We start from the raw sequence: 288,358 nt of genomic DNA, 5'->3' as shown, positions 1-288,358 counted from the left end.
GAACTATTACTACTGAGGGGGTTACTACTATTGCTTGGGTGGGTTACTACTATTGCTGATGGGGAGGTTACTACTATTGCTAAAAGGGGATTAATATTGCTGGGGGTGTTAATATTGCTGAGGAGGGTTACGAATATTGCGGGATTAATATTATTGTGGTGTTAATATTATTACTGAGGGGCGTTAATATTACTCAAGGGGGTTAATATTATTACTGAGGGGGGTTAATATTGCTGTGGGAGGGTCGCTATTTCTACTGGGGCCACTGTGTCAAGTGATGCAGCAATCACTAGAGGCCACCGGGTGGCGGGAGGTCAAATAATATGCCACAATAAACCACGCCCCCTTTTTTCATGACAAAGGTGGCAACCCTAGTTGCAAACCACTTGTCCGTCCTCCTCTAGGTTATCAGCTGTATCTAACAGCTGACAATCTGTCCTGCTTCTGATTGATTGTAGTAACAGAGGTTTTAATCATCATCTGGGACTGCCGTAAATTTACTGATTAACCAGAGATCTAATAAAAGCCAATTAAGGCAATATGCACTGATCACTGTAGTGTATAACTCCCAGCCTAGCATTAGGTTCCCGCCTTTCTACCAAAGCAGCTCTGAGACGTTGAGGCCCGGACTCCATAAGACCTCTGAAGTATCTGCAGCAGATCGTGTAAAGTCCTGGAAGTTGCAGTCTATATGAATCAAACTTGTTTCTGTCAATTGAATGATCAGGGAGGAGAAGTGATCACCCTCTTCTCTCTGTCCTGTTTTTGCAATGCGGCACATTATCCTGCTGAGGTTGTTGCCATTTCAGATTCCCGCTGCCATGAATTGGGTTCTCGACTGCATAATGTTAGGTAGGTTGTACGTGTCACATTCACATAATGCCAGGATCCAAATACCCAGCAGAACATGTCTTTTTCCCATGCTTGATCCTGGTACCATCCCTCTAAGCTTTTGTAGCTAGTGAGCCAGGAATTTGGGTTCTGGGTGCTGCTCCCTCTGAACCAGGCTACACAGAACTGCATCAAATAAACATTAACATACAGCACCCAAAAGCTGCAAAAAGCCAAATATAAAGATCCCCACCACATCTAGGCAATTAGTTATTAGCTTAGTGAAAGTTACTGTCTGCAGCCCTGCTGGTCTAGGGCAGAAAAAGATTAATATCTGTATGCCTAGTAGTTAAAGGGGTTGTCCCGCGGCAGCAAGTGGGGTTATACACTTCTGTATGGCCATATTAATGCACTTTGTAATGTACATCGTGCATTAATTATGAGCCATACAGAAGTTATTCACTTACCTGCTCCGTTGCTGGCGTCCCCGTCGCCATGGATCCGTCTAATTTCGCTGTCTTCTGGCATTTTTAGACGCGCTTGCGCTGTGCGGTCTTCTTCCTGGTGACTGGGACCGCTCGTGCCGGAGAACTGGTCATCGTAGCTCCGCCCCGTCACGTGTGCCGATTCCAGACAATCAGGAGGCTGGAATCGGCAATGGACCGCACAGAGCCCATGGTGCACCATGGGAAAAGGACCCGCGGTGCATCGTGGGTGAAGATCCCGGCGGCCATCTTGGTGAAGGAAGAAGTAGGAAGAAGGAAGACATCGCAGAGCGGGGATTCGGGTAAGTAATATGTATTTTTTTTTTTAACACATCCATTGGGGTTGTCCTGCGCCGAATGGGGGGCCTATGGAAAAAAACCAAAAACGTTTCGGCGCGAGACAACCCCTTTAATGCTTCGACAGAGCAAATTCACAATTGCTCTAACTGATGATTAAGGGCTTAAGCAGATGGATCACTAGCCAGACTTTTTTCCCTTTGGACTATTCAAACTCCGCGCTATAGCTTGCTAGTTTAAAAAAAATAAAAAAAAGCAGGAAGATAGGTCCTGCCCTATCTTTCCTGCGTGTTGTATTAAAGCCCAAGAATCCTAATAGTTTCATCAATGGTTTCATTTCGCCACGTTATGTGGCTGTGATTTTCACGACTGCATAACAGGACTAAAACACGCCCATCTGGAGAAGCCCTTATGGAAGAGCTCATAGAATCTGCATTGGAAAAGTTTTCTCTGAGTATGAGTAGCTCTTGAGCTGCGCTTCTACACAGCTTAGAAGGATTAATGGAGCCCCTACTTCCAAAGGTACGTTAAGTGACACACCTGGCTCTTCACACATTGAAAAATGTGATTCTTCGGACCAGGCCGTCATCTTCCATTGCTCCTGTTCAGATGCCTTGCTGCTTATTGCAGAAACCTTGGGCAGTGGACAAGGGTCACATGGGCACTATGGCCTGCTGTCAGCCCCATACACGATGAGCTGCAATGCTTGTGTGATCGGATGCCAGCTGGAACGTTATCAGTAATACCCTACAGTTAGAGATGAGCGAACGTACTCATCCGAGCTTGATACTCGTTCGAGTATTAGCGTGTTCGAGATGCTCGTTACTAGAGACGAGCACCACACGATGTTCGAGTTACTTTCACTTTCATCTCTGAGACGTTAGTGCGCTTTTCTGGCCAATAGAAAGACAGGGAAGGCATTACAACTTCCCCCTGCGACGTTCAAGCCCTATACCACCCCCCTGCAGTGAGTGGCTGGCGAGATCAGGTGTCACCCGAGTATATAAATCGGCCCCTCCCGCGGTTCGCCACAGATGCATTCTGACATAGCTCAGGGAAAGTGCTGCTGATGGTGGAGCTGCTATAGGGAGAGCGTTAGGAGTGATTTTAGGCTTCAAGAACCCCAACGGTCCTTCTTAGGGCCACATCTCACCGTGTGCAGTACTGTTGAGGCTGCTTTTTGCAGTGTTGCACATTTTTTATTTTTTTTGTATATCGGCCGTGCAGAGCATTGCGTCCTCAGTCTGCAGTAATTTTACATAGTATAGGGCCAGTAGTGCTGAGGCAGGGACAGTGAAAAAGGTGAAAGACATATACTGTCTATATAGGCAGTGGGCTTTTCCAAAAAAAATTGGGACAAAAAAATCTATTTGGGCTGCCTGTGACCGTCCTGAGTGTACTGCGTCTCTGCTGGGGGTAGTAGTCCTAATTATTACTCAGCCAGCTAACTGTTACAGCAGGCTTGCGCAAAATTCTTTCCTGGCTCTGCTGTGCGTTCCGTAAGCGAAGTCAGCCTCCAACCACAGGCCAATAAGCGGCACATTTAATTACAGCATTCTGTTTCTGCACTACTGGTATTACACCATGCTGAGGGGTAGGGGTAGGCCTAGAGGACGTGGACGCGGGCGAGGACGCGGAGGCCCAAGTCAGGGTGTGGGCACAGGCTGAGCTCCTGATCCAGGTGTATCGCAGCCGACTGCTGCGGGATTAGGAGAAAGGCACGTTTCTGGCGTCCCCACATTCATCTCACAATTAATGGGTCCACGCGGTAGACCTTTATTAGAAAATGAGCAGCGTGAGCAGGTCCTGTCGTGGATGGCAGAAAGTGCATCCAGCAATCTATCGACCACCCAGAGTTCTGCGCCGTCCACTGCTGCAACTCTGAATCCTCTGGCTGCTGCTCCTCCTTCCTCCCAGCCTCCTCACTCCATTACAATGACACATTCTGAGGAGGAGGCAGACTCCCTGGTACTGTTCTCGGGCCCCTGCCCAGAATGGGCAGCAATGGTTCCTCTCCCACCGGAGGAGTTTGTCGTGACCGATGCCCAACCTTTGGAAAGTTCCCGGGGTCCGGGGGATGAGGCTGGGGACTTCCGGCAACTGTCTCAAGAGCTTTCAGTGGGTGAGGAGGACGATGACGATAAGACACAGTTGTCTATCACTCAGGTAGTAGTAATTGGAGTAAGTCCGAGGGAGGAGCGCACAGAGGATTCGGAGGAAGAGCAGCAGGACGATGAGGTGACTGACCCCACCTGGTTTGCTAAGCCTACTGAGGACAGGTCTTCAGAGGGGGAGGCAAGTGCAGCAGCAGGGCAGGTTGGAAGAGCCAGTGTGGTGGCCAGGGGTAGAGGCAGGGCCAGACCGAATAATCCACCAACTGTTTCCCAAAGCGCCCCCTCGCACCATGCCACCCTGCAGAGGCCGAGGTGCTCAAAGGTCTGGCAGTTTTTCACTGAGAGTGCAGACGACCAACGAACAGTGGTGTGCAACCTTTGTCGCGCCAAGATCAGCCAGGGAGCCACCACCACCAGCCTCACCACCACCAGCATGCGCAGGCATATGATGGCCAAGCACGCCACAAGGTGGGACGAAGGCCGTTCACCGCCTCCGGTTTGCACCACTGCCTCTCCCCCTGTGCCCCAACCTGCCACTGAGATCCAACCCCCCTCTCAGGACACAGGCACTACCGTCTCCTGGCCTGCACCCACACCCTCACCTCCGCTGTCCTCGGCCCCATCCACCAATGTCTCTCAGCGCACCGTCCAGCCGTCGCCAGCGCAAGTGTTTGAACGCAAGCGCAAGTACGCCGCCATGCACCCGCACGCTCAAGCGTTAAACGTGCGCATAGCCAAATTGATCAGCCTGGAGATCAAAAGCATGATGGCGGCGGCGGCCCTGCGCTACTTGCTTCCCAGTCGCCACTACTTTTCCCGATGTGCCGTCCCAGCCCTGCACGACCACGTCTCCCGCAACATTGTTCCCGTCCTCACCAACGCGGTTACTGCCAAGGTCCACTTAACAACGGACACGTGGACAAGCACAGGCGGGCAGGGCCACTATATCTCCCTGACGGCACATTGGGTGAATTTAGTGGAGGCTGGGACAGAGTCAGAGCCTGGGACCGCTCACGTCCTACCCACCCCCAGAATTGCGGGCCCCAGCTCGGTGGTGGTATCTGCGGCGGTGTATGCTTCCTCCACTAAACCACCCTCCTCCTCCTATGCAACCTCTGTCTCGCAATCAAGATGTGTCAGCAGCAGCACGTCGCCAGCAGTCAGTGTCGCGCGGCGTGGCAGCACAGCGGTGGGCAAGCGTCAGCAGGCCGTGCTGAAACTACTCAGCTTAGGAGAGAAGAGGCACACGGCCCACGAACTGCTGCAGGGTCTGACAGAGCAGACCGACCGCTGGCTTGCGCCGCTCAGCCTCCAACCGGGCATGGTCGTGTGTGACAACGGCCGTAACCTAGTGGCGGCTCTGCAGCTCGGCAGCCTCACGCACGTGCCATGCCTGGCCCACGTCTTTAATTTGGTGGTTCAGCGCTTTCTGAAAAGCTACCCACGCTTGTCAGACCTGCTCGGAAAGGTGCGCCGGCTCTGCGCACATTTCCGCAAGTCCCACACAGACGCTGCCACCCTGCAACATCGGTTTAATCTGCCAGTGCACCGACTGCTGTGCGACGTGCCCACACGGTGGAACTCTACGCTCCACATGTTGGCCAGGCTCTATGAGCAGCGTAGAGCTATAGTGGAATACCAACTCCAACATGGGCGGCGCAGTGGGAGTCAGACTCCTCAATTCTTTACAGAAGAGTGGGCCTGGTTGGCAGACATCTGCCAGGTCCTTGGAAACTTTGAGGAGTCTACCCAGATGGTGAGCGGCGATGCTGCAATCATTAGCGTCACCATTCCTCTGCTATGCCTCTTGAGAAGTTCCCTGCAAAGCATAAAGGCAGACGCTTTGCGCTCGGAAACGGAGGTGGGGGAAGACAGTATGTCGCTGGATAGTCAGAGCACCCTCCTGTCTATATCTCAGCGCGTTGAGGAGGAGGAGGTGGAGGAGCATGAGGGGGAAGAGACAGCTTGGCCCACTGCTGATGGTACCCATGCTGCTTGCCTGTCATCCTTTCAGCGTGTATGGCCTGAGGAGGAGGAGGAGGAGGAGGATCCTGAAAGTGATCTACCTAGTGAGGACAGCCATGTGTTGCGTACAGGTACCCTGGCACACATGGCTGACTTCATGTTAGGATGCCTTTCTCGTGACCCTCGCATTTCACGCATTCTGGCCTCTACAGATTACTGGGTGTACACACTGCTCGACCCACGGTGTAAGGAGAACCTTTCCACTCTCATACCCGAAGAGGAAAGGGGTTCGAGAGTGATGCTATACCACAGGACCCTGGCGGACAAGCTGATGGTAAAATTCCCATCCGACAGCGCTAGTGGCAGAAGGCGCAGCTCCGAGGGCCAGGTAGCAGGGGAGGCGCGGAGATCAGGCAGCATGTACAGCGCAGGCAGGGGAACACTCTCTAAGGCCTTTGACAGCTTTCTGGCTCCCCAGCAAGACTGTGTCACCGCACCCCAGTCAAGGCTGAGTCGGCGGGAGCACTGTAAAAGGATGGTGAGGGAGTACATAGGCGATCGCACGACCGTCCTCCGTGACGCCTCTGCCCCCTACAACTACTGGGTGTCGAAGCTGGACACGTGGCCTGAACTCGCGCTCTATGCCCTGGAGGTGCTTGCTTGTCCTGCGGCTAGCATCTTGTCAGAGAGGGTGTTTAGTGCGGCTGGGGGAATCATCATGGATAAGCGTGCCCGCCTGTCAACCGACAGTGCCAACAGGCTTACACTCATAAAGATGAACAAAGCCTGGATTTCCCCAGACTTCTCTTCACCACCAGCGGACAGCAGCGATACCTAAACAATACGTAGGCTGCACCCGCGGATGGAAGCATCGTTCTCTATCACCATCAAAAACGGGGACCTTTTAGCTTCATCAATCTGTGTATAATATTCATCCTCCTCCTCCTGCTCCTCCTCCTGAAACCTCACGTAATCACGCCGAACGGGCAATTTTTCTTAGGCCCACAAGGCTCAGTCATATAATTTTTGTAAACCATTTTTATACGTTTCAATGCTCATTAAAGCGCTGAAACTTTCACCTCAACCAATTTTTATCTTAACTGGGCTGCCTCCAGACCTAGTTACAAATTAAGCCACATTAACCAAAGCGATTAATGGGTTTCACCTGCCCTCTTGGTTGGGCATGGGCAATTTTTCTGACGTACATTAGTACTGTTGGTACACCAATTTTTTGCGGCCCTCGCCTACAGTGTAATCCAATTAATTTTTTGCCCACCTGCATTAAAGCTGACGTTACATCAGCTGTGCTGGGCACTGCAATGGGATATATTTATGTACCGCCGGTGGCTTCCTGGGAGCCACCCATGCTGTCGGTCCACACAGAGTTGTAACTGCATGTGTCCACTTCTAAAGAACCCCAGTCTGACTGGGGCATGCAGTGTGGGCTGAAGCCCACCTGCATTTAACATGACATTACCTCAGCTGTGATGGGCAATGCAATGGGATATATTTATGTACCGCCGGTGGGTTCCAGGGAGCCACCCATGCTGTCGGTCCACACGGAGTTGTAACTGCATGTGTCCACTTCTAAAGAACCCCAGTCTGACTGGGGCATGCAGTGTGGGCCGAAGCCCACCTGCATTTAACATGACATTACCTCAGCTGTGATGAGCAATGCAATGGGATATATTTATGTACCGCCGGTGGGTTCCAGGGAGCCACCCATGCTGTGGGTCCACAGGGACTTCACAATAGGGAGTTGTACCTGCCTGTGTCTATGAATTAAAAACCCTGGTCAGGTTGGGGCATGCAGTGTGGGCCGAAGCCCACCTGCATTTAATCTGACGTTAGCTCTGCTGTCCAGGGCACTGCAATGGGATACATTTATGTACAGCCGGTGGGTTCCAGGGAGCCACCCATGCTGTGGGTGCACACGGAATTCCCATTGCAGAGTTGTACCTGCCTGTGACTATTTATAAAAATCCCCGGTCTGACTGGGGCATGCAGACACCTTGACAGAATGAATAGTGTGTGGCACATAGGTTCCCCATTGCTATGCCCACGTGTGCAGCTCCAGATGGAGGTGGCACAGGATTGGATTTCTCATTGCTTCTGTACAGCATTGTGGGCTATCGCCCTGCCCCTTTTAAAGAGGATCGCTGCCTAGCCGTGCCAACCCTCTGCAGTGTGTGCCTGCGGTTCCTCCTCATGGCAGACGCACTTATAAATAGACATGAGGGTGGTGTGGCATGAGGGCAGCTGAAGGCTGCGCAGGGACAATTTGGTGTGCGCTGTGGACACTGGGTCGTGCAGGGAGGGGGGGTTGGGCAGCATGTAACCCAGGAGAAGTGGCAGCGGAGTGCCATGCAGACAGTGATTGTGCTTTGTTGGAGGTAGTATGGTGCTTAGCTAAGGTATGCATTGCTAATGAGGGCTTTTCAGAAGTAAAAATTGTTGGGGGGAGGGGCACTCTTGCCGCTATTGTGGCTTAATAGTGGGACCTGTGAACTTGAGATGCAGCCCCTCGCCTGCCCTATCCGTTTCTGTGTCGTTCCCATCACTTTCTTGAATTGCCCAGATTTTCACAAATGGAAACCTTAGCGAGCATCGGCGATATACAAAAATGCTCGGGTCGCTCATTGACTTCAATGGGGTTCGTTATTCGAAACGAACCCTCGAGCATCGCGAAAATTTCGTCCCGAGTAACGAGCACCCGAGCATTTTGGTGCTCGCTCATCTCTACCTACAGTCACTCTTTAGTGGGATCAGAGCAGACGGTCGTCCTTCACTCCACATCAATGACCCCCGGGCACCCATCACTCAGTCACCAGTTGTCCTTCCTTGCACCATCTTTTGTAGTTACTAACTACTACATACCAGGAACATCCCTCAAGAATGACCATTCTAGAGATGCTCTGATCGCTCATCTGCACATCACATTTTAATCCTTGCCACAGTCAATCACATCCTTAGGGCAGTTTCATACGAAGGTATTGGGGAAACACATTTCCATCCGTGAAAATCTTGCCTGTATAATGCAACAAAGCGAAGCCTTTAATTTCAGTTCAGATGAACTTGTTTGTGCCGCGCAAAATCTTTGCTCTATTTTTGTCCGTGTTACTAGAAGTCTATGGCAGCTGAAAAATAGGAAGAGGGAGCGAGTTACCCTGCATACAACGCAGACAGAAAGAAGACAGTTGGCCTAATTTGGTATTTACTTGCCATACTATTCCCCGGGAAGGTTGTAAGACGCGAGCATGTGAACTGGCATTTCGATCGCAAAAATAACCAAATTATCTCCTGAGACAGATGTATCAGCCTATCTAAACGTGCCCTTACACATGTTCATTTTAACTGCTTCCATGTCAATGTCAAGGACTGCCTAGTGACTAACTGCCTGATATATCCCATAATATATACACACACACACACCACATTAAGGCGGTTTCAGACATCCGTTTGCGCAACTATGCACGCTGGTGCCATAGCACAGGACATTGGAGAAAATAGTGGGGAGATAGCTCTTGCCCGAACTCTCTCGCACGTAGTATTCACTATAGGGCAACTCCTATCTTTTCTTGACCATAAAATTGACAGGCGAGAATCCCGATAGTGAAAACGAAATCAATGAAATTAATTGAAATCAGTGGTTTAATTTTGTCCCTTTATGAAGCCAGGATTATCACAGCCGCCTAACAGGTCAAAAACATGTTTGTCTGTTTAAGTGCTTAAAGAGACGAACGTATTCAAGGAGGTATTTCTGTATGTGAAAATCTCGCCTGTATAACGAGACAAAGCAAAGACATTGATTTCATAGGATTCATTCAGACGAACGTGATTCTGGCACGCAAAATCCTCATACAAGAAAACATAGGACTTGCCCTCTCTTTGTCAGTGTTGCGAAGAAAGTTGCCATAGCTGTTCCCATGGAATAGAATGGAAATAAAATACAAAATTAGGGCGACTTTTCTTTTTTCCCCCTCCATTTTTTAAAGCTGCTATAGACTTCTTTCTGGGAGACGGGGTGACCAAAAAAGCGCAGTTCTAGAGTTGTGTTTTTTTTCTAATAAAGTTCACCATACTGGAAAAATAATGCATTACTTTAATAAATGGGACATTTATTTACACCTCAATAACAAATATGTTCTTGTATTTTTTCTTTTAATTTTTTTCATTAAAATATGGAAAAGGGGGTGTGGTTGAAACTTCTATTACCTTTTATTTTTTAAATAATTACTACTGCTTGTTTTTAGTCAATTTAAAAATTTCTTTTATACCTGCCGTGTATGAAGCGCAATCGGCAGACAATGCTGCTTCATTCAAACCTTATGTGCCCAGGACATGAGTGTGTGAAGGGGTTAAAGTTATTTTGACAGGTTCTGATATATCTCCCCTTTATACTTGTAGAACAACACCCTGAATACTGCACACATTTCACTAATACACCCCATATACAATAAATCCAGTATATTCTAGATATTTATTCACACACCATATCTATATATATAAAATTGAATGTATGCGTGTCTGTCTGCGTGTCTGTCTGTCTGTGTGCGTGTCTGTCTGTCCTTTATGTGCTACTACACCATTCACCCGATCGCCATGAAACTTTGGGAAGTTGTTGAGTACACTCCTGGGAAGATTATAGGCATAGTACAAATATTCTATGATAAATGGCGCGTGCGCGAGCGTCGTCGACAGTTACGACCCCCCCACGTAGATTGTTCAATTTCCATCATTGCCACTAATTCTCTCACTTCCCGATGTTGTAGAAACATGAAATTTGGCACGAGCATTGATTGTCATAAATAGGAAAAGGTAATGGGTCCCAACTCGATTATTCAATTCTAAGCGCCAAAGAATTAGTGTCCAAATTTTACGTACGGAATCTAATTTTCTCGCTTCCCAATGTCATGGAAACTTGAAATTTGGCACGAGCATTGATTCTGTCATAAATAGGAAAAGTTAATGGGTCCCAACTCGATTATTCAATTGTAGCGCCAAAGAATTAGCGTCCAAATTTTACTTACGGAATGTAATTTCCTCGCTTCCCAATGTCATAGAAACTTGAAATTTGGCACGAGCATTGATTATGTCAAAAATAGGAAAAGGTAATGGGTCCCAACTCGATTATTCAATTCTATGCGCCAAAGAATTAGCGGCCAAAATTTACGTACGGAATGTAATTTTCTCACATAGAAACTTGAAATTTGGCACGGGCATTAAATATGTCATAAATAGAAAACGCTAAAGGGTTCCAACTCGATTATTCAATTCTATGCGCCAAAGAATTAGCGTCCAAATTTTACATACGGAATCTAATTTTCTCACATAGAAACTTGAAATTTGGCACGGGCATTGAATATGTCATAAATAGGAAAAGCTAATGGGTCCCAACTCGATTATTCAATTCTATGCGCAAAAGAATTAGCGTCCAAATTTTACGTACGGAATGTAATTTTCGCACATAGAAACTTGAAATTTGGCACGGGCATTGATTATGTCATAAATAGGAAAAGCTAATGGGTCCCAACTCGATTATTCGATTCTATGCGCAGAAGAATTAGCGTCCAAATTTTACGTACGGAATGTAAGTTTCGCACATAGAAACTTGAAATTTGGCACGGGCATTAAATATGTCATAAATAGGAAAAGCTTATGGGTCCCAACTCCATTATTCAATTCTATGCGCAAAAGAATTAGCGTCCAAATTTTACGTACGGAATGTAATTTTCTCACATAGAAACTTGAAATTTGGCACGGGCATTGATTATGTCATAAATAGGAAAAGTTAATGGGTCCCAACTCAATTATTCAATTCTAAGCGCAAAAGAATTAGCGTCCAAATTTTACGTACGGAATGTAATTTTCTCACATAGAAACTTGAAATTTGGCACGGGCATTGATTATGTCATAAATAGGAAAAGTTAATGGGTCCCAAGTCGATTATTCAATTCTAAGCGCAAAAGAATTAGCGTCCAAATTTTACGTACAGAATCTAATTCTCTCACTTCCTGATATATATAAATGAATGTATGTCTGTCTGTATGTCCTTTATGCATTACTACACCATTCATCCAATTGCCATAAGACTTTGGGAAGTTGCTGAGTACACTCCTGGGAAGATTATAGGCATAGTACAACTATCCCACGATAGGTGGCGCGCGTGCGAGCATCGTCGACAGTTATGCCCCCCAGACAAAGATCGTTTGATTTCCATCTCAAGCACAAAAGCAAAAGGCATTACGAGCAACGGGAGGCGTGTTCAACTACAAAATGATGCATCCGCCGAACGTATCACAAGACAATTGCTGGATATTGAGAATGCTGAGGTAAAATGAAAGCTGTGCTGTGATTGGCTGCTATTTCTTATACTGCTGAGGTAACATGAAAGCTGTGCTGTGATTGGTTGTTATTTTTTATATTGCTGAGGCAGAATAAAAGTTGCGCTGTGATTGGTTGTTATTTCTCTTACTGCTGAGGTAACATGAAAGTTGCGCTGTGATTGGTTGTTATATATTATACCACTGAGGTAACATGAAAGCTGCGCTGTGATTGGTTGTGTTATCTAGATATATAAAAACTAATGAATGTATGTCTGTCTTCGCAGCAACGCGCGACGGGTACGCTAGTCTATATATATAAAGACGAAAGCCCTCACTGACTCACTGACTGACTGACTGACTCACTGACTGACTGACTCGCCAAAAGTTCTCCAACTTCCCGATGTCGCAAAAAACATGAAATTTGGCACACGCATAGATTATCTCCAAAATAGGAAAAGTAATTGGGTCCCAACTCGATTATTCAATTCTAGCGCAAAAGAATTGGCTTCGAAATTTTACGTACGGAATGTATTTTTCTCACTTGCCGGTGTCATAGAAACGGGAAATTTGGCATGAGCATTGATTATGTCATAAATAGGAAAAGCGAATGGGTCCCAACTCGATTATTCAATTCTAGCACAAAAGAATTGGCGTCGAAATTGTACGTGCGGAATGTAATTTTCTCACTTTCCGGTGTCATAGAAACGGGAAATTTGGCACGAGCATTGATTATGTCATAAGTAGGAAAAGCTAATGGGTCCCAACTCCATTATTCAATTCTATGCGCAAAAGAATTAGCGTCCAAATTTTACGTGCGGAATGTAATTTTTTCACTTTCCGGTGTCATAGAAACAGGAAGTTTGGCACGAGCATTGATTATGTCATAAATAGTAAAAGCTAATGGGTCCCAACCCCATTATTCAATTCTATGCGCAAAAGAATTAGCGTCCAAATTTTACGTACGGAATGTAATTTTCGCACATAGAAACTTGAAATTTGGCACGGGCATTGATTATGTCATAAATAGGAAAAGCTAATGGGTCCCAACTCGATTATTCGATTCTATGCGCAAAAGAATTAGCGTCCAAATTTTACGTACAGAATGAAGCTGGCCTGAATGTGCCTCATTAATCTCATTAAACAGTCAAGCCTCTAGTTTTGTTGTCTTCTACTTTTGCCGGTTTCCAGTTTCGCCATTTTTTCAAAGCAGAATTTCGCCTCTAGTTTTGCTGGCTGCGTCTAGCTTCGGCGGCAGCCGCCGACTTATGTGGCCTTGCTGCTGGCAATGCCCACGGATGCCCCAATCACAGCCACTCATGAATTGCTCCAATCACAGCCATTCATAGATGAATGGCTGTGATTGGAGCATTCAGTGCTGGCCGTGATTGGCTGAGCAGGCTGTCACTCAGCCGACTCAGTCAATCAGAGCACTCACTTGCGGGAGGCGGGGGATTTCAGTCTCTGTCACTAGCAAGATGCTTTGCCGGCTTGACAAGTGCCCAGCAGCCTGAAAAAAACGTCCAGAGAGTGGCCCCTGGGACACCGACGGCACTTGCAAGGTGAGTATTGATTTTTTTTCTCTCAGGTAGTGTAGCTAGGGCGCTTAGCACTGCCAAAAACGCGGTACCAAGTTGTGCCGCGTTTTCGGCAGCACTGAAACGGCTGCCCATTCATTTCAATGGGTGACGCAGGGTCGAAAACGACAAAAGTTAGAACATGCATTGCTGTCAAAGCGCAGCATTGGAAACCCTGTGCTTTGATTGTTGTGTGAACAGCACCATTGAAATGAATGGGAGTGTTGTACAGCGTTTAGCACAGCGCTGAAAAAGCAGTGCTAAATGCTGTACAAAAATGTGATTTGGTGTGTTTTTTTGAATGTCTACAACAAATTAAATTGATTTATATTGATTCCTATGGAAATAAATGCCTTGAGTTTCATTGGTTTCAAGTTTGGCCGATTGCTTTTGGACAGATTACCAATGAAACTAGAGGTTTGACTGTATACTTTCATCACTTTTTTTTGTTTTACCACAGTAAATGAAGTGTAAAGCCCTCTGCAATCCCCTGCATTGTCGTTAGGCAATCAACTTCTCTAGCAACTAGGATAGTAGGATGTCTTCTTGGCTGTCTTCACAGCTTCAGCTCCCTGCATTTGCAGGGTTGTCAGACCTGCAGTTTGGGCTCAGGGCAAAAACAAATGGGCGCATGCGCTAATACATTCGCAATTACGGAGCGTATTGGCACATGAATTGGATTTTCTTAACTCGCTAATGGGGGGCGAATTTGAAAAAAAAAAAGTGGGAAGATAGGTCCTGCTCTTCCATTCTTGCACGTAGTATTAATGCATGAGAATCCCGATAGTGAAAAAGAAACCACTGACACCAATTGAAATCTGTGGTTTTGTTTTGTCCCGCTATGCAGCCGTGATAATGGGACTAAAACACGTTCATGTGTTAAGCCCTGAGAAGCAAGGTGGTTAGTGTCAAGATACACCTGGCGGGTCATCATTCCATCCCGGGGTGAGATCTTTCATTCAAATTCCTGCCCGTTATAACCTGTGGGTTAGAAGTAAACCGAACCCGCACGCTAAAGAAAGAAATTGTAAAAGAGAACATTAAAAATGAATCATACGAAACGCTGCGGTTAATTGTGAGAATTAAGCCAAGCGTTGCTACAAGTAACATTGTTCGGAGCTGGCACTAGAAAAAGCTGAGCGGCGGGTCTCAAGGTCAGATGCCAAATTATCCAGGGAGCTGAAATCGATCTCATAACTTCAGCACAAGCCTCTACTAGAACGCTTTCAATGTTTCTCACTAGATGGGGATAATTCTGTGCAGCTGGTGGCGTGTAGCAATGGGATAAACCTGCAGTCACCAGCAACGAGAAAGAAACGCCCGCAATGCTTCTGATATTAAAGTATTTCTGGCTGTTTCCTGCAAGATTGACACACATTGCACTGAAAGGCTCTTAATGACTTAAAGGCTAATTCACACAAACATATTTGTTGCGCACAATATGCCGTGAATAGAGCGCATTCATTTCGGTGGGTTTGTTCACATGAGCATATTTTGCACGTGTATTTTGTTTGTGCAAAAAAAAAAAAAAACACAGCATGTTGTATTTTCATGCGTATTGTGCACAAACAGCACCTATTAAATTAAATTAATTTAACTTAATTGCCAACTGAAATCAATAGGCGCATACCTGTGTTTTTTTGTGCGCGCAAATACGCACAACATGCTCATGTAAAAAATACAGTAAAAAATGAACAGGAACATGCAAAAACACAACATCCGTCGTGCCAATGTGCACATAAATGAGCTTATAGCCACATAAAGCTGGCCTAAGTTTTCCTAATGCAGCGTCCAAGGAGTGGGCCCACAGCCAAGGAGACAGCGGGGTAGATTTGGGCCTTGTCACGGGGCTCTACAATCTCTTCCCCTGGGGGTAGTATGGGGGTATTATTGTTTCTTGAGGCCACCAGGAATCCCTGTTGGAGTCAAGATTGACAAGGGGGTAACGCCCCCTGTACCTGATTGGCTGAACAGGGTCTTAACCGGCAGGTCCTGCAAGGCCACTAAACATTTTTAGAGAAGCCATGCAGCTGGGGCCCTGCAGCCGCGCACCCCTAGGACTAAGCGCCTTCCCTGGCGGTGGCATGCGGCCAGAACCCAGAAGCCCCCTGAGTGTAGAAGCGCTGCACACCATAAAATGAGACAGCTCGGACTGGGTGAAAACGTGTGTATCTGGGTAAAGAACTGGCTCAGAGATAGAAAGCAGAGGGGGGGTAATAAATAGTTCGTACTCAGATTGGGCCCCCATCGCTAGTGGGGGCCACAGGGTTCAGTATTAGGCCCCATTCTGTTCTGTTCAATATATTTACCTGATAGAGGGGCTGCACAGTAAAATATCAATATCTGCAGACAATACAAAATTATATAAAATAATCAATACAACTGAGGACACAATGTACAGATGCAAACGGACCGAGATAAGCCGGGGGCTTGGGTAGAAAAATGGCAAATGCAGTGCAATATTGATAAATGTAAGGTTCTGCACATGGGCAGGAGAAACGAATTTTATCAATGTACACTAAGTGGGGTCTGCTAGGGAAAAGTGATATGCAAAAAGACCTGGGGGTACTAGTGGACTGTAGACTTAAAGGGGTTGTCCCGCGAAAGCAAGTGGGTCTATACACTTCTGTATGGCCATATTAATGCACTTTGTAATGTACATTGTGCATTAATTATGAGCCATACAGAAGTTATCAAAAGTTATTCACTTACCTGCTCCGTTGCTGGCGTCCTCGTCTCCATGGTTGCCGTCTAATTTTCGCCGTCTAATGGCCAAATTAGACGCGCTTGCGCAGTCCGGGTCTTCTTCTCTTCTCAATGGGGCTCCGTGTAGCTCCGTGTAGCTCCGCCCCATCACGTGCCGATTCCAGCCAATCAGGAGGCTGGAATCGGCAATGGACCGCACAGAAGAGCTGCGGTCCACGGAGGTAGAAGATCCCGGCGGCCATCTTCAACCGGTAAGTAAGAAGTCACCGTAGCGCGGGGATTTAACTTAAGCGCTGTGCGGTGTTCTTTTTTAACCCCTGCATCGGGGTTGTCACGCGCCGAACGGGGGGGGGGGGGGGGTTGAAAAAAAAACAAAACCCGTTTCGGCGCGAGACAACCCCTTTAACTGAAGCAATCAATGCCAGTCAGCTGCTGCAAAGGCAAATAAAGTTTTGTGGTGCATCAAAAGAGGTATAGGGGCGAGGGGTGAGAACATTATTCTCCCACTATATAAGGCACTTGTCAGCCCCCACATGGAATACTGCGCACAGTTTTGGACACCAGTATTCAGGAAAGACATTGCAGTGCTTGACGGGGTTCAAAGAAGGGCAACTAATTTAAAAATAAAAAGAAATGAGAGGACTGGAATACCCAGAGAGACTATCAATTGCAATTATTTACCCTAGAAAAAAGACGGTTAAGGGGCGAACAAGTAACTATTAGAGATGAGCGAACGTACTCGTCCGAGCTTGATGCTCGTTCGAGTATTAGCGTGTTCGAGATGCTCGTTACTAGAGGCGAGCACCACGCGATGTTCGAGTTACTTTCACTTTCATCTCTGAGACGCTAGCGCGCTTTTCTGGCCAATAGAAAGACAGGGAAGGCATTACAACTTCCCCCTGCGACGTTCAAGCCCTATACCACCCCCCTGCAGTGAGTGGCTGGGGAGATCAGGTGTCACCCGAGTATATAAATCGGCCCCTCCCGCGGCTCGCCACAGATGCATTCTGACATAGCTCAGGGAAAGTGCTGCTGATGGTGGAGCTGCTATAGGGAGAGCGTTAGGAGTGATTTTAGGCTTCAAGAACCCCAACGGTCCTTCTTAGGGCCACATCTGACTGTGTGCAGTACTGTTGAGGCTGCTTTTTGCAGTGTTGCACTTTTTTTTTTTTGTATATCGGCCGTGCAGAGCATTGCGTCCTCAGTCTGCAGTAATTTTACATAGTCCAGGACCAGTAGTGGTGAGGCAGGGACAGTGAAAGAGATATACTGTGTATATAGGCAGTGGGCTTTTCCAAACAATTTGGGGAGAAAACATTCTATTTGGGCTGCCTGTGACCGTCCTGAGTGTACTGCGTCTCTGCTGGGGGTAGTAGTCCTAATTAATACGCAGCCAGCTAAGTGTTACAGCAGGCTTGCGCAAAATTCTTTCCTGGCTCTGCTGTGCGTTCCGTAAGCGAAGTCAGCCTCCAACCACAGGCCAATAAGCGGCACATTTAATTACAGAGTTCTGTTTCTGCACTACTGGTAATACACCATGCTGAGGGGTAGGGGTAGGCCTAGAGGACGTGGACGCGGGCGAGGACGCGGAGGCCCAAGTCAGGGTGTGGGCACAGGCCGAGCTCCTGATCCAGGTGTATCGCAGCCGACTGCTGTGGGATTAGGAGAGAGGCACGTTTCTGGCATCCCCACATTCATCTCACAATTAATGGGTCCACGCGGTAGACCTTTATTAGAAAATGAGCAGTGTGAGCAGGTCCTGTCGTGGATGGCAGAAAGTGCATCCAGCAAACTATCGACCACCCAGCAATGGTTCTGAATCCTCTCCCACTGGAGGAGTTTGTCATGACCGATGCCCAACCTTTGTAAAGTTCCCGGGGTCCGGGGGATGAGGCTGGGGACTTCCGGCAACTGTCTCAAGAGCTTTCAGTGGGTGAGGAGGACGATGACGATGAGACACAGTTGTCTATCACTCAGGTAGTAGTAATTGGAGTAAGTCCGAAGGAGGAGCGCACTGAGGATTCGGAGGAAGAGCAGCAGGACGATGAGGTGACAGACTCCACCTGGTTTGCTACGCCTACTGAGGACAGGTCTTCAGAGGGGGAGGCAAGTGCAGCAGCAGGGCAGGTTGGAAGAGGCAGTGTGGTGGCCAGGGGTAGAGGCAGGGCCAGACCAAATAATCCACCAACTGTTTCCCAAAGCGCCCCCTCGCGCCATGCCACCCTGCAGAGGCCGAGGTGCTCAAAGGTCTGGCAGTTTTTCACTGAGAGTGCAGACGACCGACGAACAGTGGTGTGCAACCTTTGTCGCGCCAAGATCAGCCGGGGAGCCACCACCACCAGCCTCACCACCACCAGCATGCGCAGACATATGATGGCCAAGCACCCCACAAGGTGGGACGAAGGCCGTTCACCGCCTCCGGTTTGCACCACTGCCTCTCCCCCTGTGCCCCAACCTGCCACTGAGATCCAACCCCCCTCTCAGGACACAGGCACTACTGTCTCCTGGCCTGCACCCACACCCTCACCTCCGCTGTCCTCGGCCCCATCCACAAATGTCTCTCAGCGCACCGTCCAGCCGTCGCTAGCGCAAGTGTTGGAGCGCAAGCGCAAGTACGCCACCACGCACCCGCACGCTCAAGTGTTAAACGTGCACATAGCCAAATTTATCAGCCTGGAGATGCTGCCGTATAGGGTTGTGGAAACGGAGGCTTTCAAAGGTATGATGGCGGCGGCGGCCCCGCGCTACTCAGTTCGCAGTCGCCACTACTTTTCCCGATGTGCCGTCCCAGCCCTGCACGACCACGTCTCGCGCAACATTGTACGCGCCCTCACCAACGCGGTTACTGCCAAGGTCCACTTAACAACGGACAGGTGGACAAGCACAGGCGGGCAGGGCCACTACATCTCCCTGACGGCACATTGGGTGAATTTAGTGGAGGCTGGGACAGAGTCAGAGCCTGGGACCGCTCACGTCCTACCCACCCCCAGAATTGCATGCCCCAGCTCGGTGGTGGTATCTGCGGCGGTGTATGCTTCCTCCACTAAACCACCCTCCTCCTCCTCCTCCTACGCAACCTCTGTCTTGCAATCAAGATGTGTCAGCAGCAGCACGTCGCCAGCAGTCGGTGTCGCGTGGCGTGGCAGCACAGCGGTGGGCAAGCGTCAGCAGGCCGTGCTGAAACTACTCAGCTTAGGAGAGAAGAGGCACATGGCCCACAAACTGCTGCAGGGTCTGACAGAGCAGAACGACCGCTGGCTTGCGCCGCTGAGCCTCCAACCGGGCATGGTCGTGTGTGACAACGGCCGTAACCTGGTGGCGGCTCTGCAGCTCGGCAGCCTCATGCACGTGCCATGCCTGGCCCACGTCTTTAATTTGGTGGTTCAGCGCTTTCTGAAAAGCTACCCATGCTTGTCAGACCTGCTCGGAAAGGTGCGCCGGCTCTGCGCACATTTCCGCAAGTCCCACACGGACGCTGCCACCCTGCGCACCCTGCAACATCGGTTTCATCTGCCAGTGCGCCGACTGCTGTGCGACGTGCCCACACGGTGGAACTCTACGCTCCACATGTTGGCCAGGCTCTATGAGCAGCGTAGAGCTATAGTGGAATACCAACTCCAACATGGGCGGCGCAGTGGGAGTCAGCTTCCTCAATTCTTTACAGAAGAGTGGGCCTGGTTGGCAGACATCTGCCAGGTCCTTGGAAACTTTGAGGAGTCTACCCAGATGGTGAGCGGGGATGCTGCAATCATTAGTGTCACCATTCCTCTGCTATGCCTCTTGAGAAGTTCCCTGCAAAGCATAAAGGCAGACGCTTTGCGCTCGGAAACAGAGTCGGGGGAAGACAGTATGTCTCTGGATAGTCAGAGCACCCTCCTGTCTATATCTCAGCGCGGTGAGGAGGAGGAGGAGGAGGGCGAAGAGACAGCTTGGCCCACTGCTGAGGGTACACATGCTGCTTGCCTGTCATCCTTTCAGCGTGTATGGCCTGAGGAGGAGGAGGAGGAGGAGGAGGAGGAGGAACCTGAAAGTGATCTTCCTAGTGAGGACAGCCATGTGTTGCATACAGGTACCCTGGCACACATGGCTGACTTCATGTTAGGATGCCTTTCTCGTGACCCTCGCGTTAGACGCATTCTGGCCACTACGGATTACTGGGTGTACACACTGCTTGCCCCACGGTATAAGGAGAACCTTTCCACTCTCATACCCGAAGAGGAAAGGGGTTCGAGAGTGATGCTATACTACAGGACCCTGGCGGACAAACTGATGGTAAAATTCCCATCCGACAGCGCTAGTGGCCGAAGGCGCAGTTCCGAGGGCCAGGTAGCAGGGGAGGCGCGGAGATCAGGCAGCATGCACAGCGCAGGCAGGGGAACACTCTCTAAGGCCCTTGACAGCTTTATGGCTCCCCAGCAAGACTGTGTCACCGCTCCCCAGTCAAGGCTGAGTCGGCGGGAGCACTGTAAAAGGATGGTGAGGGAGTACATAGCCGATCGCATGACCGTCCTCCGTGACGCCTCTGCCCCCTACAACTACTGGGTGTCGAAGCTGGACACGTGGCCAGAACTCGCGCTGTATGCCCTGGAGGTGCTTGCTTGTCCTGCGGCTAGCGTCTTGTCAGAGAGGGTGTTTAGTGCGGCTGGGGGAATCATCACAGATAAACCTACCCGCCTGTCAACCGACAGTGCCGACAGGCTTACACTCATCAAGATGAACAAAGCCTGGATTTCCCCAGACTTCTCTTCTCCACCAGCGGACAGCAGCGATACCTAAGCAATACGTAGGCTGCACCCGCGGATGGAAGCATCGTTCTCTATCCCCATCAAAAACGGGGACCTTTTAGCTTCATCAATCTGTGTATAATATTCATCCTCCTCCTCCTGCTCCTCCTCCTGAAACCTCACGTAATCACACCGAACGGGCAATTTTTCTTAGGCCCACAAGGCTCAGTCATATAATTTTTGTAAACAATTTTTATACGTTTCAATGCTCATTAAAGCGTTGAAACTTTCACCTCAACCAATTTTTATTTTAACTGGGCTGCCTCCAGGCCTAGTTACCAATTAAGCCACATTAACCAAAGCGATTAATGGGTTTCACCTGCCCTCTTGGTTGGGCATGGGCAATTTTTCTGAGGTACATTAGTACTGTTGGTACACCAATTTTTTGGGGCCCTCGCCTACAGTGTAATCAAATTAATTTTTAGCCCACCTGCATTAAAGCTGACGTTACATCAGCTGTGCTGGGCAATGCAATGGGATGTATTTATGTACCGCCGGTGGGTTCCAGGGAGCCACCCATGCTGTGGGTCCACAGGGAGTTGTAACTGCATGTGTCCACTTCTAAAGAACCCCAGTCTGACTTGGGCATGCAGTGTGGGCCGAAGCCCACCTGCATTAAACATGATATTACCTCAGCTGTGATGGGCAATGCAATGGGATATATTTATGTACCGCCGGTGGCTTCCTGGCACCCACCCATGCTGTGGGTCCACAGGGAGTTGTAACTGCATGTGTCCACTTCTAAAGAACCCCAGTCTGACTGGGGCATGCAGTGTGGGCCGAAGCCCACCTGCATTAAACATGACATTACCTCAGCTGTGATGGGCAATGCAATGGGATATGTTTATGTACCGCCGGTGGCTTCCTGGCACCCACCCATGCTGTGGGTCCACAGGGAGTTGTAACTGCATGTGTCCACTTCTAAAGAACCCCAGTCTGACTGGGGCATGCAGTGTGGGCCGAAGCCCACCTGCATTAAACATGACATTACCTCAGCAGTGATGGGCAATGCAATGGGATATGTTTATGTACCGCCGGTGGCTTCCTGGCACCCACCCATGCTGTCGGTCCACAGGGACTTCACAATAGGGAATTGTACCTGCCTGTGTCTATGAATTAAAAACCCCGGTCAGGTTGGGGCATGCAGTGTGGGCCGAAGCCCACCTGCATTTAACATGACATTACCTCAGCTGTGATGGGCAATGCAATGGGATATATTTATGTACAGCCGGTGGGTTCCAGGGAGCCACCCATGCTGTGGGTGCACACGGAATTCCCATTGCGGAGTTGTACCTGCCTGTGACTATTTATAAAAAAACGCGGTCTGACTGGGGCATGCAGACACCTTGACAGAATGAATAGTGTGTGGCACATAGGTTCCCCATTGCTATGCCCACGTGTGCAGCTCCAGATGGAGGTGGCACAGGATTGGATTTCTCATTGCTTCTGTACAGCATTGTGGACTATCACCCCGCCCCTTTTAAAGAGGGTCGCTGCCTAGCCGTGCCAACCCTCTGCAGTGTGTGCCTGCTTTTCCTCTGGCAGACGCACTTATAAATAGACATGAGGTTGGCGTGGCATGAGGGCAGCTGAAGGCTGGGCAGGGACAGTTTGGTGTGCACTGTGGACACTGGGTCGTGGGGGGGGGGGGGGTTGGGCAGCATGTAACCCAGGAGAAGTGGCAGCGGAGTGTCATGCAGGCAGTGATTGTGCTTTGTTGGAGGTAGTGTGGTGCTTAGCTAAGGTATGCATTGCTAATGAGGGCTTTTCAGAAGTAAAAGTTGTTGGGAGGGGGGGGGGCCCACTCTTGCCGCTATTGTGGCTTAATAGTGGGACCTGGGAACTTGAGATGCAGCCCAACATGTAGCCCCTCGCCTGCCCTATCCGTTGCTGTGTCGTTCCCATCACTTTCTTGAATTGCCCCGATTTTCACAAATGGAAACCTTTGCGAGCATCGGCGATATACAAAAATGCTCGGGTCGCCCATTGACTTCAATGGGGTTCGTTACTCGAAACGAACCCACGAGCATCGCGATGAGTTCGTCTCGACTAACGAGCACCCGAGCATTTTGGTGCTCGCTCATCTCTATTAAATAATCAAGTTGCAACCCTTTAAATTTCCAATATTTAGTACACAAAGAATGGTCATGGCAAATTTCACATTTGTGCGGTAAAAATTTCTGTAATTATTTGTTGCATCAGGAAGTGAGAGAATAAAAGTCCGTACATAAAATTTGGACGCCAAATCTTTTGCACTTAGAATTGAATAATCATGTTGGGACCCTTTAACTTTTCCTATTTATGACATGATATTCAATGCTCGTGCCAAATTTCAAGTGAGAAAATTACATTCCGTACGTAAAATTTTGACGCTAATTCTTTTGTGCATAGAATTGAATAATCGAGTTGGAACCCATTAGCTTTTCCTATTTATGACATAATCAATGCTCGTGCCAAATTTCACGTTTCTATGACACCGGAAAGTGAGAAAATGACATTTTGTATGTAAAATTGTGACGCTAATTCTTTTGCGCATAGAATTGAATAATCGAGTTGGGACCCATTAGCTTTTCCTATTTATGACATAGTCAATGCTTGTGCCAAATTTCACGTTTCTATGACACCGGAAAGTGAGAAAATGACATTTCGTATGTAAAATTGTGACACTAATTCTTTTGCGCATAGAATTGAATAATCGAGTTGGGACACATTAGCTTTTCTATTTATGACATAATCAATGCTTGTGCCAAATTTCACGTTTCTATGACACGGGAAAGTGAGAGAATGACATTCCGTATGTAAAATTTGGACGCTAATTCTTTTGCGCATAGATTTGAATAATCGAGTTGGGACCTATTAGCTTTTCCTATTTATGACATAATCAATGCTCGTGCCAAATTTCACGTTTCTATGACACGGGAAAGTGAGAAAATTACATTCCGTACGTAAAATTTGGACGCTAATTCTTTTGCGCCTAGAATTGAATAATCGAGTTGGGACCTATTAACTTTTCCTATTTATGACATAATCAATGCCTGTGCCAAATTTCACGTTTCTATGACACGGGAAAGTGAGAAAATGACATTCCGTATGTAAAATTTGGACGCTAATTCTTTTGCGCATAGAATTGAATAATCGAGTTGGGACCCATTAGCTTTTCCTATTTATGACATAATCAATTCTCGTGCCAAATTTCACGTTTCTATGACACGGGAAAGTGAGAAAATGACATTCCGTATGTAAAATTTGGACGCTAATTCTTTTGCGCATAGAATTGAATAATCGAGTTGGGACCCATTAGCTTTTCCTATTTATGACATAATCAGTGCTCGTGCCAAATTTCACATTCCTATGACACGGGAAAGTGAGAAAATGACATTCCGTAAGTAAAATTTGGACGCTAATTCTTTTGCGCATAGAATTGAATAATTGAGTTGGGACCTATGAACTTTTCCTATTTATGACATAATCAATGCTCCTGCCAAATTTCACGTTTCCATGACACCGAAAAGTGAGAAAATTACATTCCGTACGTAAAATTTGGACGCTAATTCTTTTGCGCATAAAATTGAATAATCGAGTTGGGACCCATTAGCTTTTCCTATTTATGACATAATCAATGCTCGTGCCAAATTTCGAGTTTCTATGACACTGGAAAGTGAGATAATTAGATTCCGTACGTAAAATTTGGATGCTAATTCTTTTGCGCATAGAATTGAATAATCAAGTTGGGACCCAATTACTTTTCCTATTTTGGAGATAATCTATGCGTGTGCCAAATTTCATGTTTCTACGACATCGGGAAGTTGGACAACTTTTGGCGAGTCAGTCAGTCAGTCAGTGAATGAGTCAGTGAGTCAGTGAGTCAGTCAGTGAGTCAGTCAGTGAGTCAGTCAGTGAGTCAGTCAGTGAGTCAGTCAGTCAGTCAGTCAGTCAGTGAGTCAGTCAGTGAGTCAGTCAGTGAGTCAGTCAGTCAGTCAGTGAGGGCTTTCATCTTTATATATATAGACTAGCTGATATACCCGGCTTCGCCCGAGTTAATTTGGTACTGGTGTTTCTCTGGTATTCACACGGAAAATGTTATGAAGTCGTGCTTACTTTAGAGATACCGAGGAAAAAAATATGTTCACCATTTTGCATAGTTCTCTGTGTTACCCAGGAAACACCACGGGGAGGTAACCATGCGACGCTTCCTTTATATAAAATGACATCAGGAAGTGAGAGAATTAGATTACGTACATAAAATTTGGACACTAATTCTTTTGCACTTAGAATTGAATAATCAAGTTGGGACCCATTAGCTTTTCCTATTTATGACATATTCAATGCTCGTGCCAAATTTCCCGTTTCTATGACACTGGAAAGTGAGAAAATTACATTCCGTACGTAAAATTTGGACGCTAATTCTTTTGCGCCTAGAATTGAATAATCGAGTTGGGACCTATTAACTTTTCCTATTTATGACATAATCAATGCCTGTGCCAAATTTCCTGTTTCTATCACATTGGGAAGTCAGAAATTTAGATTATGTACGTAAAATTTGGACGCTAATTCTTTTGCGCATAGAATTGAATAATCGAGTTGGGACCCATTAGCTTTTCCTATTTATGACATATTCAATGCTCGTGCCAAATTTCGCGTTTCTATGACACCGGAAAGTGAGAAAATGACATTCCGTATGTAAAATTTGGATGCTAATTCTTTTGCGCATAGAATTGAATAATCGAGTTGGGACCCATTAGCTTTTCCTATTTATGACATAATCAATGCTCGTGCCAAATTTCACGTTTCTATGACACGGGAAAGTGAGAAAATGACATTCCGTATGTAAAATTTGGACGCTAATTCTTTTGCGCATAGAATTGAATAATCGAGTTGGGACCCATTAGCGTTTCCTATTTATGACATAATCAATTCTCGTGCCAAATTTCACGTTTCTATGACACGGGAAAGTGAGAAAATGACATTCCGTATGTAAAATTTGGACGCTAATTCTTTTGCGCATAGAATTGAATAATCGAGTTGGGACCCATTAGCTTTTCCTATTTATGACATAATCAGTGCTCGTGCCAAATTTCACATTTCTATGACACGGGAAAGTGAGAAAATGACATTCCGTAAGTAAAATTTGGACGCTAATTCTTTTGCGCATAGAATTGAATAATTGAGTTGGGACCTATGAACTTTTCCTATTTATGACATAATCAATGCTCCTGCCAAATTTCACGTTTCTATGACACCGAAAAGTGAGAAAATTACATTCCGTACGTAAAATTTGGACGCTAATTCTTTTGCGCATAAAATTGAATAATCGAGTTGGGACCCATTAGCTTTTCCTATTTATGACATAATCAATGCTCGTGCCAAATTTCGAGTTTCTATGACACCGGAAAGTGAGATAATTAGATTCCGTACGTAAAATTTGGATGCTAATTCTTTTGCGCATAGAATTGAATAATCAAGTTGGGACCCAATTACTTTTCCTATTTTGGAGATAATCTATGCGTGTGCCAAATTTCATGTTTCTACGACATCGGGAAGTTGGACAACTTTTGGCGAGTCAGTCAGTCAGTCAGTGAATGAGTCAGTGAGGGCTTTCGTCTTTATATATATATATAGACTAGCTGATATACCCAGCTTCGCCCGAATTAATTTGGTACTGGTGTTTCTCTGGTATTCACACGGAAAATGTTATGAAGTCGTGCTTACTTTAGAGATACCGAGGAAAAAAATATGTTCACCATTTTGCATAGTTCTCTGTGTTACCCAGGAAACACCACGGGGAGGTAACCATGCGACGCTTCCTTTATATAAAATGACATCAGGAAGTGAGAGAATTAGATTACGTACATAAAATTTGGACACTAATTCTTTTGCACTTAGAATTGAATAATCAGGTTGGGACCCATTAGCTTTTCCTATTTATGACTTATTCAATGCTCGTGCCAAATTTCCCGTTTCTATGACACTGGAAAGTGAGAAAATTACATTCCGTACGTAAAATTTGGACGCTAATTCTTTTGCGCCTAGAATTGAATAATCGAGTTGGGACTAGAGATGAGCGAACACCAAAATGTTCGGGTGTTCGTTATTCGGAACGAACTTCCCGCGATGCTCGAGGGTTCGTTTCGAACAACGAACCCCATTGAAGTCAATGGGCGACCAGAACATTTTTGTATTTCGCCGATGCTCGCTAAGGTTTTCATGTGTGAAAATCTGGGCAATTCAAGAAAGTGATGGGAATGACACAGTGACGGATAGGGCAGGCGAGGGGCTACATGGTGGGCTGCATCTCAAGTTCACAGGTCCCACTATTAAGCCACAATAGCGGCAAGAGTGCCCCCCCCCCCCCCACTGTCAGCATAAAGATCGTCCTCCTCTGGCACAGCTGTAACAGCTGTAGCAGAGAAGAACGATGTTTGCCCATTGAATTCAATGGAGCGGCAATACAGCATGTTCCACTGAATGCAATGGGCTGCCCGCGATCGCAGGATGAATGGTCGGAAAGGGGTTAAATATATAACCCCTTTCCTGCAATTCATCCAGAAATGTGATACACTAAAAATATATACCGGCGTATAAGGCGACGGGGCGTATAAGACAACCCCCCAACTGTCACCTTATACGCCGGCAATACAGTGGAGCAAAGAATAAAAAGCATTACTTACGTTTTTAGATGATCTGCGGCGCTCCTGCAGGCTGTCACTCCCTCCTAATCCACGGCAGACAAGCTTTCTCTATGAAAGGCTTTAAATCCCTGCCTCCAGAAAGACACGTGCCTTCAGCCAATCACAGCCAATGACAATGATGTCATTGAATGGCTGTGATTGGCTGTGTTTCTGGAGGCGGGGATTTCAAGGCTTGAAATCCCCGCCTCCAGAAACACAGCCAATCACAGCCATTCAATGACATCATTGTCATTGGCTGTGATTGGCTGAAGGCACGTGTGCTTCTGGAGGCAGGGATTTAAAGTCTTTCGTGGAGAAAGCAATACTCTGCCGTGGACCAGGAGGGAGCGACAGCCTGCAGGAGCGCCGCAGATCATCTAAAAACGTAAGTAATGCTTTTTATTCTTTGCTCCACTGTATTACCGGCGTATAAGGTGACAGTTGGGGGGTCGTCTTATACGCCCCGTCGCCTTATACGCCGGTATATATTTTTAGTGTAACACATTTCTGGATGAATTGCAGGAAAGGGGTTATATATTTAACCCCTTTCCGACCATTCATCCTGCGATCGCCGGCAGCCCATTGCATTCAGTGGAGTCGGCTGTATTGCCGGTTCCATTGAATTCAATGGGCAAACATCGTTCTTCTCTGCTACAGCTGTTACAGCTGTGCCAGAGAAGAAGGATTTGTCTTCTATATGTTCTCAATGGGGTCAGCGCTGCTGCCGCTGGCCCCATTGAGCGCATATAGAATGCATCCATAGCGAACCGCGGGAGGGGCCGACTTTTATGTTCGGGTGACACCTTATCTCCCCAGCCACTCACAGCAGGGGGGTGGTATAGGGCTTAAACGTTGCAGGGGGAAGTTGTAATGCCTTCCCTGTCTTTCAATTGGCCAGAAAAAAGCGCTAACGTCTCAGGGAAGAAAGTTTAAGTAACCCGGACACCGCATGGTGTTCGTTACGGATAACGAACATACCGAACACCCTAATATTCGCACGAATATCAAGCTCGGAAGAACACGTTCGCTCATCTCTAGTTGGGACCTATTAACTTTTCCTATTTATGACAAAATCAATGCCTGTGCCAAATTTCCTGTTTCTATCACATTGGGAAGTCAGAAATTTAGATTATGTACGTAAAATTTGGACGCTAATTCTTTTGCGCATAGAATTGAATAATCGAGTTGGGACCCATTAGCTTTTCCTATTTATGACATATTCAATGCTCGTGCCAAATTTCGCGTTTCTATGACACCGGAAAGTGAGAAAATTACATTCCGTACGTAAAATTTTGATGCCAATTCTTTTGCGCTAGAATTGAATAATCGAGTTGGGACCTATGAAATTTTCCTATTTATGCCATAAACAATGCTCGTGCCAAATTTCACGTTTCTATGACACCGGACAGTGAGAAAATTAGATTCCGTACGTAAAATTTGGACGCTAATTCTTTTGTGTATAGAATTGAATAATCGAGTTGGGACCCATTAACTTTTCCTATTTATGACATATTCAATGCTCGTGCCAAATTTCATGTTTCTATCACATTGGGAAGTCAGAAATTTAGATTATGTACGTAAAATTTGGATGCTAATTCTTTTGCGCATAGAATTGAATAATCAAGTTGGGACCCAATTACTTTTCCTATTTTGGAGATAATCTATGCGTGTGCCAAATTTCATGTTTCTACGACATCGGGAAGTTGGACAACTTTTGGCGAGTCAGTCAGTCAGTCAGTGAATGAGTCAGTGAGGGCTTTCGTCTTTATATATATATATAGACTAGCTGATATACCCAGCTTCGCCCGAATTAATTTGGTACTGGTGTTTCTCTGGTATTCACACGGAAAATGTTATGAAGTCGTGCTTACTTTAGAGATACCGAGGAAAAAAATATGTTCACCATTTTGCATAGTTCTCTGTGTTACCCAGGAAACACCACGGGGAGGTAACCATGCGACGCTTCCTTTATATAAAATGACATCAGGAAGTGAGAGAATTAGATTACGTACATAAAATTTGGACACTAATTCTTTTGCACTTAGAATTGAATAATCAGGTTGGGACCCATTAGCTTTTCCTATTTATGACTTATTCAATGCTCGTGCCAAATTTCCCGTTTCTATGACACTGGAAAGTGAGAAAATTACATTCCGTACGTAAAATTTGGACGCTAATTCTTTTGCGCCTAGAATTGAATAATCGAGTTGGGACTAGAGATGAGCGAACACCAAAATGTTCGGGTGTTCGTTATTCGGAACGAACTTCCCGCGATGCTCGAGGGTTCGTTTCGAACAACGAACCCCATTGAAGTCAATGGGCGACCAGAACATTTTTGTATTTCGCCGATGCTCGCTAAGGTTTTCATGTGTGAAAATCTGGGCAATTCAAGAAAGTGATGGGAATGACACAGTGACGGATAGGGCAGGCGAGGGGCTACATGGTGGGCTGCATCTCAAGTTCACAGGTCCCACTATTAAGCCACAATAGCGGCAAGAGTGCCCCCCCCCCCACTGTCAGCATAAAGATCGTCCTCCTCTGGCACAGCTGTAACAGCTGTAGCAGAGAAGAACGATGTTTGCCCATTGAATTCAATGGAGCGGCAATACAGCATGTTCCACTGAATGCAATGGGCTGCCCGCGATCGCAGGATGAATGGTCGGAAAGGTGTTAAATATATAACCCCTTTCCTGCAATTCATCCAGAAATGTGATACACTAAAAATATATACCGGCGTATAAGGCGACGGGGCGTATAAGACAACCCCCCAACTGTCACCTTATACGCCGGCAATACAGTGGAGCAAAGAATAAAAAGCATTACTTACGTTTTTAGATGATCTGCGGCGCTCCTGCAGGCTGTCACTCCCTCCTAATCCACGGCAGACAAGCTTTCTCTATGAAAGGCTTTAAATCCCTGCCTCCAGAAAGACACGTGCCTTCAGCCAATCACAGCCAATGACAATGATGTCATTGAATGGCTGTGATTGGCTGTGTTTCTGGAGGCGGGGATTTCAAGGCTTGAAATCCCCGCCTCCAGAAACACAGCCAATCACAGCCATTCAATGACATCATTGTCATTGGCTGTGATTGGCTGAAGGCACGTGTGCTTCTGGAGGCAGGGATTTAAAGTCTTTCGTGGAGAAAGCAATACTCTGCCGTGGACCAGGAGGGAGCGACAGCCTGCAGGAGCGCCGCAGATCATCTAAAAACGTAAGTAATGCTTTTTATTCTTTGCTCCACTGTATTACCGGCGTATAAGGTGACAGTTGGGGGGTCGTCTTATACGCCCCGTCGCCTTATACGCCGGTATATATTTTTAGTGTAACACATTTCTGGATGAATTGCAGGAAAGGGGTTATATATTTAACCCCTTTCCGACCATTCATCCTGCGATCGCCGGCAGCCCATTGCATTCAGTGGAGTCGGCTGTATTGCCGGTTCCATTGAATTCAATGGGCAAACATCGTTCTTCTCTGCTACAGCTGTTACAGCTGTGCCAGAGAAGAAGGATTTGTCTTCTATATGTTCTCAATGGGGTCAGCGCTGCTGCCGCTGGCCCCATTGAGCGCATATAGAATGCATCCATAGCGAACCGCGGGAGGGGCCGACTTTTATGTTCGGGTGACACCTTATCTCCCCAGCCACTCACAGCAGGGGGGTGGTATAGGGCTTAAACGTTGCAGGGGGAAGTTGTAATGCCTTCCCTGTCTTTCAATTGGCCAGAAAAAAGCGCTAACGTCTCAGGGAAGAAAGTTTAAGTAACCCGGACACCGCATGGTGTTCGTTACGGATAACGAACATACCGAACACCCTAATATTCGCACGAATATCAAGCTCGGAAGAACACGTTCGCTCATCTCTAGTTGGGACCTATTAACTTTTCCTATTTATGACAAAATCAATGCCTGTGCCAAATTTCCTGTTTCTATCACATTGGGAAGTCAGAAATTTAGATTATGTACGTAAAATTTGGACGCTAATTCTTTTGCGCATAGAATTGAATAATCGAGTTGGGACCCATTAGCTTTTCCTATTTATGACATATTCAATGCTCGTGCCAAATTTCGCGTTTCTATGACACCGGAAAGTGAGAAAATTACATTCCGTACGTAAAATTTTGATGCCAATTCTTTTGCGCTAGAATTGAATAATCGAGTTGGGACCTATGAAATTTTCCTATTTATGCCATAAACAATGCTCGTGCCAAATTTCACGTTTCTATGACACCGGACAGTGAGAAAATTAGATTCCGTACGTAAAATTTGGACGCTAATTCTTTTGTGTATAGAATTGAATAATCGAGTTGGGACCCATTAACTTTTCCTATTTATGACATATTCAATGCTCGTGCCAAATTTCATGTTTCTATCACATTGGGAAGTCAGAAATTTAGATTATGTACGTAAAATTTGGATGCTAATTCTTTTGCGCATAGAATTGAATAATCAAGTTGGGACCCAATTACTTTTCCTATTTTGGAGATAATCTATGCGTGTGCCAAATTTCATGTTTCTACGACATCGGGAAGTTGGACAACTTTTGGCGAGTCAGTCAGTCAGTCAGTGAATGAGTCAGTGAGGGCTTTCGTCTTTATATATATATATAGACTAGCTGATATACCCAGCTTCGCCCGAATTAATTTGGTACTGGTGTTTCTCTGGTATTCACACGGAAAATGTTATGAAGTCGTGCTTACTTTAGAGATACCGAGGAAAAAAATATGTTCACCATTTTGCATAGTTCTCTGTGTTACCCAGGAAACACCACGGGGAGGTAACCATGCGACGCTTCCTTTATATAAAATGACATCAGGAAGTGAGAGAATTAGATTACGTACATAAAATTTGGACACTAATTCTTTTGCACTTAGAATTGAATAATCAGGTTGGGACCCATTAGCTTTTCCTATTTATGACTTATTCAATGCTCGTGCCAAATTTCCCGTTTCTATGACACTGGAAAGTGAGAAAATTACATTCCGTACGTAAAATTTGGACGCTAATTCTTTTGCGCCTAGAATTGAATAATCGAGTTGGGACTAGAGATGAGCGAACACCAAAATGTTCGGGTGTTCGTTATTCGGAACGAACTTCCCGCGATGCTCGAGGGTTCGTTTCGAACAACGAACCCCATTGAAGTCAATGGGCGACCAGAACATTTTTGTATTTCGCCGATGCTCGCTAAGGTTTTCATGTGTGAAAATCTGGGCAATTCAAGAAAGTGATGGGAATGACACAGTGACGGATAGGGCAGGCGAGGGGCTACATGGTGGGCTGCATCTCAAGTTCACAGGTCCCACTATTAAGCCACAATAGCGGCAAGAGTGCCCCCCCCCCCACTGTCAGCATAAAGATCGTCCTCCTCTGGCACAGCTGTAACAGCTGTAGCAGAGAAGAACGATGTTTGCCCATTGAATTCAATGGAGCGGCAATACAGCATGTTCCACTGAATGCAATGGGCTGCCCGCGATCGCAGGATGAATGGTCGGAAAGGTGTTAAATATATAACCCCTTTCCTGCAATTCATCCAGAAATGTGATACACTAAAAATATATACCGGCGTATAAGGCGACGGGGCGTATAAGACAACCCCCCAACTGTCACCTTATACGCCGGCAATACAGTGGAGCAAAGAATAAAAAGCATTACTTACGTTTTTAGATGATCTGCGGCGCTCCTGCAGGCTGTCACTCCCTCCTAATCCACGGCAGACAAGCTTTCTCTATGAAAGGCTTTAAATCCCTGCCTCCAGAAAGACACGTGCCTTCAGCCAATCACAGCCAATGACAATGATGTCATTGAATGGCTGTGATTGGCTGTGTTTCTGGAGGCGGGGATTTCAAGGCTTGAAATCCCCGCCTCCAGAAACACAGCCAATCACAGCCATTCAATGACATCATTGTCATTGGCTGTGATTGGCTGAAGGCACGTGTGCTTCTGGAGGCAGGGATTTAAAGTCTTTCGTGGAGAAAGCAATACTCTGCCGTGGACCAGGAGGGAGCGACAGCCTGCAGGAGCGCCGCAGATCATCTAAAAACGTAAGTAATGCTTTTTATTCTTTGCTCCACTGTATTACCGGCGTATAAGGTGACAGTTGGGGGGTCGTCTTATACGCCCCGTCGCCTTATACGCCGGTATATATTTTTAGTGTAACACATTTCTGGATGAATTGCAGGAAAGGGGTTATATATTTAACCCCTTTCCGACCATTCATCCTGCGATCGCCGGCAGCCCATTGCATTCAGTGGAGTCGGCTGTATTGCCGGTTCCATTGAATTCAATGGGCAAACATCGTTCTTCTCTGCTACAGCTGTTACAGCTGTGCCAGAGAAGAAGGATTTGTCTTCTATATGTTCTCAATGGGGTCAGCGCTGCTGCCGCTGGCCCCATTGAGCGCATATAGAATGCATCCATAGCGAACCGCGGGAGGGGCCGACTTTTATGTTCGGGTGACACCTTATCTCCCCAGCCACTCACAGCAGGGGGGTGGTATAGGGCTTAAACGTTGCAGGGGGAAGTTGTAATGCCTTCCCTGTCTTTCAATTGGCCAGAAAAAAGCGCTAACGTCTCAGGGAAGAAAGTTTAAGTAACCCGGACACCGCATGGTGTTCGTTACGGATAACGAACATACCGAACACCCTAATATTCGCACGAATATCAAGCTCGGAAGAACACGTTCGCTCATCTCTAGTTGGGACCTATTAACTTTTCCTATTTATGACAAAATCAATGCCTGTGCCAAATTTCCTGTTTCTATCACATTGGGAAGTCAGAAATTTAGATTATGTACGTAAAATTTGGATGCTAATTCTTTTGCGCATAGAATTGAATAATCGAATTGGGACCCATTAGCTTTTCCTATTTATGACATATTAAATGCTCGTGCCAAATTTCCCGTTTCTATGACACTGGAAAGTGAGAAAATTACATTCCGTACGTAAAATTTTGATGCCAATTCTTTTGCGCTAGAATTGAATAATCGAGTTGGGACCTATGAAATGTTCCTATTTATGCCATAAACAATGCTCGTGCCAAATTTCACGTTTCTATGACACCGGACAGTGAGAAAATTAGATTCCGTACGTAAAATTTGGACGCTAATTCTTTTGTGTATAGAATTGAATAATCGAGTTGGGACCCATTAACTTTTCCTATTTATGACATAATCAATGCTCGTGCCAAATTTCATGTTTCTATCACATTGGGAAGTCAGAAATTTAGATTATGTACGTAAAATTTGAACGCTAATTCTTTTGCGCATACAATTGAATAATGGAGTTGGGACCCATTAGCTTTTCCTATTTATGACATAATCAATGCTCGTGTCAAATTTCCCGTTTCTATGACACCGGAAAGTGAAGAAATTACATTCCGCACGTCAAATTTGGACGCTAATTCTTTTGCGCATAGAATTGAATAATCGAGTTGGGACCCATTAGCTTTTCCTATTTATGACATAATCAATGCTCGTGCCAAATTTCACGTTTCTATGACACCAGAAAGTGAAAAAATTACATTCCGCACGTAAAATTTCAACGCCAATTCTTTTGCGCTAGAATTGAATAATGGAGTTGGGACCTATGAACTTTTCCTATTTCTGACATAATCAATGCTCGTGCCAAATTTCACGTTTCTATGACACCGGAAAGTGAGAAAATTAGATTCCGTACGTAAAATTTCGACGCTAATTCTTTTGCGCATAGAATTGAAGAATCATGTTGGGACCTATTAAATTTTCCTATTTATGACATATTCAATGCTTGTGCCAAATTTGAAGTTTTTATGACATTGGGAAGTGAGAGATTTCGATTATGTACGTTAAATTTTGACACCAATTCTTTTGCGCTAGAATTGAATAATCGAGTTGGGACCCAATTACTTTTCCTATTTTGGAGATAATCTTTGCTTGCGCCAAAATTCATGTCTCTACGACATCGGGAAGTTGGAGAACTTTTGGCGAGTCAGTCAGTGAGTGAGTGAGTGAGTCAGTGAGGGCTTTCGTCTTTATATATATAGATGTATGGTTTTGGTTTAAAGGGCGCATATGGCGACGGTTTTGGTTGGCATCGGCTTTGAGTTATTTTCTTTCTTATGTATATATTGTTGTATTCTGTTTTTATTCTCTGATGTATGTAATTATGTCCCCCATGACGTCATAAGACCTCCTGGGGGACATTTACATGTTTTTTTATTTTACATTTTTCCACTGTAGCTGGGGCATCCATAGGAGCCCCAGTTACAGGGAAAAACATCCCCTGTAGTCACTGGCAGAAGTGATCAGGGTCTTCTGGGAACCTGTAGCTCTTATGTAGCAGGGAATCCTGATGATCACGTGACCCCCCAAGCTCCCGTAGTGAAAGTTAAACTTCTGCTTTTACTTTTCAGTACATAGCGCTCATTGAGTGCTGTGTGCTCAGGTAAGGAGAAGACAGAAAGGCTTAAAAACCCCTCCTGCCTTCTCCTCCCAACTAACAGCTAACAGCCAGTCCTGACTCTTATTGATTGCAGAGCAGGAGGCTTAAATCCCTGACACAATTTTACAGTGCCTGGTCCTAAACGGGTTAAAGTGGGGTGCCCAGAACTGGACACAGTATTCCAGATGATAATGACCTCAGATGATCTAGACTTAGACTTCTCTTAATACATCCCAGAATTGTGTTTGCCTTTTTGGCTGCTACATCACATTGTTGACTCATGTTCAGTCTATGGTCTATTAGTATACCCAAGTCTTTTTCACATGTGCTGCTTCTTAGCCCAATTCCTCCCATACTGTATGTATTTTTTTCATTTTTTCCCCCAGATGTAAGACTTTGCATTTCCCCTTGTTAAATAGTCAGTGCCCACTGTCCAAGCTTTTCTAGATCTTTTTGAATACTCTCCCTCTCTTCCCTAGAGCTTCCCTATCCCTCCTAGCTTTGTGTCATTAGCAAATTTGATCAGTTTCCCATCAATTCCCTCCTCCAGATCATTTATAAAAATGTTGAACAATACTGTGCCCAGGACAGAGCCTTGTGGTCCCCACTTGATATATTCTTCCACTTGGATGTGCAGCTATTTATGACCACTTTTTAAATACAATCACTCAGCCAGTTGTGAATCCACCTAACAGTTGCCTTGTCAATTCCGTATTTGGTATTTTTTTCAATAGGTATGGTATGAGATACTTTGTCAAATGCTTTACTAAAGTCAATATATACTATATTCACCGCATTTCCCTGATCAACCCAGTCGGTGATTTTGTCATAGAAGAAAATTAGATTAGTCTGGCATGACTTGTTTGTTACAAACCCACGCTGGCTCTGGTTAATTTCTCCATTTTCATCCAAGTACTTGCATGCATGCTGTTTATTAATTTGTTCAAATATCTTTCCCGATATAGAAGTCAGGCTCACAGGCCTGTAGTTTCCTGGACCCACCTTCTTCCCTTTTTTGAAGATAGGGACAACATTTGCCCTTTTCCAATCTTCTGGGGCTTTTCCTGTTCTCCAGGAATTTTGAAAGATTATGGCGAGTGATTCAGCAATTACCTCCGCTGCTTCCTTTTGTATCCTAGGATGTAATTGATCTGGACCTTGAGACTTGGATTGATTTAAGTTAGCTAAGTGTTCCCTCACATCTCTCTGCTTATAGATAGCCTGCATTCTTTTATTCCCCCAATAGCACAGGGAAGATCAGCTGATGTTACATCTACTTTCTGAGAGAAAACGAATACAAAGTAGGAATTTAAACGCTCGGCCTTCTCAACATCATTTTTAACAAATTCATCATTTTCATCCTGTAAGCATTCAATAGCATCTTTGACTTTTTTTGCTTTTGACCCCACCAAATCCTTTTTTATTGCTTTTGGCCTCTGTTGCAAGCCTCAATTCATTATTAGCTTTAGCTTTTCTGACACTTGCCCTACAGTTTCTGCAGACTGCATTATATTCTTCTTTAGATATTCCCCCCACTTTCCATTTAATAAACATATTTTTCTTCCTTTTTAACATGTGTGCAAGTTCTGCGTGCATCCATCCTGGTCTCTTTAATTACTTCTAGAGATTAGCGAGCACCAAAATGCTCAGGTGCTCGTTGCTCGAGTTGAACTTTCCGTAATACTCGAGAGCTCGTTTCGAGTAACGAACCCCATTGAAGTCAATGGGCGACCCGAGCATTTTTGTATGGGACCGATGCTCCGCATAGCTGATGACTTGTCAAACACCAGAAAACATCAGAAAGTCATGGAAACACCACAGAAATGGATAGGGAAGGGCAGGGGCAGCATGCATGGCTGCATTTGAGGCTCCCAGGTCCCACTATTAAGCCAAAATGGGGGCCTGAGTCTGGCATCATCCCCCTAACAATTTTTACTTCGGACAAACCCTCATTAGCAAGGCACACGTGCTGGCACACCTTAGCTAAGCACCACACTACCTGCAACCAAGGACAATCACTGCCTGCGGGTGACACCGCTGCCTCTTCTCGTGGGTTACATGCTGGCATTGCTGTCCAACCCCTCCCCCCCCCCCCACACGACCCTGCATCCACAGGGCACCAAAAAGTTTCCCTGCACAGCATTCAGCTGCCCTCAAGCCACACGCTCGCTTCATAGCCACACCACCCTCATGTCTATTTATAAGCGCCTACTGGATGAGGGTGCCAGCACTTCTATACATCTCCACAGTGCAGCAATACTCTGTGTGGGAGGCACGTGAGCGGGCCCAGGGTCAGGCTCGGTCCCAGCCTACACCTTGTGTGACCCAAGGTGCGGTGAGTTACATAGCAATGGGAACTCCATGTGTCCTCACACAATTCATTCTGTGTAGGTGTTAGATAGCTCAATACCGCAATGGAAAGTCTTTGAGTCCCTGGGGTTGCCTATGCTGTCGGTGCACAAAGATGGTATTACACAAGAAGAACTCAGAGTGCCCAAACATGTCAGAGTTTTACCCCGCCAAGAACCTCGGCCCACATTTCTGCCCTAGTCAGTCAGTGTATTTGTGCCAGACAGGTAAAGCAGCGCAATGGAAAGTCTTTGTGCACGCACAACATATGCGAGCACAAGGAACTCAAGCATGGTATAACACATGACGAAATCAGAGTGCCCAAACATGGCAGAGTTTCACCCTGCCAAGGGCCTCGGCCTACTTTTCTGCCCTAGTCAGTCAGTGTATTTGTGTCAGACAGGTAAAACACCGCTATGGGAAGTCTTTGTGCACTCACAGCATAGGGAAGCCAAAGGAACCCAAGGAAAGAATTAAACATGAAGCAATTACAGTGCCAAAACATAGCAGACTTTCTCTCCGCTGAGGACCTCAGCCTCTGTCCTTACCCTCAGCAATCTTGGGCATAAAGCGGACTCCGATGCTAGTACAGCTGTGAACGTCTCATTTAATTAGTTGCTTTTGCTTTCATCGCTCCAAAACACTGAATGTACTAGGAAGAAGTTCCACGGGCCAAACCTGGTGCAGTTGCATTTCCCCAGGACTTCGGCCTCTGCCCACACCCTCAGCAATCGTGGGCATAAAGCGGACTCCGATGCTAGTACAGTTGTGAACGTCTCATTTAATTAGATGCGGTTGCTTTCATCGCTCCAAAGACTGGATGAACCAGAAAGAGGTTCCACGGGCCAAACCTGGTGCAGTTGCATTTTCCCCAGAACTTCGGCCCCTGCCCACACCCTCAGCAATCGTGGGCGTAAAGTGGACTCCGATGCTAGTACAGCTGTGAACGTCTCATTAATGCAGTAACGCTCCTTTTATTGGGCCCAAACCAGTGTCTCAGATAACTGTGGTAACACAAGAGAAAATACATGCTGCGCAGTGCTGATCCCCTGACCCCAAGCAGGAGGAAGAGGTGGCATAACAAGGCCAAAAAAACGTGACCGAGGTAGGACCCGCAATAGTCTGTGTGGGAAGCACGTGAGCGGGCCCAGGGTCAGGCTCGGTCCCAGCCTACACCTTGTGTGGCCCAAGGTGCCCTGAGTTACATAGCAATGGGAAATCCGTGTGTCCACACACTATTCATTCTGTGTAGGTGTCAGATAGCTCAACACCGCAAGGGGAAGTCTTTGAGTTCCTTGGGCTCGCCTATGCTGTCAGTGCACAAAGATGGTATTACACAGGAAGAAATTAGAGTGCCCAAACATGGGAGAGTTTCACCCCGCCAAGGACTTAGGCCTTGGCCCACATTTCTGCCCTAGTTAGTCCGTGTATTTGTGCCAGATAGGTAAAACACCGTGATGGGAAGTCTTTGTCCACCCACAGTATAGGCAGACCCCAGTAACATTTCTGTAGTAAAGCTTTAGGCAGACCCCTGTAACATTTCTGTAGCAAAAATATAGGCAGACCCCTGTAACATTTCTGTAGCAGAAGTATAGGCAGACCCCTGTAACATTTCTGTAGCAGAAGTATAGGCAGACCCCTGTAACATTTCTGTAGCAGAAGTATAGGCAGACCCCTGTAACATTTCTGTAGCAGAAGTATAGGCAGACCCCTGTAACATTTCTGTAGCAGAAGTATAGGCAGACCCCTGTAACATTCCTGTAGCAAAGGTATAGGCAGACCCCAGCAACATTTCTGTAGCTGAAGCATAGGCAGACCCCTGTAACATTGGTGTACCATGAGTGTAGGCAAAGGCTGGAAAAATTAGTTAGATAACAGTATAGGCGAGGGCCAGAAAAATTAGTGTACCAAGAGTACAAGTCTACCCCTGAAAAATTGCTCAACCGCGAGGGCAGGTGAAACCCAGAAACATTTTTTAAAGATACAGCTCGCTATTGCTTAATTTGTAACAGAGCCTGGAGGCAGCCCTGTGAAAACAATTGGTTTCTGTTAAAGTATCAATACAATAGTTTTGAAACTTTGAAAAATTGTAAAAAAATTCTAAGCAGAGCCTTATGAGCTGCAGAAAAATTGGCAGTTCAGTGTGATGACATGCTGTTTTAGTAGGAGGAGAAATAATATCAGAGAGTGATTGACAAAACTAATTGCCCATTTTTTTCCAGTGATAGAGAATGCTTTTTTCTCCGGTTGCAGCGAAAAGAATCATTAGGTTCCGCTGCTCTCCGCCGGTGGAGAAGAGAAGTCTGGGGAAATCCAGCCTTTGTTCATCTTTATGAGTGTAAGCATGTCGGCACTGGCAGTTGACAGGCGGGTATGCTTATCCGTGATGATTCCCCCAGCTGCACTAAACACCCTCTCTGACAAGACGCTAGCGGCAGGGCAGGCCAGCACCTGTAGGGCGTACAGCGCAAGTTCGTGCCATGTGTCCAGCTTTGACACCCAATAGTTGTATGGAGCAGAGGCATCACGGAGGACAGTGGTACGATCGGCTATGTACTCCCTCACCATCTTTTTACAGTGCTCACTCCGACTCGGCCTTGGCTGGGGAGTGGTGACACTGTCTTGCTGGGGAGCCATAAAACTGGCAAAGGCCTTGGAGAGCGTTCTCCTGCCTTCGCTGGACATGCTGCCTGATCCCCGCTCCTCCCCTGCTAGTTGGCCCTCGGAACTGCGTCTTCTGCTACTAGTGCTGTCAGATGGGAACTTTAGCATCACTTTTTCCACTAGGGCCCTGTGGTATTGCATTACTCTCGTACCCCTTTCCTCTTCGGGAATGAGAGTGGAAAGGTTCTCCTTATACCGTGGGTCGAGAAGGGTGTACACCCAGTAATCCGTGTGGGCCAGAATGCGTCTAACGCGAGGGTCACGGGAAAGGCAGCCTAACATAAAGTCAGCCATGTGTACCAGGGTACTTGTACGCAATACATCCCTATCCTCACTAGGAAGATGACTTTCAGGATCCTCCTACTCCTCCTCTACAGCCTATACACGCTGAGCAGATGACAGGCAAGCAGCATGTGTACCCTCTGCAGTGTGCCCAGCTGTCTCTTCCCCCTCTTCCTCCTGCTCTTTCCCCTCCTCCTCCTCCTCCAAAATGCACTGAGATATAGACATGAGGGTGGTCTGGCTATCAAGCGACATACTGTCATCCCCTGTCTCCTGTTCCAACCGCAAAGCGTCGGCCTTTATGCTTTGCAGTGAACTTCTCAGCAGGCAAAGCAGTGGGATGGTAACGCTAATGATTGCAGCATCGCCGCTCACCATCTGGGTAGACTCCTCAAAGTTTCCGAGGACCTGTCAGATATCTGCCATCCATGCCCACTCCTCAATAAAGAATTGGGGAGGCTGACTACCACTACGCCGCCCATGTTGCAGCTGGTATTCCACTATTGCTCTACGTTGCTCGTACAGCCTGGCCAACATGTGCAGCGTAGAATTCCAGCATGTGGGCACCTCGCAAAGCAGTCGGTGCTCTGGCAGCTGGAACCGATGTTGCAGGGTCCTCAGGGTGGCAGCGTCCGTGGTGGACTTGCGGAAATGTGTGCAGACGCGGCGCACCTTGCCGAGCAGGTCAGACAAGTGGGGGTAGTTTTTCAGAAACCGCTGAACCACCAGATTGAAGACGTGGGCCAGGCATGGCACGTGTGTGAGGCTGCCGAGCTGCAGAGCCACCACCAGGTTGCGGCCGTTGTCACACACGACCATGCCCGGTTGGAGGCTCAGCGGCGAAAGGCAGAGGTCGGTCTGCTCTGTCAGACCCTGCAACAGCTCAGGGGCCGTGTGCCTCTTGTCACCTAAGCTGATTAGTTTCAGCACGGCTTGCTGACGCCTGCCCTTCACAGTGCTGCCGCGCTGCGCGATACCGACTGCTGGCGACATGCTCACACTTCTTAATTGAGAGGTTAAGGTGGTGGAGGAGGAGGGGGAGGGTTTGGAGGAGGTGGCATAAAACACAGCCGATACCAGCACCGAGGTAGGACCCGCTATTCTGGGTGTGGGTAGGACGTGAGCGGTCCCAGGCTCTGACTCGGTCCCAGCCTCCACCAAATTTACCCAATGTGCCCAATGTGCCGTCAGGGAGATATAGTGGCCCTGCCCACCAGTACTTGTCCACGTATCCGTGGTTAAGTGGACCTTCCAGTAACTGCGTTGGTGAGGGCACGATTTATGTTGCGGGAGACGTGCTGGTGTAGGGCTGGGACAGTACACCGGGAAAAATAGTGACGACCGGGGACCAAGTAGCGAGGGACCGCCGCCGCCATCATGTTTTTGAAAGCGTCCGTTTCCACAAGCCTGTATGGCAGCATCTCTAGGCTGATTAATTTGGCAATGTGTACGTTTAAACCTTGTGCGTGGGTGGCGGCGTATTTGCGCTTTCACTCCAACGCTTGTGTTAGCGACAGCTAAACGCTGCGCTGAGAGACATTGCTGGATGGAGTGGAGGACGGTGGAGCTGAGGGTGTGGGTGCAGGCCAGGAGGCGCTCGTGCCTGTGTTCTGGGAAGGGGATTGGATCTGTGTGGCAGGTTGGGGCACAGGGGAAGAGGCAGTTGTGTGACCCGGAGGCGGTGAATAGCCTTCATCCCACTTGTGGGGTGCTTGGCCATCATATGCCTGTGCATGCTGGTGGTGTTGAGGCTGGTAGTGGTGGCTCCCCAGCTGATCTTGGTGCGACAAAGGTTGCACACCACTGCTCGTCGGTCATCCGTGCTCTCACTAAAAAAACATCCCCACCTTTGAACACCTAGCCCTCTGCACGGAGGCTTGCCGTGAGGGGGTGCTTTGGGAAACAGTTGGGGGATTATTTGCTCTGGCCCTGCCTCTACCCCTGGCCACTCCACTACCCTCTTCCAACCTGTCCTGCTGCTGCACTTGCCTCCCCCTCTGAAGACCTGTCCTCAGTAGGCTTAGCAAACCAGGTGGGGTCAGTCACCTCATCGTCCAGCTGCTCTTCCTTCGAATCCTCTGTGCGCTCCTCCCTCAGACTTACTGCCCTTACTACTACCTCACTGACAGACATCTGTGTCTCATCATCATCCTCACCCACAAAAAGCTCTTGAGACAGTTGCTGGAAATCACCAGCCTCATCACCCGGACTCCGGGAACTTTCCAAAGGTTGGGCATCGGTCACGACAAACTCCTCAGGTGAGAGAGGAACCATTTTTTCCCACTCATGGCAGGGACTCGAGAACAGTTCCTGGGAGTCTGCCTGCTCATCAGAATATGTCATTTTTATGGAGTGAGGAGGCTGGGAGGAAGGAGGAGCAGCCAGAGGATTCAGAGTTGCAGTCCCTAGTCTGGGAGTAGTGGACTGCGTAGAAGACTGGGTGGTTGATACATTTCTGGACACATTTTCTGCCATCCACGACAGGACCTGCTCACACTCCTCTGTTTGTAATAAAGGTCTACCACACGAACCCATGAATTGGGATATGAAGCTGGTGGCCCCAGAAACTTGCTTCTCTCCTAATCCTGCAGCATCCAGCTGTGAACTTGACCAGGAACTCGGTCTGTGCCCACACCCTCACTTGGACATCCGCGTCCATGTCCTCGACCCTTACCCCTACTCCTCATCGTGGTGGATTAAGAATAGAGCAGGGCCCAAATAAATTACCCCACTGTACAGCACTGACAACTATGGCTTAATTCACCGCACACAGAGACTTGTAGATAGCGGAGGCTCTATGCTGTGACTTGAAAAAATTAACCTGCTGTCTTGCGCTGATACCTAGGGGTAATTTACTGCTCAGAGAGACTTGTAGATAAGAGAGGCTGCATATAGTGGGAGAAGACTCTAAAGCCAGTGGATAGTGCTGGTAACTGCGGCTATCTCAATGCCATCAAGGAAAGGATATTGTGAGACACTCTGCATAGCGGCAGGGCTGAAATACTTTGCAGTGGCCCAGTTAACATTACAGTACTGTTTAGCAGTGAGACCGCTGTCTAATGCACTGCAGACACAGAACTGTATAAATGAAGTCGTTCGCAGCAGGCTAGGAAATATTTGAGTGCAGTTTCACGGTGAGAGCTGGTTGTACGGCACTGCAGCCTGAAAAAACTATTACTGAAAGGCTGCGAACAGGCCTAGATGCGTAATACAAAAATGGATGCACTACTACTCCCAGCAAGCCACAAGTATAATGCACATGGTCAGATGTAGCCCAACGAAGGAGCTTTGGGGTTTTTGAAGACAGGATCCTACTGTAACACTTTCCCTATATCAGCAGCAGCTCTGTCCCTAAACTCTGTATAATACACTGCAGACTGAGAACGCTATAAATGTAATGGCCTGCACAGCTCGAGATGAAAAAAAGAAATGGTGCACTACTGCTCCCAGCCAGCCACAATAGTAATGCACACGGTCAGATGTAGCCCTAAGAAGGACTGTTGGGGTTCTTGAAGACACGACCTACGCTAACACTTTCCCTATATCAGCAGCAGCATTTTCCTTAACCTCTGCCAGTGTGTGTCTGAGGCGAGCTGTGGGCAGGGCCATTTTAAGTACTCGGTGGTCACCTGACCTCGCCAGCCACTCACTGCTGGGATAAGGCTGGCACGTCACAGCAGGAAGTGGTAATGCCTTCCCCACATGTCTATTGGCTAGAAATGGGCGCTAAACATGCAGGGAAGGAAATGCAATTGACTCGAGTACCGCGTGGTGTTCGACTCGAGTAACGAGCATCTCGAGTACCCTAATTCTCGAACGAGCATCAAGCTCGGACGAGTGTGCTCGCTCATCTCTAATTACTTCCTATTCTTCCTTCTTTTAGGGATTGGTAACGATTGTGCTTTGAGAATCTCATTTCACAATATTTCCAACCTTCTTGGACATTTCTGTCCTTAAGAACATCCAGCCATTGGATTCTTCCTCTTTTTGAGTTTATTAAAATCTGCCTTTCTGAAATCCAACCTTGAGGTCTGAGTCTTCTCAGGTCTTCCTCCCTTTGTTATCCAACATCCATGGATAGCATGATCCCTGCCTCCTAAGGTCCCAGCCACCCTTACTTCCTCCACCATTCCCTCCCTGTTGGTAAGAATTAGGTCCAAGATAGCAGATCCCGTTGTTTTCTCTTCCACCTTCTGGAAGATAAAGTTGTGAGCAAAAACGGATAAGAATTTGTTGGATCCATTACTTTTACCTGAGAGATTCCCAACAAATGCCTGGATTGGTAAAATCTCCCATGATCACTATGCTGGGCTGTTTTGAGAGCGTGGCCATGTGATGTAGAAAGAGTTCCTCCACATCTTCTGCTTGTCCAGGCGGCCTATAGTAAATGCCTACAATGGGGTCCTTTCTGCTGTTCTCTCCTTGTATTTTTACCCAAACAGTTCCTACAGAACTCCCGGCTCTGAAGCTTGAATCTCTGTGGAGATGAATGTTCTCCTAACATACAACACAACATCTCCTCCCCTTGTATTAGGTCTGTTTCTTATAAATACATTGTATCCTTCAAGTCTTGTGTTCCAATCATGTGTATCATCCCACCAAGTTCCCGTGATGCTGATGACATCATATTTCTCTTCCTGTGATAGGAGCTCCAATTCTCCTTTTTTGTTTCCCATGCTCTGTGCATTTGTGTAGAAACATGTAAAGGTTAGAGATGAGCGAGCACCAAAATGCTCGGGTGCTCGTTACTCGGGACGAAATTTTCGCGATGCTCGAGGGTTCGTTTCGAGTAACGAACCCCATTGAAGTCAATGGGCAACCCGAGCATTTTTGGATATCGCCGATGCTCGCTAAGGTTTCCATTTGTGAAAATCTGGGCAATTCAAGAAAGTGATGGGAACGACACGGCAACGGATAGGGCAGGCGAGGGGCTACATGTTGGGCTGCATCTCAAGTTCCCAGGTCCCACTATTAAGCCACAATAGCGGCAAGAGTGGGCCCACCCCTCCCAACAATTTTTACTTCTGAAAAGCCCTCATTAGCAATGCATACCTTAGCTAAGCACCACACTACCTCCAACAAAGCACAATCACTGCCTGCATGACACTCCGCTGCCACTTCTCCTGGGTTACATGCTGCCCAACCCCCCCCCCCCCCGGCACGACCCAGTGTCCACAGTGCACACCAAATTGTCCCTGTGCAGCCTTCAGCTGCCCTCATGCCACACCACCCTCATGTCTATTTATAAGTGCGTCTGCCATGAGGAGGAACCGCAGGCACACACTGCAGAGGGTTGGCACGGCTAGGCAGCGACCCTCTTTAAAAGGGGCAGGGCGATAGCCCACAATGCTGTACAGAAGCAATGAGAAATATAATCCTGTGCCACCGCCATCAGGAGCTGCACACGTGGGCATAGCAATGGGGAACCTATGTGCCACACACTATTCATTCTGTCAAGGTGTCTGCATGTCCCAGTCAGACCGCGTTTTTTTATAAATAGTCACAGGCAGGTACAACTCCGCAATGGGAATTCCGTGTGCACCCACAGCATGGGTGGCTCCCTGGAACCCACCGGCTGTACATAAATGTATCCCATTGCAGTGCCCTGGACAGCAGAGCTAACGTCAGATTAAATGCAGGTGGGCTTCGGCCCACACTGCATGCCCCAGCCTGACCGGGGTTTTTAATTCATAGACACAGGCAGGTACAACTCCCTATTGTGAAGTCCCTGTGGACCGACAGCATGGGTGGGTGCCAGGAAGCCACCGGCGGTACATAAATATATCCCATTGCAGTGCCCATCACAGCTGAGGTAATGTCATGTTTAATGCAGGTGGGCTTCGGCCCACACTGCATGCCCCAGTCAGACTGGGGTTCTTTAGAAGTGGACACATGCAGTTACAACTCCCTGTGGACTGACAGCATGGGTGGCTCCCTGGAACCCACCGACGGTACATAAATATATCCCATTGCAGTGCCCAGCACAGCTGAGGTAATGTCATGTTTAATGCAGGTGGGCTTCGGCCCACACTGCATGCCCCAGTCAGACTGGGGTTCTTTAGAAGTGGACACATGCAGTTACAACTCCGTGTGGACCGACAGCATGGGTGGCTCCCTGGAAGCCACCGGCGGTACATAAATATATCCCATTGCATTGCCCATCACAGCTGAGGTAATGTCATGTTTAATGCAGGTGGGCTTCGGCCCACACTGCATGCCCAAGTCAGACTGGGGTTCTTTAGAAGTGGACACATGCAGTTACAACTCTGTGTGGACCGACAGCATGGGTGGGTGCCTGGAACCCACCGACGGTACATAAATACATCCCATTGCAGTGCCCAGCACAGCTGATGTAACGTCAGCTTTAATGCAGGTGGGCAAAAAATTTATTGGATTACACTGTAGGCGAGGGCCCCAAAAAATTGGTGTACCAACAGTACTAATGTACGTCAGAAAAATTGCCCATGCCCAACCAAGAGGGCAGGTGAAACCCATTAATCGCTTTGGTTAATGTGGCTTAATTTGTAACTAGGCCTGGAGGCAGCCCAGTTAAAATAAAAATTGGTTCAGGTGCAAGTTTCAACGCTTTAATGAGCATTGAAATGTATAAAAATTGTTTACAAAAATTATATGACTGAGCCTTGTGGGCCTAAGAAAAATTGCCCGTTCGGTGTGATTACGTGAGGTTTCAGGAGGAGGAGCAGGAGGAGGAGGATGAATATTATACACAGATTGATGAAGCTAAAAGGTCCACGTTTTTGATGGTGATAGAGAACAATGCTTCAATCCGCGGGTGCAGCCTACGTATTGGTTAGGTATCGCTGCTGTCCGCTGGTGGAGAAGAGAAGTCTGGGGAAATCCAGGCTTTGTTCATCTTGATGAGTGTTAGCCTGTCGGCGCTGTCGGTTGACAGGCGGGTACGCTTATCTGTGATGATTCCCCCAGCCGCACTAAACACCCTCTCTGACAAGACGCTAGCCGCAGGACAAGCAAGCACCTCCAGGGCATACAGCGTGAGTTCAGGCCACGTGTCCAGCTTCGACACCCAGTAGTTATAGGGGGCAGAGGCATCATGGAGGATGGTCATGCGATCGGCTACGTACTCCCTCACCATCCTTTTACAGTGCTCCCGCCGACTCAGCCTTGACTGGGGAGCGGTGACACAGTCTTGCTGGGGAGCCAGAAAGCTGTCAAAGGCCTTAGAGAGTGTTCCCCTGCCTGTGCTGTACATGCTGACCCTCAGCAGTGGGCCTCCCCTGCTACCTGGCCCTCGGAACTGCACCTTCGGCCACTAGCGCTGTCGGATGGGAATTTTACTATCAGTTTGTCCGCCAGGGTCCTGTGGTATAGCATCACTCTCGAACCCCTTTTCTCTTCGGATATGAGAGTGGAAAGGTTCTCCTTATACCGTGGGTCAAGCAGTGTGTACACCCAGTAATCTGTAGTGGCCAGAATGCGTGTAACGCGAGGGTCATGAGAAAGACATCCTAACATGAAGTCAGCCATGTGTGCCAGGGTACCTGTACGCAACACATGGCTGTCCTCACTAGGAAGATCACTTTCAGAATCCTCCTCCTCAGGCCATACACGCTGAAAGGATGACAGGCAAGCAGCATGGGTACCATCAGCAGTGGGCCAAGCTGTCTCTTCCTCCTCCTCCTCATCCTCCTCATGCTCCTCCTCCTCCTCAACGCGCTGAGATATAGACAGGAGGGTGCTCTGACTATCCAGCGACATACTGTCTTCCCCCGCCTCTGTTTCCGAGCGCAAAGCATCTGCCTTTATGCTTTGCAGGGAACTTCTCAAGAGGCATAGCAGAGGAATGGTAACGCTAATGATTGCAGCATCGCCACTCACTATCTGGGTAGACTCCTCAAAGTTTCCAAGGACCTGGCAGATGTCTCCCAACCAGGCCCACTCTTCTGTAAAGAATTGAGGAGGCCGACTCCCACAGCGCCACCCATGTTGGAGTTGGTATTCCACTATAGCTCTACGCTGCTCATAGAGCCTGGCCAACATGTGGAGCGTAGAGTTCCACCGTGTGGGCACGTCGCACAGCAGTCGGTGCACTGGCAGATGAAACCGATGTTGCAGGGTGCGCAGGGTGGCAGCGTCCGTGTGGGACTTGCGGAAATGTGCGCAGAGCCGGCGCACCTTTCCGAGCAGGTCTGACAAGCGTGGGTAGCTTTTCAGAAAGCGCTGAACCACCAAATTAAAGATGTGGGCCAGGCATGGCACGTGCGTGAGGCTGCCGAGCTGCAGAGCCGCCACCAGGTTACGGCCATTGTCACACACGACCATGCCCGGTTGGAGGCTCAGCGGCGCAAGCCTGCGGTCGGTCTGCTCTGTCAGACCCTGCAGCAGTTCGTGGGCCGTGCCTCTTCTCTCCTAAGCTGAGTAGTTTCAGCACGGCCTGCTGACGCTTGCCCACCGCTGTGCTGCCGTGCCGCGCGACACCGACTGCTGGCGACGTGCTGCTGCTGACACATCTTGATTGCGAGACAGAGGTTGCGTAGGAGGAGGAGGGTGGTTTAGTGGAGGAAGCATACACCGCCGCAGATACCACCACCGAGCTGGGGCCCGCAATTCTGGGGGTGGGTAGGACGTGAGCGGTCCCAGGCTCTGACTCAGTCCCAGCCTCCACTAAATTCACCCAATGTGCCGTCAGGGAGATATAGTGGCCCTGCCCGCCTGTGCTTGTCCACGTGTCCGTTGTTAAGTGGACCTTGGCAGTAAGCGCGTTGGTGAGGGCGCGTACAATGTTGCGGGAGACGTGGTCGTGCAGGGCTGGGACGGCACATCGGAAAAAGTAGTGGCAACTGGGAACTGAGTAGCGCGGGGCCGCCATCATACCTTTGAAAGCCTCCGTTTCCACAACCCTATACGGCAGCATCTCCAGGCTGATAAATTTGGCTATGTGCACGTTTAACACTTGAGCGTGCGGGTGCGTGGCGGCGTACTTGCGCTTGCGCTCCAACACTTGCGCTAGCGACGGCTGGACGGTGCGCTGACAGACATTGGTGGATGGGGCCGAGGACAGCGGAGGTGAGGGTATGGGTGCAGGCCAGGAGACGGTAGTGCCTGTGTCCTGAGAGGGGGGTTGGATCTCAGTGGCAGGTTGGGGCACAGGGGGAGAGGCAGTGGTGCAAACCGGAGGCGGTGAACGGCCTTCGTCCCACCTTGTGGGGTGCTTGGCCATCATATATCTGCGCATGCTGGTGGTGGTGAGGCTGGTGGTGGTGGCTCCCCAGCTGATCTTGGCGCGACAAAGGTTGCACACTACTGTTCGTTGGTTGTCTGCACTCTCAGTGAAAAACTGCCAGACCTTTGAGCACCTCGGCCTCTGCAGGGTGGCATGGCGCGAGGGGGCGCTTTGGGAAACAGTTGGTGGATTATTCGGTCTGGCCCTGCCTCTACCCCTGGCCACCGCACTGCCTCTTTCAACCTGCCCTGCTGCTGCACTTGCCTCCCCCTCTGAAGACCTGTCCTCAGTAGGCGTAGCAAACCAGGTGGGGTCAGTCACCTCATTGTCCTGCAGCTCTTCCTCCAAATCCTCTGTGCGCTCCTCCCTCGGACTTACTCCAATTACTACTACCTGAGTGATAGACAACTGTGTCTCATCGTCATCGTCCTCCTCACCCACTGAAAGCTCTTGAGACAGTTGCCGGAAGTCCCCAGCCTCATCCCCCGGACCCTGGGCATCGGTCACGACAAACTCCTCCAGAGAGGATTCGGAACCATTGCTGCCCATTCTGGGCAGGGGCCCGAGAACAGTTCCTGGGAGTCTGCCTGCTCCTCAGAATGTGTCATTGTAATGGAGTGAGGAGGCTGGGAGGAAGGAGGAGCAGCAGCCAGAGGATTCAGAGTTGCAGCAGTGGACGGCGCAGAACTCTGGGTGGTCGATAGATTGCTGGATGCACTTTCTGCCATCCATGACAGGACCTGCTCACACTGCTCATTTTATAATATAGGTCTACCGCGTGGACCCATTAATTGTGAGATGAATGTGGGGATGCCAGAAACGTGCCTCTCTCCTAATCCCGCAGCAGTCGGCTGCGATACACCTGGATCAGGAGCTCGGCCTGTGCCCACACCCTGACTTGGGCCTCCGCGTCCTCGCCCGCGTCCACGTCCTCTAGGCCTACCCCTACCCCTCAGCATGCTGTATTACCAGTAGTGCAGAAACAGAACGCTGTAATTAAATGTGCCGCTTATTGGCCTGTGGTTGGAGGCTGACTTAGCTTACGGAACGCACAGCAGAGCCAGGAAAGAATTTTGCGCAAGCCTGCTGTAACACTTAGCTGGCTGCATATGAATTAGGACAACTACCCCCAGCAGAGACGCAGTACAGCAGGACGGTCACAGGCAGCCCAAATAGATTTTTTTTTCCCACATTTTTTTGGAAAAGCCCACTGCCTATATAGACTGTATATGTCTTTCACTGTCCCTGCCTCACCACCACTACTGGCCGTGGACTATGTAAAATTACTGCAGGACGCAATGCTCTGGACGCAATGCTCTGCACGGCCGATATACAAAAAAAAATAAAAAATGTGCAACACTGCAAAAAGCAGCCTCAACAGTACTGCACACGATTAGATGTGGCCCTAAGAAGGACCGTTGGGGTTCTTGAAGCCTAAAATCACTCCTAACGCTCTCCCTATAGCAGCTCCACCATCAGCAGCACTTTCCCTGAGCTATGTCAGAATGCATCTGTGGCGAACCGCGGGAGGGGCCGATTTATATACTCGGGTGACACCTGATCTCGCCAGCCACTCACAGCATGGGGGTGGTATAGGGCTTGAACGTCGCAGGGGGAAGTTGTAATGCCTTCCCTGTCTTTCTATTGGCCAGAAAAGCGCGCTAACGTCTCAGAGATGAAAGTGAAAGTAACTCGAACATCGCGTGGGGCTCGCCTCTAGTAACGAGCATCTCGAACACGCTAATAATTGAACGAGTATCAAGCTCGGACGAGTACGTTCGCTCATCTCTAGTAAAGGTCCATTTACACGGAGCGATGGCTCAAAAATCACAGCTTTGAGTGATCATTTTGCATAAACTATTAAGGACTACTCAGCAGTTAATAGCTCGAGGTCTCTTATCTGCATTCAGCTCCTTTGTTCTCTGACGGGTTAAATAGCTGAAAAATACTATCAGCACTACCCGTGGAGAACTCAGTGTGCAGTCCTGTTAAGACCGTACGATGATTATTAGGCTAGCTTGAATTTAACGATCAACGAGCAGTGCACGAAAAGTGCATGATGGCCGCGCTTTTAGATGCAACAATTATCGCTCAAAAGATCGCTTTTGAGTGATTTTTGAGCGATCATCGCTCCATGTAAATGGGCCTTTAGCTTGTGATCGCGGTCTCTTGTTCCTCTACTTTCCTTTTGAATTTTCTGTCTTTCTTCTTTCTTTCCACTTTTAATAGCGAGGTTCCCAAATATATTCCTTAGCTGTATATTTTTGCCTCTCACTTCCCTTCCCATATTGTTCTAGTTTAAAGCTCTCCTATTGAATGTAGCAAGGCACCCACCAAATATATGCTTACCTGTCTGTAAGGTACAACCCGTCACTAGCAAGCAGTCCATCATATAGGTAATTCACCCCATGGTCTAGGAATCCCAATCTTTGCTGACGGCACCATCAACGTAGCCAGTTGTTCACCTCTAGAATCCTGTTCCATCTCCTTATTCCACGGCCATCCACTGGGAGGATGGATGAGAAGACCACCTGAGCTCCTGGTTCCTTCACCTTCTTTCCAAGGTCTTCAAAGCCTCTGCAGGTAGTTGCCAGGTCCTTTTTTGCAGTGTCATTTGTCCCTACATGTATTAGTAGGAATGGGTGGTGTTCTGCAGGACTGAAGAGTCTTGACAGCCTATCAGACACATCTGTGATTTGTGCACCTGGAGGACAGCACACCTCTCGTGAGATGTCAGGTCTGCAGACAGCGGCCTCTGTTCCTCTCGGTAGGGAATCCCCCACAACCACCACTCTCCTTTTCCTTTTCTTCTTCACAGCAGCACTTCTTTTTCTCCATTGAAGAGGATTCTGTGCATTTACTACACAGTTCTTTGGGGGTAGAGTCATTTCTTGCTGTACCTCTTTCTCCTCTGTTCTTTGTGGGTAGAGTCATTTCTTGCTGTACCTCTTTCTCCTCTCCTCTTTGTGGGTAGAGTCATTTCTTGCCGTACCTCTTTCTCCTCTGCTCTTTGTGAGTAGAGTCATTTCTTGCTGTACCTCCTTCTCCTCTGCTCTGCTCTTTGTGGGTAGAGTCATTTCTTGCTGTACCTCTTTCTCCCCTGTTCTTTGTGGGTAGAGTCATTTCTTGCTGTACCTCTTTCTCCTCTGTTCTTTGTGGGTAGAGTCATTTCTTGCTGTACCTCTTTCTCCTCTGTTCTTTGTGGGTAGAGTCATTTCTTGCTGTACCTCTTTCTCCTCTCCTCTTTCTGGGTAGAGTCATTTCTTGCTGTACCTCTTTCTCCTCTCCTCTTTCTGGGTAGAGTCATTTCTTGCTGTACCTCTTTCTTCTCTGTTCTTTGTGGGTAGAGTCATTTCTTGCTGGACCTCTTTCTCCTCTGTTCTTTGTGAGTAGTCATTTCTTGCTGTAGCTCTTTCTCTTTCTACTCAAGAACCTGACACCAGTTCCCGAGAAGTATGGGTGCTGGCTGACTCCTGATCGTCCTGCTTCTTTAGGTCACAGGCTTCTGTTCCTCTGCTTCTGCAGGTACACTGGACATTTCTTTTCTTCAACATTTTGAAGACTTTCTTCTATTCTGTCAAGGAAATCTTCACCTTCTTTAATAAGTTTCAATGTAGCTATTCTCTCCTGAAGACTTTGCACCTTTTCCTCCAGTAGAGACACAAGCTTACATTTCTGGCCGGTGAAGTTTGGCTTTTCCGCTGGTAGGTCTGTAAAGAGATAGCATACGTTGCAGCTCACCATATGGCTCCTCACATTTTCCACGTTGTCAAATGATATCCACTTCCAAACTTCTAAAAGTCAAGAATTGTAGTGAAGTTACTACTGATAGTGGAGATACTACGAAGTGTACAACTTCTGTACAAAATTGCTTACAGTGATTCTTTGCTCTCCTGTGGAGCTGTGCTGCTGGAAACCCAAATAGAACCCGAATATATCCCAGCAGCACAACCTAACATCTCTGCACTGACCCCATATATATCTATACATAGTTATTAGAGCGCCCCCTTGTTACAGTCCTGAGTATATTTTAGATGAGTGCTTGATTAGATGAATGAATAGTTATTACAAAATGAGCAGCTTTTTTCATTTTGCCCATGCCCTTCCCAGCATACTGTTCAGCAAACTCAGTGTTTGCATATTTGGTGATTTTCTGCAGTGTCCAAATACTTTTGTCCATATAGTGCACATAGTTATTAGAGCGCTGCCTCGTTATATTCACAGTTCTGTGTATAAATAGATGATGATGTTTACTGACCCCTGATATATGTATACATAGTTAGAAGAGCGCCCCCTTGTTTTAGTCCCTGGTATAAATAAATGATGGGATAGATTTCTGTATAGACCCCTGACATATCTATACATAGTGTAAATAGGATAGCGCCTCAAGGGAGTAAAGTAAAAGATAAAAATGCAAAAAATTGAGATGGACTTACTTGGTGTGGGCACCTGGACCCCAAATTATATGGGATAACCAGGCGCCACACCTGTAGTCCAGGCCCTCGTGTTTTAGTTAAATCCTCTTACGTCGTAGGCATCCAATGGGATGGAGCAGAGCCGCAAGGAATCTAGAAAAACTCCAGAGGAGTTTTTTGGAGCATAGAACAGAATAAACAATGTTATAAAAAATTCCTGTGCCCATAAGAAGAAGGTTCTTCTTTTTCTATATGCCCAATGCTAAAATGAGAAAAGAAAAAACTTACTGTGAAGAAGGGGGATATGGAATCGATGTTCAGAAACCCCCTCCTAGTGGTAGTGGACGCAATGATGTCAGACGCATGACAACAGGACCTCCCAGTGACACTGAAGCGCATGGTATGTGCTTCAGCAAGGTCTGGCAGCAGGGGAGAAAACTGCCTCATACTGAATAGGTAATTATGCTTTTCTTATAAATATGATATATTTGTAAAATGCTTATAGGCTTGAAAAAGGTGCTCATGTGAGCACAGAAACGTGTTGCCTGCGGTGTATATGTTTGTCTGTTGGGAGATAATTAAAATAGATTAACTAAGGACCAGGCTTCTTTGAATCTCCAAATAACAACTCTGGTTACTATCCCCAGGAGGGGGCTTCTGTGCATCAATTCCACAAACCCTCCTTAAAAGTAACTTTTTTCTTCTCTCATTTGAGAATTGGGCTCATGAGTGCAGGATTAAAAAAAAAATGTATTCTATATCTATACATAGTTATTAGAGCGCCCCCTTGTTACAGTCCTGGGTATAATAGATGATGGGAGAGATCTCTGTACTGACCCCTGATATATCATACATAGTTATTAGAGTGCCCCCTTGTTACAGTCCTGGGTATAATAGATGATGGGGGAGATCTCTGTACTGACCCCTGGTATATTATACATAGTTATTAGAGCGCCCCCCTTGTTACAGTCCTGGGTATAATAGATGATGGGAGAGATCTCTGTACTGACCCCTGATATATCCATACATAGTTATTGGAGTGCCCCCTTGTTACAGCCCTGGGTATAATACATGATGGGAGAGATCTCTGTATTGTCCCATGATATATCTATACATAGTTATTAGAGCGCCCCCTTGTTACAGTCCTGGGTATAATAGATGATGGTAGAGAGCTCTGTACTGACCACGGACATATCTATACATAGTTATTAGAGCGCCTCCTTGTCACAGTCCTGGGTATAATAGATGATGGGAGAGATCTCTGTACTGACCCCTGATATATCCATACATAGTTATTGGAGTGCCCCCTTGTTACAGTCCTGGGTATAATACATGATGGGAGAGATCTCTGTATTGTCCCATGATATATCTATGGTATATGTAGTTATAATTGGACACACAATAATGTCTTTTAAAGCTCCAGCAACATTCCTCACTGTTAGTGCAGCATTAATGGGCCATTTAAGAGAGGCAGTGATGTAGCAGAATGTTTCAGATGGACCATGTCCAGCAGCTATGAAGAGAAGTAGAGAGTGTGACCCAGGCTGAACTTTCCGCACCAGGACCCATGGACCTTTTGCTACTCCCCTAACATACAGTATACTCCTTAGTAATGGTGAATTATCATGTACATCACTTGCAGGGCTGGCCTGTGGGGTGTATGACTCTACCAAGATGAAAGGGTGTGATCCTAACGCTAAGGCCTCTTTCACATGTGCAACAGTGATTTTGCCGCAAGAAAATCATGGCAATATCGCGTCTTTGTTCCCCTGATGTTTCAGCGATACTGCTGCTTTTTGTGAGAATAATCTTGTATCGTGGCCACTTGCGATAAAATTATGCAATTTTTTAAGCACGAAAGTCAATAGGATTTTCTAATGTTAAAAACTAGAGATGAGCGAGCGTACTCGGATAAGCACTACTCGCTCGAGTAATTGGCTTTATCCGAGTATCGCTGTGCTCGGGTCTAAAGATTCGGGTGCCGCTGCGGCTGACAGGTGAGTCGCAGCGGGGAGCAGGGGAGAGCGGGCGGGAGAGAGGGAGAGAAAGATCTCCCCTCCGTTCCTCCCCGCTCTCCCCTGCAGCTCCCCACTCCGTGCCGGCACCCGAATCTTTAGACCCGAGCACAGCGATACTCGGATAAAGCCAATTACTCGAGCGAGTAGTGCTTATCCGAGTACGCTCGCTCATCTCTATTAAAAACGCATCACACGAAAACCGCAAGTTCGTTTGATGCAATAAACAAGGAGGATTCATATGGGGAGAAAAAAAAATCGCAAATCGCGGCAAGATAGAGTATGCCACAATTTTTTTTTCTCGCAAGATAGCATCAGTGAGAACATCGCTAATGTGAAGGAACCCATTGGAAAGCATGGGCTTCAGATATATGCGTTTTCTTGCGCCATCACATTGCAGCAAAACCGCGCTATTTTGTCGCTCGTGTGTAAGCGGCCTAATATTGTGGTAGTTAGAAGGAGAAAAATTCATTAATACACAATCAAACACTGGCAACTCTCTGCTCTGACACTCTGCATCTCTGTGCATAGTTGCATAGCGGAGCTTCTTCTCTCCTTCCCTGCTGCACTCATGGTGCTGCCAGGCAGGAGGGAATGGTGAGCAAGCTGTGCAAGATTGCACAGAGCAGAAGGCAGCCAGTGTGTGTATATTGTTACTAATTGGGGCATACAGGGGGACCTTTTTCTAAGTTCAGTCACAGAAGGAGTCACGATTAGTATTTGGGGTCACACAGGGTGTCTTGTTAATAAGTGGGACAATATACACCTTCAAACACTGTGGAAAACCCGCAGCAAATACCGTGGACATCCGCAGCAAAATCCATACCTGAATGATGCAAATTTTGCCACAATCTTTGTTGCAGATCTGCTGCAGATGTTAACCTCTGTATTTCAAGGGTTGAAATCCACAACAATATTAAACATGCTGCAGTTTGGGTAAATTTTCCTCTCCATGTGCAAGATTTTAGAAATCTCCCCTTCAGAACTTGTTCTGTAAATGCTTCTGATTTCTGCAGTAATCCTGTCACTGAAGTTATTCTAAAACTTCACTTTTAATAATAAATTTATAAAATCCTGTGGGCCCTCAGGTATAAGGCTCTACTAAATCAAAACCCACCCCTCGTTTTTAAATCAGATGTCTTTCTAGTGCAAGCATTGACCAATAGGAAATGAAGTCCAGAAATTTGGATTATCTCAAATATGATTTCTTTTCTCAAAACTCCCGTTTGCACAGTTTGGACTATGACAAAGCGGTACTATTGTATCTGGTCTCCACCACAAGTATGGGTGGACACCTAGTGATGGTCTGTATCTGCCCAGTGTACGCCCACAAGTTACTGATTGGCTGCCTGGAGCAAGATCCTAGCAGCGTGGGGAGTGAGGTTTGCCTTGGATGGAGGGTTTGGGTTAGTTGAAGTGTTATGCTTACATTATTAGCTGTATATGCTTCTATGTGAGAGCCGGGGATGCATTAACATGGAAGCATTTACAGCTAATCATGTAAGCCTAACACTTAAACTAACCCTAACCCTAATCCTCCATCCCAGCCAATACTCATTCCATGCTACTAGGACCTTGGCACCCGTGTCACCTCATCCCCCCTCCAGCCTATACCAAATGGCACCCAACCCAGCCCCCCCTCATGCTGTTACTAGGCCTGCAGCCCTCCAACCAGCCATGGAGAGAGCGGCCTCCGCTTCAGCGGCACAGGAGTATGACAGGAGCAGCTATGAGCTCAGGAGCCGTGACCGGACAACGGAGACCCAGGGTGAGTGGCAGTACCCGAGAGGCCAAACGTGACAGGAGCCATGACAGGAGACTGGAGGACCACAGGACAAGGGAGAGCAGTGGCAGGGTGACTGACAGGAGCCAGGAGGGCCAGGAGTCAGAACATGACTGGAGGCATGAGGAGAGAGAGGAGGACCCGAGGAAAAGGGACAGCAGCAGGGTCACTAAGCGCAGCCGGCGGGGACAAGTGACAGCAGGCAAGCACAAGGCACAGCGGCGTAGGGGTGAGTAAGGAATAGGCAGTGCAGCTTGCAGCCAATCAGGAACTGGGGGTGTCACCTGGCTGTCAAGCAGTCTAACCCTTGTCTCCACCCATACTTGTGGTAGAGACAAGATACAGTACCTGACAAAGCACTATTTTCTAACAGGAACCACCAAAAAGGATCTAAGGACAGTCCCACCAGTGTGATAATGTCGGTGGATCACTCCCAGAGCCCCAAATTTAGGGAGGAAGAAGTGTTATAGTGTAGGAGTATATATATATATGGTTTAACACCTGTTTTAGCATTAGGTATATTCTCTTTGTTCGAGATCCAAAAAGAACTATCTACATAAATTCATTTTTTCTCTTTTTATGAATCTCTGCCCCCATAAACGAGGAGGGAGATTCATTCAATATGTAATATAAGTTTCCATAGACCATGCCAGATGAGAATTTGGGCTGTCACTATTAGATGGTCCATGACTCTGGAGGTCTTATGACTGATGCGTTGCTCTGCTGATGTATAGGTGGATCCCTATTAGTCCCCTAGTATATCTATTGGTATATAGTTGCACTGAAAGCATTACACTATATACAGATGCTCTGTCAAAATACAAGAACGGTGGGATTTATCAAAAAGTTCCTTATGCTATATTTAGAACCGGGGGCCGGTTTTGATTTAGTAGTGCCTTATGCCTGAGGGCCCACAGGATTTTATTTATTATTAGAAGTGAAGTTTTCAAATCATTTCAGTGAAAGGTTGACAGTTTCATTTTGATTCTTCTGCCTCTGTGAATTTCTGCACTAAAATCCATTGTGGAAATTCCTTAAGAGCCCATCCCCCAGGCATACACAAGCTGTACCTGAAACTCTCGGACAGCAGACGAACACACGCCAATATGCTGCTTGATACTTGTGGGCGAGGGACATTGGTTATCCGATGCTGAACCGTGATATGGACCAGAATAGGACATGTCTGATTAGCCTAAGTGGCTGTAATGGGTCTATGTGCTGTCCGTGGTTTACATGGGCAGCTTATGGATGGGAAATCTAGCCCTGTGAATGGGCGCTAACGGTGCGTTCACATGTTGTGGATTTGCTGCAATTCTTCTACAGCAGGAAAATCTGCAGCAAAATCCCCACTTTTTGGTGCAGTTTTTGACACAGATTTTGGTCTGGATCCGCAGCAGATTTCACCCCTTCAATGGCGGATCCACACCACAATACATGTCAAAGTCCACATGAAATGGTGCAGATTTTAATTTGGATTTGTTCTGGATTGTTCCCACTGCAGAAAATCCGCAGTAAGGTCTCGTGTCCACGGGCACCCACGCATTCTGAGTGTGGAATCCCGAATCAGATCCCAGCCGTGCCCGCAGACATGAGGCAAAAAATACATTTACTTACCTGTCCAGATGCGGCGCAGGTCTCCTCCATCATGGCCAGATCTTCTTTCTTCTGCAGAGTGGATGCGCTCAGCCCACCAGCCGGCATGCCGCACGTGTCTTCTTTCTTTTTTTGAATCTCCTGCTTACCCGCAGATCCACAGCAAGGACGCAGTGTCAGCTGTGGGCATGCTGCGGACCGGACTGCTTCCATTGACTCCAATGGAAGCTGTCCCTGCGGGACTCGCAGAAAGATGGAGCATGCTGCATTTTTTTCCCAGTGTGTGATCCACACGCTGGGAAAGAACATGACATCTGCAGGTATTTAAATACCTGCGGATGCCCAATGATAGTCTATGGGCGTGGGTGACCTGCGCGGATTCCGCATCTTAATTATGCCTGTGTACATGAGGCCTAAATCCACCACAAACCTGAAGGGGGCTGCTACTCACGGCCAGTGCACTTGCCTCATGCTTAAATTTGCTAGCCAGCCGCTGCACTCAGCTGGTAGAGATGCAGCTCCCCTCTGTTGCCTGAGCAGACATCCCAACACGTTTTACCATTTGTGTCTTACCATGATGTGGCGCGCCAATTAAACTAGGCTGGCCCTGCGTGAAGTGTACTTCGCACTAATGCTGAGCTTATATCCGCATCACATACAATGTATTCCTCTGTCAAGACCTAAACAGACAAACATGTTTGTGCAAGTTTTTGTGCGTGTGAAAATCACGCCTGTAAAACGTGACAAAGCGAAGCCATTGATTTCAATGGGTTTGTTTTCACAAGTCTGTTTCTCATAAGCAAATTCTGCATGTGCGAAAAGATAGGCCTTGCCCTACAAGTGCTGCGTGCTGTGCAGAAAGCTGCCATTTAAGCCTGAACATTGCCATCTCCAGAACTCGTTCATGCGCAAATACGCTGCGTTGCGGCGAGCATATTTTTGCATACATTCATCTGTAGAAGCCCTAATAGTGATATTATCACATACTCTAAACATGTTCATGAGAACAGACCCAATGAAATCAATGGGTTCTATTCGTCAGATTTTGTGAGCGGGATTTTCCCGGACAAAGATGGCCGCATTGCTTCTCTGACTGCCTGATGAGAAAATCATGTGGGCAGCACTGGTTAATTAAAGCAGCGTGTATTTTCTTAGACTAACGATGTGTACTGATGTACAGTGTGCAGGAAGCAGTCAGAGAAGCAGTGCTGCCATCCCGGTCAGAGGAGTGCATTAAGGGGGGCTTCAGATGGGCATACTTCAAAATACGCTCACTCCTGCACAAATACCGTGCGTAACAGCAGAAATAGTGGGAGCATCAAACCAGACATTGTGAGGGTATCTGCCCAGAGGCAATCGGACCATCAGTCCAGAGATAGTGGGGGCATCAATCTAGAAATAGTGGGGGCATCAAACCAAAAATAGTGAGGGCATCTGCCCAGAGGCAATTGGACCATCAATCTAGAGATAGTGGGAGCATCCATCTAGAAATAGTGGGGGCATCAAAACAAAAATAGTGAGGGCATCTGCCCAGAGGCAATGGGACCATCAGTCCAAAGATAGTGGGGGCATCAATCTAGAAATAGTGGGGGCATCAAACCAAAAATAGTGAGGGCATCTGCCCAGAGGCAATTGGACCATCAATCTAGAGATAGTGGGAGCATCCATCTAGAAATAGTGGGAGCATCCATCTAGAAATAGTGGGGGCATCAATCTAGAAATAGTGGGGGCATCAATGTAGAAATAGCGGCGGCATCAATGTAGAAATAGCGGCGGCATCGAACCAGAAATAGTGAGGGCATCTGCCCAGAGGCAATTGGACCATCAATCTAGAGATAGTGGGAGCATCCATTTAGATATAGTGGAGGCATCAATCTAGAAATAGTGGGAGCATCCATCTAGAAATAGTGGGAGCATCCATCTAGAAATAGTGGGGGCATCAATCTAGAAATAGTGGGGGCATCAATGTAGAAATAGCGGCGGCATCAATGTAGAAATAGCGGCGGCATCGAACCAGAAATAGTGAGGGCATCTGCCCAGAGGCAATTGGACCATCAATCTAGAGATAGTGGGAGCATCCATTTAGATATAGTGGAGGCATCAATCTAGAAATAGTGGGGCCATCAATCTAGAAATAGTGGGGCCATCAATCCAGAAATAGTGGGAGCATCCATCTAGAAATAGTGGGGGCATCCATCTAGAAATAGTGGGAGCATCCATCTAGAAATAGTGGGAGCATCCATCTAGAAATAGTGGGAGCATCCATCTAGAAATAGTGGGAGCATCCATCTAGAAATAGTGGGAGCATCCATCTAGAAATAGTGGGGGCATCAATCTAGAAATAGTGGGGGCATCAATGTTGAAATAGTGGCGGCATCGAACCAGAAATAGTGAGGGCATCTGCCCAGAGGCAATGGGACCATCAGTCCAGAGATAGTGGGAGCATCCATCTAGAAATAGTGGGGGCAGCAAACCAAAAATAGTAAGGGCATCTGCCCAGAGACAATGGGACCATCAATCCAGAGATAGTGAGAGCATCCATCTAGAAATAGTAGGGTATCAATCTAGAAATAGTGGGGGCATCAAACCAGAAATAGTGGGGGCATCAAACCAGAGGCAATGGGACCCTCAATCCAGAGATAGTGGGAGCATCCATCTAGAAATAGTGGGAGCATCCATCTAGAAATAGTGGGGGCATCAATCTAGAAATAGTGGGGGCATCAAACCAGAAATAGTGAAGGCACCTGCCCAGAGGCAATGGGACCATGAGTCCAGAGATAGTGGGAGCATCAATTCAGAAATAGTGGGTGCTTCAGTCCAGAAATAAGGGGGGCAAAGGGGATCAGTCCAGAAATAGTGGGAGTATTAATCCAGAGATAGTGGGGGCATTGATCCAGAAATATTGGGGGCATCTGCCCAGGATCCATGGGAGCATCAAAGTAGAAATAGTGGAGGCAACAATCCATAGATAGTGATAGAGACAGTCCTGAGACAGTGGTAGCATTTATCCAGGGATAGTAGGGGAATTAATCCAGCGATATTGGGGGTTTCAGGTCTCTGAACTAAAACCAATTTAAAGACAATAAAAATGTAAGACTCTTATCTGTGAACAAACGAAAGGGTTTTTATGCAAACACACAAGCAATGTTGCCAGCGGGAGAAATAAAATGATGCTGCCCTTCTTCATGCACCCCTTCTGGCTGTTCTCTGGTTCCATTGGCTGCAGCAGTCTCACATTTGTTTACCCACATGACCGCTGCATCCAACAGAGAAGCCATCAGCAACATCCCATAAACAGTCCAGGGTCTCCACCTCAGAGAGCCATGTGACCTGCTTAGGGTGGGTTCACACGGGACACAATTGCAGTGGAATTTCTTTGTGGAATGCCCGCACGGCAATTCCGCCTGCGGCTCCTAATCCCGGGATTAGCCAGCAAAGTGGACTAGATTTAGCAAAAATCTCGTCTACATGCTGTAGCCAATCCGTTGCGGCCAAGCTGCACGAAAACTGACATGCCAGCGGGAAAACAAAGGCGCGGCATGTCTTTTTTTTTTTTCATTTCCGCAGCGGCCTCTCTACTCTGTATAGGGAGAGATGGCTGTAGCGGAGATGCAGGCGGTGAAGCCGCTTCAAAACCTGGGTCTGCGGACTCGGGTTTTGAAGCTACGCTTAACCCACGGAAATCTTGCAGTTTTTCGGTGCAGCCAAGCCGGGAGATTTCCATGGGATTTCCTACCTGTGAGAACCCAGCCTTAAAGAATGCCAGCTGGGCAGAAGACCCTTTCACTGTTACTGCTTATGCTGCTGCCCTGATGAGTGCAGTCTGAGTGAGCAGTAAGCAGCACCTCCTGCTGGTGGCCGTCTTGTGCACATAGAGATCTCCCCCTCTTGTCATTACCAGATTGTAGAAGGATCTCCAGCTATCATGTAATGGGACACAGGACTAGCCTAGAAAATAAATGGTTGAAAGATTTTAATAGCATTCAATTGAAAACGTTTTTATTTACAGATGCATGGAATTATAGAACAAATCTTGCGACGGCGTCCTTAGGCGTTAATGATTTACTCTCCAAGCTTATTCTGTGTTTTATTGCACACTGGGGGATTTTTAGTTAGTGTTTCTGTGCCGAGTTGAGTGTGACAAATGTACTAAGAGGTTCAAGCCTCTTCATACATGTCTCGCATGTACCTTCTGTGCACCAGATTGAACCCTATGCTAGCTACAAACTGGAGTGGCTTTCAGTTGCACTGCCAGCACTATGAAAATGTGTCAGGGTCCAGTGGAACATTTAAAAAAGTCAGAATTTTCACACTTACACAAAAATTGCAATTTTTTTGGTGCCAGAATTCTGAGGTCACACATGTGCTCTCATGTCTCTTTTGTACATATAAATGTGTTTCTTCAGGAAGAGTCCTAAGGCTGGGCTCACACGAACGGATATGAGTTGCAGATTCCGCGATCGCCGTCCGCATGGAAGATCTGCAGTAAACCACGGGCATTGAAAGGCATGTATTTTCGAAATTTCCTTCACATTTGCGGGTACGAATTGTGTGTTCTGCAAGCAGAAGAAAAATTGCAGCATGCTCTATTTTAGCGCGGATTCCATGCAGACGGTCTCCATTGAAGCCAATGGATGCGTGTGTTCTGTCACCCAGACACAATTAACATTATGCATGAGCGGCAGACATGCTCGGAAGAAGGTATGGGAACACATAGAACAGCCTGAAATCCGGCTGGGCGAGAGAGAGAGAGAGAGAGAAAGAGGCGCTACGCTGTGCATACACATATATCCGTGCGTAAAACCACATGCATCCATGATCTGCTGCGACCATTCACAATTACGTGAAAGATCACAGGTGCTTCTGTTGTGGATATCCCCATGCGGAATCCAACCCATTCGTCTGAGCCCGGCCAAAGTAGTCTGGAAGCTGCTGTGTACTTCTCAGTAATGGTGAGCGTATTATTGACATTACAGATGGGCTACGACTGTAAAGAACGGGCCGAGGCCTCTTTATATAGTGCATAGGATTAAACCGGTGAACATTGGCGTAGTTCTAATACAGTGCACAAATAGTCATGAACATTGGATCACCAATTAATTGACCATTTACCCAGCAAAGGGTTACCTGAGACTTGGAGGAGGGTCATAGTGTGAGTTCCAGCTTCTTACCTTGTGGACGCTTGCAGCAGACATTCTTTGCCGTTTGTAGCAGTTTTGCAACAGCTCTTCTTTCTTTCTGTCGTTTCACAGAATGAAACCTGCAGCATGTAGTTCCAGATAAACGACAGATAAATTGTGTAACTGAACGTCATTACTGACCTTTCCCATATACTCGTCTATAGAGCAGGCAGTAGAAATGACAATACAAAATTTATTTCATGCAAGTTTGTTTTTGCATAACATTTTGCATGCATCTTTGCCCAAAACGTATGAGTCGGCATACAGTGCAGGTCTGTTCTTACATTTCCTGATTTTCTACTGCAAGTCCAAGCACTAAATTAACACATTCCATGTTTGAAATCCATGTCGATTATTTAATAAGAAGAATCTTTAGGGATTGCCACCATGTTTCATGTATACACTGATAACATACAAGAGACCTCATATGGACAGTCACTTTAGGCCAGCTGTTATCAGGTCAGATATAGGCTCCATGTTCACAAGCATGCCAATGAAAACAGGAAAATGAAATCCGACTATTCACAAGTCTAAGTAGTCACTGTCCATGTAGCGATGACATACAGTGTGTGAACCTGGTCAATGTGACCCACGGCCGCCAGAGTGCACTTCTTGTTAAGAGCTGTCAGTGTACAAAAAGTCATCCTACAGCAATTCAATGTACAGTTTAAAATGTTTACAGGTTGCTACATAATGTACGTAAAAGAAAATATATGCATTTTACCTCTGAACAGAATCCTCTGTTTTTTACATCATGCAATTCATGCTAAATAAATAAATAGATTCCTCTACAGCTTTACATTTTGGCAGCAGACGAGGCCTCTGATTTCCCTCACCCGAACCCTGTGGAGAGGTACCGTTGGCTGATGGTGATATGTTTGTCCATAGGCAGAGGTTCTGTCCGGGTGAGTACAACACGGCGCTTCTCTCCGGCACCTCAGCCCAAGCCGCCATGGCTGCCTCTGTTTGCATATTTAGCAATGACACGATGCTCTTTGCAAAAACAAGCCTGTAAAGAATACAATGAAGACTTAAGACTCCTCCAAGGTCTTTTCATTTATGATTGTTGGTCATTTTTAGAAAGAGAAATGAAAAAAAAAAAGTAGATGAGCTACATGCAGAGGCAGCCACTTTCTTCTCCAATGGAACTTAGTTATTATTTCCATGCAGCTGAATATTGCTTTCTACTGTAATAGGTGCCCATGCATCAAATCATCCCACTTGCGCAGACTCTTGCAGGGTTCCTATGGCTCAAAGAATATCCTGAGAAATAACGATTCTTGCTTCATCTCCATTTTTTCCACAAAATGACAGCAGCCAGTGAGATCCAATGTTAGCCAAGAGAAAAGCATCATACTAGCAAAACACTATCATATGTAGTGCATCCTCCCTTGGTCCCATATACCAAGATCATGCAGCGTATGGCCCGCCAGAAAACTGCGCTGCCCGTTTTCCTTCATCTCGCTCTATTTGATTACATTTGTTACAGCTTATCAGTGGCACCGCGGTGCTACTGCTGGAAACGGGAGCATAGTAAAGAAAGTGATTACAAAGCTTGTTAGACCATTCTCTGCTACTGATCCATGCTACAAGATGAATGGGAGAGAGAGAGAAGAGTGAGAGACGATGTGCAGACACTGGAGGGCGCTCTACCCAGTAATGTTAGCTATGACTTTTTTAGAACCTTCATTTGGAAGATGAAATGCAAAGTACAGCAGTGGATCATAAAGTTGAATGGACTAAGAATGAAGTCAACAGTGTAGCCATTTCTGCAGGATTCCCATGCACTGTTACATGCTGAGAGTTGTATCACTTGGCAACAAAATCCAGCGGAGCCAAACTATGGAGAGATTACAAGATGAGAGATCACAAAGGATGTCACCGACGCACACACTACAGCATCTGCTCCTAGTCTTGCTTATGTAAGTGCTTTATTTTGGGCCTCAAGGCTGACTTTCCTTCCGCATGCATTGGCAATATTTCCAGCATTTTGGAGGGAAAACCGTTTATAAATAGCGTTGTAGAGACGTTCAACATGTAGCTCCCTTCTATACTGGCATTCTACATATAACACGCTATCTTCATATCGCTCCCATCATCTGCCAAGCAAGGCGTACAACGCCACATGATTTTGCTAAGGATTAGGAGAAATGGCGTCTGCAGCTGCTATCTGGTGTCTACGTTGCACGAGCAGCCTCTGAAATTGAATTTCGGGATGGGAATGCAGTATTTGCAGGATGCCGTACACTCGCATCAATTCCTCCTGTTGCCATAGTGATACCACCCACTTGCTTGCAGCTACAGACATAGCATGCAGCCATTTCCTTGCTTTTTACGCATGCAGAGGGAACAAGTCGGCAGACAATGGAATCAGATTACGACAACAATAACGATGCTCTTAACATACGTCTGATGGGCCGACAAGTGGTGACAGAAACATTTTTACCAAGCGGACTTTCTTTTTTTCAAAACAAGCTTCTTTCTGAGTGCTAGACATGGCTTGTGATGTGAACGCTGAGGATGAACCGTGTTTGGCGCACTGTTTGGATTCAGTAATCAGCAGTGTGGGGAGATACGTGACGTGTTCTGTGTGCTCCCGGCTGGGGCGTTATCTGCAATACCTCTTTATGTGTGAACACCTGACATGTTCTAGGAATCCTATCAATAGTGTCTGTGCAATGACATAAATGCCATATTATTGAACTGCAAGGGTCCATTTACATGAGCCTGATTTAACGAGCGCTGATTAACATGCATGTCGATCCGCGCTTCTTGCACTTTCTTTCACACAATCTGCTAATGTACATGAACAATCGTTCATCCCTGTAGGCTGGCGATACATTTTCCTGCTCAGATGGGGAGATGTAGAGCTGAACAGCGAGTATTTTGGCTTACACTGGAACTAAAAGGAGTGCTGGTCCTTTTACATGGCAAACATTTGGGCCTGATAATCGCCCTGTCTAAAAGGATCATAACAGTCAGGAGTCTACAGGAAAACCTTGGATCAGCCGCCAGGTTCCCTTACATGAAGTATCTTTAATTTCGTAGGCTCTGTTCACATCTGGGTTCATGGATTCCGTTGTTTTGTTCCATCATGGCAATTAGATCCATGGCATTCCGGAACATCTGGTACCAAATGGACTCCATTGGCTGTAATGGGGTCTGTCCAGTTCCCATTTCCCGGACTAAATAATGCAGCATTCTGCTCTATTTTGTTGGGGATTTTTGAACAGATTCATGCCAGAGAGTCTGAATGCAGATGTGAATAGAATCTTCCAGGGCACAGGCACATTGTGGGTTAGGCCAGGGATAATGAATGCAGCATTTTATAAGTCAGCCCTACACTGTTCAATAACAATTGTACAATGGAAGACTTATTGAAGAGATAATATACAGCATATACAAAAGCATCTACGTCTCTTGGCTCTGGTGACAGCACAATCCTGGGCTACCAGTCAATGGGAGCTTCTCTGATAAAACTCATCTACATACCCTTTCTTACTCCTCCATCAGACGGGCTTGGATATTCCTCGGGTGAAAGGAGAAAGTAGGGTCCACCTTTCTCCCGAGTGCTAGACTGCGTAAAGGACAGGCCCTCATCGGGCGTTATTGTCTGGTCTATGTGGGGACAGTCTTCATTTGCCAATGCCGCTTTGGCCACCTCTCCATTCAGTTTGGAATCTTCAAATATAATAAAGAAGCTATTGGAGACACTTTTCATTGCAGTAAAAAATGTTAGGATGTGGAGCTAATTGTAGCATGCCAGTATATATCAGTATATATTACCCAATCATCCTCTAAAAGCTTTAGATGCAACAAGACAGACTGTGGAGCAACTTTTTGGCTGGATTAAACATACTATGATGTTTTGTCTTCTTGGAGAACTTTAATTTATATTCTTATGTAGTTCAGATAATCAGAATAGAGGAACTAAAATATATTTGTAATCTTTCTTTAACACGTGCCTTGGGTTAGGGTTAGGCCTAGAACTGCCAATTTCTTGATGGAACGAGCCAACAATCTCAGATTTCATTCGCTCGCTCAAGTAGTCTGCTCATACCGGCAAATACATCGTTGGCTCATTCAAACGAGAAATCATTCAGTCGTTCACATTCGCTATATAACTGAGAGTGACTGAGCGAGAAGTGAATGAGCCAACGACAATGTTTATAAAGAAAACGAATGATGAATTAAAAGCGAAGGATTTATCGTTCTGCATTTGTTCGCTTCATTTACACTGAACGATTATCATTCATTTTTGCTTGTCTGAATGATTTTCTGAATGAAAATTGATCTGTGTAAAAAAGCCTTTAGCCAGTGTAAAATCTCTCAAGATATGCACCCCATGGTGCGACGTGAGTTGCTGGAGGTAAATAGATAAACCTCGCTTTTTACCCCGTGCAATAAGGTAAAAACTTTCAATGGTTCCCTAGATAGATAGATAGATAGATAGATAGATATGAGAGGTATTATTGTACCTTGACGCCACCGGAAGCTAGGGGTTTGACAGGAGGAAAGCCCCTCTTACACCCCTAGCTCCGGATTGGGTCAAGGCACGAAGGTCCTAGCAGCACAGTGTGGATTTATTAGTGGCTGCGCTGCAGGCTTACAATTCTGCTTTGCCGTACATTATTACCTGTTAATGCTGGCATGTTACTGGTTTAATATGTCAGCAATTATATCTCATAATGTAAGGCAAAGCAGAATTGTAAGCCTCATCGTAAGACTACACCGCAGCCATTAATAAATCCACACGCAGCAGCAAGTGTGCTCGGTCCCACTCGCCATTTCAGCAATGGGGCTATAGGCAGCCACCGCCTTACCCCTCCAGCCCGGATGCCGGCTCTTCGCTCCGTTCCAGCGACCGCATCACTACTCCCTCACGGATGCTCCCCGCAAAGCACAGTCAGTAGGGCCGGGCAGCGGCTGTCTGCTCCCTTCCGACGGCCGCTCCCGGAAAAGCACTGTAACTTGCCTTGCCCTTCCATGCTGCCTAAGGCGCGCTGCGCTTCGTCAGTCAGGGGGGTTCCGGCTTTTGGACCGACGCTGGGGAAGGCACTTGCTGCTGGAGGTGAAAGGCTGCAGCGGCGCCACTCGCTGTATGCCTTTTCTACTAATCTTTACTGGCGTTCCAGGACCTACAGCCGAGGACGCTCTCCAGCCAATCAGCTACAGGGGGCGTCACCCTCCCCCGGGCGTCACCCCCCCCCCCCTCCCTGTCAATCTTGACTCCACTAGGAATTCCTGGTGGCGTCAAGATACAATAATATCGATATGAGATAGATAGGCGTGAGATCGATAGATTGATCATAGATTGTCACATAGAAATAGATAGATGTTAGCTAGATCATAGACAGATATGAGATAAATGGATAGATATATATGAGATAAATAGATTAGATTATCTTTCCCAGACAGGGAATTACAGACTGTCTGTTTATCTGCTAGAGGGAAGTTAATAAAGTCCTGTGATTACAGCAGTATATGCACTAATTGCAGTTGGCAGTCTTTGCAGTGTGAACGAGATCGAACAAGAATAGGACATGTTGTAATTTTAACTTTCAGTCCAATTAAAAAAAGGTCCATCTGCATGTACCCTTTTAAATTAGTTCTATTTCCGGATTGCTTTCTAAGTTCAAAAATTGGAAGGAAAAAAAAAAAAAGCTCCTGTGGATGTACGCTAGAATCACAGACTGGCAGAGTTATAAGGGACCTCCAGGGTCATCGGGTCCAACCCCCTGCTCAGTGCAGGATGCACTAAATCATCCCAGACAGATATTTGTCCAGCCTTTGTTTGAAGACTTCCATTGAAGGAGAACTCACCACCTCCCATGGAAACCTGTTCCACTCATTGATCCCCCTCACTTTCAGTTTCATCCCATTGCTTCTAGTAAGTGTAATATGAGCTAGCAGACTTGTGGATAGTTAGGCCGCCTGCACACGAATGAGTCGGATTCTGCATGCAGATTTCTGCCCCGGAAGAGCAGCAATTCATCGCGAAAATGAATTGCAATTCTTTGCAGCTGAACGCGGATGTGATAATTTTTCCGTAAAGGTGTACATGTATGCACAGTGTATCGTCTGCGCGGTAAAAAGATCGCAAGCAAGTGAATACATCAGAAAGTTGCCCAACCCCCTTAAAAACCCCGTTCTATACAAAGGGTTATTGCCCAGATGACATTCTTGTAGTAAGAGCTTATAGCCTTCAGGACGGCGTGCTGCTTTCTTGCCTTGGCAGAGCAATGAATCTTCCCGTATCGAATACCGGACTGTTGCGATAGACAGTGGGGTGTTCTTCCTGCACTGTCTCCCCCCGCATTCCTGCTTCCTTTTATTCATTGTGTTATGTGGTCTCCTAGCAACCTGCGGACTATCCACCTACAAAGGCGTGCCCATCCACAATGTAATTGTGGATGCACTGTGATTTGCTCACTCCCATAGAGATCAATGGAACCCGTTCACATGGAATCTGCACAAAAAAAGAGCATTCAGCGATTTATTTTTTTTCTGCTTGAAAAAAATCGCAATTCGCATCCGCATACCTGCTTGAAGCTGCAGAAATTAATGCCTTCCAATGGGTGCCGATCGTGGATTCCGCAGTTCAAATCCGTTTGTGTGCAGGTGGCCTTACTTGGCTGCAGCCCCACACTATCCTTAAAGAGCTTCTCCAAAATGCTACTTTTCTATTTAGCCTTTTATTATTGCAATGCAATCTTTGTGACGCCTTGAAGCAGAGCGCCAGTCTTTAATCTCCATACTCATGTCACATTGCCAGCGGCTACTTTCATTTCTAAGGGGTTCAGTCTGCATGCAGACTAATAGGCGCTATTTACTGGGTATAGTTAATTGTGTGGGAAAGCTGAGCATTCTTGACTGGACAGAAAATACGCACTTTCCAGCATACTGAGGGGTGGGCTCACACAACCGTATGGTAATGCGCTGTGGAAGAATCACAGCATTTTACCAGCGTAGGGAACTGCGTATCCATGGGTATTGTTGTGTTTTTGCCCGCATATGTCTGCGCATGAACAATCTATTCCCAGTTATTGTTACAAGACTTGTATAAAAAGTTTGACTTTGGCTTGAAGGAATGCTGCCTTTCAATAGGTGGCGCTGTGGAGGTTTTATTCCATCTCCCTTATTTGCATATTACCCAGAGGAGCGTGCATGGCCATTTGAGTCTCCTCACTCACCGTCTAGGTGTTCTCCCTAAGGAGAAAAGATAGCGTTTCTGACCAATGTATTTTACGCACGCTGTCCTGCACTGGCTTCCTGGTTTCTTCTTCTTTAAAAACTTTTTTCCTCATGTTTCCTAGCAACATACGTAAAAAACGCTGTACATGTGCAATGCGATTGCGTATGTACTGTGTTCCAAATGCACCCATAGAAAACAATAAGGCTGTATGCGCGTAATACGTGGTAAAATAGAACATGCGGCATTTCCTTCTATGTGTGTGATATACGCAATGATTGCATGTGATAGGCAGTTCAAATGTGTTCGTGTGAGAAGATTCTGAGAAGATCTAGAACATAAGAGCAACGGTCCTGACAGAAGTCATTTTAGAGAGGTTCATGCATTCATGATCTTCATACACAAAAGTAACTGTTCCTCTAGATGTGATGACCGAACGCAGACACATTTTGCTGACATTATGCGCAAGATCATGAGGCCAGTGAATGAGCGGAGTTTCGACCACATGTGGCTCCCGCATTGTGGGACCAGACCCTTAAACAATGGCCTTATTGGCAGCTGCAATAAAGCACCTTTTATTTTACGCTAAACTACGTTTGAAGGACACTTTGAAATGGTCAAAGAAACTTTCAGAAGAGTTCAGAAAAATGAAACATTAGTAAAGACTGAGGGTGGAAAGAAGTGACTTTTTCGCAGGGGTGATAACTTGTATCAGGACTTTGACAGACAAGCGTGTCTTAGCTCCTTTATGTTTGCATGCCGGAAAATCCTGCCGACAAAATGCAAGAATAGAAGCCATCGATTTCAGTAGGTTCACCCTCACTTTTTTTTTGTGCTCGCAGTTTTCGCAGGCACAATAAAGTAGGACCTGCTTTATTTTGTGCGTATTTGTGCACCAAAGACCCCCATAAAGGTCTATGGCAGATGTACAAACACGCACATCTGCACACACGTGTATGTGCTAAACGCTGAGCATATCTACAGTCACCGCAAATACACACAGATACATGCGTGAAAAAAAAACTATTGCAAAACCCACTCCTCTGTCAGAGCCCTTAGGGCCGTGTCTATGTGAACACCACCGTACGTGGATACTGATACCTTCTCGGTCGCTGTTTATACTGTCCTCACCAAGAAGTGCGCCACAGTCTGCCACATGATATTCACAGATTTACACACAGTTAAGGAAGCAAATTACATTTGTGATTTTCCTTGAGAGAACACAAAAGAATAAGGCAGCAGGAGCGAAGTGTTTCTAGTAACGGGGAGTGTGTGGCGGCTGATTCATGCCGCGCTTATTCTTAGCTCTGAGTTCACGAGACGTCTGTGTGTTTGATTCCCTGCTGGAATTCTCGTCTACTGCTCTGTTTTCCTGTTGATTAGAAGTTGTCAATGCAAAACTATCCAATGACTGAAATGTAACGAGCAGGTTTAATGCTTGGATGGTGGCGGCTCAGTGTGATGGCAGCAGATCAGCACTAAGGCCATGTTCACACCATAAGGATTCAGCCTCGAATCCACTGACATTCTGCCAGCAATAGTTGGTATCGGGATATCTTATACTCCGGAAGAAGTCGGGGCAGAATATTGAACATGCTGCAGTTAATACAATCCACAGCATATTCCTAATGGTAGTGCGCTCTGCATGGTACAATTGCGGACTGCATCCTTTGAATCAGAAGCGTAACTTGAAGCTTCTGGGCACCCATGCAAAATCTGTAACAGGGGCACTTTATTTAGAGCACTGGGCTCCCTATATTGAGAAAAGTGGCCTTATGGGACACTGCTTTGAATTACAATAGAGCTTATCTGCAGAAATAATTTGAGTTTCAGTTTCTAGATAACTTCCGTGGCTCTTTTGAGAAATCCATAGCGGATTTAAGGCCCCTTTACATGCAACAATTGTTAATCAAAATTCATTCAAGCAGCTGAAAGTGAGCGATAATTGTTACATGTAATTGCAGGCAGTCATGTTTCGTTTGCGATGGATTTATAGCCCACATAAAATCCATCGTTCAGAAGCTGAGAGACTGAACAAATACGTACCATTTAAATGCAATTTATTCAGTCTTATACTCAGCCAAGAGGAGAACAATGCAATGTACTAGCCAGATGTTTGCTCAGCTGAGTGAAGTGTTTATACAATAGCAATCACCCAAACACATGCCCAGCTGAGCAAACAACTTGTGGAGAAAAATACAGATGATTAAAGCCATTAACTGCATCTGTTTATGCAAAATGTTGGCAGTTCATTCAGTCGTTCTGCCGTTTAAGTGATTATATTTGCGTGTAAAACGGGGCTTTACCTACAGAGAATCCATTAGGTATGAACATGGCCCATATTGGTCACTCACGAAAAAACATTCACTTCATCACTCCTGTCCAATACCTTAACAGGTTCTACGCTGGGAGTTAAGCTGAAATTCAAACTATATTGTTATTAGACTCTCATGACGACTGAAAAAGTTCAAATAAGAGATAGATAGATAGGAGATAGATAGATAGGAGATAGATAGACAGGAGATAGATAGATAGATAGATAGATAGGAGATAGATAGATATGAGATAGCTAGATAGATAGATAGATAGATAGGAGATAGATAGATAGATAGGAGATAGATAGATAGATAGATAGGAGATAGATAGGAGATAGATAGATAGAAGATAGATAGATAGGAGATAGATAGGAGATAGATAGGAGATAGATAGATAGGAGATAGATAGATAGGAGATAGATAGATAGGAGATAGATAGATAGGAGATAGATAGGAGATAGATAGGAGATAGATAGATAGGAGATAGATAGATAGGAGATAGATAGATAGGAGATAGATAGATAGGAGATAGATAGATAGGAGATAGATAGATAGGAGATAGATAGGAGATAGATAGATAGGAGATAGATAGATAGGAGATAGATAGATAGGAGATAGATAGATAGGAGATAGATAGGAGATAGATAGATAGGAGATAGATAGATAGGAGATAGATAGGAGATAGATAGATAGGAGATAGATAGGAGATAGATAGATAGGAGATAGATAGGAGATAGATAGATAGGAGATAGATAGGAGATAGATAGATAGGAGATAGATAGGAGATAGATAGATAGGAGATAGATAGATAGGAGATAGATAGATAGGAGATAGATAGGAGATAGATAGGAGATAGATAGGAGATAGATAGATAGGAGATAGATAGATAGGAGATAGATAGGAGATAGATAGGAGATAGATAGATAGGAGATAGATAGGAGATAGATAGATAGGAGATAGATAATTGATAGGAGATAGATAGATAGATAGATAGATAGATAGGAGATAGATAATTGATAGATAGATAGGAGATAGATAATTGATAGATAGATAGATAGATAGATAGATAGATAGGAGATAGATAGATAGGAGATAGATAGATAGGAGATAGATAGATAGATAGATAGATAGGAGATAGATAATTGATAGATAGATAGATAGGAGAGAGATAGATAGATAGGAGATAGATAGATAGGAGATAGATAGATAGATAGATAGGAGATAGATAGGAGATAGATAGATAGGTAGGAGATAGATAGGAGATAGATAGATAGGAGTTAGATAGATAGGAGTTAGATAGGAGATAGATAGGAGATAGATAGATAGGAGATAGATAGATAGGAGATAGATAGGAGATAGATAGGAGATAGATAGATAGGAGATAGATAGATAGGAGATAGATAGGAGATAGATAGATAGGAGATAGATAGGAGATAGATAGATAGGAGATAGATAATTGATAGGAGATAGATAGATAGATAGATAGATAGGAGATAGATAATTGATAGATAGATAGGAGATAGATAATTGATAGATAGATAGATAGATAGATAGGAGATAGATAGATAGGAGATAGATAGATAGGAGATAGATAGATAGATAGATAGATAGGAGATAGATAATTGATAGATAGATAGATAGGAGAGAGATAGATAGATAGGAGATAGATAGATAGGAGATAGATAGATAGATAGATAGGAGATAGATAGGAGATAGATAGATAGGTAGGAGATAGATAGGAGATAGATAGATAGGAGTTAGATAGATAGGAGTTAGATAGATAGGAGTTAGATAGATAGGAGATAGATAGGAGATAGATAGATAGATATGAGATAGATAGATAGATAGATAGATAGATAGGAGATAGATAGGAGATAGATAGATAGGAGATAGATAGATAGGAGATGGAGATAGATAGATAGATAGGAGATAGATAGATAGATATTGGACAAATTGCAGTTAACAGTGAAACAACATACTGTATACTTATGGTTAGGTTTTTTTTTTAATGTATTCATTGTGCCATTCATTTTTTTTCTTTTTCCTGTGGCCTCCCACAGTGTTCTGCAGCATTCCCCTATCTGGGTTAGCCTTACAGCTATTCGTCCCGGTTCTTGAGCATAACAACAGCTCCAGCCTTAAAGCTCCGAGCGAATATTTTATTTTAGCTGAAATGGTTCTTTAAAATATAAAATCGGAGAATAGATGTGAAGCTGTCGAATCCATTCATTATTCAGTATAACATTACCAGATCCCCTTTTTCTTTAGTATAACGGTAGAACATAACAAGGTAAAGTAAAGTTTACATATAGATATAGTCTACAAACAAAAGTGCAGAACTTACCTACATGTATAAATAACTGGACTGATCACGCATTGCATCCTGTATTACAATCCAGAGCCAGGGGTCGGAAACGCTATCTTTTCTCCTTAAGAAGGGCATCTAAACGGTGAGTGAGGAGACTCAAAAGGTCATTCATGCCCCTCTGGGTAATATGCAAATAAGGGAGATGGAATAAAACCTCCAAAGTGCCACCTATTGGAAGGCAGCATTCCTTCAAGCCAAAGTTGGACTCTTTAGTCTAACTTTGGCTTGAAGGAAGGCTGCCTTCCAATAGGTGTCACTGTTGAGGTATTATTCCATCTCCCTTATTTGCATATTATCCAGAGGTGCATGAATGGCCTTTGGAGTCTTTTCACTCAACATCAAGGTGCTCTCTCTAAGGAGAAAAGACAGCACTTCTGACCCCCATCCCAGTCGTCTCACTTGAAAAGCCAGGCTTCTACTGTACACTGATGAAGGGCAAATACCCTGAAACAGATGTCAGTGCAGGGAGTCTGGCTTTACATTTAGTTTCCAGTCATTACTACAAGGCTTGTGTAATGAGTCTAATTTTTGCTTAAAGGAATTCTGCCTTCCAATAGGTGGCGCTGTGGAGGTATTAATCAATCTCCCTTATTTGAATCCAGAGCCACAATCACTTTTCTGCTGGTGGAGCTACTCTGTACATACATTACTTACCTATCATGTCTCTACTTTCCCTTCTCTCCTCCTGTAACATATATAAAGGTTTCCATCATGTCCACCTCTCCCTTCTCTCCTCCTATAACATATATAAAGGTTTCCATCATGTCCTCCTCTCCCTTCTCTCCTCCTGTAACATATATAAAGGTTTCCATCATGTCCCCCCTCTCTTCTCTCCTCCTGTAACATATAAAAAGGTTTCCATCATGTCCTCCTCTCCCTTCTCTCCTCCTGTAACATATATAAAGGTTTCCATCATGTCCTCCTCTCCCTTCTCTCCTCCTGTAACATATATAAAGGTTTCCATCATGTCCTCCTCTCCCTTCTCTCCCCCTGTAATATATATAAAGGTTTCCATCATGTCCTCCTCTCCCTTCTCTCCTCCTGTAATATATAAAGGTTTCCATCATGTCCTCCTCTCCCTTCTCTCCTCCTGTAACATATATAAAGGTTTCCATCATGTCCTCCTCTCCCTTCTCTCCTCCTGTAATATATAAAGGTTTCCATCATGTCCTCCTCTCCCTTCTCTCCCCCTGTAATATATATAAAGGTTTCCATCATGTCCTCCTCTCCCTTCTCTCCTCCTGTAATATATAAAGGTTTCCATCATGTCCTCCTCTCCCTTCTCTCCTCCTGTAACATATATAAAGGTTTCCATCATGCCCCCCTCTCCCTTCTCTCCTCCTGTAATATATAAAGGTTTCCATCATGTCCTCCTCTCCCTTCTCTCCTCCTGTAACATATATAAAGGTTTCCATCATGTTCTCCTCTCCCTTCTCTCCTCCTGTAATATATATAAAGGTTTCCATCATGTCCTCCTCTCCCTTCTCTCCTCCTGTAACATATATAAAGGTTTCCATCATGTCCCCCTCTCCCTTCTCCCCTCCTGTAACATATAGAAAGGTTTCCATCATGTCCCCCCTCCCTTCTCTCCTCCTGTAACATATATAAAGGTTTCCATCATGTCCTCCTCTCCCTTCTCTCCCTTCTCTCCTGTAACATATATAAAGGTTTCCATCATGTCCCCCCTCCCTTCTCTCCTCCTGTAACATATATAAAGGTTTCCATCATGTCCCCCTCTCCCCCTGTAACATATATAAAGGTTTCCATCATGTCCTCCTCTCCCTTCTCTCCTCCTGTAATATGTATAAAGGTTTCTATAATAATAATAATAATAATCTTTATTTATATAGCACCAACCTATTCTGCAGCACATTTAAGTGCACGGGGGGGCTCAATAGGGACAGGTTGGTGAGGTGTGCAGGCAGGAAATAAACATGATGGGCGTCATTTGAGGGTGGGGACTAAATCAGGAGAGTTGGTATGCTTCTTTGAAGAGGTGAGTCTTTATGGCATCTGTGAAGTTCTGTGTATTAGGGATTGTCCGGATGTCTTGGGGTAGAGTATTCCATAGGGCCGGTGCTGCTCTCGTGAAATCCTGGGGGCGAGCATGTGAGGTTCATATTAGGGAGATGTCCACTCCGACAGTGTTGGCAGAGCGGGGCAAGCGGGCTGGCTGGTGTACGGACAGGAAGGAGGTGATGTACGGTGGTGCGGGGCCAGGGACAGTGGGTGAGGGTGAGGAGTTTAAATTGAGTTAGGTAGTGTATGGGCAGCCGATGCAGCGGCTGGCATAGTGCACAGGCATCTGAGAAGCTGCTGGATAGGAAGATGAGTCTAGCTGCTGCACTTATTATGGATTGGAGAGGGAAGAGTCTGTTGTGGGCAAATCCAGTAAGCAGTGAGTTGCAGTAGTCGAGTCGGTAATGGATGAGGGCGACATTGGGTGTCTTTAGCGTGTCCGTGGTCAGGAACACCCAGAATTTTGCAATGTTCCTGAGGTGCAGGTGGCATGTTCGGCCCAGTGATTGGATGTGGGCAGTGAAGGAAAGGTCTGAGTCCAGTATGACCCTGAGGCAGCGGGCATGGTGGTGCCGGTTACTCATATGGAGATGTTGGGGAAAGGTCAGCTGGCATAGGGGGGAAAAATGAGAAATTCAGGTTTTCAGAGGTTAAGTTTGAGACAGAGGGAAGACATAGTGTTACAAACAGCGGACAGACAGTCAGATATGTTTTGGAGGAAAGGTGCAGAGATGTCACGGGAGAAGGTGAATAGCTGGGTGTCATCAGCATATAGGTGATATTTGAGGCCAAATCTGCAGACCTGTTTTTTGGGGTTAAGAAAGGAGTGAAAGGTGTCAAAGGGTTGTTTGAGGTTGTGGGATAATGAGGAAACGAGGGAGGTGAAATAGACTTGTTTGGGATCATGGAGGGCGAGGTTATAGGTTTTTAGCATGCATTTGAGAAGGAGAAAGTCAGAGGGGCAGTTTGGATTTACGCCACAGCCGTTTGGCACATCTGGAGCACTGCAGGATGAAACACGTTTGGGGTGTTAGCCAGGGTTGTCGTGGTCGGCGGTTGAAGGCTCTGGTCACAAGGGATGCCACTTTATTTAGGGTAATGTACGGCAGCCAGGTTGGGGCATCAGAGGAGAGAGATGGGGATAAGGAGGACCATAGGGTCTTGGGGAACTGTTGGGTACAGACGGTCTAGACGTTCCTGGAGGTGCAATAGATGGGAGGGTCTGGGGAGATGTTATGGTGCCTAATGGAGAATGAGAGGGGGTTGTGGTCTAAAAGTAGGAGGCAGAGCAGAGGTGGAGGAGGTTGAAAGTGTTGACATCTCTATAAGTAGGGAAGTCGGGGAATTGTTATAGTACAAAGGAGAAGGTGAGCGTTAGAAGCTGGGAGGCTTCATCTTACCCTCTCCCTTCTCTACTTCTGTAACATATATAAAGGTTTCCATGATGTCCTCCTCTCCCTTCTCTCTTCCAGTAACATATATAAAGGTCTCCATGATGTCGTCCTCTCCCTTCTCTCCTCCTGTAACGTATATAAAGGTTTCCATCATGTCCTCCTCTCCCTTCTCTCCCTTCTCTCCCCCAGTAATTTATATAAAGGTTTCCATCATGTCCTCCTCTCCCTTCTCTCCCCTCCTGTAACATATATAATAGTTTCCATAATATCCCCCTCTACCTTCTCTCCTCCTATAACATATATAAAGGTTTCCATCATGTCCTCCTCTCCCTTCTCTACTTCTGTAACATATATAAAGGTTTCCATGATGTCCTCCTCTCCCTTCTCTCTTCCAGTAACATATATAAAGGTCTCCATGATGTCGTCCTCTCCCTTCTCTCCTCCTGTAACGTATATAAAGGTTTCCATCATGTCCTCCTCTCCCTTCTCTCCCTTCTCTCCCCCAGTAATTTATATAAAGGTTTCCATCATGTCCTCCTCTCCCTTCTCTCCCCTCCTGTAACATATATAATAGTTTCCATAATATCCCCCTCTACCTTCTCTCCTCCTATAACATATATAAAGGTTTCCATCATGTCCTCCTCTCCACTCCCTCCTTCTGTAATATATATATAAAGGTTTCCATCATGTCCTCCTCTCCCTTCTCTCCTCCTGTAACATATATAAAGGTTTCCATCATGTCCTCCTCTCCCCTCTCTCCTCCTGTAACATATATAAAGGTTTCCATCATGTCCTCCTCTCCCTTCTCTCCTCCTATAACATATATAAAGGTTTCCATCATGTCCTCTTCTCCCTTCTCTCCTCCTATAACATATATAAAGGTTTCCATCATGTCCTCCTCTCCCTTCTCTCCTCCTGTAACATATATAATAGTTTCCATTATGTCCTCCTCTACCTTCTCTCCTCCTGTAACATATACAAAGGTTTCCATCATGTCCTCCTCTCCCTTCTCTCCTCCTGTAACATATATAAAGGTTTCCATCATGTCCTCCTCTCCCCTCTCTCCTCCTGTAACATATATAAAGGTTTCCATCATGTCCTCCTCTCCCTTCTCTCCTCCTATAACATATATAAAGGTTTCCATTATGTCATCCTCTACCTTCTCTCCTCCTGTAACATATACAAAGGTTTCCATCATGTCCCCCTCTCCCTTCTCTACTTCTGTAACATATATAAAGGTTTCCATCATGTCCTCCTCTCCCTTCTCTCCTCCTATAACATATATAAAGGTTTCCATCATGTCCTCTTCTCCCTTCTCTCCTCCTATAACATATATAAAGGTTTCCATCATGTCCTCCTCTCCCTTCTCTCCTCCTGTAACATATATAATAGTTTCCATTATGTCCTCCTCTACCTTCTCTCCTCCTGTAACATATACAAAGGTTTCCATCATGTCCTCCTCTCCCTTCTCTCCCCTCCTGTAACATATGAGACTTTGGAGAAATTTTAATATGATCATGCATTAAATTAATTTGATATAAATAGCCCAAAATTTTATATTTATTAACATTTATTCCATATTATTCTAATTTCTATATATATATATACAAAAAAATTTTTTAAACAGGACATATGGTCCCCTTTTTAATCGTATTAGTATATGATCTAATTTTAATTTCTTGAAGGTGTGTATTTATAATATGTTATGTATTATTAACAGTTACTACACTAATGAGTAAAAAAAATTTTTTATGTTCCTTTGAAAAAAACAAGAATGTAACCATACATACCATGATGATAATATAATATACATATAGTTATTTAATACACTGTAACTCCCTTATAAATATTCACTCATTATGAGGTATGTTTTTATATATGCAACATATGAATTTGACATCCGATACACAGTGCACTACACCATCAAGATATCAATTAGTTTTTATTATTTTTTAAAAAGCCCCCTATAACAATGACAAGGACAAAGATGGACTGTCCATGAGTTAAACATACCCCGATGGATTGCTGTATCCAGATGGAAGATCTCCCACTAGTCGGTAGGTTAAACTGTTGTATATTAGAAGACAGTTGCAGGTGCACCAGTTTCCTCTGTAGACACCCGATATGCACACTTAGTGCATTCTATACGATGCGAGCTCCACATGTGACCCATACGTCATCCGGGATTACCCGGAACACGTGATCACATCATGGGAACACATTCTTGACAGGTGGGTGGGCACCAGCTGGTAGCCACTCCCATTGAGGTCGCTCTACTCCACCAACGGTGTGCCCGAAGCTATGCGGGCACACACGTGACAGTGATGTCATTAGGGATTTCCAGGGAGGAGCATCACATCAAATTTGGTGCTTTTCCCTTCCAAAGTTCATTCCTCCGACCCTCTCCTCCGATACACACACTTTGTATATATGTGATCGCACATCCGATAGGTGGGTGGGTACATGTTGGTGGCCACTCCCATTGAGGTCGTTTTACTCCAACCAAACGGTGCGCCCGCAGTGATGCAGGTACACATGAGACATTGACGTCACAAGGGATCCCCAGGGAGGAGTATCGCACCAAATTTGGCGCTTTCTCCTCCCATGACCACCCCCTCGATCCTCCCCCTCATACAAACGGGATTCGCCACAGTACACAACACCTCCCAGGTAACCCTTATATAATTGCAATGTTTAAAGTAATCTGTACACTTGAAAAAGGCCTCCAGGCCGAAACGCGTTGTGTATATCTACTGCATATATGATATATAATAAAAGCTGTGAAAATACCTCCGCTGCTGCTGGCTGTCACCTCCGTGCGATAAGCGAATCCTGGACTGGGAGGCGCCTGGGCTATAGGCGCCTCCATCGAGTAAGTTCAACCCTTTCTTCATTTATATTTACATGCACATATTGGTGTGAGCGCTGAGGAATTTTTCCTTTTTCTCTTGCTAACCTGTAACATATATAATAGTTTCCATTATGTCCTCCTCTCCCTTCCCTCCTCCTGTAACATTAATTACAGTTTCCATCATGTCCTCCTCTCCCTTCTCTCCCCTCCTGTAACATACATAATAGTTTCCATTATGTCATCCTCTACCTTCTCTCCTCCTGTAACATATACAAAGGTTTCCATCATGTCCCCCTCTCCCTTCTCTACTTCTGTAACATATATAAAGGTTTCCATCATGTCCTCCTCTCCCTTCTCTCCTCCTATAACATATATAAAGGTTTCCATCATGTCCTCTTCTCCCTCCTCTCCTCCTGTAACATATATTACAGTTTCCATCATGTCCTCCTCTCCCTTCTCTCCCCTCCTGTAACATATATAATAGTTTCCATTATGTCCTCCTCTACCTTCTCTCCTCCTGTAACATATACAAAGGTTTCCATCATGTCCCCCTCTCCCTTCTCTACTTCTGTAACATATATAAAGGTTTCCATCATGTCCTCCTCTCCCTTCTCTCCTCCTATAACATATATAAAGGTTTCCATCATGTCCTCTTCTCCCTCCTCTCCTCCTGTAACATATATTACAGTTTCCATCATGTCCTCCTCTCCCTTCTCTCCCCTCCTGTAACATATATAATAGTTTCCATTATGTCCTCCTCTACCTTCTCTCCTCCTGTAACATATACAAAGGTTTCCATCATGTCCTCCTCTCCCTTCTCTCCCCTCCTGTAACATATATAATAGTTTCCATTATGTCCTCCTCTCCCTTCCCTCCTCCTGTAACATATATAAAGGTCTCCATGATGTCCCCCTCTCCCTTCTCTACTTCTGTAACATATATAAAGGTCTCCATGATGTCGTCCTCGCCCTTCTCTCCTCCTGTAACATATATAAAGGTTTCCATCATGTCCTCCTCTCCCTTCTCTCCCTTCTCTAGCCCAGTAATTTATATAAAGGTTTCCATCATGTCCTCCTCTCCCTTCTCTCCCCTCCTGTAACATATATAATAGTTTCCATCATATCCCCCTCTACCTTCTCTCCTCCTGTAACATATATAAAGGTTTCCATCATGTCCTCCTCTCCCTTCTCTCCTCCTGTAACATATATAAAGGTTTCCGTCATGTCCCCCTCTCCCTTCTCTCCCCCAGTAATATATATAAAGGTTTCCATCATGTCCTCCTCTCCCTTCTCTCCCCTCCTGTAACATATATAAAGGTTTCCATCATGTCCTCCTCTCTCTTCTCTCCTCCTGTAACATATAGATAGGTTTCCATTATGTCCTCCTCTACCTTCTCTCCTCCTTTAACATATATAAAGGTTTCCATCATGTCCTCCTCTCCCTTCTCGCCTCCTGTAACATATATAAAGTGTTCCCTTCATGTCCCCCTCTCCCTTCTCTCCTCCTGTAACATATATAATAGTTTCCATCATGTCCCCCTCTCCCTTCTCCCCCCCCCCCTGTAACATATATAGAGGTTTCCATCATGTCCCCCTCTCCCTTCTCTCCTCCTGTAACATATATAAAGGTTTCCATCATGTCCTCCTCTCCCTTCTCTCCCCTCCTGTAACATATATAATAGTTTCCATTATGTCCTCCTCTCCCTTCCCTCCTCCTGTAACATATATAAAGGAATCCATCATGTCCTCCTCTTCCTTTTATTCTCCTGCATTAAATACAAACGATTCCATCATGCCCCCCTCTCTGTTCGCTCCTCCTGTGACATATATAAAGGTTTCCATCATGTCCTCCTCTCCCTTCTCTCCTCCTATATTATATATAAAGGTTTTGATCATGTCCTCCTCTCCCATCTCAACTGCTGTAACATATATAAAGGTTTCCATCATGTCCCCCTCTCCCTTCTTTCCTCCTGTAACATATATAAAGCTTTCCATCATGTCCCCCTCTCCCTTCTCTCTTCCAGTAACGTATATAAAAGGTCTCCATGATGTCGTCCTCTCCCTTCTCTCCTCCTGTAACATATATAAAGGTTTCCATCATGTCCTCCTCTCCCTTCTCTCCCTCCTGTAACATATATAATAGTTTCCATAATGTCCCCCTCTACCTTCTCTCCTCCTGTAACATATAGAAAGGTTTCCATCATGTCCTCCTCTCCCTTCTCTCCTCCTGTAACATATATAAAGGTTTCCATCATGTCCTCCTCTCCCTTCTCTCCTCCTCTAACATATATAAAGGTTTCCATCATGTCCTCTACTCCCTCCTCTCCTCCTGTAACATATATAAAGGTTTCCATCATGTCCTCCTCTCCCTTCTCTCCTCCTGTAACATATATAAAGGTTTCCATCATGTCCTCCTCTCCCTTCTCTCCCCCAATAATATATATAAAGGTTTCCATCATGTCCTCCTCTGCCTTCTCTCCCCTCCTGTAACATATATAAAGGTTTCCATCATGTCCCCCTCTCCCTTCTCTCCTCCTGTAACATATATAAAGGTTTCCATCATGTCCTCCTCTCCCTTCTCTCCCCTCCTGTAACATATATAATAGTTTCCATTATGTCCTCCTCTACCTTCTTTCCTCCTGTAACATATATAAAGGTTTCCATCATGTCCCCCTCTCTCCTCCTGTAACATATATAAAGGTTTCCATCATGTCCTCCTCTCCCTTCTCTCCTCCTGTAACATATATAAAGGTTTCCATTATGTCCTCCTCTCCCTTCTCTCCTCCTGTAACATATATAAAGGTTTCCATCATGTCCTCCTCTCCCTTCTCTCCCCTTCTGTAACATATATAATAGTTTCCATTATGTCCTACGCTACCTTCTCTTCTCCTGTAACATATATAGAGGTTTCCATCATGTCCTCCTCCACCTTCTCTCCTCCTATAACATATATAAAAGTTTCCATCATGTCTTCCTCTCCCTTCTCTCCCCTCCTGTAACATATAAAATAGTTTCCATTATGCCCTCCTCTCCCTTCTCTCCTCCTGTAACATATATAAAGGTTTCCATCATGTCCTCCTCTCCTTTCTCTCATCCTGTAACATATATAAAGGTTTCCATCATGTCCTCCTCTCCCTTCTCTCCTCCTATTACATATATAAAAGTTTCCATCATGTCCTCCTCTCCCTTCTCTCCTCCTGTAACATATATAAGGGTTTCCATCATGTCCTCCTCTCCCTTCTCTCATCCTGTAACATATATAAAGGTTTCCATCATGTCCTCCTCTCCCTTCTCTCATCCTGTAACATATATAATAGTTTCCATTATGTCCTCCTCTCTCTTCTCTCCCCCTGTAACATATATAATAGTTTCCATTATGTCCTCCTCTCCCTTCCCTCCTCCTGTAACATATATAAAGGTTTCCATTATGTCCTCCTCTCCCTTTTATTCTCCTGCATTAAATACAAAGGATTCCATCATGCCCCCCTCTCCATTCGCTCCTCCTGTGAAATATATAAAGGTTTCCATCATGTCCTCCTCTCCCTTCTCTCCTCCTGTATTATATATAAAGGTTTTGATCATGTCCTCCTCTCCCATCTTAAGTGCTATTACATATATAAAGGTTTCCATCATGTCCCATTCTTTCCCTTCTCTACTCCAGTTATATATATAAATGTCTCCATCATGTCCTCCTCTCCCTTCTCTCTTCCAGTAACGTATATAAAGGTCTCCATGATGTCGTCCTCTCCCTTCTCTCCTCCTGTAACGTATATAAAGGTTTCCATCATGTCCTCCTCTCCCTTCACTCCCCTCCTGTAACATATATAATAGTTTCCATCAGGTCCCCCTCTACCTTCTCTCCTCCTATAACATATATAAAGGTTTCCATTATGTCCTCCTCTCCACTCTCTCCTCCTCTAATATATATAAAGGTCTCCATCATGTCCTCCTCTCCCTTCTCTCCTCCTGTAACATATATAAAGGTTTCCATCATGTCCTCCTCTCCCTTCTCTCCTCCTGTAACATATATAAAGGTTTCCATCATGTCCTCCTCTCCCTTCTCTCCTCCTGTAACATATATAGAGGTTTCTATCATGTCCTCCCCTCCCTTCTTTCCTCCTGTAACATATATAAAGGTTTCCATCATGTCCTCCTCTCCCTTCTCTCCTCCTGCATTATATATAAAGGTTTTGATCATGTCCTCCTCTCCCATCTCAACTGCTGTAACATATATAAAGGTTTCCATCATATCCCTGTTCTTTCCCTTCTCTACTCCAGTTATATATATAAATGTCTCCATCATGTCCCCCTCTCCCTTCTTTCCTCCTGTAACATATATACAGGTCTCCATCATGTCCTCCTCTCCCATCTCTCCCCCTGTAACATATATAAAGCTTTCCATCATGTCCCCCTCTCCCTTCTCTCTTCCACTAACGTATATAAAGGTCTCCATGATGTCGTCCTCTCCCTTCTCTCCTCCTGTAACGTATATAAAGGTTTCCATCATGTCCTCCTCTCCCTTCCCTCCCTTTTCTCCCCCAGTAATATATATAAAGGTTTCCATCATGTCCACCTCTCCCTTCTCTCCCCTCCTGTAACTTATATAAAGGTTTCCATCATGTCCTCCTCTCCCTTCCCTCCCCTCCTGTAACATATATAATAGTTTCCATTATGTCCTCCTCTCCCTTCTCTCCTCCTGTAACTTATATAAAGGTTTCCATCATGTCCTCCTCTCCCTTCCCTCCCCTCCTGTAACATATATAATAGTTTCCATTATGTCCTCCTCTACCTTCTCTCCTCCTGTAACATATAGAAAAGGTTTCCATCATGTCCTCCTCTCCCTTCTCTCCTCCTGTAACATATATAAAGGTTTCCATCATGTCCTCCTCTCCCTTCTCTCCTCCTGTAATATATAAAGGTTCCCATCATGTCCTCCTCTCCCTTCTCTCCTCCTGTAACATATATATAGGTTTCCATCATGTCCCTCCTCTCCCTTCTCTCCTCCTGTAACATATATAAAGGTTTCCATCATGTCCTCCTCTCCCTTCTCTCCTCCTGTAACATATATAAAGGTTTCCATCATGTCCCCCTTTCCCTTCTCTCCTCCTGTAATATATATATAAAGGTTTCCATCATGTCCTCCTCTCTCCCTTCTCTCTTCCTGTAATATATAAAGGTTTCCATCATGTCCTCCTCTCCATTGTCTCCTCCTGTAACATATATAAAGGTTTCCATCATGTCCTCCCTCTCCCTTCTCTCCTCCTCTAACATATATAAAGGTTTCCATCATGTCCCCCCTTTCCCTTCTCTCCTCCTGTAACATATATAAAGGTTTCCATCATGTCCTCCTCTCCCTTCTCTCCTCCTATAAAATATATAAAGGTTTCCATCATGTCCTCCTTTCTTTTCTCTCCTCCTCTAACATATATAAAGTTTTCCATCATTTCCCCCTCTCCCTTCTCTCCTCCTGTAACATATATAAAGGTTTCCATCATGTCCTCCTCTCCCTTCTCTCCTCCTGTAATATATAAAGGTTCCCATCATCTCCTCCTCTCCCTTCTGTCCTCCTGTAACATATATAAAGGTTTCCATCATGTCCCCCTCTCCCTTCTCTCCTCCTGTAACATATATAAAGGTCTCCATCATGTCCTCCTCTCCCTTCTCTCCTCCTGTAACATATATAAAGGTCTCCATCATGTCCCCCTCTCCCTTCTCTCCTCCTATAACATATATAAAGGTTTCCATCATGTCCTCCTCTCTTTTCTCTCCTCCTCTAACATATATAAAGTTTTCCATCATTTCCCCCTCTCCCTTCTCTCCTCCTGTAACATATATAAAGGTTTCCATCATGTCCTCCTCTCCCTTCTCTCCTCCTGTAATATATAAAGGTTCCCATCATGTCCTCCTCTCCCTTCTGTCCTCCTGTAACATATATAAAGGTTTCCATCATGTCCTCCTCTCCCTTCTTTCCTCCTGTAACATATATAAAGGTTTCCATCATGTCCTCCTCTCCCTTCTGTCCTCCTGTAACATATATAAAGGTTTCCATCATGTCCCTCTCTCCCTTCTCTCCTCCTGTAATATATAAAGGTTCCCATCATGTCCTCCTCTCCCTTCTCTCCTCCTATAACATATATAAAGGTTTCCATCATGTCCTCCTCTCCCTTCTCTCCTCCTGTAACATATATAAAGGTTTCCATCATGTCCTCCTCTCCCTTCTCTCCCCCTGTAACATATATAAAGGTTTCCATCATGTCCTCCTCTCCCTTCTCTCCCCCAGTAATATATATAAAGGTTTCCATCATGTCCTCCTCTCCCTTCTCTCCCCCAGTAATATATATAAAGATTTCCATCATGTCCCATTCTCCCTTCTCCTCTCCTGTAACATATATAAAGGTTTCCATCATGTCCTCCTCTCCCTTCTCTCCTCCTGTAACATATATAAAGGTTTCCATCATGTCCCTCCTCTCCCTTCTCTCCTCCTGTCACATATATAAAGGTTTCCATCATGTCCCCCTCTCTCTTCTCTCCTCCTCTAACATATATAAAGGTTTCCATCATGTCTTCCCCTTTCCTTCTCTCTTCCTCTAACATATATAAAGGTTTCCATCATGTCCCCCTCTCCCTTCTCTCCTCCTGTAACATATATAAAGGTTTCCATCATGTCCTCCTCTCTCTTCTCTCCTCCTCTAACATATATAAAGGTTTCCATCATGTCCTCCTCTCCCTTCTCTCCTCCTGTAACATATATAAAGGTTTCCATCATGTCCCCCTCTCCCTTCTCTCCTCCTATAACATATATAAAGGTTTCCATCATGTCCCCCTCTCCCTTCTCTCTTCCTCTAACATATATAAAGGTTTCCATCATGTCCTCCTCTCCCTTCTCTCCTCCTATAGCATATATAAGGGTTTCCATCATGTCCTCCTCTCCCTTCTCTCGTTCTGTAATATATATATATATCCCTTTTTTTCCATGAACCGTATATATAGGTTTCATATGCAGCAATACTCTTAGACACTGCATGCTGCTCCCACTCACCGGCAGCACTAGTTCATCAAAGTACTGTGTATTGTCTTAGACTAATGATCTACAGAGTCCATGTAGCAGTCAGAAAAGCTTTTGTGGCCATGTTATTCTTGTTCCCACCTTGAGGTTCACTTCTATAGTGTTTGCCCAGAAAGCTGTTTATATAGTCACTACTGTATGGAGTTCTTTAAGGTCTGCTTGATGTTTAGAGTAGGACCTTTCCAATTACTTCACTGGAATTTAGGAGATGTGTAACTCGGTGTGCAGAGTTGTGTCTGGAAAGCAGAAGGAAGTTAAAACATTTGCTGCTTTAAGAATTGACCAGTTTCGAGAGTGCTGCTGCTTGTCACTGGCATTATTCTCCTCCTGCCACTATGGAAATACTTTTTTACCAACATGGCTTCAAAAACCTCCTGATTTTAATCTAATGACTGTCAGTACTGCTTGTGGTTTCTTTCTCCTTTGAGCTGGATGTCACAAGTCCTAGGAGCAGACTACTTCAATTCACTAAAGTACATGCATGCGACAAGTTTCAGCATGTGATGAACGGGGTTATTGGAAAAGCAAACTTTCATTTAGATTATTAAAAGATAATGAAAACTATTGGTTCAGATTTGTCATCAGTTTCTCTCCGGCTTATTTATAATGGTGTGAGAGGGGGCCTACAAAACCGTAACTGTACACTGACACTCCAAGACTGCAGACACATTTACAGCCTAAACACATATTTAGATCCACCTTCTCCCCTCCTGACCACTGATATCGATTATCTTGGCCATATATTACAGCCCGTGTGGGACTCTTCTAACTAACTGCATTGCTCTTCCCCACTCTAAAATCATATTATCATCCACAAAGTACTTTTTACTCTTATTGTCTTCACCACGCTAAATCTCGGATATGCAGTAGTCCTTTATTACAGTCTGTCACTTCTCTCTGCAGGGCAACAGCTCTATCATATACAATTGCAATCAAACTTATTTAACCCCTATTACAAATTACTTTTTTCTCCTAAATTTACCCTTTGATCTGCTTGCAAGAAAAAAAATCAAAGAACAATAAACTAATCTAACGAGTGATTTATCTAGCTACTGCAGTCTCCAAATTATTCCGCAACTGAATAGAATACCTCATAAGACCACTCATTTGTAAATTGGGTAGTGTCTCAAGGACACCTGATGAAGCTAATCAAGTACTTCATAAGGCCGCCTGCAGAGAATTCTCGCAGCGGGATCCGACCCGTACCCCTGCAGTGACCGCTGCGGCTCACCTGCTCCCGGCATCTCCCCTCTCTGCTATGTTGCGGCTGCCGCCCAGCAGGCGCATGCGCAGAGTGGAGGCGGCGTGTTACTAGTGACATTTCTGTGTGAGCCTCTGCGAGACCCGCATAGAAATAGAACATGCCGCAATTTGTTTTCCGCGCATGTTTTCAATCGCGGCTGTGTGCCTAGTATTGCGTTTTGTAATGCAATCCTATGCAGGCGGGAATGGGTGGAAATTCTGCGGGAAATCCCGCTGCGGAATTTCCACTGGTGTGCAGGGGGCCTTAGTTGCATTAGGTGTTCTTGAGATAAAACACACTGTCTAATTTTTTCTTTTGCAAACAGCTGAAAATGTATAAAAATGGCAAATGTAATTTGCAATGGGAATGGAATAGTTTTGATGGAAAGTATATGGTTTCATAAGGAATCTCCCTGATTTGTGGTGGTTATCGTCTCTTAGTTACAGTCTGTCACTTCTATCCTTAGGGTCACAGTTTTATCATCATCTTTCTATTTCATGCACTGTGTCTTTTTGACCAAGCTTTTTCATTTTTATTGACTTTCTTCAGGATGCAAGGATTTGGCACCTTAGCACGTGGACCTGTGTCCCTTCTGCTAGTTGCTCCTCGGTGCCCTCTGCTGGTGCCGATAGTTGTACCTATCTCCTATGTAGCTGCTCCATTTTACAGGGTCAGCTCTGTTCCCTTTTTGGCATTCAAGGATCTTTTATCTTTGCATTTTCTATACTTGTTGTTTCCCCTGACTGTAAGATGCTGAGGGTTGCTATTTAAATAGAAGATAACTCGAATATGTTAGTCCATGATTGGTTGGTGGCGCTTTTCATCATCATTGCTGCAGTGTGATGTTGTGATGAGCACTATCCTATGTGGGCCTTTATGTTCATGAAATCATATACAAAATAGTAAAATGTTTGAGAAGACTAGAAACGGTTGACAATCCTTCCTCATTTATGTTATGTTTTCATGATATGACGGCTGCTGCAGTTTGACATATCCCAGTAACTGCAAGTAACCTAAAATGTGACCTGTAATGAGATGTAGAAACAAGATGTACACAGGGGTGACATTAAGTGATGGGAGAAAAACAAAGATTTGCTGCAAATTCTCACATGGCCATCCACGTCTCAGATTCTCCATCATGCTTTGTTTTTCTCACATTATGGGGCAGCATGCAAATATGAGATAGTACAACTGAATGAATGACTGCATAAGGATCCCTCCATCCCCACGCTGCAGCGCTTAGTGTCTTCTCATCACTTACTGTACATTCACGCTTTGTTAGGGAAAGTGATTTTGCTGGTGAATTATTTAATACTAAAGTGATTTCAATCTGACCATTTCCAAACAACGAGATGAAGATTGTAGAAAACATGTTCCTGGAATATTTCAAGACTGTATTGGTCACTATAGAATCATCTTGTCAATTTGTACCCTGGCATATTAACAGCACTAATATTCCATGGAGAGAGGTAGAGAAGGGCTAAAATCATCAAAGCCCCAGATGCAGAAGACATCTCATAAAACTGAGATAAACCCAATGAACGACCACTAGCCATGGGATACGACAGGAGGCTCCCTCTTTTGCTCTGGTTGGGATTAAGAATCCTGCTTGCATGAATCAGATTGTCAGTAATGCATTGCTGTCCGCTCTCACCCAGCCCATGTAATCCATAAAGCTCCTTCCCTAAACAGACAATGCACCGCCCTAAGACGCTGTAGAGAAGAAATGCTTTTACATGCTACAAGGTACAATTCCTATAGTACTACGTTTTCTAGAGAGTTGTGCTGCCTCAGTTACTTTCACTACTGAACTACTTGTATTCAGCTGTTGACAAGCTTCACGTTTGCTTTTCTACCCATCTTATTTTTTCTCACTTAACACTTTCTGTTGTTTTGCCTTCTGTATCTATAGGGCTGAAAGTTCAATCATGCAGAATTATCCCAAACCCAATAAGTCAGCTATAAGACACGAGCTGAATGTAACAGATTGCTAGTCCAGGAATCACCTGTGCAGCATTTCATCACTTTGTTCTCCACCAAAGGCATAGCGATCTTCCAAACACCAAAGAATGAGAATCCTTCCTACTATGTAAAGCAAGGGTTATCTACCCTAATACTTGTGAAGACCTTCCACCGGCTCACCTCACACGTCCCAGAAGGCTAGCCTACCACCTCACACATACTCAGAATGTGTGCTATGGCACCATCAATGGGTCAATGCCCTTTGCATTTCCTAGTTAAGATGTTAGAACTGAATTTGAATTCTCTACAAGGAATGGATGATGATGATCAAATAGACATTCCTCTAAGTGGTTTCCTACCTGCTCGGTTAATTTCTAAGATTTCTTCTTGAGCGAGCGGGCAAGTATCACTCTGAGTGCTGTGGTGGGGAGAATTTACAACAGATTTACAATAATTTGGGGATCCCAGTTGGGGAGGGCGTGGGATATGCTTCTTTTTTTTCTTTGGTAGCTTCTGCTTAGCCATTGCTAAGGAATAATACATTCCAAAATTGTTCACAATGACAGGTACAGGCATAGCAATAGTCAGCACACCAGCAAGAGCGCACAATGCTCCCACCAGCATGCCAGACCATGTCTGAGGATACATGTCTCCGTACCCAAGTGTGGTCATGGTGACAACTGCCCACCAGAAGCCGATAGGGATATTTTTGAAATGTGTATGTTCACTGGCACTAGGATCATTAGGGTTAGCACCTATTCTCTCAGCATAATAGATCATTGTGGCAAAAATTAAAACTCCCAATGCCAAGAATATGATGAGCAGCAGGAATTCATTTGTGCTGGCACGAAGAGTATGTCCAAGAACCCTTAGACCAACAAAATGCCTGGTCAGCTTGAAAATTCGAAGAATTCGCACAAATCGGACAACCCTTAAGAAGCCCAAGACATCCTTAGCAGCTTTGGAAGACAGGCCACTAAGTCCCACCTCCAGATAGAAAGGCAGAATGGCCACAAAGTCAATGATGTTTAAAGTGTTTTTGATAAATTCCACCTTATTTGGGCAGAAGGTAATCCTCATCAGGAACTCGAATGTAAACCAGACCACACAGACTCCTTCGATGTAAGTCAGGAAGGCTTCTGTCTCCGATGCAATGTAAAAGCGCTGCTGGGTTTCATTCCCAATTATTTCAGTTTCAGTTTTGTTCACGATGGGGTTAAATCTTTCATGAGTCTCGAGGCAGAAGGTGGTGATGGAAACCAGAATGAAGAAGAGGGAGGCGAATGCCACATACTGTCAAAACAAAATCAGAAGCGTGTGAGCATAAAGAGATCAGATTATCACACTTTATGTTTTGTAATCCAGAGTTTAACATAACAAAGGTCAATTCTATAAAGTGACCCAAAAGACATTTCCAATTTACTTATCCTCGAAGTCGCAAACTTAAGGTTCCTACCTCTACTTTTGATAAATTAAGACTAGACGAATGTGGAATACATATGACCCAAGTTACCTCGTATACATGAATTGATATAGCTTTAAGGGTCTTTTGCTGATCTTTGTTTGGCTTTTGTCTACAATCGCGTTCTTTAGGGTTTTCTCAGAGTATGGAAAAGGACTGAACGCTTGGCAGCTGCTTGAAAGATATCACAAAGCGATCAGCAAAAATATCTGTGTGTCTGTGGCCAGCCTAACATGTCAGCCAGAATTAGTTTCCTAGTGATTTGAAGTGTATTCGGGTAACCCATCCCCCCCTCCTCAGGCCATTTCTGGGCCAACGTTTGCTAATGAAAGCAGCTGCTGCCTTTCTTTCGGCTTCTTAGTAATCAGTTTTCTTTTCAGCCACAGGAATCTCACTAAATATTTCTCTTATTTCTTATGCAAATGAACGCTGATTGTGAGGAAAGCGATCACCGCTCTTTTGTATCTGGGCATCTAACATGCATCGGTTTTAGTCCCAGTAGTCTTGGCCCATAAGGTGTGTGCTGAATAGTTAGCAAAACACAGGCACCCCTTCATCACCTTATGGGATGGGTCATGGGAATTCTGCGCCTCCTTCACAGCGCATGTATTTGTATGTACGTATCAGGTAAGGCTACATATAGTGAAATGTTACATCTGCCTCCGTCTTTGGGGGTTTGTTGTTTGTTCAATGAAGTCAAGTTCAGTCCAAGTAAAATTCTGGATTTCCCTGTGGACACTTTCCATCCTGAGCACTGACCGTGGCCCAGCATTTGCTCCTTACTCTATTATTGGACTATCTCACCAAGTGTTTTTCTTATTAATTAAAACCAGACAGAGAAACATATTCCATTTTTCTAATTTGTATTTATTTTCTGATTGTAGAATTGTTTATTTTGCTGTCTGTATATGGGTGGCCATATTGCCTGATTTGCATTTAACAGCATTTAGAACAACATGTGTCCTGTGCAGAGGTCATTGTGCAGGGAAGGAGAGGAGGTGAGCTGTGACATCACTTGTTGTGAATGGTGGATCCTGTGTTATCTATATATAGGTGTCACCTCAGTGTAATCCTGTCTGTGATCATAGTGAGATGACTGCCAGAAAGCTTAATCTACAAATCAGGAAATATGAGCCTATTAGGGCTCAGTCAGACGAGCGGCGATCCGCGTGTATTTCCGCATGGAAATAAAAACCGCACCGCGTGCGGGCGAACATCCGCATGACCACGTCCATTGCCACCCATATGTTCTTTCTTTGACAGGTGCGGATTTTCGTCTGCATCTGCAGTGATTTTTTTTTCTGCGCGGAAATACGCGTGCATCGTCACTCGTCTGACTGAGCCCTTATTAGGCTCTGTGGTTAGTGTGAAAAATGCAGGATTTAAAGATGTAGAAAAAAGCAGATTGTGAACAGAAATTTAAAAAAAAAACAAAAAAAAAAAATCAAAATGGTTACAAAATATGTTTAACCAAAAATGTGATTTATACAGTAGGTCATTTTCTGATGTTACATTTCCTTTAACTCCTACCTGCCCATGGACACATAGCAAGGTGTGAAATAAGGCCTGACTGCAAACATTTCCACTTCCCTGAGCAGAAGTCCTTTGTGTCCATGAAATGAAACTGTTTATGGCAAAGGATAGACTGGTCATCTTATACAGTCAGGAACACAGTTGCCATCGGATCATTGGAGAGTTTATGGCTTCTTCATCTTCCTAAATTTGCCATCGCTCCTCTATAGCAGCACTTTTACCAACAGTTACTTTTTTAACATCTCATGACTTACTGGAAATCTGCTTTAATCACTTTTCCTCATTGTCAGCCTAGAAGTCTACAGACACAAAACATACTGCATTACTTTAGAGCATGACTCTCAGTCTTACAACTAGTTATATAATGTTATCCAACACCCCATCCTGCCACCCAAAAAACACCCCAAACTGTAGACACGAACCCCATTAAGCGTTGCTAATCTGACTAGAGATGAGCGAGCACCAAAATGCTCGGGTGCTCGTTGCTCGAGTCGAACTTCCTGCGATGCTCGAGGGTTCGTTTCGAGTAACGAACCCCATGGAAGTCAATGGACGACTCGAGCATTTTTGTATATCGCCGATGCTCGCTAAGGTTTTCATTTGTGAAAATCTGGGAAACCCAAGAAAGTGATGGAAACGACACAGAAACGGATAGGGCAGGCGAGGGGCAACATGCAGGTCTCACTATTAAGCCACAATAGCGGCAAGAGTGGGCCCCCCCCCAACAATTTTTACTTCGGACAAACCCTCATTAGCAATGCATACCTTAGCTAAGCACCACACTACCTCCAACTAAGGACAAGCACTGCCTGCGGGACACACCCCTGCCTCTTCTCCTGGGTTACATGCTGCCCAACCCCCCGCACGACCCTGCGTCCGCAGCGCACACAAAAGTGTCCCTGCGCAGCCTTCAGCTGCCCTCATGCCACACCACCCTCATGTCTATTTAAAGGTGCGTCTGCCATGAGGAGGAACCGGAGGCACACACTGCAGAGGGTTGGCAGGGCCAGGCAGCGACCCTCTTTAAAAGGCGCAGGGCGATAGCCCACAATGCTGTAGAGAATCGTTGAGAAATTGACGTTCGATCTTCATTTCAATAAAGTGCCACCTCCGTCAGGAGCTGCAAACGTGGGCATGAGTTACATAGCTATGGGGAATCCATGTGCCCACACAGTATTCATTCTGTCTAGGTGTCGCATAGCTCAATCGACACCACAAGGGGAAAGCCATCTGCACTCTGCCCCCTACCCAAGTCAGTCAGTGTCTTTGTGCCAGACAGGTCAAACACCGTGATGGGAAGTCTGTGTGCACCAACAGCATAGGTGGGTCCTAGGCAACTCAAGACATGAACAATAAAGAAATCAGAGTGGCCAAACATGGCAGACTTACACTGCACCGACGACATAGACCTCGGGCCACAGCTTCAGCAATCGTAGGCATGAAGCGGACTTCAATGCTAGTACACCTGTGAAGGTCTCATTAAATCCGTTACGTTTTCTTTCACCGCTCGAAAGACTGGATTAGCCAGGAAAAAGTTCCACAGGCCCAACCTGGCGCCGTTGCAGTTCCCCCGGGACATAGGCCTTGGCCAACAGCTTCAGCAATCGTAGGCAGGAAGCGGACTTCGATGCTAGTACACCTGTGAAGGTCTCATTAATGCAGTTATGCTCCTCTCCTGTGGCCCAAACGAGTTTCTCAGATAACTGGTAACATGAGAGAAAATACATGATGCGCAATGCTGACCCCCTGACACCAAGCAGGAGGAGGAGATGGCCTCACAAGGCCCTGAAACCAAGACCAGGACCCGCTGTAGCCTGTGCTGAAAGGATGTGAGCGGGCCCTTGGCCAAGCTCGGTCCCGGCAAACACCTTGTGTGGCCCAAGGTGCTGCGAGTGACATAGCAATGGGGAATCTATATGTGTCCACACACTACTCATTCTGTTTGGGTGTCGGATACCTCATCGACAACGCAAGGGGTAAACCATCTGCACTCTGGACCCTACCCAAGTCTGTCAGTGTTTTGGGGACAGACAGATAAAGCATCTCTATGGGAAGTCTGTGTGCACCCAGAGCATGGGTGGGTCCAAGGAACTTAAAGACAGTACACATAAAGAAATCCGAGTGCCCAACCATGGCAGACTTTCACTGCACCCAGGACATAGGCCTCTGCACAAACCCTCAGCAATCGCGGGCCTACAGCGGACTCCGATGCTAGCGTAGCTGTGAACGTCTCATTAGCGCTGTATCGCTCCTCTTGTTTGTCCCAATGCAGTGCCCCAGATAGCTGTGGTAACGTGACAGAAAATACATGTTGGCTTCGGCCCACACTCCATGCCCTAGTCAGTCTGTTTTTTAAGTGCCAGGCAGGTACAACTCCGCTATGGGAAGTCTGTGTGAACCCACAGCATGGGTGGGTCCCAGGAAGCCACCGACGGTACATAAAGAAATCCCATTGCAGTGCCCCGGATAGCTGTTGTAACGTGAGAGAAAATACATGTTGGCTTCAGCCCACACTCCATGCCCTAGTCAGTCAGTGTTTTCTTTTGGGCCAGATAGGTAGAACACCACGATGGGAAAACTTAGTGCACCCATAGTATGCACAGACCCCTGTAATATTCCTGTAGCAAAGGTCTAAGCTGACCCCAGTAACAGTTATGTTGCAGAAGTCTAGGGAGACCCCAGTAACATTTCAGTAGTAACAGTATAGACAGACCCCAGTAACATTTATGTAGTAACATTATAGGCAGACCCCAGTAACATTTGTGTAGCAGCAGTATAGGCAGACCTCTGTAACATTTCTGCAGCTGAAGTATAGGCAGACCCCTGTAACATTAATGCAGTTACTGTCCTCTCCTTTGGCCCAAACAAGTTTCTCAGATAACTGTGGTAACACGAGAGAAAATACATGATGCTCATTGCTGATCACCTGACCCCAAGCAGGAGGAGGTGGCCTTACAAGGCCAAGACACCATGACCACGACCCGCTATATTCTGTGTGGGAAGCACATTAGCGGGCCCAGGGTCAGGCTCGGTTCCAAGCCTCCACCTTTGTGACCCAAGGTGCCCTCAGTTACATAGCAACGGGAAATCCATGTGTCGCAACATAGATAGCTCAACACTGGAAGGGGCAGTCTTTGAGTTCCTTGGCCTAGCCTATGCTGTAAGTGCACAAAGTGCCCAACCATGGGAGAGTTTCGCCCCGCCAAGCAACTTGGCCTCGGCCAGCAATTCTGGGCTAGTCAGTCACTGTATTTTTTGTGCCATATAGGTAAAACATCGCGATGGGAAGACTTAGTGCACCCATAGTTTACACAGACCGCTGTAACATTCCTGTAGCAAAGGTATAAACAGACCCCAGGAACATTTCTGTAGCAGAAGTATAGGCAGACCCCTGTAACATTTTGGTAGCTGCAGACCCCAGTACCATTTCTGTAGTGGAAGTATAGGCAGACCCAAGTATCATTTCTCTAGCAGCAGTATACACAGACCCCTGTAACATTTATGTAGCAGAAGCATATGCAGACCCCAGTACCATTTTTGTAGCAGCAGTATCAGCAGACCCCTGTAACATTTATGTAGCAGAAGCATATGCAGACGCCAGTACCATTTTTGTAGCAGCAGTATAGGCTGTGAGGAAGGAGGAGCAGCAGCCAGAGGATTCAGAGTTTCAGCAGTGGACGGCGTAGAAGACTGGGTGGTCAATACATTTCTGGATGCATTTTCTGCCATCCACGACAGGACCTGCTCACACTGCTCTGTTTGTAATAAAGGTCTACCACGTGGACCCAAAAATTGTGATATGAAGCTGGGGACCCCAGAAACTTGCCTCTCTCCTAATCCCGCAGCAGCCAGCTGGTATACACCTGGACCAGGGTCGGCCTGTGCCCACACCCTCACTTGGAACTCCGCATCCTCGCCCGCATCCACATCCTCGACCCCTACCCCTACCCCTCAGCATGGTGGATTACAAATAGAGCAGACACAGACCGCTGTAAATAATTATGCAATTATATGCGTACACTTTCATGCAGAGAGCGGAATTGTAACGCTAACTCCAGGCAGAAATAAATGGAAGGAAGGCCGCAAACAGGCCTAGCAATGCAATAGTGATGCACCAAAACTCCCACCAGGCACCCAGTAAAATGCAGACGGTCAGAGGTAGCCCAACGAAGGAGCTTTTTGGGTTTTTTTTTTAAAAAGAAGACAGGCTATATACTGTGTATATCACTTTCCGTCTATAAGTACCTGTGTTGGCCGTACGCTGAGCGTCAAATTCACTGCAGACACAGGCCGGTGTAAATAATCTTGGAATTATGTGTGTAGTCTTTGTCGCTGAGAGCAGTATAGTAAGGCAAACTCCAGGCAGAAAAAAATAGTCAGGAAGGCCGTAAACAGGCCTAAGTGCAATAGTGATGGACTACAACTCCCATCAGACACCCAGTAAAAGGTAAACGGTCAGCGGTAGCCCTAAGAAAGAGCTTTTTGTTTTTTTTGGTCAAAGAATGCAGGCTATATAGTGTGTATATAATTTTCCCTATATCAGTCGCTGTGGCCGTATGCTGTGCGTCTCTAATTCACTGCAGACACAGGCCGGTGTTAATAGTCTTGGAATTTTGTGCGTACACTTTGTTGCTGAGAGCGGTATAGTAAGGTAAACTCCAGGCAGAAAAAATTAGTCAGGAAGGCCGCAAACAGGCCTAGCTGTGCAATAGTAAAGGACTACAACTCCCATCAGACAACCTGTAAAACGCACACGGTCAGAGGTAGCCCAAAGAAGGAGCTTTTATTTAAAAAAATTTTTGAAAAAGAATACCGGCTATATAGCGTGTATATGACTTTCCCTCTATCAGGGACTGTCGCCGTACGCTGTGCGTGAAGTTGACTGCAGATACAGGCCAGTGTAAAAAAGTTTGGAATTATTGGCGTACAGTTGGAGGCTGACAGCGGTATTGTAACGCAAACTGCAGCCAGAAAAAAGTTATACGGAAAGCTGCAAACAGGCCTAGCTGTGCAATAGTGATGGACTACAACTCCCATCAGACAACCTGTAAAATGCACACGGTCACAGGTAGCCCTAAGAAGGACCATTGTGGTTCTTGTACACAGGATCCTACACTACCACTGTCCCTATCCCAGCAATGCTGTCCCTATACTATGTAGTACAGACTGCAGCCTGAGAACGCTATAGCTGTAATGGGGCTGAACGCCCGATATACAAAAAAAAATGTTTTGCAAAACTGCTACCAGCAGCCACAACAGTAATGCAGACGGTCATATGCGGCCCTAAGAAGGACCGTTGGGGTTCTTGTAGACAGGATTCCACACTAACACTTTAGCTATAGCAGCACCAGCACTGTCCCTGATCTCTCCCAGCGTGTGTCTGAGGCGAGCCGCGGGCGCCCCACTTTAAATACTCGGGGGTCACTTGATCTCACCAGCCACTCACTGCAGGGGGGTGGGATAGGGCTGGAACGTCACAGGAGGAAGTGGTAATGCCTTCCCTGCATGTCTATTGGTCAGAAAATGACGCAAAACTTTCAGGGAAGGAAATGGAATTGACTCGAACACCGCGTGGTGCTCGCCTCGAGTAACGAGCATCTCGAGCATCCTAATACTGGAACGAGCATCAAGCTCGGACGAGTACGCTCGCTCACCTCTAAATCTGACCAATAACTTGCTGCAGGACGCAGACTTTCTTCAATACCGTAGAAATATAAGTGCTCTGCATTATGGGGGGGGGGACATTAATCTTGTTTCTGGCAGCATTTATGTATTTGACCTACTTATAAAACAAACAAGACGATCATTCATCTATGATACTGCTTTGTACATTGAAAGAGAGCCTATAAATAGAGCTGGGGCAGGAAACAATGGCCAAAAGTGCAGATCACCAGAAGAAACGGATGGATGTGTCACTCCAGCCATAAAACCATCTGAGTAATCTTACATTTTTGCTAACTGTATAGTCCAACTTCTGCTCTATTACATACATTGGGATACATTTATTGCTGGTATTCGGGCAGAATCCTGATGTAAGTTGTGCCTTTTTGGTACAAATTAGTTTAAACAAATTTACTGTTGATTCGCCGTAAAAAAAACAGATGTTATGCCTCTCACTCCGCTTTACAAAAGTGTCCAGAAAAGGTACGTGCAAATAATAAACCCGAACATCAGATCAGAAAGGGCTCACTGTTCTGAGGCTTGCCGATTCCACTGAGATGTGTGGAGCCGATCTGATGTGGAGACTTGGTGGCTGCTAGCTCACGCAGCTGACAAACACAAAGAGGAGGTAACCCGCTTCAACACGTCGCGCTCCAATCAACAGCACTTCATTTCATCTTCATATAGGACAGTGAAATATAAACTTTAAAAAAGCATTCCATTAAGCCAACGACGCATTTCAATAAACTTAACTCCGCTATCTTCAGGAGAAAGCGGAGTTAAGCGGGTGGTAAGTTCGCTGAAACGCGTCATTGGTTTAACAGAATATATTTCACTGTCCTATATGAAGATGAAATCAAGTATTATTGATTGGAGAGCGACATGTTGAAGCTGGTTACCCCCTATTTCTGTCTAGAAATAGGGTTACGGTTGGAGTGGAGGGAGGTTTTTACAGACATTTATGAGATGCAAAACTTTTAAAAAGTTGAAAACTGTATATACTGGAGTATTAGCCGACCCGAGTATAAGCCAAGTTAATAAGTTGTACCTCAAAAAACTGGTAAAACTTATTGACTCGACTATAAGCCTTGCTGTACTCGAGTATATACTAGGTAAAAAACCCCGCAATACTCACCTCCCAGCCGTCATCTGTGTCCCCGGCGCGATGCTCTCCCTGGCGGTGCGGCAAGCTGCTTCAGACTTCTCCCAACTTCTCCCTGGCTCGGTGTTGAATTCCCCCACCGTCAGCGCTGTGTAACTAAGCGCTGTGATTGGATCGAGTGCCAGCCAGTCACAGCCGGCACTCGATAAATCAATCACAGCCATTCAGTGATGTAATTCACTGAATGACTGTGAATATTTGAGTGCCGGCTGTGATTGGCTGGCGCTTGATCCAATCACAGCGCTTAGTTAAGGCCCATTTACACCAGCCGATGATCGCTAAAACATGGCAAATCGGTGATCGTTTTAGCAATAATCGGTGCGTGTAAATGTGCGCCCATCGTCCGCTTTTCAAGCAGTCTTAGCTGATCATTAAATTCAAGCTAACCAAAAAATCGTTGTTTACTTTTATCAGTAGTTCTCCGCGGGTAGTGCTGATAGCATTGTTTCCCCGTGGAGAAGAAAGGATCTGAGCGCAGATAATAGCCTCTTAATAGGGTTCAGGAAAGGCTTCATTTGCATACATAAATGGTATTTAAGTAGCTGAGTGGCTACTTAAATACCAATTTATACTTTATGCAAAATGATCGCTCAAAGCTGTCACTCAGACTGTCATTTGAGCGATCTTTGAGCGATCATCAGCCCGTGTAAACAAGCCTTTACACAGCGCTGACGGCAGGGGGAATTCAAAACGAGCCAGGGAGATAACAGTGGGGAGAAGTCTCAAGCTGCTTGCTGCATCACCAGAGAGAGCATCGCACCGGGGACACAGACGCCGGATGAGAGGTGAGTATTGCGTTTTTCTTTTTTACCTCACTCGAGTATAAGCCAAGGGGGGCTTTTTCAGCACATTTTTTGTGCTGAAAAACTTGGCTTATACTCGAGTATATACAGTAGTTTGTCACAATCTCACTCCACTAGCTGAGTGCTGTACAAAGTGACTTCACATATCCAGACTTATTCAAAGATGCAACAAATGTAGCAATATCATGGAACATTTCAAACATTTTTCAAAAAACTGGAGAGAGAAAAGTTGCCAGAAAAGTGGCATAAAAAATTCCCCTGCTCATAAAATCCAACTATTGTTATCACATAAAGAAAACATCTCATCAGTACACACTGAAAATGTTAGTAATGTAGTGGTACTTGGAGCGTCTGCTACTAAATTCTGAGACATAGATAGAAAGATAGATATGAGATAAATGGAGAGAAAGATAGACAGATATGAGATAATAATAATCTTTATTTATATAGCGCCAACATATTCCGCAGCGCTTACAAGACAGGGGGAACAGAAACAAAACCCTGGTTACATGTAGTAATTAGTTGGCTCGTTGTTTTTTTTTTGCCTTCCTCTGGACCAACGGGGGGTTGGGGTTGAAACAGACTTAACTAGATGGACATTGTCTTCATTGAGCCTAACTTACTATGTTACCAGTAGGGGTGAGGGGCTCCAATGAGCTTACATGCTACAGATAGTGGAGGGATACAGAAGGTAAAGTGACTGGAGAGGTGCATGGTATGGCGAGGTGGAGAGTGAGGGATAGTATACTCATAGACAATGGTCAGGCCGTATAGTGGCTGATCCGGTGTGACTGCAGGGGCAGTTGATAGCGGCTAGCAGGGATTGCAGTCAGTAGGTCAGGAAGGAGGTTATCAGGCAGAGTACAGAGGAGTTTGGTTTAGGGGATATGGTATGCCTCCATGAAGAGATGCGTTTTTAGAGCACGCCTGAAGTTCTGTGTGTCGGGGATTTCCCAGATAGTTTTGGGTAGGGCATTCCAGAGGACTGGTGCTGCTCTGGAAAAGCCTTGGAGGTGGGAATGAGAGGTTTGAGTTAAATGGGCACTTAATCTGTCTTCATTAGCGGAGCGTAGGGTGCGGGCTGGGTGGTGAATTGAGATGAGGGATACAATGTAGGGTGGTGCGGTGCTGTGGACAGCTTTGTGGATGAAGGAAGTGAGCTTGAATTGAATTCTGTATTTGACCGGGCAGCCAGTGCAGTGACTGGTACAGGGCAGAGTAGCGGCTGGACAGGGAGATGAGCCTGGCAGCCGCATTCAGGATGGATTGGAGGTGGTAGAGTCTGGCGCAGGGGAGGCCGATCAGCAGCGAGTTGTAATAACAGAGCCAAGAGTAGATGAGGGCAACAGTAAGCGTTTTTAGTGTGTCCACAGTGGGAAAAGGGCGGATTTTTGAGATGTTCTTGAGGTGCAGCTGACATGTTCGAGCGTGAGATTGGATATATTGGGGGTAAAAGAGAGTCAGGGTCGAATATAACCCAAAGACAGCAGGTGTGCTGGGAGTTATGGTGTCACACACTGAGATGGAGATGTCAGGAAGAGTTCGGTTAGTGGAGGGCGGAAACACGGGTAGGTAATTTTTTGAGAGGTTCAGTTTTAGGTAGAGAGAGGACATAGTGTTAGAGACAGCGGACAGACAGTCGGTGGCGTTCTGGAAGACCGGTGCTGTGATGTCACGGGAAGAGGTATATAGCTGAGTGTCGTTGGCATAGAGATGATACTGAAAGCCAAATCTTCTGATGGTTTCACCAATAGATGCTGTGTTGTTGGATAAGAGAAGTTTACTGAAGACGGAGCCCTGGGGACCCCAACAGCAAGGGGAAGAGGAGGGGAGGTAGAGCCTGCAAAGAACAGGCTTAATGACCGGTCAGATAGGTAGGGGGCTGCAATTTAGGCCTAACAAGGAAGTGAAAAGTGTTAAAGAGTCTATCAGGGTTGTGAGATAGTGAGGAGATGTAAGAGGTAAAGTAGACATGTTTGACGTGGTGGAAGGATAGGTTGTAGGATCTCAGCAGGGATTTGGAGTGGAGAAAGTCTACGGACCTTTGTGACTTTCTCCACTTCAAATGAGATAGATATATATGACTTGAGAAGGAAAGTTGCCAGAAAACTGGTGTACAAAAAACCCCTGCTGATAAAATCCCACTATTGTTACCATATAAAGAAAACATCTCATCAGTAGATAGAAAGATAGATATGAGAGAGATAAGATGGTTAAATAAGATAGATAGGTAGATGGATGGATGGATGGATGGATGGATGGATAGATAGATATAAATAGGTAGATATAGATAGGTAGATAGATAGGTAGATAGAGAGATAGATAGATAGATAGGTAGATATAGATAGGTAGATATAGATAGATAGATAGATTATAGATAGATAGATGGGTAGATAGATGGATGGATAGATATGAGCTAGATAGATGGGTAGATAGATAGATAGACAGATAGATGGGTAGATAGATAGATAGATAGATAGGAGATAGATGGATGGATAGATAGATATGAGATAGGAGATAGATCGATAGAAAGAAAGATAGATATGAGATAGATAGATAGATAGATAGATAGATGATAGATAGATGTGAGATAGATGATAGATGGAGAGATGTGAGATAGATAGGAGATAGATATGAGATAGATAGATGAGATAGATGAGATAGATAGATAGATAGAAAGAAAGATAGATATGAGATAAATAGATAGATATATGAGATAGATAGATAGGAGAGAGAGATAGATAGATAGATAGATGATAGATAAATAGATAGATAGATGATAGATAAATAGATATGAGATAGATATATATGAAATAGATGAGATAGATAGATAGGAGATAGATGGATGGGTAAATAGATAGATGGATAGAGAGATAGATATGAGATAGAGAGATAGATATGAGATAGAGAGATAGATAGATATGAGATAGGGAGATAGATAGATAGATAGGAAAGAGATAGGTAGATAGGAGATAGATAGATAGATAGATAGATAGATAGATAGATAGATAGGAGATAGATAGATAGGAGATAGATAGATATGAGATAGATAGATAGGTAGATAGGAGATAGATAGATAGGTAGATAGATAGGAGATAGATAGATATGAGATAGATAGGAGATAGATAGATAGATAGATAGGAGATAGATAGATAGATATGAGATAGATAGATATGAGATAGATAGGAGATAGATAGATAGATAGATAGGAGATAGATAGATAGATAGATAGATAGATAGGTAGATAGATAGATAGATAGATAGATAGGTAGATAGATAGATAATAGATAGATAGATAGATAGATAGGAGATAGATAGATAGATAGGAGATAGATAGATAGGAGATAGATAGATAGATAGGAGATAGATAGGAGATAGATAGATAGATAGATAGGAGATAGGAGATAGATAGATGGATAGGAGATAGATAGATAGATAGATGGATAGATATGAGATAGATAGATAGATAGATAGATAGATAGATAGATAGATAGATAGGAGATAGATAGATATGAGATAGATAGATAGATAGATAGATAGATAGATAGATAGATAGATAGATAGATAGGAGATAGATAGATATGAGATAGATAGATAGGTAGATAGGAGATAGATAGATAGGTAGATAAATATGAGATAGATAGATATGAGATAGATAGATAGATAGATAGGTAGATAGGAGATAGATAGGTAGATAGATAGATATGAGATAGATAGATAGGAGATAGATAGATAGGAGATAGATAGATAGATAGATAGATAGATAGATAGATAGATAGATAGGAGATAGATAGGAGATACATAGATAGATAGGAGATAGATAGATAGATAGATAGGAGATAGATAGATAGGAGATAGATAGATAGGAGATAGATAGATAGATAGGAGATAGATAGATAGATAGATAGGAGATAGATAGATAGATGGATGGATATGAGATAGATAGATAGATAGATAGATAGGAGATAGATAGATAGATAGATAGATAGATAGATAGGTAGATAGATGGATGGATATGAGATAGATAGGTAGATAGATAGATAGGAGATAGATAGATATGAGATAGATAGATAGATAGGAGATAGAGATGAGCGAACGTACTCGTTACGAGTACATACGCACCCGAGCACCGCCATTTTCGAGTACAGCAGTACTCGCGCGTAAAGATTCGGGGGGCGCCGTGGCGGCACGGGGGGTAGCAGTGGGGAGTGGGGGGGAGAGGGAGAGAGAGAGGGCTCCCCCCTGTTCCCCGCTGCTACCCCCCGCACCGCCGCGCCTCTCCCCGCCCCACGGCGCCCCCCGAATCTTTACGTGCGAGTACTGAAGTACTCGAAAATGGCGGTACTCGGGTGCGTAAGTACTCATTACGAGTACGTTCGCTCATCTCTAATAGGAGATAGATAGATAGATAGGTAGATGGGTAGATAGATGGATGGATATGAGATAGATAGATAGATAGATGGGTAGATAGATATGAGATAGATAGATAGGAGATAGGTAGGTAGATAGATAGATAGATAGATAGATAGATAGATAGATAGATAGATACTGCTGTTTTTCCCCATGCTCTCCAATGTACATTCTGTCCACTTTTCTCAAATAATATTGTCTAAGGACAGAAAAGCTATTAAGCCATTACACAAAGTAACTGGATGTTAATTAATTCCCACTAAATAAAAAATGAATCATAAAAACTCAATGGGCTAATTAACAGCAACAAAACAGAAGAGAGTGAGCAAAATCAGACTGTATACAATTGGTCAGAAAGCTGAGCACTGCAGCCCTTCATCCTCCTGTCGTGTATTATAATATGTGATATCCTGAGAGGAAACCACTGATGTGGTTACTATTATATTATGTCATTCATGCTGATGACAAATCCTCACACAAGCTGCTTTCAAGTTCTAAGGTCTCCTCATTCTTTTCTCAGGAATAGAAGCAGATAAAAGCATGGCACTCATTTTAGAAGATGGCGGCATTCTTGGGGAATGAGTAAGACAGGTGATGGCATTGCACAGTGCACACAACCCAGGTGAATGTCATGTTAGAATGAAGCAAAAGAGCCTTGGCCAGATAACAGTCAGTCCAACATGATTGTGTAGCAAGTGGTTATGGAGGATCGTCAATTGACTGTGGAAGACATTGCTTGTAAAGTCAGCATTTCCATAGGCTCTGTGCACACCATCCTCCATGTAGACCTGAGGTTTCCTCTAGATGTGAGATGTGGCATGAATGTTGACCAACAATCACAACACTGCATACATGGAAATGTGTCAGGCAATCTCGACACGTGATGACCACTGGCGTACCATCAGGGGTCGCAATGGCGACTAGGCCCCTGCGCAGAGGCTGACCAGAGGCCACTCTCTGCCATATACAAATATGGATTCAGCGCATTAATGGATGGTCACACTGTTGGACGCACTGCACCAATCATGCAGAGCCGACACTGTGACCAGCCCGAGATGAAAGAGTAAAAAAGAGGAGTAGATAGGAGGAGGGAGGCAGACACACTGCACGGCACAGAAGGGAGTATGAAGATGATGTCATCACCCTGCTGCTCCCCTCCTGCTGACACAGCATACCGTGGACACGTCTGCCTGCCCTGATGCTCTCCTCACACAGAGAAGTGGTCTGACGGGGTATGTGTGTATGTAAGTATCTCTCTCTAATATCTATCTATCTCCTATCTATCTATCTGTCTTTTTCATATCTATCTAATATCTATCTATCTCATAGATAGATATTATATAGACAGATATGAGATAGATAGCTATCTATCTGTACATCTAGCTCATATTTATCTCATAGCATATCTATCTATCTCATATCTATCTATCTGTCTCACATCCATCTATCTTACATCTTTCTTTTTCTCCATCTATCTCAAAATCTATCTCATATCTCACTATTTATCTATCTATCTATATCACATCTATCTATCTATCTCAATCTAACATCTCTCTTATCTCTCTCTCTATCTCATATCTATCTATGTGTCTATATCTCATATTTATCTTTATTTCTCACATCTATCTACCTTATATCTCCGCGTCTCTCTCTATCTATCTCATATCTATCTCTCATATCTATCTATCTCCTATCTATCTCCTATCTATCTCCTATCTATCTCATATCTATCTGTCTCCTATCTATCTATCTATCTATCTATCTGTCTATCTATCTCATATCTATCTATCTATCTATCTATCTCATATCTCACTATCTATCTATCTATCTATCTATCTCCTATCTATCTATCTATCTATCTCCTATCTATCTATCTCCTATCTATCTCCTATCTATCTATCTATCTCATATCTCACTATCTATCTATCTATCTCATATCTCACTATCTATCTATCTCATATCTCACTATCTATCTATCTCCTATCTATCTATCTACCTATCTATCTCATATCTATCTCCTATCTATCTATATCCTATCTATCTATCTATCTATCTATCTCATATCTATCTATCTCATATCTATCTCATATCTATCTATCTCCTATCTATCTATCTATGTATATCCTATCTATCTATCTATCTATCTATCTCCTATCTATCTATCTCTCACATCTATCTATCTATCTATCTATCTATCTAATATCTCACTATCTATCTATCTAATATCTCACTATCTATCTCCTATCTATCTATCTATCTATCTATCTCACATCTACCTATATATCACATATCTATCTATTTCATATCTATATTTTTATCTTTCATTTCTATCTCTCTATATATCCAACTATCTATTTGTCTCATATCTCTCAATTCATATCACTATCTATCTCATATCTATCAATCTATTTATCTGTCTCATATCTGTCTATCTATCTGAATATCTATCTCCTATCTATCTATCTATCTATCTCCTATCTATCTATCTATCTATCTATCTATCTATCTATCTATCTATCTATCTATCTATCTATCTATCTCACATCTATTTATTTATCTCACATCTATCTTTCTCTCTCACTATCTACATCATATATATCACTCTATCTATCATCTATCTATCTATCTTTCTCACTATCTTAGGGCTCCCACCCACTGGCGATATTTTCTTCCTTGCGCTGCAAGAGCACGAGAAAAATCTCACATCGCAGCGCAAGAAAGAGGCCGGTATAGAACCGGCATATCGCAAGTGGTTTCAACGGGGCTAGCGACAGCAGTGCTAGCCCAATTGAAAGCATAGGGAGAATACCGCGGACTTCTGCCACAGCTGTGACAGCTGTGGCAGGAGTCTCCTTCATCCCCACGGGGACCGCGGGGATGAAGGAATCCTCTGCCACAGCTGTCACAGCTGTGGCAGAAGTCCGCGGCATTCTATTCTATTGCTTTCAATGGGATCGGCACTGCTGCCGATCCCATTAAAATCAATGGTTTCAGCCAAGCCCCGCAGAATGATTATCAGGGAAGGGCTTGAAATATAAGGCCTTCCCCGATAATCATCAATAAGTGTGAAAAAAAATTAAAAAATGTATCAGTCACCTCTCCTGCGCTCAGCCGTGTCCTCCTGCTGGCTCCCTGGCACTGCTATTAAGCTCTTTCAGCAGTCGGGGATTTAAAAATCCCCGCCTCCTGAAAGAGCTGTGCAGATTGGCTGAGGGCTCAGCCAATAGCAGCTACTGCTTAGCTATTGGCTGAGTGCTCAGCCAATCACCCATAGCCCTTAGCTATTCATTCGCGATGCACAAGAGCTCGTTTCGAGTAACGAGCCCCATTGAAGTCAATTGGGGACTCAAGCATTTTTGTATATGACCGATGCTCTGCATAGGTCTTCACCTGTGAAACTCTGGAAAACATCCAAAAGTCATGGAAACACCACAGAAACGGATAGGGCAGGGCAGGGGCAGCATGCAGGGCTGCATCTCAGGTTCCCAGGTCCCACTATTAAGCCACAATAGGGGCAAAAATTTGCCCCCCCCCCCCAACAATTTTTACTTTGGACAAACCCTCATTAGCAAGGCACGCCTTAGCTAAGCACCACACTACCTGCAACCAAGCACAATCACTGCCTGCCCGATCCTGCTTCCACAGCGCACACAAAAGTTTCCCTGCGCAGCGTTCAGCTGCCCTCATGCCACACGCTGGCCTCATAGCCACACCACCCTCATGTCTATTTATAAGTGCGTCTGCCATGAGGAGGAACTGGAGACACACACTGCAGAGGGTTGGCAGGGCCAGGCAGTGACCCTCTTTGAAAGTGTGGGCGATAGCCCACAATGCTGTTGAGAATCGATGATAAATTGACATGCGATCATCATTCCAATCCCGTGCCACCTCCATCGCAAAATAGTCAGGAGCTGCAAACGTGGGCATAAAGGGGACTTAGGTTCCAGCACTTCTACGCATCTCCACAATGCTACAATACTCTGTGTGGGAAGCACGTGAGCGGGCCCATGGTCAGGCTCGGTCCCAGCCTCCACCTTGTGTGACCCAAAATTCCGCGAGTTACATAGCAATGGGAAATCCATGTGTCCCCCCACAATTCATTCTGTGTAGGTGTTAGATAGCTCAACACCACAATGGAAAGTCTTTGAGTTCCTTGGCCTCGCCTATGCTGTCGGTGCACAAAGATGGTATTACACAAGAAAAAAAAAGAGTGCCCAAACATGGCAGAGTTTTACCGCGCCAAGGACCTCGGCCCACATTTCTACCCTAGTCAGTCAGTGTATTTGTGCCAGACAGGTAAAGCAATGCAATGGGAACTCATTGTGAACTCACAGCATAGGCGAGCCCAAGAAACGCAAGCATGGTATTACACATGAGGAAATCACAGTGCCCAAACATAGCAGAGTTTCATCCTGCGAAGGGCCTCGGCCTACATTTCTGCCCTAGTCAGTCAGTGGGTTTGTCAGACAGGTAAAACATCGCAATGGGAAGTCTTTGTGCACCCACAGCATAGGCGAGCCCCAAAAACTTAAAGATGGTATTACGCATAAAGAAAGTGCCCAAACATGGCAACGTTTCACCCCACCAAGGATCTCAGCCTCTGCACACACCCTCAGCAATTGTGGGCATAAAGCGGACTTCGATGCTAGTACAGCTGTGAACGTCCCATTAAATCAGTTGCGGTTGCTTTCACCGCTCCAAAGATTGGATTAACCAGGAACAAGTTCCACAGGCCCAACCTGGCACAGTTGCATTTCCCCCAGGACATAGGCCTCAGCCCACACCCTCAGCAATCGTGGGCATTAAGCGGACTCCGATGCTAGTACAACAGTGAACGTCTCATTAATGCAGTAACGCTCGTATTCTTTGGCCCAAACCAGTGTCTCAGATAACTGTGGGAACACGAGAGAAAATACATGATGCCCAGTGCTGATCCCCTGACCCCAAGCAGGAGGAGGAGGTGGCCCTACAAGGCCAAGAAACCATGACTAGGACCCGCTGTAGCCTGTGTGGGAAGTATGTGAGCGGGTCCTTGGCCAGGCTCGGTCCCAGCAAACACCTTGTGGGATCCAAGGTGCCACGAGTTACATAGCACTGGGAAAATCTATGTGCCCACACACTATTCATTCAGTGTAGGTGTCGGATAGCTCAATCGACACCGCAAGGGGAAAGCCATCTGCACTCTGCACCCTACCCAAGTCAGTCAGTGACTTTATGCCAGACAGGTAAAACACCGCTATGGGAAGTCTTTGTGCACCCACAGCATAGGCGAGACAAAGGAACCCAAAGACAGTAATAAACATGAAGAAATGACAGTGCCCAAACATGGCAGACTTTCACTCCGCCGAGCACATAGGCCACAGCAAACACCCTCAGCAAAAGCGGGCATGAAGCGGACTCTGATGATAGTACAGCTGTGATTTACATAGCAACGGGAAATCCATGTGTCCAAAAACAGATAGCTCAACACTGCAAGGGGAAGTCTTTGAGTTACTTGGGCTCGCCTATGCTGTAAGTGAACAAAGATGGTATTACGCAGAAAGAAATCAGAGTGCCCAACCATGGGGCAGTTTCACCCCACCAAGCAATTTGGCCTCGGCCCACAATTCTGGCCTAATCAGTCACTGTATTATTTGTGCCAGATAGGTAAAACACCGCGATGGGAAGACTTAGTGCACCCATAGTATAGACCGACCCCTGTAACATTCCTGTAGCAAAGGTATAAACAGACCCCAGTAACATTTCAGTAGCACAATTTCTGTAGTAACAGTATAGACAGACCCCTGTAACATTTTTGTAGCAAAAGTATAGGCAGACCCCATTAACATTTCTGTAGTAACAGTATAGACAGACCCCTGTAACATTTCTGTAGTAGGAGTATAGACAGACCCCAGTAACATTTCTGGAGTAAAAGTATATGCAGACCCCAGTAGCATTCCTGTAGTAACAGTATAGACAGATCCCTGTAACATTTCTGTAGCAAAGGTATAGGCAGACCCCCTGTAACATTTCTGTAGTAAACGTATAGACAGACCCCAGTAACATTTCTGGAGTAAAAGTATATGCAGACCCCAGTAGCATTCCTGTAGTAAAAGTATAGACAGATCCCTGTAACATTTCTGTAGCAGAAGTATAGGCGAACCCCTGTAACATTTCTGTAGTAAACGTATAGACAGACCCCAGTAACATTTCTGGAGTAAAAGTATATGCAGACCCCAGTAGCATTCCTGTAGTAACAGTATAGACAGATCCCTGTAACATTTCTGTAGTAACAGTATAGACAGACCCCTGTAACATTTCTGTAGTAGGAGTATAGACAGACCCCAGTAACATTTCTGGAGTAAAAGTATATGCAGACCCCAGTAGCATTCCTGTAGTAACAGTATAGACAGATCCCTGTAACATTTCTGTAGCAAAGGTATAGGCGAACCCCTGTAACATTTCTGTAGTAAACGTATAGACAGACCCCAGTAACATTTCTGGAGTAAAAGTATATGCAGACCCCAGTAGCATTCCTGTAGTAAAAGTATAGACAGATCCCTGTAACATTTCTGTAGCAGAAGTATAGGCGAACCCCTGTAACATTTCTGTAGCAAAGGTATAGGCAGACCCCTGTAACATTTCTGTAGTAAACATATAGACATACCCCAGTAACATTTCTGTAGTAACAGTATAGACAGAGCCCAGTAACATTTCTGTAGCAGAAGTATAGGCAGACTGGGGACCGAGTAGCGCGGTGGCGATCTGAGTGGCAGGTTGGGGCACAGGGGAAAAGGCAGTGGTGTGACCTGGAGGCAGTGAACAGCCTTCGTTCTACCTTGTTGGGTGATTGGCCATCATATGCCTGCGCATGTTGGTGGTGGTGAGGCTGGTAGTGGTGGCTCCCCGGCTGATCTTGGTGCGACACAGGTTGCACATCACTGTTCGTCGGTCGCCCGCGCTCTCACTGAAAAACATCCACACCTTTGAACACCTAGGCCTCTGCACGGAGGCTTGGCGAGTGGGGGTGCTTTGGGAAACAGTTGGGGGATTCTTCAGTCTGGCCCTGCCTCTACCCCTGGCCACCCCACTGCCTCTTTCAACCTGTCCTGCTGCTGCACTTGCCTCCCCCTTTGAAGACCTGTCCTCAGTAGGCTTAGCAAACCAGGTGGGGTCAGTCACCTCATCGTCCAGCTGCTCTTCCTCCGAATCCTCTGTGCGCTCCTCCCTTGGACTTACTTCCCTTACTACTACCTCACTGATAGATAACTGTGTCTCATCGTCATCATCGTCCTCCTCACCCACTGAAAGCTCTTGAGACAGTTGCCGGAAGTCCCCAGCCTCATCCCCCAGATCCCGGGAACTTTCCAAAGGTTGGGCATCGGTCACAACAGACTCCTTAGGTGAAAGAGGAACCATTTTTTCCCACTCAAGGCAGGGACCTGAGAACAGTTCCTGGGAGTCTGCCTGCTCATCAGAATATGTCATTTTAATGGAGTGAGGAGGCTGGAAGGAGGAGCAGCAGCCAGAGGATTCAGAGTTGCAGCAGTGGACTGCATAGAAGACTGGGTGGCTGATACATTGCTGGATGCATTTTCTGCCATCCACAACAGGACCTAATCACACTGCTCTGTTTGTAATAAAGGTCTACCGCGTGGACCCATAAATTGTGATATGAAGCTGGGGACCCCAGAAACTTGCCTCTCTCCTAATCCTGCAGCAGCCAACTGTGATTCACTATGACCAGGAACTCGGCCTGTGCCCACACCCGCGCTTGGACGTCCGCATCCACATGCTCGTCCTCGACCCTTACCCCTACTCCTCATCATGGCAGATTAAGATTAGAGCAGGGCCCAAATAAATTACCCCACTGTACAGCACTGACAACTGGGCCTTAATTCACCGCACACAGAGACTTGTAGATAGCGGAGGCTCTATGCTGTGGCTTGTGTCTTGCGCTGATACCTAGGGGTAATTTATTGCTCGCAGCGACTTGTAGATAATAGGCTGTGTGGAGGGGGAGAAGACTCTAAAGCCAGTGGATAGTGCTGGTAACTGGGGCAATCTCAACCCCACCAAGGAAAGGGTATTGTGAGACACTCTGCACAGCGGCTGAGCTGAAATACTTTGCAGTGGCCCCGGTAATATTACAGTAGTGTTTAGCGGTGAGACGGCGGTCTAATTCACTGCAGACAGAGAATGGTATAAATAATTATGGAATTATTTGCGTTCACTTTCACGCTGAGAGCGGTATTGTAACGCTAACTACAGACAGAAAAAAATTATACGGAAGGCTGCAAACAGGCCTAGCTGTGAAACAGTGAAGCAGTACAACTCCCATCAGACAACCTGTAAAATGCACACGGTCAGATGCAGCCCAACGAAGAAGCTTTTGCTCTTTTTTTTTCTTAAAAGAATACAGGCTGTATACTGTGTATATCACTTTCCCTCTATAAGTGGCTGTGTTGGCCCTACACTCTGCGTATAATTCACTGCAGACACAGAACAGTGTAAATAGCTATGAAATTATTTGCGCACACTTTCACGCTGACAGCGGTATTGTAACGCAAACTCCAGCCAGAAAAAAAAAATACGGAAGGCTGCAAAGAGTCCTACCTGCGTAATACTAAAATGCAAGCACTACAACTCCCAGCAGCCACCCAGTAAAATGCAGACGGTCAGATGCAGCCCTAAGAAGGACCGTTGGGGTTCTTGTAGACAGGATCCTATTCTACCACTTTCCCTATTCTCTGCAGCACTTTCCCTATTCTCTGTATAATAGAAATCAGACTGAGAACGCTAAAGCTGTAATAGCCTGCGCAGCCCGAGATGGAAAAAAAAAATTGTGCACTACTGCTCCCAGCCAGCCACAACAGTAATGCACACGGTCAGATGTGGCCCTAAGAAGGACTGTTGGGGTTCTTGAGGACAGGATCCTACACTAACACTTTCCCTATCTCGTCAGCAGCACTTTCCCTAACCTCTCCCAGTGTGTGTCTGAGGCGAGCCGCGGGTGGGACCGCTTTAAGTACTCAGCAGTCACTTGATCTCGCCAGCCACTCACTGCAGGGGGGTGGGATAGGGCTGGCACGTCACAGGAGGAAGTGGTAATGCCTTCCCTGCATGTCTATTGGCCAGAAAATGGCGCTAAATACAAACTAATGAGGGAACTGTCCCAGTGCTGATCTGTACACTGAGCTTAAATGGGTGGTCTCGCGAAACCAAGTGGGGTTATACACTTCCGTATGGCCATATTAATGCACTTTGTAATGTACATTGTGCATTAAATATGAGCCATACAGAAGTTATTCCACTTACCTGCTCCGTTGCTAGCGTCCTCGTCTCCATGGTTCCGTCTAAATTCGCTGGCAGCTTGCTTTTTTAGACGCGCTTGCGCAGTCCGGTCTTCTCCATTCAGCACGAGCCGCTTCAGTGTGCTCCCCGCTACAGCTCTTCTGCGCATGCGCAGACGAGCTGTCACTGCTCGGGAGCGCGCTGAAGCGGCCATTCTGCACCATCCTCTGTTAGAGGAAGGTGCAGAAACTGGAGCTGCCCAGCGGAGAAGACCAGCCCAGCCCAGCAGCCCCGAGAAGCCTCCCAGGTAAGTGATGGGTCGGGGGGGGCTGCCGCTGCGCCGGGCTGCGCCGGGCTGCGCCGGGGGGGGGCTGCCGCTGCGCCGGGGGGGCTGCCGCTGCGCCGGGGGAGCTAGCGCTAGGCCGGGGGGGCTGTCGCTAGGCCGGGGGGGCTGTCGCTGCGCCGGGGGAGCTAGCGCTAGGCCGGGGGGGCTGTCGCTGCGATGGGGGGGGCTGTCGCTAGGCCGGGGGGGCTGTCGCTAGGCCGGGGGGGCTGTCGCTGCGATGGGGGGGGCTGTCGCTAGGCCGGGGGGGCTGTCGCTAGGCCGGGGGAGCTAGCGCTAGGCCGGGGGGGCTGTCGCTGCGATGGGGGGGGCTGTCGCTAGGCCGGGGGGGCTGTCGCTGCGCCGGGGGAGCTAGCGCTAGGCCGGGGGGGCTGTCGCTGCGATGGGGGGGGCTGTCGCTAGGCCGGGGGGGCTGTCGCTGCGATGGGGGGGGGCTGTCGCTAGGCCGGGGGGGCTGTCGCTAGGCCGGGGGGGCTGTCGCTAGGCCGGGGGAGCTAGCGCTAGGCCGGGGGAGCTAGCGCTAGGCCGGGGGGGCTGTCGCTGCGATGGGGGGGGCTGTCGCTAGGCCGGGGGAGCTAGCGCTAGGCCGGGGGGGCTGTCGCTGCGCCGGGGGAGCTAGCGCTGGGGAGCCGGGGGCTAGCGCCGGTTACCTGCTGTCTGGTCGGCGGCTGCGGGGCGTCTGGTCGGCGGCTGCGATGCGTCCGGTTGCCATGGAGACACAGCTGGCGGCGTCTCGGGAGCGCGCACGTCGGGCTGCAGCGAGCGACTGGGAAAGAGCCGGCGGCCATCTTGAGGAAACTTTTATAACTTGCTGAAACGCTGGAACGGTAAGTACGAACCAGCTAGAAATGTCATTTACAGGGGGGCTTAGTAATGTGTGTTTAATGGGGGGGACTGGGCAAAAAAAAAAATTAACTGCTTCCTCGAGACATCTCCTTTAACCGTCCCCCCTGCGATATATCGGAACAGCAGAGGAGCTGTCCAGTGCTGATCACGCCGTGAAGTAACGGGACAGACAGCTTCCCACTGTCACACATATATCGTGAGAAGTGGAGGGGGGCGTCCCTTGGGGCGATTGTGACTTAGGATTGGTGGAGAAGGGGATGACCTTAGTAATAGGAAAGGAGGGGCTTTTGATATATAAGAGCTGTCAGGATCTGACATGCGGCACTCACTACAGGGAATGCGGCCAAGCATCACGACCGCTCCTATTTGCTCTCATTCTCATTCTGATGACACAGTCAGCACAGAAGGCTGACTGTAGAAATGCGTCGATGTAGACTAGTTAGTCAGTATAGTACATAAAGTTAGTTAGCCCAGTGTTAGCCGGCTCCTCGATACCATCTGTCGGGCAGCTACAACTGTAGCACTGGAAGAGTCAGAGACGTCTCTCGCTTAGCTAAGGATTATTAACCCCTTCCCTTTTCCAGCCCTTTTTCTCTATATCCAAGAAGAAAAATCTTTATTTCTGGAAACAGGTGGGTAGCGGGGGAAAAATCATTACTAGTGTGCCGGCCACTTCTGCATCCTAATATATACTGGAAGCTCACTGGCATTAACCCCTTTATTACTGGGCCTGCAATTTATGCCTTGAGGAATAGGTTGTGTCAGCAAGAAGGACAATATATATGGGGCATATACTCAACAATGTATATTCCTTCATTGCTGGTTCAAGTTTAATCCACTCTTCTCTAATTGCCTATCTTGAACTGGAGGTTGACTTATTTGAGGGGAGTGACAATTAAAGTGCGGCATAACACAGAGGATAGAGCACTTTTCATTTCACTACCTCTCAAATTATCCTGGTCTTTCAACCTAGGGTTGAATTGATTTGGATCTCTGGAGGGGCCAGCCCAAACTTCCTTAGTTCCTATCGCTAATTTAAGCGAAGTAAGGGGCGCATATGGAATAAAGGGGTCTAATAGAAATAAAAGAAAGGACTTTTATATATCAGAGTGGCAAGAATTGGGTTAAGAGAAGAAAACACTGGAAGTATTGTGGCTCTCCTTTAACCCTTGGGCTACTGACTTTGAGCAATAATAAAAAGAATACACTCTCGACACTACACAGTTAGAAGGAATAGGTTATGAGGTGATCTCACTATCCACTATGTATCTCTCTCACATCTATCTATCCGTCTATCTAACACATATCCATCAATATCATATCTATCTATCTCATATCTCTCAATGTATCTATACCTCTCATATTTATCTATCTATCTCATATCTATCTATAATCCCTATTTGTCTCATATCTCGCTATCTCATATCTATTTGTCTATCTCATATTTATCTATCTATGTATCTCTATCTATCTATCTTATATCTATCTCCTATCTATCTATCTATCTCACATATATCTATCTATCTCCTATCTATCTATCTATCTATCTATCTATCTATCTATCTATCTATCTATCTCACATCTATCTATCTATCTATCTATCTATCTATCTCACATATATCTATCTATCTCCTATCTATCTATCTATCTATCTATCCTCTATCTATCTATCTATCTATCTATCTATCTCACATCTATCTATCTATGTCCTATCTATCTATCTATCTCTTTCTCTCATATCTATCTATTTAGCATCTATCTGTCTCTCATATGTCTATTTAATATCTATCTCACAAATCTATCTCTCTATCTTTCTCATATGTATCTATTTCTCATATCTCTGATATGTATCTATATTTCTCTCATATCTATCTATCTCTTATTTATCAATCTCATATATCATATCAATTTAACTCACATCTATCTATTGCATATCTATTTCTTTATCTATCTATCTCTCTCACATCTATGTATCACGCATCTCTCTTTCTTTCTATCTCACATCTATCCATCGCATATCAATATATTTCATATATATCTATTTGTCTATCTATCTAATATCTATTTTTTTCATATCTATCTCTATCTCACTATCTATCTCACATTTATCTCTCCACAGAAGTGAAAGGACAGGTAAATATATACAACTAATTAATACATTTGAGAACCTCGCTATTAGAAGTGGAAGGAAAGAACAAAGACAAAATATTCAGAATGAAAGTAGAGGAACAAGAGACCCCGATTACAAACTAACATGTTTTTATACAAATGCCCAGAGCATGGGAAACAAACAAGAAGAATTGGAGCTCCGAACACAGGAAGAGAAATATGATGTCCTAGCCATCACGGAAACTTGGTGGGATGATAGACATGATTGGAACACAAGACTTGAAGGATACAATGTATTTATAAGAAACAGACCTAATACAAGGGGAGGAGATGTTGTGTTGTATGTTAGGAGAACATTCATCTCCACAGAGACTCAAACTTCAGAGCTGGGAGTTCTGTAGAAACTGTTTGGGTAAGAATACAAGGAGAGAACAACAGGAAGGACAGAAGCAGAATATATGGAGGAACTCTTTCTACATCAGATGGCCAAGCTCTCAGTGAAGCACAATACGGTGATCATGGGAGATTTTACCGATCCAGACATTTGTTGGGAATCTCTCAGGTAAAAGTAATGGATCCAGCAATTACCTATTTGCTTTTGCTGACAACTTTATCTTCCAGAAGGTAGAAGAGAAAACACAGGAATCTGTTATATTTGACCTAATTCTCACTAACAGGGAGGAAATGGTTGATGAAGAAGGGGGGGGGGGGGCTTAGATGGCAGTGATCATGATATCCTTGAATTTTGGATAAAAAGGGGAGGAAGACCTGAGAAGACTCAGACCTCAAGGTTGGATCTCAGAAAGACAGATTTTAATAGACTCAGGAAAAGGATAGGAAGAATCCAATGGCCGGATGTTATTAAGGACAGAAATGTCCAAGAAGGTTGGGAAATATTGTGAAATGAGATTTTCAAAGTACAATCGTTACCAATTAGTGATGAGCTAGTATACTCGCTAAAGCACTACTCGTTCGAGTAATGTGCTTTAGACGAGTATCTCCCTGCTCGTCCCTGAAGATTCGGGGGCCAGCGACAGGCGGGGAGCTGCGGGGGAGAGCGGAGAGGAACGGAGGGGAGATCTCTCTCTCCCTCTCTCCCGCCCGCTCTCCCCTGCTCCCCGCCGCAACTCACCAGTCAGCTGCAGCGGCCCCGGAATCTTTAGGGACGAGCAGGGAGATACTCGGCTAAAGCACATTACTCGAGCGAGTAGTGCTTTAGCGAGTATACTCGCTCATCCCTATTACCAATCCCTAAAAGAAGAAAGAATGGGAAGTAATTAAAGAGACCAGGATGAATGAACACAGAACTTGTACACATGTTAAAAAGAAAGAAAAATATGTTTATCTGATGGAAAGAGGGGGAAATATCTAAAGAAGAATATAATGCCGTCTGCAGAAACTGTAGGGCAAGTGTCAGAAAAGCTAAAGCTAATTGTTACAGTAATCTACCCTGGATACGCCAGCCCGGATTGCCCTGGATCTTACCCGCAACCCCTGTCTCTGCCTACTTGCCTCCACTCCTGGCTAACCCCAGGCAGGCAACTGGGCATCGGTCCCTACGCTATCTAGGGACCGAGAAGGAGTGCTGGCGTACCTAGATAAAATGGGTAGACTACTGATAGAACAGGCAGATGAAAAAAACTAACACAAAATAATATTGATAGTACCGAGGCAGATGGTAACAAAATAGCAGACAAGCTGACAGAGGCAGGAGACCTACAGATGCAGACTAGCTAGCAACCTGAGGGAAACCAATAACTGGCAGTGATTGCTGTCACTGCCAGACTTTTAAACAGAAGCCTCCGCCCAGAGGCAGAGAGAGGGAGACAGCCAACTCCTCATAGTACATCAAAAGGGAGCTCATGCACGGCAGCTGCACTCCCAGTTGCGCGCGCACGGCGCCGCCAGGACTACCGAGCGCGCGCACCGCGCCGCAAGTCACCAGCACCATGCCGGCCCGGCAGCCGGACCACAAGTCAGGGGGACACGCCCTGACCACGGGACCCAGCACACTGCCGCCTCGGAGGGAGCCGCAACCGCCACATGGTAACACTAATAATGACTTGAGGCTTGCAACAGAGGCCAAAAGCAATAAAAAGGATTTGGGGTATGTGTGAAATGCACAACAAAAGTCAAAGATGCTATTGGATGCTTACAAGATGAAAATGGTGAATTGGTTAAGAATGATGTTGAGAAGGCCGAACTTTTAAATTCCTATTTTGTATTTGTTTTCTCTCAGAAAGTAGATGGAACATCAACTGATATACCCTGTGCTATTGGGGGAATAAATGCAGGCTATCTGTAAGTGGAGAGATGGTGAGGGAACATTTAGCTAATTTAGATTAATTCAAGTCTCAAGGTCCAGATGAATTACTAGGATACTAAAGGAAGCAGCAGAGGTAATTGCTGAACCACTCACCATAGTCTTTGAAAATTCCTGGAGAACAGGAGAAGTCCCAGAAGATTGGAAAAGGGCAAATGTTGTCCCTATCTTCAAAAAAGGGAAGAAGATGGGTCCAGGAAACTACAGGCCTGTGAGCCTGACTTCTATACTGGGAAAGATCTTTGAACAAATTATTGGACAGCATGTATGCAAGTACTTGGATGAGAATGGAGTAATTAACCAGAGCCAGCATGGGTTTGTAAAAAAACACGTCATGCCAGATGAATCTAATTTCCTTCTATGACAGAATCTATGTCTCTATCTCATATCTATTTATCTATCTCTTTCATATTTATCTCTTTTTCATATCTCTATCTTTCTCATATCTATCCATCTATCTAGCTATCTTTCTCTCATATCTATCTGTCTGTCTAGCTCTGTCATATCTCCCTATCTCTCTCATAGCTATCTTTCTATCTCATGTGTATCTTTCTATCTCATATCTATCTATCTATCTATCTCTATCATCCATATCTCTCTATCTATCTCATCTACATTGCAAATCCAGCCCATAGTATGCTATGACAATATGCGGAAATCGATTACTATGTTCCGTTCGTAAGGAAGAAATCGCGGCATGCCACGATTTTGTACGGGCTACGCACGGACGGCTTGCTTTGAAGTCAATGGAAGCCGTCGATCCCGCAGCCATTCTGCAACCATTATTGCAGAATGGTCGCAGGAGTGATGTCATCACCATAGCGATATCTATCTCTTTTATATCTCTCATCTCTCTCCATCTATCTATTTATCTCTCATATCTATCTATCTATCTATCTCATTATTATCACAGGCAGGATTACACTGAGAGGTGACACCTATTTACAGATAACATTGGATCCACCATTCATAATAGGTGATCAGCTGTGACTATCTACTCCCCCTCCTTGCAAAATAACTTCTGCACAGGTCACAGAGCACGCCTAGAAGAGTCTTCCATACATGTCAATGGGTTCATACCTGTTCATTGTGTGGATGACCCATGAAGGTGCTGTAAAGCATCCTTCAATGCTGGTAAATGCAGCTCAGGCAAGATGGCTGACCCCGATACTCATGTACAGGAAAATGAATAAAAATTCTGCAATCAGAAAACTGGAATATGTTTCACTATTTGGATTTAATTAACATTTAACATTCTTTTTAGGTGATATAGACCCTTTAAGTGGTGGATCTGGATGTTGCCATAATAGGCAAATTCAGACGATGTTCAGAAAATGCACTCGCACTACAGAGCGATGACTGAGGGGAAACAGACACAGCTAAGTGGCCACCTCCTATTAGTCCTTAGCAGTCCCTGACTACCCTTACCTATACTCAGCACTTGCCCTGACATGGGCGAACCCTGAGAACCGGAACATAAATAGATAACCTGGTATTCTGTTAATCTGGCAAGAAACTGGATTAACACATAGCTAGGCAAGCAGGGTCTACAACAGGAAGAATGCGTTTTTACCTGTGATAAATCTTCAGCTGCAGTAAGGATTAAAAAAATGGGTCTGTAAACCAAGTGGTCACCAAATCAAAGTGCACAGAGAGAAACTAGAGTGGGCAGTCTAAGTCCAGGTCATAGTTGGAGGTCCAGAAAGTGGACCAATCAAGCACTTCTTTACCAGAGAAGGAGAACCAGAGACAAAGCCAAGAGGAGAATATCGCTGGCACTAAAGGAAGGGGAGTGCCTGTTTAAATATTCCTTCAGGACACCTGATTGGATGTCTAGGACAATCGTCAACCCAAGTATCCAATATTAAAAACTGCAGGAAAAACAACCCTGCAGACATAAAAAATTATGACCAGCACCTGTGTAAAGCCAGACCCTAGGAGCAAGTGCATACAGAATAAGGTCTACACAAAAGAATGCTACTTGCAATCACCTGGCCACAGTGCTGCACAGAGTTTAAATTCATACACCCCAATATAACAACATGGCCAAGTCAGAGTCCTGCCCTATAAAGATGCTAAAGAGGGATGAGAACACAAGGCATCCCAGAAATAGTTATGAGCTGAAATGCACTTGCAGGGGTAAAAGATCCAAAATGTCTCCTTAAAGTTGTGCAAAACATATTTGCAGCTACAGGAAACATTTGTTTAGGGCGATTGCTGTTAGAGGGAAATCCACAGTTTACTAAATTCAGCAGCTCATGTACTATTTCTCCTACTCTATGGATGATTAATGATATGTCTGTGTGTTATTAGATACCAGGCCAGGAGAACCTATCAGATGGACATATCAGAGCTTTAGTGGGTTCAAAAGTGGACAACTAAATTGAGAAATGGAATGGGTCGCCAGTACAGATGAGCGAACGTACTCGTCCGAGCGATGTTTGAGTTACTTTCACTTCCATCTCTGAGACGTTAGCGCGCTTTTCTGGCCAATAGAAAGACAGGGAAGGCATTACAACTTCCTCCTGTGATGTTCCAGCCCTATACCACCCCCCTGCAGTGAGTGGCTGGCGAGATCAGGTGTCACCCAAGTATATAAATCGGCCCCTCCCGCGGCTCGCCACAGATGCATTCTGACAGAGATCAGGTAAAGTGCTGCTGATGCTGGAGCTGCTATAGGGAGAGTGTTAGGAGTATTTTAGGCTTCAAGAACCCCAACGGTCCTTCTTAGGGCCACATCTGATCGTGTGCAGTAGTGTGGAGGCTGCTTTTTGCAGTGTTGCACCTTTTTTTTTTTTGTATATCGGCCATGCAGAGCATTGCGTCCTCAGTCTGCAGTAATTTTACATAGTATAGGGCCAGTAGTGCTGAGGCAGGGACAGTGAAAAAGGTGAAAGACATATACTGTCTATATAGGCAGTGGGCTTTTCCAAAAAAATTTGGGACAAAAAAATCTATTTGGGCTGCCTGTGACCGTCCTGAGTGTACTGCGTCTCTGCTGGGGGTAGTAGTCCTAATTAATACGCAGCCAGCTAAGTGTTACAGCAGGCTTGCGCAAAATTCTTTCCTGGCTCTGCGTTGCCTGTTACATCACCGCTGTCATCCTGTCCAGAGGGAAACAGTCTGCAGTAATTTTACATAGTATAGGGCCAGTAGTGCTGAGGCAGGGACAGTGAAAAAGGTGAAAGACATATACTGTCTATATAGGCAGTGGGCTTTTCCAAAAAAATTTGGGCTGCCTGTGACCGTCCTGAGTGTACTGCATCTCTGCTGGGGGTAGTAGTCCTAATTAATACGCAGCCAGCTAAGTGTTACAGCAGGCTTGCGCAAAATTCTTTCCTGGCTCTGCTGTGCGTTCCGTAAGCGAAGTCAGCCTCCAACCACAGGCCAATAAGCGGCACATTTAATTACAGCGTTCTGTTTCTGCACTACTGGTAATACACCATGCTGAGGGGTAGGGGTAGGCCTAGAGGACGTGGACGCAGGCGAGGACGCGGAGGCCCAAGTCAGGGTGTGGGCACAGGCCGAGCTCCTGATCCAGGTGTATCGCAGCCGACTGCTGCGGGATTAGGAGAGAGGCACGTTTCTGGCGTCCCAAGATTAATCTCACAATTAATGGGTCCACGCGGTAGACCTTTATTAGAAAATGAGCAGTGTGAGCAGGTCCTGTCGTGGATGGCAGAAAGTGCATCCAGCAATCTATCGACCACCCAGAGTTCAGCGCCGTCCACTGCTGCAACTCTGAATCCTTTGGCTGCTGCTCCTCCTTCCTCCCAGCCTCCTCACTCCATTACAATGACACATTCTGAGGAGCAGGCAGACTCCAGGGAACTGTTCTCAGGCCCCTGTCCAGAATGGGCAGCTATGGTCCCTCTCCCACCGGAGGAGTTTGTCGTGACCGATGCCCAACCTTTGGAAAGTTCCCGGGGTCCGGGGGATGAGGCTGGGGACTTCCGGCAACTGTTTCAAGAGCTTTCAGTGGGTGAGGAGGACGATGACAATGAGACACAGTTGTCTATCACTCAGGTAGTAGTAATTGGAGTAAGTCCGAAGGAGGAGCGCACAGAGGATTCGGAGGAAGAGCAGCAGGACGATGAGGTGACTGACCCCACCTGGTTTGCTAAGCCTACTGAGGACAGGTCTTCAGAGGGGGAGGCAAGTGCAGCAGCAGGGCAGGTTGGAAGAGGCAGTGCGGTGGCCAGGGGTAGAGGCAGGGCCAGACCGAATAATCCACCAACTGTTTCCCAAAGCGCCCCCTCACGCCATGCCACCCTGCAGAGGCCGAGGTGCTCAAAGGTCTGGCAGTTTTTCACTGAGAGTGCAGACGACTGATGAACAGTGGTGTGCAACCTTTGTCGCGCCAAGATCAGCCGGGGAGCCACCACCACCAGCCTCACCACCACCAGCATGCGCAGACATATGATGGCCAAGCACCCCACAAGGTGTGACGAAGGCCGTTCACCGCCTCCGGTTTGCACCACTGCCTCTCCCCCTGTGCCCCAACCTGCCACTGAGATCCAACCCCCCTCTCAGGACACAGGCACTACTGTCTCCTGGCCTGCACCCACACCCTCACCTCCGCTGTCCTCGGCTCCATCAACCAATGTCTCTCAGCGCACCGTCCAGCCGTCGCTAGTGCAAGTGTTGGAGCGAAAGGCAAGTACGCCGCCACGCACCCGCATGCTCAAGCGTTAAACGTGCACATAGCCAAATTGATCAGCATGGAGATGCTGCCGTATAGGCTTGTGGAAACAGAGGCTTTCAAAAGCATGATGGCGGCGGCCCCGCACTACTCGGTTCCCAGTCACCACTACTTTCACCGATGTGCCGTCCCAGCCCTGCACGACCACGTCTCCGGCAACATTGTACGCGCCCTCATCAACGCGGTTACTGCCAAGGTCCACTTAACAACGGACACGTGGACAAGCACAGGCGGGCAGGGCCACTATATCTCCCTGACGGCACATTGGGTGAATTTAGTGGAGGCTTGGACAGAGTCAGAGCCTGGGACCGCTCACGTCCTACCCACCCCCAGAATTGCGGGCCCCAGCTCGGTGGTGGTATCTGCGGCAGTGTATGCTTCCTCCACTAAACCACCCTCCTCCTCCTCCTCCTACGCAACCTCTGTCTCGCAATCAAGATGTGTCAGCAGCAGCACGTCGCCAGCAGTCGGTGTCGCGCGGCGTGGCAGCACAGCGGTGGGCAAGCGTCAGCAGGCCGTGCTGAAACTACTCAGCTTAGGAGAGAAGAGACACACGGCCCAGGAACTGCTGCAGGGTCTGACAGAGCAGACTGACCGCTGGCTTGCGCCGCTGAGCCTCCAACCGGGCATGGTCGTGTGTGACAACGGCCGTAACCTGGTGGGGGCTCTGCAGCTCGGAAGCCTCATGCACGTGCCATGCCTGGCCCACGTCTTTAATTTGGTGGTTCAGCGCTTTCTGAAAAGCTACCCACGCTTGTCAGACCTGCTCAGAAAGGTGCGCCGGCTCTGCGCACATTTCCGCAAGTCCCACACGGACGCTGCCACCCTGCGCACCCTGCAACATCAGTTTAATCTGCCAGTGCACCGACTGCTGTGTGACGTGCCCACATGGTGGAACTCTACGCTCCACATGTTGGCCAGGCTCTATGAGCAGCATAGAGCTATAGTGGAATACCAACTCCAACATGGGCAGCGCAGTGGTAGTCAGCCTCCTCAATTCTTTACAGAAGAGTGGGCCTGGTTGGCAGACATCTGCCAGGTCCTTGGAAACTTTGAGGAGTCTACCTAGATGGTGAGTGGCGATGCTGCAATCATTAGCGTCACCATTCCTCTGCTATGCCTCTTGAGAAATTCCCTGCAAAGCATAAAGGCAGACGCTTTGCGCTCGGAAACAGAGCCGGGGGAAGACAGTATGTCGCTGGATAGTCAGAGCACCCTCCTGTCTATATCTCAGCGCATTGAGGAGGAGGAGAAGGTGGAGGAGCATGAGGAGGAGGGGAAAGAGACAGCTTGGACCACTGCTGAGGGTACCCATGCTGCTTGCCTGTCATCCTTTCAGCGTGTATGGCCTGAGGAGGAGGAGGAGGAGGAGGATCCTGAAAGTGATCTTCCTAGTGAGGACAGCCATGTGCTACGTACAGGTACCCTGGCACACATGGCTGACTTCATGTTAGGATGCCTGTCTCGTGACCCTCGCGTTACACGCATTCTGGCCACTACGGATTACTGGGTGTACACACTGCTCGACCCACGGTATAAGGAGAACCTTTCCACTCTCATACCCGAAGAGGAAAGGGGTTCGAGAGTGATGCTATACCACACGACCCTGGCGGACAAGCTGATGGTAAAATTCCCATCTGACAGCGCTAGTGGCAGAAGGCGCAGTTCCGAGGGCCAGGTAGCAGGGGAGGTGCGGAGATCAGGCAGCATGTACAGCACAGGAAGGGGAACACTCTCTAAGGCCTTTGACAGCTTTATGGCTCCCCAGCAAGACTGTGTCACCACTCCCCAGTCAAGGCTGAGTCGGCGGGAGCACTGTAAAAGGATGGTGAGGGAGTACTTAGCCGATCGCACGACCGTCCTCCATGACGCCTCTGCCCCCTACAACTACTGGGTGTCGAAGCTGGACACGTGGCCTGAACTCGCGCTCTATGCCCTGGAGGTGCTTGCTTGTCCTGCGGCTAGCGTCTTGTCAGAGAGGGTGTTTAGTGCGGCTGGGGGAATCATTACGGATAAGCGTACCCGCCTGTCAACCGACAGTGCTGACAGGCTTACACTCATCAAGATGAACAAAGCCTGGATTTCCCCAGACTTCTCTTCTCCACCAGCGGACAGCAGCGGTACCTAAGCAATACGTAGGCTCCACCCGTGGATGGAAGCATCGTTCTCTATCACCATCAAAAACGGGGACATTTCTGCTTCATCAATCTGTGTATAATATTCCTCCTTCTCCTCCTGCTCCTCCTCCTGAAACCTCATGTAATCACGCCGAACGGGCAATTTTTCTTAGGCCCACAAGGCTCAGTCATATAATTTTTGTAAACAATTTTTATACGTTTCAATGCTCATTAAAGCGTTGAAACTTGCACCTGAACCAATTTTTATTTTAACTGGGCTGCCTCCAGGCCTAGTTACAAATTAAGCCACATTAACCAAAGCGATTAATGGGTTTCACCTGCCCTCTTGGTTGGGCATGGGCAATTTTTCTGAGGTACATTAGTACTGTTGGTACACCAATTTTTGGGGGCCCTCGCCTACAGTGTAATCCAATTAATTTTTTGCCCACCTGCATTAAAGCTGACGTTACATCAGCTGTGCTGGGCACTGCAATGGGATATATTTATGTACCGCCGGTGGGTTCCAGGGAGCCACCCATGCTGTCGGTCCACACGGAGTTGTAACTGCATGTGTCCACTTCTAAAGAACCCCAGTCTGACTGGGGCATGCAGTGTGGGCCGAAGCCCACCTGCATTAAACATGACATTACCTCAGCTGTGCTGGGCACTGCACTGGGATATATTTATGTACCGCTGGTGGGTTCCAGGGAGCCACCCATGCTGTCGGTCCACACGGAGTTGTAACTGCATGTGTCCACTTCTAAAGAACCCCAGTCTGACTGGGGCATGCAGTGTGGGCCGAAGCCCACCTGCATTTAACATGACATTACCTCAGCTGTGCTGGGCACTGCAATGGGATATATTTATGTACCGCCGGTGGCTTCCTGGCACCCACCCATGCTGTCGGTCCACACGGAGTTGTAACTGCATGTGTCCACTTCTAAAGAACCCCAGTCTGACTGGGGCATGCAGTGTGGGCCGAAGCCCACCTGCATTAAACATGACATTACCTCAGCTGTGCTGGGCACTGCACTGGGATATATTTATGTACCGCTGGTGGGTTCCAGGGAGCCACCCATGCTGTCGGTCCACACGGAGTTGTAACTGCATGTGTCCACTTCTAAAGAACCCCAGTCTGACTGGGGCATGCAGTGTGGGCCGAAGCCCACCTGCATTTAACATGACATTACCTCAGCTGTGATGGGCAATGCAATGGGATATATTTATGTACCGCCGTTGGGTTCCAGGGAGCCACCCATGCTGTGGGTGCACACGGAATTCCCATTGCGGAGTTGTACCTGCCTGTGACTATTTATAAAAAACCCCGGTCTGACTGGGGCATGCAGACACCTTGCCAGAATGAATAGTGTGTGGCACATAGGTTCCCCATTGCTATGCCCACGTGTGCATCTGCAGATGGAGGTGGCACAGGATTGGATTTCTCATTGCTTCTGTACAGCATTGTGGGCTATCGCCCCACCCCTTTTAAAAAGGGCCGCTGCCTAGCCGTGCCAACACTCTGCAGTGTGTGCCTGCTGTTCCTCCTCATGGCAGACGCACTTATAAATAGACATGAGGGTGGTGTGGCATGAGGGCAGCTGAAGGCTGCGCAGGGACAATTTGGTGTGCGCTGTGGACACTGGGTCGTGAGGGGGGGGCGGTTGGGCAGCATGTAACCCAGGAGAAGTGGCAGCGGAGTGTCATGCAGGCAGTGATTGTGCTTTGTTGGAGGTAGTGTGGTGCTTAGCTAAGGTATGCATTGCTAATGAGGGCTTTTCAGAAGTAAAAATTGATGGGAGGGGGGGGGGCACTCTTGCCGCTATTGTGGCTTAATAGTGGGACCTGTGAACTTGAGATGCAGCCCAACATGTAGCCCCTCGCCTGCCCTATCCGTTGTTGTGTCGTTCCCATCACTTTCTTGAATTGCCCAGATTTTCACAAATGGAAACCTTAGCGAGCATCAGCGATATACAAAAATGCTCGGGTCGCCCATTGACTTCAATGGAGTTCGTTATTCGAAATGAACCCTCGAGCATCGCGAATTTTTCATCCTGAGTAACGAGCACCCGAGCATTTTGGTGCTCTCTCATCTCTAGTCGCCAGCAACACCCAGAGATGATAAAAATTGGGGTTATTTAGTTTAGAAAAGATAGCTGAGGGGCGGCCTAATGACTATGTATAAATGGATCAGGGTACAATGCAGAGATCTCTCCGATCATCTATCTAAACCCAGGACTGTAACAAAGGGGTGCTCTAATAACTATGTATAGATATCAGGGGTCAGTACAGATATCTCTCCCATCATCTATTATACTCAGGACTGTAACAAGGGGGCACTCTAATATCTATATATAGATATATCAGGGTCAGTACAGAGATCTCTTCCATCATCTATTATACCCAGGACTGTAACAAGGGGGCACTCTAATAACTATGTATAATATATCAGGGGTCAGCACAGAGATCTCTCATCATCTATTATACCCAGGACTGTAACAAGGGGGCGCTCTAATATCTATGTATAGATATATTAGGGGTCAGTACAGAGATCTCCCCCATCATCTATTATACCCAGGACTGTAACAAGGGGGCACTCCAATAACTATGTATGGATATATCAGGGGTCAGTACAGAGATCTCTTCCATCATCTATTATACCCAGGGCTGTAACAAGGGGGCACTCTAATAACTATGTATAATATATCAGGGGTCAGCACAGAGATCTCTCATCATCTATTATACCCAGGACTGTAACAAGGGGGCACTCTAATAACTATGTATAATATATCAGGGGTCAGCACAGAGATCTCTCATCATCTATTATACCCAGGACTGTAACAAGGGGGCACTCTAATAACTATGTATAGATACATCAGGGGTCAGTACAGAGATCTCTCCCATCATCTATTATACTCAGGAAAGTAACAAGGGGGGTGCTCTAATAACTATGTATAATATACCAGGGGTCAGTACAGAGATCTCCCCCATCATCTATTATACTCAGGACTGTAACAAGGGGGCGCTCTAATAACTATATATAATATATCAGGGGTCAGTACAGAGATCTCTCCCATCATCTATTATACTCAGGACTGTAACAGGCTGGGGTAAAAGATGGCTGGAAGGTTGGAGGAGTGTTTAAACTAGGGACTGGGGGAAGGGCAACAAGAGAGATAGGGGGAAAGACAGTGACCTGGGACCAAGTAATGGGAATGGGGGTCGAGTTATTACACTTTAAACTGAAAGAGCAGCTAATAGGATCATAAGTTGCATAATAAATACAAACAATAGCCACAACCATATAATCAACGAATTATATTATGGCAATGAATGCAAGAAGTCTGATCAGTAAAGTGGGAGAGCTTGAAGCAAGAATGTCTGAAGAAAACTACGGTATAGTAGGAATAATGGAAACATGGCTTGATGAAAAATGAGACTGGGCAGTGAACTTACAGGGTTACAATCTCATCAGCAGAGACCATAGGAACCGGAAAGGGGGAGGGGTATGTCTGTATGTTAAATCCTACTTAATGCAGAGACTGGGAATATTTAGTTTGCAAAAAAGAAGGCTGAGAGGAGACTTAATAGTGGTCTACAAATATCTGAAGGGCTGATAGGGCTGACAGTGCAGAGGGATCAGCCCTATTCTCATTTTAACAAGGAAAGACTAGAAGCAATGGGATGAAACTGAAAGGGAGGAGACACAAATTAGATATTAGACAGGGAGGGGGATCAATGAGTGGAACAGGTTACTTGGGAGGTGGGGAGTTCTCTCTCAATGGAAATGTTCAAACAAAGGCTGGACAAATATCTGTCTGGGATGATTTAGTAAATCCTGTACTGAGCAGGACCTTGGAGGTCCCTTCCAACTCTACCATTCTATGATTCTATGAGACTACGAGAAGATATAGGTGTAGGAGATGAACACGTGAAATCTCTATGGGTAGAATTACAGTGAGGAAAGACTAATAAGATCCTGATAAGTGTTTTCTATAGGCCACCAAAAATAAGAGAAGAAACTGAAAACTTACTAATAAGACAAATAGAAGAGGTGTCAAACCGCAATGAAGTAATTATGGGAGGCTTTAATTATCCGGATATAATATGGGAAAGTGAAACTTGTGAATCACACAAGGGTTATAAGTTCTTGAGAACAATTAAAGATTTATTTATCCAACTAGTGCCTTATCGAACTAGTGCAGGAGCCAACTAAAGGGAGGGCAACTCTGGACTTACTATTAACTAACAAACCGGACAGAATCATGGGGGTGCAGGGTGAGAGGCACTTGGGAAATAGTGACCACAATATAATTAATTTCCAGTTGTCATTTAATAGAAAGCCTTATCAAGGAGTGACAAAAAAAAAAAAACTTTAGTAAGGCAAACTTTGATCAGCTTAGAATTACTCTTGGCAACATTAAATGTGACAGCATCCTCGAAAATAATAATAATTCTAACTACCTCATGTGAGTAGTTCATACCCTTCAAAAATAAAAGAACTACAAATAGAAAGGAACTAATGTAGCTCAACAAGACTGCAAGGGGGGCAAAAAGTGAAAAAAGAAAGTGTTTCTATTACTTAAACAAGAAGGCAGTGACAGAATCACCGGTGAGCAAGGAAATGTGATAGATATAGTATATCTTGACTTTAGTAAAGCATTTGACAAAGTATCTCATGCCATACTGGCTTGATCGTACTCAAAGAGTGATCGTACTCAAAGAGTGGTCATAAATGGCTACACATCCAAGTGGAAGAATGTATCAAGTGGGGACCACAAAGCTCTGTCCTGGGCCAAGTGTTGGTAAACATTGTTGAAAATGAACTGGATGAGGGAATTGAGGGGAAAATTATCAAATTTGCCGACGACGCAAAGCTAGGAGGGATAGCTAACACTAAGGCAGAGAGGGAGAGTATTCAAAAAGATCTAGAAAAGCTTGCACAGTGGGCTGTAACTAACAGAATGGTATTTAATAAGGAGAAATGCAAAGTCCTACATCTGGGGAAAAAATGAAAAAAAGCACATACAGAATGGGAGGAATCTGGCTAAGCAGCAGCACATGTGAAAAAGACTTGGGTATACTAATAGATCATAGACTGAACATGAGTGAACAATGTGATGCAGCAGCCAAAAAGGCAAACACAATACTGGGATGTATTAAGAGAATCATAGAGTCTAGATCATGTGAGGTCATTATCCCCTCTACTCTTCCTTAGTCAGACCTCATCTGGAATACTGGGTCCAGTTCTGGGCACCCCACTTTATAACAGACATAGACAAACTGGAGCAAGTTCAGAGAAGAGTTACCAAGATGGTGAGCGGTCTGCAAATCATGTCCTATGAGGAACGGTTAAAGGATCTGGGAATGTTTGGCTTGCAGAAGAGAAGGCTGAGAGGAGGGTTAATAGCTATCTACAAATATCTGAAGGACTGTCACAGTGCAGAGGGATCAGCCCTATTCTCATCTGTACAAGTAAAGACTAGAAGCAATGGGATGAAACTGGAAGGGAGGAGACACAGATTAGATATTAGACAGTGAAGGGGATCAATGAGTGGAACAGGTTGCCACGGGCGGTGGTGAGTTAGCTAGAGGGTCTGGATCGGAGCTCTGAGGTTGTGGCCAACTCAGCAGGAACAGTGCAGTCAGAGGAAGCCGGTGGCCATACACAGAGCAGAGGATACAGCAGGGCAGCAGACAGATACATAGTCAGTGGGAGGCTAGAAGTCATACACGGAGTAGCAGATATAGTAAAGAAGCAGGCAGATGCATAGTCAGTGGAAAGACAGAGGTCATACACAGAGCAGTGGATACAGCAAGGCAGCAGGCAGGTACAGACAGGAGCTGGACTAAAGGCTCAATAATCACGCAATGGAGGCATGCCAGGACCAGATTTAAATAGCCAGACTAATTAATGAAAACTAGGTGGAGTCTCCTCAGGAGCAGAAGCTGGAGAAGGGAACCAAGAACAAAGTTTAGCAGTGAAGCTGTCAACAGGAGTAATAGCTCACCGGTAAGAATCCTTGCCTGGGACACAGGAACTGGAGGGTTCGACTAGTGACACGAAGCCTTTAAAGGCTGGGCAGACATCTGTCTGGGATGGTTTAGTGAATCCTGCACTGAGCAGGGGGTCGGACCCGATGACCCCCGAGGAACCTTCCAACTCTACCATCCTATGATACCTGTGACTGTAACAAGAGGGAGCTCTAGTAACTATGTATAGATATATCTGGGATCAGTACAAAGATCTCTCCCATCATTTATTTATGCTCAGGACTGTAACAATCACAGACGGGACAGCCTTTTTTTAAACTGCGGATAAATATTAACTGAGGTAACATTTCCCAACCTGCAGAGCAGTGACTGAGAAGACGATGCCCTAAAACGGAAAGCGTTGATGAGTAAGTGTGGCCAACAGAGGTTTTATATAACTGCATTTCAGACCACATTGTATTATTATTCAGTGCAGAAATCCAAGGAATTTCAAAGGGTTCACTTACTTTTTCTTGCAGCTGTACAAGAAACCAGCCTGAAATTCTCCCCTAATATAGTAAAGGCTTACAAAGCCAAGTATGACAAACCAGGAATAACTGATTCTCTCACTGCCTGCATGCAGCCCCAATCGTTAGAGGCCGAAAAAAGGCATCAATGACTGGAGAATAACATAAACCTTCATCAAAACGGATTCCCAGTTACTGCAGAGAGAGAAGATACTGGCTCCAAATCTGAAGAATCCGAATCCAAGACAGAAAGCTGTTGAGTCAGTGCAGACAGAGCACCAGCAGAGACAGAGTTATAGACCCAGGGAGGGTGCACTGTGCCAGCACTATTACCAGGGGGTCCTGGAGAATGAATCCCATGGAGGATGGACTATGCCAGCACTATTACCAGGGGGTCCTGGAGGATGAATCCCATGGAGGGTGGACTCTGCCAGCACTATTACCAGGGGGTCCTGGAGAATGAATCCCATGGAGGGTGGACTCTGCCAGCACTATTACCAGGGGGTCCTGGAGAATGAATCCCATGGAGGGTGGACTCTGCCAGCACTATTACCAGGGGGTCCTGGAGGATGAATCCCATGGAGGGTGGACTCTGCCAGCACTATTACCAGGGGGTCCTGGAGAATGAATCCCATGGAGGGTGGACTCTGCCAGCACTATTACCAGGGGGTCCTGGAGGATGAATCCCATGGAGAGTGGACTCTGCCAGCACTATTACCAGGGGGTCCTGGAGAATGAATCCCATGGAGGGTGGACTCTGCCAGCACTATTACCAGGGGGTCCTGGAGAATGAATCCCATGGAGGATGGACTATGCCAGCACTATTACCAGGGGGTCCTGGAGGATGAATCCCATGGAGGGTGGACTGTGCCAGCACTATTACCAGGGGGTCCTGGAGGATGAGACCCAGGGAGGGTGGACTGTGCCAGCACTATTACCAGGGGTCCTGGAGGATGAGACCCAGGGAGGGTGGACTCTACCAGCACTATTACCAGGGGGTCCTGGAGAATGAATCCCATGGAGGATGGACTATGCCAGCACTATTACCAGGGGGTCCTGGAGAATGAATCCCATGGAGGGTGGACTCTGCCAGCACTATTACCAGGGGGTCCTGGAGGATGAGACCCAGGGAGGGTGGACTGTGCCAGCACTATTACCAGGGGGTCCTGGAGGATGAATCTTATGGAGGGTGGACTGTGCCAGCACTATTACCAGGGGGTCCTGGAGGATGAATCCCATGGAGGGTGGACTGTGCCAGCACTATTACCAGGGGGTCCTGGAGGATGAATCCCATGGAGGATGGACTATGCCAGCACTATTACCAGGGGGTCCTGGAGGATGAGACCCAGGGAGGGTGGACTGTGCCAGCACTATTACCAGGGGGTCCTGGAGGATGAATCTTATGGAGGGTGGACTGCGCCAGCACTATTACCAGAGGGTCCTGGAGGATGAGACCCAGGGAGGGTGGACTGTGCCAGCACTATTACCAGGGGGTCCTGGAGGATGAGTCCCAGGGAGGGTGGACTCTGCTAGCACCATTACCAGGGGGTCCTGGAGGATGAATCCCATGGACGGTGGACTCTGCCAGCACTATTACCAGGGGGTCCTGGAGGATGAATCCCATGGAGGGTGGACTCTGCCAGCACTATTACCAGGGGGTCCTGGAGGATGGACTGCTACTGCGGGGTGGGAGAATGCTTCATGAAATTGATTTCATGATTCTGATTAAAATAAAATGCCTGCTTCATAGAAATAGCAAATTAATTTGAAACCTTGCTTAGCCATGATGGAAGGAAGTGGGGGTCTACAACTAGAGGTATATAAGTGGGGGTGCACAATGTGACGTAAATAAATGGGGATACACAATGTGAGTTATAAAAGTAGGGGCACACAATATAAGGGACATAAGTGGGGGGCCACAATGTGAGGTGTAAGTTGGGCATATAGAATGTCAGGTGTATAAATGGGGGTCCACAGCGTAAGGTATGTAAGAGGGGGTGCACAAAGTGAGTTATCTAAGTGGGGACTCCACAATGGGAGGTATATAATTGGGGGTACACAATGTTAGGTATATAAGCGTGGGTGCATAAAGTGAGATATATAATTATGGGGTGCACAATATAAAGTATATAAATGGAGGAAACAACATGAGTTATATAAATGGCACAAAATGTGAGGTACATAAGTGGGCGTACAACTTAAAGTGTAAAAGTGGGGGTAAACAATGTGAGAAGTATTTGTTGGGGTCCACAACGTGAGGTATAAATGTGGGGGTGCACAAGGTAGGGAATATAAGTAGGGGTATACAGTGTGAGATACATAAGTGGGGGTGCACAATGTAAGGAATATAGGGGGGTGCACAATGTGAGGTGTATAACTTAGGTGTTACACAATGTGAGGTATATACGTTAGGGGGTGCACAGTGTGAGGTATATAAGTGGTGGTACACAATGTGAAGTATATAAGGGAGTGTACACATTTCGAGGTGTATAAGTTGTATAAGGGGGTGCACAATGCAAAGTATATATTGTAGAGGTGTAAAATGTGAAGTATACAAGTGGGGGTACACAGTGTGAGGTACATAAGTTAGGGGGTGCAGAATGTGAGATATATAAGTGGGGTACACATTGTGAAGTATATAATTAGGGGTACACAATGCGACGAATATAAGATAGGGGCTGCAGTATGTGAGGTATATAAATGGGGTACACAGTGTGAGGTATATAAGTTAGGGGGTGCAGAATGTGAGATATATAAATGGGGCGAACACAATGTGAGGTATATAAGTGGGGTACACAGTGTGAGGTATATAAGTTAGGGGGTGCAGAATGTGAGATATATAAGTGGGGTACATATATAAGGGCTTATATTTCAAGCCCTTCTCCGATAATCATTCTGCGGGGCTTGTCAGAAACCACTGCTTGTAATGGGATCGGCAGCAGTGCCGATCTCATTGAAAGCAATGGGATAGCATGCCGCTGACTTCTGTCACAGCTGTGGCAGAAGTCCGCGGCATTCTCCATATCTTTTCAATGGGGCTAGCGCTGCTGCCGCTGGCCCCATTGAAAAGACTGGCGATGTTGCAGCGATATCCCAGCGATTTTTGGGTATCTGCCTGCGTTTTTTTCGCACTGCGATGCGAGACTTTAACTTTAGAATCGCATCGCAGTGGAGAAAAAAACGCCAGTGGGTGGGAGCCCTAAGGGTGAAAGGATATGTTTATTGGGAATAATTGTACAATTCACAGGAAGCTCTAATACCCTGTTGTACCACCTCTAGCTTGGATATAAGATGTGATACGGGGGGCATGGAGGCTCTAGTACCCTGTTGTACCACCTCTAGCTTGGATATAAGATGTAATACGGGGGGCATGGAGGCTCTAATACCCTGTTGTAGCGCCTCTAGCTTTGATACAAGATGTGATACGGGGGGCATGGAGGCTCTAGTACCCTGTTGTACCGCCTCTAGCTTGGATACAAGATGTGATACGGGGGGCATGGAGGCTCTAGTACCCTGTTGTTCCACCTCTAGCTGGGATACAAGATGTGATACAGGGGGCATGGAGGCTCTAGTACCATGTTGTACCACCTCTAGCTTGGATACAAGATGTGATACAGGTGGGCATGGAGGCTCTAGCATCCTGTTGTACCGCCTCTAGCTTGGATACAAGATGTGATATGGGCAGGCATGGAACCTCTATACTCGATACATGAATATCGTCAGCTCCCAAGTATAACCTGACAGCTCCAGTTTATATCAGTCCAGGTTTTTCGTTCACAACACCATTGCAAATGAAGGTGATGGTGTTGGGATGTTAATGGCAGGACGCATAATGGCCACCCTAACACTAAATTTCTTTCTGCTAAGCCCATGGAAATGGTCCAGGCAGAGACAGGGAATAAAAGGTGCCACCCATGTCTGGATGGTGGACTATAAAACTGTTGGATCTGCTTGTAGTTGTTGTTGGATCAGAAAACCCTCTCTACTGGTGATCTGACTGGAGCATCTGGAGAATGTTCATCATGTGTGCCCGTCCTTATGTAACCAATGCACCCAACAGCTCCTAACAGTATGGTCAGAATGGCCTAATGGGCGGGCAAATTGTCTAAGCAACCATCCAGCTTCTTGCATTCCAATAATGTGACCCTCGCAAAGTAGGTGAACTGAACACAATGCTTTTGAGTGTGTTTTAGGGGTGTCTGGTGGTCAACAAGAGCTCCACTACACAAAAATAGCAATGGATGAAGAACTTTTACAGCCTCTGGCAACAAGATCCAGAATGTAATAAGACCACAACTGTAATCATTTGCATACCTGCTTGAGATGTAACCGCATGAGTTTTTCAATAGAATATTCCTGCATATGGATGGAGAAGAGTCAATTTGCAGATTTAAATAATGCCTGTCGCAACCAATGTACTTGTATACAGTGTATATAACGAGTCTACACACCCAGTAAAATGCTAGGTTTTTGACAATACGCCCGTGTGAATGAGCCCTTGCTTTACAAATCTTTATAAAGTTTTTTAGGACTGACCATACAGCTGCTTGAAAAAGGCAAGTGGTAGCCTTCGAAATATGTTGCTTGGCTATATATTTTTGTTTTGTCTATATATTTTTATCTTAATTATCTTGTGGAATAAATCTATGGAAGCCATCTTCTCCTCCCAGTGGTGACTTTCCATCTGCAAACCTGGAGACTTGGTGGCACCCGAACCCTCCCTGTGGAGTAAGTTCTACCTCTAATTACTTATTTATCAAGCATATTTTCCAGTGCAGCAGTTTTGTACTTGTTTACTTTTTGAACTTTCTATGACCAAGGTTTTGTGGCCCTGGGCATCTCCGCTGTCGATCTCCTTGCTTTTCTAACATCTGGCAGGGACCTTTGCTTGTGATTATCCCTAAAGGCAAACTTGGGCCATCGCTTAGACTAGTACCCCACATCAGGTGAGTCAATGTTCCGGTTATTAATTTATTGCTATTTATTTCCACATTGATTTTTTTCTTGGAGGATAAACACAAATATCTACTCCCAGATAAAGTTTGGCTCTTCTAGGAGGATTTTCCTGACACTTTCTTAGTTGGTCCATAAAGATCTTACAGCAGATCAAAGGGATCTGCTTGTTGGAAGGTGTTAGTCAAAAGAAGGGGACTAAAACATCTCCAAGGCATTACATATACCATGGGACACAGTGAAGACCATCAGCAAGAAGGGAATTAATGATCTAACAGGGACATCACCAAGAACTGGACGGCCCTCAGAAACTGATGAAAAGACCAGAAGAAAATTGTTCATGGAGGCTGCCAAGGGACTGACAGCAACATTAAAGGAGCTGCAGTAATTCCTGGCAAGCACTGGTTGTGTAGTGCATGTGACAACCATCTCCCGCGTTCTTAATATGTCTGGGCTGTGGGGAGGGGGATAAGGTGGAGGTCTTTTCAAACAAGAACATCCAAGCCTGGCCACGTTTTACCGAAACCTGTATCATGTCTGTCAGAAGTCTGTGAAGAGCATGTTCTGTCTGAGGAGACCGAGGGGAAACTTGTTGACCAGAATTCCAGAAGGGATGTTTGGTATAAAGCCAACACTGCTATCACCAGAAGACCCCCAGACCACAGTGACGATGGTGGGGTCAGCATGATGTTGGGGAGCTGTTCTGCTGCTGGAATCGGGGCTTTAGTTAAGGGGGAGGGAGTTATGAACAGTCCCAAATATCAGCCCATTTTGGATCAAAACCTTCAGGCCTTGGCTAAAAAGATGAAGAATTTTACCTTTCAGCCCAACAACAACCCAAGCAGACTGACAAATCAGAGCCCCGACCTGAATCCCATTGAAGATCTGTGGGTGGCTTAAAGAGGGTGCTACCCACAAGATCCCATTAGAATCTGACAGATTTGGAGCTTCTGCAAGGAAGAGTGGGCAAAGATTACTAAATTGGGATGTGCCATCCTGATAGACACCTACCCAAAAAGACTGAATGATGCCATAAAGTCAAAGGATACATCAACACAGTATTGCTTGCTCGGTATGTATATTTATGCAACCACAGGATTTAGTTTTGTTGTTTTTTATTTTTCCACCCTAAAAGATTTCAGTTTGCTTTCCAATGGAGTTCTACAGATAATGGGTCCCATGGAAGGTGGGAAGAAATCTAAAATGACTCATTTTTGTCAGATTTTTTAAAATGACAAAAGCATAGAATTTTACCAGGGTGCGTAGACCTTTTATATCTACTGTAAGCCTCCATTACATACCCGTTTTAAGGTCTTGCCTTTAGTAATAGGTGGAGAAGAATCCCTAAACTAAACTGGTGCATGAGATGATACTGCTGAAAGTCTCTGGTTACATTGTTGGAACAAGAAAAGCTCAGCGTAATTAGAGCATCCATCGGGGACATGGGATCATCTAAGAATTGTAGAATTTAGCTGTAACTATTTCTCTGCTGGCGTTCAGTTCTAATGACAACTATTAAAGAGGTTGTGCCAAGAGCACAGCATGTATTTATATACCACATTAGGACTAGAGATGAGCGAGCACCAAAATGCTCGGGTGCTCGTTACTCGGAACGAAATTCCCGCGATGCTCGAGGGTTCGTTTCGAGTAACGAACCCCATTGAAGTCAATGGGCGACCCGAGCAATTTTGTATTTCGCCGATGCTCGCTAAGGTTTCCATTTGTGAAAATCTGGGCAATTCTACAAAGTGATGGGAACGACACAACAACGGATAGGGCAGGCGAGGGGCTACATGTTGGGCTGCATCTCAAGTTCCCAGGTCCCACTATTAAGCCACAATAGCGGCAAGAGTGCCCCCCCCGCACTGTCAGCGTAAAGATCGTTCTCCTCTGCCATAGCTGTAACAGCTGTAGCAGAGAAGAACGATGTTTGCCCATTGAATTCAATGGAGCGGCAATACAGCCGCTCCATTGAAAGCAATGGGCTGCCGGCGTGCGCGGGATGAATTGTCGGGAAGGGGTTAAATATATAACCCCTTCCCTGCAATTCATCCAGAAATGTGTAAAAATAAAAATATATACCGGCGTATAAGGCGACGGGGCGTATAAGACGACCCCCCAACTGTCACCTTATACGCCGGCAATACAGTGGAGCAAAGAATAAAAAGCATTACTTACTTCTTCTGACGTTCTGCGGCGCTGCTGCAGGATGTCACTCCCTCCTGGTGTTTGCAGGCTCTTGCTCCCTCCTGGTTCCCGGCAGACTATTGCTTTCTCTACGAAAGGCTTTAAATCCCTGCCTCCAGAAACACATGTGCCTTCAGCCAATCACAGCCAATGACAATGATGTCATTGAATGGCTGTGATTGGCTGTGGTTCTGGAGGCGGGGATTTCAAGCCTTTCGTAGAGAAAGCAATAGTCTGCCGGGAACCAGGAGGGAGCGACAGCCTGCAGGAGCGCCGCAGATCGTCTGAAGAAGTAAGTAATGCTTTTTATTCTTTGCTCCACTGTATTGCCGGCGTATAAGGTGACAGTTGGGGGGTCGTCTTATACGCCCCGTCGCCTTATACGCCGGTATATATTTTTATTTTAACACATTTTAGGATGAATTGCAGGGAAGGGCTTATATATTTAACCCCTTCCCGACAATTCACCCCGCGCACGCCGGCAGCCCATTGCTTTCAATGGAGCGGCTGTATTGCCGCTCCATTGAATTCAATGGGCAAACATCGTTCTTCTCTGCTACAGCTGTTACAGCTGTGGCAGAAAAGAAGGATTTGTCTTCTATATGTTCTCAATGGGGTCGGCGCTGCTGCCGCCGGCCCCATTGAGCGCATATACAGAAGATTTATGGCCTTTAGAAGGACCGTTGGGGTTCTTGAAGCCTATAATCACTCCTAACGCTCTCCCTATAGCAGCTCCAACACGATAGCACTTTCCCTGAACTAATGTCAGAATGCATCCGTAGCGAGCCGCGGGAGGGGCAGATTTCAATACTCGGGTGACATCTGATCGCCCCAGCCACTCACTGCAGGGGGGTGGTATAGGGCTTGAACGTTGCAGGGGGAAGTTGTAATGCCTTCCCTGTCTTTCTATTGGCCAGAAAAGCGCGCTAACGTCTCAGAGATACAAGTGAAAGTAACCCGAACACCGCGTGGTACTCGTTAAGAGTAACGAGCATCCCGAACACCCTAATATTCGCCCGAGCATCAAGCTCGGACGAGTACGTTCGCTCATCTCTAATTAGGACATATAAAATGTTATAGAATGGCATTCCCCACTCAGGACTACTCCTTTATGGGCTGGCATGGAGCCACCTTCGTATTACAGGATGGCCATTCATGTGAATGACTGTCATGTAATACTAAATTTGACTTGCAGCAGTTTCTGCAGGGAAAATGTGTGCTTGGCCTCAGCTTTCCATGGCATAATTTGGCTTTCCGTTAGAAGTGTCAACCCAACAGGCAGAGAGGAACATCTATACTATCTTAAAAGGACATTTGTAAATCAGAGCGACCATCCCACCTCAACTGATGACCAAATCACCAGAGCCACCAGGATACCCAGAAATCAACTACTCCAATACACAGAGAAGGAAGGAAACAGTCGTGTATGTCTAGTAGTGACCTACAATCCGCAACTAGAGGTACTAAGGAAAACCGCTAAGAACCTCCATCATACCAACACAATGATGACCGTCTGAAAACCATGTTCCCGGACCCTCCACTTCTGTGATACAGGCAACCTCTAAGTCTGAGGAACTTTATAATCAGGAGTGCATTGTCCTCTGACACACAAGAAGGAACTTATCCCTGTAATGTAAGGAGCTGTAAGACCTGCTCACATGTACTGACTGCGGACAGGATACGGATCCCCAACACACAGCAGGACTAGAAGATCCCCAGGACATTCACATGTTCCACGTCCAATGTTGTGTACCTGATCCGGTGCAGTAAATGTCCTGTTGGGGGTCTTTATGTTTGAGAAACTGGACAAAAGCTGAAAGCAAGGATGAGATATCATCACCCCACAATTACAGAAAGAAATACAGAATTACCTGCGGCTGAGCATTGTTCTAGTCACGGACACAACATAGAACACATGAAAGTTATTATACTTAAGGCAATTTCAAATCACAAAGCCACAGAAGAATTTGGGAATACAAACTTATAACAACTTCTGACACTTTTAACAGAGGCCTAAATTCTTCAAGAGGATTCATGCGAGACTGGGAAGTATGAGACATCTATAGCACATATAACACTCTGGCCTGGTGACCCCCTAACACTAATTCAGGGACCATGAAACTTTCACATCTCCATCAGTGGACTATTTAAGTATGAATTTATTTCTATACTCATCCTGTTGTGGTATCCCTTTAAGTGCAAATTAATCACATCCATGTCTGTGCCCTGTCATATATATATATATATATATATATATATATATATATATATATATATGTACATACACACTCACACACATCTACTTCTTCATCCACCCAGGACTGCTGGGAGTTGCTGCTGCTGTGCTCTATAAACTGCATACAGAGGAATACAGAGATCTTGCTTTCTAAATGCAAGTTACACACACATACCTAAACTCATCATGCTGCTGTCTTAGCATCCTGTTGTCAGTCAAGAACTAGCAGACAGTGGATAGCAAGCTAAAGTGGAAGGGAAACACAATTTTAGATCACTTTTTCAGCATGAATGTCATTTGAGGTAAATTACAGTTTAGCCTATTGGCTATCATATAAGTTAGTGACGCTTTAAAGTAACTTTGCCCACCAAAAGCCACTACGAGAGGCTCCAGGCCTCTAAGTGGTCCTTCTATTTAGTCCCGGCCCCTCACTGTATGTGATAGCACCTCCAGCGGCTCACCTACATTTGTTCATTGTTTCCTTTGTATCTGTACTTCATTATTGTTACCTGAGCACCTATATGTCAGGGAGAGAGAGGGGACCCAATCAATCCCACCACTATCACCGATTTGTCATGGATCAACTACTTCGAGTGTGCTTGCCGCTATGACTCCTTGTCATGGCAGAGCCTCAATCGACCACTTTAGCGAGATTGCAAGCGCGGAGTTGATAGAATACAGGTGGATTTGTATCCAGCTTTCCCAGACTTCTGCACGCACGCAGAATGACCCCTGAATCAGTCTAACGCCTCCAGCTCTCAGCAATACGTACACACTCTCACTGCCACCACCAGCCTGTTGTTTCCCAGGTAAGCTGGAACCCAGACTAGGAATTATTAACAAAATCTTTAGAGTTATGGTTCATTTTATAACAGACAAAGTTTGACTAATAAATTGCAGATTTATTCTAAAGAAGACTAGCAGTGCTAAATATTTATATGTATACAAAAATATACAGAAAAATATGTTACAGTGGAGATAGGGTTTATAGGTATACAAAACAGTCAGTACTTAAAATAAACAAGGAGAGAATAACAAGAAAGACACAAAATTTAGGATGTTTGGTCCAAGGTTCTGATTGTGCGGAGTCACTGGAAGCAAACGGGAAAGTCCATACGCTGTAGCACACCTCTGAAGGTCTGACACTGGGTCTGTCTGACTCCGAAGTTTTCAAGGTTTGCCTAGAACATACCCCACCCCCTCTCGGTCATTCCGATACGCTGTTTGGGGTGTTCTGGGGCTCCATGAGTTTAGATGTATTTTAATTGACTGGCAGCCAGATTCCGAAAATATAATTCATATTGGGCTAGGCCCTTCACACGACCAATAATCCTTATTAAGAGATGTCCCCTTAATCTGAGAAATAACAGAGGTATCAGACCTCACTGGCACGGGGTAATTGGCATCCACTCGTCCCTGGCTAACTTCATTCCTATCATAATCAAGGACTTCCTGAGGCCAAATGCATATCAGAGACCTCTCAGATGTGAGGGAGGGCAGAATAAATAGAGTCCACTCAACTTTTCCATGGTCAAGAACGGTGGTAAGTGAACATGGAAATTGGGATGACACTTTACCAATATCATTATACCACACTATACTTGATGTTCCTTTGACTATCAGTGCTGGCAGTGGTGTCACCAGGCCTTGTGCCCTGGATCATAAACCTATTGCCTGGAACATCTGACTTGCAGCTTCCTAGTGGTGAAGCTGCACAGTGTGTACCAGCGACTGCGTACCTCACTGTAAATAGAAGTTTCCATAGATTTGCGCTATGTGAACTCTGCAGCCGCTGGTACACACTGCAATAAGTGAATAAAACTGCACCGTTCAAAGCTGATTAATGCTCAATCTGACTCCTTCCAGATCACGGCAGTATGTATATCTTCTATCTTCCCCTGACTCCCACTCTTTGGTTTCTCCTATGTCGAGGCACGAGAGTGCTGGGGACAAGTGAGGAATAGAGATGAGCGAGCACCAAAATGCTTGGGTGCTCGGTACTCGAGTTGAACTTTTCGTAATGCTCGAGAGCTCTTTTCGAGTAACGAACCCCATGGAAATCAGTAGGGGACTAGAGCATTTTTGTATGGGACCGATGCTCCGCATAGGGGATGATTTGTGAAACACCTGAAAACATCAGAAAGTCATGGGAAAAACAGAATCGGATAGGGAACGGCAGGGGCAGCATGCATGGGTGCATCTGGGGCTCCCAGGTCCCACTATTAAGCCAAAATGGGGGCAAGAGCCTGGCGGTCACCCCCCTAACTATTTACTGGAGACAGACACTCATTAGCAAGGCACACGTGCTGGCACATCTTAGCTAGGAACCACACTACCTGCAACCAAGGACAATCACCGCCTGCGAGTCACACTGCTGCCTCTTCTCCCAGGTTAAATGCTGGCATTGCTGTCCAACCCACCGCATGACCCTGCGTCCACAGCGCACACAAAATTTTCCCTGCGCAGCGTTCAGCTTGCCTCATGTCACACACTCGCTTCATAGCCACACCACCCTCATGTTGATTTATAAGCGCGTCTGCGATGAGGAGGAGCCAGAGACACACACTGCAGAAGGTTGGCAGGGCCAGGCAGCGACCCTCTTTGAAAGTGTGGGCGATAGCCCACAATGCTGATGAGAATTGATGATAAATTAATGTACGGTCATCATTCCAATCTCGTGCCACCTCTATCACAAAATTGTCAGGAGCCGCAAACATGGGCATAAAGGGGACTCAGCTGCCAGCCCAGCACTTCTACACATCTCCACAATGCAGCAGTGCATACTAACACCAAAGATTGGTTTGAAGCAGGAGGTGTCTCAAAAGTAGCCACCACAGGTATACAGTGACCCTGTGAAAGTCTCATGAAATCAGTTACGCTTCCTGTGAATGCTCCAATCCAGTATCTCGGATAACTATGGTTACGCTGATCCCCGGACCCCAAGCAGGAGGAGAAAGTGGAATAATAAGCCCAAGAAAGCATGACCAAGGCAGGACCCACAATACTCTGTGTGGGAAGTACATGAGTGGGCCCTGGGTCAGGCTCGGTCCCAGCCTCCACCTTGTGTGACCCAAGGTGCTGTGAGTTACATAGCAATGGGAAATCCATGTGTCCCCACACACTTCATTCAGTGTATGTGTCAGGCAGCTGAACACCGCTATGGGAAACCTTTGTGCAGCCACAGTATAGGTGAACCACTGAAACTTTTCTGTTGCAAGAGTATAGGCGAAACCCTCAAACCTTTCAGTAACAAGTGTATAGGCGGACCCCTGAAACTTTTCTGTTGCAAGAGTGTAGGCGAACCCCTCAAACCTTTTAGTAGCAAGTGTATAGGCGGACTCCAGTAACATTTCTGTAGCAAGAGTATAGGCGAACCCCTCAAACCTTTCAGTAGCAAGTGTGTAGGAGGACCCCAGTAACATTTCTGTAGCAAGAGAATAGGCGGACCCCTGTAACATTTCTGTAGCAAGAGTATAGGCGTACCCCTCAAACCTTTCAGTAGTAAGTGTATAGGCAGACCCCAGTAACATTTCTGTGGCAAGAGTATGGGTGAACCCCTCAAACCTACAGTAGCAAGTGTATAGGCAAACTCCAGTAACATTTCTGTAGCAAAAGTATAGGCGGACCCCTGTAACATTTCTGTAGCAAGAGTATAGGCGGACCCCAGTAACATTTCTGTAGCAAGAGTATAGGCGGACCCCTGTAACATTTCTGTAGGAAGAGTATAGGAGGACCCCAGTAACATTTCTGTAGCAAGAGTATAGGCGGACCCCTGTAACATTTCTGTAGCAAGAGTATAGGCGAACCCCTCAAATCTTTCAGTAGGAAGTGTATAGGCGGACCCCAGTAACATTTCGGTAGCAAGAGTATAGGTGGACCGCTGTAACATTTCTGTAGCAAGAGTATAGGCGGACCCCAGTAACATTTATGTAGCAAGAGTATAGGCGAACCCCTGTAACATTTCTGTAGCAAGAGTATTGTCGGACCCCTGTAACATTCCTGTAGCAAGAGTGGAGGCGAACCCCTTAAACCTTTTAGGTAGCAAGTGTATAGGTGGACCCCTGTAACATTTATGTAGCAAGAGTATAGGAGGACCCCTGTAACATTTCTGTAGCAAGCGTGTAGGCGATCCCCTGAAACATTGGTGTACCAAGAGTATAGGCAAACACCGGAATATATTTGGTTACCAAGAGTGTAGGCGAAGGCCGGAAAAATTAGTTCCATAACAGTATAGGCGAGGGCCAGAAAAATTGGTGCACCAAGAGTACAAGTGCACCCCTGAAAAATTGCTCAACCACGAGAGCAGGTGAAACCCATAAACATTTTTTAAAGATACCGCTCGCTGTTGCTTAATTTGTAACAGAGCCTGGAGGCAGCCCTTCGAAAAAATTGGTTTCAGTTAAAGTATAAAAACTTGTGAAACTTTTAAAAATTGTAAAAAACTTTTAAACAGAGCCTTTTGGGCCGCAGAAAAATTGGTAGCGTGATGACATGCTGTTTTAGAAGGAGAAGTAATAATATCCGAGAGTGATTGATGTAGCTAATTCCCCCTTTGTTTGTGGTGATAGCGGATGCATTTTTCTCCTGTTGCAGCAAAAAGAATCATTAGGTTCTGCTGCTTTCTGCCGGTGGAGAAGAGAAGTCTGGGGAAATCCAGCCTTTGTTCATCTTTATGAGTGTAAGCATGTCGGCGCTGTCAGTTGACAGGCAGGTGCGCTTATCTGTGATGATTCCCTCAACTGCACTAAACATCCTCTCTGACAAGATGCTAGCAGCAGGGTAGGCCAGTACCTCCAGGGCGTACAGCGCAAATTCGTGCCACGTGTCCAGCTTTTACACCCAATAGTTGTATGGAGCAGAGGCATCACGGAGGACGGTGGTACATTCGGCTACGTACTCCCCCACCATCTTTTTACAGTGCTCCCTGCTACTCAGACTTGACTGGGGAGTGGTGACACAGTCTTGCTGGGGAGCCATAAAGCTGGACATGCTGCCTGATCCCCATGCCTCCCCTGCTAGTTGGCCCTCTGAACTGCGTCTTCTGCCACTAGCGCTGTCAGATGGGAACTTTAGCATCACTTTTTCCACCTGGGCCCTGTGGTATTGCATCACTCTCGTACCCCTTCCCTCTTCAGGAATGAGAATGGAAAGGTTCTCCTTATACCATGGGTCGAGAAGGGTGTACACCCAATAATCCGTGTAGACCAGAATGCGTCTAACGAGAGGGTCACGGGAAAGGCAGCCTAACATGAACTCAGCCATTTGTGCCAGGGTCCCAGTATGCAACACATCGCTGTCCTCACTAGGAGGATGACTTTCAGGATCTTCCTCCTCCTCCTCCTCTTCAGCCCATACACGCTGAACAGATGAGAGGCAAGCAGCATGGGTACCCTCTGCAGTGTGGCCAGCAGTCTGTTCCTTCTCCTCCTCCCCCTCCTCCCCCTTCTCCAAAACGCGCTGAGATATAGACATGAGGGTGGTCTGGCTATCAAGCGACATACTGTCATCTCCCGTCTTCTGTTCCAACTGCAAAGCGTCAGAGTAGGTCAGACAAGTGGGGGTAGTTTTTCAGAAACCGCTGAACCACCACATTGAAGACGTGGGCCAGGAAAGGCATGTGTGTGAGGTTGCCGAGCTGCAGAGCTGCCACCAGGTTACGTCCTTTGTCACACACGACCATGCCCGATTGGAGGCTTAGCGGCGAACACCAGAGGTCAGTCTGCTCTGTCAGACCCTGCAACAGCTCGGGGGCCGTGTGCCTCTTGTCACCTAAGCTGCCGTGCGCTACCGACTGCTGGCGACGTGCTCACACTTCTTATTTGAGAGGCGGCGGCGGAGGAGGGGGTTTGGAGGAGGTTGCATAAAACTCCACAGATACCAGTACCGACGTAGGACCCGTTATTCTGGGTGTGGGTAGGACGTGAGCGGGCCCAGGCTATGACTCGGTCCCAGCCTCCACCAAGTTCACCCAATGTGCCATCAGGGAGATATAGTGTCCCTGCCCGCCAGTACTTGTCCACGTGTCTGTGGTTAAGTGGACCTTCCCAGTAACCGGGTTGGTGAGGGCATGATTTATGTTGCGGGAGACGTGCTGGTGTAGGGCGGGGAAGGCACATAGGGAAAATAGTGGCGACTGGGGACCGAGTAGCGCGGGACCGCCGCCGCCATCATATTTTTGAAAGCCTCCGTTTCCACAAGACTGTACGGCAGCATCTCCAGGCTGATCAATTTGGCAATGTGCATGTTTAAAGCTTGTGCATGCGGGTGGGTGGCAGCGTATTTCCGCTTTCGCTCCAACGCTTGTGTTAGCTACAGCTGAATGCTGCGCTGAGAGACACTGCTGGATGGAGTGGAGGACCGTGGAGGTGAGGGTGTGGGGCACTCGTGCCTGCATCCCGGGAGGGGGATTGGATCTGTGTGCCAGGTTGTGGCACAGGGGAAGAGGCAGTGGTGTGACCGGAGGTGGTGAATGCCCTTCGTCACACCTTGTGGGGTGCTTGGCCATCATATGCCTGCGCATGCTGGTGGTGGTGAGGCTGGTAGTTGTGGCTCCCCGGCTGATCTTGGTGCTACACAGGTTGCACATCACTGTTCGTCAGTCATCCGTGCTCTCACTAAAAAACATCCACACCTTTGAACACCTAGCCCTCTGCATGGAGGCTTGCCGTGAGGGGGTGCTTTGGGAAACAGTTGGGGGATTCTTCGCTCTGGCCCTGCCTCTACCCCTGGCCACTTTCCTGCCTCTTCCAACCTGTCCTACTGCTGCACTTGCCTCCCCCTCTGAAGCCCTGTCCTCAGTAGGCTTAGCAAACCAGGTGGGGTCAGTCACCTCATCTTCCAGCTGCTCTTCCTCCGAATCCTCTGTGCGCTCCCCTATCGGACTTACTGCCCTTGCTACTACCTCACTGACAGACAACTGTGTCTCATCATCATCCTCATCCACAAAAAGCTCTTGAGACAGTTGCCGGAAGTCCCCAGCCTCATCACCCGGACTCCGGGAACTTTCCAAAGGTTGGGCATCGGAAACGACAAACTCCTCCGGTGGGAGAGGAACCATTTTTTCCCACTCATGGCAGGGACCCGAGAACAGTTCCTGGGAGTCTGCCTGCTCAGAATATGTCATTTTCATGGAGTGAGGAGGCTGGGAGGAAGGAGGAGCAGCCAGAGGATTCAGAGTTGCAGGTACTACCGTAGGCCGGGAGTAGTGGACTGCGTAGACGACTGGGTGGTCGATACGTTTTCTGCCATCCACTACAGGACCTGCTCGCACTGCTCTGTTTGTAATAAAGGTCTACCACACGGACCCCCAAATTGTGATATAAAGCAGGGGAGCCCATAAACTTGCCTCTCTCCTAATCCCTCAACAGCCAGCTATGATTCACCCCGCCCAGGATCTCGGCCTGTGCCCACACGCTCACTTGGACACCCGCGTCCGCGTCTACATGCTCGACCCTTACCCCTACTCCTTATCATGGCGGATTAAGTATAGAGCAGGGCCCAAATAAATTACCCCACTGTACAGCACTGACAACTGGGCCTTAATTCACCGGACACAGAGACTTGTAGATGCCGGAGGCTCTATGCTGTGACTTGAAAAAATTAACCCGCTGTCTTGCGCTGATGCCTAGGGGTAATTTACCGCTGGCAGAGACTTGTAGATAATAGAGGCTGTATGGAGTGGGAGAAGACTCTAAAGCCAGTGGATAGTGCTGGTAACTGCGGCTATCTCAGCCCCACCAAGGAAAGGGTATTGTGAGACGCTCTGCACAGCGGCAGAGCTGAAATACTTTGCAGTGGCCCCGGTAATATTACAGTACTGTTTAGCAGTGAGACCACTGTATAATGCACTGCAGACACAGAACGGTATAACTGAAATACTTTGCAGTGGCCCAGGAAATATTACAGTACTGTTTCACGGTGAGACCTTGGTCTAATGCACTGCAGGCTGAGAACAGTATAACTGAAATGGTTTGCAGTAGCCTAGGAAATATTAGAGTACTGTTTTATGGTGAGACCTCGGTGTAATGCACTGCAGACTGAGAACGGTATAACTGAAAGGCTCTGCACATGCCTACATGCATTAAAAAAAAGGGTGCACTACTGCTCCCAGTCAGCCACAATAGTAATGCACACGATAAGGAGTAGCCCTAAGAAGGACCGTTGGGGTTCTTGAAGACAGGAACCTACTCTAACACTTTCCCTATATAAGCAGCTCTTTCCCTCAACTCTGCCTAATGCACTGCAGACTGAGAATGCAATAGCTGTAATGCTCTGCACAGGCCTACATGCATAAAATAAAATTGGTGCACTACTGCTGCCAGCCAGCCACAACAGTAATGCACATGATGAGGAGTAGCCCTAAGAAGGACCGTTGAAGTTCTTGACGACAGGATCCTACTCTAACACTTTCACTGTATAAGCAGCAGCAATTTCCATAACCTCTGCCAGCATGTGTCTGAGGCGAGCCGCGGGCGGGACCAGTTTAAGTACTCAGGGGTCACCTGATCGGCCCAGCCACTCACTGCTGTTGGTGGGCAGAGGGCTGGCACGTCACAGCAGGAAGTGGTAATGCCTTCCCTGCATGTTAATTGGCTAGAAAATGGCGCTAAACATGCAGGGAAGGGAAATGCAATTGACTCGAGTACCACGTGGTGTTCTCAAGTACCCTAATACTCGAACGAGTAGCAAGCTCGGAAGAGCATGCTCGCTCATCTCTAGTGAGGAACATAGAAGTCCAATTAGTGGCCTCAAAGAAATGTCTGGAGGCACAACAGGCCTGATTTCTTTTATAAGTACAAAGAGGAAATTAAAGTGGCAGCAGTGCTGTGGGGGCATAAAGGGGGCTCACTGCTTCAGAAGGACAAAGGGGACATCATACTGCTGGCATGAGGGTACATTCACACGCAGCAGATTTTGGTGTGGATCCACAGCCAATTTCATCTTTTCAATTAAAGGAATGATGTTTTCTGCAGATGCTGCCCCGATGGTGTGGACTTTGATGCAAGTTTTGGTGTGGATTTTCCACGGTGGAAAATGTCCACCAATCCTGCGATTTGTGAACATATCTTAACGGAGGCTTATTGCATAGGGGCCCAAAGGCGTCAATTATTGTAAAGGCATAAAGGGCATATTGCTATAGGAGCAAAAAGGAGGCAATATCATGGGGCATAAAAGAGGCTTATTACTTTAGGGGCACAAAGGGGGCACTATTGCTGTTTCAGGGCACTGATAGGAGCATTCATGTGAGAAGCAGAACAGCAAGTTTGTGTGCAGAGACAAGTCATGGCTAGAAGAAAATATCATGGCGATTTGGGCCTAAATAAAGAGGAAAAGGAAAAGTGGACAACTGCAATCTGAGAAGACGCCTGTGATCACTAGAGAGCATATTTTAGCTCTGCATTTGGTCCGTGTTTTTTGCACCGTAACATGGAGCTAATGTATATCTGCGTACATATTCACATGGCCCGTATGTTTCTCTTGTTTTCTCTTAAGCAGTAGGACCTATTTTTTGCCTCCATATTTGTATTCTTTTATATTGGACAAATACTTATAAGTACTCGCCAGTAAAAAATAAAATATACTGCGCTGATAAAATGCTGATCAAAATCTGATGACCTGTGATCGTAATGTCTTCTGGAGCGCATCTGTAATGAGGATCCATATTGCAGCCCGGTACAACACACTCGCCTTAACTCGGTTCACAAATGAATCAATTGTGTTTTCTGCTTTGGGTTTTATTATGGTTCCTGTGTATATTATGGCTTTTATATGTTGGTACTAACAAGAAAACACGCTGCAGACATTGTGTCGTTTTTTTTCTTTGCAGCTTTTCCTATATTCCACATGTACAGTCACTGTGTAGTGGTTACATGGGGGCTCACTCGAGCCTTGTACAGTGGCATCATCAGTAACAGTATCGTCATGATGTGCAATTACTGTTTGGTGGCAACAATACTATAGGGAAATGATATATGTCATTTTTTTCTTTGGGGCGAGGTCGGGATGGGTTCCCGTTTTTTCTTTTTAGACGGCCCTGGTTTCTGCTTCCCTATACTTCATGTTTGATTATCGTTCTCTTCGCACCTATACTTGATGTTTCCTCCATTTCAATGTAATGGCTCTTCTAATCATGGCTGTTTTACACACTCACTAATTAACCCTTACTGACCAAATCCCGCACCTTAAAAGGGAATCTGCCATCTACTTGGAGCTTTCTAAGTTCAGCTCATGGGTGCCTCGCTGAGTCCGAGGGGGTAAGCTTTCTTTCTTCAGTCCTTCAGCGGTGAGTTTGAGCACTGACTCTGGGGAAAGCGATGGGGAGGATCCGTATAAGCCTTACACCACAGACTCAAGCTCCTGTAGTGTTTGTAGTAGCTGACAGATTCCCCTAATGACTACGTTTTTTGTTTTCATAGTTTCATCATTGTTTTCCGAGAACTATAATCTAGAATATTTAAATCCTTTCCCCCAGATAGCCGCACGAGGGTTGGTTTTTTGTGGGCAGGGTCCTGTTTTATAATGGCACCACTCTGGGGTACATATAGTCTATTGTTTAACTTTTATACATTTTTGTAGAGAGTGAAAAAAAAATTGCCATTGATTCATTTTTTTAAGGCGGTAACCGTATAGAATAAACGAAATGTTCTTTACATTCTCTGTCAATATACTGGCAGGACCAGATCTACATTTTGATTCATTACTACTTTTGCTCAATTAAAACCCTTTTAAAAAATAAATAAAATGATTGCATTTGCATCGCTGCACTCCAAGACCCACAACATTTTCATTTTTCCACTGACAGAACTGTTTCAAGATTTGTTTTTTGCAGGATAACAGTAATCCTGGCGCTTTTAAATTTTTTTTTTAAGTTCTCGGTGCAGACAACAGAAACAACTGTTTTTATAGCCCAGGTGTTATACATGTGGCAATGCCCATTATATGTATTTTTTCCATATAAGTGGCGTTTTGTTGGCAAAATTTATTTTAGATTTTATTGGACTTTTATTTAACCTTTTTTTTTGTCCCCAAGGGGACTTGACGATACAATTACTAGTATACTACACTGCACTACTTATGCAATGCACTGAAGCACACTTATGACAGCAGTTCTACATGTTTTTTTTCAAAGGTAGGGTCTGACAGGCCTCCGTCATGGCAGACTCCAAAGCCTCATCCAGGCTTCCAGTCACCATGGCAACCCCTTTAGCACACTACAGTGTCCCCTCCCACATGACAACAGTTTACATGAGACAGTTGCTATTTGCCCCAGCATGTAAGGGGTTAAAGGTCTGGGATCAGAGACCTCTCCACCTCTTCCTGCACAAGTAATAACTTAGTAAATACAGTGGGGCAGATTTATTAATAGTTGGGGTAAAACTAGAGCAGATTGGCAGAAACTGTGTCCTCACAGTAGTGCAAAATATGTGCATTTGCTAGACTTGTCAGAGACTTCTCTCTTTCTTGAACCCCCTCTTGACTGACATGTTGGATTCTTAGCCCCACCCTCATTTCTAACAATTTTCAAAATTGCCTAGTGAGTCACAAAAATTGTCTGAAGCGCATAATTTAGGGGGTAGAGCTGTGCCCGTTTTTTAGCGCAATTCATGGTGCAGTTTACTTTTTTATATCTCCCCCATTACGTTGATGTCCCGAGGACATGGAATGAGCACTTAGCCATTTTTTTTTATTCTACCATCTTGTTGTGCATTGTTGAGGAGATGGTACAAGTGGCGGACAGAATATGAAATGCCCACATTAGGGACTACTGTGTAGGATAACCTGGATCAGCAGTGTTAGTGCATAAAGACCACAATGGTCATTCAGGGACTGGTGCCATAGTGAAGGGACTGCGTGCATGCGTGGCTGGCGATATGTCTATCTATTGATGTATACTCCTGGATTATCTGACTGGGGAATCTTGATTTGCTTCTCTGCCCCTCCAGAAGTGTAAATCCCGCTATTGCAGCTACTGCAGAGTGTGTTTCTCAGCTGGGGATTAGCCGCGATGGTCATGTGACTGGCTGCCAGAAGACAAGGGGGAGAGCTGAGCGTGAGTTTACGATTTCTCTCTTTTTTCTTTTACAGCATAACAGATTGGGGCATAAGAAGGCATCACTCAGTGAGCGGCATTAAAAGCAGCATTTACTGCTTGGGGCCTACAGGAGTCCCAAAACTGGAAATACTACTAGTGTTTGGAGTACTACGGGTGGCATTATTACTATCGAGGGCACTATGGATGGGGAGAATGTGTACAGGTATGGAAAATGTAGGGAGGGCGCTGGAAAAGGAAAGAGCCGAAACGTCTGGGTTAAATTCTCGGCGCACTAACACGCCACGCCTCAGAATGGACGCAGGATTGTGTCCTTTTAAAACAGCAAATACTCACACAGCATTTGCACTTACAACTTGCACCTCTCCATGCAATGATGGAAGGACCCCTGTCCCTTACTAATCAGGGAAAAGTGGGGCACCCCTGCCTAAAAGCAGGGTAATTGTCCTGATCAGGTCGGCCCCACTCTCTTCCTCTGGGACCTGGCTATCCCTGATCAGAAATCTTTAGAGATGCACTACACACCCAGGACACGACACTGTTCACACACACTGAACAGGAATGCACATAAAGCATGTCTGGCCACTTGCACAGACATACCACACGTCACTGTTGATACCTACATACCAGGTTATGCATCCAACATATAACAGGAACCCCACCCAGGGCTCACATACATACAGATGCTAAAACATAGCCAGTCCAAATGTGGACCAGGGGACTAGAGAGTCAGCCACCATGCTGACATAGGGAACAGTGTCAGGCATCACCCATCTGACACACACATAGGACATCAAACATCTGGAGGTCGCACCTGGCAAGGGATAAGGAGAAACCTGCAGGCCGCCAGCACCTGTGTGGTCACCGTACCACACACTACACAAGGCATGCACCCCAGAATGCAAGAAGGGGAGGGACAGCAGGTGTCCAGACCGTCCTCTATAAAACTCTAAACTATAAAAATACAATTACACATGTGGTATCCCTGCGTCATAATGACCCAGAGGAGGAATTTAGTACATTATTTAACCCCTTAATGACACGGACCCTTTTTTTCCTCATTACTTTTTTTCCTCCCCTCCTTTAAAAAAATCATAACTCCTTTATTCATCCATTGACATTGCTGTATGAGGGCTTGTTTTTTGCGGGACGAGTTGTATTTTTCAATGATGCTATTTAATGTACCATATCATGTACTGAAAAACGTTTACAAAATCCTAAGTGGAGTAAGATGCAAAAAAAAATAACATTCCTCCATCTTTCAGTGCGTTTTGTTTTTACGGCGCACAAACTGCAACAAAAACGACATGATAACTTCATTCTCTGGGTCAGTGCGATCACTACGATACCAAACTTGTAGAGGTTTTTTTTGCTGTAGTACTTGTATTTTTTTTCAAAGACATTTACTTTTTTTTAAATTATTCTCTGTTGCATCTTCTGTGCGCAATAACTTTTTTATTTTTCTCCCGACGTACTTAAGCAAGAGCTTATTTTTTGCGCGATGTCCTGTACTTTCTGTTAGTACCAATCCAGAATACATACGACTTTTTGTTTGTTTTTGTTATTGCATTTTTTCAGGGAAACAGGGTGACTGAAAAAATGCATTTCTGGCGTTTTTTGTTTTTTTTTCAGACGACGTTCACTGTGCAGGGTAAATAATGCACTACTTTGATAGATCGGACTTTTATGTACGCAGCGATACCAAATATGTGTTTTTCTTTTATGGTTTAGTTTTTTTATTATAGATATGGCAAAAGGAGGGCAATTTAACCCCTTGAGTGGCAGGTTTCCTACCACCCTGTCGTGCCCACCAGGGCAGGTTTTTTAAAATGGTCTAATCATTGAATTTCAACTAGTTTTGCAGTTGCGTCTCAAGAGCCATAAATTTTTCATTTTTCCATTGACATGGCCATATGAGGGCTTGTTTTTTGCGGGACAAGTTGTGATTTTTTAAACAGGGGGGAGAAAAAAAAGAAATGGTGAAAAAAGAAAAAAAGGGGCCATGTCATTAAGGGGTTAAATAATGTATTAACTTCCTTCTCTGGGTCATTACGACACACACGGATACCACATGTGTGATTGTATTTTTGATTTTTTACAAAGTAAAGGGAGACAAGTGTTTTTATTATTTTTTTAATAATTTTTTTACTTTTTTTTTATTTTTATTTTTTTACTTTTTTTTTTTTTTTGTCCCTTTAGGGGACTTCCACAGGGACCCATTAGGACCCCTGATCACATTCCGGGGGTCCGATGGTGACAGCCCTTTACATGCTGCAGTGACAGCCCTTTACATGCTGCAGACACATAGACTGCAGCATGTAAAGGGTTAACACAGCAGAGATCGGAGGTTTTCTCTGATCTCTGCTGTAAGAGCTAGTACCTAGGTGTCCTCTGACAGCTAACAACCAGCTCTCCCTGCCACAGAGACCATGGCTTGCTTCTGACAAGCCGATGGTCTCTATGGCAACCTGTAAACAAAGCAGGAGGTTGCCGACATGTCGGCAATATCTTCTGCTGGTTTTTCAAAGCCCTTGCACTGCTCTGTATGGGTCTGTGCAGGCAGAGCACACTGTCACAGCTTGTGGCATTGTGCTCTGCAGCTCCCATAGTGATACATAGCCCGGAAATCTTCCGGGCAGTATCGCTATGAGCAGTGGAGCTCGTCCCCGGAAATTTTCCGGGCGTGCCACTCAAGGGGTTAAACTTTTATTACTTTTTTTTTTTTTAAAGTGTAAAAAAGTTGTGAAAAAGAAACAAAACTATTACAATTTGGTATTGGCATAATCGTACCGGCCTGTAGAATGACTTTAATACATTATTTATACTGTTGAGAGAATGCAGTGAAAAATAAAAAACATGCCAGAATTACAGATTTTGTTAATCTTGCCACAAGAAAAAATGGAATAAAAAGCGATAAAAATTTTACATGTTCCAAAAAATTAGATAAATAAATACTTGAGTTCATCCTGCAAAAAACACAGCCTTCTAGAGTGCCAGCAATGGGCAAATAAAATTAATACGGCTCGTGGAATGTGGCGACACAAAAGCAAACCTTTAAGAAAAAAAAATGTTTTAAATGTACAAAAATAGCAAAACATAATAAACTGTATGAACTCGGTATCGCCGGAATCGTGCTGACTCGGAGAATAACGTTATCACATTATTTCTTCTGCACGCTGAACGCCATAAAAATGAAGTTCAAAAAACAAATGGCAGAATTTTTTTACCCCAAACTCCCTACAATTTTTTTTTACAAAAGTTCTGCAATAAATTATATATACCCAAAAATGATGCCATCAAGAGGTACAACTTGTCCCGCAAAAAACAAGCCCTCATATGGCCATGTCAATGGAAAAATGAAAAAGTTATGGCTCTTGGAACGCAACAGCAAAATTAGTTGAAATTATATGATTAGACGATTTAAAAAACCTGCCCTGGTGGGCATGACAGGGTGGTAGGAAACCCGCCACTCAAGGGGTTAATCTCTTCATTGAACTAATGGTATGATATAAATGGAGTGTTTTCCATGCTCAGATTACACTTGATAAAGAAGGACACTGCCTTTGAGACACGTTGAACATTCCTTTTTTGTTTATGTATCTAATAAAAAAGATGTTCAAGGACCAGAAGCTGTAAGTGTGGACGTTCTTGGACACTGAACCCTCCCAAAATGTAAGTGACAGTACCATCTATTTGACACCCTTCTATACAGATTGATTGTCTTCTAATGTACTCCTGGAGCATGGGAACTTTTTATCCCCTGATCGACCTATCACAAGTTTAACCCAGGAAGAAGTGCAGAGCAGCCTTAAAAAGAGAGACAAATGGGCGGGTCCCGATGGCATACACCCCCGGGATCTAGGGGAATTAGGTAATGTGACAGGCCAACCCTTGTTTCTTATATGTAAGGACTCTATAGTGACGGGTCTGTTCCACTGGATTGGCACATAGCCATTGTGGTGCCAATTTTCAGAAAGTTGTCCAATAGTGAACCTAGAAAATACAAGCCAGTAAGTCTTATTTCTATTATGGGTAAAATGTTTGAAGGGTCTCTAAGAGACGCCATCCTGGAGGACCGCAAAACAGCTGTGCAACCCCGTATCAGCGGGTTTATGAGAGATCGCTGCTGTCACACCAACCTGATCAGCTGCTACCAGGAGGTAAGTACTAGACTGGAGCGTAGAGAGTCATTGGATCTTTTGGATCTTTTCCAAAGCGTTTGATACTGCGCCACATAATAGGTTGGTATATGACATGAGAATGTGTGTAAGGGGGTAACTGGTCAGTGATAGAAAGCAGAGAGGGGTTATAAATGGGACATACTCTGATTGGGTCACTGTTACTAGTGAGGTACAACAGGGGGCAGTGTTGGAGGGGTCACAGTTACTAGTGGGGTACGACAGAGATGAGATTTGGAGGTGTCACCATTACTAGTGGGGTACCACAGTGAGCAGTATACGAGTAGTCACAGTTACTAATGGGGTACTACAGGGGGCAGTATTGGACGGTTCATGGCTAATAGTGGAGTATCACAGGGGCAGTATAGGAGAAGTCATTGCTGGTGCTCTTTACTGTAAGAGCAGTGAGTCTATAGAACTCTCTCCCGAGGACGCAGTGATGGTGATACTATATAAGAGAAGAAAGACATCTAGAACCTCTTATAGAGGGTTACAATATTACATGTTGTATCACTGATTACTGAGGGGGGTCGGTGATCCGGGGATTATTCCGATTGCTAGATTGAAGTTGGGAAGGAATTTTTTCCCTTAAATTCATGAAAATTGGCTTCTACATCATTGGGCGTTTTGCCTTCCTCTGGATCCCAATTGAGGGGTAATAGGCAGGACTGGATGGACAGGAGTTTTTATCCAGCCAGAAATACTATGTTACTAAAGATACTGGAAAGTTCTGGAAGTGCAGTAGGTTCTCTCACAGTCATTCCAGGGTTGTGCAACTCTGTCAGTTAATATGGAAAAAAGGTTTGGTCCGTGTCGCCAGCAGAGTAAAGTGTGATTGTTCTCAGTAAGAGTCATCCTGTAGATATGAGACCCTTCAATGGCTACAAACATACATGGTGTTGGGATATCCTGAAAGCTGCTGTAACATCATGTCTTTTTGTTGGCCATATCTACAAGATGACTTGGCTTCTCTTGCTGGGAACAATCACACTTTACTCTGTCAGTTGACACACTCAAGGCATTTCAGGTACAGAGTCATAGAAGGGCACAAAGGAGAGTTCATACAGGTGGTATCAGTCATAACGGAGGGTTAGGATCTCCATGTAGCGGGTCGTCGCAGGATACACTTTCCTTGCAGATCACAACGACTGTTAACCAACATTATGATGCAGATACAAACTCTGCCGAAACAAATACCACGCACATTCGATATCACGTCGGTAATAAGGTTAATAGCACCATGTGAAAAGTCAGCAGTAAAGTCATTACAAGCTTTGTAAATCAATCACTGTCATTTTTGGAAGTCATTGGATTAGATTTCTATCAGTGACGGGGATAGAAATGAAGAAATATGTCACAGCCAAACTGGAGATGAGAGTGAAGTAATTACCCCCAAATCTGTGTGTTCTGGGTGATGGCAGGACTGGGACTACAAGGCAGAATCTCTTGTTATTAGATATTCCTCTTAATGCGGTCATGAAGGGTATATTGTAATCCGCTCTCTAAGAAGTAATTCAATCGGCAGTTAGCAGATGACAAGCAGACAATTAGCTTTCCAGAGTCTGGACAACCGCGTTCCCCCGACTTACGACCCAAAGAAATTAATTTCATTTTTGTCTTTGGAGAAAATGGTTTTGAAAAGAAAATAAGAATTCTGGTCTCCTTGTAGATGCGAGTGGAGCGCCAGTCATACATGGAAATCCAACTCCTCTCATCCGAGAAACAAATGGAGAAAAGACGAGAGACGTCCCATAACAGACAGCAACAGCGGAGGCTAAAGGGCTGTGCCACAATTCTTCATTTAATCAGTCAGTCCACAACACAATCCATTTTTAATGCTCTTCAGAGTACATATTGCTCCTATACAAATGTGCTACGGCGCCCCCTGCTGCTACACAAGCATTACGGAGTGTCCTGCTACTACACATGCGTTAGAGCGCCCCCTGTTGCTGCACAGGCATTATGGAGCTCCCTGCTGCTATAGAGGCGATCGCATGAAAGTAAATAAAAAGTTTAAAAAAGTTGAAGATTCATCTCTCCTCATAGATCAGATCTATGAGAGCAGCTGAAAATACTCACCACCGTCCTCTGGCAATCTGGACCTTCCACTGGCTTCTGATGTAGCACGCATGCGCAGAAGGCCGGAGAGCACGGCAAATTTGAAATCTCCCTGCATCCGACTGTCAAAGATAGCCAAGTACAGGAATATGTCACCGGGGACTGCTGTATACGGTTTATGGTCACATGATCGCCATTATCCATTGGATAAGGGTGAACCTGTCAAGTTAAAAAGTGTAAAAAAAAAAAAATTGAAAGTTAAAGTTTCATCTCCCCTTACGGATCATATCTGTGAGGGGAGATGAAATTACGTACCCAAGGTCCCCAGATTTGTCCCCCGATCGAATCCTTATTTGCTGACCTTCCCCAGCTTCGGCGCATGCGCCCATCAACAGAATACCGGACGCAAGCACAAAAATCAAGAATTGTCCGGTTAACTTAAAATCTCTCAGCTCCTGGGTACCAAAGGTAGCTGAAAGCCTGGAGATGTCACGGGGGTCGCGGCATGCAGTTTCTGGTCAGGTGATCGCTGTTATCCAATGGATAATGGCGATCACGTGACAGTTAAAAAAAAAGTTGAAGTTTCATCTCCCCCCAATGGGTATGTCTCTGAACATGGGACAAACAGGGGGATCCATTTTGCGGTGAAAGTCTTCATTCATGTGTGTGCTGTACACAAACATTTTTTTTTAATGACACAATTACCAAAAAAATGAAAATCATATTTTTTCCTTCTGCTTTGCTTAGATTCATTCAAAAACTGTGGGGTCAAAATACACAGAACACCCCTAGATAAATTTGTTAAGGGGTCTAGTTTTCAAAATGGGATCATTTGTGGGGGTTCTATATCGTTTTGGTCACTCAAGGGCTCCACAAGTGGGCGATGGGGCCTAAATCTCCTTCAAGCAAAATCTCTGTTCTGAAAGCCACTGGCTGCTCCTTTCGGTTTGAGCCCCATTGTGCATACAGATAGAAGATAAGGGCCACAATGGGTATGTTTCTGAACACAAGACAAACAGGGGGATCCATTTTGGGGTGTACATTCTCATTTTCATGTGCACTATAGAAAATAAATCCTGTGTTTAAAATGACGTATTTGCAAAAATTTGAAATTTTATTTTTTCTCCTCTAAATTGCATTAACTCCTGAAAAGGAACTGCGTGGTCAAAATACTCCTGACCCCCCTCAATAAATACATTAGGGGTGTGGTTTATAAAATGGGGTCATTTATCTATCATTCCTACGAGCCCTAACAATTTTGGCTTGGTGCAGGAAAACAAAGTGTTCCTCAAAATGTTGACCATCAATGTTAAATTTGTACATCTCCTAAATGGTTAAAAAATAACTACAGTTTTTCAAATGTGCTTCCAGAATAAAGTAAACAGATAGAAATATATATCTTAGCAAACGTGTACAGTATGTTTGCACATATGTGAGAAATTGCAATTGAAAATGTGAAAAAATTATAGTTTTTCAAACTTTTCCCAATGTTGGCGCTTTTAATAAATACACACAAAATTTAGTTTGGTCATTAAGGCGCAAACAGACTTAGTAAATAAGTTGATGCTACCCACATGCTTTTCAGAACGTCCACCTCATGTATCCAGTGCTGATGCAAAGAAGCTGCTTCCATGTGCCAATTCTTACTGAATAGCCTGTAAAAGAGGACGTAAGCACGTTGTCATGGCAGATGAGTCCTAAAAACACTTATGGGATTGAAGGTGCTACAACTACTGCAAAGGCAGGAATTCAAAAAGAATCCACATTTGGGCATTTACGAGTTCACTTGCTGTGCTCATAATGCACTGCTACCAACATTATTGTTTTGTCTTACCTAGAGGTTCCTAAGATCAGTAGGGTCGGATCTCTCCTATATATAATCAGTATATAACAGGATGGGTCCGATCTCTCCTATATAAGATCAATATATAACAGGATGGTTCAGATCTCTCTTATATAAGACTAGCTGATATACCCGGCTTCGCCCGAGTTAATTTGGTACTGGTGTTTATCTGGTGTTCACACGGAAAATCTTATGAAGTCGTGGTTACTTTAGAGATTCCAGGAAAAAAATATTTTCACCATTTTGCATAGTTCTCTGCGTTACCCAGGAAACACCACGTGGAGGTAACCATGCGACGTTTCCTTTATATAAAATGACATCAGGAAGTGAGAGAATTAGATTTCGAACGTAAAATTTGGACACTATTTCTTTTACGCTTAGAATTGAATAATCGAGTTAGGACCCATTAACTTTTCCTTTTTATGATATAATCAATGCTCGTGCCAAATTTCAAGTTTCTATGACATTCGGAAGCGAGAAAATTACATTCCGTACGTAAAATTTGGACGCCAATTCTTTTGCACTTAGAATTGAATAATCGAGTTCGGACCCATTAACTTTTCATATTTTAGACATAATCTATGATTGTGCCAAATTTCATGTTTCTACGACATCGGGAAGTGAGAGAATTAGATTCCGTACATAAAATTTGGACGCTAATTTTTTTGCGCTAGAATTGAATAATTGAATTGGGACCCATTAGCTTTTCCTATTCATGACATAATCAATGCCCGTGCCAAAATTTCAAGTTTCTATGACATCAGGAAATGAGAGAATTAGATTTTGTACGTAAAATTTGGGCGCTAATTCTTTTGCGCTAGAATTGAATAATCAAGTTCGGACCCATTAGCTTTTCCTATTTATGACATAATCAATGCTCGTGCCAAATTTCAAGTGAGAGAATTAGATTCCGTACGTAAAATTTGGACGCTAATTCTTTTGCGCTAGAATTGAATAATCGAGTTGGGACCCATTAACTTTTCCTATTTCGGACATAATTTATGCTTGTGCCAAATTTCATGTTTCTACGACATTGGGAAGTTGGAGAATTAGTGGCGAGTCAGTCAGTCAGTGAGCCAGTCAGTGAGTGAGTCAGTGAGGGCTTTTGTCTTTATATATATATAGATCAGTATATCATAGTTAGGGTCCGATCTCTCCTATATATGATCAGTATATAACAGGAAGGGTCTGATCTCTCTGATATAAGATCAGCATTAGAGATGAGCGAGCACACTGGTCCGAGCTTGATGCTCGTTCGAGCATTACGGTACTCAAGATGCTCGTTACTCGAGACGAACACCACGCAGTACTCGAGTCAATTCCATTTCCTTCCCTGCATGTTTAGCGCCATTTTCTAGCCAATGGACATGCGGGGAAGGCATTACCACTTCCTGCTGTGATGTGCCAGCCCTATCCCCTTTCCCCCACAGTAGTGAGTGGCCGAATATTTAAAGTGGTCCTGCCCGTGGCTCGCCTTAGACGCATGATGGCAGAGTTTAGGGAAAGTGCTGCTGCTTATATACGGAAAGTGTTAGAGTAGGATCCAGTCTTCAAGAACCCCAACGCTCCTTCTTAGGGCTACTCGCTCCTCATAGTGTACATTACTGTTGTGGCTGGCTGGGAGCAGTAGTGCACCAATTTTTTTTTTTCATCTCGGGCTGTGCAGGCCATTTTATCTATAGCGTTCTCAGTCTGCAGTGTATTATACAGAGTATAGGGAAAGTGCTGCTGCATATATACGAAAAGTGTTAGAGTAGGATCCTGTCTTCAAGTAGGATCCTGTCTTCAAGTACCCCAACAGTCCTTCGTAGGGCTACATCTGACCGTGTGCATTATAGTTGTGGCTTGCTGGGAGTTGTAGTGCATCAAGTTTTGTATTACGCATCTAGGCCTGTTCCCAGCCATTCAGTAATAGTGTTCTCAGGCTGCAGTGCTGTACAACCAGCTCTCACCGTGAAACTCCTCTCTAACATCTCCTAGCCTGCTGCGAACGACTTCAGTTATACCGTTCTGTGTCTGCAGTGCATTATACAGTGGTCTCACCGCGACACAATACTGTAATATTACCGGGGCCACTGCAAAGTATTTCAGCTCTGCCACTGTGCAGAGCGTCTCAAAATACCCTTTCCTTGGTGGGGTTGAGATCGCCGCAGTTACCAGCACTATCCACTGGCTTTAGAGTCTTCTCCCACTCCATACAGCCTCTATTATCTACAAGTCTCTGTGAGCAGTAAATTACCCCTACGTATCAGCGCAAGACAGCGGGTTAATTTTTTCTAGTCACAGCATAGAGCCTCCGCTATCTACAAGTCTCTGTGTGCGGTGAATTAAGCCACAGTTGTCAGTGCTGTACAGTGGGGTAATTTATTTGGGCCCTGCTCTATTCTTAATCCGCCATGATGAGGAGTAGGGGTAAGTGTTGAGGACGTGGACATGGACGCGGACATCCAAGTAAGGTTGTGGGCACAGGCCGAGTTCCTGGTTGTGGTGAATCACAGCCGGCTGCTGCGGGATTAGGAGAGAGGCAATTTAGGGGTCCCCAGCTTCATATCACAATTTATGGGTCCGAGTGGTAGACCTTTATTACAAACAGAGTAGTGTGAGTAGGTCCTGTCGTGGATGGCAGAAAATGCATCCAGCAATATATCAACCACCCAGTCTTCTACGCAGTCCACTACTCCCGGCCTAGGGACTGCAACTCTGAATCCTCTCGCTGCTGCTCCTCCTTCCTCCCAGCCTGCTCACTCCATGAAAATGACATATTCTGATGAGCAGACAGACTCCCAGGAACTGTTCTCGGGTCCCTGCCATGAGCGGGAAAAAATGGTTCCTCTCTCACCTAAGGAGTTTCTCGTGACCAATGCCCAACCTTTGGAAAGTTCCCGGAGTCCGGGTGATGAGGCTGGGGACTTCCGGCAACTGTCTCAAGAGCTTTTTGTGGATGAGGATGATGATGAGACACAGTTGTCTGTCAGTGAGGTAGTAGTAAGGGCAGTAAGTCCGAGGGAGGAACGCACAGAGGATTCGGAGGAAGAGCAGCTGGACGATGAGGTGACTGACCCCACCTGGTTTGCTAAGCCTACTGAGGACAGGGCTTCAGAGGGGCAGGCAAGTGCAGCAGCAGGACAGGTTGGAAGAGGCAGTGAAGTGGCCAGGGGTAGAGGCAGGGCCAGAGTGAAGAATCCCCCAACTGTTTCCCAAAGCACCCCCTCGAGGCAAGCCTCCGTGCAGAGGGCTAGGTGTTCAAAGGTGTGGATGTTTTTTAGTGAGAGCGCAGACGACTGACGAACAGTGATGTGCAACCTGTGTCGCACCAAGATCAGCCGGGGAGCCACCATTACCAGCCTCATCGCCACCAGCATGCGCAGGCATATGATGGCCAAGCACCCCACAAGGGTGGAACGAAGGCCATTTACCGCCTCCGGGTCACACCGCTGCCTCTTCCCCTGTGCCCCAGCCTGCCACACAGATCCAATCCCCCTCCCAGGACACAGGCACAAGCGCCTCCGGCCTATACCCACATCCTCACCTCCACCATCCTCCACTCCATCCAGCAATGTCTCTCAGCACAGCATTCAGCTGTCACTAACACAAGCGTTGGAGTGAAAGCACAAATACGCTGCCACCCATCCCCACGTACAAGCTTTAAACGTGCACATTACCCAATTAATCAGCCTGGAGATGCTGCCGTACAGGCTTGTGGAAACGGAGGCTTTCAAAAACATGACAGCGGAGACAGTCCCATGCTACTCGGACTCCAGTCGGCACTATTTTTCCTGGTGTGCCGTCCCAGCCCTACACCAGCACGTCTCCCGCAACATAAATCGTGCCCTCACCAATGCGGTTACTGGGAAGGTCCACTTAACCACAGACACGTGGACAAGTACTGGTGGGCAGGGCCACTATATCTCCCTGACGGCACATTGGGTGAACTTGGTGGAGGCTGGGACCGAGTCAGAGCCTGGGACCGCTTATGTCCTACCCACACCCAGATTAGCGGGTCCTACTTCGGTGCTGCTATCTGCGGCATTTTATGCCACCTCCTTCAAACCCTCCCCCTCCTCCTCCTCCACCACTTCTACCTCTCAATTAAGAAGTGTGAGCACGTCGCCAGCAGTTGGTAGCGCGCGGCGTGGCAGCACAGCAGTGGGCAAGCGTCAGCAAGCCGTGCTGAAACTAATCAGCTTAGGTGACAAGAGGCACACGGTCCCCAAGCTGTTGCAGGGTCTGACAGAGCAGACCGACCTCTGGCTTTCGCCACTGAGCCTCAAACCGGGCATGGTCGTGTGTGACAACGGCCGCAACCTGGTGGCAGCTCTGCAGCTCGGCAGCCTCACACACGTGCCATGCCTGGCCCACGTCCTCAATCTGGTGGTTCAGTAGTTTCTGAAAAGCTACCCCTACTTATCTGACCTGCTCGGCCAGGTGCGCTGCGTCTGTGCACATTTTCGCAAGGCCCACCATGGACGCTGCCACCCTGAGGACCCTGCAACATTGGTTTCAGCTGCCAGAGCACCACCTGCTGTGCGATGTGCCTACACGCTGGAATTCTACGCTGCACTTGTTGGCCAGGCTGTACAAGCAGCAATAGTGGAATACCAGCTGCAACATGGGCGGCAGAGTGGTAGTCAGCCTCTGCAATTCTTTACTGAGGAGTGGGCATGGATGTCAGATATCTTCCAGGTCCTCGGAAACTTTGAGGAGTCTACCCAGATGGTGAGCGGCGATGCGGCCATTATTAGCGTTACCATCCCGCTGCTTTGCCTGCTGAGAAGTTCGCTGCAAAGCATAAAGGCCGACGCTTTGCGGATGGAACAGGAGACGGGGAATGACAGTATGTTGCTTGATAGCCAGACCACCCTCATGTCTATATCTCAGCGTGTTTGGGAGGAGGAGGAGGGGGAAGAGGCAGTTGGGCACACTGCAGAGGGTACCCGCGTTAGACTCATTCTGGCCAACACAGATTACTGGGTGTACACCCTTCTCGACCTACGGTATAAGGAGAACCTTTTCACTCTCATTCCCAAAGAGGAAAGGGGTACGAGAGTGATGCAATACCACAGGGTCCAGGTGGAAAAAGTGATGCTAAAGTTCCCATCTGACAGCGCTAGCAGCAGAAGACGCAGTTCAGAGGGCCAACTACCAGGTGACGCACGGGGATCAGGCAGCATGTCCAGCGCAGGAAGGGGAACACTCTCCAAGGCCTTTGCCAGTTTTATGGCTCCCCAGCAAGACTGTGTCACCACTCCCCAGTCAAGGCTGAGTTAGAGGGAGCATTGTAAAAAGATGGTGAAGGAGTACATAGCTGATCAGACCACCGTCCTCCATGATGCCTCTGCTCCATACAACTATTGGGTGTCAAAGCTGGACACGTGGCAAGAACTTACGCTGAACACCCAGGAGGTGCTGGCCTGCCCTGCCGCTAGAGTCTTGTCAGAGAGGGTGTTTAGTGCAGCTGGGGGGATCATCACAGATAAGCCTACCTGCCTGTCAACTGCCAGCGCCAACATGCTTACACTCATAAAGATGAACAAAGACTGGATTTCTCCAGACTTCTCTTCTCCACCGGTGGAAAGCAGTGGATCCTAAAGATTCTTTAGCTGCAACCGGAGAAATATGCATCCTCTCTCTAACCACACAAAAAATGGGAGAAGTAGCTTGGTCTATCCCTTTCGGATTTTACTCCTCCTCCTCCTCCTCATAAAACAGCATGTCATCACGCTGAACCACCAATTTTTCTGCGGGCCAAAAGGGTCTGTTAAAACCAATGTTTTGAGGGGGCTGCCTCCAGGCTCTGTTACAAATAAAGCAACAACGAGCTGTATCTTTAAAAAAATGTTTATGGGTTTTACCTGCCCTCAGGTTTAAGCAATTTTTCAGGGGTACACTTGTACCCTTGGTACACCAATTTTTCAGGCCCTCGCCAATACTCTTAGCCAACTAATTTTTCTGGCCTTTGCCTATACTCTTGGCAAACAAAATTTTCAGGTGTTTCAGAGTATTGTGGGTCCTACCTCGGTCATGGTTTCTCGGGCTTATTATGCCACCTTCTCCTCCTGCTTGGGGTCTGGGGATCTGCGTTGGTCGACATGTATTATCTCTCCTGCTACAAATTACCACAGTTATCCGAGATACTGGATTGGAGCATTCACAGGAAGTGTTAGTGATTTAATGAGACTTTCACAGGGTCACTGTATACCTGTGGTGGCTACTTTTACGACACCTCCTGCTTCAAACCAATCTTTGGTGCTAGCATGCGCTGCTGCATTGTGGAGATGTGTAGAAGTGCTGGCACCTGAGTCCCCTTTATGCCTATGTTTGCAGCTCCTGACAATTTTGTGATAGGAGGATTGGAATGACGATCAGACGTCAATGTATCATCAATTCTCATCAACACCTTCTGCAGTGTGTGTCTCCGGTTCCTCCTTATCGCAGATGCACTTATAAATAGACATGAGGGTGGTGTAGCTATGAAGTGAGTGTGTGGCATGAGGGCAGCTGAACGCTGCGCAGGGAAAATTTTGTGTGCGCTGTGAACGCAGGCTCGTGCGGGGGGTTGGACAGCAATGCCAGCATGTAACGCAGGAGAAGAGGCAGCGGTGTCACCCACAGGCGATGATTGTCCTTGGTTGCAGCTAGTGTGGTGCTTGGCTAAGATGTGCCAGCACGTGTGCTTTGCTAATGATGGTCTGTCCCAAGTAAATTGTTAGGTGGGTGACCGCCAGGCTCTTGCCCCCAATTTGGCTTAATAGTGGGACCAGGGTGTCTCAGATGCACTCATACATGCTTCCCCTGCCATTCCCTATCAGTTTCTGTCGTGTTTCCGTGACTTTCTGATGTTTTCAGGTGTTTCACACAGCCTCCCCCATGCGGAGCATCGGTCAGCTTGAAAAATGCTTGAGTCCCCCATTGACTTCAATAGGGTTCATTACTCAAAACGAGCTCTCGAGCATTACGAAAAGTTCGACTCGAGTACCGAGCACCCAAGCATTTTGGTGCTCGCTCATCTCTAGTTCACACGTCTTCTGTTTCTTCTCCAGTTTGAACACAATCTGACGTTGGTGACCAAGCTCCACAGTATTATCTTATAATTCCTACTGAAGACTCACTTTAAACTTCTCAAGCTTATCATAAACAGCTGCTTTTTCTTCATACTGTTGATTTGTAGCTTCCAATTCTCTTTGTATTTCTCTCTTATGCTCTTCAACAGAATCCAAGCATGCAGTATTCTTTTCCATATTGGACACCTGAGCCTGAAGTGTTGAAAGTGTTCTCTTAATTTTTGCATCTTCCTCTAACTACTTGAGGAACACATTTGTCCCATCCTGCATGGTCTTCAGGTCTGCACTAAGGCCAAGCCTCTGATGAGTCTCTTTTTGCTCCAGCTTTTGAGACTCCTCACTCTGAGCTTCCAGCTCCACATGCAGTCTGTTCGCTTTCTCAGACAGCTCTGCCTGGACTCTGTCACCTTCAGGTGTTTGCACTTGTAGCTCTTGAAGCTGCATCTCTACCTCTTGGTTTTCCAATAGCACCTTTATGGGACATGGATCAGCCCAGTACAATCACTTTCCAAAGGGGTGCTTCTTGCGCTTCTTTGAAGTCCAGTATATCTTCCAAAACTTGTTTGTTTTTCCGCCTGGCTACAAGCAGCTTTTGCCATTTCCAGGTTTTCTTTGAGTTCACTTATCTGGGACTCCAGTTCACCATTTTTCTTAGCGAACTGCATTTTTAACTCGCCAATTTGATTTTGATTGCAAATCTGTTGACTCTCCTTCTGAATTGCAATCCATCACCCCTAACTCTTGGGCTCTTCTTTGCATTACCGTTCACACTGTGCAGGCTGCACTTACAGAAACAAACTGTTTAGCTAATCTTCTGAAGCGCTCATTCTCCTTTAAGACAATTGCACTTTTTTCAACCAAGCGACTTTGAGAGCATCCTCTTTTCCTCTCTGGAGTATATCTGTTTTCTTACCTCACAAGAGCATCCATTGTGACAAGTCCCTCCTGAACTCTTCACTTTCTTTCTCATTTTGGACCTCAGCGTCCGCACTGACTACATTGTCTGTCTTTCTAGAAGCAGTCTTCTTTCTCTTTTTCTTCTTTGAACTTTTACTATCTGTAGTCCCAACAGACGTTTGGTTGCTACTAGCAACTACTTCAGTTTCACAGGAAACTAAACTGGTAATACCTCTCTAGTTTGCTTTTACTTATAGTACTACATGCATTTTTTTCATTATTTCTCCTCTCTACCACTAGAGGCACATTTGAGCTGATCCCCACAGGGGTGGTGGTTGAACTCCCTCTAACAGCCTGCTCACACTATGTCTTCACCTGCGTAGATTGGGGAATACTTTTGCAAATTTTATAAATTTCATAGACAGAACCAAGCCTTCCTTAACCCTTGTCACATGAGACTTCTGTGTCAATAGAAAACTTTTTGAGCAACACATTTTTAGCAATACAGTTTTCAGACATGTATTCATTAGACGTCAATGCACACTGTGCAGTTCTTACTACACCATCCTGCAAGGAAAACATATCATACAACATTTCAATTATATTTTTGGTAGCACACCCTCTAGATGTCTATTCTGGATGCCAGTGCACACTGTGCAGTTTTTACTGCAACAACCTGCAAAACATTCACAATCTCAGTCCTTTTAGGTCCATACTGCACCGTTTCAGAAGTTCCTGGGATGATCTCCCCATTCCTTGGACCCAACCCGCAGCACTGCTGCAACTCTGTACAAACTGACAAACTCCTTTGGACACTGTTCACGTTTTCAGTTACTGCGACTCCATATAGTGGAGTTTGACTGGCCACTTTGCTTTTGGAAATTCATGCATGCAATTGTCCATTTCTAAACAACCCCAACATGGCTATACCTGTGACACCAACACGAATAAGAAAGTCCACAAATTTGGTTTTGCAGCCGTTCTCTGCTGCACGATACCTTTGTAGCCTGCAGCCCCATGGCCCTTTAAATGCAAGTTGCACTCTGCAGCACTTTGGATGCCAGTCTGTTCCACTGCATCCTCCACCAATTGTGGCAACCTGGGGGTTACTCGCTCTGTGGGATTGTCATCTTATCCGTTCAAAATGATTGGCACCACATGCATAAAGGCTCAGGATTACTTCAAATTCTGGCTTCCACCAGTATTATTTCATACACAGCAAACACGTACTGGAACATAATACGATTTCACGGTTTCCAACCCGCAGCGTCCCCGTCATTACCCCTCACTTATGAAGTCTAGAGGGCGTCCTCCTCTGTCAGACACGTGACGGCCCCTAATGTTATGGCTCTCACAATGCAGGAGGAGAATGAATGGAGAGGTGGCATACCTGCAGTTCTCTCCGTTCCCTTCTGTGTTGAATGTGCTGGCCTGCTTCATACGATAGTATTTCAATCAGTATGTTACAGCAGTACTTGTAGCCAAAAACAGAAAAGGAACTTGCAGAAAGAGGAGGATATGGAAAGATTTAGCAATGCTGAGCAGAAAACTGCTGTGTGAAAGTGGTCTAAGGGCAGGCCTGAAGAGTCGGTAAATCAAACCTCTGACACCTGGATTAACTCCAACTCCTTCATATATGACTCTGCTCTGTAGAGGCGGAGCATCACTAATGAGCATGTGCAGAAAGTACATCTAAAAGCCTTGAAGCAGCAGCATAAGGATGCTAAGTCTAATGGAGAGGAAAGGCAAGAGTTGATTTTCTGTTGTTGTTCCACATCCCAGTCATCCACGTCTCTGCTACATAAAGGCTTTATGATAGAACATATATTCATAGGACATTTCACAAGTTTCCTAAATTCCTATGGAAGGAAATATGCAACTAATTCTGCATTGATTTAATTATACCATATTGATAATACAGTAAATCTGCACTATAATGATAGGTTACACCACCAATCTGCGTCCAGTATCTCATATCACTGCTTTTTTCCTATTTGGCCTTTTCAAAAAATTATCCAACCATAAAGACTGACAGCCTAAGTATGTGAAGAGTCGCCATATTTCTGCAGTACCAACTACATAATGTGCTCCTCCACTACTAAAGCTTCAAGCGCTGACACTTTGCGGACTAGGTTTCTAGTATTTGTGCAATGCAAAATGGAAGATTTGACATCTGTGTCGGAGCTCCGGTTGGAGGTTCCATCTCAAAATACTGGAAAAAAAGGCTCTGCATGAAGAGCTTTTTCTTCCATGCAAGAATGCAGGAAGCTGCACAGAAACCGAATAAACCCAATTATAGTCAATGGGGTTTGTTTGACAGTGTTCAGTTCCATCGAGAGACAAAGCCATGTGACCATGGGGGATTCCAGAGCACGAAAGGGGAACCCCGCGTGCAGGTGTGAAACCATCCTTTGTCACCCTTAAATGTTGCACATTCATTTTGAGTAATGCTATTTCTTAACCTCTTGTGAGCCCATCTTTCTTCAACTGATGCGTAATCCAAGCACCATTTCCTACTATACCGCTTCAGGGAACGCTCTTGCACTAAAGGTTGATGCAGAAGCACTCAAAAGCTATGGCAAGAATCAACCCCTTCCCAATGCTCCAGCTTATGGACCATCCATGCCAAGTCCTAGTGACCTTCATTGTTAGCACCATTCTTGATGTCATTTTTAGGAGCTGCACATACAGCGTGCACAATCTAGTCTTGAGGTCTCCAAATTTGTCTGTGGACCTCCAGGGCAATAACCAATAAGCAATAACAGTTTCCAGCCTGCATATGAAGACAAGCTCACATCACACATAAGTTATCGGCTCATATACATATACTGTCTACTTACCTCCATGGAGTATCCAGTTCCCGCCCCTCCCCCAGCGTCTTCTGCCATGTCTTCGGGATAGCTGTGGCGTTGGGGAGAAGAGGAAGAAAAGGGAAACCCGGACAGACAGGTTATTTCTTATCTGACTATTGACTGACTTCATGGAAACTGATAGTCCTGCTTATGAGAAAGTGTTGGCAGCCATGCAGCATGGTAATTGTACCGACAGCCATGCAGCATGGTAATTGTACCAACAGCCATGCAACGTGCTTAAGATATGCATGCAGCTCTTATCCTGTGGACACCAGCTGCACTTGGCCAAAGGCGTTTGGTCACTTAGGGTTAAAACGTGAATAAAACAAAATTCCACTCCAATCATAACATGGCAAATATTGCTTTACCCCAGGGTTCTGTTCCTGTGCCTCTGCTAACTTTCGGTTAACGTCTGACACAGCGTCCTCTGCAGGTGCTGCAATAAGTGTCTATGTCTGCAAGAAGACAGGAAATCAAAAACAAGCTACAGTCGCCAGTGCTGCAACATGGCTCAATCATTGCAACGAGTCTGAAGGAAATGTCATTGGATCATATAGAAATAGCGCAGTCACCACCAAGCCGAAATGTCAGACACCACCGAAGATGTAAAACTAGGATGACATCAAGAGGTGACCCCCCCTGCTCTCACCAGGCAGCTCGTCTCTCAGCAGCGGACAGACCTTCCAGGAATATAGAAGAGGCTGCGCTGTATTGACCTGCTGCTAATCAATAATTAATCCCATTCTCTTTGATTAACGCTGCTGTACAAAATTCTTAAAGGGAAGAGCTGCAGAAATCCCTGCTGAGGAGCGCCAACAAACGCTCGTCACTGATAGGCGTCTGACAGTAGTGTAACGCCGCCATAGAAGTACTCAGCCGTGCGCAGAAACACTCATAGGCGGGGGGGGGGGGGGGGGAAGAATCTGGACATTTGCTTGGGAGCTCAGCTTTCCTGATTAGAGGGGCAACATTTTGCAAAACAGAGGAAGATATTATAGTTACACAATGGCAGAGAGAGTATCATTTCTCATGCATACAAAGTGGCTTATTCATGTATAACCTGGAACACCCCTGAAAAACTGCTACAACAGCAGCAGTCTTTACAAAACACCGTCATCCCGTGCATAAACAACCAATAGTACTACATGAAAGAAAGAGGAGGGGTCCGCTCTCTCCTATATAAGATCAGTATATAACAGTGGGGGTCCGCTCTCTCCTATATAAGATCAGTATATAACAGGAGGGGTCCGCTCTCTCCTATATAAGATCAGTATATAACAGAACAGGTCCGCTGACCCCTATATAAGATCAGTATATAACAGGAGGGGTCCGCTCTCTCCTATATAAGATCAGTATATAACAGGAGGGGTCCACTCTCTCCCATATAAGATCAGTATATAACAGGAGGGGTCCGCTCTCTCCTATATAAGATCAGTATATAACAGGACGGGTCCGATCTCTCCTATATAAGATCAGTATATAACAGGAGGGGTCCGCTCTCTCCTATATAAGATCAGTATATAACAGGAGGGGTCCGATCTCTCCCATATAAGATCAGTATATAACAGGACGGGTCCGCTCTCTCCTATATAAGATCAGTATATAACAGGACGGGTCCGCTCTCTCCTATATTAGATCAGTATATAACAGAACGGGTCCGCTCTCTCCTATATAAGATCAGTATATAACAGGGGGGGTCCGCTCTCTCCTATATAAGATCAGTATATAACAGTGGGGGTCCGCTCTCTCCAATATTAGATCAGTATATAACAGTGGGGGTCCGCTCTCTCCTATATTAGATCAGTATATAACAGAACGGGTCCGCTCTCTCCTATATTAGATCAGTATATAACAGGACGGGTCCGCTCTCTCCTATATAAGATCAGTATATAACAGGAGGGGTCCGATCTCTCCCATATAAGATCAGTATATAACAGGACGGGTCCGCTCTCTCCTATATAAGATCAGTATATAACAGGACGGGTCCGCTCTCTCCTATATAAGATCAGTATATAACAGAACAGGTCCGCTCTCTCCTATATAAGATCAGTATATAACAGGACGGGTCCGCTCTCTCCTATATAAGATCAGTATATAACAGGACGGGTCCGATCTCTCCTATATAAGATCAGTATATAACAGGACGGGTCCGCTCTCTCCCATATAAGATCAGTATATAACAGGAGGGGTCCGCTCTCACCTATATAAGATCAGTATATAACATGAGGGGTCCGCTCTCTCCCATATAAGATCAGTATATAACAGAACAGGTCCGCTCTCACCTATATAAGATCAGTATATAACAGGAGGGGTCCGCTCTCTCCTATATAAGATCAGTATATAACAGAACGGGTCCGCTCTCACCTATATAAGATCAGTATATAACAGGAGGGGTCCGCTCTCTCCTATATAAGATCAGTATATAACAGGAGGGGTCCGCTCTCTCCCTTATAAGATCAGTATATAACAGGACAGGCCCGCTCACCCCTATATAAGATCAGTATATAACAGGAGGGGTCCGCTCTCTCCTATATAAGATCAGTATATAACAGAACAGGTCCGCTCTCTCCTATATAAGATCAGTATATAACAGGAGGGGTCCGCTCTCACCTATATAAGATCAGTATATAACAGGACGGGTCCGCTCTCTCCCATATAAGATCAGTATATAACAGGAGGGGTCCGCTCTCACCTATATAAGATCAGTATATAACATGAGGGGTCCGCTCTCTCCCATATAAGATCAGTATATAACAGAACAGGTCCGCTCTCACCTATATAAGATCAGTATATAACAGGAGGGGTCCGCTCTCTCCTATATAAGATCAGTATATAACAGAACGGGTCCGCTCTCACCTATATAAGATCAGTATATAACAGGAGGGGTCCGCTCTCTCCTATATAAGATCAGTATATAACAGGAGGGGTCCGCTCTCTCCCTTATAAGATCAGTATATAACAGGACAGGCCCGCTCACCCCTATATAAGATCAGTATATAACAGGAGGGGTCCGCTCTCTCCTATATAAGATCAGTATATAACAGAACAGGTCCGCTCTCTCCTATATAAGATCAGTATATAACAGGAGGGGTCCGATCTCTCCTATATAAGATCAGTATATAACAGAACAGGTCCGCTCTCTCCTATATAAGATCAGTATATAACAGAACAGGTCCGCTCTCACCTATATAAGATCAGTATATAACAGGAGGGGTCCGCTCTCTCCTATATAAGATCAGTATATAACAGGAGGGGTCCGCTCTCTCCCTTATAAGATCAGTATATAACAGGACAGGCCCGCTCACCCCTATATAAGATCAGTATATAACAGGAGGGGTCCGCTCTCTCCTATATAAGATCAGTATATAACAGAACAGGTCCGCTCTCTCCCATATAAGATCAGTATATAACAGGAGGGGTCCGCTCTCTCCCATATAAGATCAGTATATAACAGGAGGGGTCCGCTCTCTCCTATATAAGATCAGTATATAACAGGAGGGGTCCGCTCTCTCCTATATAAGATCAGTATATAACATGAGGGGTCCGCTCTCTCCCTTATAAGATCAGTATATAACAGGAGGGGTCCGCTCTCTCCTATATAAGATCAGTATATAACAGAACAGGTCCGCTCTCACCTATATAAGATCAGTATATAACAGGAGGGGTCCGCTCTCTCCTATATAAGATCAGTATATAACAGGAGGGGTCCGCTCTCTCCCTTATAAGATCAGTATATAACAGGACAGGCCCGCTCACCCCTATATAAGATCAGTATATAACAGGAGGGGTCCGCTCTCTCCTATATAAGATCAGTATATAACAGAACAGGTCCGCTCTCTCCCATATAAGATCAGTATATAACAGGAGGGGTCCGCTCTCTCCCATATAAGATCAGTATATAACAGGAGGGGTCCGCTCTCTCCCATATAAGATCAGTATATAACAGGAGGGGTCCGCTCTCTCCTATATAAGATCAGTATATAACAGAACAGGTCCGCTCTCACCTATATAAGATCAGTATATAACATGAGGGGTCCGCTCTCTCCCATATAAGATCAGTATATAACAGGAGGGGTCCGCTCTCTCCCTTATAAGATCAGTATATAACAGGACAGGCCCGCTCACCCCTATATAAGATCAGTATATAACAGGAGGGGTCCACTCTCTCCTATATAAGATCAGTATATAACAGAACAGGTCCGCTCTCTCCCATATAAGATCAGTATATAACAGGAGGGGTCCGCTCTCTCCCATATAAGATCAGTATATAACAGGAGGGGTCCGCTCTCTCCTATATAAGATCAGTATATAACAGGAGGGGTCCGCTCTCTCCTATATAAGATCAGTATATAACATGAGGGGTCCGCTCTCTCCCTTATAAGATCAGTATATAACAGGAGGGGACCGCTCTCTCCTATATAAGATCAGTATATAACAGAACGGGTCCGCTCTCTCCCATATAAGATCAGTATATAACAGGAGGGGTCCGCTCTCTCCTATATAAGATCAGTATATAACAGAACAGGTCCGCTCTCTCCTATATAAGATCAGTATATAACAGAACGGGTCCGCTCTCTCCCATATAAGATCAGTATATAACAGGAGGGGTCCGCTCTCTCCTATATAAGATCAGTATATAACAGAACAGGTCCGCTCTCTCCTATATAAGATCAGTATATAACAGGAGGGGTCCGCTCTCACCTATATAAGATCAGTATATAACAGGAGGGGTCCGCTCTCACCTATATAAGATCAGTATATAACATGACGGGTCTGCTCTCTCCTATATAAGATCAGTATATAACAGGAGGGGTCCGCTCTCTCCTATATAAGATCAGTATATAACAGGAGGGGTCCGCTCTCTCCTATATAAGATCAGTATATAACAGGATGGGTCCGCTCTCACCTATATAAGATCAGTATATAACAGAACGGGTCCGCTCTCTCCTATATAAGATCAGTATATAACAGGAGGGGTCCGCTCTCTCCTTTATAAGATCAGTATATAACATGACCGGTCTGCTCTCTCCTATATAAGATCAGTATATAACAGAACGGGTCCGCTCTCTCCTATATTAGATCAGTATATAACAGAACGGGTCCGCTCTCTCCTATATAAGATCAGTATATAACAGAACGGGTCCGCTCTCTCCTATATAAGATCAGTATATAACAGGACGGGTCCGCTTTCTCCTATATAAGATCAGTATATAACATGAGGGGTCCGCTCTCTTCTATATAAAATCACTATATAACAGGGGGGGTCCAAACTCACCTACATAAGATCAGTATACAACAGGACGGGTCCGCTGACACATATATAAGATCAGTATATAACAGTAGGGTCCGCCCCGTCCCATATAATATCAGTATATAACAGGGGGGGTCCGATCTCTCCTATATAAAATCAGTATATAACAGGAGGAGGGGGGGGGGGTCCTATCCCTCCTATATAATATTAGTATATAACAGAACGGGTCTGCTCTTTCCTATATAATATCAGTATATAACAGGGGGGGGGGGTCCGCTCTCTCCAATATTAGATCAGTATATAACAGGAGTGTCCGCTGTTTGCTATATAGGATCAGTATATAACAGGACGGATTCGCTCTCTCCTATATTAGATCAGTATATAACAGGGGGGGTCCCCTCTCTTCTATATAAGATCAGTATATAACATGAGGGGTCCGCTCCCTCCTATATAATATCAGTATATAACAGGACGGGTCCGCTCTCTCCCATATAATATCAGTATATAACAGAACGGGTCTGCTCTTTCCTATATAATGTCAGTATATAACGGGGGGGGGGGGGGGTCCGCTCTCACCCATATTAGAACAGGAGTGTCTGCTCTTTCCTATATAGGATCAGTATATAACAGAACGGGTCCGCTCTCTCCTATATATTATCAATATATAACAGGAGGGGTCCTCTCTCTCCTATATAAAATCAGTATATAACAGGGGGGGGGTCCTATCCCTCCTGTATGAGTATATAACAGAACGGGTCCGCTCTTTCCTATATAATATCTGTATATAACAGGGGGGGTCCCCTCTCTTCTATATAAGATCAGTATATAACATGAGGGGTCCGCTCTCTCCTATATAATATCAGTATATAACAGAACGGGTCCGCTCTCTCCTATATATTATCAATATATAACAGGAGGGGTCCTCTCTCTCCTATATAAAATCAGTATATAACAGGGGGGGGTCCTATCCCTCCTGTATGAGTATATAACAGAACGGGTCCGCTCTTTCCTATATAATATCTGTATATAACAGGGGGGGTCCCCTCTCTTCTATATAAGATCAGTATATAACAGGAGGGGTCCCCTCTCTTCTATATAAGATCAGTATATAACATGAGGGGTCCGCTCTCTCCCATATAAGATCAGTATATAACAGAACAGGTCCGCTGACCCCTATATAAGATCAGTATATAACAGGAGGGGTCCGCTCTCTCCTATATAATATCTGTATATAACAGGGGGGGTCCCCTCTCTTCTATATAAGATCAGTATATAACAGGAGGGGTCCCCTCTCTTCTATATAAGATCAGTATATAACATGAGGGGTCCGCTCTCTCCCATATAATATCAGTATATAACAGAACGGGTCTGCTCTTTCCTATATAAGATCAGTATATAACGGGGGGGGGGGGGGGGTCCGCTCTCTCCTATATAATATCTGTATATAACAGGGGGGGTCCCCTCTCTTCTATATAAGATCAGTATATAACAGGAGGGGTCCCCTCTCTTCTATATAAGATCAGTATATAACATGAGGGGTCCGCTCTCTCCCATATAATATCAGTATATAACAGAACGGGTCCGCTCTCTCCTATATAAGATCAGTATATAACAGGAGGGGTCCGCTCTTTCCTATATAAGATCAGTATATAACGGGGGGGGGGGGGGGTCCGCTCTCTCCCATATTAGAACAGGAGTGTCTGCTCTTTCCTATATAAGATCAGTATATAACAGGATGGGTCCGCTCTCTCCTATATAAGATCAGTATATAACAGGAGGGGTCCGCTCTCTCCTATATTAGATCAGTATATAACAGAACGGGTCCGCTCTCTCCTATATAAGATCAGTATATAACAGAACGGGTCCGCTCTCTCCTATATAAGATCACTATATAACAGAACGGGTCCGCTCTCTCCTATATAAGATCAGTATATAACAGAACGGGTCCGCTCTCTCCTATATAAGATCAGTATATAACAGGAGGGGTCCGCTCTCTCCTATATAAGATCAGTATATAACAGAACGGGTCCGCTCTCACCTATATAAGATCAGTATATAACAGGAGGGGGTCCGCTCTCTCCTATATAAGATCAGTATATAACAGGAGGGGTCCGCTCTCTCCCTTATAAGATCAGTATATAACAGGACGGGTCAGCTCTCTCCTATATAAGATCAGTATATAACAGGACGGGTCCGCTCTCTCCCATATAAGATCAGTATATAACAGGAGGGGTCCGCTCTCTCCTATATAAGATCAGTATATAACAGGACGGGTCCGCTCTCTCCTATATAAGATCAGTATATAACAGGAGGGGTCCGCTCTCTCCTATATAAGATCAGTATATAACAGGAGGGGTCCCCTCTCTTCTATATAAGATCAGTATATAACATGAGGGGTCCGCTCTCTCCCATATAATATCAGTATATAACAGAACGGGTCTGCTCTTTCCTATATAAGATCAGTATATAACGGGGGGGGGGGGGGGGTCCGCTCTCTCCCATATTAGAACAGGAGTGTCTGCTCTTTCCTATATAAGATCAGTATATAACAGGATGGGTCCGCTCTCTCCTATATAAGATCAGTATATAACAGGAGGGGTCCGCTCTCTCCTATATTAGATCAGTATATAACAGAACGGGTCCGCTCTCTCCTATATAAGATCAGTATATAACAGAACGGGTCCGATCTCTCCTATATAAGATCAGTATATAACAGGATGGGTCCGCTCTCTCCTATATAAGATCACTATATAACAGAACGGGTCCGCTCTCTCCTATATAAGATCAGTATATAACAGAACGGGTCCGCTCTCTCCTATATAAGATCAGTATATAACAGGAGGGGTCCGCTCTCTCCTATATAAGATCAGTATATAACAGAACGGGTCCGCTCTCTCCCATATAATATCAGTATATAACAGAACGGGTCTGCTCTTTCCTATATAATGTCAGTATATAACGGGGGGGGTCCGCTCTCTCCCATATTAGAACAGGAGTGTCTGCTCTTTCCTATATAGGATCAGTATATAACAGAACGGGTCCGCTCTCTCCTATATATTATCAATATATAACAGGAGGGGTCCTCTCTCTCCTATATAAAATCAGTATATAACAGGGGGGGGTCCTATCCCTCCTGTATGAGTATATAACAGAACGGGTCCGCTCTTTCCTATATAATATCTGTATATAATAGGAGGGGTCCGGTCTCTCGTATATTACATCAGTATATAACAGGAAGGGTCCGCTCCCTCCTATATAACATTAGTATATACGTAACAGAATGGATTCGCTCTCTCCTATATAAGATCACTATATAACAGGACGGGTCCGCTCTCTCCTATATAATATTAGTATATAACAGAACGGATTCGCTCTCTCCTATATAATATCAGTATATAACAGGGGGGGGGTCCGCTCTCTCCAATATTAGATCAGTATATAACAGGAGTGTCTGCTCTTTCCTATATAGGATCAGTATATAACATGACGGGTCCGCTCTCTACTATATATTATCAATATATAACAGAACAGGTCTGCTCTTTCCCATATAATATCTGTATATAACCTGAGGGGTCCGCTCTGTCCTATATAATATCTGTATATAACAGGAAGGGTCCGCTCTGTCCTATATAATATCTGTATATAACCTGAGGGGTCCGCTCTGTCCTATATAATATCTGTATATAACAGGAAGGGTCCGCTCTGTCCTATATAATATCTGTATATAACCTGAGGGGTCCGCTCTGTCCTATATAATATCAGTATATAACAGAACGGGTCTGCGCTTTCCTATATAATATCTGTATATAACATGAGGGGTCCGCTCTGTCCTATATAATATCTGTATATAACAGGAGGGGTCCGCTCTGTCCTATATAATATCTGTATATAACATGAGGGGTCCGCTCTCTCCTATATAATATCAGTATATAGCAGAACGGGTCTGCTCTTTCCTATATAATATCAGTATATAACAGGGGGGGGTCCGCTCTCTCCCATATTAGATCAGTATATAACAGAAGTGTCTGCTCTTTCCTATATAGGATCAGTATATAACATAACGGGTCCGCTCTCTACTATATATTATCAATATATAACATGAGGGGTCCGCTCTGTCCTATATAATATCTGTATATAACATGAGGGGTCCGCTCTGTCCTATATAATATCTGTATATAACATGAGGGGTCCGCTCTGTCCTATATAATATCTGTATATAACATGAGGGGTCCGCTCTGTCCTATATAATATCTGTATATAACATGAGGGGTCCGCTCTGTCCTATATAATATCTGTATATAACATGAGGGGTCCGCTCTGTCCTATATAATATCTGTATATAACATGAGGGGTCCGCTCTGTCCTATATAATATCTGTATATAACATGAGGGGTCCGCTCTGTCCCATATAATATCTGTATATAACATGAGGGGTCCGCTCTGTCCCATATAATATCTGTATATAACATGAGGGGTCCGCTCTGTCCTATATAATATCTGTATATAACATGAGGGGTCCGCTCTGTCCTATATAACATCTGTATATAACAGGAGGAGCCCGCTCTCTCCTATATAACAGAGCAGATGTGATGCGTGTGCTATAGCCCATCTCTCATGCCGTTGCTCCGGTAGACGAGCTGGGGTACTGCTGTATCTTGTCTCCATTACGAAGAGTGGGTAGAGACAAGATTAAAGCCCACAAGCGACGCTCACAATTTGATTGGCTGCAGCTGCTGGGCGCTGCACTCTGGACACTGTGCTCAGATAGGGAGCGTTGGCTCCCTCTTGTTCCGCTTAGCTGCTGCTGGGTGCTGATGAAAGGCGCTTCTGACCACCCTGCTGATGGCGCCTGAAAACAACGGACAGTACTATGGGAAGGCCACTCCTCCGTAAACCCTACTCAGGTAGGGAGGGTCGGTGCTTTCTACCGCTCTGCTGCTGATTCGTCTGGAAAGACTGTGGGACTGCGGATGCCTTGCCGCACTGTGCCTCCCCATCCTCTTTCTCCTTTTGAAAGCCGCTGCATAGACCGCACACTGCCGCTGCTCCCATGTACCGCACGCTCTTCTGTGGCCCCCCTGCACGGCTGCCTCCTCCTGCCCCGCTCAGCTGCGGAGTGCCAACACCTTGTACTAAAAGTGCTGCTTCGGTCCCATGCCCTGCATGGTTGTGCTGATGACGGGGTTCCTGCAGAACATAGCCCCATCAGGAGCTGCAGCCAATCAAATTGTGGGCGTCGCTTGTGGGTGGAGACAAGATACAACAGTACCGAGAGCTGGTAACTCGTGTTTAGCTCCTTTAGCTGATTACTTTCCACAGAAATGAAAAATTAGAGTGTTCCAGTTATTTAGCACCAAAATAATAAATGTTGATCTCAGTATTCATCTGCAGGCCACAAATATGATACATTATATCTAGAAAAGTACGCGCCATCACAGCGCAATCAGGTGTCATCATCCTCTGCTGCTATGGAGATGCAGTCCAACTCTTTATATCCTTTCCACAAGAAGACAATGGTCGTCAAGGACGCCGGCGGCTCGAAATCTTCACATTCTCCAAACAGAAAATAGAATTGCTTTACAAATATTGCAAAACGTTGCAAAACGCAAAGTGTGAACGCCTCAGAACTGATCCCCAGGCGGCCCAAGCACAGAAGACCTGCAAATCTGCCCGTTCTAGTGCTTGGTAAAGTTGCCCACATGGATGAGTGCGATATCAATTCGAGAAACTCAGACTGATATCAACTTGCAAACATGCAACTTTTGATGCAAGTACGATGAATTTTAGCTTAAAAAGACATTGCACCTCTGGAATTGCGATTTTCATGCGTGTGAAAAAATAACAAGTGATTCTAATAGTTTCATTGGTAAAAATTGCATTACACTCACATGCAAATCATGGCAAATGAGTGCAATGCAATTTGTTTTTAAAAATCCTATAGTAGCAAGGAATCTCTGAAAAATAGGTAATGCAGCGACTCTTCAATCTTGCAGTATCGATGTGAGAGAAAAATGGTCCACAGGAAAAAATACATTGAAATGAGTGTGTCATTTTGATGTGTGAGTTCCATCCTGATCTTCCCTGTGCTATTGGGGGAATAAAAGAATGCAGGCTATCTGTAAGCAGAGAGATGGTGAGGGAACACTTAGCTAAATTAAATGAATCCAAGTCTCAAGGTCCAGATGAATTACATCCTAGGATACAAAAGGAAGCAGCGGAGGTAATTGCTGAACCACTCGCCATAATCTGTGAAAATTCCTGGAGAACAGAAGTCCCAAAAGATTGGGAAAGGGCAAATGTTGTCCCCATCTTCAAAAAAGGGAAGAAGGTGGATCCAGGAAACTACAGGCCTGTGAGCCTGACTTCTAAACTCGGAAAGATATCTGAACAGATTATTAAACAGCATGCATGCAAGTACTTGGATGAGAATGGAATACTTAACCAGAGCCAGCGTGGGTTTGTAACAAACAAGTCATGCCAGACGAATCTAATTTCCTTCTATGACAGTATAACGGACTGGGTTGATCAGGGAAATGCGGTGGATATAGTATATCTTGGCTTTAGTAAAGCATTTGAGAAAGTATCTCATACCATACTTATTGGAAAAATGACCAAATCTGGGATTGACAAGGCAACTGTTAGGTGGATTCACAACTGGCTGAGTGATCGTACTCAAAGAGTGGTCATAAATGGCTGCACATCCAAGTGGGAGAATGTATCAAGTGGGGACCACAAGGCTCTGTCCTAGGCCCATTGGTGGCCAATATTGTTATAAATGGTCTGGAGGAGGGAATTGAGGGGAAACTGATCAAATTTACAGACGACACAAAGCAAGGAGGGATAGCTAACACTAGGTAAGAGAGAGAGAGAGGATTCAAAAAGGTCTAGAAAAGCTTGCACAGTGGGCAGCGACTAACAGAATGGTATTTAACAAGGGGAAATGCAAAGTCCTTCATCTGGGCAAGAAAAATGAAGAAAGCACATACAGAATGGGCGGAATTGGGCTAAGCAGCAGCACATGTGAAAAAGACTTGGGTATACTAATAGACCATAGACTGAACATGAGTCAACAATGTGATGCAGCAGCCAAAAAGGCAAACCCAATTCTGGGGTGTATTAAGAGAAGCATAGAGTCTAGATCACGTGAGGTCATTATCCCCTCTACTCTACCTTAGTCAGACCTCATCTGGAATACTGGGGCCAGTTCTGGCACCCCACTTTAAAAAAGACAGACAAACTGGATCAAGTTCAGAGAAGAGTTACCAGGATGGTGAGCGGTCTGCAAATCATGTCCTGTGAGGAACGGTTAAAAGATCTGGGAATGTTTAGCTTGCAGAAGAGAAGGCTGAGAGGAGACGTAATAGCTGTCTACAAATATCTGAAGGGCTGTCACAGTGCAGAGGGATCAGCCCTATTCTCATCTGCACAAGGAAAGACTAGAAGCAATGGGATGAAACTGAAAGGGAGGAGACACAGATTAGATATTAGACAGTGAGGGGGATCAATGAGTGGAACAGGTTGCCACAAGAGGTGGGGAGTTCTCCTTCAATGGAAGTCTTCAGAGGCTGGACAGACATCTGTCTGGGATGATTTAGTGATCCTGCACTGAGCAGGGGGTTGGACCCGATGACCCTGGAGGTCCCTTCCAACTCTACCATTCTAGGATTCTATCCATATCGCAATTGGTAATTACACTTGAAAATTGCAAATGCGAATCCAGCCTTGAGGGAATGCTGGGAATCGGATTCTTGAGTCACGCTTCTCAGTAATAGTGGTGCAGTTGAGCCAGAACACTTTAAGAGTAAATGCAATGCTCATGAGAGTCAGAAAGCCCGCAAACTGCGCAAATGTTAAAACAATGTGATGCCGCAAAAAGCGTGATTATCATTCAGCCATACACCAGGAATTCAATATGCATCATCTTCTGAAGTTTCCTCCCATATGCAAAAAACACAACTACTCTGCAAGTTTGTGGTCCCAGACAAGCGCAAGAGCCATCTAGTATACTTACTGATAAGGGGAGCTGCCAGCCGCACGGTGGAGTTATCCCGCAAACAGCATTCACTTGCGTTTATGGCCGTTTTTTTACTGTAAAGTCCAGAGAGTAGTAATGACTATGTGTGCAGCACGTTGGCGCTTTTGAAGTCGGGGGCTGATGGTGGCTTTTTCTATGGGCTTCTATATATAAGAGGCAAGGAACATGAAAATGTTACAAAGTACTAAACCACCACAAAAAGATTTTGAAAGGCATAAGAGGGAGAATGTGCAGGCGACTTTGGAGTATGTTCACACCGAGCTTCTTTTCAGTGCGGTTTCATGCGTCCAAACAAGTGCATTAACGTAAAAAAATAATTGGTCACAGAAAATTCTGCATTAGATCTGCTTTTACCCTTCCAGAGAGAAAGATAGCGGGAGGCCCCAAAAGTCCTGCGCTGTTCTCATGTATCCATCTTGCTGCTGTGTAAAAGAAAAGAAATCACGTAACCTGAGCGGACCTTGTATTTCCGCAAGACGCAGCGGTAGCATTCCGCTCTATCGCCCGCAGGTCTATATGCAGATTTTGGTGCAAAATTTTCTGTCATTGGGATTAAACAGATGGGCATGAGCACAACAACACTTGACGCCACGAAGTTTAGGTGCGCCTCAACAAGGTTAAACTGTCACGTCCACCCAGGAGGCGCTGGATCCGTAACCCACAGATCTCACACAAATACACACAAACTGTGTCAAAACAATAGTAAATCAAAACATAGGAACTTTATCCCTATCTAATGTGAGACACTGAAGGGGTTAATAATGGACGGTCAGTATGTTCCACTTCGATTCAGATGTAACGCACAGTGGATATTAAGGGAGTTCGAGTCTCACTGTATAGGACACGGGAAAAAAACAGGGACGTGATGTGATCTCCAGCATGTAGTTGCTGGAGATGCTTTTTACAAAATGTGTTGGGCCTGTTTTTTCGGAATGGATGGCAGGCTTGGTAGTGGGGCTGTTCATTCCACCTCCTCCACTTCAGGTCTTATTAGGGGAAGGCAAGCTCCCCAGGTGTAGAGGCTGGGTAATTAACCCAGTCCATAAAGTCTGCAAGGTGGCAGACAGAGAGGAGGCCGGGTGCAGCTAGATGCTGGAAGTTGCTGGTCTTATGAGACGCCTTATCCCTTACCAAGGGACAAACTAGACTTTGGTACAAGTGTGTGGTTTTCGTACGGCTGCAGCGAGCCGTCCGTATAGTCAGGGACGGACTCTGTATAGAAAGTGCTGGATAAGCAGGTTTTTGTTTAATGCCGGAAGTTAAGGCTGTGTTTTGTTTACTTTTACACTTTTCTAATAAACACAGGCTGAGCCTGCATGGAGTTTATATGCTGTGGTGGTCTCTGACTGCAGCTCACATTACAACCCTGCGCTCTACGGGAGCTAATTCTCCCACACTAAGCAAACACAATGACGGGACCTGCCTAAACACAGGCAATTCGCCCTGACAAGGACACATCCTGACCTCGTACCTCGGCCCTTAGTTAACCCTACGTCGGACAGGGAAATAACATAAGCAACAATTTAGAAATGAAAACAATTGCAAACTTAGCTTTTAGATGCAGCAGGTAAATGAAAGCTCCAGAACCAGAACTGACTGCTAGCCCTGAGACAGACTGAAGATTCAACAGCAATTCAGCTCAGCATCAGGCCAGACTAAATAGCCCTGACAATCACCCACAGGTGAGACTAAGCATGTCACACCTAATACCAGTCCCACAAGAGCCAGAAGATGGAGAACCACCTGCAAAACCTGCACCAAACTATCACAAAGTTCTCCCATTGCTTTCATTGGGGCCGATGCTGCTGTTGAAAACAATGGGGCTATGATGAAAGATCTTGCAGCTAGATAGAACGTGCTGTGATTTGATGATTCTATGCGATGTTTACACGGCCGTATTTGCTGCAGATTTTCTGTGCGGACTATTCGCAGCATTTTCAAAATTTCACTTACATACTGCAAAATCCGTGCAGAAATTGACATGCAGCCAGAATTTTAATCCGTAGCATGTAAATTAGTTGCAGCGGATTTGCAGATTGGTTCCACCTTTTCAAATGAGGGTGCAAATTCTGCAGAAAAAGGAGCCCTGAGAAACACCTCCTACCAATGATAAAGTACAATACGTGCAGAGTTTATACAGGACTCAGATGGGCACACAGACTTTCCCTACACGGGACGGACTATTCTGCAACAGTGCTTCAGAATATGACGTCCCTGAATTCCACAGTTAACTGCCGATTCTGATCCAGAGTTGTCGGCAGGATTTTACGATTTCCATTCTTCAACAAAAGTATTTATTGCAGTCATGTTATATCCTTTTTCCGTATGTTGAGGAGGGGGGTGGGGGTCGCACTCAGGCTCCGTGTAACGCCGTTCTTAATGGCCTACCATATGTGAAACTAACCTATTGTCACACCTGATTTTCAGTGGTCTTGAAGCATTTTTTTCAATGCTCACAGCCGGTGTAGATTTTCATGATAATTTCTGGCATTAATGATAGAAAATTAGAAGGCGGATGGAGACCATGCCCCTCCCTCTAAGCACCGTCCCTTTTCCCAACATTTTTCAAAAGTAACATTGAAAGGTAAAAGTTGCAAATTTTGGTGCAAATATGACCTCAATGACCTCAATGACCTCAATGAAAGATCATAGAGCTTTGATTTTATGACCAAAGGTCGCTGTGTAACCCTAACCTAATTCTCATCAACTCTATCACAACCAAGGATATATATGTGCCCTCATATATTGGGAAGGGAGGGGGGTATTAACCATGGAGGTTGGCCCCCTGACGCAATTGGGAGGCGCTGCTGGATTCCCCATGGCAGCCCAGGGCCTAATGGTGGCTCCCAGAGCTGCCATGCATTCACATTAATTAACGGGGTATTACTCTCTCAGCACTTCCTGGCGGTGTCATGGAAACAACTGAGATGCCAGCTTTACACTATTTCAGGAACTTTGTTAACTTCAAAGGCAAATACAGAAACAACGTAAGTCTGCTGCACTCGTCTGTTTCCGTAAAGCCCGGCGAGGTGGTGGGAAATTGGAAGTGCTGGGGGAGAAATACCCCTTTAAGTCCATCCTGTGGTGATCACTGAAGAGAAAAACATGCTGCAGCACAGAGAAAATCGCATGTCCTTGGGGAACCCTCCCCACACGACCTCGGGGAACCCTCCCTACATGTCATTGGGTACCCCTCACCACACGTAGTCCGAGACCCCTCACCACGCGTCCTCGGGGACCCCTCACCACACAACCTCAGGGACCTCTCACCTCAGGACCTCAGGGACCCCTCTCCACATGTCATCGGGTACCCCTCACCACATGACCTCTCACCACACAACCTCAGGGACTGCTCACCACACATCCTCGCTGACCACTCACCACATGACCTTGGGGACCTCTAACCACACGTCACCGGGGACCCCTCCCAACACGTGATCAGGGAGCCCTCCCCACATGTCCTCAGGGGCCCCCTCACCACATGTCCCCTGGGACCCCTCTTTACATGACCTTGAGGACCTCTCACCACACATCCCAAAGGATCCATTATGAAATGACCTCGGGGACCACACAACCTCGGGGACCCCTCACCACATGTCCCTGAGGACCCCTCACCACACAACCTTGGAAGACCTCTCACCACACATCCCAGTAGACCCATCATAAAACGAGTTCGGGCACCCTTCACCACACAACCTTGAGGACCCATCATGAAATGTCCTCGGAGACTCCTCACCACACGTCCTTGGGCACCCTTCACCACATGACCTCGGAGACCCCTCACCACACATCCTCGGGGACCTCTCACCACATGTCCCTGGGGACCCCTCTTTACACGTCCCTGAGTACCCATTATGAAACATCCCCAGAGACTGCTCACCACATGACCTCGAGGTCCCCTCACCACACTATCCCGGGACCCCTCCGCACACGTCCCAAAGGACCCATCATGAAACGTCCTCATCGGGGACCTCTCCTCACACGTAATTGTGGACCTCTCCCCACACGTCTCAGGGACCCTCCCCACACGTCCCCAGGGAGCTCTCATCACATATCCTCAGGAACCCCTCAGCACATGACCTTGAGGACTTCTCACCACACGTCCCCGAGGACCCATCATGAAACGACCCCGGGAGTCCTCACCACACATCCTTGGGGACCCTTTATTACATGACCTCAGGAACCCCTCCCCACCCATCCTCAGGGACACCTCCCACACATCCTCGGGAGCCCCTCACCACAAGTCCACGGGGACCCCTCTTTACACTACCTTGAGGACCTCTCACCACACGTCCCCGAGGACCCATCATGAAACATCCCCAGAGACTCCTCCTCACAGGACCTCGGGGACCCCTCACCACATGTCCCCGGGAACCCCTCACCACACGACTTTGAGGACTCATCATGAAAATTCCCTGAAGACTCCTCACCACACCTCCTTGGGGGACCCCTCACCACACCTCTTTGGGGATTCTTCACCACACCACCTCGCGGACCCCTCACCACGTGTCCTCGGGGACCCCTCCCCACATGTCCCCAAGGGCCTATCATGACACGTTCTCGAAGACACCTCATCACATGTCCTTGGGGGATCCTTCAGCACATGACCTCGGGGACCTTTACCATACAACCTCAGGGACTCCTCACCACACGTCCTCGCGGAACCCTCATCACATGACCTCGTGGACCCTGCCCCACATGTCATTGGGGAACTCTCCCCACATGTCCTTGGGGGACCCCTCACCACACGCCACCTAGGGGAACCCTCATCACATGTCCTCGGGGGCATCCTCACCACACGACTTTGAAGACCCATCATGAAACATCCCTGGAGACTCCTCACAACACCTCCTTGGGGACCCCTTACCACACATCCTTGGGGACACTTCACCACAGCACCTCGCAGACCCCTCACCACATGACCCCGGGGACCCCTCCCCACACATCCTCAAGGACCCATCATAAAATGTCCCTGGAGACTCTTTAGCGCACGTTCTCAGGGACCCTTCACCACACGACCTCGGGGGACCCTTCACCACACGACCTTGGGGAACCTTCACCACATGAAGCCGGGGAACCCTCACCACACGTCCTCGCGGACCACTCACCACATGGCTTTGGGGAACCCTCCACACACGTCCCCAGAGACTCCTCACCACACGTCCTTGGGGATCCTTTACCACATGACCTCGGGGACCCCTCACCACACGTGATCGGGGACCCCTCCCCACACATCCTCAGGGACACCTCCCCACACATCCTCGGTGACGCCTCACCATACGTCCCCGGGTACCCCACTTTACACAACTTTGAGGACCTTTCACCAAACCTCCCAGAGGACCCATTATGAAATGTCCCCAGAGACTCCTCACCACATGACCTCGGAGATCCCTCACAACACGACTTTGAGGACCCATCATGAAATGTCCCCAGAGACTTCTCACCACATGACCTTGGGGATCCCTCACCACATGACTTTGAGGACCCATCATGAAATGTCCCCAGAGACTCCTCACCACATGACCTCGTGGATCCCTCACCACACGACTTTGAGGAACCATCATGAAACGTCCTTGGGGACACCTCCACACACCTCCTCGGGTACTCTTCACCACCTCGTGGACCCCTCACCACATGACCCCAGAGACTCCTCACCACACATCCTCGGGGACTCCTCACCACACGTCATCGGGGACCCCTCACCACATGCCCTCAGGGACCCCTCCCCACACGCCCTTGCGGACCCCTTACTGCATGACCTCGGGGGCCCCTCACCACACATTCTCAGGGACCCCTCACTACACAACCTCAGGGATTCCTTACCAGATGACCTCAGGGACCCCTCACCACATGTCCTCGGGGACCCATCATGAAACATCTCCGGAGACTCTTCACCACACGTCCTCAGGGACCCCTTCCCACACAACCTCGGGGACCCCCTCACCACACATCCTTGCAGACCCATCTCCACACAGCCTCACCCATTCTCGCGGACCCCTCCCCACACAACGTTGAGGACCCCTCCCCACACGACCTCGAGGACCCCTCACCACATGACCTCAGACCCCTCACCACACATGATCGGGGACCCCTCACCACTTGCCCTCGGGGACACCTCCCCACACATCCTCGGCGACCCCTCACCATACATTCCCGAGTACCCCACTTTACAGAACCTTGAGGAACCCTCACCAAACATCCCCGAGGACCCATCATGAAATGTCCCCAGAGACTCCTCACCCCATGACCTCGGGGATCCCTCACCACACGACTTTGAGGAACCATCATGAGACGTCCCTAGGGACACCTCCACACACCTCCTCGGGTACTCTTCATCACCTCGCGGACCCCTCACCACATGACCCCAGAGACTCCTCAGTACACATCCTCGGGACTCCTCACCACACGTCATCGGGGACCCCTCACCACATGCCCACAGAGACCCCTCCCCACATGCCCTTGGGGACCCTTCCCCACACACCCTTGGGGACCCCTTACCATATGACCTCAGGGACCCCTCACTACACAACTTCAGGGATTCCCTACCAGACAACCTCAGGGACCCCTCACCACACATCCCCGGGGACCCATCCCCACTTGTTCTCACTGATCCCTCCCCACACAATGTTGTGGACCCCTCCCCACACGACCTCGAGGACACCTCACCACATGACCTCGGACCGCTCACAACACGTGATCAGGGATCTCTCACCACATGTCCCCGGGGATCCCTCTTTACATGACCTTGAGGCCCTCTTACCAAATGTGGAGGACCCATCATGAAACGTCTGCAGAGACTCCTCACCACATGACCTTGTGAACCCTCACCACATCACTTTGAGGACCCATCATGAAAAGTCCCTGGGAACACCTCACTACACCTCCTTGAGGACTCCTCACCACACTTCCTCAGGGACTCTTCACCACACCAGCTCACGGACCCCTCACCGCACGTCCTAGGGGTCTCCTCACCACATGCCCCCGGGGACCCCTCACCATATGACCTCGGGGACCCCTCACCACACGACCTCGAGGACCCCTCACCACATGTCCACGGGGACCCCTCACTACACGATCTCAGGGACCCCTTACCAGATGACCTCGGGGACCCCTTGCAAAATGACCTCAGGGACCCCTCACCACACAACCACGGGGACCCATCCCCACTTGTTCTCACTGTTCCCTCCCCACACAATGTTGTGGACCCCTCCCCACACGACCTCGAGGACCCCTCACCACACGACCTCGGACCGCTCACAACACGTGATCAGGGATCTCTCACCACATGTCCCCGGGGACCCCTCTTTACATGACCTTGAGGCCCTCTTACCAAATGTGGAGGACCCATCATGAAACGTCTGCAGAGACTCCTCACCACATGACCTCGTGAACCCTCACCACATCACTTTGAGGACCCATCATGAAAAGTCCCTGGGAACACCTCACTACACTTCCTCGAGGACTCCTCACCACACTTCCTCAGGGACTCTTCACCACACCAGCTCACGGACCCCTCACCACATGTCCTAGGGGTCTCCTCATCACATGCCCCCGGGGACCCCTCACCATATGACCTCGGGGACCCCTCACCACACGACCTCGAGGACCCCTCACCACATGTCCACGGGGACCCCTCACTACACGGTCTCAGGGACCCCTTACCAGATGACCTCGGGGACCCCTTACAAGATGACCTCGGGGACCCCTCACCACACAACCACGGGGACCCCTCACCACACAACCTCGGGGACCCCTTACCACACGTCCTCGGGGACCCAACATGAGTTTTCTCACCACATGTCCTCAGCAACCTCTTCCCACACAACCTCGGGGACCCCCTCACCACTCGTACTTGCGGACCTCTCCCAACATGTCCTTGCGGACCCCTCCCCACATGTTCCCCCACATGTCCTCGGAGACCCATCCCCACACGTCCTCAGGAACCCATCCCCACGCGTCCTTGCGGACCCCTCCCCACACACCCTCGGGGACCCCTCCCCACACGACCTTGAGGATGCCTCTCCACATGTTCTCAAGGACCGATCATAAAATGTCCCCGGAGACACCTTCCCACACGACCTTGAGGACCCCTTCCCACACGACCTTGAGGACCCCCTCCCCCCCCCCCCCCCCGCATTTCCTCAGGGACCCATCATGAGACTCCTCTCCACACTTCCTGAGTTAACAACACGGCCTCCTTCTGTTCAGCAAGAACTGTTTCGAGGAAAAATCCATTAGAGAAGTCGTCCTGCTGGAGGAGACGGATGAATCGCACCATTATGAGAGCATCTGATACCGCGATCTGCAGGGAGCACTCGGAGAGCAAAGTGTCTGCTGATTGCAGCCGCCGTCTTATCTGCTCCATGTAGAAAGAACAGAGATCCCCACAGAGCACAAAGAGTTAACCTAAAAATACGTAAATAACACAATCCCGGCAAATCTCCAGAATAGTGAATAGTGCACGAACGCAGCGGCGCCCTCACCATGGAAACTGCAGAAACAGTCAATTCTCAGCTTCATTAACAATCTAGAGCCCCAAGAAGAGGAGCAGAAAATACAGCAACTGCATGAGATGTCCCTGCAGAGCCTGGGGGCGATAGTCTGCAGACAGAGCATGCTGTGATAATCTGCAGGGTATATCACTAGGTATCAGGATATAGAGAAGACAGAGCAATATTCTGCAGAACTCTAGAGGTCAGTGGTGTAATAATCTGCAGGATGTATTACTCTGCAGGGAGGGGCAGATATTGTGAGGCCTGGAAAGCAGATCTGCTGTTTGCTTACAGATATAAAGTTGGGGTTCCGCATTTACAGACAGAACGCGGTGGACTTCGGGGGCCAGAATGGCAGCTACAGGACACGTCTCAGGCGTTGGGCCCGGTGGTTGTGGGGCTCCTGCGCCTCCGCCTGCCGTTACATGACTGCCGCCGTGGACAGGATATCAGCGCTGTATGGGCCCTGATCTACTTGCTCTGTCCACCCCCCTCCTCCGCTCGCCACGGCAGTCAGTCCGAACACAATCAGGTCATTGCACGATTCCATAGCAGCTGGCAGTAAAAGGTGCCACGGATCCTGAGAACGACTGGCATAGCATTGTGGCAGTTTTACGGTTTTCCTTCAGCGCCGGCGCTTTCGGTCACCCACTGTGCAGGGTATTGTAACACAACACTATACAAGACTGTGTGCCAGTCTCCAATGGTAGGGATCGCTTCTGTCGTGGGCTGCAACATGAAACGTCCCACCAGTGGGGTCATACAGCGATCATACGGCGACATGAGGTGGGAAAAGTGAGGGCGCTCTGTGAGACACACAATCCTGCTATTGTGGTGAGAGCTCAGATATGCGCGCCATTCAGGACGACCCACGTTGGAGGTCTGACGAACCGCGATCTACCTCACACTGCTGTCCACGCGGTGACTACATTAACCCTCTGCAGCTCCATTACAGACATGGCACAAAGCGATGGCTCCTTCTGAGCCCAACCTGCAGCTCTTGGTGCATTCTCGCCAAGGCCAGATGGCAGCTCCGCTCTCCAGCGTGCTGCCAGGACGGATAACCTTCACCAAGAACTCTTCAAGGTCCATCTCCCTGGCAGTGGTAAATGAGATGTTGCAGCACCCTGCCCATACAGTTGGGGAGAGTGCCAGCAACATACGATGACACAGCCGCCACAATATAGGAATGACCCTGTAGCTGGTGCTGGATGTCCTCTAAGTAGTGGCGGCAGGCAGAGGACATTAATGGCTGCGGAGCTGCCCTCCTCACGTGTCATTAGAGGAAGTAGAAAGCTGCGAGCTGATGAATGGCGTCTCCTCGCACTCCTCAGCCACATCATGCATGGAGCTAGAAGGTGCTGTGCGGGTTATCACCTGCCTCCTGCATTACTACATCTACTCCACGCTGGCTTCATCTAGCATACATGCATCTGGAGGGCTGGGTGTACTGTGTGGAAGTATTGTATGCCCTGCACCATGTGTCTTCGCATCGCTTACAGCTCAATATAGATGACAATGTCTACTGCGTGTCTTCAATTTGAATCCTACAAGAAAAGCGTTGAGATGTAGTGTACGGTGTGTTGTGTAGAGTACGGTACATTGTGTAGAGTTATGCTGTAGTGTACGGTGTGTTGTGTAGAGTACGGTACATTGTGTAGAGTTATGCTGTAGTGTACGGTGTGTTGTGTAGAGTACGGTACATTGTGTAGAGTTATGCTGTAGTGTACGGGGTGTTGTGTAGATTTGTGCTGTGTAGGGTTGTGCTGTAGTGTGCGGTGTGTTGTGTAGGGTTGTGCTGTAGAATACGGTGTGTTGGGTAGGGTTGTGCTGTAGAGTATGGTGCACTGAGTAGAGTTATGCCGTAGTGTACTGTGTGCTGGGTAGGGTTGTGCTGTAGTGTATGATGTGCTGTGTGGGGTTGTTCTGTAGAGTACGGTGTGTTGTGTACGGTTGTGCTATAGAGGTCGGTGTGCTCTGTAAAGTTGTGCTGTAGAATACAGTACATTGTGTAGGGTTGTGCTGTAGAGTATGATGTGCTGTGTGGGGTTGTGCTGTAGTGTATGGTGTGTTATGTCGGGAAATGTTGTAGAGTACGGTACATTGTATAGGGTTGCACTGTAGAGTACGGTACATTGTTTAGGTTTGAGCTGTAGTGTACGGTGTGATGTGCTGTAGTGTACAGTGTGTTATGTCGGGAAATGTTGTAGAGTACGGTACATTGTGTAGGGTTCTGCTGTAGAGTATAGTGTGCTGTGTAGGGTTGTACTGTAGTGTACTGTACATTGTGTTGGGTTGTGCTGTAGTGTACGGTACATTGTGTGGGGTTGTGCTGTAGTGTACAGTGTGTTATGTCGGGAAATGTTGTAGAGTACGGTACATTGTGTAGGGTTGCGCTGTAGAGTACGGTACATTGTTTAGGTTTGAGCTGTAGTGTACGGTGTGATGTGCTGTAGTGTACGGTGTGTTATGTCGGGAAATGTTGTAGAGTACGGTACATTGTGTAGGGTTCTGCTGTAGAGTATAGTGTGCTGTGTAGGGTTGTACTGTAGTGTACTGTACATTGTGTTGGGTTGTGCTGTAGTGTACGGTACATTGTGTGGGGTTGTGCTGTAGTGTACAGCCCGCTGTGTAGGGTTGTGCTATAGAGTAGGGTGTCTTGTGTGGGATTGTGCTGTAGAGTACAGTACATTGTGTAGGGTTCTTCTATAGTGTATGTTGTGTTTTATAGGGTTGTGCTGTAGAAGACGGTGTGCTGTGTCGCGTTGTGCTGTAGTGTATGGTGTGATGTGTAGGGTTGTGCTGTAGAATACGGTGTGTTGGGTAGGGTTGTGCTGTAGAATACGGTGTGTTGGGTAGGGTTGTGCTGTAGAGTATGGTGCACTGAGTAGAGTTATGCCGTAGTGTACTGTGTGCTGGGTAGGGTTGTGCTGTAGTGTATGATGTGCTGTGTGGGGTTGTGCTGTAGTGTACGGTGTGTTGTGTACGGTTGTGCTATAGAGGTCAGTGTGCTCTGTAGAGTTGTGCTGTAGAATACAGTACATTGTGTAGGGTTGTGCTGTAGAGTATGATGTGCTGTGTGGGGTTGTGCTGTAGTGTATGGTGTGTTATGTCGGGAAATGTTGTAGAGTACGGTACATTGTGTAGGGTTCTGCTGTAGAGTATAGTGTGCTGTGTAGGGTTGTACTGTAGTGTACTGTACATTGTGTTGGGTTGTGCTGTAGTGTACGGTACATTGTGTGGGGTTGTGCTGTAGTGTACAGCCCACTGTGTAGGGTTGTGCTATAGAGTAGGGTGTCTTGTGTGGGATTGTGCTGTAGAGTACAGTACATTGTGTAGGGTTCTTCTATAGTGTATGTTGTGTTTTATAGGGTTGTGCTGTAGAAGACGGTGTGCTGTGTCGCGTTGTGCTGTAGTGTATGGTGTGATGTATAGGGTTGTGCTGTAGTGTGCGGTGTGTTGTGTAGGGTTGTGCTGTAGAATACGGTGTGTTGGGTAGGGTTGTGCTGTAGTGTATGATGTGCTGTGTGGGGTTGTTCTGTAGAGTACGGTGTGTTGTGTACGGTTGTGCTATAGAGGTCGGTGTGCTCTGTAGAGTTGTGCTGTAGAATACAGTACATTGTGTAGGGTTGTGCTGTAGAGTATGATGTGCTCTGTGGGGTTGTGCTGTAGTGTATGGTGTGTTATGTCGGGAAATGTTGTAGAGTACGGTACATTGTGTAGGGTTGCGCTGTAGAGTACGGTACATTGTTTAGGTTTGAGCTGTAGTGTACGGTGTGATGTGCTGTAGTGTACGGTGTGTTATGTCGGGAAATGTTGTAGAGTACGGTACATTGTGTAGGGTTCTGCTGTAGAGTATAGTGTGCTGTGTAGGGTTGTACTGTAGTGTACTGTACATTGTGTTGGGTTGTGCTGTAGTGTACGGTACATTGTGTGGGGTTGTGCTGTAGTGTACAGCCCGCTGTGTAGGGTTGTGCTATAGAGTAGGGTGTCTTGTGTGGGATTGTGCTGTAGAGTACAGTACATTGTGTAGGGTTCTTCTATAGTGTATGTTGTGTTTTATAGGGTTGTGCTGTAGAAGACGGTGTGCTGTGTCGCGTTGTGCTGTAGTGTATGGTGTGATGTATAGGGTTGTGCTGTAGTGTGCGGTGTGTTGTGTAGGGTTGTGCTGTAGAATACGGTGTGTTGGGTAGGGTTGTGCTGTAGAATACGGTGTGTTGGGTAGGGTTGTGCTGTAGAGTATGGTGCACTGAGTAGAGTTATGCCGTAGTGTACTGTGTGCTGAGTAGGGTTGTGCTGTAGTGTATGATGTGCTGTGTGGGGTTGTGCTGTAGTGTACGGTGTGTTGTGTACGGTTGTGCTATAGAGGTCAGTGTGCTCTGTAGAGTTGTGCTGTAGAATACAGTACATTGTGTAGGGTTCTGCTGTAGAGTATAGTGTGCTGTGTAGGGTTGTACTGTAGTGTACTGTACATTGTGTTGGGTTGTGCTGTAGTGTACGGTACATTGTGTGGGGTTGTGCTGTAGTGTACAGCCCGCTGTGTAGGGTTGTGCTATAGAGTAGGGTGTCTTGTGTGGGATTGTGCTGTAGAGTACAGTACATTGTGTGGGGGTTGTGCTGTAGAGTATGATGTGCTGTGTGGGGTTGTGCTGTAGTGTACAGTGTGTTATGTCGGGAAATGTTGTAGAGTACGGTACATTGTGTAGGGTTCTGCTGTAGAGTATAGTGTGCTGTGTAGGGTTGTACTGTAGTGTACTGTACATTGTGTTGGGTTGTGCTGTAGTGTACGGTACATTGTGTGGGGTTGTGCTGTAGTGTACAGCCCACTGTGTAGGGTTGTGCTATAGAGTAGGGTGTCTTGTGTGGGATTGTGCTGTAGAGTACAGTACATTGTGTAGGGTTCTTCTATAGTGTATGTTGTGTTTTATAGGGTTGTGCTGTAGAAGACGGTGTGCTGTGTCGCGTTGTGCTGTAGTGTATGGTGTGATGTATAGGGTTGTGCTGTAGTGTGCGGTGTGTTGTGTATGGTTGTGCTGTAGAATACGGTGTGTTGGGTAGGGTTGTGCTGTAGAATACGGTGTGTTGGGTAGGGTTGTGCTGTAGAGTATGGTGCACTGAGTAGAGTTATGCCGTAGTGTACTGTGTGCTGGGTAGGGTTGTGCTGTAGTGTATGATGTGCTGTGTGGGGTTGTGCTGTAGTGTACGGTGTGTTGTGTACGGTTGTGCTATAGAGGTCAGTGTGCTCTGTAGAGTTGTGCTGTAGAATACAGTACATTGTGTAGGGTTGTGCTGTAGAGTATGATGTGCTGTGTGGGGTTGTGCTGTAGTGTATGGTGTGTTATGTCGGGAAATGTTGTAGAGTACGGTACATTGCGTAGGGTTCTGCTGTAGAGTATAGTGTGCTGTGTAGGGTTGTACTGTAGTGTACTGTACATTGTGTTGGGTTGTGCTGTAGTGTACGGTGCATTGTGTGGGGTTGTGCTGTAGTGTACAGCCCACTGTGTAGGGTTGTGCTATAGAGTAGGGTGTCTTGTGTGGGATTGTGCTGTAGAGTACAGTACATTGTGTAGGGTTCTTCTATAGTGTATGTTGTGTTTTATAGGGTTGTGCTGTAGAAGACGGTGTGCTGTGTCGCGTTGTGCTGTAGTGTATGGTGTGATGTATAGGGTTGTGCTGTAGAATACGGTGTGTTGGGTAGGGTTGTGCTGTAGAGTATGGTGCACTGAGTAGAGTTATGCCGTAGTGTACTGTGTGCTGGGTAGGGTTGTGCTGTAGTGTATGATGTGCTGTGTGGGGTTGTTCTGTAGAGTACGGTGTGTTGTGTACGGTTGTGCTATAGAGGTCGGTGTGCTCTGTAGAGTTGTGCTGTAGAATACAGTACATTGTGTAGGGTTGTGCTGTAGAGTATGATGTGCTGTGTGGGGTTGTGCTGTAGTGTATGGTGTGTTATGTCGGGAAATGTTGTAGAGTACGGTACATTGTGTAGGGTTGCGCTGTAGAGTACGGTACATTGTTTAGGTTTGAGCTGTAGTGTACGGTGTGATGTGCTGTAGTGTACGGTGTGTTATGTCGGGAAATGTTGTAGAGTACGGTACATTGTGTAGGGTTCTGCTGTAGAGTATAGTGTGCTGTGTAGGGTTGTACTGTAGTGTACTGTACATTGTGTTGGGTTGTGCTGTAGTGTACGGTACATTGTGTGGGGTTGTGCTGTAGTGTACAGCCCGCTGTGTAGGGTTGTGCTATAGAGTAGGGTGTCTTGTGTGGGATTGTGCTGTAGAGTACAGTACATTGTGTAGGGTTCTTCTATAGTGTATGTTGTGTTTTATAGGGTTGTGCTGTAGAAGACGGTGTGCTGTGTCGCGTTGTGCTGTAGTGTATGGTGTGATGTATAGGGTTGTGCTGTAGTGTGCGGTGTGTTGTGTAGGGTTGTGCTGTAGAATACGGTGTGTTGGGTAGGGTTGTGCTGTAGAATACGGTGTGTTGGGTAGGGTTGTGCTGTAGAGTATGGTGCACTGAGTAGAGTTATGCCGTAGTGTACTGTGTGCTGGGTAGGGTTGTGCTGTAGTGTATGATGTGCTGTGTGGGGTTGTGCTGTAGTGTACGGTGTGTTGTGTACGGTTGTGCTATAGAGGTCAGTGTGCTCTGTAGAGTTGTGCTGTAGAATACAGTACATTGTGTAGGGTTGTGCTGTAGAGTATGATGTGCTGTGTGGGGTTGTGCTGTAGTGTACAGTGTGTTATGTCGGGAAATGTTGTAGAGTACGGTACATTGTGTAGGGTTCTGCTGTAGAGTATAGTGTGCTGTGTAGGGTTGTACTGTAGTGTACTGTACATTGTGTTGGGTTGTGCTGTAGTGTACGGTACATTGTGTGGGGTTGTGCTGTAGTGTACAGCCCACTGTGTAGGGTTGTGCTATAGAGTAGGGTGTCTTGTGTGGGATTGTGCTGTAGAGTACAGTACATTGTGTAGGGTTCTTCTATAGTGTATGTTGTGTTTTATAGGGTTGTGCTGTAGAAGACGGTGTGCTGTGTCGCGTTGTGCTGTAGTGTATGGTGTGATGTATAGGGTTGTGCTGTAGTGTGCGGTGTGTTGTGTAGGGTTGTGCTGTAGAATACGGTGTGTTGGGTAGGGTTGTGCTGTAGAATACGGTGTGTTGGGTAGGGTTGTGCTGTAGAGTATGGTGCACTGAGTAGAGTTATGCCGTAGTGTACTGTGTGCTGGGTAGGGTTGTGCTGTAGTGTATGATGTGCTGTGTGGGGTTGTTCTGTAGAGTACGGTGTGTTGTGTACGGTTGTGCTATAGAGGTCGGTGTGCTCTGTAGAGTTGTGCTGTAGAATACAGTACATTGTGTAGGGTTGTGCTGTAGAGTATGATGTGCTGTGTGGGGTTGTGCTGTAGTGTATGGTGTGTTATGTCAGGAAATGTTGTAGAGTACGGTACATTGTGTAGGGTTGCGCTGTAGAGTACGGTACATTGTTTAGGTTTGAGCTGTAGTGTACGGTGTGTTGTGTAGGTTTGTGCTGTAGTGTACAGTGTGTTATGTCGGGAAATGTTGTAGAGTACGGTACATTGAGTAGGGTTCTGCTGTAGAGTATAGTGTGCTGTGTAGGGTTGTACTGTAGTGTACTGTACATTGTGTTGGGTTGTGCTGTAGTGTACGGTACGTTGTGTGGGGTTGTGCTGTAGCGTACAGCCCGCTGTGTAGGGTTGTGCTATAGAGTAGGGTGTCTTGTGTGGGATTGTGCTGTAGAGTACAGTACATTGTGTAGGGTTCTTCTATAGTGTATGTTGTGTTTTATAGGGTTGTGCTGTAGAAGACGGTGTGCTGTGTCGGGTTGTGCTGTAGAGTATGGTACAATCTGTAGGATTGAACTGTAGTGTACAGTGTGTTGTGTAGGATTATGCTGTAGTGTACAATGCGTTGCATATGGTTGTGCTGTAGAGTGCGGTGTGTTGTGTGGGGTTGTGCTGTTGAGTACAGTGTAAAGTTGTGTTGTAGTGTACGGTGTGCTTTGTAGAGTTGTGCTGTAGTGTACCGTACATTGGGTATGGTTGAGCTGCAGTATTCAATGTGTGTTGTGTTGGGTTGTGGTATAATGTATGGTGTGTTGTGTAGGGTTGTGCTGTAGAGTTCGGTCTGCTGTGTAGGGCTGAACTGTAGTGTAAGGAACGTTGTGTTGGGTTATGCTGTAGTGCACGGTGTGGTAGGGTGGTGCTGTAGAGTACTGTACATTGTGTAGGATTATGCTGTAGAGTACGATACATTGCATAGGGTTGTGCTGTAGAGCATGGTACATTGTGTAGGGTTGTGCTGTAGTGTATGGTGTGATGTATAGGGTTGTGCTGTAGAGTACGGTGTATTGTGTGGGGTTGTGCTGTATTGTACAGTGTGCTGTGCATGGTTATGTTGTGGAGTACAATACAACGTGTAAGGCTGTTCTGTAGAGTACGGTGTGTTGTGTGGGGGTTGTGATGTAGTGTATGTTGTGCTATGTAGGGTTGTGCTGTAGAGTACAGTATATTGTGCGGGGTTGTGCTGTATTGTACAGTGTGCTGTGTATGGTTATGCTGTGGAGTACAATACAAGGTGTAAGGCTGTGCTGTAGAGTACGGTGTGTTGTGTGGGGTTGTGATGTAGTGTACAGTGTGTTGTATAGGGTTGTGCTGTAGAGTATGGTGTATTGTGTGGGGTTGTGCTGTATTGTACAGTGTGCTGTGTATGGTTGTGCTGTGGAGTACAATACAAGGTGTAAGGCTGTGCTGTAGAGTACGGTGTGTTGTGTGGGGTTGTGCTGTATTGTACAGTGTGTTGTATAGGGTTGTGCTGTAGTGCATGTTGTGCTATATAGGGTTCTGCTGTAGAGTACAGTATATTGTCTAGGGTTGCAGGATGTGTAGGGTTGTGCCATAGTGTACGGTGTGTTGTCTAAAGTTGAACTGCAGTGTACCGTGTGTTGTGTAGGGTTGTGCTATAGTGAACAGTATATTGTTTAGGGTAGAGCTGTAGTGCAAGGTGTGCTGTATGAGCTGTGTAGGTTGTACTGTAGTATATTGTGAGCTGTGTAGGTTGTACTGTGGTATATAGTGATGCTGTGTAGGTTGTACTATAGTATATAGTGAACTGTGTAGGTTGTACTGTAGTATATAGAGATGCTGTGTAGGTTGTAATGTAGTATATAGTGATGCTGTGTAGGTTGTACTGTTGTATATAGAGATGCTGTGTAGGTTGTAATGTAGTATATAGAGATGCTGTGTAGGTTGTAATGTAGTATATAGAGATGCTGTGTAGGTTGTAATGTAGTATATAGTGATGCTGTGTAGGTTGTACTGTAGTATATAGTGATGCTGTGTAGGTTATACTGTAGTATATAGTGATGCTGTGTAGGTTGTACTGTAGTATATAGTGATGCTGTGTATGTTGTAATGTAGTATATAGTGATGCTGTGTAGGTTATACTGTAGTATATAGTGATGCTGTGTAGGTTATACTGTAGTATATAGAGATGCTGTGTAGGTTGTAATGTAGTATATAGTGATGCTGTGTAGGTTGTACTGTAGTATATAGTGATGCTGTGTAGGTTATACTGTAGTATATAGTGATGCTGTGTAGGTTGTAATGTAGTATATAGTGATGCTGTGTAGGTTGTACTGTAGTATATAGTGATGCTGTGTAGGTTGTACTATAGTATATAGTGATGCTGTGTAGGTTGTACTGTAGTATATAGTGATGCTGTGTAGGTTATACTGTAGTATATAGTGATGCTGTGTAGGTTATACTGTAGTATATAGAGATGCTGTGTAGGTTGTAATGTAGTATATAGTGATGCTGTGTAGGTTATACTGTAGTATATAGTGATGCTGTGTAGGTTATACTGTAGTATATAGTGATGCTGTGTAGGTTATATAGAGATGCTGTGTAGGTTGTACTGTAGTATATAGTGATGCTGTGTAGGTTATACTGTAGTATATAGTAATGCTGTGTAGGTTGTACTGTAGTATATAGTGATGCTATGTAGGTTGTACTGTAGTATATAGTGATGCTGTGTAGGTTGTAATGTAGTATATAGTGATGCTGTGTAGGTTATACTGTAGTATATAGTGATGCTGCGCAGGGTATTCTGTAGTATATAGTGATGCTGTGTAGGTTGTACTGTAGTATATAGTGAGCTGTGTAGGTTATACTGTAGTATATAGAGATGCTGTGTAGGTTGTACTGTAGTATATAGTGATGCTGTGTAGGTTGTACTGTAGTATATAGTGATGCTGTGTAGGGTGTACTGTAGTATATAGTGATGCTGTGTAGGTTGTACTATAGTATATAGTGAGCTGTGTAGGTTGTACTGTAGTATATAGTGATGCTGTGTAGGTTGTACTATAGTATATAGTGATGCTGTGTAGGTTATACTATAGTATATAGTGATGCTGTGTAGGTTGTACTGTAGTATATAGTGATGCTGTGCAGGTTATACTGTAGTATATAGTGATGCTGCGCAGGGTATTCTGTAGTATATAGTGATGCTGTGTAGGTTGTAGTGTAGTATATAGTGATGCTGTGTAGGTTGTACTGTAGTAAATACTGATGCTGTGTAGGTTGTACTGTAGTATATAGTGATGCTGTGTAGGTTGTACTGTAGTATATAGTGATGCTGTGTAGGTTATACTGTAGTATATAGTGATGCTGTGTAGGTTGTACTGTAGTATATAGTGATGCTGTGTAGGTTGTACTGTAGTATATAGTGATGCTGTGTAGGTTGTACTGTAGTATATAGTGATGCTGTGTAGGTTGTACTATAGTATATAGTGATGCTGTGTAGGTTATACTGTAGTATATAGTGATGCTGTGTAGGTTATACTGTAGTATATAGTGATGCTGTGTAGGTTGTACTGTAGTATATAGTGATGCTGTGTAGGTTATACTGTAGTATATAGTGATGCTGTGTAGGTTATACTGTAGTATATAGTGATGCTGTGTAGGTTGTACTATAGTATATAGACATGCTGTGTAGGTTGTAATGTAGTATATAGTGATGCTGTGTAGGTTATACTGTAGTATATAGTGATGCTGTGTAGGTTGTACTGTAGTATATACTGATGCTGTGTAGGTTGTAATGTAGTATATAGTGATGCTGTGTAGGTTGTACTATAGTATATAGTGATGCTGTGTAGGTTGTACTGTAGTATATAGTGATGATGTGTAGGTTGTACTATAGTATATAGTGATGCTGTGTAGGTTGTATGTAGTATATAGTGATGCTGTGTAGGGTGTACTGTAGTATATAGTGATGCTGTGTAGGTTGTACTGTAGTATATAGTGATGCTGTGTAGGTTGTACTGTAGTATATAGAGATGCTGTGTAGGTTGTAATGTAGTATATAGTGATGCTATGTAGGTTATACTGTAGTATATACTGATGCTGTGTAGGTTGTATGTAGTATATAGTGATGCTGTGTAGGTTATACTGTAGTATATAGTGATGCTGTGTAGGTTGTACTGTAGTATATAGTGATGCTGTGTAGGTTATACTGTAGTATATAGTGATGCTGTGTAGGTTGTACTGTAGTATATAGAGATGCTGTGTAGGTTATACTGTAGTATATACTGATGCTGTGTAGGTTGTATGTAGTATATAGTGATGCTGTGTAGGTTGTACTGTAGTATATAGTGATGCTGTGTAGGTTGTACTGTAGTATATAGTGATGCTGTGTAGGGTGTACTGTAGTATATAGTGATGCTGTGTAGGTTGTACTGTAGTATATAGTGATGCTGTGTAGGTTGTACTGTAGTATATAGTGATGCTGTGTAGGTTGTAATGTAGTATATAGTGATGCTGTGTAGGTTATACTGTAGTATATACTGATGCTGTGTAGGTTGTATGTAGTATATAGTGATGCTGTGTAGGTTGTACTATAGTATATAGTGATGCTGTGTAGGTTATACTGTAGTATATAGTGATGCTGTGTAGGTTGTACTGTAGTATATAGTGATGCTGTGTAGGTTGTACAGTAGTATATAGTGATGCTGTGTAGGTTGTACTGTAGTATATAGTGATGCTGTGTAGGTTATACTATAGTATATAGTGATGCTGTGTAGGTTACACTGTAGTATATAGTGATGCTGTGTAGGTTGTACTGTAGTATATAGAGATGCTGTGTAGGTTATACTGTAGTATATACTGATGCTGTGTAGGTTGTATGTAGTATATAGTGATGCTGTGTAGGTTGTACTGTAGTATATAGTGATGCTGTGTAGGTTGTACTGTAGTATATAGTGATGCTGTGTAGGTTGTACTGTAGTATATAGTGATGCTGTGTAGGTTGTACTGTAGTATATAGTGATGCTGTGTAGGTTGTAATGTAGTATATAGTGATGCTGTGTAGGTTATACTGTAGTATATACTGATGCTGTGTAGGTTGTATGTAGTATATAGTGATGCTGTGTAGGTTGTACTATAGTATATAGTGATGCTGTGTAGGTTATACTGTAGTATATAGTGATGCTGTGTAGGTTGTACTGTAGTATATAGAGATGCTGTGTAGGTTATACTGTAGTATATAGAGATGCTGTGTAGGTTATACTGTAGTATATACTGATGCTGTGTAGGTTATACTGTAGTATATAGTGATGCTGTGTAGGTTGTACTGTAGTATATAGAGATGCTGTGTAGGTTGTACTGTAGTATATAGTGAGCTGTGTAGCTTGTAATGTAGTATATAGTGATGCTGTGTAGGTTGTATTGTAGTATATAGTGATGCTGTGTAGGTTGTAATGTAGTATATAGTGATGCTGTGTAGGTTGTACTGTAGTATATAGTGATGCTGTGTAGGTTGTACTATAGTATATAGTGATGCTGTGTAGGTTGTACTATAGTATATAGTGATGCTGTGTAGGTTGTACTATAGTATATAGTGATGCTGTGTAGGTCGTACTGTAGTATATAGTGATGCTGTGTAGGTTGTACTATAGTATATAGTGATGCTGTGTAGGTTGTAATGTAGTATATAGTGATGCTGTGTAGGTTGTACTGTAGTATATAGTGATGCTGTGTAGGTTGTACTGTAGTATATAGTGATGCTGTGTAGGTTGTAATGTAGTATATAGTGATGCTGTGTAGGTTATACTGTAGTATATAGTGATGCTGTGTAGGTTGTACTGTAGTATATAGTGATGCTGTGTAGGTTACACTGTAGTATATATTGTGATGCTGTGTAGGTTGTACTATAGTATATAGTGATGCTGTGTAGGTTGTACTGTAGTATATAGTGATGCTGTGTAGGTTATACTGTAGTATATATTGTGATGCTGTGTAGGTTGTACTGTAGTATATAGTGATGCTGTGTAGGGTGTACTGTAGTATATAGTGATGCTGTGTAGGTTGTACTATAGTATATAGTGATGCTGAGTAGGTTGTAATGTAGTATATAGTGATGCTGTGTAGGTTGTACTGTAGTATATAGTGATGCTGTGTAGGTTGTACTGTAGTATATAGTGATGCTGTGTAGGTTGTACTGTAGTATATAGTGATGCTGTGTAGGTTGTACTGTAGTATATAGAGATGCTGTGTAGGTTGTACTGTAGTATATAGTGATGCTGTGTAGGTTGTACTATAGTATATAGTGATGCTGTGTAGGTTGTACTGTAGTATATAGTGATGCTGTGTAGGTTGTACTGTAGTATATAGTGATGCTGTGTAGGTTGTACTGTAGTATATAGTGATGCTGTGTAGGTTGTACTGTAGTATATAGAGATGCTGTGTAGGTTGTACTGTAGTATATAGTGATGCTGTGTAGGTTATACTGTAGTATATAGTGATGCTGTGTAGGTTGTACTGTAGTATATAGTGATGCTGTGTAGGTTGTACTATAGTATATAGTGATGCTGTGTAGGTTGTACTATAGTATATAGTGATGCTGTGTAGGTTGTACTGTAGTATATAGTGATGCTGTGTAGGTTGTACTATAGTATATAGTGATGCTGTGTAGGTTGTACTGTAGTATATAGTGATGCTGTGTAGGTCGTACTATAGTATATAGTGATGCTGTGTAGGTCGTACTATAGTATATAGTGATGCTGTGTAGGTCGTACTATAGTATATAGTGATGCTGTGTAGGTTGTATTGTAGTATATAGAGATGCTGTGTAGGTTGTACTGTAGTATATAGTGATGCTGTGTAGGTTGTACTGTAGTATATAGTGATGTTGTGTAGGTTGTACTGTAGTATATAGTGATGTTGTGTAGGTTATACTGTAGTATATAGTGATGCTGTGTAGGTTGTACTGTAGTATATAGTGATGCTGTGTAGGTTGTACTGTAGTATATAGTGATGCTGTGTAGGTTGTACTGTAGCATATAGTGATGCTGTGTAGGTTGTACTGTAGTATATAGTGAGCTGTGTAGGTTATACTGTAGTATATAGACATGCTGTGTAGGTTGTACTGTAGTATATAGTGATGCTGTGTAGGTTGTACTGTAGTATATAGTGATGCTGTGTAGGTTATACTGTAGTATATAGTGAGCTGTGTAGGTTGTACTGTAGTATATAGTGAGCTGTGTAGGTTATACTGTAGTATATAGACATGCTTTGTAGGTTGTACTGTAGTATATAGTGATGCTGTGTAGGTTGTACTGTAGTATATAGTGATGCTGTGTAGGTTATACTGTAGTATATAGTGATGCTGTGTAGGTTGTATTGTAGTATATAGTGATGCTGTGTAGGTTGTATTTTAGTATATAGTGATGCTGTGTAGGTTATACTGTAGTATATACTGATGCTGTGTAGGTTGTATGTAGTATATAGTGATGCTGTGTAGGTTGTACTGTAGTATATAGTGATGCTGTGTAGGTCGTACTGTAGTATATAGTGAGCTGTGTAGGTTGTACTGCAGTATACAGTGATGCTGTGTAGGTTGTACTGTAGTATATAGTGATGCTGTGTAGGTTGTAATGTAGTATATAGTGATGCTGTGTAGGTTGTAATGTAGTATATAGTGATGCTGTGTAGGTTGTACTGTAGTATATAGTGATGCTGTGTAGGTTGTACTGTAGTATATAGAGATGCTGTATAGCTTGTACTGTAGTATATAGTGATGCTGTGTAGGTTGTACTGTAGTATATAGTGATGCTGTGTAGGTTGTACTGTAGTATATAGTGATGCTGTGTAGGTTGTACTGTAGTATATAGAGATGCTGTATAGCTTGTACTGTAGTATATAGTGATGCTGTGTAGGTTGTACTGTAGTATATTGTGATGCTGTGTAGGTTGTACTGTAGTATATAGTGATGCTGTGTAGGTTGTACTGTAGTATATAGTGATGCTGTGTAGGTTGTACTATAGTATATAGTGATGCTGTGTAGGTTGTACTATAGTATATAGTGATGCTGTGTAGGTTGTACTGCAGTATATAGTGATGCTGTGTAGGTTGTACTATAGTATATAGTGATGTGGTGTAGGTTATACTGTAGTATATAGTGATGTGGTGTAGGTCGTACTGTAGTATATAGTGATGCTGTGTAGGTCGTACTGTAGTATATAGTGATGCTGTGTAGGTTGTACTGTAGTATATAGAGATGCTGTGTAGGTTATACTGTAGTATATAGTGATGCTGTGTAGGTTGTATTGTAGTATATAGTGATGCTGTGTAGGTCGTACTGTAGTATATAGTGATGCTGTGTAGGTTGTACTGTAGTATATAGAGATGCTGTGTAGGTTATACTGTAGTATATAGTGATGCTGTGTAGGTTGTACTATAGTATATAGTGATGCTGTGTAGGTTGTAATGTAGTATATAGTGATGCTGTGTAGGTTGTAATGTAGTATATAGTGATGCTGTGTAGGTTGTACTATAGTATATAGTGATGCTGTGTAGGTTGCACTGCAGTATACAGTGATGCTGTGTAGGTTGTACTATAGTATATAGTGATGCTGTGTAGGTTGTACTATAGTATATAGTGATGCTGTGTAGGTTACACTGTAGTATATAGAGATGCTGTGTAGGTTGTACTGTAGTATATAGTGATGCTGTGTAGGTCGTACTGTAGTATATAGTGATGCTGTGTAGGTCGTACTATAGTATATAGTGATGCTGTGTAGGTTGTACTGTAGTATATAGTGATGCTGTGTAGGTTGTACTATAGTATATAGTGATGCTGTGTAGGTCGTACTGTAGTATATAGTGATGCTGTGTAGGTCGTACTATAGTATATAGTGATGCTGTGTAGGTTGTACTATAGTATATAGTGATGCTGTGTAGGTTGTACTGTAGTATATAGTGATGCTGTGTAGGTTATACTGTAGTATATAGTGATGCTGTGTAGGTTGTACTATAGTATATAGTGATGCTGTGTAGGTTGTACTGTAGTATATAGTGATGCTGTGTAGGTTGTACTGTAGTATATAGTGATGCTGTGTAGGTTGTACTGTAGTATATAGTGATGCTGTGTAGGTTATACTGTAGCATATAGTGATGCTGTGTAGGTTGTACTGTAGTATATAGTGATGCTTTGTAGGTCGTACTATAGTATATAGTGATGCTGTGTAGGTTGTACTGTAGTATATAGTGAGCTGTGTAGGTTGTACTATAGTATATAGTGATGCTGTGTAGGTTGTACTGTAGTATATAGTGAGTTGAGTAGGTTGTAGTGTAGGATATCGTGATGCTGTGTAGGTCGTAATGTAGTATATAGTGATGCTGTGTAGGTTGTACTGTAGTATATAGTGATGCTGTGTAGGTTGTACTATAGTATATAGTGATGCTGTGTAGGTTGTACTATAGTATATAGTGATGCTGTGTAGGTTGTACTGTAGTATATAGTGATGCTGTGTAGGTTATACTGTAGTATATAGTGATGCTGTGTAGGTTGTACTATAGTATATAGTGATGCTGTGTAGGTTGTACTATAGTATATAGTGATGCTGTGTAGGTTGTACTGTAGTATATAGTGATGCTGTGTAGGTTATACTGTAGTATATAGTGATGCTGTGTAGGTTGTACTGTAGTATATAGTGATGCTGTGTAGGTTGTACTATAGTATATAGTGATGCTGTGTAGGTTGTACTATAGTATATAGTGATGCTGTGTAGGTTGTACTGTAGTATATAGTGATGCTGTGTAGGTTATACTGTAGTATATAGTGATGCTGTGTAGGTTGTACTGTAGTATATAGTGATGCTGTGTAGGTTGTACTGTAGTATATAGTGATGCTGTGTAGGTTGTACTCTAGTATATAGTGATGCTGTGTAGGTTGTACTATAGTATATAGTGATGCTGTGTAGGTTGTAATGTAGTATATAGTGATGCTGTGTAGGTTGTACTGTAGTATATAGAGATGCTGTGTAGGTTGTACTATAGTATATAGACATGCTGTGTAGGTTGTACTGTAGTATATAGTGATGCTCTGTAGGTTATACTGTAGTATATAGTGATGCTGTGTAGGTTGTACTGTAGTATATAGAGATGCTGTGTAGGTTGTACTGTAGTATATACTGATGCTGTGTAGGTTGTACTTTAGTATATAGAGATGCTGTGTGGGTTATACTGTAGTATATAGTGATGCTGTGTAGGTTGTACTGTAGTATATAGTGATGCTGTGTAGGTTGTACTGCAGTATATAGTGATGCTGTGTAGGTTGTACTGTAGTATATAGTGATGCTGTGTAGGTTGTACTGTAGTATATAGTGATGCTGTATAGCTTGTACTGTAGTATATAGTGATGCTGTGTAGGTCGTAATGTAGTATATAGTGATGCTGTGTAGGTTGTACTGTAGTATATAGTGATGCTGTGTAGGTTGTACTATAGTATATAGTGATGCTGTGTAGGTTATACTGTAGTATATAGTGATGCTGTGTAGGTTGTACTGTAGTATATAGTGAGTTGAGTAGGTTGTAGTGTAGGATATCGTGATGCTGTGTAGGTCGTAATGTAGTATATAGTGATGCTGTGTAGGTTGTACTGTAGTATATAGTGATGCTGTGTAGGTTGTTCTATAGTATATAGTGATGCTGTGTAGGTTGTACTATAGTATATAGTGATGCTGTGTAGGTTGTACTGTAGTATATAGTGATGCTGTGTAGGTTATACTGTAGCATATAGTGATGCTGTGTAGGTTGTAATGTAGTATATAGTGATGCTGTGTAGGTTACACTGTAGTATATAGTGATGCTGTGTAGGTTGTAATGTAGTATATAGTGATGCTGTGTAGGTTATACTGTAGTATATAGTGATGCTGTGTAGGTTGTACTGTAGTATATAGTGATGCTGTGTAGGTTGTACTATAGTATATAGTGATGCTGTGTAGGTTGTACTGTAGTATATAGTGATGCTGTGTAGGTTGTACTGTAGTATATAGTGATGCTGTGTAGGTTGTACTATAGTATATAGTGATGCTGTGTAGGTTGTACTGTAGTATATAGAGATGCTGTGTAGGTTGTACTGTAGTATATAGTGATGCTGTGTAGGTTGTACTGTAGTATATAGTGATGCTGTGTAGGTTGTACTGTAGTATATAGAGATGCTGTGTAGGTTGTACTGTAGTATATAGTGATGCTGTGTAGGTTATACTGTAGTATATAGTGATGCTGTGTAGGTTGTACTGTAGTATATAGTGATGTGGTGTATGTTGTACTATAGTATATATCGTGAGCTGTGTAGGTTGTACTATAGTATATAGAGATGCTGTGTAGGTTATACTGTAGTATATAGTGATGCTGTGTAGGTTATACTGTAGTATATAGTGATGCTGTGTAGGTTATACTGTAGTATATAGTGATGTGGTGTATGTTGTACTATAGTATATATCGTGAGCTGTGTAGGTTGTACTGTAGTATATAGAGATGCTGTGTAGGTTATACTGTAGTATATAGTGATGCTGTGTAGGTTATACTGTAGTATATAGTGATGCTGTGTAGGTTGTACTGTAGTATATAGTGATGCTGTGTAGGTTGTACTGTAGTATATAGTGATGCTGTGTAGGTTGTATGTAGTATATAGTGATGCTGTGTAGGGTGTACTGTAGTATATAGTGATGCTGTGTAGGTTATACTGTAGTATATAGTGATGCTGTGTAGGTTGTACTGTAGTATATAGTGATGCTGTGTAGGTTGTACTGTAGTATATAGTGATGCTGTGTAGGTTATACTGTAGTATATAGTGATGCTGTGTAGGTTGTACTATAGTATATAGTGATGCTGTGTAGGTTGTACTGTAGTATATAGTGATGTGGTGTATGTTGTACTATAGTATATAGTGATGCTGTGTAGGTTGTACTGCAGTATACAGTGATGCTGTGTAGGTTATACTGTAGTATATAGTGATGCTGTGTGGGTTGTACTGTAGTATATAGTGATGCTGTGTAGGTTGTACTGTAGTATATAGTGATGCTGTGTAGGTTGTACTGTAGTATATAGTGATGCTGTGTAGGTTGTACTGTAGTATATAGAGATGCTGTGTAGGTTGTACTGTAGTATATAGTGAGCTGTGTAGCTTGTACTGTAGTATATAGAGATGCTGTGTAGGTTGTACTGTAGTATATAGTGATGTGGTGTAGGTTGTACTGTAGTATATAGTGATGTGGTGTAGGTTGTACTGTAGTATATAGTGATGCTGTATAGGTTGTACTATAGTATATAGTGATGCTGTGTAGGTTGTAATGTAGTATATAGTGATGCTGTGTAGGTTGTACTATAGTATATAGTGATGCTGTGTAGGTTGTATGTAGTATATAGTGATGCTGTGTAGGGTGTACTGTAGTATATAGTGATGCTGTGTAGGTTGTACTGTAGTATATAGTGATGCTGTGTAGGTTGTACTGTAGTATATAGAGATGCTGTGTAGGTTGTACTGTAGTATATACTGATGCTGTGTAGGTTGTACTGTAGTATATAGAGATGCTGTGTGGGTTATACTGTAGTATATAGTGATGCTGTGTAGGTTGTACTGTAGTATATAGTGATGCTGTGTAGGTTGTACTGTAGTATATAGTGATGCTGTGTAGGTTGTACTGTAGTATATAGAGATGCTGTGTAGGTTGTACTGTAGTATATAGTGATGCTGTGTAGGTTATACTGTAGTATATAGTGATGCTGTGTAGGTTGTACTGTAGTATATAGTGATGCTGTGTAGGTTGTACTGTAGTATATAGTGATGCTGTGTGGGTTGTACTGTAGTATATAGTGATGCTGTGTAGGTTGTACTGTAGTATATAGTGATGCTGTGTAGGTTGTACTGTAGTATATAGTGATGCTGTGCAGGTTGTACTGTAGTATATAGAGATGCTGTGTAGGTTGTACTGTAGTATATAGAGATGCTGTGTAGGTTGTACTGTAGTATATAGTGATGCTGTGTAGGTTATACTGTAGTATATAGTGATGCTGTGTAGGTTGTACTATAGTATATAGTGATGCTGTGTAGGTTGTACTGTAGTATATAGAGATGCTGTGTAGGTTGTACTGTAGTATATAGTGATGCTGTGTAGGTTGTACTGTAGTATATAGTGATGCTGTGTAGGTTGTACTGTAGTATATAGAGATGCTGTGTAGGTTGTACTGTAGTATATAGAGATGCTGTGTAGGTTGTACTGTAGTATATAGTGATGCTGTGTAGGTTGTACTGTAGTATATAGTGATGCTGTGTAGGTTGTACTGTAGTATATAGAGATGCTGTGTAGGTTGTACTGTAGTATATAGAGATGCTGTGTAGGTTATACTTTAGTATATAGTGATGCTGTGTAGGTTGTATGTAGTATATAGTGATGCTGTGTAGGTTGTACTGTAGTATATAGTGATGCTGTGTAGGTTATACTGTAGTATATAGTGATGCTGTGTAGGTTGTACTGTAGTATATAGAGATGCTGTGTAGGTTGTACTGTAGTATATAGAGATGCTGTGTAGGTTGTACTGTAGTATATAGTGATGCTGTGTAGGTTATACTGTAGTATATAGTGATGCTGTGTAGGTTGTACTGTAGTATATAGTGATGCTGTGTAGGTTGTACTGTAGTATATAGTGATGCTGTGTAGGTTGTACTATAGTATATAGTGATGCTGTGTAGGTTGTACTGTAGTATATAGTGATGCTGTGTAGGTTGTACTGTAGTATATAGTGATGTGGTGTATGTTGTACTATAGTATATATCGTGAGCTGTGTAGGTTGTACTATAGTATATATCGTGAGCTGTGTAGGTTGTACTATAGTATATATCGTGAGCTGTGTAGGTTGTACTGTGGTATATCGTGAGTTGAGTAGGTTGTAGTGTAGGATATCGTGAGCTGCCTTCTATGTCGTGTCCTGTAGCAGTTGTAGTCGTGTTTTTGTAAGGTCGGACTGCATTCTGCCTTGCTGATGATCGTGTCGCATGCTGTCACGACTTACCCTGGCATATCTGGACGAGTAGGGGTCCTCGAAGAGCGCCCAGATGCGCGGCTGCCACCTCCTCCACAGCCCGCCGGCTGCTTTGCCGTCCGGGGAGTCGCTGAGCGCCAGCCGCTTGGTCATCTCCAGCTCGTCCTCGCCGTCGCCCGAGTCCCCGGTGCCGTCCCCATCGTCAGCGCCGGTGTCCACGGGGCCTCCGCCGAAGCTGTCCAGGGCTTCCTCGGCGTCGCGGTGCTGGCGGTAGGTCATCCAGCAGCAGGGCTCCACGTCGGTCTCGTCGATGCCCCAGAAGGCCAGCTCCTCCTCGTACAGCGGCCCGCACACGTCGGCCGGGCAGTGCAGCTTGCCCGTGCGGTAGTAGTTGAGGATATGCGCGAAGACTGCGGGGTGACGGTCGAAGAAAAACTCGTCCACCCGGGGGTCGTAGTCGAAGTGGCTCTGGGCGTCGGGCTCAGCCAGCCACGCCAGCCGGGTGCCGGGCAGGGTGCGCAGGGTGCTGCGGTAGGTCTGGTGCCGCGTTCCGCCCACGTTGATCACGATGCGGTCGGTCTCGTCCCCTTGGCCCATGTCGCCGTCGTCTATGGAGCATGTCGTGCGCGGCTGCTAGAGCCCGAGGCGCCGCTCCATCATGCCGGCTGGTGCTGAATGGACAGCTCCTCGGGGAGAGCGGGGACCGTGCAGCTCCGCCAGGCGAGCTCTTCTGCTCTCTGCCGCCCTCTGTGCCGGTGTCCTGGGCTGCGCTGGGTGCAATGATCCGTGGAGCGGGCTGGAGAGACGTCCCCTCCTCCGGGCGCACCAGGCGGCGCTGTCAGCGTCTCCTCCCCTCCCCGGGTGTCCACCTGTAGAGGCTCCTTCACACCTGTCTGCGGGTTCTCAGTGCTGGATGGGGGCATCAGACAGGACCCTCACATCTCTGCTGGGTAACCCCGATGGGAGCAGGGAAGCCTTCTAGAGAGATGTGTCCTCGGATGGAAGTCCCCGACCAGCGCGACGGACTCTGAGGGCGAGTTCACACCTGGAGGATTGGCTGCGACAGTGTGGAGCACAATGTAGCTGAGCGGCTTTAACCCTGTTCCCTTCCAGCCAACAGATCCGCAGCAGAACAGTCATCCTGCAGCCGTTCCAATCCACGGCACGCTCCGCTTGTTGCCCAAAGGCTGCACATTTTCACCATGATATGTGAATTCACCCTAATGGGGTCCATCTATCTCCAGTCTGCAGCACAGGGCAGATTGGGAATTTAAAGTAGCGTTTAGGTGGCGCAAACGCAAGTAGGCAAGTGTAAAAAGAAAAAAAAATCACCAGCTGGAGAAGCCGATACGTGGTGTTTGGCTCACCACTAGAGATGAGCGAGCGCACTCGTCCGAGTATTAGGGTGCTCGAGATGCTCGTTACTCGAGACGAACACCACGTGGTACTCGAGTCAATTGCATTTCCTTCCCCGCATGTTTAGCGCCATTTTCTAGCCAATAAACATGCAGGGAAGGCATTACCACATCCTCCTGTGATGTGCCAACCCTATCCCACCCCACAGTAGTGAGTGGCTGGGCCGATCATGTGACCGCTGAGTACTTAAACTGGACCCGCCCGCGGCTCGCCTCAGACGCACGCTGGCAGAGGTTAGGGAAAGTGCTGCTGCTGATATAGGGAAAGTGTTAGTGTAGGATCCTGTAGTCAAGAACCCCAACAGTCCTTCTTAGGGCTACATCTGACCATGTGCATTACTGTCGTTGCTGGCTGGGTGCAGTAGTACACTTTTTTTTTCTTCTAAGCATCTCGGGTTGTGCAGGCCATTTCAACTATAGCGTTCTCAGTCTGCAGTGTATTATGCAGAGTTTAGGGACAGAGCTGCCTATATAGGGAAAATTTTACAGGACTCCTGATCCTTTGTGCAAGAACCCCAACGGTCCTTCTTAGGGCTACATCTGACCGTGTGCTTTACAGTTGTGGCTGGCTGGGAGCAGTAGTGCATCAATTTTTGTATTACGCATCTAGGCCTGTTCCCAGCCGTTCAGTAATAGTGTTCTCAGGCTGCAGTGCCGTACAACCAGCTCTCACCGTGAAATTGCACTCTAACATCTCTTAGCCTACTGCGAACGACTTTATTTATAGCGTTCTGTGTCTGCAGTGCATTAGACAGTGGTCTCACCGCTAAACAGTACTGTAATATTACCGGGGCCACTGCAGAGTATTTCAGCTCTGCCGCTGTGCAGAGTGTCTCACAATACCCTTTCCTTGGTGGGGCTGAGATCGCCGCAGTTACCAGCACTATCCACTGGCTTTAGAGTCTTCTCCCACTCCACACAGCCTCTATTATCTACAAGTCTCTGCCAGCAGTAAATTACCCCTCGGCATCAGCGCAAGACAGCGGGTTACTTTTTCCTAGTCACAGCATAGAGCCTCCGCTATCTAAAAGTCTCTGTGCGGTAATTTATTTGGGCCCTGCTCTATTCTTAATCCGCTATGATGAGGAGTAGGGGTATGTGTCGAAGGCATGGACGTGAACAGGGGCGTCCAAGTTAGGGTGTGGGGACAGCCGAGTTCCTGGGCGTAGTAAATCACAGCCGGCTGCTGAGGGATTAGGAGAGAGGCAAGTTTCTGGGGTCCCCAGCTTCATATCACAATTTGGGGGTCCGCGTGGTAGACCTTTATTACAAACAGAGCAGTGCAAGCAGGTCCTGTTGTCGATGGCAGAAAATGCGTCCAGCAATGTATCGACCACCCAGTCTTCTACGCAGTCCACTACTCCCTGCCTAGGGACTGCAACTCTGAATCCTCTGGCTGCTCCTCCTTCCTCCCAGCCTGCTCACTCCATGAAAATGACATATTCTAATGAGCAGACAGACTCCCAAGAACTGTTCTCGGGCCCCTGCCATGAGCGGGAAAAAATGTTCCTCTCTCACCTGAGGAGTTTGTCGTGACCGATGCCCAACCTTTGGAAAGTTCCCGGAGTCCGGGTGATGAGGCTGGGGACTTCCGGCAACTGTCTCAAGACCTTTCAGTGGGTGAGGAGGTCGATGATGATGATGAGACACAGTTGTCTGTCAGTGAGGTAGTAGTAAGGGCAGTAAGTCTGAGGGAGGAGCGCACAGAGGATTCGGAGGAAGAGCAGCTGGAAAATGAGGTGACTGACCCCACCTGGTTTGCTAAGCCTACTGGGGACAGGGCTTTAGAGGGGGAGGCAAGTGTAGCAGCAGGACAGGTTGGAAGAGGCAGAGCAGACCGACCTCTGGCTTTCGCAGCTGGGCCTCCAACCGGGCATGGTCATGTGTGACAATGGCTGTAACCTGGTGGCGGCTCTGCAGCTCGGCAGCCTCACACACATGCCATGCCTGGCTCACGTCTTCAATCTGGTGGTTCAGCAGTTTCTGAAAAACTACCGACACTTGTCTGACCTGTTCGGCAAGGTGCGCCGCGTCTGCGCACATTTCCACAAGTCCACCACGGATGCTGCCACCCTGAGGTGGCAGGTCTGTTTCAGCTGCCAGTCACCGATTGCTGTGCGACGTGCCCACACACTGGAATTCTATGCTGCACATGTTGGCCAGGCTGTAGAGCAGCGTAGAGCAATAGTGGAATATTAGCTGCAGCATGGGCGGCGGAGTGGTAGTCAGCCTCTGCAATTCTTTACTGAGGAGTAGGCATGGAATGCAGATATCTGCCACGTCCTCGGAAACTTTGAGGAGTCTACCCAGATGGTGAGCGGCGATGCGGCAATCATTAGCGTTACCATCCCGCTGCTTTGCCTGCTGAGAAGTTCGCTGCTAAGCATAAAGGGCGACGCTTTGTGGTTGGAACAGGAAACTGGCGATGACAGTATGCTCGTTTGATAGCCAGACCACCCTCATGTCTATATCTCAGCGCATTTTGGAGGGGGAGGAGGAGGAGGGGGAAGAGACGGCTGGCCACACTGCAGAGGGTACCCATGCTGCTTGCCTCTCATCTGTTCAGCGTGCATGGGCTGAAGAGGAGGAGGAGGATCCTGAATGTTATCTTCCTAGTGAGGATAGCGATGAGTTGCGTACTGGGACCCTGGCACACATGGCTGACTTTATGTTAGGCTGCCTTTCCCGTGACCCTCGTGTTAGACGCATTCTGGCCAACACGGATTACTGGGTGTACACCCTTCTCGACCAATGGTATAAGGAGAACCTTTCCACTCATTCCCGAAGAGGAAAGGGGTATGAGAGTGATGCAATACCACAGGGCCCTGGTGGAGAAATTGATGCTAAAGTTCCCATCTGACAGCGCTAGTGGCAGAAGACGCAGTTCAGAGGGCCAACTAGCAGGGGAGGCGCGGGGATCAGGCAGCATGTCCAGCGCAGGCAGGGGAACACTCTCCAAGGCCTTTGCCAGTTTTATGGCTCCCCTGTGTCACCACTCCCCTGTCAAGGCTGAGTTAGAGGGAGCACTGTAAAAAGATGGTGAGGGAGTACGTAGCTGATCGTACCACCGTCCTCCGTGATGCCTCTGCTCCATACAACTATTGGGTGTCAAAGCTGGACACGTGGCACGAACGTGTGCTGTATGCCCTGGAGGTTCTGGCCTGCCCTGCCGCTAGCGTCTTGTCAGAGAGGGTGTTTAGTGCAGCTTGGGGAGTCATCGCAGATAAGCATACCCGCCTGTCAACTGACAGCACTGACATGCTTACCCTCATAAAGATGAACAAAGGCTGGATTTCCCCAGACTTCTCTTCTCCACCAGTGGAAAGCAGTGGATCCTAAAGATTCTTTAGCTGCAACCGGAGAAAAATGCATCCTCTATCACCCCAAAAAAGATATTATTACTCCTCTTCCTAAAACAGCATGTCATCAAGCTGAACTGCCAATTTCTATGCGGCCCAAAATGCTCTGTTTAAAACTTTTAAAAGTTTTATCAGTTTTTAAAGTTTTAAAAGTTAAACTTAAACCAATTTTTGTGGAGGGCTGCCTCCAGGCTCTGTTACAAATTAACCAAAAACGACCTTTATCTTCAAAAAAATGTTTGTGGGTTTCACTTGCCCTCGCGGTTGAGCAATTTTTCGGGGGTACACCTGTACTCTTGGTACACCAATGTTTGAGGGGTTCGCCTACTCTCTTGCTACAGAAATGTTACAGGGGTCTGCCTATAGTCTTGCTACAGAAATGTTACAGGGGTCTGCCTATACTTTGCTACAGAAATGTTACTGGGGTCCGCCTATACAGTTTCTACTAAATGGTTTGAGGGGTTCACCTATACTCTTGCTACAGAAATGTTACTGGGGTCTGCTTATACCTTCTACTGAATGGTTTGAAGGGTCCGCCTATACTCTTGCTACAGAAATTTTACTGGGGTCCGCCTATACAGTTTCTACTGAATTGTTTGAGGGGTTCGCCTATACTATTGCTACAGAAATGTTACTGGGGTCTGCCTATACTTTGGCTATGGAATTGTTACAGGGGTCTGCCTATATTTTTGCTATGGAAATGTTACTGGGGTCCGCCTATACTCTTGCTATAGAAATGTTACTGGGGTCCGCCTATACTCTTGCTACAGAAATGTTACAGGGGTCTGCCTATGCTGTGGTTGCACAAAGACTTCCCATCGCAGTGTTTTACCTATCTAGCACAAATACACTGACTGACTTGGGCAAAAATGTGGGCCGAGGCCGAGTTCATTGGCGGGGTGAAACTCTGCCATGTTTGGGCACTCTGATTTCTTCCTGTGTAATACCATCTTTGTGCACTGACAGCATAGGCGAGCCCAAGGAACTCAAAGACTTCCCATTGTGGTGTTGAGCTATCTGACACCTACACAGAATGAATTGTGTGGGGACACATGGATTTCCCATTGCTATGTAACACGCTGCACCTTGGGTCACACAAGGTGGAGGCTGGGACCGAGCCTGACCTTGGCCCGCTCACGTGCTTCCCACACAGAGTATTGCTGCATTGTGGAGATGTGTAGAAGTGCTGGCACCTGAGTCCCCTTTATGCCCACGTTTGCGGCTCCTGACAATTTTGTGATGGAGATGGCACGAGATGGGAATGATGATCGCATTTCAATTCTCAACAGCATTGTGGGCTATTGCCCACACTTTCAAAGAGGGTCGCTGCCTGGCCCTGCCAACCCTCTGCAGTGTGTGCCTCCGGTTCCTCCTCATCCAGTACGCACTTATGAATAGGAATGAGGGTGGTGTGGCTATGAAGCGAACGTGTGGCATGAGGGCAGCTGAAGGCTGTGCAGGGATACTTTTGTGTGCGCTGCGGACGCAGGGTCATGCGGGGGTGTGACAGCAATGCCAGCATGTAACCCAGCAGAAGAGGCAGCGGTGTCACCTGCAGGCAGTGATTGTCGTTGGTTGCAGGTAGTGTGGTGCTTGGCTAAGATGTGCCAGCGCGTGTGCCTTGCTAATGAGGGTTTGTCTGAAGTAAATAGTTAGGGGGGTGACGCCAGACTCTTGCCCCCATTTCGGCTTAATACTGGGACCTGGGAGCCTCAGATGCAGCCATGCATGCTGCCTCTGCCCTTCCCTATCCATTTCTGTGGTGTTTCCATGACTTTTGGATGTTTTCTGGTGTTTCACAAGTGTAGATCTATGCGGAGCATCGGTCCCATACAAAAATGCTCGAGTCTCCTATTGACTTCAATGGGGTTCATTACCCGAAACGAGCTCTTGAGCATTGCGAAAAGTTCGACTTGAGCAACGAGCACCCGAGCATTTTGGTGCTTGCTCATCTCTACTCACCACTGCTTATCTTCTACAAATCACAGAACTGGCGGGGGTATTAACGTGCCAGCCAAAGATTAATATTACCAATAATAACATTACATGCGGGCGAAATAATACTTCCAGGCTGTGACCACATTATAGCACCATGCTGTTGCGGAAAAAATACTGTAGAAAGACCAATATTACCCCAACACAGTGACCATATAGTGGTAGATACCAGCTCTACATTGGCGCTTTGCAGACCATACAAGTGATTACAGTGCTGTTTTATCCAGTAATCACAGCTGACGTCTTCTCTGACTGCAGTCCTTCAGTTTGCCTTTTCTTCTGCATCTAGCCCAAACTGCCATGACAGTTTCTCTCAGCAACAATTTGTTTTTGCAGAATTTGACATCTTTTGCTCCTCCCCTGTCCACATTCTCACTACACAATTCCCTTCCTTCCATAGTGCTGGAAATAATACCACGTGTGGTGCCCCACACAGTGTTAGCTCCATATTTCTATACATCGTAATGCTACTTTTAGTGACCCTCACACAGTAAAAATGCCCTCACTTAGCAATAATGCTTTTTTTTGTCCTCTCTTTTTAATTAATGCCAATTTTAGAAATAATTCCCAAATTCAGTCCCATTAAAGGTAAATGGTGCCCTAATGCGCTTGCCCAAACAGGGCTTCATTCAGTCTCTTCCTGCCTGTAGGGGGTGCAGTAACCCCACAGTGAGGAGGAAGGGGGGCACAGAATCTCCACTGATGAGCAAGTTATTCTCTATCCTGTTGAAAGGGGAGAATTAAAAATTGTGGTACAACCCCTTTAAGGGAATCATTATTGGTCTAGCAGCTGAGTGGTACAACAGGACTCCCTGCCCACACTGATTATGTCACCCAGCCCTGGGTTCCCATCCTATGAGTCATCTGGATTAGTACCTTATTCAGTTACTGGTGACAATCCAGAGGTTCAGAGCTGTTCGCCCAATTTATTATCTGTGAATAGGATACGTTCTATGGCTCGAAGATGAGAATGACAACAGGAACAGATGCAAATTACTTACTTGGGAGACACAGTATATAATAGAATTGATATCAGGGGGCACAGTGTATATTATACAGATATACGGCGCTCAATCGCTGATCTTCGTCATTGGCTGCAGCAGCCTGTGATGTTCCATATGCAGGGTGCTACGGCTTGTAAACGACTGTATATGTCACAGGAGAGACCCGAAGCGTCGGCGCTGCACACAGAAGAGAAGTATAGACTTTAAAAACTGAATAAGGCGGCCAGGCCCTTTAATGGCGCGCGGCACAGTGTGTATTGTAATTAATATCACGGGCATGATGTGTATTAGGGCAAAAACACATGGGGCGTGCGCTAATACGTCTTTGTTTTTTTCGGACTACTCAAATGCCGCATTAGTGTGCGCGAGTTTGAAAAAAATACAGGTCCTGTCCGATCTTTTCTCATGCGTATTAATAATGCGCAAGAATCCCGATAGTGGAAACTAAACCATTGAAATCAGTGGTTTTGTTTCTTCCGGTTATGTGGCCGTGGTTTTCACAGCTCCATAACCGCACTAGGACAGGCCCCTCAGTTTAAGCCCTCCCACTGGATTTCTAGGGGCCCAGGGTATTTATTTCTGGGGCTGCAGTTTATTATGCAGTACTTTATTTCAGGGATACAACGAGTAGCGCCGCTTTCAGTGAGCCAATTTACTGTTAAATTAATACTTGAAGGTTTCTATGGTACAAGTTGTGCTAGTAAACCGTCCTGCATGTCCTGCGCCACACTTGGGATGTGTTTTAGACATTTTTAAATACTTTTTTTGGCAATTCCAAAAAGGGGATGTTGTGACTTTGTAGAAAACAGCCATGGTCTAAACGCAACTTTTTCCATCAAACTGCATCAACGTTTTGGCACAAAACTAATATAACTGACAGGTGATCTAAAGTTCCACAGTCTTAGGCCGGCTGCACACGGCCGTGACGGGCTCCGCCGTGAAATTCTGCGGCGAAGCCCATCACGGCGCCCCCCAGGAGACCCCATACTTACCTGTGGATCCAGCGTCCTCGCTCCCGGATGACGCTTCCCAGCCCACCTCCGCCGCGTCATGTGACACGCCCACCGCGTCACATGACGCGGCCGGCTGCGTCATATGACACGGCGGCGGTGGGCGGGGAAGCGTTTTCACGCCATCTTCCGCTGTGCTACAGCGGAAGATATCGTGAACGGACGGCTTCCATTGACTGCAATGGAAGCTGTCCGTGCCTACACCCGCGGCAAATAGAGCATGCCGAGGGTGAGGACGGGTGAATTCACGGTGTGGAATTCCGTGGTGGACTGAGCTGTTAGGTTCAATAGAACCTAATAGCTGCGGGCAACGCAGCGGATTTCCACAGCGAATTACGCGGCAAAAATCAGTTCGTGGGAAGGAGGCCTAAGATGCACCAGATTTATCCTCCAGCAGAGGCACTGTGATAATTTGGTACAGATTTTAAGACTGTCTGCTCTAAGTTTGCGCTGTCTAACTAATAGGAAATGTTCACACAGCTGAAACTGATGCAGATTCTTTCATGCAGACACCACCTTTAACCCCTTCCTGCCCCATGATGTAAGGGTACGTCATGGCAGGGTGGTACTTCCCCCAAAATGACGTACCCTTACGTCATAGGAATAGCGCGAGATCATAGCAGATCTAGCGCTACCCCGCAGCAGGAGCCGTCTGTCACTGTTAACTTAGATCGCAGCATGGAAAGGGTTCACAGAGGGAGCGTGCTCCCTCTGTGACTCCAGACGGCTCTCGCGATAACATCGCCAAATACCGGCGTCCTGTATTGCCATTGCCTAAGATCGCTGTAATAAGCAATAAGGCATGGCAGGAGAGAAGTCCTGCCATGCCTTATCGTCCAATCTGCAGTCATGCTGTGTAAGTCCCTCAGAGGGACACAGATGGTGTAAAAAGAAGAGAAAAATAAAGTACAAAAAATAAAAATGTAAAAAAAAGTTAAAAACCCTTTTTTTATGCTTTTTCTCATATTAGCATAAAAAATAAAAAAAAATCTACATATTTGGTATCGACGCGTCCGTAACGACTCGTACAATAAATTGAACACGCTTTTTATCCTGTACGGCAAAAAGCTAAAAAACTGAGGCAAAATGCTAATTTTTAGCATTTTGCTTCCCAAAAAAACGCAATAAAAGTGATCAAAAAAGCTGTATGTACCCCAAAATAGTACCAATAAAAACTACAGCTCGTCTCACAAAAAATAAGCCCTCAGAGAGCTCCGCCCATGGAAAAATAAAAAAGTTATAGCACTTTGAATGCAGTGAGTTTAGAAAAAAATAATAATTTCCAAAAAAAGGCTTTTTATTGTGGAAAAAAGTATAAGAATTTTGGTATCGTTGTAACCGTACCGACCCGCAGAAAAAAAATGTAATGTGTCATTTAGACTGCATTCACACGAACATATATCGGCTCGGTTTTCACGCCGAGCTGATATACGTCGTCCTCATGTGCAGGGGGGGGGGGGAGGAAGGAAGAGCCAGGAGCAGGAACTGAGATCCCGCCCCCTCTCTGCCTCCTCTCCACCCCTCTGCACTATTTGCAATGAGGAGAGGCGGGACGGGGGCGGGGCTAAGTTACACGAATTATCCCTGCCCCCGTCCCCCCTTTCCTCATTGCAGCTCAGTTCCTGCTCCTGGCTCTTCCATCCTCCCCCCTTTGCACATGAGGACGACGTATATCAGCTGGGCATGAAAACCGAGCCGATATACGTTCGTGGGAATACACCCTCATGCTGCATAATTAATGCTTAAAAAAAAAATCTATGGCAGAATGGATGCGTTTTCTCTCCCTACAATCCTAAAAAAAATAATAAAAGTTTTACAATATAGTCTATGTAACCAAAAATGGTACCAATAAAAACTACAGTTCGCCACGCAAAAGACAAGCCCTTATACGGCCGCGCCGACGGAAATATAAAAAAGTTATGGCTTTTGAAAAATGGAGATAAAAAAATACCAAAAATCGCTTGGTCCTCAACGCCAAAATAGGCCAAAAGGGGTTAAACTGTGGCAGCAATCTGCATCTGAGTCAAGCATTGTGCCAGATATCTGTGGGTGGATTTGGCTCTCTGAATGGGCAAAATCAACATGTGGGATTTCCAATGGGCATTCCATGCAGATCCGCCTGAGGGCTTAAACAGGCAACGGGATTTTGTCAGGTTACGCGGCTGTGACATTCATGGCTCCAAAACATGACAAAGCAAAACCATTTCAACGGGATTCTGGCGGGTCAATACTGCGTGCAGGAAAAGAGAGAGCAGGAGCGGCCTTTCTGCTTTAAAAACAAAAAACGTGCAATAAAGCAAAATTTAATAGGGTAAAATGAAAGTGGATATTTGCCCCTGTCTGAAGAAATCCTTAGGAATTGTGAAGGAAGTGTGCGATATAAAGTAGGTTTCCACGCACACCAGCGGAAATCAATTGCAATTTTTCGCTCTTGGGGGGAAAAATAGCAGCATGCTCTACTTTCGGCCAGATTCCATGCGGACGACTAACATTGAAGTCAAGGGAAAGCTGTCCGTCCCGCTGCCCTTCCACATTCAGAATTGCAGAAAAAAGGCTACGAAATCCACTTTATTGGCTAGCGATGGCATGGCCACATCTGTACTGCGCATGTGTGCCAGCCGGCACATCCGCGGCACAGACAAAAAACAGACAGGTACACGGGGGTCACAGACTGGGCACTGGGTCAGATTCCGCTGTGGGATCCCGCATTCGGACTCCAAACCAATCGTGTGCATTCGTCCTTAAGAGGTACAAGTCTCCCAATACTGTTTTATCTGGTGGCATCTCCTTACGCCAGCAGAAAAACCTATGCCAGAGTATAACTGATGCTGGTTTTTGGCCTACGTTACACTAAAACAGATTGTGGTTGGTCTTCCCCTGAAGATAAGACCCATCCACTTTTTGAAAAGTTTGTGTCCAGGGTTTTTTAAATAAGCCCCATTGTGTATTCTGACTGTGTCACACCAGTATTATGTTCATGTATAAGGCATGTAACATTATAATTCGTGAAACTAGCCCCTTGGCAGCTTCGGACATACATGGAATGTGTGTGGGGCAGTGGCATAGGAAGGGGGGTGCAGCAGGTGCTGGCTGCCCTGGGTGCTATCACTGAGCGGGTCACAGCAGAGGCTAGAGGGAGCAGTGGGTAATGAGAGCAGTCAGCAGGGAAGTAGTGTACAATATATGGAGGCCAAGTGAGGAGCAGGGGTGGGGCTTATATGGAGAAGAGGGGCTTACTGAGTGTGCCGTGGTTTGGGCAATGAACTCATGACCTGCTCATAGTGTCCGGAGGGGGCTGTACCACCCACAAGATGAGCTCTGCTTCTATCTCTCTATCTATCTATCTATCTATCTATCTATCTATCTATCTATCTATGCATCTATCTATCTCTGCATCTATCTCTCTCTGCATCTATGTCTCTCTCTAGCTCTGCATCTATGTCTCTCTCTAGCTCTGCATCTATGTCTCTCTCTAGCTCTGCATCTATGTCTCTCTCTAGCTCTGCATCTATGTCTCTCTCTAGCTCTGCATCTATGTCTCTCTCTAGCTCTGCATCTATCTCGCTCTGCATCGCTCTCTATCTGCATCGCTCTCTATCTGCATCGCTCTCTGTTTCTGCATCGCTCTCTGTTTCTGCATCGCTCTCTGTTTCTGCATCGCTCTCTGTTTCTGCATCGCTCTCTGTTTCTGAATCGCGCTCTGTTTCTGCATCGCGCTCTGTTTCTGAATCGCGCTCTGTTTCTGAATCGCGCTCTGTTTCTGAATCGCGCTCTGTTTCTGAATCGCGCTCTGTTTCTGAATCGCGCTCTCTCTCTCTGCATTGCACTCTGTCTCTGCATCGCGCTCTGTCTCTGCCTCTGCATCGCGTTCTGTCTCTGCCTCTGCATCGCGCTCTGTCTCTGCCTCTGCATCGCGCTCTGTCTCTGCCTCTGCATCGCGCTCTGTCTCTCTCTCTCTGCATCGCGCTCTGTCTCTCTCTCTGCATCTGTCTCTGTCTCTCTCTGCATCTAGCTAGCTCTCTAGCTCTGCATCTATCAATCTATCTCTGCATCTATGTCTCTCTCTAGCTCTGCATCTATCTATCTCGCTCTGCGGCGCTCTCTCTCTGCATCGCTCTCTGTTTCTGCATCGCGCTCTGTCTCCGCATCGCGCTCTGCCTCCGCATCACGCTCTGTCTCTGCTCTGCATCACGCTCTGTCTCTGCCTCTGCATCACGCTCTGTCTCTGCCTCTGCATCGCGCTCTGTCTCTGCCTCTGCATCACGCTCTGTCTCTGCCTCTGCATCGCGCTCTGTCTCTGCCTCTGCATCGCGCTCTGTCTCTGCCTCTGCATCGCGCTCTGTCTCTCTCTCTCTGCATCGCGCTCTGTCTCTCTCTCTGCATCTGTCTCTGTCTCTCTCTCTGCATCTCTCTGCATCTAGCTAGCTCTCTAGCTCTGCATCTATCAATCTATCTCTGCATCTATGTCTCTCTCTAGCTCTGCATCTATCTATCTCGCTCTGCGGCGCTCTCTCTCTGCATCGCTCTCTGTTTCTGCATCGCGCTCTGTCTCCGCATCGCGCTCTGCCTCCGCATCGCGCTCTGCCTCTGCATCGCGCTCTGTCTCTGCTCTGCATCACGCTCTGTCTCTGCCTCTGCATCACGCTCTGTCTCTGCCTCTGCATCACGCTCTGTCTCTGCTCTGCATCACGCTCTGTCTCTGCCTCTGCATCGCGCTCTGTCTCTGCCTCTGCATCGCGCTCGGTCTCTGCCTCTGCATCGCGCTCTGTCTCTGCCTCTGCATCGCGCTCTGTCTCTCTCTCTGCATCTGTCTCTGTCTCTCTCTCTGCATCTAGCTAGCTCTGCATCTGACTAGCTCTCTGTCTGTCTGCCTATGCGTCTATCCGTGCATCTGTCTGTATATCTATAATAGCTGACATACCCAGCTTTGCCCACGTTTGTTTGATGCAGGTGCTTACGTGTTGTTCGCATGAAAAATTTTATGAAGTTGTGGTTACTTTAGTGGAACCAAGAAATACAATATGTATACACATATAGGAGCATTAGATTCTCCTTAGGCCTCGGTCACACAACCGTTTTTTGGTCCGATCTGCAGACGCGCTTGCGATCTGCAGATCTATAGACCAAATGCATCCCAATGGGATCGGTCACATGTCCGCTTTTTATGCGGATGTGCGATCAATTATAAGACACAACGATTCGCAGAACGCACCTATCTGCGTTCTGCGCATCGCTGAGTTCTATATATGCGCTCACTGGGGCCGGCGGCAGCAGCACCGACCCCATTGAGAACATATAATAAAGATCGTTCTCCTCTGCCACAGCTGTAACAGCTGTGGCAGAGGAGAACGATGTTCGCCCATTGAATTCAATGGAGTCAGCAATACAGCAGGCTCCATTGAAAGCAATGGGGTGCCGGCCAGCGCGCGTTGAATTTTTGGGAAGGGCTTAAAAATATAAGCCCTTCCCTGAAAATCATCCTAAAATGTGTAAACATAAAAACAAAATGTATACTCACCTTTTCGCTGCAGACGGAGTTCAGCCGCGTCTGGCCGGCAGTTCTCCCCGCCTGCTGAATGGGCTGCCTCTGACTGGTCACAGCCCTCACCGATCAGAGGCAGCTCTCACTCACCTATTCATGAATTCATGAATGGGTGAGTGCTGCCTCTGATTGGCTGAGCGCAAGGACCAATCAGAGGCAGCTCTCAGCTGTCATTCAATGTGGCACAGCTGTGGCAGAGAATAGCGGGCAGTGTGGGGCGGTTTCACTGAAAAAGCTGCTAGGTGCAGCTTTTTCAGCGAATCATCGGCCCCGGTCACGCGTTTTGCACATGCGCATCCGTTATGCGATCCACAAATCGCGGGAAAAACACCCGTGTGACCGAGGCCTCAGGCTGCATGTACCGCTTTTTCTCTGCAGAATGTGCCACCCTTCCCACTCTCCTCACTTAGGAGCTAAAGAATGCTTGCGCCAAATTTTATGCTTGTACAACACTGGGATCTTACATAACATAGGGGTGCACTTACTTTTGCAATTAGCATTTAATAATCTAGTTGTGAGTTGTGACCCATTTACTTTTCCTATTTAGGACCTAAAGAATGATCATCCCAAATTTCATGTTTGTACACCAATGGGAAGTTAGAGAATTAGATTTGGTACATTACACAGGGGTGATATAGGACCTCCATTAAGGTCCATATTAAGTTTTTTTTTTGCAGAGTTAGTATACATATAAAGAAGAAAGACATATAACAATATAGATATACATATGCATATTTTCTACCTACATACACATGTATTTCCCTCTCATGAACACCGCGCCTGTCTTGGGTTAAGTCTCTTGGCTGACTCAGATAGATTAGGTTTTTGTGATCCGTAAAAACCGTCACCTTATGCTCCGCCCCTTCCAAAAAGTGTTGCCACTCCTCAAATGCCCACTTAATCGCCAACAGTTCTCTATCCCCAATGTCATGTGCTCACAAGAAAACTTGTGTGAAAAAAAAGCACAAGGGCAAAGATTTTGCAATGTATTAGTACCTTGGGCTAGCACCGCACCTACCCCAACTTCCGAGGCATCCACCTCCACTACAAACGGTTGGGACGAGTCTGGCTGTACCAAAACTAAAGCTGTCTCAAAGGATCCCTTCAACACCTGAAACAATTGTAACGCCCTTGAAGACCATTTAGAAGAAAAACCGCCCTTCCTAGTCATATCTGTCAATGGTTTAACCAAAACCGAATAATCCTTTGATAAACTTTCAATAATAATTTGCAAACCCCAAAAACCTCTGGAGCGCCTTCACATTCTCGGGTAACACCCAGTCTCGTACTGCCCGGACCTTCTCTGGGTCCATCCTGAAACCTTTCGGAGTAATGTGGCCCAGAAAAGCGATCTCCTGAACGGAAAAAACACATTTTTCCCTTTTTGCAAACAAACTGTTATTCCACAAAGCCTGAAGGACTTGATGAACACGGGCAAGGTGTGTCTCAAAATCCGATGAAAATATTAAAATATCGTCAAGATATACAAGGACAAAGCAGCCAATAAAATCATACAGGACTTCATTAATGAAAGCCTTCAAAACTGCAGGCGTATTTGTTAACCCAAACGGCATCACCAAACTCTCAATATGCCCCAATGGGGTGTTAAATGCCGTTTTCCATTCATCGCCCTCCTTGATCCAAATCAAGTTATATGCCCCTCGTAGATCCAACTTGAAAAACCAGTTGGCACCATTCAACTGGGCAAACAGATCAGGAATGAGAGGCAGCGGGTACGGATTACACTTAGTGAACTTGTTTAGCTCTCTGAAATCCAGACAGGGTCGCAGACCCCGTCCTTCACCTTTACATAGAAAAACCCAGCGGCTAACGGAGAATCTGAGGGACAGATGTGTCTTTTCTTTAGACTGTCCTGAATATAACCCTTTACAGACTGTCTCTCAGGCGCGGTTAGGCTGTACATGCAACTTTTGGGCAATTTACAGTCGGGAGTGAGTTCAATAGAACAGTCCCCTTCTCTGTGAGGCGGTAATGTGTCTGCCCCTTCTTGTGAAAACACATCAGCAAAGTCAGACAGATATTCAGGCAACTTGGTTTGTACAGAAGACACTCCTACTGAAATATAGCACTCACTACAGTAGGGGCTCCACTTAAGAATGTCTCCTTTCTCCCAGTTTACCACAGGATTATGCAAACGCAACCAGGGCAAACCCAAGACTATTTGTGCTGGAAGGGATTCCATCACATACAAGGTGATGACTTCAGTGTAAAATAATCCAATCTTTATACAAAGGTTTGGGACACCCCTGGGACAATGGAAAGGCATCAATACCAGATATGGGGATGGGGTAATCCAGGGGTTTTACCCCCAACCCACAATGCCTGACCGTTTTACTTGATGGATAAGATTGACGCCCGCTCCACAATCCAAGAAGACCTTGATTGGATCAACACCACCCTCAGTGAGAATCTCAGCAGGAAAAAACAGCCTGGAGGACAACATCCAAGCAATCAGAAGATCTCCCTCTAACCTCCAGACTACCTAGTCTCCCCTGATGAGAGTTACGGTGAGGACAATTTTGCAGGAAATGTCCAGTCTGGTTGCAGTGGAAGCACCGCCCTCTGCCTTGACCCCTCTTCCACTTATGGGCATTGCCAACCGATGAACCCAATGAAGCAGGGTATGGGAAAGCTCCTCATGCCTTTCCCTAATCAGTCTTCCTACCCTAATGGCTAAAGACATTGCTGCATCAAAGATTTGAGGCATGGGATATGCCACCAATTCAGCGCAGAACTCCTCATTAGGAGAATCTCCCTGATGCAAGCCTCTGAGCTTCCCCTCTGCCAGTGAGACCCTATCGTGATCAGCATAAATCAAACCCAAGGCCTCAAAAAACTTAACCACAGGGGACAAAGCTTGAGAGGAGGGGAGCATGGAAAATGCCCGTGCCCGGGGGGCACCCTGCAACCTAGAAATAACGATTCCCACCCTCTGAAGCTCGCCACCCGAAGACCGAGGACGTAACCTGAAATAAAGTTTGCAAGATTCTTTGAAGCAAACAAATTTTATCCTATCTCCAGAAAAACAATCCAGAAGATCGATCTTAGGCTCTTTAATAGAAGCCCCCAGAAGGAGTTGCTGCTGCTTTATTTCAGCAATCTCTAGTGTCAGTGCCTTCAGCTGACTAGTTAACACCTCAATGGGATTTATCTTAACAAACGTACACAAGATCCCACTGAGTAAGTATGGCTGTAAATTCTGTTACGTCTGCACGGGACGTGTTGGACCAGCAACTGCAGACGTGCACAATAATTGCTTACGTGCAGCAGCCAAAACAAACTGACAAATGATAAACGGGAAGTCTTTCCCTAAACGCGTAATGAATGAGGGAGAGGGCTCTGCCTGACACTGCAGACTGATCGCATCGATAGATGCGGGCCTGCACCTATTCCTGGAGTGTAAGTAACCCTACTTGGCCAAACTGATAAGGGATAAAACAAAATAAAACACAGCACTTAGCTTTAGTAGAATAAGCCGCAGCTCACAGAGCCGTCCGGAGTAAGGAGCAGCGGACACCACGCTGTCCACAGGAGCCACTAACTGCCAGCTCAGACAGTGAGCAAATGACAATTTACAGCACCTTAGCTTCCTCTCCATCCCAGCTAAATATCCAGCTAATCATCCACAGATGTGAGCACATTGCGTCACACCTAAGCAAGATGGTGCAGAACCATGTTTAAAGCACGCACCTGACTCCATCAACCTGGCAGCGATTCCAGCACTGCTGCAACAGATGTCAATGCATCTATCTATGTGTCTGTCTTTGTAACTGTCTGTCAATGCATCTATCTGTCTGTCTATGTATGTATCTGTCTTTGTATCTGTCTGTCTATGTGTCTGTCTGACCATCTGTCTATGTATCTATCTATCTGACAGCCTGTCTGTCTATCTATCTATGCATCTATGTATCTGTATATCTGTCTTTGTATCTTTCTATCTGTCTGTGTGTCTATCTCTCTGTTTTCCCATGTATCTGCCTATCTATCCGTCTTGTTATCTATCTATCTCTCTATGTATCTGTCCTTCTGTCTATCTATCTGTCTATGTAGCTTTCTCTTTGCGTCTGTCTATGCATCTGTCAGTCCATGTGCCTATGCATCTACCGATCTGTATCTATGTGTCTATGTTTCTGTCTGTCTATCTATCGGTGTCTGTGTCTCTCTATCTGTCTATCTATTTGTGTCTGTCTGTCTGAATGAATGTATGTCTGTCTATCCATCTACCTGTCTGTCTATGTGTCTCTCTATCTGTCTATCTATTTGTGTCTGTCTGTCTGCATGAATGTATGTCTGTCTATCCATCTACCTGTCTGTCTATCGATCTGTGTCTATGGGTCTAACTGTCTGTATGTCTATCTATCATCTACTATGATTCAAGCTCGGCTCTCTGGCTTAGCCATCTTGTCAATTGAAAACAAAGTAGTGAAAGGAATTGATTTTGATGATGCGATCTCAGAATTTGCAGAGAACAACGTCAGGCGACAAAAGTTTTAAGAGTCTACATAAACCAGAACATTCACTTGCATCTGTAAGTATCTTGTATTTCCTTCTTTTAATCAATTCAAAATTGGTTGTGGGGGGGGGGGGGGGGGGGGGGGGGACACAAATATTTCTGCATCGTTTCCCACCTGCCCACTGTGGTGGGATTAGTATAGCGCTCCCTACACCGCAGGGTGCCTGCTCTATTTGACAATTCTGGGAGTGGCATTTAAATATCCCAAATGGCCACCTCTGTGATGAGATTGGCAGGTGCCGCTCGCATGTCCTGGCAGCTTGGAGGTGGTCAGCTGCCTATTAGGACATGCCTTGGATATGTGTTCCTAGAATTCGTGCAGATATACAATATACTGCAGTGCTGAGGTTGTGAAGTATTTTGTATAAGAAAGTAAACAATCACCAGTTCAGGTTCCCTCTGGGGACTAAAAAAAGGGTAATAATAATAATTACTAGTAAAAGTTTAAGCCCGCCCCTTTTCCCATATTAGTTACATTTTTAAAAAGTCAGCAAAAGTCCAAGCTATTAAAAATAATGCCTTAGTTACACCCCACAGTGAATGCAGTAAAAGATGCCAGAATTGCATCTTCAAACATGCCTTTTGTAGCTTCGAGCAGTAATAGTGCTCACTAGTGCCCCCTTCATTGTACATCTCTGGTAATGGACTGCTGCCAGCTCTGGCATTACAGAGCCTAAAGGATTTAATAAATATAACAGAGGTACTCATCAGGTGGACTGGGGTTAGAGGGCGGACCTTGGCAACCAGGTGCCCAGACCAGGAGACACATGCCAGGACCGGATGCCGTAGCGCATATTTGCTCCTCCCCCTCCTTGAATACAGGAGTCAGGGGCAAGGGAGGATGGCTCATGGCAGGAGGCAGCACAGAGCTTTTCTACATGCGTGTAATGTGACAGGAGGAAGATTTTACATTAGACTGCATGTTAGATGGGGCAGAAGAGCTGATAAGAGATGTGTTCTACATGTTTAGGAACTGAACATAGGAGTGTTGAGTTGTTTACATGGGACTCCAAGAGCCACAGGGGGTCAGCTTAACTAGGACTTCCCACAAAGGTGCACAATTTACTATGGATAGTTAACCCCTTAACGACCGGCCCATAGACTTTTTACGTCCTCGCTTGCTGGGTCTTATTCCCTGAGGATGTAGAAATATGTTTCCTGCAGGGATTAAGGCCCTGCAAGCTGAGGACGTGGCAGCTCCATGCTTTCAGCTCTGGGAGGTAGCCGGCAACCTGGAGCTGCCATTCCGGGCCGCGGGTCCCCTCCCCCGGTCACATGATCGCCGGCATTTACCGAATGCCAGCGATCATATGAAAGTTAGTAAAAAGTTTAAAAAAGTGAAAGATTCAGCTGCCCCGGTGGATCGGATCCATCGGGGCAGCTGAAAGTACTCACCCGCCTTCGCCGCGATGACCGGCGATGTCCTAGCCTCCAGGTCCCGTCGGCGCCTTCTGCGCATGCACGCCCGACGTATGACGTCGGGCGCGTGCTTAGCAGGCGCGCGCGGCATGGGAAATTTAAAAATTCTTCTGCTCCCGGCTCCCATGTGTAGCCGAAAGCAGAGGGATGTCACCGGGAACCGCTGTATGTGGTTCCCGGTCACATGATCGCTACTATCCAATGGATAGCAGTGATCATGTAAAGTAAAAAAAAAGTGTCACCCCCAGGCATCCTGTCGTGTTTAATCCAGCCTAACTGTCAAAGGGCGCAACCCTGAAACGCGTCTTCACTTGCTGGTTCTCTAGCTTGTTAAAAGGAAAAAAAAAGAAAAAAAGTTTAAGTTTAATCTCCCCTCACAGATCATATCTGTGGACTTCACCATGGCTTCTGCGCACGCGCCCACCGCCAAGATGGCGGACACATGTGCAAAAGGCACAGATTGCCAGGGTAATTTAAAATCTCCCTGCCCCTGGCTACCAAACGTAGCCGAGAGCCTGGAGATTTCACTGGTGCCCGCAAAACGCGGTTCCTGGTCACGTGATCGCCGTTTTCCAATTGAAAATGGCGATCACGTAAAAGTAAAAGAAGTGAAAATTTCACCTCCAATCACAGATCAGATTCGTGAGGGGAGGTGAAATTACTTACCTAAGGCCTCTGGCAATGTCCCCCGATGGGATCTTTATCTACGGACCTTTCCCCAACTTTGGCGCATGTGCCCATTAGCAAAATGGCGGACACAAGCGCAAAAGCTGTCTAGGGCCCTGGAAATTCAAAGTCTCCTTGCTCCTGGCTATTAAGTGTAGCCAAGAGCCTGGAGCAGTGACCGAGGGCCGCATTGAGTGGTCCCCGGTCACGTGATCGCCGTTATCCAATAGATAATGGTGATTACGAAAATTTAAGACACAGTTTGATGCACCTTTCCTTTTGAGTCCCGTTGTGTATACAGACATGATATTAAGGCCACAATGGGTATGTCTCTGAAAACGGGACAAACGGGCGTATCCATTTTGGGGTGAACTTTTTCATTCTTATGTACGCTATACAAAAAAAAATGCTTTTAAAATGACAGAATTGCCAAAAAAATTAAAATCGTAATTTTTTCCACCTGCTTTGCTCAGATTCATTCAAAAACTGTGGCGTTAAAATATACAGCACACCCCTAGGTGTATGTGTTAAGGGGTCTAGTTTTCAAAATGGGGTCATTTGTGGGGGTCCTCTGTCGTTTTGGCCGCTCAAGGGTGCTACAAGTGGGCAAAATGTCTGTTCTAAAAGCCACCAGCTGCTCCTTTCATTTTGGGCCCCGTTGTGAATACGGACATAATTTTAGGGCTACAATGGGTATGTTTCTAAACACGGGACAAACAGGGGGATCCATTTTGGGGTGAAAGTCTTCATCCCTATGTGTGCTGTACAAAAAAAACGGGTTTAAAAGTGACATGATTGCCAAAAAAATGAAAATCGTAATTTTTTCCTTCTGCTTTGCTTAGATTCATTCAAAACTGTGGGGCCAAAATGCACAGAACACACCTAGATAAATTCATTAAGGGGTCTAGTTTTCAAAATGGGGTCATTTGTGGGGGTTCTTCATCGTTTTGGTCCATCAAGGGCTCCACAATTGGGCAATGGGGCCTAAATCTCCTTCAAGCAAAATGACTGTTCTGAAAGTCACCGTCTGCTCTTTTTGGTTTGGACCCTGTTGTGCATACGGACACCAGATAAGGGCAACAATGGGTATGTTTCTGAACACGGGACAAAGAGGGGTATCCATTTTGGGTGCAAATACGCATTTCATGTGCATTATAGAAAAGAAAATCCCATCTTTTAAATAGCATATTTCCAAAAACATGAAATTGTATTTTTTTCTCCTCTAAATTGCATTAATTCCTGAAAAAAATCTGTGGGGTAAAAATCCTCCTGACCCCCCTCAGTGTATACATTATGGGATGTAGTTTATAAAATGGGGTCATTTGTGGGGGTGTCTATTATTCTGACACTCATGAGCCTTTGTAATCTTGGCTTGGTGCAGGAAAATAAAGTGTTCCTCAAAATGCTGAAAATCAATGTTAAATTTGCACGTCTCTTAAATGGTTAAAAAAAACCTGAACTTTTTCTAATGTGCGCCCAGAATAAAGTAAACAGATGGAAATATATATCTTGTCAAGAATTTGTACAGTATGTTTGCACATATTTGAGATATTGCAGTTGAAAATGTGAAAAAATGAAAATTTTTTCAAAATTTTCCCAATTTTGGCGCTTTTAATAAATATACACAAATTCTATCGGACTATTTTCACCACCTGAATGAACTACAACATGTGGCAAAAAAACAATGTGAGAATCACTTGGATGAGCAAAACCTTTACGGAGTTATGCTATGTCAAAGTGACACGTCAGATTTCCAAAATTTGGTCTGGTCATTAAGGCGCAAACAGGCTTGGTCACTAAGGGGTTAAAAAGAGAGGCTTTGGGGGTAGCGGCAGGATGGGAAGAATTTGCAGAGATGAATCCTAGCTGTTCATGGCGGTCTGGGCCCAGGTAGAGAAGTAAAACAAAAATGAATGTCACCAGAGAAGACATCACAGATGTAAAATGAGTCTCCCTATTGATCAGACTTCTAGCATCAGTCTCCTTTTTGGTCAGACATCTAATGTTATCTTGTTGGTCAAAAGAGAATGTGGCAAAATCCTGGTGGTGAAGGCGCAACACTCTAAGCTCGTTGAAAGCTAATGGTCCAAGATGCGATCGTGAAAGCACCTCTTTACCAACCTAGAGAACCAGTAAGTGAAGACGTGTTTCGGGGTCGAGCCTCTTCATCAGTTCGGCTGAATAAAGCACAACACAACACCTGTCGGCACCTCTTTCCTCCGTCTCCCTGCCACATCCAAAAAGGTTTTGGCATTGTGTCACCCCCAGGCATCCTGTCGTGTTTAATCCAGCCTAACTGTCAAAGGGCGCAACCCTGAAACGCGTCTTCACTTGCTGGTTCTCTAGCTTGTTAAAGAGGTGCTTTCACTCTAGCATCTTGGACCATTAGCTTTCAACGAGCTTAGAGTGTGGAGCCTTCACCACCAGGATTTTACCACATTCTCTTTTGCTATGCTCACGCCCATCTTGCTGGAGCGTTATCTGGTCGGCACTACCTCCACCATTGCAAACACTTTTCACCCCTCTCACTAGGTTCGCTCCACCCTCCTTTTTATCTTTGTTATTCACATCTTATTGGTCAGACGTCTAATATAATTCTCCTAATTGGTGAGATATGCAGCATTTGTCCCCATATTCATCAGACTTCTAGCATTAGTCCCTGTATTGTTTAGACTACTAGAGCTATTCCCCTTATGGGTCAGACTTCTAGCATTAGTCAACCTTTTGGGCAGACATCTAGCATTACCTTATTGGTTATACTTCTTGCATTAGTCTCATTATTGGTCAGACTTACAGCATTAAACAACTTATTGCTCAGCCTCCTAATAGTTGTTCCACTATTGCTCAGACTTCTAGCATTAGTCTTCTTTTGGTCAAACTTCTAGCATTCATTCCCAAATTAATAAGACTTCGAGCATTAGTCTCCGTATTGGTCAGACTTTTGTGTGCTCATTCACACGGCATGGGCCCCAGCGCATTTGTGCCGAGGTCACCATGCCGTCGCCCCTTTTCCCTCCCTCCCCATTGCAAACTCACCTCTGCTCTCCTCCCTGCTCATTCTTTGCAATGGGGCGGGGTCAGAGCTAAGCGCAGTCCCGTCCCGCCTCCTCCCATTGATGGCTATGAACAAAGGGTGGCCGGCCGATATACGCTGTGATCTAATGCATTGGATTCCAATGCATCAGATCACATGGCCGTATTCCCGTGACCTAAAAGCGCACGGCCGGCCAATATAGCGCCAGGAGGTTTTTCCATCAGGCCCAAAAGATAGCAACTATCTTTTGGTCTGGAATAAGTCAACCGCTGCATGGACTCCTATTGGAGCCAATGACAGTGGCTGTAAAATGGAGGTGGGAGGGAGATTAGCAGCGTGACTGAATACATTAAGGGGTGTAGCTTTTAAAATGGGGTCATTTGTGGAGATATCTATCACTCTGACACCTATGATCTTTTGCAACCTTGGCTTGGTGCAGGAAAACACAATGTTCCTCAACATGTTGGTAAGTAATGTTACATTTTTAAAAACTCCTAAATGGTTAAAAAAACTGAAGTTTTTCCAATGTGCGTCCAGAATTGAGTAAACAGATATATATCTCATCAAAATGTGTACAGTATGCTTGCACATATTTAAGATATTGAAGGTGAAAATGTGTAAAAAATAAAGTTTTTTCAAAATGTTCCTGATTTTGGCGCTTTTAATAAATATCCACAAGTTCTATCGCTTTATTTTTACCACCTAAATGAAGTACGATATGTGCCGAAAAAATGTCAGAATCACTTGTATATGCAAAACCTTTGCGGAGTTATTCTATGTCAGGGCTCAGTCACACGGGCATTTTTAATGCGCGTTTTTCCGCACGTCAAAAAATTCACAGTAGATAGAACCAATGCTTTTCAATAGCAGCATGAATTCATGAATGGGTGAGTGCTGCCTCTGATTGGCTGAGCGCAGGGACCAATCAGAGGCAGCTCTCAGCTGTCACTCAATAGCTGAGAGCTGCCTCGGATTGGTTACAGTGCTCAGCCAATCAGAGGCTTCCCATTCAGCACAGCTGTAGCAGAGGATTTCTTTATCTCCACAGGGAGTCCCATTGTCACAGTGTCCAGTGACAATGGGACTTCCCGTGGAGATGAAGAAAACCTCAGCCACACCTGTTACAGCCGCAGCAGGGGATATCGGGAAATGCCCCTGTGACTGAGCCCTTTTGAGCGGATAAACACTGCTAGCAGCGTTTTTTTTTTTGCCGTGACACCTGCTTAGGTCACGTGAATTTTTCAACGCATCAGCTATGCTTTTAAAAATTCATGCGTCAAAACGCCCATGTGACTGAGCCGTTAAAGTGACTCATGTCAGATTTCCAAAACAGGCTTGGTCACTAAGGGGTTAATTTATCACTCTGCATCTCATCTGACATTTCATTTTCCTCTGTTAATACACTAGAGAAAAAGATATTTAATAGATTTGCTTTCTTCTCGTCACTCTCTGCAATTTATCCTACATTATTTATTAAAGGGCCAACACTTTAAGTATTAATCTTTTAACTACTTGCAAGAAGTCTGATTGGTAAAGTGGGTGAGCTTGAAGCGAGAATGACTCATGAAAATTATGATATAGTCGGAATAACGGAAACATGGCTTAATGATAAGTGCGATTGGGCTATGCATTTACAGCGTTACAATCTCTTCAATAGAGCCTGTGGGGAACAGAAAGGGGGGGGGGGTATGTAAGTACGCCAAATCCTACTTAATGCCGAAGCTACAGGAAGATATAGGTGCAGGAGATGAACAGGTGGAATCCCTGTGGGTAGAAATACAGGGAAAAGAAAATAACAAAATCCTGATAGGGGTCTTCTATAGACCACCAAAAGCAACAGAAGAAACTGAAAACTTACTATTAAGGCAGATAGAAGAGGTGTCAAACCGCAATGAAGTAATTATCATGGGGGACTTTAATTATCCAGATATAACATGGGAAAACGAAACCTGCAAATCTCACAGGGATGATAAGTTCTGGAGATCAATTAAAGATAATTACCTTACCCAACTTGTGCGGGAGCCAACAAGAGGGAGGGCCACTCTGGACTTAGTACTAACTAACAAACCAGACAGAATCACAGGGGTGCAGGCTGAGGGGCACTTGGGGAACAGCGACCACAATATAATCAACTTCCAGCTGTCATTCAATAAGAAGCCTTATCAGGGAGCGACAAACAAACTAAACTTTAGTAAAGCAACATTTGATGAGCTTAGAACTACTATCGGCAACATTAATTGGGACAACACCCTCAAAAATATCAGTACAGAGGACAAATGGGAGGAGTTTAAAAGGATCCTAATCACCTCATGTGAGCAGTTCATACCCTTTAAAAAAAAAAAAAAGAACTACAAGTAGAAGGAAACCAATGTGGTTTGACAAGACTGTAAGGGGGCAATAAAAGAAAAAAAAGAAAGCATATAAGCTACTAAAACAAGAAGGCGGCGAAGAAGCGCTAAAATCGTACAGGGAAAAGAACAAAATATGTAAAGGGAAAGATCAAAATTGCTAAGGAGGAAGCAGAAAGACTGATCGCCAAAGAGAGCAAAAACAACCCGAAACTAGTCTTCAACTATATTAACAGCAAAAGGATTTGCACCGAGAGCGCTGGCCCTTTAACAAATAATGCAGGAGAAATCATAGAAGACGATGAGGGAAGGCAAATCTATTAAATAGTTTCTTCTCAAGTGTATTCACAAACGAAAAGGAAATGCCACACGAGATGCAGGGGAATAAAACTAGCCCCCTGCTAAATATTACAAACCTAGCACAGGAGTAAGGCTGCCAATATCTCAAGGAGAACAGTGGAATAACTCCTCACCAGCATGGATTCATGAGAGGGCGATCATGTCAGACCAATCTGACCCTTCTACGATGAAGTAAGCTCTAGGCTGGACCTGGGAGAGTCTATTGATCTCGTATATCTGGACTTCTCTAAAGCATCTGACACCGTGCCACATAATAGGCTGATATATAAAATGAGAAGCTCGGATTGGGTGAAAACGTGTGTATCTGGGTAAGGTACTGGCAGAGATAGAAAGCAGAGGGGGGTAATAAATGGCTCATACTCAGATTGGGCCACAGTCACTAGTGGGGGCCACAGGGTTCAGTATTAGGCCCCATTCTGTACAATATATTTACCAACGACCTGATAGAGGGGCTGCACAGTAAAATATCAATATTTGTAGATACAAAATTATGCAAGCTAATTAACCCCTTAATGACACGGCCCCTTTTTATTTTTCCATTTTCGTTTTTCCTCCTCCCCTTTAAAAAAATTGTAATTCCCTTATTTATCTATCGACGTTGCTGTATGAAGGCTTGTTTTTTGCGTACCATTTAATGTGCTGAAAAACTTTTAAAAAATTCTAAGTGTAAAATGGAAAAAAAACGACATTGCGCCATCTTTCAGTGCGTCTTGTTTCTACGGTGCACAAATTGCAACAAAAACGACCTGATCCCTTTATTCTATGGGTCGGTACGATTGCTACGATACCAAACTTGTATAGTTTTTTTTTACTGTACTACTCTATTTTTTTTTAAAACATTTAATTTTTTAAAATTATTTTCTGCCGCCATCTTCTGTGTGCAATAACTTTTTGATTTTTCCGTCGACGTGGTTGAGTGAGGTCTCATTTTCTGCAGGATGTCCTGTTGTTGTCGTTATTACTAGAGATGAGCGAGCACACTGGTCCGAGCTTGATGCTCGTTCGAGTATTAGGGTGCTCGAGATGCTCGTTACTCGAGACGAGCACCACGCAGTGCTCGTCTCGATTAAATGAGCACTGACCATTGAATTCAATGGAGCCGGCAATACAGCCGGCTCCATTGAAAGCAATGGGCTGCCGGCTAGCGCGGGATGAATTTTCGGGAAGGGCTTAAAAATATAAGCCCTTACCTGAAAAAGAAAGATTTTAGTGTAAAAAAGAATAAAAATGCAGGCACTCTCTTCAATGGAGCCGCTGCTGCTGCCGGCGACTCCATTGAAGACAGTGGTCCGCTGGCACACCTGAATTCTTTTTCAGGGAAGGACTTTACATATAAGCCATTCCCTGGAAATGAATTAAAAGTGATTTAAAAAACAAAAAAAAATAGATACTCACCTCCCTTCAGCTGCCGGGGCACAGCCGCATCTTCTCCTGCTGAGCTGCGCTGAGCCAATCAGAGGCAGCATTTACTCACCCATTCATGAATTCATTCAGGATTTCATTGTTTTTCCCTCCATGTATTTCCACCCATAGAAACTTCACATGTTCATCTCCCTCCCATATATGTTCCCGTAATATGGGCTTTATACAGCACTAGCTTACCCGTCGCGCGTTGCTGCGAAGACAGACAGACATACATTCATTCGTTTTTATATATCTAGATAACAACCAATCACAGCGCAGCTTTCATGTTACCTCAGCAGTATAATATATAACAACCAATCACAGTGCAGCTTTCATGTTACCTCAGTGGTATAAAATATAACAACCAATCACAGCGCAGCTTTCATGTTACCTCAGTATAATATATAACAACCAATCACAGCGCAGCTTTCATGTTACCTCAGCAGTAAGAGAAATAACAACCAATCACAGCGCAACTTTTATTCTGCCTCAGCAATATAAAAAAAAGCAACCAATCACAGCGCAGCTTTCATGTTACCTCTGCGGTATTATATATAGCAACCAATCACAGCACAGCTTTCATGTTACCTCAACAGTATAATATATAACAACCAATCACAGCGCAGCTTTCATGCAACCTCAGTAGTATAAGAAGTAGCCACCAATCACAGCACAGCTTTCATGTTACCTCAGCAGTATAAGAAGTAGCCACCAATCACAACACAGCTTTCATTTTACCTCAGCAGTATAAAAAATAGCAGCCAATCACAGAGCAGCTTTCATGTTACCTCAGTATAATATATAACAACCAATCACAGAGCAGCTTTCATGTTACCTCAGCATTCTCAATATCCAGCAATTGTCTTGCGAAACGTTCGGCGGATGCATCATTTTGTAGTTGAACACGCCTCCCGTCGCTCGTAATGCCTTTTGCTTTCGTGCTTGAGATGGAAATCAAACGATCTTTGTCTATGATCTTTATCATAGAATATTTGTACTATGCCTATAATCTTCCCAGGAGTGTACTCAACAACTTCCAAAAGTTTCATGGCGATTGGATGAATGGTGTAGTAATGCATAAAGGACAGACAGACAGACAGACACACACACACACAGACAGACACACAGACACACAGACAGACAGACATACATTCATTTATATATATCAGGAAGTGAGAGAATTAGATTCCGTACGTAAAATTTGGACGCTAATTCTTTGGCGCATAGAATTGAATAATTGAGTTGGGACCCATTAGCTTTTCCTATTTATGACATATTCAATGCCCGTGCCAAATTTCAAGTTTCTATATGAGAAAATTACATTCCGTACGTAAAATTTGGACGCTAATTCTTTGGCGCATAGAATTGAATAATCGAGTTGGGACCCATTAGTGTTTCCTATTTATGACATAATCAATGCCCGTGCCAAATTTTAAGTTTCTATGACATTGGGAAGCGAGAAAATTAGATTCCATACGTAGAATTTGGACGCTAATTCTTTGGCGCTTAGAATTGAATAATCAAGTTGGGACCCATTACCTTTTCCTATTTATGACATAATCAATGCTCGTGCCAAATTTCATGTTTCTACAACATCGGGAAGTGAGAGAATTAGTGGCAATGATGGAAATCGAACGATCTACGTGGGGGGGTCGTAACTGTCGACGACGCTCGCAAGCGCGCCATTTATCATAGGATAGTTGTACTATGCCTATAATCTTCCCAGGAGTGTACTCAACAACTTCCCAAAGTTTCATGGCGATCGGATGAATGGTGTAGTAGTGCATAAAGGACAAACAGACAGACAGACAGACACACACACAGACAGACACGCATACATTCAATTTTATATATATAGACTAGCTTACCCGTCGCGCGTTGCTGCGAAGACAGACAGACATACATTCATTTTTAAATATCTAGATAACAACAAATCACAGCGCAGCTTTCAAGTTACCTCAGTGGTATAATATATAACAACCAATCACAGCGCAGCTTTCATGTTACCTCATTGGTATAATATATAACAACCAATCACAGCGCAACTTTTATTCATTCATTTTACCTCAGCGGTATAATATATAGCAACCAATCACAGCACAGCTTTCATGTTACCTCAGCAGTATAAGAAATAGCAACCAATCACAGCACAGCTTTCATGTTGCCTCAGCAGTATAAGAAATAGCAACCAATCACAGCACAGCTTTCATTTTACCTCAGTATAATATATAACAACCAATCACAGCGCAGCTTTCATGTTACCTCAGTATAATATATAACAACCAATCACAGCGCAGCTTTCATTTTACCTCAGCATTCTCAATATCCAGCAATTGTCTTGCGAAACGTTCGGCGGATGCATTATTTTGTAGTTGAACACGCCTCCCGTTGCTCGTAATGCTTTTTGCTTTCGTGCTTGAGATGGAAATCAAACGATCTTTGTCTGGGGGGCATAACTGTCGACGATGCTCGCACGCACCCCACCTATCGTAGGATTGTTGTACTATGCCAGTAATATTCCCAGGAGTGTACTCAAAAACTCCCAAAGTTTCATGGCAATCGGATGAATGGTGAAGTAATGCATAAAGGACAGACATTCATTTTTAAATATATAGATGACATCAGGAAGTGAGAGAATTAGATTCCGTACGTAAAATTTGGACGCTAATTTTTTTGCGCTTAGAATTGAATAATCGAGTTGGGACCCATTAGCTTTTCGTATTTAGGACATAATCAATGCTCGTGCCAAATTTCAAGTTTTTATGACATTGGAAAATGAGAGAATTAGATTCCGTACGTAAAATTTGGGCGCTAATTCTTTTGCGCTTAAAATTCAATAATCGAGTTGGGACCCATTAACTTTTCCTATTTATGACATAATCAATGCTCGTGCCAAATTTCACGTTTCTATGACATTGGGAAGCGACAAAATTAGATTCCGTACGTAAAATTTGGACGCTAATTCTTTGGCGCTTAGAATTGAATAATCGAGTTGGGACCCATTAGGTTTTCCTATTTATGACATAATCAATGCTCCTGCCAAATTTCATGTTTCTATGACATTGGGAAGTGAGAGAATTAGATTCCGCACGTAAAATTTGGACGCTAATTCTTTGGCGCTTAGAATTGAATAATCGAGTTGGGACCCATTACCTTTTCCTATTTATGACATATTCAATGCTCGTGCCAAATTTCACGTTTCTATGATATTGGGAAGTGAGAGAATTAGTGGCAATGATGGAAATCGAACAATCTACGTGGGGGTCGTAACTGTCGACAACGCTCGCGCACGCGCCATTTATCGTAGAATATTTGTACTATGCCTATAATCTTCCCAGGAGTGTACTCAACAACTTCCCAAAGTTTCATGGCGATCGGATGAATGGTGTAGTAGCGCATAAAGGACAAACTTGACACGCACACAGACAGACACGCATACATTCAATTTTATATATATATAGACTAGCTTACCCGTCGCGCGTTGCTGCGAAGACAGACAGACATACATTCGTTTTTATATATCTAGATAACAACCAATCACAGCGCAGTTTTTTTAGGTTACCTCAGTGGTATAATATATAACCAATCACAGCGCAGCTTTCATGTTACCTCAGTGGTATAATATATAACAACCAATCACAGCGCAGCTTTCATGTTACCTCAGCTTTATAATATATAACACCCAATCACAGCACAGCTTATATGTTACCTCAGCAGTATAAAATATAACAACCAATCACAGTGCAGCTTTCATGTTACCTCAGCGGTATAATATATAACAACCAATCACAGTGCAGCTTTCATGTTACCTCAGTGGTATAATATATAACAACCAATCACAGCGCATCTTTCATGTTACGTCAGCAGTAAGAGAAATAACAACCAATCACAGCGCAACTTTTATTCTGCCTCAGCAATATAAAAAATAGCAACGAATCACAGTGAAGCATTGATTTTACCTCAGCGGTATAATATATAACAACCAATCACAGCACAGCTTTTATTTTACCTCAGCATTCTCAATATCCAGCAATTGTCTTGTGATACGTTCAGCGGATGCATCATTTTGTAGTTGAACACGCCTCCCGTTGCTCGTAATGCCTTTTGCTTTTGTGCTTGAGATGGAAATCAAACGATCTTTGTCTGGGGGGCATAACTGTCGACGACGCTCGTACGCACCCCACCTATCGTAGGATAGTTGTACTATGCCAGTAATCTTCCCAGGAGTGTACTCAACAACTTCCCATTAACTTTTCCTATTTATAACATAATCAATGCTCGTGCCAAATTTCACATTTCTATGACACCGGAAAGTGAGAATTACATTCCGTACGTAAAATTTGGACGCTAATTCTTTGGCGCATAGAATTGAATAATCGAGTTGGGACCCATTAACTTTTCCTATTTATGACATAATTAATGCTCGTGCCGAATTTCAAGTTTCTATGACATTGGGAAGCGAGAAAATTAGATTCCGTACGTAAAATTTGGACGCCAATTCTTTTGCGCCTAGAATTGAATAATCGAGTTGGGACCCATTAACTTTTCCTATTTATAACATAATCAATGCTCGTGCCAAATTTTAAGTTTGTATTACATTGGGAAGCGAGAAAATTAGATTCCGTACGTAAAATTTGGACGCTAATTCTTTTGTGCATAGAAATGAATAATCGAGTTGGGACCCATTAGCTTTTCCTATTTATGACATATTTAATGCTCGTGCCAAATTTCAAGTTTCTATGTGAGAAAATTACATTCCGTACGTAAAATTTGGACGCTAATTCTTTGCGCATAGAATTGAATAATCGAGTTGGGAGCCATTAACTTTTCCTATTTATGACATAATCAATGCTCGTGCCAAATTTCGAGTTTCTATGACATTGGGAAGCGAGAAAATTAGATTCCGTACGTAAAATTTGGACGCTAATTCTTTGGCGCTTAGAATTGAATAATCCAGTTGGGACCCATTAACTTTTCCTATTTATGACATAATCAATGCTCCTGCCAAATTTCAAGTTTCTATGACATTGGGAAGCGAGAAAATTAGATTCCGTACGTAAAATTTGAACGCTAATTCTTTGGCGCTTAGAATTGAATAATCCAGTTGGGACCCATTAACTTTTCCTATTTATGACATAATCAATGCTCCTGCCAAATTTCAAGTTTCTATGACATTGGGAAGCGAGAAAATTAGATTCCGTACGTAAAATTTGGACGCTAATTCTTTGGTGCTTAGAATTGAATAATCCAGTTGGGACCCATTAACTTTTCCTATTTATGACATAATCAATGCTCCTGCCAAATTTCCTGTTTCTGCGACATCGGGAAGTGAGAGAATTAGTGGCAACGATGGAAATCGAACGATCTACGTGGAGGGGGCGTAACTGTCGACGCACGCATGCGCGCCATTTATCATAGAATATTTGTACTATGCCTATAATCTTCCCAGGAGTGTACTCAACAACTTCCCAAAGTTTCATGGCGATCGGATGAATGTTGTAGTAGCGCATAAAGGACAGACAGACAGACACACACACACACACAGACAGACACACAGACACGCAGACATACATTCAATTTTATATATATAGACTAGCTTACCTGTCGCGCGTTGCTGCGAAGACAGACAGACATTCATACATTCGTTTAATATATCCAGATAACAACCAATCACAGCGTAGCTTTTTTATGTTACCTCAGTGGTATAATATATAACAAACAATCGCAGCGCAGCTTTCATGTTACCTCAGTGGTATAATATATAACAACCAATCGCAGCGCAGCTTTCATGTTACCTCAGTGGTATAATATATAACAACTAGAGATGAGCGAACGTACTCGTTACGAGTACTTACGCACCCGAGTACCGCCATTTTCGAGTACTTCAGTACTCGCGCGCAAAGATTCGGGGGGCGCCGGGGGGCGGGGAGAGGCGTGGCGGTGCGAGGGGTAGCAGCGGGGAACAGGGGGGAGCCCTCTCTCTCTCCCTCTCCCCCCCACTCCCCACTGCTACCCCCCGTGCCGCCACTGCGCCCCCCGAATTTTTTCGCCCGAGTACGGAAGTACTCGGAATTCGCGGTATTCGGGCGAAAAAGGGGCGTGGCCGAGCACGTTCGCTCATCTCTAATAACAACCAATCGCAGCGCAGCTTTCATGTTACCTCAGTATAATATATAACAACCAATCGCAGCGCAGCTTTCATGTTACCTCAGTATAATATATAACAACCAATCACAGCGCAGCTTTCATGTTACCTCAGCAGTATAATATATAACAACCAATCACAGCGCAGCTTTCATGTTACCTCAGTAGTATAATATATAACAACCAATCACAGCGCAGCTTTCATGTTACCTCAGTATAATATATAACAACCAATCACAGCGCAGCTTTCATGTTACCTCAGTATAATATATAACAACCAATCACAGCACAGCATTCATGTTACCTCAGTGGTATAATATATAACAACCAATTACAGCACAACTTTCATGTTACCTCAGTGGTATAATATATAACAACCAATCACAGCGCAGCTTTCATGTTACCTCGGTATAATATATAACAACCAATCACAGCGCAGCTTTCATGTTACCTCAATGGTATAATATATAACAACCAACCACAGCGCAGCTTTCATGTTACCTCAGCAGTATAATATATAACAACCAATCACAGCACAGCTTTCATGTTACCTCACTATAATATATAACAACCAATCACAGCGCAGCTTTCATGTTACCTCGGTATAATATATAACAACCAATCACAGCGCAGCTTTCATGTTACCTCAATGGTATAATATATAACAACCAACCACAGCACAGCTTTCATGTTACCTCAGCAGTATAATATATAACAACCAATCACAGCACAGCTTTCATGTTACCTCACTATAATATATAACAACCAATCACAGCACAGCTTTCATGTTACCTCAGTATAATATATAACAACCAATCACAGCGCAGCTTTCATGTTACCTCAGCAGTAAGAGAAATAACAAGCAATCACAGCGCAACTTTTATTCTGCCTCAGCAATATAAAAAATAGCAACCAATCACAGCACAGCTTTCATGTTATCTCAGTATAATATATAACAACCAATCACAGCGCAGCTTTCATGTTACCTCAGTATAATATATAACAACCAATCACAGCACAGCTTTCATGTTACCTCAGTATAATATATAACAACCAATCACAGCGCAGCTTTCATGTTACCTCAGTATAATATATAACAACCAATCACAGCGCAGCTTTCATGTTACCTCAGTATAATATATAACAACCAATCACAGCGCAGCTTTCATGTTACCTCAGCAGTATAATATATAACAACCAATCACAGCACAGCTTTCATGTTACCTCAGTATAATATATAACAACCAATCACAGCACAGCTTTCATGTTACCTCAGTATAATATATAACAACCAATCACAGCACAGCTTTCATGTTACCTCAGTATAATATATAACAACCAATCACAGCACAGCTTTCATGTTACCTCAGCAGTATAATATATAACAACCAATCACAGCACAGCTTTCATGTTACCTCAGTATAATATATAACAACCAATCACAGCACAGCTTTCATGTTACCTCAGTATAATATATAATCGCCACCGGCACAATCGCCGTAGGGCAGGCGCAATGGCCTTAAGCCCTGAAGATATGTAGTCAGCCAGACAATAATGTGTGGAGGAGCAGCTTGTTCCTGACAGGCTAATATGCAGTCACCCACTCAGCCCAGCCCAGATTGGGGAGGAGTGACTGCATATACTAATAGCCTGCACATGTGAACGATACCAAAGATGTCAGCCATAGATGGGTGGTGACCCACCATACAGGATATCAACCCTGGCTGATATGACAGCGGGTTGCCCTGTATCTCCAAGGTGGGCCCCACTGGCTGACATCTTGGGCTCCCCCACCAACTAGCAAACTACATACAAAAATACTAATGCATACTAATAAAATACGGGTGTTGGTACTGCATTTTGGCCAAAACGCATAGGCTGACGGACCGCGTCGAGGTCACACCGCTTCCGCCAGTACCTACGCTAACTCACAATAAATTACATAAAATCACAGAGGTGAGGAAAAAGAAAAAAAAAACACATTCACTGAAAAAGCCAAAAATACAATACCTGAAGGTCTGCAAAGCAGACGCGGTCTGTCAGCCTATGCGTTTTGGCCAAAATGCAGTACCAACACCCGTATTTTATTAGTATGCATTAGTATTTTTGTATGTAGTTTGCTAGTTGGTGGGGGAGCCCAAGATGTCAGCCAGTGGGGCCCACCTTGGAGATACAGGGCAACCCGCTGTCATATCAGCCAGGGTTGATATCCTGTATGGTGGGTCACCACCCATCTATGGCTGACATCTTTGGTATCGTTCACATGTGCAGGCTATTAGTATATGCAGTCACTCCTCCCCAATCTGGGCTGGGCTGAGTGGGTGACTGCATATTAGCCTGCCAGGAACAAGCTGCTCCTCCACACATTATTGTCTGGCTGACTACATATCTTCAGGGCTTAAGGCCATTGCGCCTGCCCCACGGCGATTGTGCCGGTGGCGATTGTGCCTGCCTTATGGCGATCGTGCCTATAGCGACCATGTCTGCTTTGCAGACCTTCAGGTATTGTATTTTTGGCTTTTTCAGTGAATGTGTTTTTTTTAATTCTTTTTCCTCACCTCTGTGATTTTAGTATAATATATAACAACCAATCACAGCACAGCTTTCATGTTACCTCAGTATAATATATAACAACCAATCACAGCGCAGCTTTCATGTTACCTCAGTGGTATAATATATAACAACCAATCACAGCGCAGCTTTCATGTTACCTCAGCAGTAAGAGAAATAACAACCAATCACAGCGCAGCTTTCATGTTCCTTCAGTATAATATATAACAACCAATCACAGCGCAGCTTTCATGTTACCTCAGTATAATATATAACAACCAATCACAGCGCAGCTTTCATGTTACCTCAGTATATTATATAAAAACCAATCACAGCACAACTTTCATGTTACCTTAGTATAATATATAACAACCAATCACAGCACAGCTTTCATGTTACCTCAGCAGTATAATATATAACAACCAATCGCAGCGCAGCTTTCATGTTACCTCAGTATAATATATAACAACCAATCACAGCACAGCTTTCATGTTACCTCAGCAGTATAATATATAACAACCAATTACAGCACAGCTTTCATGTTACCTCAGCAGTATAATACATAACAACCAATCACAGCACAGCTTTCATGTTACCTCAGCAGTATAAGAAATTGCAACCAATCACAGCACAGCTTTCATGTTACCTCAGTATAATATATAACAACCAATCACAGCACAGCTTTCATGTTACCCCAGTATAATATATAACAACCAATCACAGCACAGCTTTCATGTTACCTCAGCAGTATAATATATAACAACCAATTACAGCACAGCTTTCATGTTACCTCAGCTGTATAATATATAACAACCAATCACAGCGCAGCTTTCATGTTACCTCAGCTGTATAATATATAACAACCAATCACAGCGCAGCTTTCATGTTACCTCAGTATAATATATAACAACCAATCACAGCAGAACTTTCATGTTACCTCAGTATAATATATAACAACCAATCACAGCACAGCTTTCATTTTACCTCAGTATAATATATAACAACCAATCACAGCGCAGCTTTCATTTAACCTCAGCAGTATAAGAAATTGCAACCAATCACAGCACAGCTTTCATGTTACCTCAGTATAATATATAACAACCAATCACAGCGCAGCTTTCATGTTCCCTCAGCAGTATACTATATAGCAACCAATCACAGCACAGCTTTCATGTTACCTCAGCATTCTCAATATCCAGCAATTGTCTTGTGATACGTTCGGCGGATGCATCATCTTGTAGTTGAACACGCCTCCCGTTGCTCGTAATGCCTTTTGCTTTTGGGCTTGAGATGGAAATCAAACGATCTTTGTCTGGGGGGCATAACTGTCGACGATGCTCGCAGGATAGTTGTACTATGCCAGTAACATTCCCAGGAGTGTACTCAACAACTTCCCAAAGTTTCATGGCGATTGGATGAATGGTGTAGTAGCGCAAAAAGGACAGACAGACAGACATTGCTTTTTATATATATAGATGACATCAGGAAGTGAGAGAATTAGATTCCGTACGTAAAATTTGCAGCGAAACTTTGATTCTGCCTCAGCAATATAAAAAATAGCAACCAATCACAGCCCAGCATTCCTTTTATCTCAGCGGTATAACATATATCAACCAATCACAGCACAGCTTTTATTTTACCTCAGCATTCTCAATATCCTATTTATGACATAATCAATGCTCGTGCCAAATTTCATGTTTCTATGACACCGGAAAGTGAGAAAATAACATTCCGTACGTAAAATTTGGACGCTAATTCTTTTGTGCATAGAATTGAATAATCGTGTTGGGACCCATTAGCTTTTCCTATTTATGACATAATCAATGCTCGTGCCAAATTTCATGTTTCTATGACATTGGGAAGCGAGAAAATTCGATTCCGTACGTAAATTTTGGACGCTAATTCTTTGGTGCATAGAATTGAATAATCGAGTTGGGACCCATTAACTTTTCCTATTTATGACATAATCAATGCTCGTGCCAAATTTCATGTTTCTACGACATCGGGAATTGAGAGAATTAGTGGCAATGTTGGAAATCGAACGATCTACGTGGGGGGCGTAACCGTCGACGGCGTTCGCACGCGCGCTATTTGTACTATGCCTATAATCTTCCCAGGAGTGTACTCAACAACTTCCCAAAGTTTCATGGCGATCGGATGAATGATGTAGTAGCGCATAAAGGACAAACAAACAGACAGACAGACACGCATACATTCAATTTTATATATATAGATTTGACATAAAGCCAAACCCCGCCTCCTTTCCGTTTTTTACCATCCCTTCTGAACAGACTGCAGCCTTGTAAGTTCACCGCCTACTCACAGCTTTCATCCAACCAGATCTCTGTTGTTCCCACCATATTGTGGTTTTCCTCAGACATTACTACTTCTAGTTAGTCTACTTTATTGATCAGACGTCTAGCATTAGTTTGAGGTATTTTTTTTTATATCCAGTGGCGTAGGAAGGGGATGCAGCTGGTGCGGGCTGTCCCGGGTGCTATCGCGGGTGCAGGTGTGGGCCCTGTTTGTCCCCCTAATAATTGAATCCCCCACCACTAGGACCTGTGTAGCTTGCCTGTTCTCCTATCACTGCCTCCCAAAGTCCCAGCCGCCCGTACTTCCATTTTTCCCTGTTGGTAAGAATGAGGGCCAAGATAGCAGATACCTTGTTTTCTCTTCTACCTTCTGGAAGATAAAGTTGTCACAAGAGCGGATAAGAATCTGTTGGATCCATTACTTTTACCTGAGAGATTCCCAACAAATGTCTGGATGGTAAAATCTCCCATGATCACTATGTTGGGCTTCTTTGAGAGCTTGGCCATCTGATGTATAAAGAGTTCCTCCGTATCTTCTGCTTGTCCAGGCGGCCTATAGTAAATGCCTACAATGGGGTCCTTTCTGTTGTTCTCTCCTTGTATTCTTACCCAAACAGTTCCTACAGAACTCCCAGCTCTGAAGCTTGAATCTCTGTGGAGATGAATGTTCTCCTAACATACAACACAACACCTCCTCCCCTTTTATTAGGTCTGTTCCTTATAAATACATTGTATCCTTCAAGCCTTGTATCCAATCATGTGTATCATCCCACCAAGTTTTTGTGTTTCCTGTGTTAGGAGCTTCTACAAGATGTGATACAGGCGGGCATAAAGGCTCTATTACTCTTTTGGTCCCCCTCTAGCTTGGATACAAAATGTGCTTCAGTGCGCATAGTGGCTCTAGTACCTCTTTTACTACTTTTAGCTTGGATACAAGATGTGATATAAATAAGCATAGAAGCTGTACTACCCTGCTGGGCCACCTCTAGCTAGAATACAATATTTGATATGGAGGGCATTGAGGCTCTATTACCCTCTTAGTTCTCCTCTAGCTTGGATGCAAGACCTGATTTGACGGGCATGGTGGCTCTAGTATCCTGTTGGGCCACTCCTAGCTTGGATAGAAGATGTAATACTTCAGTCATGCAATTTCTAGTACATCATTGTTCCGTCTCCAGCTTGAATACAAGATTTGATTAGGGGGTTAGCATAGAGGCTCTACTACCCTGTTGGACTGCTTCTAGCTTGGACACAAGATGTGATGTGGGTGGACATGGAGGGTCTATTACCCTGTTTAGCCACCTCTAGCTTTGTTACAAATTTTGATACAAAATATGATTGATTACAAAATCTGATGCTGGCAGTTATGTAGGTTCTAGTACCCAGTTGTGCCACCTCTAGTTTGCATACAAGATATAAAACAGGCAGGCATGAAGGCTCTAATACACTGTTGGGTCGCCTCTATCCTGGATAGAAGATGTGATACGGGTGGGTATGGAGGCTCTACTACCCTGTTTAGCCACCTCTAGCTTTGTAACAATTTTTGAAATAGGGATCATGGAGGCTCTAGTACCTTATTGGGCTGGTTCGAGCTTGGATATAAGATGTGATATGGAGGCTCTTATCCCCTGTTGACCCTCTGCTAACTTGGATACAAGATCAGATACAGGCAAGCTTGGAGACTCTAGTACCCCGTTAGACAGCCTTTATCCTTGATACAAGATGTAATATGGAAGAGTATGGAGGCTCTGCTACCCTGTTTAGCCACTTCTAGCTTGGTTACAAGATTAGATACAAAGTGCATGGAGATTCTAGTATTCTATTGGGCCGCTTTGAGCTTAGATATTTAATGTGATATGTGTGGATATGGAGGGTCTAGTCCCCTATTTGGTCGCACCTAGCTTAGATACAAGTTATAATATAGGCGGGCGAGCATGGAGGCTCTACTACTCTGTTTAACCATCTCTAGCTTGGTTACAAAATTTGATAGGAGTGCATTGAGGCTCTATTTCTTTATTGGGCCGCTTTGAGCTCTGATATAAGATGTGATACAGGTGGGCATGAAGGTTCTCTTCTAGTAACCTGTTGGGCTGTCACTAGCTTGCATGCAAGATATAATATAGGCGGGCTTGGAGGCTCTAGTTCGCTGTTGGTATGCCACTAGCTTAGATATAAGGTGTGATATGGGTTAGCATGGAGGCTCTAGTACCGTGTTTGACTGCCTCTAGCTTGGGTACAAGATGTAATATGGCAGGCATGGAGGCTTTCATCCCCTATGGGGCTTCTTCTAGGTTGGATACAAGATCTGGGGAATACGGTTCCATACGGTATCCTGCCACATATCTCTCCACATTTCCTGTAATTGAGCCTCTAGACCAGGGGTGGGCAATTAATTTTCCCATGGGGCCACATGAGAAATTGGAATGGTTTTAGAGGGCCAGACCAACATACGAAGGCTCCATGCACATTGCCTTAATGGGGCCGTATTCCAGCCGCCCGATTTGGACAGCCATCGGTTGTAACACCTACCAATTTGTTCCATTTTAGTCCTAGCTTGTCCATGGATGCATTTACCTCTGTAAACAAATCACTCCCCGTTGTAGTATCTTTCATTGATCACATAGCTGCCAGCTCTTCCATCATCTCAAAGTTTTTTGTTATCCCACGTACAAAAATAAGTAACTGGGCTGTATCTCGGATATCACAGCTCTCGTCCAGAGCCAAGGAAAAAAAGGTAAAATCATCCGCTTTCTTTTGCAGCTGAAGCTCCAAATTCCCCGCTATGTCTTCGACCCGTCTCGTTATAGTTCGCCTGGAGAGGGGCACATTTGCGAATGCTTCTTTTTTCTCAGGACAAATTAGCGCTGCAGAGTCCACCAAACATTCTTTGACAAACTCCCCATCAGAGAATGGCTTACTGTTTCTTGCAATTTTGTAGGATACTACAAAGCAGGTCTTTACGGCTGCATCCCTGGATGAGTGAAGCTTTTTAAAAAATCCTTGCTGACTTTGCAGTTTTGCTAGCAAATCTTCAGATACCCGTGCCCGCTCTGCCTCCGTCAAGTTCTTGTATTTCTCTCCGTGTTTAGTCTCATAATGGCGATGCAAATTGTAATCTTTAAATACAGCTATCTGCTCTCCACAAACTAAACACACAGCTTTACCTTTGGTTTCAGTAAATAGATATTTAGAAGTCCATTCTTTGTTAAAAACTCGGCATTCTGCATCAATTTTTCTTTTTTTAATGTTAGCCGCCATATTTAAGGGTTAACAGCTAACCTCGGAAAATAGATTTTTTTAATACACAGTAGTATGCTCCTAGGAGAGGGCACAGAGAGCTGCCCCAAGAAGAGAGATTAAAAAGTGAATATTATTAGTATTATTATTCTAATTACAATGCAAAGGGAAAAGTCCTGACACTTACCAATGACGAGCGTGGAACGATTGTCCTGGCACTCCCCAAGGTCCGCAACGAGCATCCTGGCACTCAGAAGTTACAGTGGCATCACTTACTCAGCATCGGGAAGCAGTGAAACTACAAACTCCGAAGCCTTGTCCATTTTGTTAACTTATGTGCTGTTTAATAAAGTTATTCAAGCCTACGTCATTGGTAGAGGTGCTTGAATAAGTAAGGCCTGAATAACTATTAGCACAGCACAGAAGTGAACAAAATGGACAAGGCCTCGGAGTTTGTAGTTTCGCTGCTTCCCGTTGCTGACACCGGACTCATTGGTGAGTCACCAGGACACTCTTTGCGGGCCGGTCCGAGCTATTCAGCGGGCCGGATGTGGCCCGCGGGCCGTGCTTTGCCCAGGTCTGCTCTAGACTGTACAAACTCATAGGCTGTGGAAGCTGGCATCCAAGATGGTCTCATGCATCTTCTATCGGCAATAAATCTGGCGACCGGGCACGGAATGTGGTGATATTGTGTGGACATACCTTTGACCCCCTTGTGTGTGGCTGAACATTATCCTGCTGCCTCTTCCCAGCGCGTCTGCTATGAGAGGAACACATGTGGCTGCAGGATGTCCTGAACATATCGCTGAGCTGTCATTGTCCCTCGTACCACCACTAGGGGGACCGACTGTCATATGTGATGGTTCTCCAGAGCATCGCACCAGCAGGGGGCAGGAAGGAGGAGCTCACCCTGAGGTCTCCAGACTCAGCCATTGTCAGCACCCAAACTAAACCTGGATTCATCACTGAAGACAGCCTGGTTCCATTCTGTAGCATCCAGTTTCATCATTCACGACATCAGTGCACTGCAGAATAGTGTGCGCAGCTCTAGAGTAGATTGTGTGTTGGAGAGCTCTGCATTATCCAGGGTGTGCTCAGAGTCCCAGGTGAAGCTCTTGATGGTATCCCAGGAACAGTACACGGTTGTGGGCTTCCTGTGGGATGGTGTCCTGCACCTCTTTCCAGAGTAAAATGGGTCCATATGCTTTCTGGGTGTAGTCAGTTTTTAGCAGTGTTTTTGGTGTGACAGATGGCAAAAACTTAGTGATTACAACACTATGAGAGCCTCAGCGATGAGTACATGAGAAGGCTTGAACCGGACAAACACTGACGACAATGAGCTGCTAAGTAGCATAATAAGGTACACCCTGAACTGCACCAACTGAACCCACAATTAGGGGAGCACGTGCCCCAAAAAAAGACAATCCCACTGCTGGAAAGAAGCAAAGTCTGAATCTGAGTGAAGCAGGGACACCTGACCACAGACCACTGAGCTCAGAACACAAAGCGCTAGACAAGGGGCAATAAACCCCGACCAGAAGACTAAGGGCTAGACAAGGGGCAATAAACCCCGACCAGAAGACTAAGGGCTAGACACGGAGCAATAAACCCCGACCAGAAGACTAAGGGCTAGACACGGAGCAATAAACCCCGACCAGAAGACTAAGGGCTAGACGCGGAGCAATAAACCCCGACCAGAAGACTAAGGGCTAGACGCGGAGCAATAAACCCCGACCAGAAGACTAAGGGCTAGACAAGGGGCAATAAACCCCGACCAGAAGACTAAGGGCTAGACACGGGGCAATAAACCCCGACCAGAAGACTAAGGGCTAGACACGGAGCAATAAACCCCGACCAGAAGACTAAGGGCTAGACAAGGGGCAATAAACCCCGACCAGAAGACTAAGGGCTAGACACGGGGCAATAAACCCCGACCAGAAGACTAAGGGCTAGACACGGGGCAATAAACCCCGACCAGAAGACTAAGGGCTAGACACGGGGCAATAAACCCCGACCAGAAGACTAAGGGCTAGACAAGGGGCAATAAACCCCGACCAGAAGACTAAGGGCTAGACAAGGGGCAATAAACCCCGACCAGAAGACTAAGGGCTAGACAAGGGGCAATAAACCCCGACCAGAAGACTAAGGGCTAGACGCGGAGCAATAAACCCCGACCAGAAGACTAAGGGCTAGACAAGGGGCAATAAACCCCGACCAGAAGACTAAGGGCTAGACAAGGGGCAATAAACCCCGACCAGAAGACTAAGGGCTAGACACGGAGCAATAAACCCCGACCAGAAGACTAAGGGCTAGACGCGGAGCAATAAACCCCGACCAGAAGACTAAGGGCTAGACGCAGAGCAATAAACCCCGACCAGAAGACTAAGGGCTAGACGCAGAGCAATAAACCCCGACCAGAAGACTAAGGGCTAGACAAGGGGCAATAAACCCCGACCAGAAGACTAAGGGCTAGACACGGGGCAATAAACCCCGACCAGAAGACTAAGGGCTAGACAAGGGGCAATAAACCCCGACCAGAAGACTAAGGGCTAGACAAGGGGCAATAAACCCCGACCAGAAGACTAAGGGCTAGACAAGGGGCAATAAACCCCGACCAGAAGACTAAGGGCTAGACGCGGAGCAATAAACCCCGACCAGAAGACTAAGGGCTAGACAAGGGGCAATAAACCCCGACCAGAAGACTAAGGGCTAGACAAGGGGCAATAAACCCCGACCAGAAGACTAAGGGCTAGACACGGAGCAATAAACCCCGACCAGAAGACTAAGGGCTAGACGCGGAGCAATAAACCCCGACCAGAAGACTAAGGGCTAGACGCGGAGCAATAAACCCCGACCAGAAGACTAAGGGCTAGACACGGAGCAATAAACCCCGACCAGAAGACTAAGGGCTAGACAAGGGGCAATAAACCCCGACCAGAAGACTAAGGGCTAGACACGGGGCAATAAACCCCGACCAGAAGACTAAGGGCTAGACGCGGAGCAATAAACCCCGACCAGAAGACTAAGGGCTAGACACGGGGCAATAAACCCCGACCAGAAGACTAAGGGCTAGACAAGGGGCAATAAACCCCGACCAGAAGACTAAGGGCTAGACAAGGGGCAATAAACCCCGACCAGAAGACTAAGGGCTAGACGCGGAGCAATAAACCCCGACCAGAAGACTAAGGGCTAGACAAGGGGCAATAAACCCCGACCAGAAGACTAAGGGCTAGACAAGGGGCAATAAACCCCGACCAGAAGACTAAGGGCTAGACACGGAGCAATAAACCCCGACCAGAAGACTAAGGGCTAGACACGGAGCAATAAACCCCGACCAGAAGACTAAGGGCTAGACGCGGAGCAATAAACCCCGACCAGAAGACTAAGGGCTAGACGCGGAGCAATAAACCCCGACCAGAAGACTAAGGGCTAGACAAGGGGCAATAAACCCCGACCAGAAGACTAAGGGCTAGACACGGGGCAATAAACCCCGACCAGAAGACTAAGGGCTAGACGCGGAGCAATAAACCCCGACCAGAAGACTAAGGGCTAGACACGGGGCAATAAACCCCGACCAGAAGACTAAGGGCTAGACAAGGGGCAATAAACCCCGACCAGAAGACTAAGGGCTAGACAAGGGGCAATAAACCCCGACCAGAAGACTAAGGGCTAGACAAGGGGCAATAAACCCCGACCAGAAGACTAAGGGCTCATGTCCACAACCATGTGATACGCAGTAAATGGAGTCAAACTGTGTGGGAAATTAGAAAGACAAAGAGTCCCACTGCAAATGAGTGCGTGTGCATTTTGTGCAGGCATGCACAGTATACTGGCTGCACATCCGCGGTCTCTGACGGCTTTCTGCCAGCAGACCCTGTAGTTACAAACACCGGTAAAACGCAGCGGAGATTCCCACAGCTCATCCGTGGACATGAGGCCCTAGAGTATTTCCAGAGAACATGATATGCTGGCTGGGTTATCCCTCAGTAACATTGCAGACAGGCACATCACGTGGGCCAGCGCTGACGCCATGATGTCACACAGAATCTGCGCCTGTACCCTGAACTAGCCAGCGCCTGAAGTGCCATGACAAATGGACTATACATGGACTAAAATAATGCTAGTGTGCTGGAAGCCTTAAATGATCATTCTATAGCAGAGTCCTCCATTGTGATGCTATTTGGGCTGATACTGCAGTATCACTTGAGACCCCTTTAGGCCTCCTATCCACGGGCAATATGTCACTGCGTTATCCGCGGCGATACCCCGGCAGCGGCTAATGCAGTGAACTCTTTCCATAGACTTACCTATGGAAAGCACAGCCCGACGTCCACGAGTGGGGAATCATAGCGATTCTCCGCTCGCGGGATTCAAATTACAGCATGCTGCGATTTGCCACGATTTCCCGTGGTCAGCCTATCAGATAGGCTCACCGTAGAGACCTGTCAATTCTCCCCCCCGCGGCGGAATATTACTCACGATATTCTGCCTCGGCCGTGGACAGGCAGCCTTACATCTGCATATTTGTCACTGTTTGTCTTAACTATTTAGATATGTAATGTAACACTTAATACAATTGCAAGAAGAATAACTTCTTACTGATGGAAATACTTTTATGGGAAGAGTCTGCTTGTCAGAATGAGTAAGTGGGGATATTGAGATCAACAAGACAACACAAACTGCAGCTGAAAGACCTTTAAGGAAGAAATCGCTAAGCACCTAAATCAAACATAAAGTCTAAAACGGGAGCGATACTAAACGAAAGCAATATTCTGGGCTGCCAGTTCAGTCTGCACAATTGTAGAAGCATCATGCCATCTGCTGGCACACCACTGGAACAGCACGTGTTGTGGGACAGGAGTCATTTGTCTCCACCACATGGAGAGACTCGGAACAGCCACAACATAACTGGCCATAAAAGTGAAGCAGTGAAGATGGTCAGAGAGCTGCATGAAGCATACATTTTAGATGTCTTACCCAACAGCACCATACACATCCCTGCTTGGTTGTAGAGAGGGGGAAGTGGCTGTCAGACACCTCTGTCCCCTGCAGACCCTTTCTGCATCTGTCTTGTGTTGCTTCTTAACGCTTCTTACTTTGGTTTTCTTGTCTCTTGGTCTTAGTGACCTTTCATTGCTTCTCAGAGTCCGAGTTGCAGATCGTGTTACCATTAGGGCTATTGTGCAGATACTCAGGGACAGTGATGTCTTGTATTGGGTCAGCATCAGCTATAGATTAGGGGAACACTTCTAGTCCTTTTACACGGGACGCGCTGTCGGGAAAACTATGCCCAGCAGCTCATCCCAGTGATGCTCGCTCTGCGCTGTTAAACAGGAGCGACTTTCGCTGAATGTGCTGCCAGCATGGAAGCGGTGCGGCCAGGGAAAGTTTTTCCTCTATTCATAGTTAGCAGAAAGTTATTCAACAGTGACCGACTGCTGTTTACACTGAACGACACATTGTCCAGTCGCTGCAGGCGTTTCCACTGGCCGACTCGTTCAAATTCCTGCATGAGAGCAGAAATCTGAGCGATAATCATCTTGTGTAAAAGGATTATAGTCAGGTGTGTGAGTAACAATTATATCGGACCGCTGATAAGAACATCATTTTCATATGTGGGTTGAAATACAGTCTGTACCTGAAACAGCTGTGTAGGAGGAACAGCCAAACCCTGCTGCAAAGGAGAGGTTGTGGAAGACAGTGTCATGTCACAAGCCGTACACCATGGCAAGACGGAGCGAAGCAAAGCTTCTCCGAGGCGAACATTTCACAACGACTGCGGTTTCAAGATGTGCTGTTCAAGGTCTTCTGAAGGAGCACAAAGAGACGAGGACCGTAGATGCAGCCGATGAAAGATAAACCGGGCCGATTTCTCTTCGAATTGTAAGTTGTCCTGCAGTGACATCAGCTAAGGACTGGCAGGAACCAGTGGGACCCAGGTACACCCATCTACTGTTCAGAGAGGTCCGGCCAGAAGTCACCTTTATGAAAGAACTGTGGCCCAAAAGCCAATGAACAAACAAGGCAAAGTGACTCAACTGTGCAGGAAAACCTAGGAGTTAGGGTGCAGAAAAATGGAACCAGGCGCACCGGACTGAGAAGTCACAATGTGAAATAGATGCCTGTGACAGAGGGCAGTTTAAAGAGGTAGAGGGTTGTCTGCAGGCAGCAGTAAAGCATAGTGGAGAGCGGTACAATAATGAGTGTCTGCAGGCAGCAGTGAAGCATGGTGGAGAGCCGTACCATAATGAGTGTCTGCAGGCAGCAGTGAAGCATGGTGGAGAGCGGTACAATAATGAGTATCTGCAGGCAGCAGTGAAGCATGAGGGAGAGCAGTACAATAATGAGTGTCTGCATGCAGCAGTGAAGCATGGTGGAGAGTCGTACAATAACGAGTGTCTGCAGGCAGCAGTGAAGCATAGTGGAGAGTGGTACAATAATGAGTGTCTCCAGGCAGCAGTGAAGCATGGAGAGCGGTACAATAATGAGTGTCTGCAGGCAGCAGTGAAGCATGGTGGAGAGAGGTACAATAATGAGTGTCTGCAGGCAGCAGTGAAGCATGGTGGAGAGCGGTACAATAATGAGTGTCTGCAGGCAGCAGTGAAGCATGGTGGAGAGCGGTACAATAATGAGTATCTGCAGGCAGCAGTGAAGCATGGTGGAGAGTCGTACAATAACGAGTGTCTGCAGGCAGCAGTGAAGCATAGTGGAGAGTGGCACAATAATGAGTGTCTGCAGGCAGCAGTGAAGCATGGTGGAGAGCGGTACAATAATGAGTGTCTGCAGGCAGCAGTGAAGCATAGTGGAGAGCAGTACAATAAAGAGTGTCTATAGATAGCAGTAAAGCATGGTGAAGAGAAATGCAATAATGAGTGTAAGCAAGCAGCAGTATAGCATAGCGAAGAGAAATGCAATAATGAGTGTAAGCAAGGAGCAGTATAGCATAGCGAAGAGAAGTGCAATAATGAGTTTCTGGAGGCAGCAGTAGCACTGAAACATAGTGGAGAGTGGTACAATAAAGAGTGTCTAGAGGTAGCGGTAAAGCATGGTGAAGAGCGGTACAATAATGAGTGTCTGCAGGTAGCAGGAAGCATGGGGGAGAGTGCTACGAAATGATTATCGGCAGGCAGAAGTGAAGCATGATGGGGTTGCTGTACAATAATGAGTATCTGCAGGCAGCAGTGAAGCATGGTGGAGAGCAGTACACTAATGAGTGTCTTCATGCAGCAGTGAAGCATCTGGGAGAGTTGTACATAATTAGTGTCTGCAGCCAGCAATGAAGCATGGGGCAGAGAGATGCAATAATGGGTGTCTGCAGACAGCAGTAAAGCATGGGGAGGGGGGTGGATCTGTACTATAATGATTGTCTGCAGGCAGCAGTGAAGCATGATGTAGGGAGATGCAATAATGAGTGTCTGCAGGCAGCAGTGAAGCATGGGAGAGAGTGGTACAATGAGTGTTTTCAGGCAGTATTGAAGCATGATGGAGGGCGGTACAATGATGTCTGCAGGCAACAGGGAAGCATGGAGAAAAGCAGGTACAATGAGTGTCAGCAGGCTGCAAGTAGCATGGGGATTGAGGTGTAATAATTAGTGTCTACAGGCAGCAGTGAAGAAGAGGGAGAGCGTTACAATAGTGAGTGTCTGCAGGTTGTAGCGAAGCAAGAGGGAGAATGGTACAATACGTAGGGTCTGCAGGCAGCAGTGGGGAGAGAATTATAATAAATAGTGTGTGCAGGTAGTAGTGAAGAATGGTGCAGTGAGATGCAATAATCAGTGTCTGCAGGCAGCAGGGAAGCATGGGAAAGATCGGTACTATAATGAGTGTCTGCAAGCATCAGTGAAGCATGGTGGGGAGAGATGCAATAATGAGTGTCTGCAGGCAGCAGTATGGCATGGTGTAGAGAGGTGCAATAATGAGTGTCTGCAGGCAGCAGTGAAGCATGGTGGAAGGCAGTACAATAATGAGTGTCTGCAGGAAGCAACGAAGCAGGGAGGAGAGTGGTACAATAATGAGTGTCTGCAGGCAGTAGTGAAGCATCAAGGAAAGTAGTGCAATAATCAATGTCTGCATGCAACAGTGAAGCATCGGGGAGAGCAGTACAATAATAAACGTCTGCAAGCAGTAGTGAAGCATGGTGGAGAGATGTGCAGTAATCAGTGTCTGCAGGCAGCAGTGGAGCATGAAGTGTTACAAAAATGAGTGTCTACATTTAGTAGTGAAGCATAGGGAAGAGTGGTATAGTAATGAGTGTCTGCAAGCAGCAGAGAAGCATCGAGGAAAGCAGTGCAATAATGAGTGTCTGCAGGCAGCAGTATAGTATGGTGCAGAGCAGTACAATAATGAGTGTCTGCAGGCAGCAGTGAAGCATGGTGGAGAGCGGTACAATAATGAGTGTCTGCAGGCAGCAGTGAAGCATGGGGGTGAGCATTACAATAGTGAGTTACTGCAGGTAGTAGTGAAGCATGGTGGAGAAAGGTGCAATAATGAGTGTCTGCAGGCAGTAGTGAAACATAGATGAAAGCAGTATTACGGTATAATGAGTATCTTCAGGCAACAGTGAAGCATGGTTATGAGTAGTACAATAATGAGTGACTGTAGTTAGCAATGGAGCATGAGGTGAGAGCAGTTCAATAATGAGTGTCTGCAGGCAGCAATGAAGAAGGGGAGAGAGCGGTACAATAATGATTGTCTGCAGGCAGCAGTGAAGGGTAGTGAAAAGAGGTACAATAATTTGTGTCTACAGGCAGCAATGAAGAAGGGGAGAGAGCAGTACAATAAGGAGTGTGTGCAGGCTTAAGTCAAGTATGAGGGAGAGAGGTACAATAATGAGTGTCTGCAGGCAGCAGTGCGGCAGAATAATGAGTTTCTGCTGGCAGAATTTAAACATGGTGGACAGCGGTACAATAATGAGTGTCTGCAGGCAGCAGTGAAGCATGGTGGACAGCGGTACAATAATGAGTGTCTGCAGGCAGCAGTGAAGCATGGCGGGAACACCTTACAAGTTTGGGGCTGCATTTCAGCAGATGGAGTTTAGGATTTGGTCAGGATTCATAGGGTCTTCAATGCAGAGAAATACAGGAAGATATTTACCCATCATGCAATACCATCCGGGAGACATCTGATTGCCCCCAAATTTATTCTGCAGCAGGACAACAACCCCCAACATCCGGCCGATGACCCATCTTCAGTGTTGGGAAGAACAAGGAGTCCTGGAGGTTATGATGTGGCCCCCACTGAGCTCACATCATCCAGTCTGTCTGGGATTACATGAAGAAACAGAAGGATTGGAGCGAGCCGACATCCACAGAAGATCTGGACTTGGTCCTCCAAGATGTCTGGAACAGCCTCCCTGCTGAGTGCTTCAGAAACTGTGTGCAAGTATTCCGAGAAGAACTGATGAAGGTGACGGGCGTCACACCAGACACTGATGGCTTACAGTTCTCTTTTCTTCAGTCACCTTGTAGTTTGTTAATTGACAGAAATAAACTATTAACCCTTAGACTGCCTGAGACTTTTGTAGAGTTCTGTAGTTTAGCTCTACTGTATGTCTTGGAGGTATCTGAGTACTGGAAGACACAGTTAGTACCCAGGAAAGGTGTCTGCTATAGGTGAAGTCTATTTCTGTTGTCTTCTGTCAAGACAGCATTGCCACAACACATTCCCTCTACGTCAAGTGACAATTGGTCAATTGCATAATGTGCACTATCCCATCTGACAATATACTATATCACACACTACTTCATCTGGTAATACACGGCATCATGGCCACTACCTCATGTGATAATACACTGCATCATGGCCACTACCTCATGTGATAATACACTGCATCATGGCCACTACCTCATGTGATAATACACTGCATCATGGCCACTACCTCATGTGATAATACACTGCATCATCATCAGCACTACCTCATGTGATAATACACTGCATCATCATCAGCACTACCTCATGTGATAATACACTGCATCATGGCCACTACCTCATGTGATAATACACTGCATCGTGGCCACTACCTCATGTGATAATACACTGCATCATGGCCACTACCTCATGTGATAATACACTGCATCATGGCCACTACCTCATGTGATAATACACTGCATCATGGCCACTACCTCATGTAATAATACACTGCCTCATGGCCACTACCTCATGTGCTAATACACTGCATCATGGCCACTACCTCATGTGCTAATACACTGCATCATCATCAGCACTACCTCATGTGATAATACACTGCATCATGGCCACTACCTCATGTGCTAATACACTGCATCATGGCCACTACCTCATGTGCTAATACACTGCATCATGGCCACTACCTCATGTGCTAATACACTGCATCATCATCAGCACTACCTCATGTGATAATACACTGCATCATGGCCACTACCTCATGTGCTAATACACTGCATCATGGCCACTACCTCATGTGCTAATACACTGCATCATCATCAGCACTACCTCATGTGATAATACACTGCATCATGGCCACTACCTCATGTGATAATACACTGCATCATGGCCACTATCTCATGTGATAATACACTGCATCATGGCCACTACCTCATGTGATAATACACTGCATCATGGCCACTACCTCATGTAATAATACACTGCATCATGGCCACTACCGCATGTGCTAATACACTGCATCATGGCCACTACCTCATGTGCTAATACACTGCATCATGGCCACTACCTCATGTGATAATACACTGCATCATGGCCACTACCGCATGTGCTAATACACTGCATCATGGCCACTACCTCATGTGCTAATACACTGCATCATCATCAGCACTACCTCATGTGATAATACACTGCATCATGGCCACTACCGCATGTGCTAATACACTGCATCATGGCCACTACCTCATGTAATAATACACTGCATCATGGCCACTACCTCATGTGATAATACACTGCATCATGGCCACTACCTCATGTAATAATACACTGCATCATGGCCACTACCTTATGTGATAATACACTGCATCATCATCAGCACTACCTCATGTGATAATACACTGCCTCATGTGCTAATACACTGCATCATGGCCACTACCTCATGTGATAATACACTGCATCATGGCCACTACCTCATGTGATAATACACTGCATCATCTCCATAAAAGATGATACGCCGCATCCTCCCATCATTTATACAATACTCACTATACAAAGTTTCACATTGGTCTCAGTGGAAAGAACCAGCTGTGCCAAATGTAGCAGAGCGGCCGGGTAAGATTTCAGGCATGTGTGGTCACGTGTCATGGAGACGGCACCCAGGCCTTATAAATAGGGTTCTTTATTTAGAATAGTGTTGGAGACATCCCTGGCATTCACACCGTATAAATATATAAAGTTAGCATGGAACACGACAAGTCATTAAATAGCAGGAGACAAAATCTTTACAACTTCACATAAAAAAATCTTACAAAAGTGGTCCACAACCGTGTGTAGCCCTCAGTGCAGTGTGCAGGAGACGAGGGGCGCCGGCCCAACCTTCCAGACGGTAATGGGAGGACGAGGACTTCCACTTGTGCTTCTAATGAAGCCTTCATGTCAGCCGGCCCAGACTGGAAGAAATACCCATCTGAAATGTGGCGGTGAAGACGTCGGCGAGCGTCAGGAGCCGAGAGTCCGTCCTCTTATAAGGCCTGGTAGATGGAGCTGCTGCTGTCCGCAGGTGGCGGAGTACAGCCTTTAGGTGAAGGAATGCTGAGAGACGTCTCGCCCTCTCCGGGAGAGCATGGACTACCGGCAGACCCCGTGTCCAGGGCCGGGGGCGCGGGGAGGTTGGGGTTCTCTGTAGAGATTCTCTCCACGATGCTGGACAGGCAGTCTAAGCTGGAGACAACACAACTCTTTCCTGGTCTTGTATCTACGGGAATAGAAAGTGTCACTGGGAATAGATCACAGAGGGCAATACCCAGCATGCACTGGTGCTTTTTACCGCGTTCAGCGGGTCGTCCGGAGAGCCACGTTAATCGGGACACAACACTCATTGATTTCAATGGAGCCTCGAAGACCCACGCTCAAATGCGGCGTTTTTAACGCCATGATTTTCAAGTGCTGCCTGATTTCTTTTCATGGGTTTTCGCGTGTATTAACCCCCCCCCCCCATCGCAATAACGGGGTGTATTAAAAAGCACGGTCAAATGCAGTAACCTCCGTTTCAAAACGCCAATCAAAATAGCGGTGAAACGCCGCGCCTCACTGATGCTGTGAGAATGGCCTTGTACCAATCTGCAGGCCACTAATATTACAGCCCCCGCGTGTCTGAACGACACCTTATGTCTCTGCAGAGAGGTGTCAGTATAGTGCAGCAGACCTATTCCACGTGCGGCTCCACGTATGGCGCTCTTCAAAGATAACAAATTTGTGGTAAAGCCCAAAGTATCATCAGTTTTTAGCAGTCTGTATGTGCAGCACTGTTGGCTTTCTGTAGCATTCACATAATCAGTGCTGGAAATAGTGTAGACAGAGATCGGCGTACCGCTAGGGATCGCAGGGGTCACAATTGCGACCCAGCCACTTAGAAAAAAGGGGGCCCGCCATACGCTGTTTTACCACTGCGGCCTGCAGGCAGGCTGTGTATAACACCCAGGGAGGGGAAGGACTGTCACCTGGGGAGTAAAGTATAGTGATATAGAGCATGCTGGTATAACCTGGGGATCTCCAGTATATAATTATATATGTACAGCTGGTATAAGTTATACATCTCCTGTATACAGTGATGTGGAGCATGCTGGTATAACCTGGGTACCTCCTGTATATAATTATATATGTACAGCTAGTATAAGTTATACATCTCCTGTATACAGTGATATGGAGCATGCTTGTATAACCTGGGGATCTCCTGTATATAATTATATATGTACAGCTGGTATAAGTTATACATCTCCTGTATATAGTGATATGGAGCATGCTGGTATAACCTGGGTATCTCCTGTAAATAATTATATATGTACAGCTGGTATAAGTTATACATCTCCTGTATATAGTGATATGGAGCATGCTGGTATAACCTGGGGATCTCCAGTATATAATTATATATGTACAGCTGGTATAAGTTATACATCTCCTGTATACAGTGATGTGGAGCATGCTTGTATAACCTGGGGATCTCCTGTATATAATTATATATGTACAGCTGGTATAAGTTATACATCCTGTATATAGTGATATGGAGCATGCTGGTATAACCTGGGTGTCTTCTGTATATAATTATATATGTACAGCTGGTATAAGTTATGCATCTCCTGTATATAGTGATATGCACCATGCTGGTATAACCTGGGGATCTCCAGTATATAATTATATATGTACAGCTGGTATAAGTTATACATCTCCTGTATATAGTGATATGGAGCATGCTTGTATAACCTGGGTATCTCCTGTATATAGTTTATATGTACCGCTGGTATAACTTATACATCATCTGTATATAGTGATATGGAGCATGCTTGTATAACCTGGGGATCTCCTGTATATAATTATATATGTACAGCTGGTATAAGTTATACATCCCCCTGTATATAGTGATAAGGAGCATGCTGGTATAACCTGGGGATCTCCTGTATATAATTATATATGTACTACTGGTATAAGCTAGACATCTCCTGTATATAGAGTATATGGAGCATGCTGGTATAACCTGGGTATCTCCTGTATATAGTTATATAGAGCATGCTGGTATAACCTGGGGATCTCCAGTATATAATTATATATGTACTACTGGTATAAGTTATACATCTCCTGTATATAGTGATATAGAGCATGCTGGTATAACCTGGGGATCTCCTGTATATAATTATATATGTACAGCTGGTATAAGTTATACATCTCCTGTATATAGTGATATGGAGCATGCTGGTATAACCTGGGGATCTCCTGTATATAATTATATATATGCAGCTGGTATAAGTTATACATCTCCCTGTATATAGTGATATGGAGCATGCTGGTATAACCTGGGTATGTCCTGTATAATTATATATATACAGCTGGTATAAGTTATACATCTCCTGTATATAGTGATATGGAGCATGCTGGTATAACCTGGGTATCTCCTGCATATAATTACATGTGTACAGCTAATATAAGTTATACATCCTGTATATAGTGATATGGGCCATGCTGGTATAACCTGGGTATCTCCTGTATATAATTATATATGTACACCTGGTATAAGTTATACATCTCCTGTATATAGTGATATGGGGCATGCTTGTATAACCTGGGGATCTCCAGTATATAATTATATATGTACAGCTGGTATAAGTTATACATCTCCTGTATATAGTGATATGGAGCATGCTTGTATAACCTGGGTATCTCCTGTATATAGTTTATATGTACCGCTGGTATAACTTATACATCATCTGTATATAGTGATATGGAGCATGCTTGTATAACCTGGGGATCTCCTGTATATAATTATATATGTACAGCTGGTATAAGTTATACATCCCCCTGTATATAGTGATAAGGAGCATGCTGGTATAACCTGGGTATCTCCTGTATATAATTATATATGTACAGCTGGTATAAGTTATACATCCCCTGTATATAGTTATATGGAGCATGCTGGTATAACCTGGGGATCTCCTGTAAATAATTATATATGTACAGCTGGTATAAGTTATACATCCTGTATATAGTGATATGGAGCATACTGGTATAACCTGGGGATCTTCTGTATATAATTATATATGTACAGCTGGTATAGGTTATACATCTCCTGTATATAGTGATATGGAGCATGCTGGTATAACCTGGGTATCTCCTGTATATAATTATATATGTACAGCTGGTATAGGTTATACATCCTGTATATAGGGATATGGAGCATGCTGGTATAACCTGGGGATCTCCTGTATATAATTATATATGTACTACTGGTATAAGTTATACATCTCCTGTATATGGTGATATGTAGCATGCTGGTATAACCTGGGTATCTCCAGTATATAATTATATATGTACAGCTGGTATAAGTTATACATCTCCTGTATATAGTGATATGGAGCATGCTGGTATAACCTGGGGATCTCCTGTATATAATTATATATGTACAGCTGGTATAAGTTATACATCTCCTGTATATAGAGATATGGAGCATACTGGTATAACCTGGGGATCTCCTGTATATAATTATATATATGTACAGCTGGTATAAGTTATACATCTCCTGTAAATAGTGATATGGAGCATGCTGGTATAACCTGGGGATCTCCTGTATATAATTATATATGTACTACTGGTATAAGCTAGACATCTCCTGCCAGTAGACCATTGCTGTTAATGGAGACGGCTGTAGCACCGGCTCCATTGAATTCAATTGGATAGCATTACGGTCCTCTGCCACAGCTGTGGCAGAGGATTTCCTCATCTCCGCGGGGAGTCCCATTGTCACTGGGCACGGTGACAGTGCTGTGGCAGAGGATCGCGATCTTTTCTCTATGTCAATGGGGCTGCCGCTGCTACTGCTGGCCCTATTGTCCAAAGGTGAAGCCCCCGGATGTGACAGCATCCAGGGGTTTCACATCCAAGGAATCCCCTGCTGCAGCTGTCACAGTCGCAGCAGGGGATAGCGGGCAGTGCACTTTATGTGCGCATAAATGCAGCCAAGTGCGGTCTTTTGCAGCGTGACGCCCGCTTCGGTCATGCAAACTTTTGTGCGATTGCGTTTTGCGTAATGTGGGTTTTTTTTTTTTTAAATTGTGGTTCAAAAATTAATCAAAAAACATGAACACAGCCTAATGCCGGACTCATGGGTCACGCTGCGTGGTACCGCTGTGCAGCCGCTGGTGCCCGGCCTCTGAATATTGCAGCCATATCTCACGCACGCCGTCGTGCGCAGTCCACCTAGGGTTTTGCTTCCATTTTCTGCGCCGACGCTTCACAGCAGCACGTATAGATGCCGTCATGCGCAATGTAACTACATATGGGCGGCATTGATTGTGCGCCAATAGAGAACAATGGGCTTTTTCTCGTTTCTCGTTGCTGCGTTCTTTTTTGCGCTCGCATATTATGAAATAGCTATTCGCAAAAGAGCAGAACAGCGTGTGGCAACGTATTTGATGGCCAGTGAATTACCGCGTATGAAATGCACAGACAACGCAAGCGTAATACGCAGTAGTCATACCGCCAAATGTTTACACAGTCCAGGAAATAAGTCATGTTTGCTCATGCCAAGGGGCGAGATTATATATGGAAGTTTGTTCAGCAGCTGTATGCTACGGGGTACGGGTTGGCGGGCTGAGCTTTTGCACCCGGGCCCCTGAGCCTTAAGTTACGCCCCTGGATACATAGATATGAGAGACAGATAGACAGATGCAAAGTGTAATATGCACGGCACTACTCACCATTTGATACCTGGGAGTAGTAGTCGCTCTGATAACTGTTCCTCCTGCGGGGGTTGCAGTTCGGTCCAGTATAATCTGTCTGTGAAAAAAGAGAGTTTTATTCCATCTCTGCTGACCAAGAAGCCACGCACCATCCACCTCCCTGTTTCACAAGGTTAGGCTTCTTTCCCACGAGCGTATATCGGCCACCGTTTTCACAGCCGGCCGATATACGTTATGTTGGGAGAGATAAAATTGGTGAACGGGCTCACAAATCAAACATTTGTGCGCCCGTTCAGAGGGCATGGGTCCTGGCGCATATGCGCCAAGATTACCATGCAGTCGCCCCTTTTCCCTCCCCATCGCAGGCTCACCTCTCTTCTCCTCCCCACTCGTTCTTTGCAATGTGAGGAGGCAGAGCTAAGCGTCGGCTGATCCCGCCTTCTCCAATTGATGGCTATGTAAAAGAGGCGGGGAGAGGGCTGGAGCTTAACTCCACCCACATCTCGCCCCTTGTCCACAGCTAGTAATGCGAGGAGGTGGGACAACACGGTGCTTAGCTCCCCCCCCCATCCCATTGCAAAGAGCCGGCGGGGAGGAGAGGACAGGTGAGCCTGCATGCATATTAGCCTTTTACTCCGTACTTCGGCCCTAACAACCAATGAGGTTGAATTAGCGAACCAAAACAGCCAATCAGGTTGCTGGAATTGCTCCATAGTACTGAGCTGATGAGTTAGAGGCTAATATGCAGCCTGCACAGGGGGGCTGAGGGAGGGTGTTTAGCAGCCAAGCAAATTTAACATCTTTAGTTTCACATTGGTCTCAGTGGAAAAAAACAGCTGTGACAAATGTAGCAGTGCGGCAGGGTAAGATTTCAGGCATCAGCCATGTGCGGTCTGACTTGAACCCAGGACCCCAAAGCTGCAAAACAGTGCACTGCGGTTTACTAGTGATGACCTATCACCAGGACCTATCACAATCATCAATAGTTGATTGGCTGGAGTCCGCCTCTTGGGACCCTGGTCAATAAGCTGATCAGGCGCCTGCTGTCAGCTCTACAAATACACAGGGATTGGAGCAGAAGCTGCTGCGCTGACCTCTGTGCGGTGGCCGCTCTTGTAACTGCAGGCATAGCTCCCATTGATTTCAATGAGAGCTGAGCATGTAGTGCCAACCTGGGCCTCTGTAATGTTGACATCACTATCTGCTTCCATCACTCTCCACTCAGACAGCGGACCTGGAAATCAGCTGATCAGCAGGGATCCTGAGCAATGGACCCACACCTATCAACTATTGATGACTTATCCCGAGGAGAGGTCATCAAAAGCAAAAGTCCCTGAGAATGCCTTTAACATCTTCACTAGAGTAATGAAAGCAGGAAACCAAGTGAAATCTTCAGCACACCAGAGTAAAGTGACACCCATGTAGCATCTTCAGTGTATAAAGGACTCACAGCGTGACCTCTTCAGAGCACTGATTCCAGAGAACTATTTAAAGTTCGGTTTTTGGAGCAGAGAATTGGAAATAAAACAGAATCACCTGCTTCCTAAAAGCACAGACAGCTCTCAGTTTGCTTCTGTTCTGTCAGTGCGCCCATAGCGGGAGCCCGCAGTGGAATCCGAGCCTGTGCCCAGCTGGCATCCGCACATACCTGTACTTTCTTCTTCTTTTCTGTACTACGGATGATCCGCACGGCTCGCTGTTAGACATGTGCAGCACAGATTGTTTTTTAAACTCCTGCTTTTCTCGTGGAATCTGCGGCCCGTCCACAATGTTAATCATGGATGGGCTGTGGCTCAGATGGCTTCCATTGACTTTAATGGAAGCCCACCATGCGGAATCCACAGGAAAATGGAACATGCCTCGATTTTTCATCCATGAGTGGAAACCCTAATTGAAGAATCATTTTTGCATTGCATGCTATGAACTGTATTTGCTGTCGAATCTGGAGGCACTCGCTTGCTCCGGATTCTGCAAATCAAATCCGCCCGTGTGCATTCACCCTTAGTTTTCCATTTTTAATAGATGCAGACTGCATTAGGGTTTAGTATTTTTTAATGGAGCAAACAGAACAGAAGCAGACAGAGCTTTCCATCTGTTTTCCAGATGTTGCTTTTATTTTAACCCTTTGAAATCAATGGTGAAAAAAGGAAGCAGTTAATTCCATTTAATTCCATTTCTCTGCTCCAAAAATGGTACAGTGACAAGGCAATTCCTAAGAAAAATGGAACCATATGACAACATAACACCTTTACTGTACTGATAGGACCATTAAACAAAAGGGACCTCCTCCTTGCACTACAGGTAAACGGGTGTATAAGTGCCCAAAAGCCATTCAGAGCTCTTCTGGCCGCCGACCCCATTCACTGCAAACAAATACTAGCAACTGCTGAGCCACTTGTCTCTCCTTAGCACGGGCCATGGGAGCAATTATCTGAACGACTACTGGCCCTGTAGAGGCACCATAATGGGACCAGACGACAATGCCAGGGCATGGGCACACTTTGTAGAACTTGTGCAGCACAACATCTGCTGCGGGCGTCGGTGTGGGCAGCGGATCTGCCTCAGTGTCTGAATGGGGCGCCCGGATACGCGAATATTCCTGATCTCCGATTCCTCGCCTCTGCATTCTCTGGATATTTCAATAGAAGTGTGTGCGACAACTGTTCCCACTGAAGTATAAGGAGAATACAGCGGGCAGGAATTGGCAGAATCCATCCAATATCTGCAGATCTGAGGGATCCCCCGCGGGCTCAGGGCCCACAGGGGAATCGCCTGGGGCAACTCTGAGCCTCATCTGCTCAATATTGTACTTAGTTTGGTGCGGATTTGCTGCAGACTTCACACCTCATTTGAAGGGGCGAGATCCATAGGATTGCATTATTTGGCAGCCTGTTGGGGAGATTTCTTCTTCAGGCACCCAGCTGGGAGAGTCGGGAACTAGGTGCAAGTCCCAAATATCCTCCCCGGAATCTGGGAGCAGCACTGCCCAGTATGGGTGATGGTTGTGTGCCCCACTTACCATGCCATCCGAGCAGTTGGACAGGGGGCTGGACACGTCCGAATCCCCGCTGTAGTGCTCCAGCACCGGGTAGTAGTTGTCCTCCTGCTCCCGGAGGAGAGCCTGCAGACTCTCGATGTACCGGATAGCGTTGCGCAGGATCTCCACCTTGGGCAGTCTCTGGTTGGGGTTACTGGACGTGCACCGCTTCAGGGTCTCGAAAGCCTCGTTAACTTTGCTAAGCCGCCTCCTCTCCCGCATGGTGGCCGCCTTCCTGCGGTCGGCATTGGTGGTCTTCCTCTTACAAGCCTTGCAAGCCCAAAGTAGACACCTGCCGGCCTGGTGGTGGCCGCTCGGGGCCCGGACGTGCTCGTCCTCCTGGTGTTGCTCCTCGGGCTTCAGCAGGCTAACATGTACCAGCCGGGGGTCCAGATCCTCGAAAAACTGCATATCCGACGTGTTGAAGCAGGGATCGTCGTAGAAGTCATCGGCCGCCGAGAAGGAGCACAGGGAGCCGTCCGCCTGGATCTCCATGTCCCGGAGGGGATGTGACAGCAAGTCCATGGAGAAGAGCCGAGAAGGGACCCAGAGAAGCTCCCCTCCTGCGGCCCCGAAGCGCCCCTTTATAACTGCCCGGGGGGCTCTGCCTTCACACCTGTCCTATAGAGCCTGAGGGGGCGTGCTCGTCCGTGGAGCCGAAGCCCCTCTGATTGGTAGAAAGTTTAAATCCCCAGAGAGAAGTTTTCAACTCCTCAGAAGTTAGGGCTCTAAAGGAATCTTCCGGGGCTGAGAGCGACCACCGTGGACATGACCGCCGGGATGAGAGCGACCACCGTGGATAGGACTGCGGGGCTGAGAGCGACCACCGCGGATAGGACCGCCGGGATGAGAGCGACCACTGTGGACATGACCGCCGGGATGAGAGCGACCACCGTGGACATGACCGCGGGGATGAGAGCGACCACCGTGGATAAGACCGCGGAGCTGTGAGCGACCACCGTGGATAGGACTGCGGGGCTGAGAGCGACCACCGTGGATAGGATTGCGGGCTGAGAGCGACCACCGTGGACAGGACCGCGGGGATGAGAGCGACCACCGTGGATAGGACCGCGGGGATGAGAGCGACCACCGTGGATAGGACCGCGGGGATGAGAGCGACCACCATGGATAGGACTGCGGGGCTGAGAGCGGCCACCGTAGATAGGACCGCGGGGCTGAGAGCGACCACAGTGGACATGACCGCGGGGCTGAGAGCGACCACCGTGGATAGGACTGCGGGGCTGAGAGCGACCACCGTGGATAGGACTGCGGGGCTGAGAGCGACCACCGTGGATAGGACTGCGGGGCTGAGAGCGACCACAGTGGATAGGACTGCGGGACTGAGAGCGACCACCGTGGATAGGACCGCGGGGCTGAGAGCGACCACCGTGGATAGGACCGCGGGGCTGAGAGCGACCACCGTGGACAGGACCGCGGGGCTGAGAGCGACCACAGTGGATAGGACTGCGGGCTGTAATTTCCTTCTAATTTACAAAATATAACTATTTTTACATTCTTTTTAGATATATAAATTCCTAGTATTATAGCCTTATTATATGCACAGTATATTGCTGTTACCTTATTACATGGACAAATCCTTATTATGTAGAGATGATTATTATAATATCCCCATTACATGCATAGATTATTACCATTGCTATATCCTCATTCAATATAAATATTATAATATACCGTAGTAATGGATATACAGATTATTATATTGTTACTATATGCACAAATAACCAATATTACACCTCTATAACAGACACAGATTATTGACATTACTACATGAACAGAGCACTAGATTATTACTATTCTATCTTTATCACATGTATAACACACGCACATGATATATATATATATATACATAGTGTGTGTGTGTGCATCTTCTCATTACATAACCCTTATTACATGTACGTTGTTATTAATCTGCTTTGTCCTTATTACAAGTACTGCACATATTATAACCATTATTGCATATGCAGGTTATTTCCAGCACTATAGGTGAACAGATCACTACTATTCCTTTACCCTCATTACATGTAGAGATTACAAATATTATTATATCCATATGATATATACTGATTATTTCCTTAAAATGTACAGAATGTATCTATTCTTATGTTCTTATTAACCCTATTATGTTTACAGATTATTTAATCCTTGTAATGTATGGCTTATAATATTATTACTTTTATATTATGATTACATATACAGGTTATTATTATTGTAACATGCAGATTATATACTGCTCGCATCTGATTATATATTTTATTTACACATTACACATACAAATGATGAATCTGAAGTCATTTTTGTTACTTTCATAGATTACAAAAACATTTCTATTATTAGGCCCCCTGTCCAGGGCAGTAATTTCGCCAGCAGTAAATCGCCGGCGAATCACACTGGCTGAAGCTTTCCACAGCGTTGCTTAGCTTAGCTTACTCACTCCAATATATAAAGGTTTCCACCATGTCTTCCTCTTCCTTCTCTCCCCCTGTAACATATATAAAGGTTTCCATCATGTCCTCCTCTCCCTTCTCTCCTCCTATAACATATATAAAGGCTTCCATCATGTCCTCCTCTCCCTTCTCTCCTCTTGTAATATATATATAAAGGTTTCCATCATGTCCTCCTCTCCCTTCTCTCCTCCTGTAAAACATATATAAAGGTTTCCATCATGTCCTCCTCTCCCTTCTCTCCTCCTGTAACACATATAAAGGTTTCCATCATGTCCTCCTCTCTCTTCTCTCCTCCTGTAACATATATAAAGGTTTCCATCATGTCCTCCTCTCCCTTCTCTCCTCCTGTAACATATATAAAGGTTTCCATCATGTCCTCCTCTCCCTTCTCTCCTCCTATAGCATATATAAAGATATCCATCATGTCCTCCTCTCCCTTCTCTCCTCTCCTGTAACATATATAAAGGTTTCCATCATGTCCTTCTCTCCCTTCTCTCCTCATGTAACATATATAAAGGTCTCCATCATGTCCTCCTCTCCCTTCTCTCCTCCTGTAATATATAAAGGTTTCCATCATGTCCTCCTCTCCCTTCTCTCCTCCTGTAACACATATAAAGGTTTCCATCATGTCCTCCTCTCCCTTCTCTCCTCCTGTAACATATATAAAGGTTTCCATCATGTCCTCCTCTCCCTTCTCTCCTCTCCTGTAACATATATAAAGGTTTCCATCATGTCCTTCTCTCCCTTCTCTCCTCATGTAACATATATAAAGGTCTCCATCATGTCCTCCTCTCCCTTCTCTCCTCCTGTAATATATAAAGGTTTCCATCATGTCCTCCTCTCCCTTCTCTCCTCCTGTAACACATATAAAGGTTTCCATCATGTCCTCCTCTCTCTTCTCTCCTCCTGTAACATATATAAAGGTTTCCATCATGTCCTCCTCTTCCTTCTCTCCTCCTGTAACATATATAAAGGTTTCCATCATGTCCCTCCTCTCCCTTCTCTCCTCCTGTAACACATATAAAGGTTTCCATCATGTCCTCCTCTCTCTTCTCTCTTCCTGTAACACATATAAAGGTTTCCATCATGTCCTCCTCTCTCTTCTCTCCTCCTGTAACATATATAAAGGTTTCCATCATGTCCTCCTCTTCCTTCTCTCCTCCTGTAACATATATAAAGGTTTCCATCATGTCCTCCTCTCCCTTCTCTCCTCCTGTAATATATATAAAGGTTTCTATCATGTCTCCCCCCTCCCTTCTCTCCCCCTGTAACATATATGAAGGTTACCATCATGTCCTCCTCTCCCTTCTCTCCTCCTGTAATATATATAAAGGTTTCTATCATGTCTCCCCCCTCCCTTCTCTCCCCCTGTAACATATACAAAGGTTTCCATCATGTCCTCCTCTCCCCTCTCTCCTCCTGTAACATATAAAGGTTTCCATCATGTCCTCCTCTCTCTTCTCTTCTCCTGTAACATATATAAAGGTTTCCATCATGTCCTCCTCTTCCTTCTCTCCTCCTGTAACATATATAAAGGTTTCCATCATGTCCTCCTCTCTCTTCTCTCCTCCTGTAACATATATAAAGGTTTCCATCATGTCCTTCTCTCCCCTCTCTCCTCCTATAACATGTATAGAGGTTCCCATCATGTCCCTCTCTCCCTTCTCTCCTCCTGTAATATATAAAGGTTTCCATCATGTCCTCCTCTCCCTTCTCTCCTCCTGTAACATATATAAAGGTTTCCATCATGTCCTCCTCTCCCTTCTCTCCTCCTGTAACATATATAAAGGTTTCCATCATGTCCTCCTCTCCCTTCTCTCCTCCTGTAACATATATAAAGGTTTCCATCATGTCCTCCTCTCCCTTCTCTCCTCCTGTAACATATATAAAGGTTTCCATCATGTCCTCCTCTCCCTTCTCTCCTCATGTAACATATATAAAGGTTTTCATCATGTCCCTCTCTCTTCTCTCCTCCTGTAACATATATAAAGGTTTCCATCATGTCCTTCTCTCCCCTCTCTCCTCCTATAACATGTATAGAGGTTCCCATCATGTCCCTCCTCTCCCTTCTCTCCTCCTGTAACATACATAAAGGTTTCCATCATGTCCTCCTCTACCTTCTCTCCTCCTGTAACATATATAAAGGTTGCCATCATGTCCTCCTCTCTCTTCTCTCCTCCTGTAACATATATAAAGTTTTCCATCATGTCCTCCTCTCCCTTCTCTCCTCTCCTGAAACATATATGAAGGTTTCCATCATGTCCCCCCCTCCCTTCTCTCCCCCTGTAACATATATAAAGGTTACCATCATGTCCTCCTCTCCCTTCTCTCCTCCTCTAACATATACAAAGGTTTCCATCATGTCCTCCTCTCCCCTCTCTCCTCCTGTAACACATATAAAGGTTTCCATCATGTCCTCCTCTCTCTTCTCTCCTCCTCTAACATATACAATGGTTTCCATCATGTCCTCCTCTCCCCTCTCTCCTCCTGTAACACATATAAAGGTTTCCATCATGTCCTCCTCTCCCTTCTCTCCTCCTGTAACACATATAAAGGTTTCCATCATGTCCTCCTCTCTCTTCTCTCCTCCTGTAACATATATAAAGGTTTCCATCATGTCCTCCTCTCTCTTCTCTCCTCCTGTAACATATATAAAGGTTTCCATCATGTCCTCCTCTCCCTTCTCTCCTCCTGTAACATATATAAAGGTTTCCATCATGTCCTCCTCTCCCTTCTCTCCTCTCCTGTAACATATATGAAGGTTTCCATCATGTCCCCCTCTCCCTTCTCTCCTCCTGTAACATATATGAAGGTTTCCATCATGTCCCCCTCTCCCTTCTCTCCTCCTGTAACATATATAAAGGTTTCCATCATGTCCTCCTCTCCCTTCTCCCCTCCTGTAACATATATAAAGGTTTCCATCATGTCCTCCTCTCCCTTCTCTCCTCCTGTAATATATAAAGGTTTCCATCATGTCCTCCTCTCCCTTCTCTCCTCCTGTAACACATATAAAGGTTTCCATCATGTCCTCCTCTCTCTTCTCTCCTCCTGTAACATATATAAAGGTTTCCATCATGTCCTCCTCTCTCTTCTCTCCTCCTGTAACATATATAAAGGTTTCCATCATGTCCTCCTCTCTCTTCTCTCCTCCTGTAACATATATAAAGGTTTCCATCATGTCCTCCTCTTCCTTCTCTCCTCCTGTAACATATATAAAGGTTTCCATCATGTCCTCCTCTCCCTTCTCTCCTCCTGTAACATATATAAAGGTTTCCATCATGTCCTCCTCTTCCTTCTCTCCTCCTGTAACATATATAAAGGTTTCCATCATGTCCTCCTCTCCCTTCTCTCCTCCTGTAACATATATAAAGGTATCAATCATGTCCCCCTCTCCCTTCTCTCCTCCTGTAATATATATAAAGGTTTCTATCATGTCT

At 45.6% G+C, this 288,358-nt stretch overlaps 2 protein-coding genes across 2 annotated transcripts; both read right to left on the bottom strand.

The window, feature by feature from the left end:
- Nucleotides 1–65,965: 65,965 nt before the first annotated feature.
- On the bottom strand, nucleotides 65,966–221,400 carry KCNC1 (potassium voltage-gated channel subfamily C member 1). Its single transcript, XM_066582569.1, has 4 exons — nucleotides 220,750–221,400; nucleotides 94,417–95,350; nucleotides 69,141–69,329; nucleotides 65,966–66,657 (listed from the first exon to the last, which is right to left on the bottom strand). The coding sequence occupies exons 1-4, from the start codon at nucleotides 221,314–221,316 to the stop codon at nucleotides 66,623–66,625; spliced, it is 1,725 nt and encodes a 574-aa protein (XP_066438666.1). The 5' UTR covers nucleotides 221,317–221,400; the 3' UTR covers nucleotides 65,966–66,622.
- A 52,940-nt stretch (nucleotides 221,401–274,340) lies between these two features.
- On the bottom strand, nucleotides 274,341–283,005 carry MYOD1 (myogenic differentiation 1). The gene is made up of 3 exons (XM_066583720.1): nucleotides 282,439–283,005; nucleotides 279,438–279,516; nucleotides 274,341–274,948 (listed from the first exon to the last, which is right to left on the bottom strand). The coding sequence occupies exons 1-3, from the start codon at nucleotides 282,979–282,981 to the stop codon at nucleotides 274,716–274,718; spliced, it is 855 nt and encodes a 284-aa protein (XP_066439817.1). The 5' UTR covers nucleotides 282,982–283,005; the 3' UTR covers nucleotides 274,341–274,715.
- Nucleotides 283,006–288,358: the final 5,353 nt, after the last annotated feature.

Source organism: Eleutherodactylus coqui, chromosome 11 (assembly GCF_035609145.1).
Source record: "Eleutherodactylus coqui strain aEleCoq1 chromosome 11, aEleCoq1.hap1, whole genome shotgun sequence".
In the NCBI taxonomy this organism is placed as follows: domain Eukaryota; kingdom Metazoa; phylum Chordata; class Amphibia; order Anura; family Eleutherodactylidae; genus Eleutherodactylus; species Eleutherodactylus coqui.
The sequence above is the reverse complement of the archived record's forward strand: the minus strand, read 5'-3'. Positions and strand labels throughout refer to the sequence as shown.

Bases quoted from the DNA above. Each gene is read 5' to 3' on its own strand.
- MYOD1 (XM_066583720.1), bottom strand. From the start codon at position 282,981: ATGGACTTGCTGTCACATCCCCTCCGGGACATGGAGATCCAGGCGGAC. The intron at 279,517-282,438 runs GTAAGTGGGGCA...CTTTTTTCACAG, and splicing joins CCAACTGCTCGGATGGCATG to ACAGATTATACTGGACCGAA. The intron at 274,949-279,437 runs GTGAGTAGTGCC...CTATTCCCGTAG, and splicing joins CTACTCCCAGGTATCAAATG to ATACAAGACCAGGAAAGAGT.
- KCNC1 (XM_066582569.1), bottom strand. From the start codon at position 221,316: ATGGGCCAAGGGGACGAGACCGACCGCATCGTGATCAACGTGGGCGGA. The intron at 95,351-220,749 runs GTAAGTCGTGAC...TTGTTTTGACAG, and splicing joins ACTCGTCCAGATATGCCAGG to TATGTGGCATTCGCCTCCCT. The intron at 66,658-69,140 runs GTATGTAGATGA...TATTCTTTACAG, and splicing joins TGATGGAGGAGTAAGAAAGG to GCTTGTTTTTGCAAAGAGCA.